The sequence below is a fragment of the Macaca mulatta genome, chromosome 2 (genome assembly GCF_049350105.2).
Source record: "Macaca mulatta isolate MMU2019108-1 chromosome 2, T2T-MMU8v2.0, whole genome shotgun sequence".
NCBI lineage: Eukaryota > Metazoa > Chordata > Mammalia > Primates > Cercopithecidae > Macaca > Macaca mulatta.
In genome coordinates this window covers 172,341,004-172,629,361 of record NC_133407.1, presented here as the reverse complement: position 1 = coordinate 172,629,361, position 288,358 = coordinate 172,341,004, and the positions used below count along the sequence as shown (strand labels likewise).

The 288,358-nt window shown below is 37.2% G+C and overlaps 1 protein-coding gene across 4 annotated transcripts; it reads left to right on the top strand.

Annotated features, from left to right (window-relative positions):
- Window positions 1-72,347: 72,347 nt before the first annotated feature.
- Window positions 72,348-200,616, top strand: NECTIN3 (nectin cell adhesion molecule 3). Of its 4 annotated transcripts, none has more exons than XM_001102320.5 (9): window positions 72,348-72,885; window positions 108,483-108,824; window positions 115,059-115,355; window positions 118,843-118,960; window positions 122,928-123,079; window positions 141,695-141,833; window positions 143,870-143,951; window positions 191,604-191,666; window positions 192,453-200,616. In XM_001102320.5, the coding sequence occupies exons 1-9, from the start codon at window positions 72,726-72,728 to the stop codon at window positions 192,630-192,632; spliced, it is 1,533 nt and encodes a 510-aa protein (XP_001102320.2). In that variant the 5' UTR covers window positions 72,348-72,725; the 3' UTR covers window positions 192,633-200,616. The 4 variants fall into 4 exon arrangements, with proteins under 4 accessions (XP_001102320.2, XP_014985324.2, XP_014985323.1 ...); XM_015129839.3 differs by lacking the exon at window positions 72,348-72,885 and adding an exon at window positions 73,005-73,230 and having other exon boundaries at window positions 192,453-197,982; XM_015129838.3 differs by lacking the exons at window positions 191,604-191,666; window positions 192,453-200,616 and adding an exon at window positions 146,478-146,600.
- Window positions 200,617-288,358: the final 87,742 nt, after the last annotated feature.

Sequence of the window (288,358 nt, the reverse complement as noted above, 5' to 3'; positions counted from 1 at the left end):
AACAAAGATCAAAAGAGACAAATAGGGCATTATGTAATGGTAAAGGGATCAATGCAACAAAAAGAGCTAACTATGCTAAATATATATGCACCCAATACAGGAGCAACCACATTCATAAAGCAACCACATTCATAAAGAGACTTAGAAAAAGACTTAGACTCACACTCTATAATAGTAGGAGACTTTAACACCCCACTGTCACTATTAGACAGATTAACGAGACAGAAAATTAACAAGGATATTCAGAACTTGAACTCAGCTCTGGGCCAAAGGGACATCTTAGACATCTACAGAACTCTCCACCCCAAATCAATATAATATACATTTTCTCGGCACCACATAGCACTTATTCTAAAATTGACCACATAATTGGAAGTAAAACACTCCTCAGCAAATGCAAAAGAACAGAAATCATAACAAACAGACTCTCTGAACACAGTGCAATCAAATTAGAACTCAGGATTAAGAAACTCACTCTAAACCACAAAACTACAGGGAAGCTGAAAAATCTGCTCTGGAATAACTACCGGGTAAATAAAAAATTAAAGCAGAAATAAATAAGTTCTTTGAAACCAATGAGAACAAAGACACAATGTACAGGAATCTCTGGGACACAGCTAAAGCAGTGTTTAGAGGTAAATTTATGGCACTAAATACCCACAGGAGAAAGCGGGAAAGATCTAAAATCGACACACTAACATCAAAATTATAAGAACTAGAGAGGTAAGAACAAACAAATTCAAAACCTTGCAGAAGACAAGAAATAACTAAGATTAGAGCAGAACTGAAGGAGATAGAATCACGAAAAACCCTTCAAAAAAATCAATGAATCCAGAAGCTGGTTTTTTGAAAAGATTAACAATGTAGATAGACCACTAGCCAGACTAATAAAGAAGAAAAGAGAGAAGAATCAAATAGACACAGTAAAAAATGATGAAGGAAATATCACCACAGATCCCACAGAAATACAAACTACCATCAGAGAATACTATAAACACCTTTACACAAATAAACTGGAAAATCTAGAAGAAATGGATAAATTCCTGGACACATACAACCTCCCAAGACTAAACCAGGAAGAATCTGAATTCCTAAACAGATCAATAACGTTCTGAAATTGAGGCAGTAATTAATAGTCTACCAACCAACAAAAAGCCCAGGACCAAATGAATTCACACCTGAATTCTATCAGAGGTACAAAGAGGAGATGATACCATTTCTTCTGAAACTATTCCAAACAATAGAAAAAGAGGGACCCCTCTCTAACTCATTTTATGAGGCCAGCATCATCCTGATACCAAAACATGGCAGAGATACAGCAAAAAAAAAAAAAGAATATTTCATGCCAATATCCCTGATGAACATCAATGCGAAAATCCTCAATAAAATACTGGCAATCTGAATCCAGCAGCACATTAAAAACCTTATCCACCACGATCAAGTCAGCTTCATCCCTGGGATGGAAGGCTGGTTCAACATATGCAAATCAATATACATAATCCATCACATAAACAGAACAAATGACAAAAAAACACATGATTATCTCAATACATGCCGAAAAGTCCTTGCATAAAATTCAACACCTTTCATTCTAAAAACACTCAATAAACTAGGTAATGATGGAACGTATCTCAAAATAATAAGAGCTGTTTATGACAAACCTACAGCCAATATCATACTGACTTGGCAAAAGCTGGAAGCATTCCCTTTAAAAACCGGCACAAGACAAGGATGCCTTCTCTCACCACTCCTATTCCAACATAGTATTAGAATTTCTGGTCAGGGCATTCAGGCACGGGAAAGAAATAGAGGGTATTCAAATAGGAAGAGAGGACGTCAACTTATCTCTGTTTGCAGATGATATGATTGTATATTTAGAATCTCATCATCTCAGCCCAAAAACTCCTTAAGCTAATAAGAAACTTCAGCAAAGTCTCAGGATACAAAATCAATGTGCAAAAATCACAAGCATTCTTATATAGCAATAATAGAGCGCCAAATCATGAGTGAACTCCCATTAACAATTTCTACAAAGAGAATAAAATACCCAGGAATACAACTTACAAGGGATGTGAAGGACCTCTTCAAGGAGGAATACAAACCACTGCTCAAGGAAATAAGAGAGGACACAAACAAATGGAAAAACATTCCATGCTCATGGATAGGCAGAATCAATATCGTTTAAATGGCCATACTGCCCAAAGTAATTTATAGATTCAATGCTATCCCCATCAGGCTACCATTGACTTCCTTCACAGAATTTAAAAAATTACTTTAAATTTCATATGGAACCAAAAAAGAGCACATACAGGCAAGACAATCCTAAGCAAAAAGAACAAAACTGAAGGTATCACCTTACCTGACTTCAAACTATACTACAAGGCTACAGTAATCAAAACAGCATGGTACCAGTATCAAAACAGATACATAGACCAATGCAACAGGACAGAGGCCTCAGAAGTAACACCACACATCTACAACCATCTGATGTTTGACATACGTGACAAAAACAAGCAATGGGGAAAGGATTCCCAAATGATGTTGGGAAAACTGGCTAGCCATATGCAGAAAACTGAAACTGAACCCTCTCCTTATACCTTATACAAAAATTAACTCAAAATTGATTGAAGACTTAAACATAAGACCATAAGACCTAAATCCATAAAAACCCTCGAAGAAAAGCTAGGCAATACCATTCAGGACATAGGCTTGGGCAATGACTTCATGACTGAAACACCAAAAGCAATGGCAACAAAAGCCAAAATTGACAAATGGGATCTAATTAAACTAAAGAGCTTCTGCACAGCAAAAGAAACTATCACGAGAGTGAACCAGCAACCCACAGAATGGGAGAAAATTTTTGCAATCTATCCATCTGACGAAGGGCTAATATCCAGAACCTACAAGGAACTTAAGCAAATTTACAAGAAAAAAACAACTCCATCAAAAAGTGAGCAAAGGATATGAACAGACACTTCTTAAAAAAAGACATTTATGCAGCTAACAAACATATGAAAATAAGCTCAATATCACTGGTCATTCAAGAAATGCAAATCAAAACCACAATGAGATATTATCTCACCCTGTTAGAATGGCAATCATTAAAAGGTCAGGAAACAACAGATGCTGGAGAGGATGTGGAGAAATAGGAATGTTTTTACACTCCTGATGAGAGTGTAAATTAGTTCAACCACTGTGGAAGACAGTGTGGTGATTCCTCAAGGATCTAGAACTAAAAATACCATTTGACCCAGCAATACCATTACTGGGTATATTCCCAAAGGATTATAAATTATTTTTCTATAAAGACACCTGCACACATATGCTTACTGCAGCACTACTAACAATAGCAAAGACTTGGAACCAACCCAAATGCCCATCAATGATAGACTGGATAAAGAAAACATAGCACATATGTACCATGGAATACTATGCAGCCATAAAAAAGAATGAGTTTATGTCCTGGGCAGGGACATCGATGATGCTGGAAACCATCATTCTCAGCAAACCTACACAGGAACAGAAAACCAAACATACATATTCTCACTCATAAGTGGGAGCTGAGCAATGAGAACACATGGACCGTGGGGGGGAACATCACACACTGGGGTTGTCAGGGGGTGAGGGGCAAGGGGAGGGATAGCATTAGGAGAAATACCTAATGTAGATGATGGGTTGATGGGTGCAGCAAACCACCATGGCACATGTATACCTGTGTAACAAACCTGCACGTTCTGCACATGTATCTCAGAACTTAAAGTATAATTAAAAAAAAAGAAAAGAAAAGAAAAAGAATGGCCAGGAACTGGAAAGAAAGCTGGAGGGAGCCCTCCATCCCAAATGCTCTCTTCTTTCTGCTCCTCTATGCTTATTTGCTTTCCTCTTCTCTTTTCCTATGTGTAAACAATTTTCCTCATTTTTCTGCGCGTAAAAGATGGTGTCCTTCATTTCTGAATCTACATGATTTTCTAAAACTATCTTTTATAGCCAAATCCCTAAACTTTCTTTTTTTCACAAATTACAGAGTGTTTCACTGTACAATTTCTGAAGTCGTGTGAGCAGAAATCTATAACCATTTCATTACTTTACAGTGGTAAGACTGATCTGTAGCTTTTTCTGTGAATGTGTCAACCTTCACTTCAAAGACTTTAGGCTTGTATTGAATGAGATATATATGAGCTTTTTGAAGTTTTTCTAATACAAAATACACAAACAATTACATGTTGTAAAATAAATATTATCAATAATAGTCTATGCTTCTACTCAAATGCACTTATAGAAAGGAATGATAATTTATCCAAAAAGCTATTTAGAATTTTCCCAATGATATCTCATTTAAATAATGTGGTAAGACATTTCCTAAAATATCTTTTGTTTGTAATTTTCAGTGCAGTAACTTATATAAGCTCCATTCATCCTACTTTTAATTTGTATTTATTGAAGGTGTGACTGTTAGTTTAGCACCACAAATTTTTTTCTTACTTTATTTTAATTCCAAATAAGAAATTTACAACTTCATATCTTAACTAGCAGTTTTACTTTGTAAACATTATAGAGTGGGAGAAGCCCTAAAACATGAATCCTTATTTTACTAAAATTAAATTTCTAAATCACATTTTAAATCCCAGATTGTTCCCTAATGTCAGTCAGCTTTACAGGAGTGTTAGATTCACATGTCCCTTTTTTTCCACTTCACAGGCATTGATGGAGAGTGATCTCTGAGAGCATGAAATGGACAAGTTCTCTAAGATATGGAAGGTGGGGGCAGGAAGGAAAGAATAGCGTCTCTTTTAAAAGGGTGCTATGTTGCTCTAATAGTGTGCAAAGGTTTGAGTTGTGGGAATATGCTGTCCACTCCATATGTTCCAAAGTTCAGTGTCAAATTTATTTATAATATTTATATATGACATTTTTAGTAACATTACATTTGAATTTTCATCAGACTATTTTATCCATGGAAATTTGTATTTATATTATTTAGAAAAGATAACACTTAAAAGGGTATACATTGCTTTATAAATCAGAAACATCTCTGCAAACTCAGAAGCCCAAGAACGCTACTTAACATAAAATACCTATGCCATGAGGAAAGGTGAAAATAACAAAAGTCACTCGGGGGCTATAAAGGAAGATGACACGTTATTGATTGCACATAACCTTGTTGGCAATATGTGCAAGGAGATGCTGCCAGTCTCCTCTAGACAAGAGAAATTCCGGTGTTTTGCTGGAAAGAGATAGTCTGAGAGAAGAAGTCAATGTATTAGGTATATTCGTGAAGATAATATGTGAAAAAACGAGCAATAGAAACCAGTTTCTAACATAAAACTTAAAATAGCAATGTACAAAGAGACAAATGCAATTAGGCCAAACAAAATAAAAACCTGTTGAGAGAATAATTTCTTTTTTATTGTCATGACCTGGAAGTGAATTTTTTACTCTTTTGTTTCTCATCTTTATTTCAGTTGTAGCTTCCGTAACTTTCAACCTGAATATTTAATTAAACCAAAAGATAGTTGAGGTGTGAGGAATTTATTTACAAATAGGAATCTATCTATTGTGAATCATATCTTAATAGCTTGGCATTGCACATCTAATCATACAAACTTTTTTTCAGGCAACGGAGATATGAAAAAGTACAGACTAGATGAAGGACTCTTTCTTTTTTCTTTTTTTTTTTTTTTTTTTTTTTGAGACAAAGTCTCGCTCTTATCCCCCAGGCTGGAGTGCAATGGCACCATCTCGGCTCACTGCAACCTCTGCCTCCCAGGTTCAAGCGATTCTCCTGCCTCAATCCCCCGAGTAGCTGGGATTACAGGAGCCCACCACCACACCTGGCTAATTTTTGTATTATTAGTAGAGATGGGGTTTTACCGTGTTGGCCAGGCTGGTCTAGAACTCCTGACCTCAGGTGATCCACCTGCCTCGGCCTCCCAAAGTGCTGGGATTATAGGCATGAGCCACTGCGCCCTGCCAGGACTCTTTCAAAGTAAGGAAGATTCAGTGTACCATTAAAGAGTTCCAGAAATTGGTGCAGTGTCACTAAACTGTTAACCTGACAATCAATGAATATGATCAAAACTAAAAGATTTTTATTACAGTTTAACATTACCTATACTTCTCTTAATTAGTTTGATTGTTATTAAGAGAAAGAAGTCATGGGCCAATAACTTTAAATATATAGATGTTCTTCTATGGCTAGAACTTTACATTTTGCATAGGTCTCCAATCTTGAGAACATGTGTTGCAGGCTAGCCCCAGGTAATATTTGGAAAGACACAGTAGAGAGCTTAGTACATTTAAAAACCATGTCTGAACAATGTATTCTAAACTTTTTCCTTAGGTGATCAATAATATCTTTCAATAAAGGAATAGAACATAAATTCAAAAAAAATTATTTGTCGGGTAACAACTTGGATAATTCAAACTAGTGGTTTATTGTGCTCAAAACACAATTCTCAGACCAGCAGCACAAGGACCACTTAGAAACTTATGGGCAATACAAATTTTTAGTCTCCATGACAAATCTACTGAATCAAAACTTGTGAAAGCAGGGCCCAGCAATTTTAACAAGACTTCCAGATGACTCAAATGCATTACAGTTTAAGAATCACAGCTTTAAACCATTCTAACCTAATGACCTTTATTGTAAAAAGGGGAAAATCTAGGCCACTGATAAAAATGAATTCTTTATCAAAACACCTGAAAACATATTCTTACGCCTTGATGGATTAATCATTCAGCCTGGAATAAAGATTAACCAAAATAATTGCAATTCAGCAGCCTTTAAGCATTACATTATTTCAGATAAAAGAGGGCAAGTTTCTATTTTTCAGGTGAAAAGTATTGCAAATAGTATTACAGTAATTTTTCTTTGGCTATTGAAGATTCTAATTATGGCATTCTCCATAATCATAGCACTACAGAAATGATACTGTGGCAATGACAGAGAATGCATGTTTAATGAGGTTGTTTAATTCAAGAACTTGAATTGAAATTTCAGAGAAAGTTTTCCCCTGGCCTAAAGGTTTTTATACTGTTATTTTGTTTCAAAAGATCATTCTATACTCATATTTCATTTTTCTCCCCTTCCTAGTTTTCCCAGGCATGAAACCTCTGAGGACTCCAAAAATGTTACAAATGCTATTTAACATAATGGAACTGATTACTATCTATTTTATTTATTTTTATTTTTTTATTATTTTTTTTTTTCTTGAGACAGAGTCCCGCTCTGTCACCCAGGCTGGAGTGCAGTGGCCGGATCTCGGCTCACTGCAAGCTCTGCCTCCCGGGTTCACGCCATTCTCCTGCCTCAGCCTCCCGAGTAGCTGGGACTACAGGCGCCCGCCACCTAGCCCGCTAGTTTTTTTGTATTTTTGTAGTAGAGACGGGGTTTCACCCCATGTTAGCCAGGATAGTCTCGATCTCCTGACCTCGTGATCCGCCCGTCTCGGCCTCCCAAAGTGCTGGGATCACAGGCTTGAGCCACCGCGCCCGGCCGATTACTATCTATTTTATAGCTGAATTTCTTTATTTCTTTTTCCTACATGTTTCTCCATGCTTCTCAGACCTTCCTTTTTGGTCTACAGAGCTCTCAGAGGCTAGTAATATTGTCCAGAGATTAATAAAGCTAATTATAGATTAGAAAACTGATTAGACTTACTGAGGATATTAACAACACTTTTATACAACTTTCAAAATAAGTGTTTGGACAATTGTTTAGGCCTAATCAAACTTCTTGCACACAAATGACCCATTTACAAATAGGCTCATTTTAAATTACACTGTTCTGAAGCAGGATTTTAAGTGCACTGTCAACTTATAAAGAAAATAAATTACAACTTTGATTAGAAAGGAGAAAGACATTTGAAGACAAAGACAGGAAAACACATTCCCTCTTACTTAAATCCATATGAGCTATGTACAAAGTAAACTTGTCTGTGATATTTTGATATAACAAGAAATATATATATTTGGTGTCTGTCTCTGTTTTCTGGCACACAGCTGTTAAACTCCTTGGAGTCTTGGAATAATGAGATGACTGATAGCTGTAGGGTCCTGAATAGCCTCCAGAGGGAGGCTGGTTGCAAGGGGAACCAATCATTAGAAGGTTGAACCTTTCAACCACAGAATATGGCATCCTGCCTCTGGGTAGGGGAGAAGAGCTGAAGGTTGAATGGATCAGCAATAATTATTGATTCAATCAATCATGACTACATAACAAAGCCCCTAAAACCCAAAAGGACAGGGTGTGGAGTCTAGGTTGGTGAATACTTGGAAGTACTGAGATCCCCACACCTTTTACCATACCTTGCCCTATACATCTCTTCCATCTGGCTGTTCCAGAGTTGTATCCTTTAATAATAAACAGGTAAAAACAAGTAAAGTGTTTTCCCGAACTCTGTCAGCCATTTGAATAAATGATTGAATTGGAAAAGGGGGTTGTGGGAACCTCTCATTTGTAGCCAAGTCAGACCAAAGTTGTGGGTAACCTGTGAACCTAGTTATCTGTGAAAGGCATCTTAAGTGTGGGGCAGCCTTAAGGGACTCAGCCCTTAACCAGTGGGGTCTGGGCTAACTGGTCAGTATTATAATTGAATTGAATTGTGAGACACAGAGTTAGTATCAGAGCATTGATTGGTGTAGGAGAAACCCCCACACATTTGGTAACCAGAGCAAAGTATTAAGTATTATAATAGAGTATGGGAGAAGGAAAAACACAGCAGAGAGCTCAGTGCATTTTCTCTGTTCACTATTCATTTACAAAATGTTTTCCTTTTTGAGCTTATAAACAGACTAAGAAATTTTCTTTTTTAAGACCTCTTCCTCTTTAGTATATATTCTTAGTTACTTTTCTTTTCTTTTTTTTTTTTTTTTTTTTTACATGGAGTCTCACTCTGTCACCCAGGCTGGAGTGCAGTGGTGAGATCTCGGCTCAGCACAGCCTCTGCCACCCAGGTTCAAGCAATTCTCCTGCTTCAGCCTCCCAAGTAGCTGGGACTACAGATGCATGCTGCCATCCCAGCTAATTTTTGTATTTTTAGTAAAGACAGGGTTTCACCATGTCGGCCAGTATGGTCTTGATCTACTGAACTCGTGATCAGCCTGCCTCGGCCTCCCAAAGTGCTGGGATTACAGGCGTGAGCCACCACACCCAGCTAGTTATTTTTCTTTAACTTTGAAAGGAAAATATATAAAATGTAACTTCCAAGAAAAATCTTAGATATTATTGAATCAAAAATAATAGCTAAAAATTGTCCTCTGTATGAATTGTATGATGCATATAATATGGTTATCACATATCCTAAAATATTATTATTATAACTACCCAGACTGATAGCCATACTTTCCCTAAAAGGTAGCCAAATATTTGAAGATATTCATTTAGTACCATATATACATATGCTAAATATATATAGTGTATATATACCATATATATGAAATATACATTTCAATCACATTTCTCATTCACATTTCTCAATCAACATCATCGTTGGCTATAATACCTTGCAGTAATAGTGGGTGCTATGGTTTGGATGTTTGTCCCCTCCGAACCTCATGTAGAAATTTGATTCCCAGTGTTGGAGGTGGGGTCTAATCGAAGGTGTTTGGGTCATGACGGCCAGCCCTCGCTCCCCTGATGGAGAGTGAATTCTCACTCCATTAGTTCCCATGAGTGCTGGTTGTTCAAAAGAGCTTGGCACCTCCCCCCTTTCGTTTTCCTCCACTCTTGCCATGTGATTTCTGCACAAGCCAGCCTTCCTTCACCTTCTGCCATGAGAAGCAGCCTGAGGCCATCACTAGATACAGATGTCCAGTCATTAACATTTTAGCTATCAGAATCATGAATTAAATAAACCTTTTTTTAAAAAAATAAATTACCCAGTCTCTGGTAATCCTTTACAGCAACACAGAATGAACTAAGACATTAGGATACAATGATGTTATTATAATATTTAACCAAAGATCCAGAAATACCAAATTTTGTCCAAGTAGCCACCCTTCACATAGGAAGGGTGAAACACCCATTCCTTCAGTCAACAAATATATAAATAAGCACCTACTATTTGCCAAGTTCTAGAGTTACAATAATAAGCAAAACAAATCACATTGCTACTTTCACAGAATTGGCATTCTAATTGGACTGACAGATCATAAACAAATATATCAAGGAAACATTTAATGTATCAGATGGCAAAAAGTAGTGTGACAAAGAAAAGTCAATTAAGGGGCTAGAAAGTAAGTGGGATATAGTGGACAGGGAAAAGTAGTTTTCTTTTTTTTAGAGATGGAATCTCGCTCTGTCACCCAGGCTGGAGTGTAGTGGCACGATCTCAGCTCACTGCAACCTCTACCTCCTGGGTTCAAGCAATTCTCTTGCCTCAGCCTCTTGAGCAGCTGTAACTACAGATGCATGCTGCCACGCCCAGCTAATTTTTTTTTTTTTTTTTTGTATTTTAGTATAGACGGGGTTTTACCGTGTTGCCCAGGCTGGTCTTGAACTCCTGTGCTCAGGCAATCCACCTGCCTCGGCCTCCGAAAGTGCTAGGATTACAGGCATGGAGTGCTAGGAATCACCGCACCGGGCCAGGGAAAGGTAGTTTTCTTAATGTAAGGTGGTTAGTTTAGGAAAGACCTCTCTGAGAAGGTGATACTTGCATAGAGCAGAAAATAAAGTAAGAGGACTTTATGAACACAGGGGTTGGGGGTGAAGGGTGAGTTACACCTACTTTATCAGATGTTTAAAGTAGTCTACCAGGGGGCGGAGCAAGATGGCCGAATAGGAACAGCTCCAGTCTCCAACTCCCAGCGCGAGCGACCCAGAAGACCGGTGATTTCTGCATTTTCAACTGAGGTACTGGGTTCATCTCACTGGGGAGTGCCGGACGATCGGTGCTGGTCAGCTGCTGCAGCCCGACCAGCGAGAGCTGAAGCAGGGCGAGGCATTGCCTCACCTGGGAAGCGCAAGGGGGAAGGGAATCCCTTTTCCTAGCCAGGGGAACTGAGACACACAACACCTGGAAAATCAGGTAACTCCCACCCCAATACTGCGCTTTAAGCAAACAGGCACACCAGGAGATCATATCCCACACCTGGCTGGGAGGGTCCCACGCCCACGGAGCCTCCCTCATTGCTAGCACAGCAGTCTGTGATCTACCGGCAAGGCAGCAGCGAGGCTGGGGGAGGGGCGCCCGCCATTGCTGAGGCTTAAGTAGGTAAACAAAGCTGCTGGGAAGCTCGAACTGGGTGGAGCTCACAGCAGCTCAAGGAAACCTGCCTGTCTCTGTACACTCCACCTCTGGGGACAGGGCACAGTAAACAATAACAAACGCAGCAGAAACCTCTGCAGACGCAAACGACTCTGTCTGACAGCTTTGAAGAGAGCAGTGGATCTCCCAACACAGAGGTTGAGATCTGAGAAGGGACAGACTGCCTGCTCAAGTGGGTCCCTGACCCCTGAGTAGCCTAACTGGGAGACATCCCCCACTAGGGGCAGTCTGACACCCCACACCTCACAGGGTGGAGTACACCCCTGAGAGGAAGCTTCCAAAGCAAGGATCAGACAGGTACACTCGCTGTTCAGAAATATTCTATCTTCTGCAGCCTCTGCTGCAGATACCCAGGCAAACAGGGTCTGGAGTGGACCTCAAGCAATCTCCAACAGACCTACAGCTGAGGGTCCTGACTGTTAGAAGGAAAACTATCAAACAGGAAGGACACCTACACCAAAACCCCATCAGTACATCACCATCATCAAAGACCAGAGGCAGATAAAACCACAAAGATGGGGAAAAAGCAGGGCAGAAAAGCTGGAAATTCAAAAAATAAGAGCGCATCTCCCCCGGCAAAGGAGCGCAGCTCATCGCCAGCAACGGATCAAAGCTGGATGGAGAATGACTTTGACGAGATGAGAGAAGAAGGCTTCAGTCCATCAAATTTCTCAGAGCTAAAGGAGGAATTACGTACCCAGCACGAAGAAACTAAAAATCTTGAAAAAAAGTGGAAGAATTGATGGCTAGTGTAATTAATGCAGAGAAGGTCATAAACGAAATGAAAGAGATGAAAACCATGACACGAGAAATACGTGACAAATGCACAAGCTTCAGTAACTGACTCGATCAACTGGAAGAAAGAGTATCAGCGATTGAGGATCAAATGAATGAAATGAAGCGAGAAGAGAAACCAAAAGAAAAAAGAAGAAAAAGAAATGAACAAAGCCTGCAAGAAGTATGGGATTATGTAAAAAGACCAAATCTACGTCTGATTGGAGTGCCTGAAAGTGAGGGGGAAAATGGAACCAAGTTGGAAAACACTCTTCAGGATATCATCCAGGAGAACTTCCCCAACCTAGTAGGGCAGGCCAACATTCAAATCCAGGAAATACAGAGAACGCCACAAACATACTCCTCGAGAAGAGCAACTCCAAGACACATAATTGCCAGATTCACCAAAGTTGAAATGAAGGAAAAAATCTTAAGGGCAGCCAGAGAGAAAGGTCGGGTTACCCACAAAGGGAAGCCCATCAGACTAACAGCAGATCTCTCGGCAGAAACTCTCCAAGCCAGAAGAGAGTGGGGGCCAATATTCAACATTCTTAAAGAAAAGAATTTTAACCCCAGAATTTCATATCCAGCCAAACTAAGTTTCATAAGTGAAGGAGAAATAAAATCCTTTACAGATAAGCAAATGCTTAGAGATTTTGTCACCACTAGGCCTGCCTTACAAGAGACCCTGAAGGAAGCACTAAACATGGAAAGGAACAACTGGTACCAGCCATTGCAAAAACATGCCAAAATGTAAAGACCATCGAGGCTAGGAAGAAACTGCATCAACTAACGAGCAAAATAACCAGTTAATATCATAATGGCAGGATCAAGTTCACACATAACAATCTTAACCTTAAATGTAAATGGACTAAATGCTCCAATTAAAAGACACAGACTGGCAAACTGGATAAAGAGTCAAGACCCATCAGTCTGCTGTATTCAGGAGACCCATCTCACACGCAGAGACATACATAGGCTTAAAATAAAGGGATGGAGGAAGATTTATCAAGCAAATGGAGAACAAAAAAAAGCAGGGGTTGCAATCCTAGTCTCTGATAAAACAGACTTTAAACCATCAAACATCAAAAGAGACAAAGAAGGCCATTACATAATGGTAAAGGGATCAATTCAACAGGAAGAGCTAACTATCCTAAATATATATGCACCCAATACAGGAGCACCCAGATTCATAAAGCAAGTCCTTAGAGACTTACAAAGAGACTTAGACTCCCATACAATAATAATGGGAGACTTCAACACTCCACTGTCAACATTAGACAGATCAACGAGACAGAAAGTTAACAAGGATATCCAGGAATTGAACTCATCTCTGCAGCAAGCAGACCTAATAGACATCTATAGAACTCTCCACCCCAAATCAACAGAATATACATTCTTCTCAGCACCACATCGTACTTACTCCAAAATTGACCACGTAATTGGAAGTAAAGCACTCCTCAGCAAATGTACAAGAACAGAAATTATAACAAACTGTCTCTCAGACCACAGTGCAATCAAACTAGAACTCAGGACTAAGAAACTCAATCAAAACCGCTCAGCTACATGGAAACTGAACAACCTGCTCCTGAATGACTACTGGGTACATAACGAAATGAAGGCAGAAATAAAGATGTTCTTTGAAACCAATGAGAACAAAGATACAACATACCAGAATCTCTGGGACACATTTAAAGCAGTGTGTAGAGGGAAATTTATAGCGCTAAATGCCCACAAGACAAAGCAGGAAAGATCTAAAATTGACACTCTAACATCGCAATTAAAAGAACTAGAGAAGCAAGAGCAAACACATTCGAAAGCTAGCAGAAGGCAAGAAATAACTAAGATCAGAGCAGAACTGAAGGAGATAGAGACACAAAAAACCATCCAAAAAATCAATGAATCCAGGAGTTGGTTTTTTGAAAAGATCAACAAAATTGACAGACCACTAGCAAGACTAATAAAGAAGAAAAGAGAGAAGAATCAAATCGATGCAATTAAAAATGATAAAGGGGTTATCACCACCGACCCCACAGAAATACAAACTACCATCAGAGAATACTATAAACACCTCTACGCAAATAAACTGGAAAATCTAGAAGAAATGGATAATTTCCTGGACACTTACACTCTTCCAAGACTAAACCAGGAAGAAGTTGAATCACTGAATAGACCAATAGCAGGCTCTAAAATTGAGGCAATAATTAATAGCCTACCAATCAAAAAAAGTCCAGGACCAGATGGATTCACAGCTGAATTCTACCAGAGGTACAAGGAGGAGTTGGTACCATTCCTTCTGAAACTATTCCAATCAATAGAAAAAGAGGGAATCCTCCCTAACTCATTTTATGAGGCCAACATCATCCTGATACCAAAGCCTGGCAGAGACACAACAAAAAAAGAGAATTTTAGACCAATATCCCTGATGAACATCGATGCAAAAATCCTCAATAAAATACTGGCAAACCGGATTCAGCAGCACATCAAAAAGCTTATCCATCATGATCAAGTGGGCTTCATCCCTGGGATGCAAGGCTGGTTCAACATTCGCAAATCAATAAACATAATCCAGCATATAAACAGAACCAAAGACAAGAACCACATGATTATCTCAATTGATGCAGAAAAGGCTTTTGACAAAATTCAACAGCCCTTCATGCTAAAAACTCTCAGTAAATTCGGTATTGATGGAACGTACCTCAAAATAATAAAAGCTATTTATGACAAACCCACAGCCAATATCATACTGAATGGGCAAAAACTGGAAAAATTCCCTTTGAAAACTGGCACAAGACAGGGATGCCCTCTCTCACCACTCCTATTCAACATAGTGTTGGAAGTTCTGGCTAGGGCAATCAGGCAAGAGAAAGAAATCAAGGGTATTCAGTTAGGAAAAGAAGAAGTCAAATTGTCCCTGTTTGCAGATGACATGATTGTATATTTAGAAAACCCCATTGTCTCAGCCCAAAATCTCCTTAAGCTGATAAGCAACTTCAGCAAAGTCTCAGGATACAAAATTAATGTGCAAAAATCACAAGCATTCTTATACACCAGTAACAGACAAACAGAGAGCCAAATCAGGAATGAACTTCCATTCACGATTGCTTCAAAGAGAATAAAATACCTAGGAATCCAACTTACAAAGGATGTAAAAGACCTCTTCAAGGAGAACTACAAACCACTGCTCAGTGAAATAAAAGAGGACACAAACAAATGGAAGAACATACCATGCTCATGGATAGGAAGAATCAATATCGTGAAAATGGCCATACTGCCCAAGGTAATTTATAGATTCAATGCCATCCCCATCAAGCTACCAATGAGTTTCTTCACAGAATTGGAAAAAACTGCTTTAAAGTTCATATGGAACCAAAAAAGAGCCCGCATCTCCAAGACAATCCTAAGTCAAAAGAACAAAGCTGGAGGCATCACGCTACCTGGCTTCAAACTATACTACAAGGCTACAGTAACCAAAATAGCATGGTACTGGTACCAAAACAGCATGGTACTGGTACCAAAACAGAGATATAGACCAATGGAACAGAACAGAGTCCTCAGAAATAATACCACACATCTACAGCCATCTGATCTTTGACAAACCTGAGAGAAACAAGAAATGGGGAAAGGATTCCCTATTTAATAAATGGTGCTGGGAAAATTGGCTAGCCATAAGTAGAAAGCTGAAACTGGATCCTTTCCTTACTCCTTATACGAAAATTAATTCAAGATGGATTAGAGACTTAAATGTTAGACCTAATACCATAAAAATCCTAGAGGAAAACCTAGGTAGTACTATTCAGGACATAGGCATGGGCAAAGACTTCATGTCTAAAACAGCAAAAGCCAAAATTGACAAATGGGATCTCATTAAACTAAAGAGCTTCTGCACAGCAAAAGAAACTACCATCAGAGTGAACAGGCAACCTACAGAATGGGAGAAAATTTTTGCAATCTACTCATCTGACAAAGGGCTAATATCCAGAACCTACAAAGAACTCAAACAAATTTATAAGAAAAAAACAAACAACCCCATCAAAAAGTGGGCAAAGGATATGAACAGACATTTCTCAAAAGAAGACATTCATACAGCCAACAGACACATGAAAAAATGCTCACCATCACTGGCCATCAGAGAAATGCAAATCAAAACTACAATGAGATACCATCTCACACCAGTTAGAATGGCGATCATTAAAAAGTCAGGAAACAACAGGTGCTGGAGAGGATGTGGAGAAATAGGAACACTTTTACACTGTTGGTGGGATTGTAAACTAGTTCAACCATTATGGAAAACAGTATGGCGATTCCTCAAGGATCTAGAACTAGATGTACCATATGACCCAGCCATCCCATTACTGGGTATATACCCAAAGGATTATAAATTATGCTGCTATAAAGACACATGCACATGTATGTTTATTGCAGCACTATTCACAATAGCAAAGACTTGGAATCAACCCAGATGTCCATCAGTGACAGATTGGATTAAGAAAATGTGGCACATATACACCATGGAATACTATGCAGCCACAAAAAAGGATGAGTTTGTGTCCTTTGTAGGGACATGGATGCAGCTGGAAACCATCATTCTTAGCAAACTATCACAAGAACAGAAAACCAAACACCACATGTTCTCACTCATAGGTGGGAACTGAACAATGAGATCACTTGGACTCAGGAAGGGGAACATCATACACTGGGGCCTATCATGGGGAGGAGGGAGGGGGGAGGGATTGCATTGGGAGTTATACCTGATGTAAATGACGAGTTGATGGGTGCAGCACACCAACATGGCACAAGTATACATATGTAACAAACCTGCACGTTATGCACATGTACCCTACAACTTAAAGTATAATAATAATAAATAAATTTAAAAAAAAAGTAGTCTACCGACAGCATCATTTGAAATAAGTATATTCTAAGATACATTTCATCCCTATGTGTATAGTATGCATAGTGCATGCTACAAATGATATTTTAAATCACTACAAATATGGTGAAGGAGAGATAAGAGTGAGGGGGAGGTAAAGAAGAGGTGTTAGGAAACCAGGAGCCAGATTACTAAGGGCTGTGCAAAACAAGATAAATCTTTTATATTTCATTCTAAGAAACCATCAAAGTTGTTAAAGTAGAATTATAACTAGGTTTTTAAATGATCATTCTGGCTGCTGTATTAGTTGCAAAGTTGGAAACAACGACATCAGTTAGGAAACTATTCTAATAACCCAAGCAAGAAGTGGTGATGGAGAGTTGGATTAAGGTGACAGAGGTAGATGGGGTGAAAACTGGTCAGATTGTGGATAGATTTAAAGGTAGATTCAAGTGGGCTTACTTATGGATTAGATGTAGGGAGTGAAGGAAATGAAGGAATAAAAGATGACTCAGGATTTCAAACTTAAGCACTGAAAGTATGAAAGCTTAATAGAGAATATACTTATGACAAGAGTGAGAAAAGTTTTTTAATTAGTAGCAGAAATTTTGACTTCTTGGAGGACTCTATCAACTCACTTGATTAAGAACTTAGTAGGAGAAGGAAATAATTGGCAGGAGAGAACAATGCCCGAAAGAATAAGAGTCCTTCCTATCATAGCAGCTTATCAGAGCAAGATACCAGCAGAACATTTGTGGGAAAAAGAGACAGCTGTTTTGGGGCACCTTCATGTAGCCTAGTAGGCAACAAATCCCTCAGCATCAGACCCTCAGCTACAGGTCAGAATTAGAGATAAAGAAAATGTAGATAAAGAAAATGGAAAGCATTATATAATAATAGCTGATAAAACTTTGAATAGTAATAAAACCTTCCCAGGGGAACCTTTAGAAATAACTGTGGCCAAGTTTGCAGGAGGCTGGAGCTGGAGATTTTGCAGTAAGTATGTAAAAGAGCCATATAAACAGATGTTAAAGTTAATTTAATATTTATTTCACTGAAATAGGCTGTGGCTCATCTAGAATTTCTTATATGTTTTTTTGGTGTTAGAAATTTTATAAAGGAAAAATTGAAAATTGCCTCCAATATTGCCATTTTTTTTTTTGCTAGTGGAATGTTTTGGAATTATTTTTCTGTATTATGATATAGAAAATACAAGTTCTAAAGTGACACAAAATGGCATTTAAAATGTCTAAAAGCTTTCTTTCCAAATAGTTTTATCAGTAAAATATACCACACCATCAATATATATTTCAACACTGCTGAAAACCAAATTGACTTCTATGAGATTTCCCTTATTTTAATATTTCTTTTGCAAGCTATTTGTGATCTTTTAGAATCAGATGTATAGTCTACCAACAGCATCATTTGAAATAAGTATGTTCTAAGATACATTTCATCCCTATGTGAACAGTATGCATACTGCATGCTGCAAATGGTATTTTAAATCACTACAAATATGGTGAAGGAGAGATAAGATGCTTTTCATATCATATCTAGATTCCTAGATATGATAAATGCCTCTTCTCTGAATAGAACATATCAACTGTCAGTAAGAGCTGATGATTATTTGTATAATAGAAAAGGTGCATTTTGGCCTTTGTGATGCACACAGCTATTTTTCTCAATTATTCTTGCCATTTCAGCCATCATCCCCAGAACTACCTCAGAGATAAGAAACAATGGTCATTTTCTTCAAGGAACAAAATGAGAATTATTTTGTTTCATGATGTGATTTTTCTTTCACAGTTCTGAAAGCCTTGTTGGTGTGGTTATTTCTTAAAATCTTCACACCAAAGATGAAGTAAAAAAGAGAGAAAAGGGGGGAAGCCATCAATATAGTGCTACTTTCATGTTGTAAAGGAGCACTAAAGAGAAGTTAAAATCCAAATATTCAGGAGCAGTTTTGAGATCATAACTGGTGAAGTACCAAAGGAAAGACTGTTGCCACTTTCATTCACTTCGATAAGAGAAACGGAACCTCATGAGTTAGGATGGGAGTGCAGATGACTTATTACAAAGCATTGCTCTTTAGAGCAACCTTAGGACAATTAGGAACCACAGTATTCTAAATACCTCTGCTTATATGTTTATCCTGGATGATATGCCGGTGAGCTTGTCACTGTGAAAAGGAATAGAAAGAACTATTTTTACAAAATCTAAAATTAACCCAAAGGACTTTCCACGAATTTGTAGCTTAGCAAGGATTCTAAATGGATTTACAAGGTAGGCAAGAATATAGCTATTGCATTTTCATGAATAACTCTTAAAGTCTGAAATTGACATGAAATAACAATATTTCTTCTCTTTCTTTCCAAGTACTAGCACTACTTCCTAGATGTGGGAAGAATTTCAGCGAGATACAAGTAGCAGATTCCTCCAATGAAACTTGGAATATAATTACCATTATAGTAGGGAGCTTTTTGGTCTTGTTCATCACTGTATCTATAGTACATAGCACAGTGTCTGGTACATATTAGGAGCTCAACAAATATATTTAATACATGATTGAGCTTATTGGGAAAACCATACTTGTTTCCACAGTTGCTAATGCAAGATATATGACTAGAGTCCCTAATGTATGGGAATGAGCCAAAAGGAAAGATCATCCAGAAGTGTTGGAGTAACTTTATTCAGGATCAGTTAAAGAACTTCCTGTGATCTCATTTGAAAAGTAAAATTAATTACAGGAATGGGTTTTTACAGTTTAAATCTTTGACTCTCTAGTGTACACTGTTTGCGTCCCATCCATACTCCCTTGGACTATAACCATTGTGGTCCACTCTAGTCTCCAACTACCAGCATCTTCATCTCTTTGCTAAAGGGCTCATCTAGCTGGCAGAATCAGAGCTAACTTCATGGTGTGTGACCAGTGCAGCCACCCAGGGCCCTGTACTCAAAAGTGGGTACCACATGCTTGAGGTTTAATTCTCTGCATTTGCTGTATTGAAATTCTTACTGTTTATCTTTGAATCTTCATTCTGTAAGAGAAGTTCAATGGGACAACAGAACTGCACAAGGGGCTTGGAGCCACCACTTCTGCACACTCCCTGCTCCTGCTGCTTCCCTGCCTATTCCCTACCCAGACCCAGTGACTTCTGCTACCCTCCTACCATAGAGGGTGACTGGACACAAGTTGTGATGAGAGTCAGGGTTAGGCACATGTGTTCAGCATGCCCTATGTGCCCAATTTCAGGACAAAATGGGGCAGGGACCAGCCAACTATGAGGATCTGCACTTTCCCTGCATGTATCTACATGCCAGAGGGAGCGCGACATTGAAGAGTAAATACACACTGTGTGAGTGTGTGTGTGTTTTTTGTGTGTGTGTGAGAGACAGAGGAGACACAGACAGAGAGAGAGAGAGAGAGGAAAAAATAGCAAAAGCCTTTTTCCACAAGGGATCTCACATTCTCATTTTGATTTTGCTCTGAGCCACAAAAATCCTGTAGTTGACCCTGGGTGGAACTCTCTCTGCCGATACACATGGCAGACCAGCAGTGCCAGAGAATCAATTCCCACCCGCCTCACCCTACCCTTAACTAATAACTGGTTGTTGGAGTTAGTGGTAGAATTTTTGAGGCACATGTTCTACACTGGCTCCAGTGCTCTCCAGCAGGATGCAACTCCTTCTATCCTCAGTGGTAACCTGCATGATGATGCACTCTTTATTGGCTGCCTTCCCTTCTCTATCTCTCTTCCTCACTTCTCTACTGGTGTTTCCTGAGATCAGCTCTCAAGTAAACCACTTGGACTTGAATCCTTATCTCAGGGTCTGTTTCTGGAGAAACTCAATATAAGATAGATTCATAAGCCAAAATTTGAGAGAGACATTTCTAATAGCCTTGACTACTTGAAAAATAAATTTCTCCAGCAGAGTGGGTCTTTTCCTCCTCAGTCTTCTCTCTAATTCAAAGGCTTAGAGTTTGTATTTTGTTTACCTTTTAGTATCTAGAACACAAAATCAAATTTCATTTTTTCCCTTTATTTTACCGCCTGGTCTGAATGAACAGGGTTTGAGTCTCCCAAGGTTCCTCCCCACTCTATAATTCAATGAATGTTCTGGTCTCTCTCTTCAAGAAATGAAATAGTTGCCCTATACCTATTACCACAAAGCACAATAATTTTCTATGGATTTCTGAATTCTGTATGGAGGTGTTTATTTTTGTTAAATATGACCCTAAAATTACAAACAGCCTACACAATGTATTTCTGAACCTTTGTTCTTGAAAACAAACACAGTATGTTCAATTGAATCTGTAAATGTGACTTCAACATTTCTTTCCAGATTTGGGTAAGAAGTTGGAAATGATATAAAGGTATAGGAGGTGTGGGTTTTTTTAGATGAAAATATGTTTTATACTTAATTTTCTTAAGTTTTAAATCTTTATTTTAGAATTTTTAACACTAAGGAACTTGATTTTTTAAAAAAATTAAATATCCTCAAGCACTGCTTCTTACTCCTGATGTGAAAGGGAAAGATTAGAGGATGTTGACAGGGTCTTAGTTAGACATCCCATTTGGGGAGTTGCCTTGGAAGAAAAAATAATAATAGGATGCTAAAACTTAAAATATTAATTGCTACTTGCTATTTCTTCCCTCCAATGATTCATGGGCTTTTGGATAAAAGTAACTGCAATCACTAATAAAAAGAGCCCCTTTCTTGCCATGTTTCAGACCTAATAAATGCAGGATGAATAAAATCAAACTAGGGCCGCTAAGAAATATTCTAGATCATCTCCTAACATAAGTGCTTGATGTAAACATCAACCACTCTAAGTACAAAACTAACTACTAGACCTTTTGACTGATCTATCTGTTCTGCCTATCTACCTGGTTCTTCCATTCTTACCCTCCTTTCTACCTATCCCACTGCACTGTACCAATTCCTTGTCCTGATGAAAAGTTCACACATTCATATATTCACTCTTTGAACAATGATTAGTTGATAACCTATTATGGGATATGGTGATCTACAATTCAAGTAAAAATGTGGTCTGCAGAATGGCAGCACCAACGTCACCTGAAAGTTTGTTAGAGGTACAGATTTCTAGTACCCACCTCACACCCACTGAATCAGAATCTCTGAAGGTGGGACCTAGGAATTTTTGTAACTACCTGCTCATGGAATTCCTATGTAACCAAGGTCTGAGAAACATGTCTTGATCTAGACTGGGGTCCAAGAATTTGCATTTCTAATAAGCTTTCAGGTAATGTTGATGCTACTAGTCCAGGGACCCCACTTTGAGAACCATTAATCTAGAAGTTTAAGTTCTTTTCCCTGTTCCTCAACAACAGCCTACATCTAAATCTCCCTAAATTATTTTTTTATCCTCATTCTCTACTTTTCCAAACTAAACCCAAGTTTGTTGGAAAGTTTGAGGCCCAACTTGTGAACTCAAAGTCTTTCAAATTTGGTAGCAATACACAACAACTGTCACTGTACCCTGTTAGTATTATCTCCCTCATTATCTTCACTTTTGCTTCACATGCCTTATCAGAAAACCTCACAGCATGTTGAATTGGGTACAACTTTGAGTTAGATTGTATAGGCCTACGTTATAAATTTGCATTACCTGTGTAATTTTGAACAAGTCACTTAAAATTTTTGAAGTTCATTTCCTTATCTGCACAATGAAAATGACATGGATTGGAAGAGATTATGTACAGTCATCCATATGGAGGATTGTTAGTTCCAGAGTAATTCCCATATAACCAAATCCATGCATACTCAAGTCCCACAGTCAACTCCTACAACCCATGTACATGAAAAGTCAGTCCTCCATATACTTGGGTTGCATCTGAGAATACTGTATTTTCAGTCTGCATTTGGTTGGAGAAAAAGAACACATACAAGCATGTCCACACAGCTCAAACCCATATTGTTCAAAAGTCAGCTCTATTTGAAATAAGCTATCAACAAGGTCTGACTTATAGTAGTTGCTCAACAAATATGATTTAAATTTTTATATCACAACCTTTTTCTCTTTCTTTAACATCATGTGATACCAGGTAATGATATGAGGGTACTTTTTTCTTACTTTTAAAGTTTGATTTAACTTTACTCTGTATATTTTATTCTTCCTTCATTTTGGTGACCTCTAAGAAGTATAAAATAAATTTCCTTTGATTTAAAAAATATCTAAAGTTTTAAAAACTGCAACAGACTGTAATAGAATGTCACAGTGGTTGTTCTAATGTTCAGTTTTCTATATTTTCTTGTCATTTGATGCCAAATAAAAGTCATAGCTAAATGTACCTTAAAATTTCTCATTAGAAAAAATAGCTTCAACATTGACTAAGTCATTTATCCAAGTACCTGAAATTCCTTTATAGGCATTAGCTAATTAAGTTTTAAGACACCTTCATCAGTAAAGTAAGAATTCGAACACCTAGACTAAAACCACATAGGCTAGTTTAAGAAATAGGGGCTTATACTATATCAATCAAAGTAAACTGAACAGATTACAGCACAGCCAGTCTGTATATTCTCATTTTGGTAACTGAAAAGAGGTCTGAAAACTTTTGAACTCTGAGAATCATTTGAAAAGAATTTTTAAAATCATGTTTATATAAAAGCAAAGCATATACATGCTTATAAAAATCAAATAGTACTGAAAAAGTTATAATGAATATATCAACCATTTTTTTCTCCATCTCTCCAACACCAGATTCTATTCCCTAGAGATAATCTATTTTTAATACAAGCTTCTGCATTTATAAATAATATGTTTACATTGCTATTGTGTGTGTGTGTGTGTGTGTGAGACAGTGTCTTGCTCTGTTACTCAGACTGCAATGCAGTGGCACCATCACAGCTCCCTATAGCCTCAACCTCCCAGGCTCAAGCAATTCTCACACCTCAGCCTCCCAAGTAACTGAGAACATAGCCATGCCACCAAGCCTGGCTAATTTTTTGATTTTTGGCAGAGACCAAGTCCCACTATGTTGTCTAGGCTGATCTCCAAAGCCTAGGCTCAAACCTTCCTCCTACCACATCATCCGAAGTGCTGGGATTATAGGCGTGAGCCATCACATGCAGCCTATATTGCTATTCTTGATTTACCAATGTTAGACACTATTTATGTCTTTCTCTAATATGTGATGATTTAGCTCTTACAACACAACCACAACCTCTCCCCAATTCCTTCCAATATAGTTATATAATTTTTAGTTAAGTAACATAATAGTGTTTATATTTTATAAATATCACTGCAGTCAAGTAGTTGGACCCTCACCCAAGCAATTTTACTATAGTTATTTCTTACACAGCCTTTTCGGTTTGTTTCTGGAATTCCTAATTATTTCACTTTATTCCTATATATTATTCCTTAAAGTCATTCTTACTTTTTTCCTGTAGTCTCATCATATTAAGTATTTATAAAATGAGTCCCGTCTCTCCCCACCCCTATCCACAGAAAGTTTCTGTCTCAACTTTCTGCTTCATCTGGGCCTGCTGCTCTCCAGACCTGCTGCATAGGTATCCTGGGACTACCCTTGACTACTCTTCTGGGCTGCAGCAGCAATTTCCTCGATTTCATGTCTTCCTATTTCCTGATTTACTACCTGTATTGCTGGAGGCAAATGTTCTGAGTCTTTGCTGACTGAAAATGTTTTTCTTCTCTCCACCTTCACACTTGATACTTTGTATAAGTATATAATTCTAGGTAGAAAATCGTTTTCCATGAGAATTTTAAAGACAATAGATCACTAACAATAAATACACTAGACAGTAATGGATTAAACATGCCATGGTCTAGTTTGGCACCCCCATATGAAAACATTGTAAGAATTCTTAGAGAATGTTTTGATACACTACAAGCTTAAGGGAAAGAAAAAAAATAACTCTTGGAGAATTAAAAAAAAAGGTACAGATCTCATGATAACAAGATTTTGGTTTAAAGTAGAACTGACTACATAATCTTCAGAGCCCAATGCAAAATGATGATGTGGAGCCCCTTGTTAATAAGTTATGAGGAATTTCAAAATATTGACAGTAGAGTATTAAACCAAACACAGGGCTTTATTTTTTTAATTATTATTTTTTATTTTTATTTTTGGAGATGGATGGAGTCTGGCACTGTTACCCGGGCTGGAGTGCAGTGGTGTGATCCTAGCTCACTGCACCCTGAGCCTTCTAGGTTCAAGTGATTCTCCTGTCTCAGCCTCCGGAGTAGCTGGAATTACAGGCACCCACCACCACGCCCAATTAATTTTTGTATTTTTAGTAGAGACGGAGTTTCACTATGTTGATCAGGCTGGTCTCGAACTCCTGACCTCATGATTCACCTGCCTCCACCTCCCAAAGTGCTGGGATTACAGGCTTGAGACACTGTGCCCAGCCCACAAGGGTCTTTTAAGTTCAGGGCCCTACTCAACTGCACAGGTCATATGCCTGTGAAGCTGGCCTTGCTTTAAGATGTGGATCTATAGACCATCTCTTTAATCTTCAATCCCTCAATTCATTTCACTGAGCCTTATAGTTCCAATTCTAAAGCTGGAAGTTCCAATTCTATAGTTCTAATTCTATAGTTCCAAATCTAAAGCAAGGGTAGATAATGGTATCTTCCCTTCCAACCATGGATTGTGCTGGCTTATATATAATATAATATATACTTGCCACTATTGTTATAATATATACAGTTGCCACTATTGTTAAAATAATATATGTGTTAGCAGTATGTAAATCATAAAAGTGTAAAAAAAGTTATTATATGTGGAATACTTTCCTGTATCATTGATAGAAAGTGTTAGGTTGATGTGTGCTTCATTGTACCCTCTTTTACAGATGGATAACTACCGTACAGACATTTCACAGCTTCAAATACTTCAAATATATATTTTAGAGCTATCCCAACACTAGTTTTGTAGAACTGAAGCTGTAACACATTATCGAAATCACATCATAATCTAAAACCCAAAACTAATAAACTTTTTTTTTTTTTTTGAGACGGAGTCTCGCTCTGTCACCCAGGCTGGAGTGCAGTGGCCGGATCTCAGCTCACAGCAAGCTCTGCCTCCCGGGTTTACGCCATTCTCCTGCCTCAGCCTCCCAAGTAGCTGGGACTACAGGCACCCGCCACCATGCCTAGCTAGTTTTTTGTATTTTTTTAGTAGAGACAGGGTTTCACCATGTTAGCCAGGATGGTCTCGATCTCCTGACCTCGTGATCCGTCCATCTTGGTCTCCCAAAGTGCTGGGATTACAGACTTCAGCCACCGCGCCCAGCCCCAAAACTAATAAACTTTTTATGGATACCAATGGATACCAAATACCAATGGCATTTTAGTCAGCACTTAAATCTGCCTTAAGTTGTAAAATATCAGTGAAAACACAGTGATTTACTAAACAGGTTGAGTATCCCTTATCCAAAATGCTTCACACAAGAACCATTTGGATTTCAGGTTTTTTTCAGATTCTGAAATATTTGCATTATTCAACTGAGCATTATTCAAATCTGAAAATCTAAAATCCAAAATCCAAAATGCTCCAATGAGCATTTCTTTTGAGTGTCATGTTGAGTGTTTCAAAAGCTTCAGATTTTAAAGCACTTCAGATTTCAGATTTTTGGATTTTTGATTCACAATCTGCCTTGTGCCTTGTGTTTCACCTGGTGATGCTATCAAAATGACAGGCCTTTACCCAATTTCAAGCTCTATATTCATTCGTAAGTTTGTGCAGATGCTCCGTTTCAGTGTTTGAATCCTGGATTAGTTACTAACTAGCTGTGTGGCATCAAATAAATTACAAAATCCTTCAAATTCCATAGGGTTCTTGTGAGGACTAACTAATGTATGTGTAATTTCAGACACATAATAGGTACTCAGCAAACAATTGCCACTATTGTTATTATGTTATTAGAACAATAGGAATAGTAATATTATTTTTAAAATAACCAAGCATATCAATTTTTATACAAGAAAATTATTTCAAAAGAACCCAATTCAAACATCCTAATATATAGTTTCACGGACAGAAATCAGGACTCAGCTTCTTAATAGATCAGCACTGTGCTTTCGACCAGGGATTGAAACTATGGCCCACTGCTTGCTTTTATACAGCTTTTGAGATAAAACGGGTTTCTACACTTTTAAATCACTGAAAAAGAAATTTGTGAGAAAATTTTATGAAATTTAAATTTTAGTGTCCATAAATTGTTTCATCATAACTCAGCCATATTCACGTGTTTACGTATTGTCTATGGCTTGTTGAGACACAACAACATTTAAATTGTTACAACACAGACCTTATGGCCTGCAAAGCTAAAACGTTTAGTATCCAGATCTTAACAGAAAAAGTTTACTGAACCCCCACCCCCACTAGTCCAGTCCTGACTTCTTGCTACACTGCCACAATCCAATGAGACCACTCTAGCATGCTCACATTGTTGTCTCTCTGTCTGGAAACAGATCTCCTGTAGCACTTCACATTCCACCATCAAATCATCCTGACTCCCCAACTCCTGATTCCTCATCCATCTCCTGATATCTGCATTTGCCCTGATGGCTCTGACCTCACTTCTTAACCACAACTCACACTTATTTCTAATAATACATCAGCTCCTGCTAATCAGATCGAAGAGACCATTGGATCCCATTCAGACATAAAACCCTGCTCCAGCAACTTAATCCAGTGGGAATTTCCAAGTGTTTTCTGGATGCACTTTTGGAAAATTTGGTGCATTTCACTCACCCACTATGTGTATTAAACAACTGCTATATACCTAAGACTCTAGTATGTAAGAGGGAGGTGTATAGGAGGTAGTGAGAAAGGTGGTTTTGGGAAGAAGAAAGGGACAAAAAAAAAAAGGTAGTGAGATAAAACAATCAAGAAAATGAATCAGTTTAGTGATAGGCTGTGAGTTACAGACAAGATGATAGAAATTCAAAAATAAAAGATGGATAGGTGGAATGGAAATAATTAAAAAAAAAAAAAAAAGACTCCACTGGGAAGATTAGACCTAAGTTAGTGGAAGATAGTGTGACTTTGCAGAATAGATACTAGGGGAAAGCAGAAAAAATAAATAGGTAGGTGAAATGAATTCTATATTTGAATGACCTTCCTACAATATATGTCAGAAATTGTGAAGCTGCCTCACTTCCCCAATCTCCCACTTCCTGTAGCAATAAACAGCAAAAAGCCACACCCACTGAGTAGGCTAAAAATTGGCAACTCTCTCTGGCTGGACCTGTGAGGGAAGGCACACTTTCCTCCAGCGATGTAAGCAGACCCGTATTTGGACACAAAATAAGGTAAAGAAGGATGGCTTTCAGTCTCCATTGCATCCCCCAAACTGAACACTCTTGCACAGCACAACCTGACCAATAATACATTGCAGATCTGCAAATGAGTGGATCCCTAACTGTAGCTTGTGTTTGGACATATTTTGTTGACATCTTCTACTGCATTAAAATCACTTGAATTAACAAATTAGTTGGCAATATGTTATATTGGCTAGACTTGGGTAAACAGGTACTCTCACACACTGCTGGTGGGAAAGTAAAAGTCATACAATTCCTACAGAGAGGAATTTGCCAAATTCTACTGTAATTACTTATGCATTGTCCTTTGGCACAGCAATTCCAATTTTAGGCATCTGTTGTGAAGACATACCAGCAAAAATACAAAATGACTTATGTTGAAGGCTATACTTTAAAGCTTAATTTATTTACTATTTCTAGTAAACTGGAACAACCAAAACATCTATTAATGGTAGATGGGCTCAATAAACCAGAGTTGGCAAAATTTCTCAGTAAAAGGCCAGATAGTAAATATTTTAGGTTCTGTGGTCTATATGGTCTCTGTTGCAACTACTCATCTTTCTCATTGTAGCACAAAAGCAGCAATAGACAATATACAAATGAGCATGGTTGTGTTTTACTATAACTTTATTTGTGAACACTGAAATTTGCCTTTTAATTTTCATTTTTTAAAAATATTATTATTTTAATTTTGTTTTCAGTAATTTAGAAACATAAAACTGATTCTTAGCTTGAAGTTCATAAAAAATAGGTATAAACAATGGTACCTCCCCATAATGGAACCCTGTATAGTTGCCCATCCTAATATGGATCCAGAATGTAGTAAGTGAAAAAAACAAGGGGCAGACAGTGTTTAGAGTATGCTATTGTTTAAAAAATTGAAGGAAATATGAGTGTATATATATACAATGTTTTTATTTTCAAAAATATAGGATGGAGGTTAAAACAAAAACTAATTAAAGAAATTACTTATAAGAGGGATGAAACAGACCACAGTAAAAATAAATGGAAGCAAGACTTTTGTGAATGTAACTGGTAATATCATTTTGACTTTGGGATGCAGTTTTGACATAATCAACAAAAAATGAACTCACAAAGAAAAAATTGATTTAGTTGTCAACATTTAAAAACTGGGATATTTCAAAGAAATCTGAATTTTCTTTCTCTTGAACTATTGAAAGATCTGGCTGGTATTTCTGAGTCCACTTTCCCATGTGGCAGTCACCTGAGGAAGCCAAGCTTTAGCAACCTCGTTTTCAGGAAGACATATTCTCTGATTGGCTACAAGACCTGCTCAATTGGCTTCACTTTACTTTGTTTGGCATGTGTAAGCATTTAAGTTTGCAACTTCTGCCTTAGGAGAAACAAACTAATTAATATTTGATGCTTAATATGACAGGTAATATGAAACTATTCAATATTTTGAACATGAGTGTGCAATGATAAAAATAGTGTTTCAGGGAAATTAACCTGCCAGTTTATGTATAATTTGGAGTGTGAAAGAGCCTGATTCCAAATAGTCTAATACATATTTGGTTAGGTTAACATAGGCACGGGATAAACTGACCAGGTGGTTGATGGCTGCAAGATGGAGAGAAAGTTAAAGAAAAGTCACCAGGAGAGGGAAATTGCTACATTAGAGCTGGAAAAAGCCTGAGAGATCATTTAATCTCATGCCCCCATTTTACAGGAAACTGAAGCTCAAAGTTGTAAAGGATTGTGTTTGCCGTTTCACATCTGGTTAATATCAAAGTTAAGATTACCATCTACATTTTCTGGGTCTTAATCTAATCTAATTACCACTAAATTTTATTGTTTTGAGATTGCAATAGGAAGGCAAAGACAAAACCAGTTAAATAATTTAACACTCATAACCACATAAGGACTAATTGTGCCATGGTGCCCCTAACATGTAAAGCAGGTGCTTCTCTGCCTGGAGGCAAAGTAGTGCCACTGACAGACTAGAGAGTTGGAAAGAGAATTTCTCCTAGAGGAAGATACAATAAATTTGAGTTTTAAACATGATGGGTAAAGTGAAACATGTATTTGGCAATGTCCAGTAGGCAGCTGAAAATCTTTGCAAGTAGTCAATTACATAAGATATCCCTCAGTTTCTTACTGCTATAAATTAATGTCTATTTAATCTATTCAGTTTACTACATCTGTTATAACAAAAGAGAATAGTCATTATACATTTGTTACAATCATAGGTGGAATAACACAAAGAGTAAACCTTAAAGTATGGACTTTAGTTAATAATGATACTGTATCAGTATTGGCTCATTAATTCTAACAAATGTATCACACATGCAAGATGTTTATAATAGGGAAAAACTGGGGAGGTAGGGAAAACAAATAGGAACTCTGAACTTTCTGCTCAGTTTTTCTGAAATTATAAAACTGTTCAAAAAAATAAAGTCTATTAATTAGTGTTAAATTATACTGGTGGAAAAATCCACCAGTAACCTATTGTGAGGCTACAACATCATATCACCAGTTTGCTCCATCAATGAAGCTCCACTGGAAACATCTTCTTTAAAACGCACAAAAGACTAAATGCCAACCCAGATTTACAGTGAATATTAAATTTTGCTTCTGGAAAAAAAGTGAGAATGCTTTAAAAATCAATTTTTAGAAATCAGTGATAAATTTTTTAAAACCTTTAATTTTAAAAAGGGAATTATCTTGAAACTGATACAGATTATTTAGCATTTTCTCCTGCTGAAATGTGACCTGCTGGTTATCAGCATTATTAGGGAGATTGATCTTTGTACCTTACAGAGGTTTTGTACAACATAGATTGCAACATACACAACATATATTCACTCATTCTATAATGAATGGCTGGAAAATACATGCACAAGCCTGCTGACATTAGTCATATTGTCACCAACCCAAATGTTTAAATGCCAAGGAATTAAATACTTATTTCTAAAGCTAAACTGATTATATGGTAGTCCACTTGGGTCATTACAGTCAGAGTAATTAAATCAACCCAGGGTTGAATGACCTTCACATAATAATGTAATCACATTTTCATGATATTAAAACAAGAAGATTGACTTGTCAGTCATGTTTGCTCTCCACTGATACTTCAAAAGTAGTTCTTTTTTTCTTCTCCTCCTCCTCCTCCTCCTCCTTCTTTATTATGTTTTTTTAAAGTCAGTTGCTGCATAACCACAGGGAAGTGGATGAAAACTTATTTATACCCTGATTTTGTTATCCCACAGGTTTAGAATATTGGAGTGTTAGAACTTCTAGGATTGATTCAATTATTTAATTTCAATGGGTCTCAACTGGGAAGCTCCACCCATCCCCAACTCTTTGAAAGCCATTGCTATAATCCAAATTCTTTATTTTAAGATGAGGAAGCCAAGGCCCAAAGAGATTGGCTAATTTGGTCAAGCTCTGTAGTGACAGATCTTGGACTTGAATCCATTTCTCTTGTTCTATACAGTATCCTCCTTTTCACATCATGTTACCTTAGGTCAATTGATTCAGTTCTGCATACACTCGTGCTGTATCAACTAAAAGCAAACACATTAAAATGGGCTGATCTCTATAGCCCCTTATAAATTATAAGATTCCTTCAGTCAGCTGTGTGTGGGTATAAGGAAATAAATGTAGGGGAAGAGGTGGTAGTATTTGGCTTCAATTGTTTTTTTCCTCTTTCTCTTCACTATACAGCAAACAAGGAAATTGAATATATTTGATCCAGCTTACCTATGGAAATTAGACTGTAGCTAAAAGTGACTCCTAGAGTCATCATGTATATCACTGCAGGCATTGTAAGGCTCTCATGAGATCTCATGTTTTGCAGGTAGACTAGACTACAACTTTTCACCTTCCACCCAGCTATTCCCCCAAAGTTTTCAATTAGCAAAATACACACACTGACAAGAATGCTCAGTCTTAAAGTTCTGCTTATTTCCAGAGGACTCATTCAGTAAATAGCTGTTAGAGCCACTATTTCTATTTTACATGAATATAATTTTTGATAATTCTCTTCATACAAATTAAATAGCTTCTTTATGGCTGTCTTACCCACTCAATTAGGGCGATAAGATCTCATGTTCCTTTCAGGCTTTTCAGGTCTGGGACAAATTGTGGGAAGCCTGATAAATTACTCTATTTTGTGCCTACCTCAACTCTATAGCTTATATCCTGCATACTACAAGGGAGAATCCTTTTCAATGTACTTCCAATTTTGAGAAAAACAACAAACTTCAGGAACCAAATTGCGGCCCTGTGGCCAACAGGCAGTTCCTGGCTTCTGACTCTAGTTTCTCTGTGTACCTCTGAATTGTGAAGATTAGTGGCATAGTAAGTCACTGTGGGCTGTCTTGCCTTGAGAAAAGGCCTTTGGATACATGTACCTTTCTGGTCATTCCCTGAGCCAAAGAATATGGCAGGAATTCTTAGAAACAAAGGTACATCTCAAACATCAAGTACAGTCATGCGCAGAAAAACAAAGTTTCTGTCAATAAAGGAACACATACATGATGATGTCCCCGTAAGATTATAATACTATTGAAAAACTCATATCACTGGAGTCATCATAGCCATCATAATGTCATAGGTAAATACATTGCTTACATTTTTATGGGGATGCTGGTATAAGCAAAGCTACTATGCTGCCAGTAGTATAAAAGTATAACACATACAATTATATACAGCACAAAATACTTGATAATGATAATAAATTGCTACTACTGGCTTATAAATTTACTATCTATACTTTTTATTGTTAATTTAGAGTGTACTCCTTATACTTATTTTTTTTATGTTAACCATAAAATAGCCTCAGGCAGGTTCTTCAGGAGATATTCCAGCAGAAGGCATTGTTATCATAAGAGATAACAGCTTCATTTATGTTACCACCCCTGAAGACCTTCCAGTAAGACAAGAAGTGGAGATGGAAGATAGTGATATTGATGATCCTGATCCTGTGTAAGCCTAGGCTAATGTGTGTATTTGTGTTATTTTTAACAAAACAATTTAAAAAGTAAAAAAATAAAAATAAAAATAATAATAGAAAACAGCTCATAAATATTAAAGGAAGAAAATACTTTTGTAGAGTTGTGTAATATGTTTGTGTTTTAAGCTAAGCATTATTACAAGAGACAAAAGTGAAAAAAATTTTAACGTATATAAAATTAAAAGGTTACAGTAAGCTCAGGTTAATTATTGAATAAAGAAAAATTTTTTATAAATGTAATGTAGGCTAAGTGTACAGTGTTTCTAAAGTCTACAGTAGTGTACAGCAATGTCCTAAGCCTTTACCATTCACTTATCACTCACTTACCAGTCACTCACTCACCCAGAGCAATGTCCACTCTTAAAAGCTCCATTCATGGTAAGAGCCCTATACAGGTGTACCATCTTTTATCTTTTTACTGCATTTTCACTGTACCTTTTCTATGTTTATATATGTTTAGACACACAAATACTTACCATTGTGTTATAATTACCTACAGTATAGTAACTTGCTTTACAGGTTTGTAGTGTAGGAGCAACAGGCTATGCCATATAGTCTAGGTGTGTAGTAGGCTATACCGGCTACGTTTGCGTTAAGTATATTCTTTGTTTGCACAATGACAAAACCACCTGACAATGCGTTTCTCAGAACATATTCCTATGGTTACATGATGCATGACTGTATTAAATGTTTGTATTATGTAACAGGAAATCCAGTGTCTTGGGGGAAAAAATGAAATTGGAGGTACAATTTCCTTGAATATCTAGAAATCATTTTTTAAACAGGATCCCCTTAATGATTCACATATCTGAGATTGTTTATGTAATAAAACTAAGAGAGTAACTCAGAGTTAGAGTTTATATAATTAGAAATCAAATTTACTGAAATATTACTAACTTCGCTTACTCCACAATGTTACACACACACACACGCACTCCAAGAGAAAAAAAATCATGAAAAGATTGCTTCAAATACATTTACTTTTTTTTACTTCAAGATAATAACTGCCACTACCAGGACAGGGTATGAGGAAGCTTCGAAAGCATCAATCAGTTTCACAGTTAGCACCATCACCTTTCTTTGGAAAACATTTTTTTTTTTTTTTTGAAGTAGAATGTGCCCTTGTCCTGAGCAAAGCAGACAAACAGAACTGAATAGACAGGATGGCAGCAATGTCTGCCTTCTCTTCATGGAAGGGAAGGCCAGGGGAAAACTGCCTAGCACTCACTCCTTTACCTGCTTCCCAGTCCCAGATGCCTCTTATTGTTTTGCCTTGTGTTTTCCCTCTAAGCTTTACTGTTTACATACATAGGCAAAAAAAAAAAAAAAAAAGTACTCGTAATCTTGCTACAAACACTGAACAATTAAACTGGATTTTGTAGAACTGCTTGATACCACTTCCTCTGGACCAACTTTTCAGGTTTAGAACTTTTAAAGAGAGGAAAATCTCAGTATAAGAATGCCTTTTAAATGCCTTTTGAATGCCTTTTGAATGCCTCTCTTTTCTTCTCTATGTTTTTTTTCTACCATACTTTATGGAAGAGGGAAATATGTAAATAAATATGGAATGTTTCATTAAGAGCACTATCAATTATTTGCTTTTATTATTTGTTCATTTAACAAATATTCGTTGAGTTCATCAATGTATAATATTAGCTAAATGCTGAGTATGGATATGGTAGTCAACAAAATAGACAAGGTCATAATGAAGCTTATATTCCTGTGAGTTACACATTAAATTAAATAAACATTTGCTATGTGAATAAATAATCAGGTGTAATTAATTTAGACCGTAAGGTCAAGGAAAAATTTTCTGAGGTAATGACACATATGAATATCTGAAAAAGGATCCTATTTAAAGAACTGACTAGAGACTTTAAACATCTTCCCTCTCCAGAAAGCAAAAACAAAATTACAAATAGATAATCATACCACAAACAGAGCATCTAGGAGAGAACACTGGAGTCCAACAGATAAGTCACGAGAAATACCTGAAGCACAGAAGTAAAAGGAAGCAAAAGGCCAGCTTGGCCAAAGTGGCTGGGAGCCCAAGTGGGTCTGGTATTGCAAAGAAAAACTAAGTGAGAGAAGATTAGTTGTCCACATCCCCCCCACGTACTGCTATGATCTGAACTATGGGAGAGCTTCTCTATTCACACAAACACTGCCACTAGCGTGGGTGGCAAATTATCAGAATTTGGAGACTTCACATGAGATCACTGCACCAGACAGGGAACTCATACTGGGTCACTCACCTCCCAGAGACCTAAGCAGCTGCAGCACACTGTCATTGTGAGAGCACAGCAGTGATGGGGCTGAATCCTGCCCTGGGAACCCCAGATCTCATATATCTACATACTGGGAGCTCCAAATGTCATCTCCCAGTATCTACCTGGAGGGCTACAGTGCCATAGTGCTGGCTGGACCCAAAGGTGCTGCAGGGTCCCTAGTACCTGACAATTTTGAACAAAAAAGGCAGCCCCTGGGACAAAGGAAACCAAAATACACATTTTTCAGAGCTTGAGAGCTCCTTCTCTGTGGCCGTGAGAAATGACCTCACCCCCAGCTGTGGCACAAACTCTGTGCTCAGCCATGCAAGTGGAGAGTGAGAGCTCCTCCCACCAGAGGAGTGGCCTCTGTGCTCAGGCTCACCCATAGAGAGCAGAACCCTTTTTCCTCTTTTGTACACCACAATAGGCACAGCCACTACTGCTGCCACTGAAGGCTGAGGTGGGTGAATTAGTGTACTGTCTGTTTGAGGCTATGAGTGGTGACTGTACCCCCACTGATGGTGTGGCCTTCATGCCTGGGCTTGCACAAGAAGGACTGGGTACTTCCCCTCTCTGTATGGTGCTGCAGCACTTCTGCTGCAAGAGCAGTGAACTTGAGAGCTGTGTGTCTGAGGCTGTGGATGGTGATCCTGCACCATGGCAACCGCCAACATCAGCATGTAAAGCTCAGGACCCAGAGGGTCACTGTGCCACTCTACTGGCATCACCCAATCCACGCCAGCTACTCAGGGATCCAAGAACCTGCTCACTCATTTGGTCCACTGCTGCCACTACCAGCATGTGAGCAAGCCACCTGGAGGTCCAAGAATTTGCCTGCCTGCCTGATCCAAATATCCCCAGGGCCAGCATACAATACCATGGTGCCTAATGCCAGGCATACTTAGCCAATCACTGTCACAACTGGGGCCTAAAGACTGGCCCACCTGGCACCCCTGTCCCTGGCAAAACTTCACTACAGCCTCCATTAATAGCCCCGACTTAAATCACTGAGGAATCACAGATACCACTGATACTGATTATAGACAAAGAAACCATACAGAGACTACTCTACTACATATACCCAAAATCAAAGCCAGAGAACCTACCCAATCAATAATATTGATACACCTTCAGGAAAAAGTCCTCCCCTATGGAGTCAATCCAAAAAATTGAAAGAAGTATCTATTATTGCAGATGTGCAGATATCAAAGTAAGGACAGAGGAAACATGAAAAATTAAGAATCTATGACAACTTCAAAAGAATATAATAATTCCCCAGTAATAGGTCATGATCAAAAAGAAATTCTTGAAATCCTAGAAAAAGAATTCAAAATTATGGTACTAACGTTCAGTAAGATACAAGAGAATTCTGAAAAACAATGCAAATAAATCAGAAAAAGCAATTAAGAATATAAATGAGAAATTTACCAAAGAGATAGATACTATAAAAAAGAACCAAACAGAAATTCTGGGACTGAAGAACTTCTTCAATAAAATTAAAAAAAAATACTTTAAAAGTTCAACAATAGACTAGATCAAGCAGAAGAAATCATATCAGAACTTGAAGATGGGTCTTTTAAAATAACCCAGTCAGACTAAAAAAAAGAAAAAAGAATAAAAAAGAATGATAACAATCATCATGATATACAGACCACCACAAAGCAGCCAAATACACAAATTATCAGAATCTCCAGGCAAAGAGAGAATGAAAGGGTTGGAAAACCTATTTAACAAAATAATAGATGAAAACTTCCCAAGTCTAGCAAGATATTTAGATACCTATATACAGGAGGCCCAGTGATCCACAAACAGATAAAATGAAAAAGGTTCTTCTCCATGGCACATTATAATAAAATTGTCTAAAATCAATGACAAAGGAACATTCAAAAAGCACCAAGAGAAAAGTGTCTCATTATGTAAAGAAGCCCCTATCAGATTAAGCACAGAGTTTGCAGCAGATACCTTATAGGCCAGGAGAGAATGGAAGGATATATTCAAAGTGCTGAAAGATAGAAATGGCCACCCAAGTATATTATATCCAGCAAAATTATTCTTCATAAATGAAGGAGAGATGTGGTCTATTCCAGATAAGCAAATGCTGAGGGAATTCATCACCACTAGACTGACCTTACAAGAAATGTTCATAGGAGTTATAAACCTTGAAGCAAAAGGGAGACAGTTTCCATCAAGAAAGCACACAAAACTATAAAACTCACTGGTAAAGGAAACAAACAACCAACGAAGACAGTAAACTCAAATGGTACCATCCCAGAAAATCAACAAAACACAAGGAATATTGATAAAGAAAAAAAAAGAAATGACAAATATAAAAACAACCAGAAAACAATAGTATGACAGAAATATAACTGAAAACAATCCTCGCATATCAATAATAACTCTGAATGTTATTAAATTCTCTACTTAAAAGACATAGACTGGATGAATGAATTTTCAAAAAACAAACATCCAGTTATATGCTGCCTGCAAGAAATGAACATTACCTGTAAAAACACATAGAGATGAAAAGTAAAGGTATGAAGAGATATTTCATGCAAACAGAAACCAAAAGTGAGCAGAAGTAGCTATACTTATTTCAGATAAAACAGGCTTTCTGTCAAAAACAGTAAAAAACAAAAACAAACAACAAAACCATGAAAATGAAGGTCATTACATGATAAAGAGACTAGTCCAGCAAGAGGATATAACAATACTAAATATATATGCACCCAACACTGGAACACACAGATTCATAAAGCAAATATTATTAAGTCTAAAAAGAGAGACAGACTGCAATGCAGTAATAATGGGAAACTTCAATACCCCACTCTTAGCTTTAGACGAATCATCTAGACAGAAAATGAACAAAGAAACATTGGACATAAGCTTGACTTTAGATCAAATGGGTTTAATAGACATTTACAGAATGTTCGACCCAAAAATGGCAGAATACACATTCTTCACATCAGCCCATGGAACATTCTCTAAGACTCACCATATGTTAGGCTACAAAATAAGTCTCAAAAAATGTAAAAATCTTATCAAGTATCTTTTCAGACTACAATCAAACAAAACTAGAAATCAACACCAAGAGGAACTTTGGAAAGTATATAAATATATGGAAATTAAACAACTTGCTCCTGACAACTATTGAGTCAACGAATAACATGGAAATCAAAAAAAGAATATTGAAACAAATGAAAATGGAAACATATCAAAACATGTGGGACACAGCAAAAGCAGTACTAAGAAAGAAGTTTATAGAAATAAGCCCCTAAGTTTAAAAAACAGATTTCAAATAATCTAATGATACACTTCAAGGAACTAGAAAATTAAGAACAAACCAACCCCAAAATTAACAAAAGAAAAGAAAGAAAAAAGATCAGAGCAGAACTAAATGAAATACTGAAAAATAATATAAAGGATTAACAAAATGAAAAATCGATTCTTTAAAAAGATAAGCAAAATTGAAAAACCACTGTATTAGTCTGTTCTTACACTGCTAATAAAGACATACCTGAGACTGGGTAATTTATAAAGTAAAGAGGTTTAATTGACTCACAGTTCAGCATGGCTGAGGAGGTCTAAGGAAACTTATAATCATGGCAGAAGAGGAAGCAAACACAGCCTTTTTCACATGATGGCAGAAAGAAGTGTCAAGCAAAAGGGGGAAAACCCTCTTATAAAACCATCAGATCTCGTGAGAACCCACTCACTATCATGAGAACATCAGCATAGGGGTAACCACCCCCATGGTTCAATTACCTCCCACTGGGTCCCTCCCATGACACTTGGGGATTATGGGAGCTACAATTCAGGATGAGTGTGTCCCCACCCAACTATCATCTTGAATTGGAGTTCCCATAATCCCCATGTATTGTGGGAAGGACCTAGTGGGAGATAACTTAATCATGGGGGCGGTTTTCCCCATACTCTTCTCATGTTAGTAAGTCTCACAAGTTCTACTGGTTTTATAAGGGGTTTCCCCTTTCAGTTGGCTCTCATTTTTCTCTTGCCTGCCACCATGTAAGAGGTGTCTTTTGTCTTCCACCATGAGTGTGAAGCCTCCCCAGCCTCTTTTCTTTATAAATTACTTCTTTTCTTCATAAATTACCCAGTCTTGGGTATGTCTTTATCAGCAGCATGAAAATGGAAAGTAAATTGGTACCAAAGAGTGGGGCACTGCTATAAAAGTACCTAAATATGTGGAAACGACTTTGGAAATAGGTAACAGGCAAAGGGTGAAATAGTTTGGAAGGCTCAGAAAAAGACAGGAAAATGTAGGAAAGTTTGGAACTTCCTAAAGATTTGTTGAATGGCTTTGACGAAAATGCTGATAATGATATGGACAATGAAACCCAGGCTGAAGTGGTCTCAGATGGAGATGAGAAATTTGATAGGAACTGGAGTAAAGGTGACTCTTGCTATGTTTTAGCAAAAGGAATGGCAGTATTTTGCCTTTGCCCAATTGAGATCTGTGGAACTTTGAACTTGAGGGAGACAACTTAGGGTATCTGGTGGAAGAAATTTCTAAGTGGCAAAGTGTTCAAGAGGAAGCAGAGCATAAAAGTTTGGAAAATTTGCAGCCTGACAATGCAACAGAAGAGAATGGGAGAAATACAAGCCTGCTGCAGAAATTTGTGTAACAAGGAGCCCAATGTTAATCACCAAGACAATGGGGAAAATGTCTCCAGGGCATGTCGGAGACCTTTCTAGCAGCCCCTCCCATCACAGGCCTGGGAGCCTAGGAGGAAAAATGGTTTTGTGGGCCAGGCCCAGGGTCCCCCTGCTGTGTGCAGCCTAGGGACTTGGTGCCCTGTATCCCAGTTGTTCCAGCTATGGCTAAAAGGGGCCAAGGTACAGCTCGGGCCGTGGGTCCAAAGGGTGCAAGATCCAAGCCTTGGCAGCTTCCACATGGTGTTGAGTCTGCAGGTGCATAGAAGTCAAGAATTGAGGCATGGGAACCTCCACCTAGATTTCAGAGGATGTATGGAAACACCTGGATGTCCAGGCAGAGGTGTGCTGCAGAGGTGGAGCTCTCATGGAGAAACGCTGTGAAGTATGAAAGGAAATGTAGGATGCAAGCCTCTACACAGAGTCCCCACTGGGGCACTGCCTAGTAGAGCTGTGAGAAGATGGCCACCATCCTTCAGACTCCAGAGTGGAAGATCCACTGACAGCCTGCACCAGGCACCTGGAAAAGCCACAGGCAATCAACACCAGCTCATGAAAGCAGCTAGGAGTGGGGTTATACCCTGCAAAGCCATAGGGGTGGAGATGCCCAAGGCTGTGGGAGCCCACCTCTTGCATCAGCATGACCTGAATGTGAGATATGGAGTCAAAGAAGATCATTTTGGAGCTTTAAGATTTGATTGCCTGCTGGATTTTGGACTTGCATGGGGCCTGTAGTCCCTTTGTTTTGGCCAGTTTCTCCCCATTTGGAATGAGTGTATTTATCCAACACCTGTACCCCTATTGCATCTAGGAAGTAACTAACCTGTGTTTTATTTTACAGGCTCATAGGTGGAAGGGACTTGCCTTTTCTTGATGCGGCTTTGGACTGTGGACTTTTGAGCTAATGCTGAAACGAGATAAGACTTTGTGGGACAGTTGGGAAGGCATGACTGGTTTCGAAATGTGAGAACATGAGATTTAGGAGGGGTCAGAGGATGAATAATATAGTTTGATTCTGTCCCCACCCGAATCTCATCTTGAATTTTAGTTCCCTTAATTCCCATGTGTTGTGGGAGGGACCTGGTGGGAGATAATTGAATCATGGGGGCAGTTTCCCCCATATTGTTCTTATGATAGTGAGTAAGTCTCACAAGTTCTGGTAGTTTTACAAGGGGTTTCCTCTTTCACTTGGCTCTCATTTTTCTCTTTCCTGCTGCCATGTAAGATGTTCCTTTCACCTTCAACCATGATTGTGAAGGCTCCCCAGCCACATGGAACTGTGAGTCCATGAAATATTTTTTCATAAATTACCCAGTCTCATGTATGTCTTTATCAGCAGTGTGAAAACAGGTTAATACACCATATCAACCACTAACTAGACTTACCAAGAAAATACCCAAATAAACAAAATCAGCTGGTGCCACAAGAAGACATAAGATCAGACTATTATGAACAATTATATATTAAAAAAACTTGAAAACCTAGAGGAAACAGATAAACTTCTGGAAACATACAACCTACCAAGATAGAATCAGAATGAAATAGAAAGCCTGAACCAACCAATAATTAATAGCAAGATTGAATCAGTAACAAAAAACTCCCAGCAAATAAAAGCCCAGGACTGGATTGATTCACTGAGGAATTACATCAAATGTATAAAGAAGAACTAATACCAATCCTCCTCAAGCTGTTTTTAAAAAACTGAAGAGGAGGGAATTCTCATTAATTCATCTATGAGGCCAGCATTACGCTGACACCAAAATCAAACAAGGACACCACAACGAAAGAAGAAAGCTACAGTCTAATATCCCTGATGAACACAGATGCCAAAATCTTTACCAACGCAAGCCAACCAAATCCAACAGCTCATCAAAAAGGTAATATACCATTATCAGTGTGATTTCAGAGATCAAGGATGATTCAGCATATGCAAATCAAATGTGACATAACAACAGAATGAAGAACAAAAACCATATGATCATCTCAATAGATGCAGACAAGTCATTTGACAATAGTCAACACCCTTTATGATAAAAACAAAAAAACTCTCAATAAACTGGACATGAAAGGACCATACCTCAAAATTTAAAAGACCATATGTGACAACCCCACAGCTAACATCATACCGAATCAAAAAAGTTGAAAACTTTTTCTCTAGAATTAGAAGACTAGGATGCCCATTTTCACCACTCCTATTCAACACAGTGCTGGAAGTCCTAGCTAAAGTAACAAGAGAAGAAAAAGAAATAGAAATCTAGCACAAAAATTGGAAAAGAAAAAGTCAAATTGTTCTTTGCAGACAACATAATATAGCTAGAAAAAACAAAAGGTGACTCAAAAAACTCTCAGAACTTATAAACAGGTTTACTAAGGTTGCAGGATGCTAAATCAACATACAAAAGCCAGTAGCATTTCTGCATACCAATAATAATATAGCTGAAAAAGAAATCAAGATAATCCCATTCACAACAGCTACAAAAAAAAAAGAAAGAAAAAGAAATACCTAGAAATAAATTTAACCAGAGCTAAAAGATCTCTACAAGGAAAACTACAAAACAATGAGGAAAGAAACTAGAAAGACATGACCAAATGGAAAGACATCTCATTCTCATGGTTTGAAGAATTACTATTGTTAAAATCAGGGGTCCTAAACTTTTAGTACTGGTCCACGGCCTGTTAGGAACCAGGCCACACAGCAGGAGGTAAGCCACAGGTGAGCGAGCATTACCGCCTGAGCTCCATCTTCTGTCAGATCAGTGGCAGCTTTAGATTGTCACAGGAGCATGAACCTTATTGTGAACTGCACATGAAAGGGATCTATGTTGTGTGCTCCTTATGAGAATCTAATGCCTGATGTTCTGAGGTGGAACAGTTTCATCCTGAAACCATCCCCCCTCCCCTGACCCTAGTCTGTGGAAAAATTGTCTTCCACAAAACTGGTCCCTGGTGCCAAAAAGGTTGAGGACTGTTGGTTAAAATGTCCATATTACTCAAAGCAATCTATATATTCAATGCAATCTCTATCAAATGCCAACATTATTCTTCAAAGTAATGGAAAAAACAACTTTAAAATTGGTATGGAACCCAAAAAGAGCCTGAATAGCCAAAACGATTCCTAAGCCAAAAGAACAAAGCTGGAAGCATCACATTTCCTGACTTCAAAACATGTTACAAGTAACCAAAACAGCATGGTATTGGTATAAAAACAGACACATAGACCAATGGAACAGAATACAGAACCCAGGTAGAAAGCCACATATCTACAGCCAACTGATCTTTGACAAAGCTGCCAAGAATACACATTGGGGAAAGGGTACCCTCTTCAATAAATGGTGCTGGGATAACTGGATAAGCATATGTGGAAGAAAGAAACTGGGTCTTTGTCTCTCTCCTTATGTAAAAATCAATCAAGATGGATTGAAGACTTAAATGTAAGACCCAAAAGTATAAAACTACTAGGAGAAAACACAGGAAAAGCTCTTCAGAACATTGATTTAGGCAAAGACTTTATGGTTCAGATCTCAAAAGCACAAGCAACAAAAACAAAAATGACAAACAGGACTACATTAAACTAAAACGCTTCTGCACTGCAAAAGAAATAATGAACAGAGTAAAGAAACACCTTTTTTTTTTGTTTGGGTTTAGAGATGGAGTCTTCCTCTGTCACCCGGGCTGGAGAGCAGTGGCACAATCATAGATCACTGCAGCCTCAAATTCCTGGGCTCAAGTGAGTCTCATGTCTCAACCTCCCAAGTACCTGGGAGTACAGGTGTGTGTCACCACATCCAACTAGTTTATTTATTTACTTTTGTAGAGACAGGGTCTTGCTACGTTGCCCAGGCTGGTCTCAAATTCCAGGCTTCAAGTGATCCTCTTACCATGGACTCCCAATGCACTGGGATTACAGGCATAAGCCATTGTGCCTGGCCCTAACCTCCTAAATGGGAGAAAATACTTGAAAATTACCTATCTGACACGAGACTGGTATCCAGGATATACAAGGAACTCAAATATATTAATAGTTAAAATAATAATAATAATCCCATTAAAAATGGGCAAAGAACATGAATAGACACTTCTCAAAAGAAAACATCTGGATGGCCAACAGGTATATGAAAAAATGTTCAATATCACTAATCATCAGGGAAATGCAAATCAAAATCTCAATGAGATATCATCTCACCCCATTTAGAATGCTGATTATTAAAAAGACAAAATATATCAGACACTGGCACAGGATGTGGAGGAAAGGGAATTCTTACACAATGTTGGTGAAAATGTAAATTAGTACAACCACTATGGAAAAGAATACAGAGATGTTTTCAAAGAAACTAAAAATAGAACTAATATACTATCCAGTAATCCCACTACTAGGTGTCTACACAAAGGGAAAGACATCAGTATATCAAAAGGGTATCTCCATCGTGTGTTATCATAGCAGTATTCACAATAGCAAAGATATGGAATCAGCCTAAGTGCTCATCAATGGACAAATGGATAAAGAAAATGTGGCATATGTATACAATGAAATATTATTCAGCCATAGAAAAAAATAAGATCATGTCATTTGCAGCAACATGTATTGAACTGAAGGTCATTACGTTAAATAAGCCAGGCACTTAAAGACAAATACCGCATGCTCTTACTCATAGGTGGGAGCTAAAATATTTGATCTCGTGGACATTAGAATAGAACAATAACAGAAACTGGGAAGGGAGGCTGGGGGAAATGAAGAGATGTTGATTATGGGTACGAATATACAGTTAGATGAGATAAATAAGTTCTAATGTTTGATAACAGACTAGGGTGACTAAGCAACAATTTTATGTATATTTCAAAGTAACTAGAGGAGAGCACTTTAAATGATACTAACATGTAAAAATGATAAACACTCAAGGTGATGAATACTCCAAATACCCTGACTTCATCGTTATACATGCTGTGAGTTTAAAACTCAAATGTACCCCACAAATATGTAAATTATTACGTATAAATAAAAGGAGGCAAAAAAGCAAAAACAATTAAAAACTTTAAAAATATTTGAGGATGATTCTATATATTCTCGACAAATTACTCTCCTAAATCTTCTGATATAATATTACCTCTGAGCAAGTCTACATATCTGGAAAATGAATGTTATAAAAAAGGATAAACATTTATTTGTTAGAAAAGAAATATTAAGCTTTTTAGGATTGAAACCAATTTCATCTAGCAAAACTGCATTGTCTAATACCATGAGAGAAGACCCCAAATAAAATACCTTATTATTTGATGCTAATGAGGCATACTAAATAAAGTGACAGGGTAAAGAAAACAACACTGGGTCAGACACATTTTCCTTTAGATGTATAAGAAAAGGTTTTAAAATCTCACTATGAATGAGAGTGGGAATCTGATTAATACTATAAACAGGCTCAAATCCTTTTACATCTGTGTTGTTATTGCCACAGAGTGGACACAAAACATAAAAACATGATAAAGTAATTTTTCCAGATATTGTCTTGGTTAAACTTTAGAATTTTGTTATAAATTCATGAAATACAGTCTACCTCAAAGGAGGCCCACATTGGACCATCCCTAGTGAGATGACTAATTTAACAAGATCATGCATTTATAACTTGCTTCCTTGTTCATAAAATGCTTACACATATATTAATATTTCACTTGATTCTCAAACCAAATTTTTGAAGTAGGTAGGCATTATTATCCATTTTCAGATTTCAAATTATGTATGTGCTCATTGAAAATTAGTGACTGGGGAAACTGAGCTTCAAAACTTGGTATTCTGACACCAAAGCCTATGGTCTTGCTGTTGTATCACCCTGACGACCCTAATCGTGAGTCAGAGGGCCCCTGACTCTGTCGCTCAGGATTCAGCAGGAATAGAAGATGAAGGTTTCACACAGTAAAGTGTTGGCTAGACAATCGTACTTTCTGTCACGTCACTTCATGAAGTCCAAGGGATCAGAACCTCATCTCATCTTTGTTTTCTTCAGAGATCCAGTATAGGCTCTCACATTCAGAAGCAAAACAGCAGATCCTAAATTTTAACATGGTTTTGAGGCCCTTTGTGACTCGTGCCTGTGGAGACAAACTTGACTAAGGTGAAACCCACAGTTTCATAGATGCATTTCTGCCATGAGTATATTGCATTAAAAAGAATGCAAAAGAAAGAGGATAGAAGTCCCTGAATAAGGCAAAAACTTGCAAGCGATGGGATTCAGGACATGTTACCCCAAAATATGTCACCTTGGCATTTGAGAAAATAGCAGAAGCAGGAAAGTTACTCTCTGACCTTCTCCCACCCTCCTTCCCTGAAGCAAGGTCATAAGACCCACATCTTAGAAGTACCATTCCCATTCCTGGAAATAACAAACATCCTTGTCTGTGAAGACCCAATGACACAGAGAAGAATCTGTACAAACCTGCCTTGCTAATCCACTTAGTCCAATCATACCTCTTCATGACTATCCACTTCTCCATTAAACCTAGCATACAATACACGTAGGTTTACCTGTTCTTCAGGTCTTCATTTCTTTATGAAGTCTCCCATGTCGCATTAACTTTATAGTAAATAAACATTTGTGATTTTTCTCTTGTTGACCTCTTTTTTTTAATAGGGCCCTAAGCTGAAAACCTAGCAATGGGTGAGAAAAGAAATCTTTTCTTCTCTACAAGCCTGTTTCCTTGTGCATAAAGTAGAAGAGGATTGAACCCATTTAAGTCAAAAAATTATCTGATTCAAAAATTACATTGGCCTAATCGCATTCATAAGCAATAAAAGAAGTACTGTACACATTTCAAGCTTCTGATTTTATTTTTTAAAATAGCATTACCTTTGTGTGCCATGAAGATATGTAACAGTACAAATTTTAAATATATTTTGCTATTATCAGTTTACTGTTTATTATTAGTTTACTATTTACATGATTATATATTTTGTTGCAAAATGCTCTATGTTTTCACAATTCTTCACAAGTGTGGGTCCTAGTCAATGCAATGGGACTTTACCATTGGACCTATATGGAAAGCCACATAATTTTTTGTATTGTAAGAATGTACAATTTATACTCCCATACAAATACATACAGAACTACTGGCCTATCACTGAAGAATATCTAAAGGACTATCAATCAAGTTCTCAGTCTGCACCTAGCATAAAGAAAATTCCTTTTTCAATGAGAACTCTGAAGAAGCAGCCTTTTCATTGTTACTATTTCAATATCACTGTGGGTGGCAATGCTTGGGCACTGACTGGGAACTACCTCCATAAGCATATGAATAAAGTAAGAGCTTTTTAAAGAACTTTCTAAGAGGATTTGCAAAAACAGACTTTCGGGAAATGAATATTACCTTCAATTTCAATAGGAGGCCATGTTATCATAATAAAAATAAGCTATTGGATCTTCTCACATATAATTTTAAGAGTTTTAAATAACAAAAGGCACTTAATACATCTGAAGATTAAATTACTGAGAAATCACATTTATTTTTAATCTTAAAAATTAGTATTTTAAAAGACATTTCTAGTGAACAGAAACAGAGTGCTATATTCAAGAGGAAAAGCTTAAAAATAATAATTCATTATTTTTATGTCCTTCAATTTTTAAGTTAATATGTCAAGAACAGCACATACACACATTCTTTCTACTAAACATTGTAATAATTATAAATCAGTGTGAATCAGGATATAACAGTTCTACTTCTAAGTTTGGCTTAAATGGTAGAATATTTTTTAAATCCAGTTTAGCATATTACTCTTTTTAAAGTTCCTTTAAGAAATCTCTCACAATAGATTCTTATTATGCTGAATTTAACATGAGTAACAAATGAGTAAAAAGGAGTTTGCAAACTGATAACTTGTTTATAGTTTTTACAGATAGAGCTTAAACTAGTCAGGATCTTACAAAACTTCTGAGAACTTAGGAAAACCAAATAAGATTTGTGTTGCTTCTGTGTAAGCAAATCTTTGTAAATTTGTTCTTGTCTCTTTGTGACAGATGATGGCAAACAGTCAAATGGTACTTTTCCCTACCAGGGTGGCATTTCCTGGCAGCTTAATCACCCATTTTTAGGGTATTATTCTACTCATAGAGATCATCTTGTTTTCAGTCTTCCTCTTAGCAAGAAAAGTGAACATCTCATTTTCATTAACTTTTTTGTCTCACCCCAATCAGCTAAGAGTTGATGGTGAAATATCAGACAACTGAGCAAATAGAAATCAGTTTTGATCTCTAATGCCTAACCTTTACTTGGCCCTTAATACTGCCTTGCAAGTTTACACTCCTATAGTCAACTCACTCTCCTATATTCACAATAATTATTTCAAACTTCTACTCATCTCTTATACTTTCATGACTTTGCATCCTCCCTAAAAAAAAAAAAAAAAAAAAAAAAAGCGTCAAGCGAAAAATTTCTTTAACCCTTCAACTTCCTGCACCAAATCAATGCTACAACTCCCCTATATTCTTTCTGATCTGTAAAAATGGAGGAAATGTTTCCTCTTACATGCAAAGTCAATGTCTCCACTACTCTGCCATCTATTCCTTTATATATTTCCAGGAATTTTATGCTTTTTGCTCAAATTTTAACTGTTTTCAGTAAGCAAAATATTCAAATGTCTAAAATTTCAAAAATTACAAAGGGATTATGACAGAAAATTTCTTTTTTATTTCTAGCCCCAGTAATCTATCTTCTCTGAGGGGCAGGTGTCCTACCAGAGATATTCTATGCACACCTAAGTAAATCCATACAAATATTTTTTTTTCAAGCTTAAAAAAAAAAGCAACGCACTTTATACACTGTGGCATATCTTGCTTTTTTCACCTAAAATATATCTTAGACACAATATTAATTCACAAAGTATTGATTCATTCTTTTTAAATTGCATAATATAAATTATGAATGTTGCATAATTTATTTAATCTGACCCTACTGATGGACATTTACATTGTCTCCAAACTTTTACTATTATAAGCAACATTGCAATGAATATTTTTGTACATTATTTCACATATCTGAACAATATATTTACGAGTTAAATTCCTATTAGTGGGATTACTTGGCTAAAGGGTAAACGCAATTATAATTTTGATAAATATTGCCAAATTATTCTCCATAGAGATCAAACCAAATAACAGTCCCACCAAAAATGTATGAGAATGTAGGGGCCATGGGAAACCTTCCCCTTTGCCCTCTGAAGGTTTGCTGAAAATCACTAAGAGGCAGACTAATAGGAGAAAAGGTACATAAAATTATTTGATTGTACTTTTATGTATATGAGTGCTTTCAGAATGAATACTCAAAGAAACAGGGAAAATTGCCTATTTTTATGCTTAGGTTAAATGTAGTATGTACAGCCATGTAGAAATATGACTGGACACAAAGGATATGATCTAATGCTAATAGATTGAATGGGGAAACCGAGTAAGGTCTGTCTGCCTAGATTCTTGACCTCTCAAGCATGCATTTCTTCCTCCTAGATATGGGGCAGGACCCTCTCTGGAATGGAAGTCTTACAACCTACAATCAAACAAGACAAGTCAGATAATTTCTTTATGGCCAATTTTTACACAGAAAATGGGGACACTGGGGCAAACTGGAGTAATATTTTTAAGTTTTATGGCTGGTTTTAGGGGAAAGGGGCTCTGGTTTCTGTGATCTGCCTTGGGAAAGATGGATTCTAGTTTCTGTGGTTAACCTCAAGGAAGAATGAAAGGCCAGAGACAGGAGGATAGGAGAATGTCAAAGAAACACCTTTGCTTCTGAGGCTACTCCTGAAGCCTTCATTTTGGGGTATTGTTTTCTAAGCCCCAACAAGCAGTAAAACTCACCCAACACAAGGCCATCACAATGGTTTTGCTGATTTCATAATATAATTTTAATTAACATTTGGCCTATTATAAGATTGAGCCTCTTCAAATATTTAAAATCCATTTGTGATTCCTTTTCTCTATTCTTATCCTTTTCCTATTTTCTCATGCTATATTTTTAGAGAATTGAATTGTAGACATTATTTATATGTAAAGATGGCTTTTGTAATGTGTGTTGTATTTTTTTTTTTTTTTTTTGCCATGTAGGAATTTTTTTTTTTTTTTTTTTTTTTTTTTTTTTGAGACGGAGTCTCACGCTGTTGCCCAGGCTGGAGTGCAGTGGCGCGATCTCGGCTCACTGCAAGCTCCGCCTCCCGGGTTCCCGCCATTCTCCTGCCTCAGCCTCCTGAGTAGCTGGGACTACAGGCGCCCGCCACCGCGCCCGGCTAATTTTTTTGTATTTTTAGTAGAGACGGGGTTTCGCTGTGGTCTCGATCTCCTGACCTTGTGATCCGCCCGCCTCGGCCTCCCAAAGTGCTGGGATTACAGGCTTGAGCCACCGCGCCCGGCCAGGAAATTTTTTATAATCAGATTTATTAAAGTTTTACTTTGATGGATTCTGGCTTTTGTTATATACTTGGAAAATCCTTTTGTAATCCATGATTACAAAAAACCTAATGGTTTCTTCTATTACTTTTGTAATTTATATTTTGAAATTTTCTTCAAATAAATTTTACATATTTCTTGTTAAATCATTTCTAGGTATTTTATCATTTTTATTGGTATTGTAAGTGGACTTTGTCTTTTATTAGATCTCCCAACTCGCTGTTGTTTCAATATATGACGGCTGCTAATTTCTGTATACACATTTTTTAGTCAGTCACCTTACTGAATTCTGATCTTAAAAGGTATTTAGTTAATTGTCTTAAGATTTTCACAAATATAATTATATTACCTGCAAATCGTAATAATCTAAACCTCTTCCTTTCTCATATTTAAACCTCAAAATTCTTTTTTCATTTTCTATGTTTGGTATCCTCAGAATAACGTTAGACAATACTGTAATAGTAAGCATTATTGTCTTGTTACTCAGGTAATCTCATATCTTAAAACACCTTCTGACTTCCTAATATTATTAGCTTCTCCCTACTTGCTAGATCTTTCTAATCCTGAAAAACTCTCTGTGGATGTCATACTGACTTTTAGTCACTGCTCTCTCACCTTTATTTTAAATGTCTTAGAAAAGTTATCTACAATTGACCCTTGAACAACATGGGTTTGGACTCCATGGGTTCACTTATATGTGGATTCTCTTCTGCCTCTGCTAACTTTGAGACAGCAAGACCAACCCTTCCTCTTCCTCCTCCTCCTCAGCCTACTTAATGTGAAAATGATGAGGATGGAGACCTTTATGATGATCCACTTCCATTTAATGAATAGGAAGTATACTTTCTCTTCCTTATGATTTTCTTAATAACATTTTCTTTTATCTGGGTTACTTTCTCCTAAGAATAAAGTATATCATACATTTAACATACAAAATACGTGTAAATCAATTATGTTATCAGTACGCCAACAGTAGGCTATTAGTAGTTAAGTTTTGGGAAGTCAAAAATTACATGTGGAATTTTGACTGTGCAGAGAGTCAGTACCCCTAACTCCTGCATCGTTCAAACGTCAACTGTATTCTTTTTCTTCTCAAATTCTCATCTTCCATTTATTCCACCATTAGTTTCAATCTAGCTTCTGTTTCCATTACCAGGTAGGTCAGGTACACTGGCTTGTGAATAATGCAGCCCTCAAGAAAGTCTTTTGTGGTGGTGAAAGTTGCAGGGAAACTGAGTTTCAGAAGTGACCATGGCAGCAGTGTAAAAAGTGATGTCTAATGAATAGTTCAAGTCTTCTCCCTGCTGCCAAATGTGGCAGCTAGTGTCCACTGGCTGCATCAATAGTATCTTCTCTTGATTACTTCTGCAACATGGTTTTGGACATTGTTTCTCACTGCTGGACTCTAATGTGGTTTACCACACCTTTCAGAGATTTAATAAATTAACTAACTTCTTTTAAACAAATTCAGTGTCTGTTTATATTAGTAACTGTTTGGTTTCTGCTACTTGCTCCTGCTGAGATTACCAATGTATTCATTCAATCATAGTATTCAACATATTTATTTCCTCTTTCTAGAAATATTCTTGTCCCTCTGTTTCTATGACGCCACATTTTAATTTCCCTTTTTCCCCTCTGGCCACTTTTCATTTTCTTTTTCTGGCACTACCTTTTCTTCAGCATGTCATTTAAATATTCCCATTTCTCAGGATTAGACCTTATTCTTCTCACAATATGCTCATGTCCTAACAGATCTCATATATTTACATGGCTGGAAATATAATCAATTTGCTGATGACTTCTAAACTTACTTCCCAGCATAGATTGATGTTAGGAGTTCTACATCTGCATATATAACTATACTCAGCATATCTGCTTGTATATCTCATATGCAACTCAAACTCAAAGTTATGATATTTGCCCCTAAAATTGTCTTATCTCAGTGAATTACCTCATCATCTACCCAGTGCTCATGATAGAAATCTTAGAATCATTCTTCACTTTTCCCATCTTACCCCCTAAATCCGACCAAGCCCCTAGTCCTATCCATTTCTTTTCAGCTCTGTCAACTTCTCCAGTTTTTCACTTTGGATATAACTACCATCATTTCTTATTTGAATTCTTATATCCACTCTTGAATTCACTCTTATTTTCACCAAATCCATTCTCTTTATGGCAGTCAAATTGCTATTTTTAAAAATGGAAAATTGATGATCTCTCTTCTGTATTGCGAATCTTTCAATGGGTTCCCATTGCTGTTACAATGAAATCCAATATACTTCATCCAACCCATAAGAATATCCTTTACCTGGTCCCTTTTGACCTCATTAGGCTCTTATGCCATTAGTCTATCCTGTATTAGTCACTGTACAGCCGGAAAAACACAATCCAAGAACCATTTCAATGAATGAAATATTACCTGGAGATCAGGAAGCTGTTATCCTCTTCCACTAGCCTTTACTTCCCTTTGACATGTTGGAGGCACTGTGCCTATTCCTGCTGCCTTGTAACAGAAATTAATATGAAATGTGTTTACCAAAGACTTAACAAAATGTAGTTTGAAGGCTTTCAGCTCTTGTGATTGAGAGGGGATCAAATAAAAGGCACATGTTCCTACTCTAATTTTTCAAATTAACCAAACTTGGCTTTTAAACCACTCTATCAAGACACACACACACACACACACACACACACACACACACACACTTTCCATAGGGTTATCCTTTGGGTCTTAGCCTAAACAACAACAGTTCATCAACAAAGCTATTTTTGTCCCCAACATATTAATTTTGTTCCCTCTGTATGTATCCTCTGGTACCCTGTGCCTTTCCTCATAACATTCATAAAATTGAGACTAAATAATTAAATGATGATATTCATTTAATATCTACCACTCATGCCAAAATGAAAAGTCATAGAAATGAAAGACATATATGCCTTATTCATTGCTACAACTCCACTGGATGGAGCATGGAAGATGTGGAATAAATACTTGCTGAATATATGCAATGTATCTTCTATTAGAATACGCAAAAGGGCAGTTCCTTCATTTATTGTTAATAATCCCTTCAGCGACAAAAACTGTTTGGAATGGTTATTTTACCATAGACAAAAGAGTCCGTTTCTCAGGGATTTCTCTTATGTTATACAAAAATTTACCAAAAAGTGACATATTCATTGTGATGATTAATTTTAAGTGTCAACTTGACTGGACTAAGGAATACCCACAGAACTTGTAAAGCAATACTTCTGGGTGTGTTTGTGAGGGTGTTTCCAAAGGAGACTAGCTTGTCAGTCAGTGGACAGAGTGGAGAAAATCTGCCTCCATGTGGGCAGGCACCATCCAACTGGCTGGAGGCCCAATAGAACAAAAAAAGACAGAAAAAGATTTCCCCTGTTTCTCTCCTGGAAGTTGGATGCTCTCCTTTCTCTGTCCTTGAACATCAGAACTCCAGGCTCTCCAGCCTAAGGACTCCAGGACTTACACCAGTGGCAACCCCACCTTGGGTTCTCAGGCCTTTGACGTCAAACTGAGAATTACACCATCCACTTCCCTGGTTCCAAGGTTTTTAAACTTATACCGAGCCATGATGCTGGCATTCCAAAATCTTCAGCTTGCAGATAGCCTGTGGTGGGATTTCTCAGCTTCCATAATCACACGAGCCAATTCTTCTAATAAATCCTATCTATCTATCTATCTATCTATCTATCTATCTATCTATCTATCTATCTATTATGTACCTATCCATTTATCTATAAAGCAATCATATATCTACCTATTTACCTACCTACTTACCTACCTATGTATCCTATTGGTTCTATCTCTCTGGAAAACCCTGACTAATATAATTGTATTGGAAGCATGAATGCCTAGATATTTTTCAATAATCTAATGTATTTCACATTAATTTAAGTAACCATGAAGATAGTTATGAAAATAGATAGGAAAGGAGTCCAAAAAAAAAATTAGAGAGCAAAGATTCCCTCTAATCTTGAGGTTCTAGCACATCTAGTTATAGAAACACAACGAAATCTGTGAAAACAGATTTTCACAGATTTGAAGACAACAAAATATAAAAACAATGAAATCTGTAATCTTAGCACATTGGGAGGTTAAGGTGGGAGTCCACGAGTTAGACACCAGCCTGGACAACATGGCAAGACCCTGTCTCTACAAAAATTTAAAAAATTAGTTGGACATGGTGGGGGGCATACCTTGGTATCAGCTACTGGGAATATGAAATCAACAAAATCTGTTTACCCAAATATTCACATACATTTTATGCCATAATGATATTTTCAAATAGTGAATGGCAACAGCTGAGCATTAAAGTATTTCATTATGAAAGAAATAGAACTGATTCCCATGACAAGCTGGCTGATAGTGCTCCAATTTAATTCTATCTATTAGGTCAACTCCTTCGGCTCTTTATTCCCATAACAAAAAGACTCTAGGGTAGAAGAGGGCAGCTGAGCTATCAGCAGTCTGTTATCTTTGAAGCTGGGTTCCTGATTCTGAAATTAGATTTTAGGAATTCTAATATTCAGTGTTGGATCTATTTTTAAGAGGTGAGTTGTATCTATGCTCTTCCATCTTCAGCTGTTTATAATCATTTATAGGTTCTGATTTGTGGGGGAGGGTGGAGATAATGTTACAGTCAACGAACCTTGAAATTATTGCTGAGAGAGAGGAAAGGGTGACAAGAGAAGTTACATTAGTGTTGGTAGAAAAGCTGAAGACAGACTGGCTTGTCTGTCATAATATAAAAGAATCTTGGAAGATGTCTGGAGTCCAGGGTCTAAAACCCCTTGTGGCCTTTGGAACAGCAAGCTCTGTGCCAAAGCGGGGAAGGCTGCCCTGCCGCATCACAAATCTAAGCCCAGGGCATAACATCCCTCCCGGCTTGGATGGAATCCAGGGCTCAGGGCATAAAACCCCTCGTGGCCTCTGGAATATGCACAGACTTGTTGGTTGCTCTCCCAGGCTCATAAACATGTTTTCTATTATCTCAGGTAGCAGAGCATATTACATAAGCATCAAAGAAAATGCTAAACCATCACAGCTACACTTGATGCACCACTACCTGTCTACCACCACGTCCTCACGTCCTCACCTGTTTACCCCCACATCCACAGGTCCTCACCACCTGCTTCTTTGATCAACAATAAATAATGCAGGCTCCCAGAGCTCAGGGCCTTTGCAGCCTCCATACCAGCATTGGCCCCCTGGATCCACCTTATGTACTCTTAACTTTTCTTTTCTCATTCCTTTGACTCTGTCAGACTTTGTAGCCCCAACGGCCTGGTGTTGGGTCTGATCACCCCAACACATTAGAAGGCAATTGATGTAGTTCATCTAGGAATGCTTTTTTCTCAGAGAAATAAGAAGCAGTGTTATCCAATGAGAGTGTATGCGCTAAGGAAATGGAAGGAGGCTTGAGGAGAAAGGGAAAAATGTGAAGCAGTCACTGCAAAGGCTTCAAAAAGATGACTATAGATTCTTGCACAGCTTTGAGAACCTGAAGAGAAGTCTGATACCATGAACTATCAGGAATTATAATTGGCACCTTGTTGAGATTTTATGCAGCTACTTCTGATAGGTATGGCAGGAGTGCTGAATGCCATTAGTGAGGGTTAGCAAGGCATACAAGGGCTGATGAGCACATTATTGAAAAGTTTACTATGAAGTCCAGTCTGAATATAAAGGAAGAAAAGCTAAATGCGAGTAATGGATTTGGAGATAAGTATTAGAAGACAAAAATTAGAAGACAAAGAATAAATTTAACAGTGATGATAAATTGGTAGGGAAATAGCAGGCTAGGATAGAAAAAACTCTTAAATGAGAAATTCCTACTGAGACCAGAGGTTCTCAGGAGATTGAAAACAATGATTTTGTCAAGGACTTCAAGTAGAAGCAGAATTTAAAAAATAGACACAGAAGTCCAAAGGCGGGGGAGGGGGGTTGTTGAAGAAGGGCTACAAACAATGGTCTAGAAGTAGATTACCCAGTCCTGTTTCAAGCAACATGTGTTGAAGAAAGGGGAATAAACAAAAGCTTTCTTTTAGAAAAGCTGCAGAAGATCTTAAATTTTAAGATAAAAATTCATGTTTCATTTAGTTTGAGAAGGTAGACTGAGATGTTTGTTTACCGTGGAACAGGGTCCTAAAGGGCCTTATGAGGAAAACAAAGAGACTACTCAGGAATGGAGTGGGCCTAGGGCCCAGGGAGGCAAGCTAGATAAGGTAGTTAGAAATAAACGGAATTTTGATTTCCCAGGCAAGATGGCCGAATAGGAAAAGCTCTGGTCTGCAGCTCCCAGTGAGATCAACACAGAAGGCGGATGATTTCTGCATATCCAACTGAGGTACCCGGTTCATCTCACTGGGACAGGTTAGACAGTGGGTGCAGCCCACAGAGGGTGAGTTGAAGCAAGGTGGGGCATTGGCTCATCTGGGAAGTGCAAGGGTTGGGGAACTCCCTTCCCTAGCTAAGGGTAGCCATAACAGAGCGTGCCAAGAGGGATGGTGCTATCCAGTCCAGATACTACGCTTTCCCCACAGTCTTTGCAACCCACAGACCAGGAGATTTCCTCGGGTGCCTACAGCACAATGGCCCTGGGTTTCAAGCCCAAAATTGGATGGCTGCTTGCGCACCTGTCTCACACCTGTGAGACAGAATCGTTCACTCCCCTAAAAAGGGGGCTGAAGCCAGGGAAACAAGTAGTCTAGCTCAGCAGCTCCCACTCCCATGGAGTCCAGCAAGCTAAGATCCACTGGCTTGAAATTCTTGCTGTCAGCCCAGCAGTCTGAAGTCGATCTGGGATGCTCAGGTTTAGTTGGGGGCGCGGCATCTGCCATTACTGACACTTGAGTAGGCGGTTTTCCTCTTACAGTGGAAACAAAGTCCCCAGGAAGTTGAGACTGGGTGGGACCCACCACAGAGCCACAAAGCCGATGTACCCAGATTGCCTCTCTAGATTCCGCCTCTCTGGGCAGGGCATCTCGGAAAAAAAGGCAGCAGCCCCAGTCAGGGACTTACAGATAAAACTCCCATCTCCCTGGGAAAGAGCACCTGGGGGAAGGGATGGCTGTGGGTGCAGTTTCAGTAGACTTAAATATTCCTGCCTGCCAACATGGAAGAGAGGAGTGGAGCTCTGCTATGGGACAGTCTGACTCCTTAAGTGGGTCCCTGACACCTGTGCCTCCTGACAGGGGGGACACCTCCCAACAGAGGCTGACAGACATCTCATGCAGGAGAGCTCTGGCTGGCATCTGGTGGGTGCCTGTCTGAGATGAAGATTCCAGAGGAAGGAGCAGGCATCAATCTTTGCTGTTCTGTAGCCTCTGCTGGTGATACCCAGGGAAACAGAGTCTGGAGTGAACCCCCAGCAAACTCCAGCAGAACTGCAGCAGAGGGGCCTGACTGTTAGAAGGAAAACTAACAGAAAGCAATCGCATCAGCATCAACAAAAAGGGCATCCACACAAAAACTCCATTGGAAGATCACCAACAGCAAAGATCAAAGGTAAATAAATCCATGAAGATGAGGAAAAACCAGCGCAAAAAGACTGGAAATTCCAAAAATCAGAATGCCTCTTCTCTTCCAAAGGATCACAAATCATCACCAGCAAGGTAACAAATCTTGATGGAGAATGAGTTTGATGAATTGACAAAAGTAGGCTTCAGAAGGTGGGTAATAACAAACTCTTCCGAGCTAAAGGAGCATGTTCTAATCCAATGCAAGGAAGCTAAGAACCTTGATAAAAGGTTAGAGAAATTGGTAACTAGAATAACCAGTTTCAAGGAGAACATAAATGACCTGATAGAGCTGAAAAACACAGCATGAGAACTTCATGAAGCATACTCAAGTATCAATAGCTGAATCGATCAAGTGGAAGAAAGGATATCAGAAATTGATGATCAACTTAATGAAATAAACCATGAAGACAAGATTAGAGAAAAAATAATGAAAAGGAATGAACAAAGCCTCCAAGAAATATGTGATTATGTGAAAAGACCAAACCTACGTTTGATTGGTGTACCTGAAAGTGATGGGGAGAATGGAACCAATTTGGAAAACACACTTCGGGACATTATCCAGGAGAACTTCCCCAACCTAGCAAGACAGGCCAACATTTAAACTCAGGAAATACAGAGAACACCACAAAGATACTCCTCAAGAAGAGCAACCCCAAGACACATAATCATCACATTCACAAAGGTTGAAATGAAGGAAAAAATGTAAAAGGCAGTCAGAGAGAAAGGTCGGGTTACCCACAAAGGGAAGTCTATTAGACTAACAGAAGATCTCTCTGCAGAACACTACAAGCCAGAAGAGAGTGAGGGTCAATATTCAAGATTCTTAAAGAAAAGAATTTTCAAACCAGAATTTGGTATCCAGCCAAACTAAGCTTCATAAGTGAAGGAGAAATAAAATCCTTTAAACAAGCAAATACTGAGGGATTTTGTCACCACCAGGCCTGCCTTACAAGAGCTCCTAAAGGAAGCACTAAATATGGAAAGGAAAAACTGGTATCAGCCAATGCATAAACAAACCAAAATGTAAAGACCATCCACACTATGAAGAAACTGCATCAACTAATGAGTAAAATAACCAGCTAGCATCATAATGACAGGATCAAATTCACACATAACAATATTAACCTTAAATGCAGATGGGCTAAATGCCCCAATTAAAAGGCACAGACTGGCAAATTGGATAAAGAGTCAAGATCCATTGGTGTGCTATATTCAGGAGACCCATCTCACATGCAGAGACACACACATAGGGTTAAAATAAAGAGATGAAATAATATTTACCAAGAAAAGGGAAAGAAGAAAAACAGCAGTAGTTTCAATCCTAGTCTCTGATAAAACAGAGTTTAAACCAACATAGATCAAAAAAGACAAAGAAGGGCACTACATAATGGTAAAGGGATCAATGCAACAAAAAGAGCTAACTATCCTAAATATATATGCACCCAATATGGGAGAACATAGATTCAAAAAGCAAGTTCTTAGAGACCTACAAAGAGACTTAGACTCACATACAACAATAGTGGGAAATTTAACACCCCACTGTCAATATTAGACAGATTCATGAGACAGAGAATTAACAAAGATTTTCAGGACTTGAACTCAGCTCTGGACCAAGCAGACCTAATAGACATCTACAGAACTCTCCACCCCAAATCAACATAATACACATTTTCTCAGCATCACACAGCAATCGTTCTAAAATCAACCACAAAAATGGAAGTAAAACACTCCTCAGCAAATGCAAAATAATGAAAATCATAATAGTCTCTCAGACCACAGTGCAATCAAATTAGAACTCAGGATTAAGAAACTCACTCAAGGCTGGGCGCAGTGGCTCAAGCCTGTAATCCCAGCACTTTGGGAGGCCGAGACGGGCGAATCACGAGGTCAGGAGATCGAGACCATCCTGGCGAACACGGTGAAACCCCGTCTCTACTAAAAAATACAAAAAACTAGCCGGGTGAGGTGGCGGGTGCTTGTAGTCTCAGCTACTCGGGAGGCTGAGGCAGGAGAATGGCGTAAACCCGGGAGGCGGAGCTTGCAGTGAGCTGAGATCCGGCCACTGCACTCCAGCCTGGGCGACAGAGCCAGACTCCGTCTCAAAAAAAAAAAAGAAAAAAAAAAAAAAAAAAAGACACTCACTCAAAACCACACAATTACATGGAAACTGAATGACCTGCTCCTGAATGACTACTGGGTAATAATGAAATTAAGGCAGAAATAAATAAGTTCTTTGAAACCAGTGAGAACAAAGACACAATGTAACAGAATATCTGGGACACAGCTAAAGCAGTGTTTAGAGGGAAATTTATAGCACTAAATGCCCACATCAGAAGGCAGGAAAGATCTAAAATTGACACCCTAACATCACAATTATAAGAACTAGAGAAGCAAGAGCAAACAAATTCAAAAGCTAGCAGAAGACAAGAAATAACTAAGATTAGAGCTGAACTGAAGGAGATAGAGACATGAAAAACCCTTAAAAAAATCAATTAATCTAGAAGTTGTTTTTTTTTAAAGATTAACAAAATACATAAAACACTACCCAGAATAATAAAGAAGAAAAGAGAGAACGATCAAATAGATACAATAAAAAATGATAAAGGGGATATCACCATGGATCCCAGAGAAATACAAACTACCATCAGAGAATACTATAAACACCTCTATGCTAATAAACTAGAAAACCTAGAAGAAATTGATAAATGTCTGGACAAATACACCCTCCCAAGACTAAATCAGGAAGAAGTCGAATCCATAAATAGACCAATAACAAGTTCTGAAATTGAGGCAGTACTTAATAGCCTCCCAACCTAAAAAATCCAGAAGGATTCATAGCCGAATTCTACCAGAGGTAAAATGAAGAGCTGATACACTTCCTTCTGAAACTATTCCAGACAAAAGAAAAAGAGGGACTCCTCCCTAACTCATTTTATGAGGCCAGCATCATCCTGATACCAAACACTGGCAGAGACACAACCAAAAAAGAAAATTTCAGGCCAATATCCCTGATGAACATTGATGTGATAATCCTCAATAAAATACTGGCAAACCGAATCCAGCAGGACATTTTAAAGCTTATCCACCATGATCAAGTCAGCTTCATCCCTGGGATGCAAGGCTGGTTCAACATATGCAAGTCAATAAACATAATCTATCACATAAACAGAACCAATGACAAAAAACACATGATTATCTCAATAGATGCAGAAAAGGCCTTTGATAAAATTCAATACCCTTCATGCTAAAAACACTCAATAAACTAGTTAATGATGGACTGTACCTCAAAATAATAAGAGCTATTTACGACAAACCCATAGCCAATATCATACTGAATAGGCAAAAGCTGGAAGCATTCCCTTTGAAAACTGGCACAAGACAAGGATGCCCTCTCTCACTACTCCTATTCAACATAGTATTCAAAGTTCTGGCCAGGGTAATCAGGGAAGAGAAAGAAATAAAGAGTATTCATATAGGAAGAGAGGAAGTCAACTTATCTCTGTTTGCAGATAACATGATTGTATATTTAGAAAACCCCATCATCTCAGCCCAAAAACTCCTTAAGCTAATAAGGAACTTCAGCAAAGTCTCAGGATGCAAAATCAATGTGCAAAAATCACAAGCATTCATATACAGCAATAATAGAGAGCCAAATCATGAGTGAACTCCCATTCACAATTGCTACAAAGACAACAAAATACCTAGGAATACAACTTACAAGGGATATGAAGGACCTCTTCAAAGAGAACTACAAACCACTGCTCAAGGATATAAGAGAGGGCACAAACAAATGGGAAAACATTCCATGCTCATGGATAGGAAGAATCAATATCATGAAAATGGCCATACTGCCCAAAGTAATTTATAGATTCAAAGCTATTCCCATCAAGCTACCATTGACTTTATTCACAGAATTAGAAAAAACTACTTTAAATTTCATACTAAACCCAAAAAGAGCCCATATAGCCAAGACAATCCTAAGCAAAAAAGAACAAAACTGGAGTCATCATGCTACCTGGCTTCAAACTATATTACAAGGCTACAGTAACCAAAACAGCATGGTACTGGTACCAAAACAGAAATATAGACCAATGGAATAGTAACAGAGGCCTCAGAAATAAAACCACACATCTACAACCATCTGATCTTTGACAAATGTGACAAAAACAAGCAATGGGGAAAGGATTCCCTATTTAATAAATGGTGTTGGGAAAACAGTCTAGCCATATGCAGAAAACTAAAACTGGACCCCTTCCTTACACCATATGCAAAAATTAACTCAAGATGGGTTAAAGATTTAAACGTAAGACCTAAAACCATAAAAACCCTCGAAGAAAAGCTAGGCAATACCATTCAGGACATAGGCATGGGCAAAGACTTCATGACTAACACACCAAAAGCAATGGCAACAAAAGCCAAAATTGACAAATGGGATCTAATCAAACTAAAGAGGTTCTGCACAGCAATAGAAACTATCATCAGATTGAACAGGCAACCTACAGAATGGGAGAAAAATTTTGCAATCTATCCACCTGACAAAGGGCTAATATCAATAATCTACTGGGAACTTAAACAAATTGAAAAGAAAAAAACAAACAAGCATCAAAAAGTGGGTGAAGGATATGAACAGATGCTTCTCAAAAGAAGACATTTATGCAGCCAATAAACATATGAAAACAAGCTCAACAACACTGCTCATTAGAGAAATGCAAATCAAAACCACAATAGGATGCCATCTCTTGCCTGTTAGAAGGGCGATCATTAAAAAGTCAGGAAACAAAAGATGCTGGAGAGGATGTGGAGAACTAGGAATGCCTTTACTCTCTTGCTGGGAGTGTAAATTTGTACAACTGTTGTGGAAAACAGTGTGGCGATTCCTCAAGGATCTAGAACTAGAAAAACCATTTGACCCAGCAATCCTGTTACTGGCTATATACCCCAAAAATTGTAAATCATTCTACTACAAAGACACATGCACATGTATGTTTATTGCGGCACTATTCACAATAGCAAAGACTTGGAACTAACCCAAATGCCCATCAATTATAGACTCGATAAAGAAAATGTAGCATATAAAGACCATACAATACTACGCAGCCATAAAAAAGAATGAGTTAATGTCCTTTACAGGGACATGGATGATGCTGGAAACCATCATTCTCAGCAAACTAACATAGGAACAGAAAACTGAACACTGCATGTTCTCACTCATGAGTGGAAGTTGAACAGTGAGAACATATGGACACAGGCAGGGGACCATAACACACTGGGGCCTCTCAGGTTGTGGGGGGCCAGGGAAGGATAGCATTAGGAGAAATACCTAATGTAGATGACAGGTTGATGGGTGCAGCAAACCACCATGGCACATGTATACCTACGTAACCAACATACACATTCTGTACATGTATCCCAGAACTTAAAGTATAATGATAAAATAAATAAATAAACTGAGTTTTATGTTAAGGTTCTTGAGTGTTGGTCAAATAAGTTAAGCTAAGGGGATTGGGGGATGGATTAGTTTTCTACTGCTGCTGTAATATTACCACAGATTCAATGGCTTACAACAACACAAATTTATTATCTTATAGTTCTGTTGGTTAGGAGTCTTAACACGGATATCACCGGCCAAAATCAAGGTATGGGCAGGGTTGTACTCCTTTCTGAAGGATCTAAGGGGAATATGTGTCTTTGCTCTTTTGTTTTTCGAGATGAGGTCTTGCTGTGTTGTCCAGGCTGAGGTGCAGTGGCGAGATGTCAGCTCACTGCAGCCTCAACCTCCCAGGCTCAAGTGATCTTTCTACCTCAGCCTCCAGAGTAGCTGGGACCACAGGTGTGCACCACCATGTTCAACTATTTTTAAAAATTTTTTGTAGAGACAGGGTCTTGTTATGTTGCCCAGTCTGGTCTCAAGCTCCTGGACTCCCACCCTGACCTCCCAACATGCTAAGATTACAGATATGAGGCACTGCACCCAGCCTGCCTTTTCAGTCTTTTAGATACTGCCATATTACTTGCCTCACTGTTCCCCTTCCTCTATCTTCAAAGCCAGTAACCTGTTTCTTACTGACCATTCTTCTGTGGTCACATCTCCCTTACTCTTGTCTTTTACCTTCCTCTGACTTTTAAGGATCCTTGTGATTACATTGTGCCCAACTGGATAATCTAGGGTAATCTCCCTATTTTTAAGGTCAGCTGATTAGCAATCTTAATTCTATCTGCAAACTTAATTTCCTTTTGCCATATATTGTTCACAGGTTTGGGGGATTAAAATGTAGACCTCTTGGGGAGTGTTATTCACGAGGTAAACTGCAGAGGTTTGTAAACAAAAAAGAATGATGCTGAATTAATACAGTCTGGTTAATGTAAGTCAGACTTTTTCAGAATTGCTTTTGAGATTTCAATTGGGTTGTTGGCAACATGAGCCTAATCAAAATTCCACTCCCAGGCTGCTACGATTGATATGCAATTTCTAAATGTATGTTTAAAATACTAATACAGCTTGGGTAACACAGTGAGACCCCCCCATCTCTGCAAAAAATAAAAAAATGCCAGGTATGGTGGTGCATGCTGCTAGTCCTAGCTACTCGGGAAGCTGAAGTGGGAGGATCACTTGAGTTGGGGAAGTTGAGGCTACAGTGAGCTGTGATGGTGTCACTGTACTCCTGCCTGGGTGACAGAGCAAAACCCTGTCTCAGAAGTATAATAAAATACTAATATTAATATTACTGATAATAAAACTACTACCACACCTAACATTTCTTGGGCTTTATGTATTAGGCCCCTTTTAAACTAATTATATGAACTAACTTTATCCTGAAATATTGTGAGGAAGAAACAATCATTTTCCCTATTTTCACATGAGGAAAGTAAGATAGTAACTTGTCCAGGGTTACAAGGTGAGGATTTGAACTGCAACCCAGGCAATGTGGCTCCAGGGATTTTGTCATTACATTATACAGACTCCTTCTGTGTGTCTCTCTGGGTTGGGGGGCATGGCGTGTCTCATGAATATCTGTTTTGGGTTAGATATCAAAGGGTACAAGTTAGAAACAATGCTTTAGGAGATTAATTGGGGCAGGATCTTTTGAAACACCCATGCGGGAAGAAGTGGCTTTTTACCGTACTGAACCTACACAGACACCAGGCTTCTTTAGTTCAGGTCAATCTAAATACAACAGCAAAACCATCTACTCTTTTCTTTTCCCTCTCTTCCTCTCTTCCTTTCAACAAATATTTTTTGGTTATTGACAATGTTAAAACAAACTGTACTGGACATTATATAAAGCTCGTTAACTCAGACATGAGACTCCAATGAACAATATTTAGTGGAAGTAAATGATAAAATCTGCCCAAAATTTTGCTCATTAATTTATAAAATCATAATTGCATTATTGTAAACCTTTTTCATTTCTTTTTTCCACCCCTATTTTCTTCTCTATGTTCTGTCTTCTAGTATCTCTCTGCCTCTACTCATATTTTCATTACCTTCTTTGAGCGTTGTTTTTCATCACTTTGCTCTCATGCCTTTTGTTTTTTGCTTCTCTCAGTTGTCTAGATTATTATCTCCTAGGTAGCCACACCATATATTGAACACACTCTGGAAATAAACTATTTTATTTTAAAATACTAAAATTCCCCTGAATTCATTTTCTCCTTTCCAACTGCTTTATCACTTTATTTCATCCATGAATAAAAGTTCAGACCTTCATTCACTCTGCTCCTTATAACAAGTTTTTTACTAAACTCCTGCTTATAATTCTCCCAAATCTCCTGACAATATATCTGTCTTCACATTTTTCTCTGACTTTTCTAGCAAATCGAATCTTGTCATTCCCCTACTCAAAATTCGTTTGTTCTCATGATCGACCAGATAAAATCCAAAGTCCCTTACAAGGTACAAACAATCCCTACCTACCCATCTAACTTCATTTTTACCTTATCTCCCAATTCCCCTTGGTGTGGTACTCTCTAGCAGCACAGGCATGCTTGTGGGTTACAGAACACATCACACTCAGCCATGCCTCTGTAATCTTCCATCTATCATTCTCCTATTCACTCTGCTGCTTTTCCTCCATCCATATGTAAAATTTCTAGTCATTCTTTAAGACTGTTCAAATGTTATCTGTGCTGTGAAGGATTCCCAGTCTCATTTAGGCAGACCTGAGAGTCCTCCTCTGCTCTCTCACATACTGTACATCCCTCCAATGTTTGCAAGAATATTGACATTAGCATTTGGAGTCAGGACTTGGGGTTTTCTATGTCCAATACGTAACACAGACTCCAGTACATAGTAGTTTAATCATCTTTATTAAAGCTACCTATTATTTAGCCTACCTACCATAACGATAGAGTATAGCTCTTCTTTCTGCCTGCATATCAGTTTCTCAAACTATATTTTTTGGAACACCAGCACCTCTACAGGAGTTGTATACTATGAATAGAGTTAGGCTTTAGATAGTTATGTAAAATGTAAGTTTGTTTTTATTATAAGTTTAAGAGAAAAGTCCAAATTTTCTTTTCTCATTTTTTAAATTTCATTTGTTTATACTGATACATAATAGATGTACATATTTGGAGGGGGGTACATGTGACAATACATTCATGTAATTTGTAAAGATAAAATCAGTATAATTGGGATATCCATCACTTTAAATATTTGTTTTTTCTTTCTGCGAGAAACATTTGAATTATTCTCTTCTAGTTATTTTGAAATACACGATAGATTATAGTAAACTATAGTCACCCTAGTAGCCTATCAAACACAAAGTCTTATTTCTTCTATCAAATTGTATATACCTTTTGTTTTTAATTTCATAATAATTCTCAAGTGCAAAGTTCACTTAAAAATCACCTAAACCATCTAAAATGAGAAATTTATGTTTGTTTTACCATCACCTGGATGAGGAGCAACAACAAAAATACAAAGCATATGTATATATTGCTGAAATGACAACATAATTACCTCCAAATTTACTTCTTTCCAACCCATCTCTGCTAACCTGGATTATTGCCAATGAAAGAATAAATTTGGCTCATTTGCCTTGTTTTTACTTACATTAACTGATGGAGTGATGTTGGCTCTGTGATTTTAAGCAGTTCATCTTAGCAAAACGTAACTGTTAGAAGGGAAGCTTTGGGGAAATATTCACTGAAAAACAAGTTGAGGTCCAATCAGGAATACAGAAACTATACTATGTAACCAAGGGAATATTATTAAAATGTTACACAGGGATGGAGGGATGGTTCTCCACACCAAAAAGGGAAACACTGTGGTGACCCACAGATATAAGCTGTGGGAAGCTGTTACTACCCTTAGAGCTAGGAGGACAAGGGGAAAAGGTTGTGTTATTAGAATTCAGAAGTTTAGAGGAGCCATCCTTAGCTGGGGCTTGGACCTCTGAGAAGTAAAAACAGCCTAGCTGGGGCTGGTACTTTTGAGGAGTCATGAGGACTCTGGGACTTAGAGTGTAAAAGAAGTAGGAGACTGGAATCAACAGCTAAAGACAGGATGACAGGTTATTATTGCTGAGGTGATGCTGATAGCAGGAAGCAAATGGAAAGGGGCAAGTCCCTTTTCTCCTACTCCAGGGGTCCACATTTCCTCCAGTAACCTCTATTGATAGAACCTGTCAGGAAGCCAGTTGGTAAAGGAGATACATTGTTTGCAGAGTCCTAGCACCAGCCTTACAAAACCAGGGCAGAACTATGAATACGAAGTGGAGAGATAATAGTTTAATAAACAGCACTAACAACAATTATATCAAGAGTATTAAACAATGGTCAGAGTAACCACCTTCCAGCATAAAAAAACTATACACGATCAATCCTATGTTCAAAATCTTCAAGAAGTATAAACCTCTACTGAATGAGACATGCACTTGAGTATGGTATGTCATCAAAATCATTTAGTCATCCAATTTGGAATCTATATGGCAGACATTATTCTAGGTACTTGGGGTTTTGGTTTTGTTTTGTCTTGGTTTTGGTTTTTTGCGGGGACAGGGTCTTTCTCCAGCTGCCTAGGCTACAGTACAGGGATGCGATCTTGGCTTACTGCAGCCTCCACCTCCCGGGCTCAAGTGATTCTCCCACCTCAGCCTCCAGAGTAGCTGGGACTATAGGAACACGCCACCACACCCAGCTAATTTTTTTTGTATTTTTAGTAGAGACGAGGTTTTACTATTGATATGGTTTGGCTGTGTCCCCACCCAAATCTCATCTTGAATTGTAGCTCCCACAATTCCCACGTGTTGTAGAAGGGACCTAGTAGAAGGTAATTGAATTGTGGGGGCAGGTCTTTCCTGTGTTGTTCTCCTCATAATGAGTAAGTCTCATGAGATCTGATGGTTTTATAAAGGGGAGTCCCCCTGGACATGTTCTCTTGCCTGCCACCACGTAAGATGTGACTTTGCTCCTCCTTGCCTTCCGCCATGATTAAGGCCTCCCAAGCCATGTGGAACTGTGAGTCAATTAAACCTCTTTCCTTTATAAATTACCCAATCTCGAGTATGTCTTTATTAGCAGCATGAGGACAGACTAACACAGCCATGTTGCCCAGGCTAGTCTTGAACTCCTGGACCCAAGCAATCTGCCAGCCTCGGCCTCCCAAAGTGGTGGGATTTCAGGCAGGAGGCACCGTGCCTGGCCTACTTGAGTTTTAACAGCAAAAATATAGATACTTGCTTGCCCTTGTGGAATGTTCATTCCAGTGAAAGGGAACAGACAGTAAATTAGAGACATGTCAGATGGTAAGGGCAATGGAGAAAATAAAGCAAGTTAAGGGCAGAGGGATTAGGGTGGGGGCAGCTCTTTCATATGATGTGGTCCTGGAAAGCCTCAATGATAAATTTTATCAAAGACTCAAAGGAAATAAGAGGGAGAAAATCACATGAGCATACAGGGAAGATCTCTTCAGTAAGAAAGACTAGAATTTAATAAGAGTAAGGTTGTTGAACGTTTTGCAAGTGGATGGACTTTTCCGTGGTTCTGCAGTTTGTTTTTTATTATTTGCATAATTCTCTTTACAAAAACTGTGATCCTAACTGGGTAACATAAGCTTATTATCAAATACAGTACAAAGTTCAAATATTCTACAAAATATTGTTCACCGCTTCTACTAAAGGAAAAGCTATGCTTCCTCACACAGCAGGTTATAAAAAATTTGCTGATGTTAAGAAGAATTAGCCGAAGTATATAATGTCTTACCTCTCCTATAAAAATACCTCCTTTGTTTCAGAGTCAGCTATGAAATTCTAATAATAGTCTCAAACCTTTCACTCGGATTATGTTAGTAAATGTAAAATGCCCAGCACTGTACATAATTACTTCTTTGTTAAGATGTCAACCTTTGTTTTTTAGTTAAGAGTTAATGAACCTTGATAACTGGCAAACAATCTTTGAGCCAAAAGTAGGATGGACACCATCAGTACTCTTAACCCAAAACAATGAAACCATTGTTGGCATTAGGATTATGTTGCTTTCTGTTCAGATAATTTTTTTTCTGAAAAAAATGTATGCATACTTTGTTATTCAATGGTGTCAGAAATATTAATAAGTTAAGTATAATTAAGTATTCCTTAAACAGTTTGTTACTCAAACAATAAATGTGAACTAATCTATAAAGTTAGAGGACTAAAAATGGCACAGAAAGCAGTAATACTCTCATGTTAAAGGTTTTTAAAAAATTCACAGTATTTCTGCCCTTGAAAAACATGAGTTGTATATGTAACATAAAATCTTTTTCTGTGGCCAGTAAAAATTTCCAACAGGAAAGCCTGGGTGGGTATGTCTAAAATTCATTCATCTGAGAATGTAATTTAAGATTGGGCACTTTTATTACAGAAAATAGAAATTTGAGTTACCTTATATTACTTTTTAACTTAAAGAATAATCTTGAGAGGTCAATGGTGTCCACTGGAAGGTAAGAACTTGGTTCTGGCAGGAAAACCACCACATATGGCTGGTAGTATTTGCAGAGCACTTAACCTCTGTGCCTAGGTTCTTGTAGCTGTCAAGTAGAGATAATAGTAATTGCTACCTTCCGTGGGAAGTGAGCTTGTGCTTTGACATCTTTAGTTGAAGATGCTGTATAAACACAAATTATTATTATTAGAACACAATACATATATGCACATAAAACACCAGCATGGTGCTCTTTTAATGCTTATGTAACATCTATAAATAATGCTCTTCCATGCTCTCTATTCACTTTAGGTCAGAGAAGATCATAGCAGACCACTATTCAATTTCCATAAGTATGGAGGAAATATATTTGTTAAAGCTCCATGTCATCTTTTTGAGAACTAAACCTGCTAATTCCTTATGGTCTCTGTAGCAATTGCCCAATGGCCCCCACCCAAGTTGAGCCTTTGGTATTTTTTAAAATGTTGGCTAAATTCTTGGAGATGCAGAACCATCAGGGAAAACCTGGGGGAATGAAATTGGCTAGTGATATTAAAATTTTGGTTGTTTAACATTTAACTGAGTCTCAACAACGTGTTAAAGTGCTATCTAAACAGATAATTAGCTAGTGGCTGTGCAGTGGGCTGTCTAAATTTAGCAGTGAAATTAGGTTTAGGGAATGAGAATATAGAAAAAGAAATTTTCTCAAGGGAAACGGTGGTGTCAGCACAGCTGAGGAATGTCACAATAGCTACATTTTGTCAATTATGATCATCATCAGGGGATCTCCCGGAGCGATGCAGGACAAGGTGTATTCATAAATGCATCTTGAGGATAGGTGATAGAAAACCTTGGCTGCAGGAGACAAGCTTACAGGGGACGACAGAGGCAGACAGGCACAGGGAGGGAGGGAAGAGGAAAGGGCTGGAAGGAAAAAAGGCACTAGACCGAGCGCTGGGAGACTGGATGGGAGGCAGAAGTTAAGAAAGAAAAAAGAGGTGGGCAGGGTGTAGAATGGCTTGTAGCCTTGGAGGTGAGTAAGGCCTTGTAATCCAGCGGGCGGAAGGTGGGAAGACCCTATTGACTGAAAGCCGAGGACAGCGTGGTCTTGGCCGCAAGCATGCATTAGTTTAGCTGCGACAGGCTAATTTCTGGGCGGCTGATCCTTGTTCAGCTTTCCTGCTACTGGAACACATTTATGGCTATCTCGTGGAGATGACAGGACCTACATAAAATTAATAGTGTCAGGCCTGCGGACTGGTGTCCTCTGCCTACAATCCGCCGCCCTACGACGGACAGTCCAAATTGTCCACCCTCCTACTCCCCCCCGCGGAACCGATGTGGCAGTGGCTCCAAGGTCAAGCCGCCGGTACTGTGCGAGGCGGGAGGATGGAGAGGGCAGGGCGGGCAGCCACCTGGGATGAGCGAGGGTCATGGTGGACCACAGACGCTCTTCTTATAAGGGCAAATGTTTAATACTTCCCGAGGTCGCTTCTCTGCGATCAAAGGGAAACAGGCAAGAAAATAAAACTACACATACGAACATGCAAATGAAACAAAACCAAGGAAAAACACCAACGCACTCGTTGGGGGAAATCCATGGCCTCCTGTTGCCAGTCGCCCGGCGCGGAAAGTGGACAGCCCAGCGGCCAGTGAGAAGCAACAGCAAGAAAGCAAACCTTCTGAGACCCCTCTCCTCGCCCAGCTCAGCCGGCCGTTCTACCAAGCCGCCCTCCCACAGAAAAGAGCAGGAAAAACGCCTGTGCAAACGTGCCTTGGCGAGCGGGGGATAAGCGGGCTGGGAAGAACGGAGGGATTCGGAGAGCACAGCTGTCCCGGGGAACAGGAAGGAGGAGAAAGTCTCTCCCTTCAGTCCCCCGCGCCCCAGCGAGGAGGAAGATTACTAGTCCAGCAGGCTGCGTCCAGCTTCCTACACAGGAACCTTTAGCATGGGCAACGGAAGGGCAGCCCCATCCCGCCTTCCCCTCCCCACCCCTCCTCGTCCCAGGTCCCCGCCAGAAGGAGAGCGCCACCCGGGAGAGGCGAGGGCCGAGCGTGATTGTCCCGCAGCCCTCGCCTCAGTCAGCGCCGGGGCCTCGGTGGACCCGCTAGGGGTGGAGTGGGCGAGACCATTGGAAAGGCAGGGAAGGGGGGAAACCAGGCAGGAACGAGGGGCGGGGCCGACTAACCTATTCCAGATTTTCCTGTCCCTTTTAAAGCTCTGCTTTGGGAGAAACCCCGTTATCAAAGTGGATGAAAAGAGTTTTTTTTTTTTTGAAAGGGGAGGAGCATGTGTAGGAGGGCGGGGTGGGAGGAGACAGGGCTTGCGCCCGGGGATCAGACGGGAGCTGGAGTTGCGCGGGGAGGGCGGGCGAGTCGGGCGCCGGCTCTGAGGGTCGGCTTCTTTTCCCCCTCTCGCGTGGGGCGGGGTGGTGCGTTCCGAGTTCCCAGGAGTTCGAAGCGGGCGGGTGCCGGGGGGAGGGGAGTGGCGGCGGCGGCGGGCGGCTCCCGCCTCAGCCTCGGCAGTGGCGTCGGCGACGGCGGTGTCGAGGCAGCCGCCAGCGCTCCGCCGAGTGTCAGCCGGCAGCGACGGCGCTAGAGCTGGGAGCTGGGGACGCGCGCGCCGGACCTTCCACAGCCTCCGCCCAGAGCCTGAGGCGCCGGGGCCGGGGGAGCCAGGGGGCGGGCGGGAGAACGGGCCGGGGGGAGGGTGGGGGATGGCGCGGACTCCGCGGCCGGCCCCGCTGTGTCCTGGAGGCGGCAAAGCACAACTTTCCTCCGCTTCTCTCCTCGGAGCCGGGCTCTTGCTGCAGCCCCCGACGCCACCTCCGCTGCTGCTGCTGCTCTTCCCGCTGCTGCTCTTCTCCAGGCTCTGTGGTAGGTGAACCTCGGCGGCCGGCGTGGGCTGAGGGAGCCGCCACTGAGGGTGCGGGCGCCGCGGCCGGCTCTGCCAGCCGTTCTTCGGGGCAGCGAGGCGGTTGGCTGTGCGAGCGAGTGCCGAGGACTTTGGTTGGAAACTTTTCGCCGCGCCCGGGGCGAGGCCCTGGAAGGGCCGGGCCAGCGAATGCTGCGCCGGCGGCCCGCTCCCCTCCCCCGCGGCCGCGCGGGTCGCCGTGCGGATGGCCGAGGGTTGGCGATGGTGCTTCGCGCTCCGAACTCCGGGTTTGCTCCGGGGACCGTTACTTCCTCGCTCGTTCCGTGGGAAGCCGAGAGCGCAGACTCGTGGGTTAAGGTGCCGGGATGCACGTTTGCCGCTTTCTTTTTTTCCCGGTGAAACTTGAGCTGTGAGGCCAGAAACACTAGGGACCAGAGCCCGACGGAATGAAGCCTCCGGGTCCACTTCTCATGGCCTTCCACCCTGGAGAAGGCACCATTTTAGCCCACCCAGCCGCAGAATCCCCTACAGCCAGTTTTCTTCCGTCTTGTGCCCCCCGCCCCCGCGCCCGGCTCTGCCCTGGCAGCTTCTGGATCTCTCTAGATTGAGCCTCGTCCCTGCCTTCCAGCTTGTGGGACGTCTCTCACACTGCCCGTGCTTATTTTACCAACCCCCAGGAACAAGATTTACGTGTTAAATACCTAATTTCATGGACTGTGTGCCCCGGCTGTTCTAACCAAAACAGTCACGCGCCTGTTTCCCATCCTTTCCCTCGTGTTGTGTTCCTGTTTTCCTGTCATGTTTGGGAGTTAGTCTCTGTGAGTTTTGTTCCCAGGTATGCCAGACCAGAAGCCTACTTATTAAGGATCGTGCTAAAAAAAAAAAAAAAAAAGTCTGCCTTTCATGCAAGAGAAACGGACTTAAGTGGTAATTAATGGAAGGCAGTGATTTGGGAAAATAAGGACACCAGCCTTTGGTGGGAGAGGAGTATCAGAACACTGCGAGACATTATTAGAGGGCTCTTGGTAAGAAAAGTAGAGGGGCAGAGCTTAAGCTTGCTCAAAGATTGGTTTTCAGCATTTCGTGAAACCGTAAACTGAAGTTTTACTAGTATTTGTTAAAAGAGATGTGTGCAAATTTCTTGGATAGTGTGATTTAGGAGGAGGAGAATCCTATTACACGGTAGGTGAGTCAAGGTAGTTGCTTATGAGGGAAGCAAAGTTTGCATGATGGAATTGAGTGTCCCGTCTGGGCTGAGAATTTCCACTTCAGTTTACCACCACGTTTCCAGCACTGTAATGAAATCTAATTTACACAGAGTATAGTATGATAAATGGAATGTTATTAATTGTACACTGTTTCTGTATGCCGACTCCCCAGATACTTGATTCCAAGACAAAGTTCTTAATGCTATATACCTTTTTAAATTGATGCCAGAGTCTAGATTGAATTTGTGTGCTGTTCTATTCCATGAAGGAGAATTGGGGATGTTGCTTACAGTTGAGTGACAGGATAGTTGGAGGGGACCTTACGAGTTTACTATCCTGACTTCGTTTGTGTTAAGGACTGAGAGAATATACCTCTACAGAGGCAGATCTAGTTAGGCAAAGCTCTGTGGCCAGGTAGTATGCATAGCTGATACAGGAATTATTTACATGATAATTTCTTAGTGGTTGTGAAAATGAATTGTTGATTACTTTTTGAAGGAACACATTGGTTTTCCCATGGAAGAAGAAAACACTTTTTAAAAATTTCCTCAATAATGTAGCATTGGAAGGACTTGATATTTTAATTCAGAGCCTAATGTTAAAACTTAAGCAGTGTAGGCAATTGGACTGTGTTTTAAAGCAGGTGTAGTGTTTAGAGTCAACTCTTCTTGTTGTAGAGGTAGACACTAGTTTTGTATTCCTGTGTGCTACTCATTTAAAACAGCTTCCTTTTTTGGCTTAATAGTGTTATAACACCCTAATTTGTGAGCCCTTATGACGAGTTTTTTCCATCAACCTTTATTTTAAAATTCAGTCTTTGAATAGGGCACAGTTGTTGTGACTTATGGAAGCTTAGTGGTATGGAAGCAAAATTTTCTTCCAGTAAGCTGTTAAGTCTAACAAGTTGTTGATTTAACTCCTGTTAATTACAATGACATTCGTAGTACTACTTTCAAGGTTTGGCATGTAATTAATATTTGCTTGGAGCCAGTTTTAGAGTTGAAAAGAGTTTTAAGCTTGAAAAAGATGACTATAGCTGATGATCTGTTGATGAGAATGCTTTGTTTTATCACATACAGATTTTTCTTTTTGCTGCTATTTTTGATATTTTGATATGTTTGATATGTAGCGTGGCCTTAACTTTATCGCGTTAATTTAACTGTTAAAAATATCCATCAAAACTGGTGGATCTGATATTCTGAAAGCTATAAAAATGTTTATATCAGACTTGCTGGCCGTTTGTTTTGGGGTTGTGCATTATCTTATTTGGAGAACTGAACTTTTAAAATGAGAATTTTACAGGTTGTCAAATTGCCAGGTTTTCTTTGTTTTGTTTTGTTTTTAAGCCTGAGAAATTTCTAGGTATAAGTGTCAAGGGTGCTGGGCTTACATCATCATCTGACTTGATAAACGTCATTTAATTAGGAAATTCTAAATTTCTTTATGATGGCAATAATCAATTCATAGATGATTAGATTTATCTCACTTTTTCTTCCCACATTTTTTTGGGGACATAGAGAATATTAGCATGGGTATGGTCATGATCAATAACAAGGTAGACTGTTTGACCTTTGTAAGGTCCCATTTGGCTCTGGGATTCTACGCCTCTTTCCATTTTCAGCAAAGTTTCATGTTAAGATGGATGTTTAAAAGAGCACAGAAAAGAAGATCTGATGTGATGTGGAACTTTTAAAAGCACTTTGACTACTTGATAGGCTTGGGAACATAACACACGCATAAGACAGAGTCCTGGCTTCAAGATGCTTATAACTTTGTGATCGACCTAAAGGAAGCATGATTATAGAACAGTTTGGTGTTTATGAGGTATTTTGATTTGCCCGGAAACGGGACAACTAACCCATTAGGTAAACACTTATGAATGTTCAATGAGAAAAAAAAAACAGTCACTTTAAAAAAATCATCTTTTAAAAGATCTTATTGAGATGTCTTCTTCCTTCCCTCCCTGTCCTTAAGGGCCTTCCTTCCTCCCTTTCTCTCTCTTTCTAGCTGTAAATCATTGACAAGTTATTTAAGCTTGGAAACTTGAAGTTTCTCTTGTTTTAAAGAGAGATAACATTACTACCTTGCTGATAGAGATCTTGTGAGGATTAAATGACAGAATAGAATAAAACACTTAGGAGAGTGCATGAAATATAGTAACACTCAAATGTTAGCATTTATTATATTGCACAGCATAAACTAACCGGGCTGGTATTAGTGATTCTTAAATTCTACACCGATGTGCTGAATAATTGAGTTTTCAAATTGACTTGCTGTATTTGTACTTTACATCTTTATATTGAGTCTTAGCCCAGTGATCTTCAAATATTTGTTAAATTTATGTAAATATACAGATGATGAGTGTTCAGAATATTAGAATATAGTCAAATTAATTCAATTGTATAATTGTATGGAACCTAGTTGACTATTCCCTTAATGATGTCCAGTGCATTTTAAGATTTGGCAGTTCCATAAGGTCACTTAGAATGTTAGTGATTATACTGAAGATAGGAGTTGGGAGAAGGGACTCACAATTTGCTTCTGCTTTAAGTTAATGATGGTATCAGTTGGGTTCTGTAGTACATATTGCCTGTATGAGTCTTTCTGCATCCTAAACAGATATTTTTGGAAAGTAACACAAATTTAGAAGCAAGCAGAAAAGATGGAATCTTTCTTTCTTGCAGCTATCTACATCAGAAATAAGAATTGGAAAAGCTGGACAATTGTGTGTATTATATATATTTTACCTTGTTTGTGTCACTTATACTTACATCTATTTACAATTTAGTAATTTGGCAATTCTTATGTGTGTTTTGTATGTGTATAGTTAAGGGATAAAACTTATAGGTTATTGTTAATTACTTGAAAATTATTGAAGGGAAGCTTTTTATGACAATCATTGTTAAAAGAGAGCATTTTGACATTCTGTAACTTTACCATTAAAAATTAGTGAGTAAATAATACATTGCTATAACATATTCTGTAATCTATTAAAATCTTCATAAAAATTGACAAACACTACATGGTTTGCAAAGATGAGACAGTTAATAATTACTATTAATATGTAAATGTAGGTTAAAATCAAGTAACCCTTAAGTCAATAATGAAACTTTAAAGACAGTTTTGTGTACCATACACACACATCCAAAAATCTGAGCACTATTAATCTGTCATATGTTTGATTACTTCATATATTTTTGTCTAAAATGGTCTTTAAATTGTTGAATCTATATTCTTTACTGAATTTTATAAAATTTATGATTTTTATTTATCAGGATAAACTCTGATATAGTTTAATTATTTATTTAACATCTGTTGTGAGGTCGGGCGCCGTTGCTCACGCTTGTAATCCCAGCACTTTGGGAGGCTGATTACTTTAGGACAGATTACTTTAGGTCAGGAGTTTGAGACCAGCCTGACCAACATAGCGAAACCCCATCTTTACCAAAAATATAAAAATTAGCTGGGCATGGTGGCAGGACCCTGTAATCCCAGCTACTCGGGAGGCTGAGGCAGGTGAATCGCTTGAACCCCAGGGGGAGGAGGCTGGAGTGAACTCTGACTGTGCTATTGTACTCCAGCCTGGGTGACAGAGCGAGACTCCATCTCAAAAAAAAAAAAATCTGTTATGAAACTTTGCTAAGGGTAGCTTCAAGGTTTTTTCCTAAAAGAGTTACTAACTATAATGTAACTTACCAATTACAAATTTTAATGAGGGCTGCTTCCTATGAGTCTAGATACAGCCATATTGCAGGTACTATAGTTGTTTTAGAAAGGATATTATATACTTATATTGTGAAGTTTACCTGTTTTCTTTAGTATAGCATCCAGGAGATTGTTTTTCTTGCAAGACTATTGACTGCCCACCATTCCTTCTGCTAAATAAGATGAGTAGGGAAGACCTGTTGCATTGTGAGTAGATATTCATAAACTGGAATGTGAGCCATGTGTAAAAAACTTTGGTTTCAACTTTAATGATAAAAAAAAAAAAGATCAAACTTGTTCTTACTTTAAATAGGTTGGCTGTTGCACCGAGTAGAGGCCCTTTAGGCTCTCAGCCTAGGTTTCATCATAAGAAATAAAATAACAGAAAAAGGGAGTAGGCCTGTAAATCGCTATTCTCAAATAGCTAGAGCCTGCAAAGATAGGATGTGTGAGTTAAAATCATAGTTACTAGGGAATCTTTTTCAAAGCAATGTGGCCAGGCCCCACTATGGACTTACTAGATCAACAGTTTTTGTTAAGACAGGTGAGGTTTGGAGTCCAAGGGTTGGGACATTTGTGTTTTGAAAGACAATATCAGATAATTCTTCTCTCGACAAGTGCTATTTATTATAGCATTTTCATTTATGATTTGACCAAATATTATCAATCTTCTGAAAGAAATGTGTTTCACTGTTTTGTTCACTATTTGTATTCCCATGTGCTTGGCATGTAGTAGGCACTCATATTTATTTCAAGAGCTTGATGGCGAAATCAAGGTTAGTCCAAACCAGCATGTTTTAATAGAAGTATAATACAAGCCATGTAATTTCAAGTTTTTTTGATGCCACATTTAAAAAAAAGAAGAAATACATGAAATTAATCTTATTTTGACACAGTGTAACCAAAATATCATTTCAACGTGCAATTGTTATTGAAAATTGAGATATTTTACATTTTCTTTCATAGTAATTTTTTGAAATCCAGTAGATATGTTATACTTATAGATCATTTCAGTTTGGACTAGCCACATATAATGCACTTCGTAGTCAAGTGTGATATTCCTGGTGGCTACCAGTTTGGATAGTTCAAGTCCAAAGCTTTAATTGTCTCTAAAGTGGATTATGCCCTTTTGTGGTCTTTACCCATAAGGCCTAGAATGATGTTGCTCTTCCTTCCTACCTAATCAAATTCTGAAGGTCTTGGTTTAGGATTGACTTTCTCCAGGAAGGCCTCCCTCATCACTTCTTGCATACAGTGAGAATGCAATTCTGTTTTCATTTTTTCATGCTTTCAGGTTTAGAACAGTCTTTGTTAAAGTGTTACAGTGAAACCCTTGTCTCAGAAGGTAGGTTTTTGGAAGAAGTACCATGGTTTAATACATTTGAGAATAGGGAAAGCTAATGATATACCCCCGTCATGGAAAGTTACAATGTGAATTAGTTTATTAATGGTCTAAGAAATTCTTCAGTAAAATATCCCATTTAACAAATTCTTGGGTGTAATATATATTATGTTACAGAAGTTATGTTATGCAGAACACACTATAGGAATATATTCTTAAAGAGATTTGTACTCTTGATAATTAGAAAAAGTTGGTAGACTTAAAGATATTATTTGAGGTAGTTCTCCACTGATTTGTCCTTTTAAAAAAATTATTTTTCCTCTCTTCAGTTCTATTTCCCATTGCCTCGCCCATTTTGAATTTGAGATGTTTGCAGAATTGACTTTCTAGGAGAATAGTAGTCTTCTGCTTTGTTATTTCAAAATCAGCTATATATTATTTACCTGTTTAGCTTAAGCAGCTTCTGTGAGTTGTATTGTACTTTATGTATGACACATCTGACTCTGGAATTGAGTTTCATGAATGAAGTGGGTGAATTTAAGATAGTCTATTTTGAAATGGAAGTATGCTAATATAAAACTATGCAGGACTAGGACTCCAACTAAGTGTCTGAGAACATTATATAGAATGTCAGGAGTGTGCTTGACTCTTCTGTTGCTTCAATTCAGAAGAAAAAATTATTAATGAAATGCTAGTATTGGTAAACTGTAGTAAAATCAATTTAATATAGTAATTATGTGAATTATTCATGATAGACATGATTGCTGTTACTGAAAATCTTAGGCCCTAGTTTTTGGAGATTATTTATAAGATTTCTAATTTAGTTGTAGCTAGATCCTTAAAGTACTCAGCAATTATGGTGGCTATTTTGAAATTGTGCTTTTTTTTTTTTTTTTTTTTTTTTTTGAGACAGAGTCTTACTCTGTCGCCCAGGCTGGAGTGCAGTAACGTGATCTCCGCTCACTGCAAGCTCTGCCTCCCGGGTTCAAGCGATTCTCCCGCGTCAGCCTCCAGAGTAGCTGGGACTACAGGTGCCTGCCACCACAGCCGACTGATTTTTTGTATTTTTAGTAGAGATAGGGTTTCACCGTGTTAGCCAGGACGGTCTCGATCTCCTGACCTTGTGACCTGCTAGCCTCAGCCTCCCAAAGTGCTGGGATTGCAGGCGTGAGCCACCGCGCCCAGCGAAACTGTGCATTGTTTATCAAGCTTGTTTTTCATGTAAAAGGATCTGGGCATTGATATATTTTCATTATATTTGTAGTTAATAGTAAAAATATGTAAATGTTTAAATGTTCTTTCATTATAGACTCAAACTCCCTACTAATTTGATTTAGAGATAATCATTCATGGTTATACATTTAATTTAATACTGAGTCTAACAATAAACTGCCTAGTTTTTAAAACCTGCTTAGAGATACCCTACCTACTTTATTTTAAATGCAAAATAAAAAAGTGCTTCTCCATTCCTTTAATTTTTTGGAAGACAGTCAAGTGGAAGAAGGCATATAGCTAACAGTTCTATACTTCTCTTTAAGGGCACAGGGCTAAAACATGATAGCAGCATTTCTCACTAAATCATAAGCCTGCTTATGTTAATGACTACAGCAGTCACTCTAAAATGCTGCATTTCTGCTTGTTAAATTTAAAGGAAGTAAAAAATTACTGCCAACACAATCTTTGAGAAACATGCAAATAATGCAGTTGTATTTAATGTCAGCTTTTGTAGTAGTTTCCCCATTCCTGTAAACACTTCTGAGGTTGTAAGTATATGATTATCTTGATGCAGTTTTTCTGCCTAGTTCATATTAAAAGCAGGGTGAGCTTCAATATTGAAATAGCAGTAAGGGAATGTCTGTTCTTTTTCAAAGTGTTGCATTATTCATTGTTGTATACTAGTACACTGCCAAAGGATTTATAATTTTTTTCTTTCAAACTGATATAGACCCTACAGTTGACTGATTTTGAATAACAAAAAGGCATAATATCAAGTTTAGAATTAGTAATACTAATTAGCAGGAAATAAGACTATCTAGATTATTGACGTTCTTTTCTGTATTTAAGAAAATAAAATTAAGAAATAGATTATGTTTGCAGTTTTCAATGAGAAAAGATTTTCAACTTTTAGATTCTTAAAGTACTCAGCAATTATGGTGGCTATTGTTTAGCAAGCTTGTTTTTCATGTAAAAGGATCTGGGCATTGATATATTTTCATTATATTTATAGTTAATAGTTAAAAATGTTTAAATATATAAGTAGAGCTGATGAAATTTGTGTTTGGCATCCCCAAAAGCCCCTTTTCCTTCAAAAGCTTTAATCCTGACAGCATCTCTTTAAATATAAAAACAAATTTCGGTTCCCTAAGAAAAATACATGGTTTTCTTTGAGGATACTACTGTTGCTTTGCTGCCCTCTACAGTCATCTAAAATAGTCACTCTAGATTTTTCTGTCATCAGATACTTGTAATACTTCCCTGACCTATGTATGAGCTTTATATTTCAGGAATGGGTTAAGTAATTTTTACTATTACAGTAGAAGTAAAGTTTAGTCACAGTTGATCTATATCTGTCATGCAAAAAAAAAAAAAAAAAAAAGGACTTAGAGATTTGAGCAAGGGATAAATTGGGGACTACTGAGCAACAACCATGTGCTAGGGAGTATAAAGGATACCACTGTGGAATGAGGCATGTTGACCCTCTAAAGCTTATGAACTCATGAGTACGATTAATGGCTTATATATAAAATGCTTATATATAAAATGACATTTGTAACAACATGCCGAGTGATATGATATAGTTTACAGAAATATTAGTAAGGACTGGAAGAGTTAAAAATGAGACTTTTGAGCTATGTCTTCAAGAGTTCAGACAGAAAAACAGGGTGGTTTCAAACATATTTAAAACACAAAGCAGGCTGGGTGCGGTGGCTCACACTTGTAATCCCTTAGAGGCTGAGGCAGGAGGATCGTTTGAACCCAATTCTTTGAGACCAGCCTGGGCAACATAGTGAGACCTTGTCTCTACCAAAATAAATAAATAAATAAATAACCAGGCATGGTGGAGTCCACCTGTAGTAGCAGCTACTCAGGAGGATAAGGTGGGAGGATTGCTTGAGCCCGAAAGGTGGAGGCTGTAGTGAGCTAAGATTTTGCCTCTCTGTATTCCATCCTGGACAGTAGGGCAAGACTCTGTCTCACCAAAAAAACAAAAAACAAAACAACCCCACAACCCTACAAAGCATCTGTTACATAGAAAGGACTCTTCTAGGCTCCTTGGAGTCTCTGCCCTTAAGAAATGTAAAACTTAATTGTCAGGACATTGGAATGAAAGATGTCTTTCTCTGTGTGTATGTGTGTGTGTGTTTGTGTGTGTGTATTAAACCCAGTTCTCTGCCTGTTTCCTCCCCTGTTAAATTGGCTAAATAATACTTTCTTCACAGAATTGCTATGAAATTAAATTGCAATAAAGTGCTATGTAAATACAACAAACAATACAGTGAACAAAAATGACTTGTCTTATGTTAGAAATTTAAACAACGTATTGTCAGATTATAGAAAGAGGACCAATTTAGGGATGGAAGAAGACTTAGAGGAGCTAATTTTCCAGCTGAATCTTGAAGGAATAGCTTAGATTTCCATTTGTGAGGGAAGGTCAATGAAAAAGAGGGTGTTCCAAGTTAAAAAGACCACTGAGATGAGGACTCTAGAAGGAATTAGTGTTCCCATGTAACTCAAGCATGAACTTTATGGAGGGAAGTCATGGATTTTTAAATACTTTGCTGAGGAGATGAGACTGTAGTAACCACTGAGGAGCTTTTGAAGGCAGGTAGATAGATTGTATAGCTCTGGCAGAAATGTAAAGGATATATTGGAGCTATGACAAGACGAGGAGCTTTTGAAGGCAGGGAACTGTTGGGTCCATCCATGACTTGATAGATTGTATAGCTCTGGCAGAAATGTAAAAGATATATTGGAGCTATGACAGACAAGTGAAGGTGACAACCATTGTGATGTTCCATGGAAAGAGAGAGGATTACAGAGATAAATGGCAATTTTGCAAAGGGATTTGAAGGGAGGCTTGGGTCTGAGAAGTAGATGATATGGTGTTCCGATATCATTGTGGGTGAGGAAGGAGGAGTTAGATATGAACCAACTTGGAATAACTAGGAATAACTAGGAAAGGAGGATGAGATGATTGATTAGTCAATCCAGTAAGGTTTCATATGCATTTGTGGTGTAGTTTTGAGCTGTAGCTGGAAATTTGTGAGAGGTAGGGATAGGAGGGTGAGGCACGAGGGGTAGGAGGTAGGTTGTGAAACTGGGAATTAGCAGGATTGAGGTATTTGCATTGGATAAGCTGTTCCAGAGAGAGAAGGGAACACAGGCAGAAGAGAGAGAGGGGGAGAAGAAAGAAAAGTGGAAAGAGGGAAGGGAATAGTGGATGGGGCTAGAAATATTTTTTAGATTGAGGTATTTTGATTGGATAAGCTATCAGAGGGAGAGAGGAGAAAAATACTATACAAGGAAAAATCTTAGTTGATAAATAAATGAATACATTTAGTAGAGGTGAGGGCATTCGTGACTCTTAGTAATTTTAGTAAAAGTGGTTAGGAGAAAAATGTCACATCTCAAAGCAGAAGTCCCCAAATTTTTGGCACCAGGGACTGGTTTTGTGGAAGGCAATTTTCCCATGGACTGGGGTTAGGGGAAGTGGATGGTTTTGGGATAATTGAAGTGCATTACATTTATTGTGTAGTTTATTTATTATTATTACATTGTAATATATCATGAAATAATTATACAGCTCCCTGTAATGTAGAATCAGTGGGAGCCCAGAGCTTGTTTTCCTGCAACTAGACAGTCCCATCTGGAGGTGATCATCAGGCGTTAGATTCTTGTAAGGAGTGCACAACCTAGATTCCTCACATGTGCAATTCTCAGTAGGGTTCGTGTTCCTATGAGAATCTAATGCTGCTGCTGATCTGATAAGAGGCAGAGCTCAGGCCGTAATACAAGCGATGGGGAGCAGTTGTAAATACAGATAAGAGATGGGGAGTGGCTGGTAAATACACATGAAGCTTCACTTGCTTGCCCACCAGTCACTTGCTGCTGTGCAGTCCAGTTCCTGACAGGCTACTGACTCGTACAGGGGTTGGAGACCCCTGTCTTAAAGGATTAAGAAATGACAGGATAGTGAAGAAGTAGATTAGGGACAACTCTTGGGAAAGAAAGGAAAGAGAAAAAAGTAATTTGTGAGGGAAGACGACTGTGTCAGTTGTTATGGACTGAAAGTTTGTGTTCCCCTTCTCCCCCAAATCCGTATGTTGAGCTCCCAACCTTCAATATGATGGTATTAGGGGGCATAGGGCCTTTGGGAAGTAATTAGGTTTAGATGAGGTCAGAAGGGTAGAGCCTCATAATGTGATTAGTGTCCTTATAAGAAGAGGAAGACACTAGAGCTGTTTCTCTCCATCATACAAGGATATAGCAGAAAAGCAGGCATCTGCATGCCAGGAAGAGGGCCATCACCAGGAACCTGATAATGCTGGCACCTTTGTCTCAGACTTTTATGCCCCAGAGCTGTAAGAAAGAGTGTAAGTCAGCTAGTCTATGGTATTTTGTTACAGCAGCCCAAGCCAAGACATCAGTCAAGGTTTTATTCACAAACATCAGAAACTTATCCCATGGTTAAAAGACAGTTTTTTGAAAGATATTGGTTGCTTCAGGTATGGAAATCAAGAACTGAAAGAAGGTAGTTATCTAGAACTATATCCAGAACCATAGCTAAGATACTATATTGAGGGTCAGTTTGTCAAGGTCATTCATTACCTGCTCTCTCCTGGATGGTGGATATTATAGCCTTGTCTCTGACACTGGCATTACTGCTCATAGAAACTGGATGTTGTTGTTGCCATAGCCCAAGAAAATATATTGTCCAGAAGTGTCCACTATAGAAAGTTGAAAAACTTTTTAAAAAAAATTTATATGATGAGACTTCTGTGTCTTTGGGAGAGAAGCAGGAGAAGCTCATTGATATGGCAAGGTCAAGGAAAAGAGATAAGTGGAAACATTAAAAACACAAATGAGAGAGGCTGGTATTAGAAATGGAAGACACTTCTTTCTACTAGATAGGGAAAAGAAAATGATAGGTGAAGATGTTGAGACACTTCTAGGTGTGAGAGGGAAGTTAGGTGTGAGAGGGAAGTTACAAAAAGGTTTTGTTCTTTAGTGATTTAAGTGATAAACTTTTAGAATGAGCGTGGAGTGATGTTGGGACTTAGGATAGAACCTGTGGTGAAAAATGGAATAAGACATCGATTAAGAATGAATGAAATGAGTCAGTATTGAAGGCATGAATTGGCATAATATGAACTTGTGAAACGTGAAAGATGGTGTGGAGGCAGTAGTAAGTTTATGTTGGTGGCTGTTAATACTTAATTGAGCACTAGGTCTACCAGAGACTGTTCTAGGTACTGTGAAAGACTAGCCGATAAAGAACAAAATGTGTTCTGGGAACCAGTTGGGTTTATGTATGGAAAGAAGTAGAATAGAGTCAGGCCGAGTGCTTTTTGAATATGATGTGATAGGATGTCTGAAAGTTTGAGAACAGAGGGCTGATATAAGGAAGGTAGGATTTAAGAAATACAGGTATTATTGAGGCCTGAATTAGGGTTGTAATGGTAGAAAGGAAGGGAAAGGTTTAGAAATGAGATAATTAAAAGGTAAAATAATACTTCTTAATGATTTTAGGATATAAGAAATGGAGGAAAATCGGTGATTTTGGAGTTTTCAGACAGATAGTGCTTATGACAATTCACACTCCCACCAGTAGTGTTTGAGAGTTTGAGTTGCTCTACATCCTCACCAGTCCTTTGTAATATCAGTATTTTTCTTTTAATCATTCTGGTCAGCATGTAATGGTGATGATGATTTTAATTTGTAATTCCCTGATGATTGAAATTTATGATTATGGGCCATTTGAATAACCTCTTTTGTGAAGTGCCTGTTCATTCTTTATCCTTTTTATTCAGTTAGGTTGTCTTTCATCTTTTTGTGGGGGAATTGTTTATATATACTAAATATGAACCCTTTATTAATCATATGTATTACAAATGTTTTCTACTCTGGCTATTTTACTCTAGAATGGTTTCTGTTAATAAAAAGCAGTTCCTTCATATCTATCTGTGTAGTCAAAACCAGTCTTTTTCTTTACAATTTGTTGTGTTTTTGTTTATGACATCTTTCTCTACCACACCATCATGAATTTTTTTTCTGCTAGAATCTTTATTATTTACCTTTACTGTAGTACATCTAAAGTTTATTTTTGTGATTATATAAGATAGGGTTCATATTTTTTCCCCCATTTAGTAATCAGCCATCACCATTTATGGAAAAGACTCTCTGCTGTACAATGCTGGTTTTATAATAAATCAAGTAGCCATATATGCCTGGGGTTTTTTTGGACTCTGTTCCAGTGGTCCATTTTTCTATCTTTGTACAAGTATCATAATGTCTCATTATAGCTTTATAATAGATCCTCATATTGGGTGGAGTAAGCTCACCTATTCAGGTTTATTGTACTTAGTCTTGTTCCTTTTTACTTTCCACATAAAATTTAGTGGCAGTTTATTAATTTTCATAAAAAGCCTGCAGGATATTTAGTGGGAGTTCATTAAATTTATATAGATTAATGTGGGGCTAGATTTGGCATCTTTCTAATGCTGAGTCTTCCAATCTGTGAACCTAATTTATCTCTCTATTTATTGAAGTTTTCCTTAAATGAAACTTTCTGGTTTGTTCTGTGTGTAGAAGTCTTATATAACTATAAATTTTAGATTAAACTTAATCTGATTTTAATTATAGATTTATTTCAAGTTATTTGGCTTTTTGATGTTATTATAAATAATATTTATAAAATGTTTTCTCACTGTTGTGGGCATGTAAAATGCAGTGCATTTTGGTACTGTGACCTTATGTAAAGAGACCTTGCTTAATTTCACTTATTTCTAATACTTTGTAGAATCTTTTGGATTTTCCGTCTATATAAGCATGCCATCTACGATGATGAAACCCTGTTTCTCTTCAATGATTGTATTGTTTTTCTTTTCCTTTGCCTTATTGCAGTGGCTAGGACCTCCAGTATGATGTTAATGTGGTGACTACAAGCATTGTTACACAATGTGTAACATGTGTAATCTCAGAGGTAAAAGTGTTCAGCATTTCAAAATTACGTATGATTTTTTTTTTTTTTTTTTTTTTTGTAGTGTTTTAAAAAAACAGAAGACGCCAGGCCGGGTGCTGTGGCTCACGCCTGTAATCCCAGCACTTTGGGAGACCAAGTCGCGCGGATCACTGGAGGTCAGGAGTTCAAGACCAGCCTGGCCAACATGGCGAAATCCCGTCTCTACTAAAAATACAAAAATTAGCCTAGTGTGGTGGCGCACACCTGTAATCCCAGCTACCTGGGACACTGAGGCAGGAGAATCACTTGAGCCCAGGAGGTGGAGGTTGCAGTGAGCGGAGATTGTGCCACTGTACTCTAGCCTGAGCAACAGAGCCAGACTCTGTCTCAAAAAAATAATAAATAAAATTTAAAAAAAAACCAGCCTTTTTAAAATTAATTTTAATTTTTTTTTTTTTTTTAAATTTTGAGTCAGAGTCATCTTCTGTTGCCCAGGCTGGAGTGCAATGGCACTATCCCAGCTCACTGCAACTTCCGACTCCCGGGTTCAAGGGATTCTCCTGCCTCAGTCTCCTGAGTAGCTTGGATTACAGGCGCCCGCCATCATGCCCGGCAAATTTTTGTGTTTTTAGTAGAGACGGCATTTCACCATGTTGGGCAGGCTTGTCTTGAACTCCTGACCTCAAGCAGTCCACCTGCCTCAGCCTCCCAAAGTGTTGGGATTACAGGTGTGAGCCACTGTGCCTGGCAGAAGAAGCCTTTTTCTCAGGTTAGGGAGGTACTATAGTTTTGGATGTTTGACTCTGCCAAGCCTCATGTTGAAATGTGATCCTCAGGGTTGGAGGTAGGGTCTGTTGGAAGGTGTTTGTGTTGCAGGGCAGATCCCCTGATGAATAGAGTAATGCCCTCCCTCGGGTGGTAGAGGGAGATGAGTGAGTTCTCACTCTTATTAATTCCTGCAAGAGCTGGTTGTTAAAAAGAGTCTGACACCTCCTCTCTAACTTTGTTGCTTCCCCTCTTGCCATGTGATCTCTGCACACACCATCTGTCCTTTGCCTTCTGCATGAGTAAAAGTGTCCTAAGGCTCTCATCAGATACCCAGTCCTAAACTTTTTCAGGTATCAGAATTGTGAGCCAAATAAACCTTTTTTCTTTATAAATTACCCATTCTCAGGTATTCCTTCATTGCAACACAAAATGGACTAAAGCAGGAAGTTTCTTTTTGTTCCCATTTTTTCCAAGAATTTTTATCGTGACTGGGTCCTTAATTTTATAAAATGTTTTATCTTAAAGTTGAGGATATGATTTTTTCCCCATTTTTAAAATAATATGGTAAATTACGTCCTATGGGCCCAACATGCTTCTGCTATACAGCTCTACTGATGGTGTATATTTTATACACTCTAGTATTTATAAAAATATTAAACCATTATTGTGTTTCTGGAGTAATCTCAGTTTGTTTTTGATTAATATATCCTTTATTATATCACTGGATTCTATTTGCTGTTTTATTTTTTTTCCACCTATGTTAATGAATTGCATTGGCCTCAAATTTTTCTTTCTTAAAATGCTTTTTGCCATCTTTTGGTGTCAAGGCTATGCTGGACTCATTAAAAAGTTGGGAAGTGTTCATCTTTTTTTTTTTTTTTGTCTTGTGTAAGAGTTTAAGATTGATAATTTTTTTCTTTGTTTTGCAGGATTCATCTGAGCATGTAGTTTTATTTTTAAGGGAAGGATTTTTAATTACAGATTTAACATTTTAGTAATTATAGTACTAGTCAGATTGATGGTGAGTTTTTTAGTTTTACCTCTTATATTCAGCTCTATGATACATTTTGAAATAAATTTTGTGTATGGTGGAAGGAAAGAGTCTAACATCATTTTTTAATATGGATATCTAGTTGTTGCAGGAACATTTGTTGAAAAGATTATTCTTTCCCCCATTGAATTGACTTGGTACTCTTAGAAAATAAATTGATGATAAATGTGATGGTTTATTTCTGGACTCAGTACTGTTCTGTTGATTCATATGTCTTCTTATTCTAGTGTCACACAGTTTTGGTTAGTTTCAGTCATACAGTTTTAATCACTGTAGTTTTGAAGAGAGTCCTGAAATTGGGCAGTGTTCGTCCTCCAATTTTGTTTTTTCAAGTTTGTTTGGTTATTACTAGACTCTTTAGTTTCCATATAAATTTCAGGTTTAATTTGTCAATTTCAGCAATTGTGCCAGGTAGGATTTGGATAAGAGAGTATGTTGAATCTGTAGATTAATTTGGAGACTGTTGCCATTTTAACAGTATTAAGTCTGTTGATACATGAACATAGGATAAGTTTACATTTATTTAGGCTTTCTTTAATTTATTTTAACATGGTTTCATAATTTTCAGTGTAAGCTTTACATTGTTGAATTTTTTTCATATTTACTTTTGTTGGTATTGTCAGTGGCATTGCTTTCTTAATTTCATTTTTGGATTGTTTATTCCTAGTCTTTAGAAATGCAGTTGAATTTTGTGTATTGATCTTGTATCCTTCACCCCTGATGAACTGTTGTATTAGTTCTAACAGACTCTTCCTCCTGCAATATCTTTTCAGTCCCCTCTCCCAAGACAATGCAACACTGTTCACATTAAAGGAGAAATACTTAAAGGAATTCCATTTTATCACCTAGCATATACAGAAGGATGCATTTGGAGCTGAGAGGCAATACATTGATAATGTACACATTTCCATAGTGTGAACGTATTTTAAAGGTGTTCATGCACAAGATTAGAAGCTAAGTATTATGTGTGTGGTTTTTTGATTTTTTTTTTTTTTTTTTTTGAGACGGAGTTTTGCTCTTGTTGCGCAATGTTGCCTAAGCTGGAGTGCAATGGCGTGATCTCGGCTCACTGCAACCTCCGCCTTCCAGGTTCAAGCGGTTCTCTTGTCCCAGCCTCCTAAGTAACTGGGATTACAGGCACGTGCCACCACGCCCAGATAATTATTTTTAAATTAGAAGCGGGGTTTCACCATGTTAGCCAGGCTGGCCTCGAACTCCTAACCTCAGGTGATCCGCCTGCCTCTGCCTCCCAGAGTGCTGGAATTACAGGCGTGAACCACCATGCCTGGCCTTATGTATCTCTTAAACCAAATGAAATGAAAAAATGTTTATATTATTGCCTTTCTAGAAACTTTGAGAGTTATACATATTAATTCATGTAACTAAAACATTTAAATATTTAGATAGTGGATGGAATGTAAAAACAATGTAAACAATTGTTTTAAAACCTCTCTTAGTCTGTTTTTAGTGTGTCATAACTTGCATTGACTTGTCACTTATGTGAAACACTTATTCTGTAGATGCTGATCTACTGCTTTAGGATATCAAAATGTGACAGTTACTTTATTTCATTGGATATAAATTGTCATTGATTAAAAGATATTATGATTTTATTAAGGAAAGGAAAAGACAACAGAACAAACTGACAATACTTTTGTATCACTTATAATTTTTATTTTATATATATTGACTTATTTTATATTTACTATACTTTTATTTCGTACAAGGAATTTTGCAGGAATGCTTTTTTTCAAGGATAGCCATTATGCTTGCTATGTTAACTCATTAGTACACAAAAGACAATAGTCACTGAGATTTTTCTTACAAGGCTCTAATAGCCATTCTGTAAGTTTTCATTCTGGTGCTGTCCTCATCATACCAGAAGAAATTAGTGGAACATAGGGTTCTCATTGACTTAAAAGTCATAGGTCGAATGTTGCATACTATCAGTCATGCCACTATGAATAATAAACAAGTTTGCATATACACAGACCACCTATGTTTCTAATTTAGAGACATTGGGGGTGAAATCTTCATCTTGGAGTTGATGGAAAAAAAAGGAACCTAAAGTTGCTTTTCAGAAAAGGAAGGAAAAGACAAAACAATAATTTTATATCACTTGTAATTTTTATTTTATGTGTATTGACTTATTTCATGTTTACTATACTTTTATACTTGTCAATATTTCACCCATAGGCATAATTTTAAAAATCATCATAATTTGTGTGCATACATGAAAATGGAAATATAAGTGGATAATATTTAAGGTACTCCTATTTTTAATATTCGGAGTCTTACTTTTTTGTATTGCTTTTTGCCTTTTTGTGCTTTTTCCTCAGTGCTATGAGGAGTTATTTGATGCTGTCTTTCATAAAATACACGTTAAAAGATCACCAAGACTACCCTCAGATTCAGTAATTCTCTGGGGCCTTACAGGACTCAGAAGAGTCATAAGCAAGGCTATGATTTATGACATATAAAGGATACCAAGCACAGTCAGCAGTGGAGCCTGAGGCAAAGTCTTGGAAAAACCAGGAACAAGATTCCACAGTCCTTTTCCAGAGTCACACAAGATGGATTCAGTTCCCTCAGGAACAAGTTGTGACATTTATGAAATGTTACCAACCACAGAAACTCTTTAGAGACTAGTGACCCAGTGAACAGGGTTTTCATTTGGGGCTGATCATGAGGGTACTCCCTGCCTAACATATACCCAAATTCCAGACTCTTAGAAGGAAAGTAGTTATTCAGCATAAACCATATTTGAACGAAGAGTGAACTATCAGTTAATAGTAGAAACCCTCCCCAAATCTAAGTTTACCAATGCCAGTTAAGGGCTAATTTTGCAGGAATGCTTTTTTTCAAGGATAACCATTATGCTTGCTATGTTAACTCATTAGTACACAAAAGATAATAGTCACTGACTCGAATCTCATCTTGAATTCCCATGTGTTGTGGGAGGGACCCAATGAGAGGTAATTGAATCATGGGGGCAGGTCTTTCCTGTGATCTCCTTGTGGTAATGAGTAAGTCTCATGAGATCTGATGGTTTCACAATGGAGAGTTTCTCTGCACAAGCTCTCTATGCCTGTAGCCATCCATGTAAGATGTGACTTGCTCCTTGTTGCCTTCCACTGTGATTTGTGAGGCTTCCTGGGCCACCTGGAACTGTGAGTTCTCCATTAAGCCTCTTTCCTTTGTAAATTGCTCGGTCTCGGGTATGTCTTTATCAGCACGGTGAAAACAAACTTAGTACAGTAAGTTGGTGTCAGTAGAGTGGGGCATTACTGAAAAGATACCTGAAAATGTGGAAGTGACTTTGGAACTGGGTAACAGGCAGAGGTTGAAACAGTTTGGAGGGCTCAGAAGAAGACAGGAAAATGTGGAAAAGTTTGAAACTTGCTAGAGACTTGTTGAATGGTTTTGCCCAAAATGCTGATAATGATATGGACAGTAAAATCCAGGCTGAGGTGGTCTCAGATGGAGATGAGGAACCTGTTGGAAACGGGAGCAAAGGTGACTCTTGTCATGTTTCTGCAAAGATTCTGGCAGCATTTTGCCCCCTACCCTAGAGATTTGTGGAACTTCGAGGTTGAGAGAGTTGATTTAGAGTATCTGGTGGAAGAAATTTCTAGGCAGCAAAGCATTCAAGAGGTGACTTGGGTGCTATTAAAGGCATTTAGTTTTAAAAGGAAAACAGACCATGCAAGTTTGGAAAATTTGCAGCTTGACAATATGATAGACAAGAAAATCCCATTTTCTGAGGAGAAATTCAAGCTGGCTGCAGACATTTGCTTAAGTAATGATGAGCCAAATGTTAATCATCAAGATAATGGGGAAAATGTCTCCAGGCCATGTCAGAGACCTCTACAGCAGCCCCTCTCTCCCATCACAGGCCTGGAGGTTTAGGAAGAAAAATGGTTTCGTGGGCTGGGCCCAGGGTCCCTCTGCTATATGCAGTCCAGGACTTAGTATCCTGTGTCCCAGCCGCTCCAGCCATGACTAAAAGTGGCCAAGGTACAGCTCAGGCTGTTGCTTCAGAGGGTGGAAGCCCCAAGCCTTGGCAGCTTCCACGTGTTGTTGAGCCTGTGGGTGCACGGATTTCGGTTTAGGAACCTCCTAAATCAAGAATTTGGGTTTAGGAACCTCCACCTAGATTTCAGAAGATGTATGGAAAGGCCTGGATGCCCAGGCAAATGTTTGTTGCTGGGTTGGGGCCCTCACGGAGAATCTCTGTTAGGGCAGTGCAGAAGGGAAATGTGGGGTTGGATCTCCCCCACAGAGTCCGTACTGGGATACCACCTAGTGGAGCTGTGAGAAGCGGGCCACTGTCCTTCAGACCCCAGAACTGTAGATCTACCGACAGCTTGCACTGTTCACTTGGAAAAACTGCAGACATTCAATGCCAGCCCGTGAAAGCCGCGAGGGAGGCTGTACCCTGCAATGCCACAGGGGCGGAGCTTCCCGAGACCATGGGAACCCATCTCTTGTATCATCATGACCTGAATGTGAGACATATAGTCAAAGGAGATCATTTTGGAGCTTTAAAAAGATTTGCCTGCCCCAATGGATTTTGGACTTGCATGGGGCCTGTAGCCCCTTTGTTTTGGCCAGTATCTTTCATTTGGAATGGCTGTATTTATCCATTAGCTGTACCTGCATTGTATCTAGGAAGTAACTAACTTGCTTTTGATTTTACAGGCTCATAGGCAGAAGGGATTTGCCTTGTCTCAAATGAGACTTTGGACTGTGGACTCTTGAGTTAATTCTGAAATGAGTTAAGGCTTTGGGGGACTGTTGGGAAGGCATGATTGGTTTCGAAATGGGAGGACATGAGATTTGGGAGGGGCCAGACATTGAATGATATGGTTTGGCTGTGTCCTCACCCAAATCTCATCTTGAATTTCCTACATGTTGTGGGAGGGACCTGGTGAGAGGTAATTAAATCATGGGGGCAGGTCTTTCCTGTGCTGTTCTCATGGTAGTGAATAAGTCTCACAAGATCTGATGGTTTTAAAAAGGGGAGATTCCTTGCACAAGCTCTCTATGCCTGCTGCCATCCATGTAAGATGTGACTTTACTCCTTGCCTTCCTCTCTGATTTTGAGGCTTCTCCAGCCCTGTGGAACTGTGAGTTCTCCATTAAACCTCTTCCTTTTGTAAATTGTCCAGTCTCGAGTATGTCTTTATCAGCAGCGTGAAAATGGACTAATAGACATATATAAAAATTTTACATGTATAAAAGTGAAGCTGCTCTGATAGAAGCTGTAAGCCTTGTGCTTTGAAATTCTCTTGTGTAGTACTTTCCCCCACCTCTTCCTTGAGTTACATTACTAGAATTGAACATGGAGATCAATTAGAAAACCACTTTTCTAGTCTAGATTCTTCCTTTTCTAGATGAGGAAGGTGAAACCTATTGAGTTTATAATTGTCCTTTTCTTTGGTTTTAATCTGTAAAGTTATCTGGATTTAGAACAGAGAAGAAAAAAAATACATCTAAACTAACACTGATTCTAGGACCTTTGAGCAGAGTGCAAGTCTGAACATCTTCCCTGTTTTTGTTCATGTTATCACTACTGTTGTTGTGGGTACTATGCCAAATTTAGTGCAGTAGTTTCTCATATTAGTTTCCTAGGGCTTCTGTAACACATTATCATAAACTAGTGACTTAAATATATTCTCACACAGTTCTGGAGCGCAGAAGTCTGTAATTTGTGCTATGCATACTATTTCAAAATCAAGCTGTGTTCCTTCCAGAGGCTCTAAGGGAGATTTTGTTCTATGCTTCTTTCAGCTTCCGTGGCTACAGACATTCCTTGGCTTGTGGCTGCATAACTCCAGTCTTTTCCTGGCCTTCTCATCTCTCTGACTTCACTCTGTGTATTTTCTGTAAGGACACATGTCATTGGATTTGGGATCTACCTGGATAATCCACTGTCATCTCATCCTGAGATCTTTAACTTAATTGCATCTTCAGAGACTCCTTTTTCCAAATAAGATAACAGGTTCATTTCACCTAATTACTCTTTCTGCATCTGTGCTCTCTTTTTTTTCCAGTACAGTAGAACTGTTAGACCAGTTTTCCTATTTACTCTTGCTAATTTTTTGACTTCCTGCATTTTCAACCACCAATGTTCTGTTTCTCCTGATTACACTTTAAGCTCCCCAAGGTGAGGAGCGTGCTTCATCTCCTTTGTCCTTCCTCAGCATAAATGTCTGGCCCATACAGGTAGGTTGTTAAATAAATGTTAGTTTAAAAAAAAAAATGGCTGAGCAAACAAACTTAATTAAGACCTTGCCTTTCTGGCCTTATCTCCGGTCATTTTGTTACTGATACTTGGATTTTTCTGACTTTCATAAACTTTCCTTGTATTTTTCTGTTTCTGCGAGTCTCTTTGCTTTTGTTTTTCCTTTAGTGCCTTTACCCTGCCTGGAAAATCCCGCCTCACCTAACATTCAGCATAAATGCTACTGATCTCCTACAGCTTACCCAGACAAAATTAGAGTCACTAGTTTAGTTGTAGCTGAAAGAAAATGTTACTTTCTAGATGTAGCTTTTCTTACTCTACACACTTCTCTCATTCCTTTTCCTAAGTATCTTTTAAAGTTTGTACTCTTATCTAGGAGCCTCTCATAAGGATAATATGTCCTGTTTGCCTTGGAATATCTAGGTTTACAACTATTGTGGTAAAATTATTAATAATGTTTCTCTAAACAATATTTTGGCTTGGTTAACAAATTACGTGGTCGCTGTAGCCATACTGTTCATTGCCTTGTATGTCTTATTTTCTTTTCTAGATTATCAGTTCTTGGAAGTTGTAGCTATACCATCTTCTGTGTTGTAGAACATAGTATTAATACTTTATATTCCGTCAGTGAAACTCAATAAATATTTGAACACTTAATATGTGCTGTGTATCCTATATTTTACCTATATTAGCACTCTTTTTTCTTAACCTTCAGTTGTCATGGAGTGTCTAAGTGTCTCAAACAAAAATTTGCAGTCACACCAGCCTTGCAAAATCTAACTGTGGATTAGTCTGGCTCTATACATTCTCTGTGCTTACCTCTTAGCTGCTAGTGTTGCTGGGGTTAGGGGAGCAGGGCAGAAATCATATAGCCTTGTAGATTAGTGCCACTACTGAATCAGGCTTTAGTTTTAACTGGAACTCAAACAATTCTAGTGCTTCTTCTGTTAGTGTTTAGTTAGTACCTATTTCCATGTTTGAGTGCTTCCTTTTAAATTTTACTGAGACCTTGTTAATTAGGTGATAATAGTCCTATTTTATAGGTGATAAAACAGCTCAAGGACCCAGAGTCACACTGTTCTTGAATCTGGGTTAGTCCAACTCCAAAGTTCTTGCTTTTTTAATTCCATTCTGTTACTCATCTACAGTTTTCTCATTCTTAGGTCTTAGAAGTACGTGTATTACTGAACGATAAGCCATATGTAATTGTATAGAGGTGCTTCCTTTAAAACACCAAGTTTGAGATTTTTGGATTATTAATGAAGGTTGACATGTTGTATGCAAATTATTACCTGGACCATTATAGAAGGCTATCGTTTATGAGAATTGGTAGATTTTTGTCTTTAAAGTGCTAGTTCCTTACATTGTCAACTTCTAAGAAGATATTTACAAGTTCACAAAATTTGAAATGCTCTAAAATTTGAAACTTTCCACAGCTGACACCTTTGTTCTCTGATGGTTCAGTGCACACAAACTTGCTTTCATGCACAAAATTTTAAAAAATACTGTGTAAAATTACTTTCAAGCTATATGTGTAAGGTGTATATGAAACATAAATGAATTGTTTGTTTGTTTGTTTGTTTTTTCTGAGACGGAGTCTTTCTCAGTCGCCCAGGCTGGAGTGCAGTGGAGCGATCTCAGCTCACTGCAAGCTCCGCCTCCCAGGTTCACACCATTCTCCTGCCTCAGCTTCCCGAGTAGCTAGAACTACAGGCGCCTGCCACCACGCCCGGCTGATTTTTTTTTTGTATTTTTAGTAGAGATGGAGTTTCACCATGTTAGCCAGGATGGTCTCGATCTCCTGACCTCGTGATCCACCCGCCTCGGCCTCCCAAAGTGTTGGGATTACAGAAGTGAGCCACCGCACCCAGCCATAAATGAATTTTGTGTTTAGGCTTTGGTCCTATTCCCAAGATATCTCATCATGTATATGTAAATATTTCAAAATTAAAAAAAAAAAAAAATCCGAAATTTGAAACACATCTTGTCCTAAGTATTTCAGATAAGGGATACTCATCCTGTAGTATAATTTTTGTGATACTTTTGGGAATATATTTTATTAGGGTTAAAACTCATTTAAATATTTAAATAGTAATTTAAACTAACTTTAAGACTTTTTAAAAAACATTTTAAAATTATTCTGAAAATAATTCATTAGTATTTTAAAATTGCAACAGTTTCACAGGTTGAAGTGGGAATGAAAAGAGTAGAATCTGAATAATTGCTATGAAAACTCTGCCTCTGCATTTTGCTTGCCATAGTGCTTGGTTTAAGAACTGCAATACCTCTCTACCTTTGTAATTTGAAAATCATTGAGATTTTGAATGTCGTGACTAGTAGCTCTTCTAGATTTTCTTTCTATAAAACGTTCAGTTTTACTCATATTGTGCTTAACATGAGGGAGTTGGGAAGATAACTGCTGAAAGCCAGGAGGCTGCTGCTTATCTATGTTTTGCCACTAACTAGTCATGTAATAACAGCAGATCACTATCTCTGTAAAATGAGGTTATATCAGATACCTTCTAAGGTCTCTTCCTGTTATAAAGTTTTGTGCTTCTTTTCTGAAAATATGAAGAAATTGTGCTTTCACCCATACAGTAAATTCAACTAAAGAAAACCCTTACTTAACGTGGTTAAATCAAGATACTGTCATTATTTGAAATTAAAACATAGCAATTGTTTGAGAATAGATGATGAAAACCCCATTTTAGAAAGAACATTTTATAAAAGCTTGAAATTGCTACTGAAAGATTATTAAAAATACCATGATACAGTAGGATTAACTTTATAGTTAGTATTAATGTGTATGAAATATTTTTGTAGAAATTTGCTATTTTCTGTATCTGTTATTCAGTATATTGGTTATGTGTAAGTAATTATAGAAATGTAAACTTTTAAAAATTATTTGAAGCTGAATTTTTTAGCTTCATAGAAACCTGTAAACCTTTATTTAGAAAGGAAATTGACTTTTATTGAATTTCTATTCTAGAATTGTGTTATCTAGAACTTTCTGCAGTGATGCAAATGTAATGTAGCTATACTGTTCAGTATGATTGTCACTAGCTAATTGTGGAAATTGAGTACTTGAAATATGGCATATAACTGAAAACCTAATTTAATTTAAATTTAAATAGCCACATGTGGCTAGTGACTGAGACAGTACTGTTTTAGAAAATGCTAAGCAATGTGCCAGAGAATAATTACAAGACTTTAGTTCTAGTTCTTTGTGCCATTTCAGATTACTGTCCTTTCCCATTTTGTATTCAGCCTTGCTTTTCAGCCTTATTTGTACTTACATATTTTGTCCTCATACTGAATCTTTGCTTAGCATGGAATGGTCTTCTCAGCCTATGAAAATATGAGCCTTCAAGGGATAGCTTAAATGTCACATCTAGCAAAGTCTCCCTTGATCCTCTGGACTATGGCAAATGATACTGTCCCTTATTATTTATATGACCCAGGGTAAGTCTTGACCTTTTTGATTCTTGATCCGTCATATGGAAAAAAAAAATTACCTGCGCCTAACAGGGTGATTTTTTTAGGGGCAAGGGTTTGGATGTGGAGATCAGTATAAATGGTGTATATAAAAGCTTTTTGACAGTTTTCAAGAATGTACAATTTTAAGGTGATGAGCCATTTTATAAACATTAAGACTGAGTCCCAGAGAAATTAACTTTCCCACTATCCACCCATCATCTCCCATTTTCCACCTCATCCCACTTAGTACCTCATTTGCAATAATTGGTTAGCTATATTGGTTTCTATAACCCTTTCATCCTACTTCCTCCTCCCCCACTTCTTGACCAACTTAAAGTTCATAATCCATCATTAAAACCACTTATTTGTCTACACCATCAACTCCCTTGCCTGTTTCTCTTTTAAATTGTGCATGCCTGGTAAAATGTCCAACCCAGGTTAAATCTTGCTCTGTGCCTTCTTCACGCCTCCACTCAGGCAGCTGAAAGCTGGTCGATGCTGCTATAATTCAAGATCAGTAACTTTAAGCATGACTTGTCTTTTTATTCTCTTTATAGTGTGTTTTGCAGAGCAGCCTCGCTTATCAAGAGTTTCTTTTATGGATCATGCCTTTGGTGTTGCATCTAAAACATTATTGTCATATCTAAGGTCATCTGGTTTTTTTTGCTCTGTTGTCCTCTAGGGTTTTTATAGTTTTGCATTTTATACTTAGGTTTATTATCTATTTCAAGTTAATTTTTGTGAAGGATATAAAATCTGTGTCTAGAATTATTTATTTGTTTGTGGATGTCTGGTTGTTCCAGCATCATTTGTTGAAAATATCTTTTCTTTATTACATTGACTTTGGTCTTTTGTTAAAAATCAAAGTTAACATATAAAGACTATATGAGTCTGTTTTGGGACTCTATTCTGTTCCACTGACCTGTCTGTTCTTTAGCCAGTACCACATGGTCTTGATCACAGTAACTTTATGGTAAGTCTCGAAGTCAGATAATGTAAGTCCTCTGACTTTGTTCTTCAACATTGTGTTGACTCTGCCGGGTCTTTTGTCTCTCCATATACATTTTAGGATCAGTTTGTTGCTAGCTGAGATTTTGATTGGAATGTTGAATCTGTAGATCAAGTTGGGAAGAACTAACATCTTGACAATATTGAGTCTTCCTATTCAAGAACATGAAATATCACTCCATTTATTTAGTTATTTTATTTTCTCAGAATTGTATAGTTTTCTGCAGGTAGATCTTACACATATTTTCTTAGATTTATACCTAAGCATTTTATTGTTTTGGGTGCTATGTAAATGGGACTGTGTTTTTAACTTCAAATTCCACTTGATCGTTACTGGTACATAACAAAGTGATTGACTTTTTTTTTTTATTATTAACTTTGCACTCTGTAACCTCGCTATAATTGATTATTAGCTCCAGGAGTTTTTTCATCACCCACAAACAATGACAGTTTTATTTCTTCCTTTCTAATCAGTATACGTTTATGACTTGCCTTTTCTTATTACTTTAGTAAGAACTTCTAGTATGCTGTTGAAAAAGGAGTAGTGAGGGGAAAATCCTTGCCTATTTCTAATCTTAACTGGAAAGATTCTAATTTCTTGACATTAAGTATGATACTGGCTGTGGGTGTTTTGTTTTGTAGATGGTCTTTATCAAGCTGGGGAAGTTGCCGCTATTGCTAGTTGGATGTCCCTTTGGATGTCCCTTTGTATTGCTGACTAATATTTCGTTGTATGGGTTTACCACAGTTTGTATATTCATTCTTCTCTTGATAAACATTTGGATTGTTTCTATTTCTTGGGTGTACAAATAAAACCATTGTGAACATTGGTATACAAGTGTACAAACCTTTGGACACATGCTTTTTTTACTGATGAGTAAAGACACAGGAATGATATGGCTGGATCATATGGTATGTTTAACTTTAAGAGACTGCTAAGTGTATTCCAGTGTGGTTTTACCATTTTGCAGTTTAGCCAGCAATGTAGGAGCGTTCTAATTCATCCACATTTTCTTCAAAACTTGTTATTGTCAGCCCATTTAATTTTGTCCACTCTTATGGCTATGTAGTAGCACCTTATTTTAGTTTTAATTTACATTTCCTTAATGATGTTGATCATCTTTTCATGTGCTTGTTCATGTATCTTCTTCGGTGATGTCTGTTCAGATTTTTTTTTTTTTTTTTTTTTTTTTTTGAGGGAGAGGGTCTTGCTCTGTCTACAAGGCTGGAGTGCAGTGGCATGACTGCAGCTTACTGCAGCTTACAGTGGCATGACTTACCTTCTAGGCTCAAGCAATTCTTCCATCTCAGACTCCTGAATAGCTGGGACTACAGGCGTGCACCACCATGTTTGGCTCATTTTTTATTTTTTGTAGAGATGGGTTCTCACTATGTTGGCCAGGGTGGTCTCAAACTCCTGGGCTCAAGCAGTCCTCCTGCTATAGCTTCCCAAAGTTGCTGGGGTTACAGTCATGAGCTACTGCACCTGGCCTCTTTAGCTCATGTTTTATTGGCTTGTCTTTATTGTGGAGTTTTGGGAGTTCTTTATGTGTTTTGAATCTTAACAGATATAAATCCATTACTAGATGCATGTTTTGCAAGGATTTTCTCCTAATTAGTGGTTTAAGTGTCGAAGAGCAGAATTTTTTTTTTATTTTGATGAAGCCCACTCATTGTGCTTTTAGAGACATATGTAAGAAATACGTGCCTAACCTAAGGTCACAGATACTTGCATTTCTAGATAAATGATAGAACAACTTGTCACTTTCTAATAAAGATGGGAATTTGATTGTGTTAAATCTGTAGATCAATTTAGAGAGAATTAATGTGTTAATAATGTTGTATCTTCTGATCCATGAATACAGTATGTCTCTCCATTTCTTTAGATAATATTTAATTTCTCTCAGCAAATTTTACAGTTTTAACTGTACAGTTTTTTCACACCTTTGGTCAGATTTATCTGTATTTCATCTTTTTTTCTTTTTCTTTTTCTTTTTCTTTTTTTTTTTTTTTTTTTTTTTGAGGCAGGGTCTTGCTCTGTCACCTAGGCTGGAGTGCAGTTGCACGATCTTGGCTCATTGCAACCTCTGCCTCCCAGGCTCAAGCGATCTTCCCACCTCAGCCTCCTGAATAGCTGGTACCCCAGCCACCATGCTTTGGTAACTTAGTATTTTTTGTAGAGACGGGGTTTGGCTATGTTGCCCAGGCTGGTCTCAAATTCCTGAGCTCAAGCAATTTACCTGCCTCGGCCTCCCAAAGTGTTCACATTACAGGTGTGAGCCACTGCCACCAGCCCAGCCCTTATTTTCTACTTTTGATGCTATTCTAGCTAGCAATGTTTTACAATTTTTATTTTCTAATTTTCTGCTGCTAATGCATAGAAATACAATCGATATATATATATTGGTCTTAGGTCCTGCATAAGGGCTACTACTGTCCTTGCTGAACACCCTTGTCATAGTGGCTTTATTGTAGATTCCATCATATTTTCTCTAAAGACAATTATGTTTTCTGTGAATAAAGACATTTCATTTGTTCCTTTTTGATTTGGAATTTATTTCTTTTTCTTGCTTGATTGTACTGGCTAGAATCTTCAGTACGATTTTGGATGTCACTCCAAGACTGCCTAGCTCTACTTAGTTTCTCTGTCCTTGTGCTTCAGTTTGTCTGCTGCCTCTGAGGGATCAGAACTTTCTTGCCTGTTGACTATTAACTTGAAATGGTTGTTTCAGGCAAAAGGATAAATCTTGTTACTCCTTCATTTCTGAAAGGAGCAATCTCTATTCTATTTCACATCAAGCTTTTATTCTCACCACTCCACCAAAACAGTTGCTAAATTCAGTGATTACTTATTAGTGCTTTTTTTTTAAACTTCTTGGCAGCATTTGGAATAATTGAGCACTCTCTAGGTACTTTCTTCGCTTAATGTATAGGATACCCTCTTGGTTCCCTTCCTGCTTCCCTGGACAGCTTTATTGATGCTATGCAATTTAAATGTTAGGATGCACTATGGATCCTTGACATTTACACCTCTGTTCTCTATATTTTTACTGCCTTGCTAATTGTCTGTTTCCTCATTAAAATGCAAACTCTCTAATGGCTCAGCACTTAGGGCAGTGCCTGGCACAAAGTGTTCACCCAACACATATGAATGAATGAAGAAATGGTTGGTTTTCTCAACCAGTTTTTGGCACGTGACCCAGGTTTCTCCTTAGAACATAGAAACCTTTAATTCCAGAATTATTTCTAGTTATGACATGAGATGAAGTTAGAGATTCTTTCATACTCTGATAATATTTGTTTGCAGTTTATAGTGTTAAGTATGTTATTTAGGGCCGGGCGCGGTGGCTCAAGCCTGTAATCCCAGCACTTTGGGAGGCCGAGATGGGCGGATCACGAGGTCAGGAGATCGAGACCATCCTGGCTAACACAGTGAAACCCCGTCTCTACTAAAAAATACAAAAAACTAGCCGGGCGAGGTGGCGGGCGCCTGTAGTCCCAGCTACTCGGGAGGCTGAGGCAGGAGAATGGCGTAGACCCGGGAGGCGGAGCTTGCAGTGAGCTGAGATCCGGCCACTGCACTCCAGCCTGGGCGACAGAGCAAGACTCCGTCTCCAAAAAAAAAAAAAAAAAAAAAAAAAGTATGTTATTTAATTCACTTGGCTTTATTCTTACATGGTTATTTCTGTTTGAGTATTGTTTGGAGAGTTTATTGAAAAACGTTTTTGTTTTATTTACAGAGTTCACATGACTTACCTATCAGTTTAAAACAAATCAGGTTAATTACTGAATGTGCTGGTGGTAAATTTTATTCTTCCAAAATATGTTTTGTTGAAGATGTTGAAATTTTTGAGGACAACTATATGCTATCACATTGCTAGTTTGTTAATGTATATTTTATTAGTTGCCTCTAAATTATTCTAAATTTTGAGGACTCTGAAAGGATTCATATCTTAAGAGATTTTCAAAGGTGGTGTGTAGTTGGACACAGACTAAAATAAATGTTTCATTTATAGCATATTTGCATATACCTACCCATTATGTAGATCTTAACATTTGAAAGATCCTGGGAATTGAAATGTCCAGTATGCATGCTATTACTGTAGATTGAGAAGTGAAATGTGGTAAAAGATAGCATCAGAGTTTTAAAAAGTGTAGTTTCAAAAGTTTGTGACGGTTTCTGTTACTTCTTGGTTCATTTCTGAGAGTCAGGGAAGAAAGAAAGGGAATGGTTGCCATTTTATTCGTACTTTCATTTCAAACACTTTTAGTGTGATCTGTAATGTGGATCTCACTTCATTTTGTTTATAACCCATTTTTTTAATAACCCATAGCAGTTATATACGTCATTACATTTTCTTTTCTGTCGCAAACATCTTGAATGTGTGTATTTACAAATGTTTTGTATCTCCCAGGCACTCTGTAAATACTGACTGAATGACTGTTCACAGACACATGAAGACTTCAAAGAGTTGTGTTTTCATGGTTGTAGTGTTTTTGTGGAGCTACAGATAGGGGAATAAATGCTGTCTGTCTCTTTCTCTGAAATAAGAAGTTCAATTTAATTAATTAGCTAATGATGCAAAACTAAACTTTTAAATCAGGAAGACAGAATAGAAACAGAGTATCCTATTTTATTATGGTTTTCCTTCATGTCTGGAGTGTGCAGTAGCCAGGACCACCTTATGACAAGGTTGGAGTCTTGCTAGATATGTAAGATTCAATTCTTTGCTATTCCTTTGCCTCTTTATATTCTAGACTTACATTACCAGTAGTGATGAACTTACTTTAAATAATTTAGCTCTTTAATAATAAACGTTTACATTTCTCCAGGACCTTTCTGCTCTCCAGTTAAACTCAGTTTCATGTGGGAAAGTAGAGGGAAGGAAGTATTAGTAGGCTTAAAGATTGGTAGTCTCTTAGTAGTGAGGCTTTCTAATTTGGACTTTGGTTTAAGAACCACAACAGAAAATCTGTTTCTCCACAGTTTAAGATTCCATGGGGGAAAATCTTATTCAGAAGTGGTTTTTAACATTTGGATTTCATCCAGGAATGGAAATGTATTAGATTCTTTTATTTGCAACAACAGAACTCTGGCTAATTAAAACATAACTAAGACATACTACCTGTCTTAGTCAACTTGGGGTGTGTATTATAGTCCATTTGTGTTGCTATAAAGGAATACCTGATACTGGTAATTTTAAAGGAAACAGGCTTATTTTGGCTCACCATTCTTCAGGCTGCATAGGAAACATGGTGCTGGCATCTGTTTCTGGTGAGGGCCTCAGGAAGCTTAGAATCATGGGAGAAGGTGAAGGGGAGCGAACATGTTACATAAAGCAAAAGAAAGCGGGAAGTGCCAGCCTCTTTTAAACAGCCAGATCTCCTCTCCTGTGAACGCAGAGAGTGGAAACTCATTACCACAGGGACAGCACCAAGCTATTAATGAGGGCTCCACTCCTGTGACCTCTCATTAGGTCCATCTTCAATATGGGAGGTCACATTTCAACATGAAATTTGGAGGGGACAAAACATCCAAACCATTGCAGGCTGCTGTAACAAAATACCATAAACTGGGCAGCTTAAACAGCATTTATTTCTCACAGCTGGGGAGGTTGGGAAGTCCAAGATCCATGTGCCAGCAGATCCAGTTCTTGATGAGGATCTTCTTCCTGGATTGTAGACAATCACTTTCTCACTGTTTCCTCATGTGGCCTAGAAAAAGTGAGAGAGTGAGCTCTCCTTTCTTTGTTTTAAGGACACCAATCCCATCATGGGGAGCCCCACCTGTATGACTTTATTTAAACCTGATTATCAGGCAGAGGCCTACCAAATACTACCATTGAGGTCAGAGCTTCAGAATGAATTTTAGGGAGGACACAAACATTCACTCCACAAAACTTCTCTCACTCCATTTTTTAATTCTTGTTATTTTACCTCCATCTGAAGGGGATAAAAACTAGAAATTCTTTCTTTAGTCCTCAGTAATGTTAAGTTTACCTTTCTAGGGTAATTAGGGTAATTATTTGACAAAATACACAGAAAGTTTTATCTGCATACATATGTACAGGCAATAATTTTTTACTTTTAGGTCTTCAGTCCATCTAGGGTTTTTTTTTTTTCTTTCAGTGTTTAGTATAAAAGAGGGGTCTGTATTTTTCAAGTATTTTGCTCATGCTCTTTCGGCATTTCTTGACTAATATATTTCCCCACTCAAAATATTAGCTTTGTTATATACCACGTCCTATTATATATAGGTCTGTTTGTGTACTTTCAATTATTTTATGTTACTAATACCAAATTTTTATTATTTTTACTTTAATATTTTCCCTCTTCAGTAGTCTGTTAGTGTTTTAAAATATTTTTGGCAGTTATTTCTACCCTATTTTTTAAAAAATTTTTATCAGGGTTTTCACTATAATTGTATTGCATTTGTGTATTAATATGGGGAGAATTGACATGTAAATAAGTTTTCCTACCTAGGAATATGGCATAGCTGCTATTTTTTCAAGTCAGGTTTATAAGTTTTTTACAGTTTTATTCATGAGTGTTTTAAATATTAATGTTTACAAATTAAACCCTTTTCTGCAATAAATGTGTAAAGATGTCACCCTTCATAACATACTGATTATATAGTTCATATATATTTTGCATATGTTTATAAACAACCACATTATTGGTTCTAGTAGCCTTTCATTTCATTTCATCTTCTTGGATTTTTCAGGTAATAGATTTTTCAAATAATAATTCTTTCTGTTCCTTCCTAATATTTATCGTTTCCTTTTTCTTATTACACTGGATTGAATTTCCAGTCTCAGTTGAACAATGGTAATGATAGTGCACCATCTTGTCTTGATCTTTTTTTAATAGCCATGCCTCTTTCTCTTTAGTGCTGATAATGGCCACTGATTTGAAAAGAATCTACTTCAGAGTCCTTTTCTTAGTTAGATTTTCTTTTTAAATCAGATAGTAAATGTTTTATTAAATACCTTTGTAATATCAAATAAGAGAGTCGTGTGAGCTTTTAATGTGATGAGTAGTCTAAAAATGTCCTTTTGTTCTTAGAATAGTCCTACTCGGCTGTGTAGTTTTCTTAAATACAGAGCTATTATTTCATAATAAATGACATTTTTTATTAATATTCATGAGACTACTTTTTTATTTGTTTGTAAAATACCAAGCTTGTGATAGGTTGCTAAAATACATTAGAATACTTTCACATTTCATGTATCTTGGATTAATTTTAAAAGCTTAGTAATTATCTGTACTCTAGCATTATAGAACATGATAGTAAATTTTCAGGGCCTGATACTTTTTTGAAGCAATGGTTAAAAAACTGAAACTTTTAAATTTGTAGCTGTTAAGTGTAGTCAGTGTCAATGTCAGTCCCTTTTTGTAATATCCTCAGTCATCTCTTAGGTGATAAAATTTGCCTTCTAATTTACTTTTTTGTTTTTGTTTTTTCCTCTAAAAAAGATTCATGGAAATAATATTGCATGAAGTTTTTTTTTTTTTAAACATTTGGATGTGTTTGAACATGTTTAAATGCATTTTTCTCGATTATCTAGTGGTACCCTTCTGCATTTCAGTATTCATTTAAAAATATTAATTAGATGTAACTTTTAAACGTATTGTTTATACAATTTCCATTTTTGAGTGCTTATTTTGGTTTACTTCTTGGTTTGTGTATTCTTTTATTTTGTTAGGGCACATATGTGAGTGGTAGACCTCCAAGGACTTGTTATACATATTCTAATATACTTGTCAATGAGCAGCATCTTGCTTGACTATAGTAGTCATGAATGTTAGTTTTATTTCCCTCAAAACATTATAAGTTTTGCTCTATTGCTTTTGGGAAGGAAATACGTATTATATGGAAGAAGTTTGATGTCATTTTAACTTTTGCTTGTGAAATTTTTTTTCTTAACCCTGAAATGGAAAAAACAAAATTATTTTACATTTATATAAACATTTCTTCATTAATATTTTCTGGCAATTGATCTGTCTTTAATGACTTTTCGGTAGAGATACTTGATATAGGGATCCTCCAAAAAAGATACTTCAGTCTTTTATTTGGTTTGGGAGATCCTACATGCATAAGTTATCTATTGCCGTGTAAAAAATTTACCCAAAAACATAGTGGCTTTAAAACAATATCCATGTATTATCTGTCAGTTTCTGTGTGCCAGGAATCGAGGCATGACGTAACTGAATCTTCTACCTCAGTCTCTCTCTCAAGGCTGCAGTCAAAGTGTCAGCCAGCGCTGGGAACTCATGTGAAGGCTTAACTGGGGAAGGATCATGCTTCGAAGTCAACTTGGTCCTCATCTAGTGCTTTTTTTCATGCAACACATATTGGCATATTGTTAGTTTATTTGATAGTCACATTTGAATCTCATATCAAGCCCAGAAAACACCTGGTTCATTTCTTTTTGTTAGTTGTAAGTTTTGTGTGTGGTGCATGTGAGTGCATGTGTGTGTGTGTGCACGTGTGTGTGTGTGTGTGTGTGTGTGCAGCTAGAGATAGTTACAGAGGGGGTCAGGAAGGGAGGAGAGTGTTGACAGCTTTTTTCTATTTTAAGAATTGTAATAGTTTTTTTTCCCGCCATAGGTGCCTTAGCTGGACCAATTATTGTGGAGCCACATGTCACAGCAGTATGGGGAAAGAATGTTTCACTAAAGTGTTTAATTGAAGTAAATGAAACCATAACGCAGATTTCATGGGAGAAGATACATGGCAAAAGTTCACAGACTGTTGCAGTTCACCATCCCCAATATGGATTCTCTGTTCAAGGAGAATATCAGGGAAGAGTCTTGTTTAAAAATTACTCACTTAATGATGCAACAATTACCCTGCATAACATAGGATTCTCTGATTCTGGAAAATACATCTGCAAAGCTGTTACATTCCCGCTTGGAAATGCCCAGTCCTCTACAACCGTAACTGTGTTAGGTAGGTATGCTTGAATTATGTATTTTGGTGATACTGGTGAAGATTATAATAAAAATATTTTAAAGAAATTAAAATGGTTGAAATTTGATTTAACTTTAAAGTAAAATAATTCAAATATGATTTTTCAAGATCCTTAAAATTTATGATTCTAGGTTTCCTTTAAATAAAATCTTGTCTGTATATACCTACTTATCTATGTAATGCTGCATAGTTTTAGCTAGTGTCTGTGAAAGATAGTGATGAGTTTTAATTATAATCTAAGTTCTGAGTTTCTGTAACATCTTTATTTTCATTATCTCCCCTCAAATTTTCAGCCTTTAATTAAATTACCATCTTAAGTTTTTTCATTTTTAAAAAATTGAGTTTTGCATCTAGGAGCCATTGAAACCTCATGTTTTAATTTTTCATATCAAATTTTATTCCTGCTATTTTAGGTTTGCATAACTATCTGAATATTGTGCTTTCACTCATAATAGTGATATTCCACTATTTCCTATGATACCTGTTAAAGTTTATGGTAAAATGTTGAAAAAGCTCATTAACCTTAAGCTACTTGCAGTGAAATGTAAACCAATTTGGAAATGCTGATAAGTACTTTTGAAATGATAGAAATGAAAATTGAGGAGCAATAGCAACTGGTAGCTGCTCACATGAAGATCTGCTGCTTAGATTCTTATTCAGACAGCTACTAGTAGTGTGGGTAGCTGACAGCTTCCAGCTGTTAGGTCCTTTAAGATTACTTCAGTTTTCAGGGCTATTCTTTTTGTGAGTGACCTCAGACCAGTGACTGAGTGAGGCAGTGGTAGCCAAGGGTAAGCGCTTCTTGGGGCTAGTGATTGAACAAGATAGTAGTGTGAAGATTTTTACCCAAAGTGGGACTCCTTTAATGGAATATGCCCATTGGCCTGAATGGAGACTTTGTCAGGGTACTGGTAGCTCCATTTACTCAATTGAATCTTCCTTCTCTCTTTTCTCCCAGTTGTCACTCCCTGATAAACCTTTTATACTTCTCACATCACAGTGTCTGCTTCCCGGAGAACCAAACAAGTTAATAGCTCCAATGTTTAAGGACATAATATTAGTGTCTCCGAAATACAGGACAGCAATTTTGTCCAAATTTATTATATATTTTTTCATGCTGAGAGATATTTTAATATAAAATTAGATATTTGAGGCTTAATATATTTAAGACACTGCCCTAAGAGCTGTGGGGACATATAACTTACATTTAAGAGATTTATATTTTTGAGAAATTTTCTGATTGGAAGGCAAGGCATGAATATCCGAAAACTCACGTGCAGGACGTCAGTAAAAAAGGTAACATAAAGTACTGTATGGCTCACTCCTGTAATCCCAGTACTTTGGGAGGCAGAGGCAGGTGAATCACCTGAGGTCAGGAGTACAAGACCAGCCTGGCCAACATGGCAAAACCCCATCTCTACTAAAAATACAAAAATTAGCCAGGCATGGTAGTGCATGCCTGTAATCCCAGCTAGTCGGATGGCCGGGTCTTGAGAATCACCTGTACCCGGGAGGCAGAAGTTGCAGTGAGCCAAGATTACAACACTGCACTCCAGCCTGGGCAACAGAATGAGACTCTCTCAAAAAGAAAAAAGAAAAAAAAGGACCTTGCATGTGAAAAGAGCAAGCTCATGGGGATAAAATCACTTTTCATTTTGCTTTAAATTGTAGTAGTTCCCTCTAAATTAATACAGTACTTACTGGCTTAAAATCCAGGCTGTTTGTTACAAGATTAGTCATTATTTTGCCCACACCTACTTCTCTTGCTTCATTTGTTCTACTCCTTGCTGCTGTTTTTTCAAAAACCCAAGTCTTATCATCATCATAAACTATTTGCAGTTCTTTTGACCTACGTTTTTATGGGTGTTTCTCTTTCTGCCTGGATTGCCTTTTTTTCTGGCCTTTCTTTCTTCCATGTAACTATTATTCATCAAATCACATCCTTTTAGTAGCCGTTCTTGACCCCTTTCTCCAAATCTGATGCTTTTTTGGCTGTCGTTGTTATGTTGAACATATCTTTATTGTAGCAGTTACCACACTATTACAAATGTTTTCTGCACTATAAACAAGTGTTGGAGAGTAACTGTGCATTTACAAATTTAATTTTATGTCCCTAAAAGCAATAAGAGTTTCCAGTATATAGCAGTCATACAGTGTTATTTGAGTAGGATATAGGAATGGATTAGTGAACTTGGTAGTCAAGAAGTATTTCTTAGGAGAGGTAGTTGAGTCAGTCAGTGGTGAGTAGGTTTTGGGTAGGCAAAAATGAAAGAATATGAAAATGGTATTCTAGGATTGTGATAGTATGTGAACCAAGGCAGGGAAAACAAAACAATATGCAGTTCACCCTTGAACATCATGGGTTAGAGCTGTGTGGGTCCCTTTATACATGGATGTTTTTTCAACTAACTGCAAGTAGAAAATAGAGTATTTGTGGGATGTGAAATCTGCATATATGAAGGGCCGACTTTCTGTACATGGGTTCCGTAGGGCTAACTGCAGGACTTAAGTATGCATGGATTTGTTTATACTCAGGGATGCTGGAACCGACCCTCACCCCACTGCAGAATACTAAGGGACCACTATACATTAAGGGAAATTTTTCTTAACCCCAGTGTTGTTGAAATTTGGGGCCAGAATTCTTTGTTGTAGTGAGCTGTACATTCGTTGTAGACAGCATCTGTGGCCTCTAAACACTATGCCAGTAAATACGAATAGCATTCCTCGTTGTTAAACTCATAATGTCTCCAGACACTGCCAAGTGTCTTCAAGAGGGGAGCAGGAGTTAGTGGGGAATCACCCCCTGTTGAGAGCCCTGTGTTAGTGGAATACTGAATAAGTAATTTATTCGTTGTTCAAAGGATTTACATAAAGTATAAGAATTAAATTTTAGAATTATAGAGTAGGACCACGTTAAAGTAACTTGAATGCTAGAACAGGGAATTTGAGCTCTATATTATTGGAAATTCATACTTTGTATTCAATAGTTGTGCTGCCTCTCACTTGTCTTCTATTCTCAGACCCTTGCTATTTAAAATGTAGTTCATGGACCAGCAGCATTGGCATCACTTGAGAACTTGTTAAAAATATAGAATTTCAGATCTGTCTTAGGCTTATTGAATGATAGTCTGCATTTTAGCAAGATTCCCCAGTGACTTATATACACAGTGAAGTTTGAGAAACACTGCTTTGATCACATCACGTAGAGGAATGCCTAACTCACGACTGACCTGATTTAGAGAGCAATGTGATGACAGTTTTGATTAGGAAGATGGGTCTGGTGTTTTTGATCAATTGAAATGAAGAGGTCCTTAAATCATAATGTCTCAGCTATGAGGCCATGAAGACTTGCAATTAATTTTGTAATTTCTGCCACATGAATGAAGAAAAGAACTGTTACAGAGGAATAATTAGCAGAATTTTGTATCTGATTGGATATAAGAAGTAAGGAAAGTTTGAACAGTAATAAATTTTGAAAGTTTGTGATTAAATTATGTTACCGCTAGTTAAATGGGCACATATGAATGAAAAACAGGTGCTGGTGATTGGGAGGATAAAATGATTTTGGTGTTAGGTTTGAGTTTGAGGAGCTATAGGTGGAAATAACCAGGTGTAGGTAGTTAGAAGCTGAGGCGTCAAGCCTTGTATTAAAATTGAGGAAAGTTCAGAATCATCTGGGTAGTAGTCTTTATCAGATAAAAGTTTTTAAGTGAGATACAAAAGTAATTGCAGGCCCAGGACTGATTATTTATTTAAAGGAAGAGGTTAGAAAAAATAAGAGTTCTCAGAGAGAGTTATGAGAAGAACTCAGGCAGAGTAATATCATATGAAGAAAAGATAGGAAAGTTTTTAAGGAAATGTTACTCTAGCAACCATTTCCACAGTAAGAAGTAAGCCCTACAGAAAATGTTTTGACTATTTTTTAGTTTCTCCTAAGGACAGCACGTAGCTAGTATCATTCTAAATGCATAACTTAGGAATTACTTCATTACTTACAACAAATACTTTAACACATTAGGATTTAATTCTTTTCAACTGATTGGGAAGAGCTGTGCTGAAGTATCAAATTTGACAAAGTTAAAGAGACTAGACATAAAAGTGTTGAGTTTTAGATTAGGGGTCTTTAATAACATTAGAGTTTCAATGGAGGTAGTAGCAGAACCAAATTTAAGGAATGTAGTATTTGCACCACGTATAATCACAAATGACTGTTTTCCCAGATCTATGTAGAACTTTTACTCACCAGTAAGAAAAAAATAGACAGCTGACTATAATAGTCATTTTGCAGAAGAAAAGATTCCAAATGACTCATAAACATATGAAAAGATCTTCAACCTCATTCATAATCTGAGATATTAAACATAAAATCTCAGTGGCATACCATTACATACCTATCAGATTGCAAACATTGAGAAGTCTGTGACAATATCAGCTGGGTGACAATATCAACTGGTGAGTATGTGGACCAGCAGGAGCGCTAAGACTGGGAGGAGATTGGTACTTTGGAAAGGTTTTTGAAATTATCTGGTAAAGTTGAAAATAAGTAGTAGCAATTCTGAGGATATACTTGTGCACAAATATGCTAAGATACATGAATGGAAATGTTTCTTGTAAAATTGTTCAGATGAAACAGGAACTCCATTGTCCATTAATAAACTATAAAGCAATTAAAACTAATATATATAATTGTATATAAATCCAAATGATCTAAAAATAAAAAAGTAAAAAAATGAATTCCAAAACAATAAGCTAAAGCTAAATGTTCCAATATGAATGAATCTCCAGAACACAAAGTTGAGTCAAAGAAAAAGTACAAAAATACATGTGGTCCAATTCCATTCTTAAAAAGTTCAGAAACAGGCTAAACTGTGTTGTTTAGATTTGCATGAGTTGGTTGTAGAACTATAATGAAAAATAAACAGTTGATCTCCAAAGTCAATATAATAGTTTCACATTGAGGCAGGCAGGTTTTTAAGATGTAGTAGAGGAATATGAGGGACTTATGAGGTTCCAGTAATAATGTTTGTTAAGATGTGTGGTGGTTATGTGGATGTTTGCTATAAAATTGTTCATTGCATGTGTTGCATGTACTTTTTCATTTGTTATTTTACAATAATGCATCTTATGAAAGGAACTACATAAGGAAAATAATCATATCCATGAGAGTAAAATGTGAAGTAAAAATAGCTTTCAAAGTAAAATGTGAAACAAAATTTGGTTCTTTCAGTACCATCAAGAACAGATGGTATTGAAAGAACCAACTTGAAATCCTGGAAATGAAAAAAAAAAATCATTGAAATAAAAACTCAATGCACACAATAAACTAAAGACTGGACACAAAATTTATGAAGTCAGTACTGAGGAATTTACACAGAAGCACATAACAATTGCTGGAAAATGTGAAAAGATAAGAGATATTGGGGGTCGAGTAGATTGAGAGGTTCTAACATTGTTACTTTACCCTGCTGAGGAACTTTCTTGTATTGGAAGAAGATAGGTGGTATGTCCATTCCAATAAACTTAACTATTAGTGATGGTACATGTTAGGATGACCTTGAAGTATATGTTGTAAATAAAAGTAATTGAACACATTCAGCAACCCTAGTTGGTTCTTTTGGATATATGAGGAGTTAAAGGTTGAAAGTTCAAAAGGCAGTGTTTTAAATGAAATTATTGAGTCACTTATTGGGCCAAGAAAAACATTTCATCTCCACAGCGTATGTTCAGAGGAACTTTTTTTTTTCATAACATTTTAACAGTAAGTCAAAATCATAACTTATTTTTAAAAGTGTTTGCTTTAAAATTTTTTTGCTGAAAAATGAAGCTATATATATATATATTTTATATATGTATAAAACTTCTCTTGCAGAGAAATAATACCTTTAATCTCATAAAGGGAATTGTGATCTAGTTCACAGAAATTTTTTGTATATATTAAGTTGGAAAGAATTCATCGTTCCCTAAAGGAATATATATCTTTATCAGGTAGAGCCATCTTTGTAGTGGTGGTATGAATTCTTGGTCTCATTTGTCCTGGCTTATGATCTTTAGTTTTTCCAAGAATGTGATTGACGATGGCATTACCTAAAAAATGTGTGTAGATTTTATATGCATTTGTCCTTAAGCTTGTGAAATATGTTTAGATGTGACTTGCAAAGATATAAACATATTCTTGTTTGAATGTAACTAATTTTTTAAAAAATATTTAAACAGTTGAACCCACTGTGAGCCTGATAAAAGGGCCAGATTCTTTAATTGATGGAGGAAATGAAACAGTAGCAGCCATTTGTATCGCAGCCACTGGAAAACCCGTTGCACATATTGACTGGGAAGGTGATCTTGGTGAAATGGAATCCACTACAACTTCTTTTCCAAATGAAACGGCAACGATTATCAGCCAGTACAAGCTATTTCCAACCAGATTCGCTAGAGGAAGGCGAATTACTTGCGTTGTAAAACATCCAGCCTTGGAAAAGGACATCCGATACTCTTTCATATTAGACATACAGTGTAAGTAAATGTAACATTTGCTTTTTTAATATTTGTCAGCATGTTTATCAAACTATTTTTAGTTGAATATTTAATAGCTTGTCCTTGTTTATTTTTGTTTTTCTTTTAATTTTGTTTATGTTTTCATGGAAATTTCATTTAACCAAAACATTTTTAATCACTTTTGTAAAGATGAACAGATGACTTTAAAGTTGCTCTCCAACTTAAAATTATAATGTAACCATTTCCTTTTAAGATCTTAAAATTAGGCTCAACTTAGGGAGTTATGGCAACTTGTACCTCAAAATGTACAATGCTGAAGGACAAACAATTTCTGCATTCTAATTAACTGAGCTGTTACTCAGTTTCACTGATGCCCCCCATCTATTTTCTTGTTGTTGTTTTTGAGATGGAGTCTTGCTCTGCCGCCAGGCTGGAGTGCAGTGGCATGATCTCTGCTCACTGCAACTTCTGCCTCCCGGGTTAAGTGATTCTCCTGCCTCAGCCTCCCAAGTAGCTGGGATTACAACCGTGCACCACCATGCCCAGCTAATTTTTGTATTTTTAGTACAGATGGAGTTTCACCATGTTGGCCAGGGTGGTCTCCATCTCCTGACCTTGTGATCCTCCCGCCTCGGTCTCCCAGAGTGCTGGGATTACAGGCGTGAGCCACCACACCTGGCCTTGTTTTCTTTGATTTCCCTATATGCATATTAATTAGTTTGAAAATCTGTATTTTTCAATATTATTTCTAATCTTGTCTGATTGATCATGTTATAAGAATTTTCTTAGGTTAAAAAACAATATTTTAAATACATCATTGGATAATAACCATTGTAGATACAGGTTCAAAGCTGAGCCACTTGTTACTTGTGTATTTTTGTTAAGGTATACTTTCCTGTGTATGTGTTTATAAATTCTTTTGTATCTACTTTTCCCTTTGAATAAAGTTTCTTAGTTTTTAATACATTCTTTGTGATTTGTATACAATTTAAAAATTTCAAGTAGTAGAAAAGGTGATGGCTGTAGATAGTTTATAGCAAAGATAATGAAAATTAGGCAGATTAGAGACAACATTAGGAAAAGTATTTAGGTTCTGCTTTTACTTCTATCCATGTACAAATTATAAATTTAGGTGTTTTTGAGGGAATTCTATTTTTTGTTGTTGCTACTTATTTGCTTTTTGATATGACATGCATGGAGTTTTAAGTTACACATATTCATTACACTTGGTGTAATGGTTTTTAAAGCTAATTCCCAGGATCTTTTTCAGCCTTTATAGGGTTAACTTGAAAAGCTATCGTTCAAAAACTGTTACTGCCATTGCATTCTTAAATGCTAATACCTTCTTTTCCTAATTCTCTGGAGAATTCTGTTAAAATTTTTCTTTTTCCTTTTCCTACCTTGCTTTTACAGAGTCTTAACTTTTTTCCTTGTCTCATAAAATTCACATCCCAATTGGAAGTTAATGTATTTTGCATATGCATATGTTTACCTTTCCAGTGTCTAATAATGACTGATGTTTTCAATTTGTAGTTTTTTGTTTGCTTGAATGAAATCTTAGATATATAAAATATTTCTTCTAATGTATAATATGGTTTTGATTTATTGGCTTACTCCTAAAATGTTCTTAGAATAGTCATGACATTTTTCCTTTTGTAAATTGGAGACCTATAGGACATGTAAACAAACTTAAATATTGTCTTATATGACAAATTTATGCCTCAATATTTAGAGGTATCCTTTTGGGATACTTTAATGCCTAAACTCACAGATATCTGGACTGTTCTTTCAGCAACATTTTTTAGTACCACTTTTAAGTTACAAAATATTTGTTAATCTTTGCTGTTTCTTTTTTTAAATTTCTAAGATAATTGTACCTTATTAAAAGTTCAATTTTTTACAACTCTTCTGTAAACTTAAACTCACAGATATCTGGACTGTTCTTTCAGCAACATTTTTTAGTACCACTTTTAAGTTACAAAATATTTGTTAATCTTTGCTGTTTCTTTTTTTAAATTTCTAAGATAATTGTACCTTATTAAAAGTTCAATTTTTTACAACTCTTCTGTAAACTTTGCTTTCCAGTAGAACAGTCTTCCCTGGCAGAGGTAAATACTGATCTGGTCTCTCTCTAGCTTCTCATCAGATCATATGCTGCTAACTTAGTTTTCTATGTAGCTCACAGAAAGCTAGAGAGTCTCTGCATCATACATAATTTAACACTTCCTTGGGGAAGCCTTTTATCACCTCCAACCCCATCCCCAACCTAAATTAGGCCTTTCTTTTTATATTCTCTCTTAGCATCCTATTCTTTTTCTTCCTGGCCCTCATAAGGAGTTTTAGTTAAGTATTTTTAAATGTCATCTTCCCTATTACTATTAGAATATAAATTGTATGTATATAAAGTCTGTGTGTATACCAAATACCTAAAACAGTGTAGTGCAGTGGTGCGAACTTGGCTCACTGCAAGCTCTGCCTCCCAGGTTCACACCATTCTCCTGCCTCAGCCTCCCGAGTAGCTGGGACTACAGGCACCCACCATCACGCCCGGCTAATTTGTTTTTTTTTTTTTTTTGTATTTTTCAGTAGAGACAGGGTTTCACTGTGTTAGCCAGGATGGTCTCCATCTCCTGACCTCATGATTTGCCCGCCTTGGGCTCCCAAAGTGCTGGGATTACAGGCATGAGCCACCGTGCCCGGCCAAAACAGTGTATTATTTCTAAGTGCCATGCCTGGCACTCATTAGGAGCCAAACAGAATGATGGTTGAATGAATGATAGGTTTGGACTTAATAGTTTGGAAGTATATATTTATATTGCTGGTAGATATGGATAATTGCTCATTCAACTAGTTATGTTGCACATATGCTAAAAGACTTTTGGGTACGTGAAATGGATAAAAGTTTATGTTTTAGTACATTTGAGGCCCTAGCTAATTTACTTCAGTTGTAAGTATGTAGTCATAGAAAGCCTGTGTCACATCTCTACATGACCCCAATATATTAATTAGTTGTAACATAGGGAATCTAATCTCTGCAATTGACCTAATATCTCTTAGAAGATATTTCCTTTTAGATTAAATATCTCTTTAAAGACTGTTTTATATGGTGACTTGGTACTACATGGTACTTAAATGCCATGTCTTATTTAATTAAATACTATAACATATTTGCTTTGTTCCTGTATCTCTACGTCTTGCTTAATAGGATTCTTTCATTTTGCTTTTGGTGATTATAGGTTTATGAATATTCCTTAACATTTAGCATTTCTAATTACTCAAACTGTATGTGGTATAATTGCCATTTTGGGGGGTACTCATTCTTCATTTTATTCGTTCAGCCAATATTTACGGAGTAGTGTCTTCCATATTGATTATACATGTTGAGACTAAGGAAAAATGATTCCTGTTCTTTTAAGGCTTTGTCTGTTGTGTTAATATTTTATCATATGTATTGCATTTATCATTAACAAAAGATAATCTGTCCTGTCATGCATTCATTTTATAGATGCTCCTGAAGTTTCGGTAACAGGGTATGATGGAAATTGGTTTGTAGGAAGAAAAGGTGTTAATCTCAAATGTAATGCTGATGCAAATCCACCACCCTTCAAATCTGTGTGGAGCAGGTAATGTTATATACTTTGAAAGAGAAATTATCTAAAAGTGAAACCTTCTTAAATCCTCATTAAAAGTTGTTTTTATCTATATAATACACAATTATAGTAATAGCAGAAAATGAAAATTTTAATTAAATTTTCTGTCTTATCCTGCCCTACCTGTCCCCACCTTCCTACCCCCTCAGTTCTGATCTTTTGAGGCTACTTAAGCAATTTTAGCAGTTTCTTGTGGTTAGTTGCAGTCAGAGGTCTTAGGCTGCTACTACTTAATAGTTTTTAATATTGTCTGTTGACTTCTTAGATAAATAATTGTAATTTTATGTCTACTTCTTCATTTACAAACACACCCATATACACACATTCCTACCTTTCATAGTCCGAATGAAATTTTAGCGATTTTTAGTTAAACTCAGTAATCACTGTTTGCTTCTCTAGGGCAGGTAAATGTTACAAAAAGCTAAGACATATACCAGACTTCTGTTTTCTCTTGTCTATAGCCATTAGTTTTCCCATTGGCTAATATTTGCCTCTTTTTACTTGTGTAGTTACTATGTGCATAATTTTCTTTCTCTGAAATTTCAAACTGTTATAACAAGGTTTTTATTCATATTTTTTCAGTATTTAGGGCCCATTTTGATCTCCAGATGTATCTATCAACTTGAATAATTTTCTTATTTTTTGGTCGTTTCCCTCTTTCTTATTCCTGTTCGTTCTTTTTGGAACTCCTATTTATTGTATAATAAATATCCTTTCTTTTATATTTTCAGATGGTCTTATTCTTCCTAGAAGTTTTTCTTGATTTTTAAAAAAATTTTCCATTGACTTAATGATATAAAAAAAATTTTTGGCCTGTTTTCAGTTTTTAAGAGCATCTTCTCATGAGATGGAGCATCTTCTCATTGAATATTCTTTGGAGAATGAGAAGATGCTCTTATAAACTGAAAATACGCCAACTATAAAAATACATTGTTTTCATAGCACCCTTTTCTTATTTTATGAGTGTAGTGTCTTTCTTGTTTCTTCCCAGGGATACTGGTGTTACTTCTTCCCCAGAGAGTTTTTTCTGCTTTCTACATACTGTCTCTTTTCCCTCCAAGTTCTTTTGTTTTTTTTGGTTTGGTCTTTCATTATGTAGATATTTCTTAATCTTGTTGGTTGTTTAGTCTTTCACAGTGAAGCATTAAAATAAAATGCTTAGTGGATGCTCTCTCTGTAGTGGGGATTGCTCATTAGAGTCCACTTAGAGTGATCAGGTAGACATGTGATTATTTTCCTGGGGAGACTCCAGATATCACTAATAGAAGAGTGGAAGTCTTTATTTTGTGACCATTCAGTTTATTTCTAGAATTAACCTCCATTTTTTTGCCCAAGAGATAAATGTCTGGTATTTGTACAGAGTCGGGAGGAATCTGTTGTTTTGTGGTGTATCTTTTAACTTGCTCTTGGCCTCCTTCTAGTTTTCTGAGGTACACTGAGTTGAACTCCAAAATTTTTGTTTGATTATTTGGACCAAATTGGCTGCTTTCTCATCCATGTGCTTTTCATAGGCAACCCTTCACCCTAAAGTACAACTTTTCAACTTTGGCACTATTGATATTTTAGGCCGAAATTATTTTTTGTAGTGGGCAGTCCTGTGAATTGTAGGATGTTTTGAAGCATCCCTGGGTTGAGAAACACTGACCTAAGGCATATATTGTTTTTTAAATCTATTTTCTGTCTTTGGAAAGTTTGTTGAAACATCTTGTCTGTTGAATTCTGCCTCCTGTTTTCTCCTCTAAGGTTTTTAATAACTTTTTAATTTCTGTTCTCTTTCTGGTGGGATTTTATGGGAGTTAGGAAGCACTATATGTGGTCAATCAGTTGTCTTTAAGCATAGATACTATTTTAAAGGTAGAGAAAAATTTTCATTTACATTTTTAAAAAATGGTAAGCAATCATTAGTTAAGATTTTTATTTGATAGAATATTTCTAAAAGCCGTACAATTGTGGATTCTCATCCCAGTGTCTTAACTTCTATATGTCTTTTTTGAGTAAGTCATTTAACCCCTCTAACCCTAAATTTCCTTGCCAATAACTACTTCGTAGAGTTTTTGGGGGTACAGACAATGAATATAAGTCATGTAACCTAGACACAAGGGCATAGAATATGCTTTTGTTGTAGGTTTAATGTGATATTTAGATATTTCTCACTCTAAGTCATTTTACAATTTCTCAGAGAATTAAAGGGATTAAAACTTCGAGCCCAAAGTACAAAGGTAATTGTTAAGACATATATAATTTATTTTCATTGTTATTCTTGTAGAAAGAATTTACCTTTTGAAAGCCAATACTTGCAAAAATTTTCTTTCCAAAGCCTTCTAAAGGAAAAGGTTGGGTGCTTTTATTTTTGTTTCTTAAGCCATGTAAGCATATTATCTTTATCCTTCAGTGCTGAATTAAAGTACTATCAACTCTAAAAGATTTTACAGATTATTTTACCACTCACTGCACTCGAGATTGCAAAACAAAATTATTCTATCTATTCTTTGGTGTTGATTTGCTTCTTTCCACATTTTTATTATTGTTCTTATTCCCTGTGTAATAATTTATCAATCTTCTATGTACTTACATAATTGAAAATAGAGACTATGTTTTATTTACTTCTATATCTCAGCACCACCAGCAAAGCAGAGTATGGCAAATAGTGGGCTCCTAGTAATTGAATGAAGGAATAAGTGAATAAACTTTTTGAAAATCTACTTAGCCTAAACTGTAGTAGTTGAGACCTAGGTTTACTTGACTTTTTAATCTTCTTTTTTTTTTTTTTTTGAGACAGAGTCTCACTCTGTCACCCAGGCTAGAGTGCAGTGGTGCCATCTTGCCTCACTGCAACCTCTCCTTCCTGGGTTCAAGTGATTCTCCTACCTCAGCATCCCAAGTAGCTGGGATTACAGGCACCCACCACCATATCGAACTAATTTTTGTATTTTTTTAGAGACAAGGTTTCACCATGGTGGCCAGGCTGGTCTCGAACTCCTGACCTCAAGTGATGTGCTTGCCTCAGCCTCCCAAAGTGCTGAGATTACAGGTGTGAGCCACTGTGCCCGGCCTTATCCTCTTACTTTAATAAAAAACAAAAACAACAACAACAAAAAAAACACCTTAAGCTTTAAAAACACTTATTTGTTATTTTTTTTATTTTTTTATTTTTTGGTATCCTCTGGTTAGAAAAGTGATTTTTAGCAGTGTGCTTAGTTCCATTACAGTGAATGGCTTTAGAGTTCTCATAGTGGGACTCTACATGATTTAGAGCACTATGTATACTAGGTATAGGACCTCTTAGCCAAACTAGTGTAAATACTGTTTAAAAGACTTATTATTGATACCACATGGTGTCTTGGTTTTTATTGTCACAGATGCCCACCTTACACATGAAATTATTTTATAAGAAGACCCATTTTGCTGCTTTAGAAACTATCTTTGGATGGAGCACAGTGTCTGTTTGCATTAGCATTAAATGATGCTCTATAAATGTGTTATAGAGGGTGCTAAAACATTATGTATTTAAGTTGGATGACTTTGCATGAAGAAAATTGTAGATATGTCATGAATAGATCTCTGATTCAATGAGAATTTTAATTTACTTGATACTGTATGTATGTCTTCAAATAGTATGTTTTTCTAACTTCCAGTTTTCTGAATAAAACTTTTTTAATTGTATTTTTTCTCTGCTTTTCTGCTGTTTTATTATGTTGGCAGTGCCACTCTTACATGGACTGCTATTTTGGAAGAATGGGTGTTCTTAATGGCCTTTATTAGTTCATCTTTATTAAAATGAAAATTTGTTACTTTTTTTATACTTTCATACTGAATTTTGTCTAAAAGATGCTTTTTTATTTTGACTAGTATCTCAAACATATAATGTCTCATTTTAACTAGCTGTCAATAAATATAGTCTGAAGATATTTAAAATAATTTTATGCATTTTAAAATCTAGGTTGGATGGACAATGGCCTGATGGTTTATTGGCTTCAGACAATACTCTTCATTTTGTCCATCCATTGACTTTCAACTATTCTGGTGTTTATATCTGTAAAGTGACCAATTCCCTTGGTCAAAGAAGTGACCAAAAAGTCATCTACATTTCAGGTAAGTTACTATCTGCTTACAAAATGGGTTATTTAAAATATTTCTGAATAATCATAATAACAATATGCTGCAATTATTTATACTTGTAAAGATAACAGTTCCTCAGAGTGGCGTTTTTCCAAATAATCTAAAAGGAATATGATAAAATAACCCTATCCTGAGATAGGTATGTAATGTGACATCCCTTATTAAAATGTCAGTGTCTATGCAACAAGTTTATATACATTTTGATGCCTGTACATATAGTTAATTTTTCAGTTCAACAGTACTATTTCTCTAATACATAGTATGACTTTCTAGATTATTTTATCTTTAAGAACAAATAGTGATTTTTTTTTCTTTTGCTTTGATGGCCACTTTGTACACAGTTGTTTAATAAAATGGAATATTAAATTTGATGACTTGGCTTGTGAAATAACATTGTTTCCCACTTAATATGGGACTATACCATATTGTGTTACCAAGAGGTGAAACAGGAATGCTACTTAAAATGTGTTAATGAAATAAAATGTATGATGTTTTTTATTGTCCTTCAACCACTGATAGCTTAGATTTTTCACATTCTGTTTGTGTCACTGTGAATATTTTTGTTAATTTGGCTGAGTATAAATTTTGGCATTCATAAAATAGCTAAAAATACATCTTTTCCTTGTTGTGGCTGCAAGTAATAAATTATCAATTGAATGCTTATTTATAAAAATTCAATAAAATATTTTGAGCATCTCCTTACTGATTACAAGAATGTAGCCATCTTCCTGTCTAACAAATGGAAAATTAAGAGGGAAAAGGAAGAGAACCTAAGAAACACAAGTTTGTGTGGTAATTATGGAATAAATAGTTAAGGGTTTTACCTTTGTTCAAATCTAAAACTAGATAAATTAGAGGTTTTGGCGAAATTTTGTGCTTCCTTAAGTGTTATATTCTCCGTCCTTGTGTGATCAGTCTAAGAACAGTACCATGTATTAATGTGTTATTGTCTTACAGCACTCACCACAGTTTTTAGTTGTTTGCTCATTTCCTTGCTTATTATTTATCTTCACAATTCAGCAGTTTGTGCTTGCTTTATTCATGACTGTTTACTCAGCAGTGAGCATTGTGCCTGGCACATTATAGAGGTGCAAACTTTTTTTTTTTTGGCGTGACTCTAGCAAGAAGCTGAGAACTGTATACATCCCTAGCCCTTTCTGCCGTTATCAGTGCTTTGGTGGAAATCTGTATTTTTTTTTTTTTTTTTGAGACATGGTCTCGCTCTGTCGCCCAGACTGGAGTGAGTGCAGTGGTGTGATCTCAGCTCACTGCAACCTCTGCCTCCCAGGCTCAAGCAGTCCTTCACCTCAGCCTCTAGTAGCTGAGACTACAGGTCTCAGCTGGGCACCACTATGCCCAGCTAATTTTTGTATTTTTTGTAGAGACGGGGGTGGTCTCTCTATGTTGTCCAGGCTGGTCTTGAACTTCTGAGCTCAAGTGATCTGCCCACCTCTACCTCCTAAAGTGCTGGGATTACAAGCGTGAGCTACTATGCCTAGCTGGAAATCTGAATGAGGTTACATATTAGTATATTACTCTCTCTCTCTTTAATTAGAGAATAAGCCAGGGAAATGCATAGTTAAAATATACTTAAGGACTGTTTATTTTGTGTGTCTGTTGTACAGTTTGGTGTGGGTTATTACTTGTAAACCTTAGACTCAATATGTCTATGTAATCATTTAAATATCAAGGCTTGGCTGGGCGTGTTGGCTCACACCTATAATTCCAGCACTTTGGGAGGCTGAGGCAGGCAGATCACCTGAGGTCAGGAGCTTGAGATCAGCCTGGCCACCACGGTGAAAACCTGTTTCTACTGAAAATACAAAAATTAGCCAGCAAGGTGGTATGCGCCTGTGATCCCAGCTACTCAGGAGTCTAAGGCAGGAGAATCGCTTGAACCTGGGAGGCAGAGGTTGCACTGAGCCCAGATCGTACCATGCATGACAGAGCGAAACTGTCTCAAAAAAAAAAAAAAATTTAAAATAAATTAATAAATATCCAGACTCATTTTGGATGCTTTTGTGTGTACTGATTTAATTAATGGTATCCTAGATTTATACTCTTTTATCATTCTGAGTTCAGTGTTAAGTACTCTTGACTTGTGTGTCCAGTTGCCTATTAATGATCATTAACTCTATGTAGTAGTTTAATAGGTATTTACAACTTAACATATTCAAAACAGAGGTCCTGATGTTTCTGTTGCTCCTTGATACCAAACATATTTCTGTACCCATCTTCCTTCTTTCAGTTACTGGTACTTCTTTCCTCACATTTGTTCAGGATACAACCCTTGATAGTTATTCTTGATTTTGCTTTTTCTCTCACACCCTAGTTAGTTCATTAACAAATCAATACCAGCTCTTCCATTATGTTAAATGCAGAATCTTACCAGTTCTTCAACTCTTCTACTACTGCTACTACACACTAGTCTAAGCCATAAGCCACTCTTACTTCACTATTACAATAACCATTTAATCTCCCTACTTTGCCTCTGTCCCCCTTCAGTTTCTCAGCAAATGAACAGCTAGGGTGGTTCTTTTAAAGGACATGTCAGCTCTTGTCACTCCTCTCCTCAAAACCTTCCATGGGCTTCCCATTTTACCCACAATGAAAACCAAATCCTTACAGTTGGACTTACAAGACTCCATACAAGCCCTCCTTCCAGATGATCTCTCTAACTTCATTTCTTACATGTTTTGCTCATTGGATGAGTCACTACTGGACTCCTTGCTGTTCTTCGAACATAGCAGGCACATTCCTACCTCAGAGTCTTTTACAGTAACTGTTTTCACTGCCTGGAATGCTTTTACCAGGGATCATCTGAGTTCTTTACCTCATTTCTTAAGGCCTTCACCTTCACCTTTTTCAGCGAGGTCTTTCTTCATGATTATATTTGAAATAAAATACCCTCCCTTCTCACCCCTTTACTACTATTGGTCCCCTTCTTTTTCTTTTTAGCACGTATTGCCATGTAAATTTTATTGTTTTTTATATGCTTCTCTGTTTTTACCCTCAGAACATAAGTCTAAACATAAAGCCTGCTTTAATTACTGCCATATTTCCATTATCTACAATGATGTTTAGCATATGATAGGTGTTCAATAAAGTTTTGTTGCATGAATGAATAAATTTGAGAATAAAACAATCAGGAATCAGTTTACAAATCCAGAGTCTGCTTTTATGTAACTTAAAAAGGGAACTCAAATTTTGAGTAAATATGAACAAAATCACAGTTTCAGCACTTTCGAAGAAGTGGCATTATATGACATAATTTTGGGGGGGTTTTTTTTTGGAGATGGAGGCTTGCTCTGTTGCCCAGGCTGGAGTACCGTGGCGCTATCTTGGCTCACTGCCACCTCTGCCTCCCGGATTCAAGCGGTTCTCCTGCCTCAGCCTCCCAAGTAGCTGGAACTACAGGCACATGCTGCCATGCTTGACTAATTTTTTGTATTTTGGTAGAGATGGGGTTTCACTGTGTTGCCCAGGCTGGTCTTGAACTCCTGAGCTCAGGTAATCCACCGGCCTCAGGCTCCCATTGTGCTAGGATTACAGATGTGAGCCACCGTGCCCAGCAGAGAATTTTTTATTTTATTTATTATTTTTTTTGAGACGGAATCTCACTGTGTCGCCCAGACTGGAGTGCAGTGTCGCGATCTCGGCTCACAGCAAGCTCTCCCTCCCAGGTTCACGCCATTCTCCTGCCTCAGCCTCCCGAGTAGCTGGGACCACAGGCGCCCACCACCACACCCGGCTAATTTTTTGTATTTTTAGTAGAGACGGGGTTTCACCGTGTTAGCCAGGATGGTTTCAATCTCCTGACCTCATGATCCACCTGCCTTGGCCTCCCAAAGTGCTGGGATTACAGGCATAAGCCACCGTGCCCAGCCGAGAATTTTTTTTTTTTAGTAATCAATAGTTAGACTTTACTTTTCTATCCAGAGTCTGTAATACAGCATACTATGCTGAGATTAGTTAACTCATCTAACAACTGCTTGAAGTATGTCAGGTGCCCTAGGTATAATGCTGCCTTTCCAGAATGACTATTTAGTAAAACTTAGTGGGCTTTTACAAGAGTAAGAAGCCACAATTCACAAAATAAATGACCAATTAATCCTTTTCATTGTTGCATGTACTCATTGTCCTCTAGGAAAAAAATTTTACCTCAGTATTAAAATAGATATTTAAAAATTTGAGAAATTATTTTTAATATATGTTAAATAAATGCATCTTAGGACTAGAGATGAAAGTTCTGCTCAGAACAGAATAAGCAACTCTGAGGGAAATTGTTCTTAATTTTGTTACACATTTTCCCATATTGATAAATGTAAGATTTTTGGATAAGAGGTTTTTGATTTAGGATTGCAATATTCAACCTCAGTTATTAAATTGTACTCTATTATATAATAGTAATACTCTCAAGGGGTATAGTAGCTCTTTGACTAGTACTTACTGACTACTGGAAATTGTGTTTTTCTGGTTTGCTTTTGATGTATATTTTTCCCTTAACACCTGTTACTTCTCTTTAAATTTAGAAAAGCAAATTTTGATATGTCAAATAAGTGCCACTATGTCTAAAACTCTTATTCCTGTGCAAAACTTGAATTTCAGGTCATATTGATGTTAGGATCCAAGTGTAGTGTCAGACTTAAGAATTTGCTTACTTAGCAGTCCTTAAACTTTAAAATGCATTTATTTCATATATTTAAATAACCCATATGATAGTCTAAAAGAAAAATAAGCCAATTAATTTTTATGACACTGAAAATATACCTTAGAAGACTGAAATATGCCTTTTATGGGGCATTACATGACTTGTTTTATGGTTTGGCAGAATTCATTAGAAAAGGAAACTTAAAGTTCTTCATTTGGGTGAGAAGAACTATGAAAGTCATTATGTCCATTATATACTCATTTATCACACAGTCAGCAAAGAGTATGAAAAATAATATCTAACTGAAAAATGAGGAGTGCTTTTGGGAAGGATTTAACATCATGATATGGTGATTAAAAATAATCCTGCCTTATAATAATTGTGACTCTCATTGTAAATTAGAAAACGGAAGAAATATTTTGTATGCATTGTCATATTTCCATTGCTTAAAAGGCAAAATAATGAAGTACTAAATGTCCTTTCTTTCATAGAATGACATTACTAGTGAGGCTCAGTTTTTTTTTTTTAACATTGATTAAGGAGTGGGATGGTGGGTTGAAACATTTCTAGAACCATGAACAAAAATAAGATTTTAAAATAATCCTTTTGGTTAGATTTTTCTCAAAGCTGTATTTTGTTAAATCTGAGTGAAATGGACAATAGATGACCATTTGTGTTCATAAAGAAATTTGCAAGTAGAAGTAATAAATGTTAGGGTTTCATTATTTAGGATACTTGGTAAAAATGTGTCTTATTTGGTGAGAGCTCAAGTATAGTCACTGTTCTGAAAAAAACTAGCATATAAAGAACCATGAAAAACTTTAAAACTCTACTGGCAGAAAAGCAAATTATAAATAATTAGATTTTTACTTTAAATATGCTGATGCCAGTTTATTGTAATTTTTTTTCTTTGCGAATCATTATAAGGATGACATTCAATACATTAAAGTTGACTTTCCCAGTACTCCTGCTTCCTCAGAAAATACATGAATTGTCTTACAAATGATTTCATTTTTAGTCTATATTTTTAATGTTCTAATGCTGTGAAGTTGAATGATGTGAGACTTTACTACTTTTATACTAGACATGATCCTTCAATTCTACACTTGTTTTCTTGAGATTTAATTTGTTCCATTAGTGAATGTTTTCATAAATTAAAACTTCCTTGATTCACTTAAATATACTCTGATAACTCATATTCATCTGAAAGTACTTGACAGGGTTACCGATTATAAATTTAAACTCATAGAAAATTAGTTATATTGTACTTATTAAATTTTATACTGTACTTGCTAAATTTTTACCACATTCTATACATATGGCATTCCGTGATGAAACCTGTTCAGTAAGTATTTTTCTTTAGCTTGTAATATTAGAATAACTTACCCCATGTAGATTTAGTATTTTTCTAACAATCATTTTTTAAAGCTTTATCAGTATCACTCATTTAAAAATTAATTATAGGAGATTACCATTTGGGTCATTTATTTCTTTCACTGTGAAGGAAACAATATTTTTAAACTTATCCTTTCTTCAAACTCTACAGTTTTGTGTTACATGACCTATAAATACTACTTAATTGATAATTAACCAGTCTTTAATTTTTGCTATTTATGTTTAGTTGCTTTTTAATATTACTGGCTATTTACTCTATTATCTAATGTCAATACACAGGTTCATTGGCATCTAATATTTAAATATTATTAGAATGTTCTCTCTAAAATATTAGCTGTTCTTTTTGAGACTCCATCCTAAAGTAGTGACATAAAATTTTGCAGATATAGTTGAAGTTTTTAAATTTCTGAATGTTTAGATAACTTGCTCATAGGGTGTTAGACATGGCGATGATATTTTAATTACTTTATAACATATTTTTACTTTGTCTATTAGTCTCATTTGGTAATAGCCTATCAGGCTAACATAAGTTTAAGCATATGCTTTTTTATTTTTTTTAATTACTAAATAATAGTATTTACTATATATCTGCTTCCAAAAATTTTGAGCTTTTTTATTTAAAGAAAATATTTTTGAGAGAATTATTAAACCAACAGCTTATACTATGCCCACTTAACAAGAGTCTATAGTTTTTCATTCTTTTAAAGATATGCTCAGCTCTTATAAAAATAAACCATATTATTGGTAGGTAAAATGGATATAGAGAAAAACTTTAATTTTTTTATTCTTTTTATTTTCTTGAGCTACTGGCTAAGAAAATGTACATTTGAATTATTTGATTTACTTTTTTGTTATAGTAATTTTTAAACCGGCTATGTAATGGGACGCTTAAGTAATACTCTTCTTTAAAAAAAATAAGTTCCTCTTTTCTAGAGTACAATATCACTCATAAACGTGGAATGGAAGAATTACAACATAGGTTTACACCATAGGTTTTATTCCTTTCTCTTTATTGGTGACTGACTAAATGTCAGTTTTGTTTTCTTTTTAAATAGATAAGTACCACTACATTCTAATCTTAATCAAATTAAGAATGAAAAACTATTGTTACTATGAATATATATTCATTAACTGTGCTGTCTTGTCAACATGCTGCTGAATCAGCCTGCATTGACATTCTTTGCCTTTCTGTGTCTTCTCTGTCTTTACTGTTTCCATTAGATCCTCCTACTACTACCACCCTTCAGCCTACAATTCAGTGGCATCCCTCAACTGCTGACATCGAGGATCTAGCAACAGAACCTAAAAAATTGCCCTTCCCATTGTCAACTTTGGCAACAATTAAGGATGACACAATTGCCACGATCATTGCTAGTGTAGTGGGTGGGGCTCTCTTCATAGTACTTGTAAGTGTTTTGGCTGGAATATTCTGCTATAGGAGAAGACGGACGTTTCGTGGAGACTACTTTGCCAAGAACTACATTCCACCATCAGATATGCAAAAAGAATCACAAATAGATGTTCTTCAACAAGATGAGCTTGATTCTTACCCAGATAGTGTAAAAAAAGAAAACAAAAATCCAGTGAACAATCTAATACGTAAAGACTATATAGAGGAGCCTGAAAAAACTCAGTGGAACAATGTAGAAAATCTCAATAGGTTTGAAAGACCAATGGATTATTATGAAGATCTAAAAATGGGAATGAAGTTCGTCAGTGATGAACATTATGATGAAAATGAAGATGACTTAGTTTCACATGTAGATGGTTCCGTAATTTCCAGGAGGGAGTGGTATGTTTAGCAACCACTGAATGTGACTTAACTATGTACAATGTTCATTCATACTAGTTGATCATTTTCAGATTGTTCATACTTTTTCTTGAGGAAGAATAAGCTTTTTCAAGTTGATTTTCAAGCTTTTTATATTCTAATCTGACAAATGAAAATGTAAAATCTGAGTTCAGTGTATCTAAGCTGCTTTACAATTTTTTTTCAATGCTGTACTACTGTCTCAAGATTTAAATTTTAATGCAGAGTACTTTATTGGTGTGAGGCACACAGGTAAGAAGAAATGTCAACATTAAATGTATGACTTATTTGGTACAAAAATTTTTAAAAAAGGGAACTACCTTGACATTGTGTATTAAATGTTTACCTAAGACAATAATCTCAAGTATGTTTGTTTAACATATACCTCTCAAAATTTATCACCACTCAATGACACTGCATCAAAATTGACTATAAAACTAATTCAAGAAATATTTATATATATTTTTTAATATACAAAAAATATTTAGCCTGATGGAATGGCTTTCCTTTTCAAACATTATTTTCTAAGTTTCTATACAAATGAAATCTTTACCTCTGCATATTAATGAGCCTTGCCATAATTACTGTAGAGTGGCTTTTCAAAGATATTTTGTTGCACTAAAACTGTGGTAGTAAACTCAGTGAACATGATGTGTGGAAGAGCATAATTAGCTGGTCAATATTTTTGTCCAAAATACCTACAAGAGTAATAAAATACATGCCTTTCAAACGTGATAATTATTAGTTTTTTTTTTCCTTTTTGGAAAACAATTCTTATATTGTCATGTGAACATGGATTTTGGCACATTAGCAGTAGCCTTATTTTAATGCTTTATGTCCTAAACATACTAATAGAAATGAAAAGATGCAGAGAGAGCATTTCAGAATACTGAGGTACTAGTTTTAGAAATGAGACATTTCAGCCAACAATCTATAGAAAGAATTTTCTAGACCATCTTGTTTTAGTTATTTAATGTTGATGTTCAAACGGGTAAATGTATACAAAGAAAATTTTAGAGTAAACTTGGAAACATTGGATTTAACTAGAAAAATCTAAAGTATAGAATCAGTTGGTGACATTTGCTAATGGATATTGGCATTCATCTCCTTTTTCCTCCTACGTTTATGTATGTATTTTAAGATTTTTGTTTTTACAATTAAAACTGGAAACATGAGGTTTTTTGTTTTTGTTTATTACATAATTATGTATATTCCTTCTGAATCATTTATCTTTTGAGAAAGAAATGTTACCTAAACTTCAAATGTGCTTTTTGTTTGTAAGGTAATTAAATTGCTTCTACAGTGGAGTCTTACAAAATTATAATAATGACAACTATTTTGAAGCTGAAAGGATATGTTTTTCTATTGATAAGTCATTTGAAAAAGTGACTACATTGCCAGTGCAATGAAGTGGAAGTTAGTAGGAGAATCATAAATATATTATTTTGTTAATAAAAAGGCAAAGTAGTAGGTACTTTTTAAACCCTCCCAACCAGCCCTTTCTCAATATTCATCAAATCTAAAACATTTAGGGGGTAAAATTCTAACATGTTCATAGTATCTTGCAAATAGTGGAAGGCGTATTCTGAAGGATTATAAACTAGTTTTCTTCATTATAACTAGCACTATTTTGTGGAAATTAGAAACCTATTTTATTTCTCTTCCCAAAAGTAATACTTAGTATAAGACTGTAGTATCAGGTTAAGGATACAGGTAAATAAAGTTCACTTATATCTTCTTACAAATGTCTCGGTTTTAATATGGTTAATCACTTATATACAAATACTACAGCTTTTTAGTACAAGTTTTTGGAAGAAAACTTTTTGATAAAACACTGTTATTGGCGTAAGTTTATTTTTAATTTAAATATCATTCATGAGGTGGCCAGAAGAAAGATGGGTCTAAAATTTCTTCCCATGAAAGATGTAAAACTATGACTTTTTTTTTAAATCAAAATTTCATCTTTTAAAAATAATGGTTTGAAATACTGTATGGATCTGAACAGAATAATCACATTTAGGATTCTATATAAATCTGAACTGGAGTATACATCTGAAGGAATTTAGCAATGTATTTTAAGAAATATATTTCAAAAATATAAATACCGGTTATGAACTTCCTTTTACATTGAGGTTGTGTGTGTGAGTGGGTTTTTTTGTTTGTTTGTTTGTTTTGTGTTTTTTTGGCGGGAGAGTGTGACCTGGAAAACCACAAGTGAGTATTTGACATATTCTGTATCCTTAAACCAATCATTTGGCAAACTAGAAGGTTTCTGTGTTAGAAGAATCTGATACTAGTGCTTAACACTTTGGGAAGCATTGCACTGTTGTTTATTAGAACTTTATGTATATTTACTGTACATAGAGACTTGTTTGAAAACATGAATAGTCATTAAATAAACATATTGCTAAATTAGTTTTTGAATTCCAGTGATATTCATAGCTATTTGACAGGTATATATGAAAGTTCTGCTATCTTGAAAAAATATATATTTGTACTATTTTTTGCCATATTTATATTTATTTCTTTCATATGGTTTGAACTGTTTTTGCATTTTTGTAAATTCACTTGAGAGTTTTCTTTCATACTGGTTAAAATATTTCAATAATATAATGAAGATGAATGCAACTCTTATTTTTTCTGCCATTTTTATTAAAATACATTGAAACTAAAGTAGGCTAGGGGTTAACTTTAAAAGTGATATTTGAGAAGTGCTTTAGAGTTGAAAGATTTAGTATTTTACCATGTGCCTAGTAGGGTTCTATTTGCTAAGTCTAATATTAAGGAAACTATTAAGGTTTTTCAGTAGTAAGTGTTGCTTCTAATAGCCGTATACAGGAAAGTTTTATAAGATAACCCATGGCTAAATATTTTGCATTAAGGAACTGTAGGAGTACAGTGTATAAGTACAGAAATAAAAAGAAATGTAGTCATTTTAAATGTGAAAACATCTGATTTGAGTTTGTTTTTGATAAATACTGCTAAAACACAGTATATGAACAAGTAAGTTTATGTATGAAAGTAATCAATGTAAAATATAAGAAAGGAATAAATGGTACCCAATTTGAATTTTTAATTCTAATAGGGGAGTAGATTGTAGATTGAATTGTCTTTCCTGTTTACTTGTTAATTAGAAAATGCATCCTTCATAAACAGCTCCTTTCTCAAATTTTTCGTATATTGTGTTTGGGTTTGGGTTTTAGTTTGTACCAGCGTTAAGTTTTGGTTTGGTTTTGTTTGGTGGTTTTTTTATTTTGTTTTGTTTTTTTGTTTGTTTCTTTTTTAACCAACCTGTGTATTAGGTGTTAGCCCCAGTAGCCATGCAAGAAATCTTTAAATAAAAGTTTAAAAAGTTATTTAGAGGCATATTTCTGTAATAAGTTCATTGCTCTGTGTTACCTTCTTTGTCCTCATTATATTTGCTAAATGTGTGTATGTGTGTGTTTGTATAATGATCATTATATTTGTTAAAGTGTGTGTGTGTGTAACCTAGTTTATTTTAATTATCAAAGTGTAATTAAAATGATTTGTGGGAATCAGAAACCTGTTTTCTCTTCCTAAAACAAGACTGTAATATCAGGTCGAGGATAGTTGGCATGTGGGCCACTGTATGATTTTGTCCTTTTTTGTTCTGTTTTTTGTTTTTAGGTGGTTGGGTTTTTTTCTTCCACTTTTGAGTTCAGGGGTGCATGTGCAGGTTTGTTACACAGGTAACGTGCCATGGTGGTTTACTACAAAAATCAACCCATCACTTAGGTATTAAGCCCAGCATGCATTAACTATAATACTTGATTTTTAATTAACCATTTAATTCCCAGTCATGAATTAACGTTCTCCATAGTTATAAATTATCTTATCTCTGTAGCTGTAGCTCTTAAAACCCATTTTAGATGTTTTTGCTATTACTTTGGCATAAGTCAAATTTTATATATTGCTTTCAATTTCGAATTAACACTTTATAAGGTATTTCTTAAGTTGACATTTTTTTTTTTTTACTTATTTTTGTGAGCTACTTTGATTAGAAATGCCATTGCTTTGAATTGTTTATAATCACCTTGTGATACATCACTTTGTTTCCTATTTCTGGCTTTTTAAACTGTATTTTTTAAACTATTTTTGACAAGGGTTTTTCTTTGATAATACACAATTAGACTGGATTGTTTTGTTCCCTTCTTGGTATCCCAATAAAAAAATTCATGCATGAAACAGTCTTTGAGGGGTTTGCACAGTAAACCAACTTTTATCTGTTTTTTTAAAATGCTTTCTGTTTATATATATATTTTTTTCTGTTATAGTCCAGTCATCTGCTTTTTTGTGAAGTACATATATACTTTGACTTGACCACTTTGACTTGAGTAGTGTTAGGTTTTTATCAAGAGCTTGAAACCAAAATTGTTTACAAAAGCTTTGCCTTGTATTCCCTTAGGTATCATTTATTTTCTTGAACCTTCGTGACAGTTATGTTTATTTCAATTTAGAAGGATAAAACATGATTCAGTTTTGGGATATATCTTGTTTCATTTGCCTTTTAATTAGTAGCTGCTGCTTTTTCTGGCTGGTTGCTAATGAAGCTGATTGAAAGTGACCTTTTAGAGCAATGACCTTTCAGAGCAATAACTTTATAATGTAATCTTCAAAACTTGAGAATAGTTTAGAGCCTCATTTCCTTATATGCATAGTATTTCTACATAGACATAATAATGCAAGTTGTACAGTCTCAGTTACGAGAAATATCCCAGGGAAAACCTAATTGTAAAGTGACAGTTTTATCTAAAAGCCAAAAGTAGGATCTAGGTGACTTGGCCTCTCTTTAAAAAAGGAAAACCTAAACAACAACAACACAAAAACTTCTTGTTATGGAAAATTATACAAAAATAGGACAGAATAATGAAATGGACCTCCATGTACTAGCTTCAGTTATCATCAATTCCTGGTCAGTCTTATTCCATTTAGACCCCTACCTATATAATCCCTCCTGGTTTTATTTCATCTGTAAATAAATCAGTATATAGCTCTGAAAGATAAGGACCATTTTAAAAACCACAGTATCGTTATTATACCAAAAATTAATAATAATTCCCTAACATTGTATCAAGTGAGCATTCAAATTTCTAATCATATGTATTTTGCAGTTTTAATCAGGTTTTCCAAATATGATCCATTCATGGTGATTGATAGAAATATCTTTTACTCTGTTTACCCCCCACCCCATTTTCCCTTGCAATTTATTTCTTAAAGAAACTGCTTCATTTGTTCTAAATTTTTCTGGTTTAAAGTCCCATTTGCATTCCACACACATCCCTCTGTGTTTACTGTAAATTGGTAGTGAGATCTAGAGCCTTGGTTAGACTGAGGTTTAATTTGAAGGCAAGATTACATCATACATAAGTGGTGCTATGTTTTTCCATCAGAAAGCATATAATGCCTACTTTTTTGTGTGTGATATTAGCTGTCATTTGGTGCTCAATGCCTAGATCTATTAACCCTGTTCTTTTACCATATCATAGATGTCTGAATAATTGTCATGGTGTTTCCTATCAACTTCGTCTATCATAACCTCACATCTTCTTCTAGTTTTTATTTCTCCTCTTCTCCAGATGAGTGAAAACTCCTTTAAGTGTACGTACCAGCTCAAAATTAGTATGTACTCCCATTATACATGAGCTACTACAGCAGTTTGTTACATGCATTATAAAATATTCAAAAATGGAAATTTTAGATATCTGATGATACATTTAACATGTTAATTTTTTCTCACTAAAACTAAGATTTGGGGGAAACAGTATGATTGCATTTTATTTTAAAAGTTAACTTTTTTATTACTAAAACATTTTTGGTAAAACTACATAATTGAATGTTCTTTATGCATTTTTTATTTTCAATTTTATACCTTTTGATTCAGTGATTGAAAGGTCTCATATCATGGTCAGTGTATGTTGATACTTGGGTTTTAGATGTGATAACTAAAATGCCACCTCAGATAGATTCAAATGGAAGAAGTACATTGTTTGGATGTTAACAGTTTTCATCCCAACCACTATTTTTAGAGTGTATCTTTATGTCCTAGATATTTGATTGTTCAATGTCTTGCTAATCAATAACGTCTCCTTCACATTAGCTACTCTTTCAGCACATTATAGGCTTAGTGTAAGAGGGTGAGGTTTATTGTTAATGAGTAAATGTAAATATATTTTAACTGGTCTGCTGATGCATTTGACCTTTTTTTTTTTTTTTTTTTTTTGTTGTTGTTGTTGACTTGTTACATCTGGTTTGATTGCCATGCAAATTTTACTTCATACTGTAGCTAACTGATAAAATTTGTGTATTAAGAGTAAGATATCTGTATTGCCAGTTATTAGTACCGGTATTATTAGTGTTATGTGGGGATTTTTTGCCAATTATTTGCAGGAATGATACTAGGAATAAATACTTTCTAATATATAACATGTAGATTAGCACTGATACCTCCACAGAGTCCATGTGTCTTAGCTTTTTACCTGTCACATGGGACACTCATACAATTCTTCCTTTACATGTTTGATTACTGGCTAAATCTAGATAAGTCACTAGTTCACTCTGCTGAGCTCTCATGAATCGTGTCACAAGACATGAAGGAACAACCAAGTGAAGCGCTGTCTACTTAATTTTGTTCTGGAACTATCCCATTTCACTTTCCCCATAGATATAGTGGGTGCTCTGTGTGACAGGAAAACACCTGATACTTGGACAAGGGGAGCAACCAATGCCAATCCATGTATTATATACTAGTAAACAATTATTTTCATGAAATGTCTTTTTTAAAGATAAGTGGTAATATTTCTATACTTACTGGATGATATATATTTTGTGGATTCTTTGACTCTACTTTGGGGGATTTTGCTCTCTATTACCACGTAAAATTTATCCCTGCATTCCTGGCACTTAGCACAAGGCCTGACACATACTAGGTGCTTGGGGTAATTTTTTGGTTGAGAGGCTGAGGAGACTGACCTGATCCAAATAAATAAATAAGTAGTGAGACATAAATGTTTGGATGGATATAAAAGCTAATAAGTCATATTGAGAAGATAAACATTAAAGGGGCTGTTACAATTGGAGAATGGGATTATTTATGGGGGAAAATTGGTAATACAATAATATATAGTATGGGAGCAAATCAAAGGTGGGAAGATAACTTTGTAGACCAACACATAAACCTGTGATGCCATCACTAAAGTTTTGTCAAAGGGCCTGAAGAGAAAAAATAGGGCATGTCTCAGTTTTTTTAGATGTGAATTAGGTGTACACGTTTCAATAGCTTTACTTTAAAAAATTATTTGTTTATGAATGATTTAAAAACTTCACTTTATTATCTATAATATTTGTGTACTATTTTCCAAAAAGTGAATCATTTCTTATATCCATATTCATTTTTTTATGGTTGGTAGCTAGTTGATTTTTAAACATCTTCCCCAGAAGACATGTGCATGCTATCTTTTAATTAGATGTGGCAGTATAATCTTGTGTTGGGGAATGCTCTTTTTCTGTTTTTGGAGGTAAGTTTCCAGTGAATACGAGTTACCGTTACTATTGTGATAACAGCAAACTGGTCTTCTTTTTAGCAATGCATGCACCAGTATTTTAATGGTAAATAGTCTATAATTTTTGTCTTGTTTTCTGCCTCTTGTAAGCATATATTGCTCTTAGTAGAACATCTCCTTAGGTTGATGGTAATGTTTCATGTTATTCACTCAGTAAACTACCTTAGTGTTTAAAAATGCTGTGTTTATACATTTGATCACTTAATTTTTTTCCTCTGTAGTGGTTTGGTTGGAATACAGAATTTATGTAGTATGTATGTGTTTATTTGGGCTGAGATATGCGGGAAACAGTGTTGAGGCTAAATTCTCAGTTTTCGCCAAAATACTTGTTTATTTCGTCTGGGATATGTGGGAAACAGTGTTGGGGCTAAATTATCAATTTTCATCAAAATACTTGAATGCAAAAGATTCAGGCACCTCCTTTGCTTTCATACTAGTTTTCATCAACTGTTAATACCCTTAAATTATTAACACCTTAAGTACTTACCTCTTTTTTTCCCCTCAATTAGAATCAGAAAACATGAAAAATATCCCATATGCATATTTAGCATAATCAATTGACCTAAATAAAGTAGATTATCTATTTGGGAAATAGATTCATATCTAGTCTGTCCTCCATTTGCTCATTTCAGCAGCTACCAGCCTATTCTAATACTACAAAGAGGTATTGGAGAAAGAGGATACATATGATAAAGAATGAATGGAACCAGGTAAAATGAAGATGCCCAAATTAAGACAGAAGGAAGTGTTGTGATACAGTCAACTCTCACAGAATCCTAGAGCTAAAAATTTTATAAGACTAGTGTGACAAAATTGGATAGATTGTAATTAAAATGTTTAAGAAATAATACATATTTAGACAAGCGTTACTTGAATATATTAAAAAATAGTATTTAAAGTTGGAAACTAAGAGATTAAAAGTCTACATTATGTTGTTTTATTACACAGCACTACCAAACCTTAGATTATTGCTGAAGTTAAATGAAAGGCTTTCTTAGAGGAGATGTATAGTTTGATAAAAATTTGTAATGATCTCTAGATTGAGAATCTCAGTTTGGCCTCAAAGAGTAACATGAACTTTTCAAAACCAATTTTGAAAAAATTTGTCATCAAAATAAGAACAAAAATTTAAATTCTGTACAGTTGGGCAAACATGATAGGTCATCTTTAGCAAAAGAAAAATTTCCAAGAGAGGAAAACCTTTAGAATAATTGATGTGGAGTAAATAACGTACTTGACAATTAGTATTTTTTATTTGTGCCACTGACTAGAGATATATGACTTTGGTCAAATGGCATAATCTTAATAGTTTTAACTGGCCTATTATTAAGGATTAAGTAAGACCATCTACTTTATGGCTGTGTTCAGTGGTTAAAGCTGTAATCTATATGGTGGGGAAAATGATAGTAGAGATTATCCGTAGGTCATCCCAAATCTCACATTTACAAGTGCAGAATGATATTTGGATGTACTGGATTTCAAATTTTTTTTTTTTATCTAGTACATATCCAAATAGAGATAGATTAGAAAATTTAGCAACAATAGATACCAGGCTGGTATTAGCAAATGAAGGTCACCATGAATGATTGAGTTATAATGTTTCAGAATCTATACATTGGAAACATTATTGAAATGAGTGACTTGCACTTACTGGTGTAAGATCTTTATCTCAAAATGAGTCTAACAAAATAAGCCATTAATAAACTCAGGATTGTTAGTATTCTAAAGACATTTTTATAATTTGAAAGAAAGTAAAACATTCTTTTTGGTAATCTAAAGTACCATGTTACCCACATTTTAATAAAAACAATTAGAATATACTTACGTATTTATATGGGAATACTATCATGGTAAGTAGGTGAAACATATTTCAAAACCAACAGTGCTAATTCTGTAACTTTGCTGTGTCTGGTTCACAACAATTATTGCAGTTATTTAAGAGTATATGTGAAGATTATGTCAATTTAAGTAAAGCTGAGACTTCTTCATTAGTCTATATTAATGTTAACAAAAACATTCTTGTCTTCCAACAAGGGGTAACAGTGGAGGCTTCTACCCTCCTCCAACCTAACTTTATTTCTCTCTCTGCTCTCTACTATTCATTGATTGAATGGTCTTGGCAGATTATTTAACTTCAGAACTGTAATATCTTTATTTATAGAATGTTATCTCAGTATCTTTTTTTTGTTGGTAAGAAAGACAAAATCAGATGTGTGAAGGAACTTTGTAATTCACGAATCTCCACAAAATTTAGTTACTGGATTTAATATAGCCGAAATTGTCAAAGTAATACACATAAAGATTGTTTTGTTACATTCCTTAATACTTAACATTTGAAAATATGTAGTACTTGTAATAGTTTTAGTACATTCCGTTATTTGGGAGTTCATAAAATTGTTATTCAATTTTCTGGGAAAAGTGTGAAATGCTAACAGCCAAATATGTTTTTTAAATCCTTTCTTACAAAATTGTGGTGCAATGTGGGAAAGAGAAGTTGGTATTCAGAGATGACATATGTCTATGGCCAGGAGATAGTCAGAATTTCTATTTAATGTTGTAGTAGAGAAGCTATTTTTAGTGCACTTTGTATTAAATGTTCATGAATTAAGGGAAATTTTGTGCAAGTCCTGTTTTAATATTTACATTTTAAAATACTTTTCAAATTTTACAATGTCCAATGTCAATTTTTTTTGATATGGGATATTTTCTGTTTCGCACCTGAAATTTTTCAATTCTGTTAATAGTTTATTTTAAGAGAATAAAAATGCTAAATGTCTGTATTACTGGTCGTTTATATTAGAGAATACTGATTTTTAAAATTACCTTTTAGAGTACAAACTTAAAATTACTTTCATCTTTTTCTCTATCTTCTCCAGATACTCTTTGCATATCGAGAATATATTCTCCTGATGATGTTTGGGGATACTTACATAATTTTTAAAAAGTTAAGTTGAGGTATTAAAGTAATAAAAGAAAGAAGGAAGGGTTTTAGCATAATGCCACTAAACCTAATGAATCAAATTTGGAGTCCTGTAACCTGGCTCTTGAATAACATACTTCAGTCAAATAGTTTGCATATTGTAGAAAAGGTATGCAATTTCAAGAATTAATTTTAAGATTATTTGAAAAGCCTAATTTTTGTTACTTTACAGATGTTCCATTTAAGCAGACCTCTTCCATAGCTGTAGCTGGAGCGGTAATTGGAGCTGTTCTTGCCCTTTTCATCATTGCTATCTTTGTGACTGTGCTGCTGACTCCCCGAAAAAAGAGACCATCCTATCTTGACAAAGTGTAGGTAACTGTTTCTGCCTTCGTTCAACTATGCATATCAGTATGTGTCTATGTTTACCTTTACAGCTCCTCATAAAGAAATTAAGGGATAGAAGTAAGGATAATATTAGGCCTTTGTTAGATGACCCTGGTTTCATCAGAATATCTCAAACTATATCTTGGTAAATGAACATTGTCAAGGGACTGCTAGAGGTACAGAACAGCTTTACATTTTTCACCTAGAGTGTATTAGACATCTTTCTAGAGGGTAACATAGTAATACTTTATGTGGTCCTGCCTTCTGAATAGAAATGTAGGTCTTTCATGAAGTGGTAACCAAAAGACATATAAAAATATCTTTGAAGTTTTAATGGCTTCTTCAGGTTGTATATGCATGTCTTATGTATAGATATAACTTTGAACTATCAAGTTATTAAATAGATTGAGTTTTATAACTTTTTTCTTAAAAACACTTTTTTTTAGTGAATTGTAAAATATACATCTTCTTATTTAAAGAATAAGCAATATTTTTGTCCTAGTCATTGAGATAGAATTGTAAGGCAGAAATTGCACTGTGCAGTAGAATCAGATGACCACTGTCTCAGTTCTATTAATTCCATCAACAGCTTTGTTGCTTCATCTGAGAAATATGAATAATGCTCTTCCTACTTGCCTCACATGGTTGAGATGATAGTAGAATAAGATAATATTTTATAAACTGTGAAGCTCTTTACACATGGCATTATTTCTTATGTGGTTTATTAATGTTTTTATGTTAGGACATAAGATAGTTCTGTCTTCATAAATGCTTTGTATATGTCTTTGCTTCTCTAATTTGGCACAATTATAGCAGTAGTCTTTGGATCAAAGACACTTGTGTGTCAGTTACAGCTCTGTCATGATCAAATTAGTACTATGACCATGAACAAGTAAGTTACTTTATCTCAATGAGCCTCAGTTTTCTCACCTAAATGGCCTATGGCACCTTGGAGCTAGAAATTTGCTGTGATTTTCGTTAGATAAGAAGAAACAATTATTTAAACAAAGGATGAAAAAATGCTCTTTCAGTATAATACTTGTGGGACTGGAGTCCTTCAATCTTTCAAGAGTGACTAGCATGTGGTTACTTAATCTTAATTTCCAGATTATCTTGGCTTTTCTATAATTTCAAAAACATAATGTACTGGTAGGCTAACAAATTAATGTAGCCATTTTATTTATCACTTAAGTTTTAATCATTTAAAATACTAGTTTATGTTCATGGAGACATTATTAGACCACAGAATTTATTACTTCAGGATCTATAGTTTTCATTCCCTTTATCCTTTAATATAGTTAACTTTTTGATTTTCTAAGCACAAGTACTGAAAATGTTATCTGTGATCTTCAAAAGCATGAGACTATATAAAATCTTGTAAAATGCAGAGAGCTACAAGGTATATTAAAACCTATATTTGTTATAAGTAAACAATATTTAAAATATACGAAAATATTGATTTTCTGATATGCAACTTTGGAAAAAATAAATGCATTCACTAAAAATGTAATGATTATTTTGTTTATTTCAGATGGCAAGATTTATAATGGTCTGTAGATTGAAAAAATTATCTGACAATATTGTAATTGCGACTAAAGCTTTTGAAAATCAGTTTTGGAAGTATTTCTAAAATACAGTGTAAATATTTCTTATTACGACACTTTGGAGGAAAGTGTAGTGACACTCTAAAATGTTGATAGACATAGTCAAATATTAAAACATGCACTAAAGTCATGTCGTATACTGAATTACTTAATTTCAGTTCTTCTATTTTAATTCCTTCTTTAAACATGATTGGTTCTACATACAGGAACCTTTAACACCAGTGTTTACTTTTATTTTTGATCTTTGATAGATTAATGGCAATCTAAGAACTGAATTAAACATGTAGGCTAGTGTAAATATTATATAGTATGAGGAAAATATTCTCAAAACTTATGAGAACCTTGATTTTCTTTTGCTCTTTTTTTTTTTTTTTTCCTAAATGTGACAATCACATATTTTAACCTTTGCAATGCAGGATTGACCTTCCACCCACACATAAACCACCTCCTATGTATGAAGAACGATCCCCACCTTTGCCTCAGAAAGACCTGTATCAGGTATGTGTTCATGAGTACACTTAAGATAATGTGAGATACAATTAAAAAAATACTAAGCCATTTATATTATTTCTTTCAAAATGTTGTTCAGTCATTATGCATTAAAGATTACATAGCAGTACCTAAGTTTTAACTTGCTCAGTCATTTCTCTGAAACATTTAAGAGATCAGATTTTGTCAACAAGTTGTTATGGCCAGTATAGATAAGACAAATCAACATTATATTAGGCTTTTCACTGAATACTTGTTGAAGACTTACTGTTAACACAGTTTTATTGACATACAAGTTTATTGTAAAATAAAAAGTAGAAAATGAATATCTGTTGAGTAGCATGAACGGCTTCTTTTCCTTGGAGTGTACAGTATTTTATTCTGTTTTGGAATCAGTTCCCATTAATTCATGTGAAAGTTTGATTCAGTGCTTTTATCTTGTATTCTATACCTGGATTAATGTGCTGTACTTGTTATTTGAGAAAGTTGTAAACTATCAAAATATTTGAATTCTTTGATTCTCAACTTTAGTGGTTGTGTTTGTATGTTTGTTTTGTCTTTTTCTCTATCACCAACACAACATATTGGATCTCTAAGCCTGTACTGGGGTTTTATAACGTCTGGGGGCATATCTTATAATACTTTCCTCCTAAAATATGTCCTGTATCTTCAGCCTGAATAAGGCAAATCATTAGCCCATCCATTCATTGATTTAATTTGGTGGAAAAATTCTAAAGGAATGTTTCTGCCAAGATGTTCTCAGCTTCTCTTCCTTAGCTGACTGTGTAGTCAGTCTACTGACCAAGAATGGGGCAGGAAGGAGCATTCCCTGGCACGTGGACCCACTGTCAGTGGGTGCTAGCTTTGTCATCTTACACAGTTAGGTGTCCTGATAGTGAAGATGTGCCATTTTTTCAGACCTTTCGTTCTCACATAAAGAGTGTAGTCTCATCTCTTGGCAAATAAATGAAATTGACAAGCAGTGTGAAATGTCATAAAATTCTTAGCTGGAGCTGTTGGGTTTTTTTGTTGTGTTTTGTTTTCGTTTTGGTTTGGGTTTGGGTTTGGGTTTGTTTTTTTGCCAGTTAGATAACTGAAAAAGTAGCTCATTAAAATGTTTTGTAGATTCCTAGATGAAGTTGGTCTGCTTTTCATAATCGATTGGCTATAGGTATTAATAATTATGTAAATTACCTTTTTGCGTCATTTTTCAGATTTTTGGTTACTTTTTGAATTTTGCTTCTTAGTTTTTTAGGAACTCTTTGATATGGATAGTAATCTTTTGTATTATATTTATCTCTTATTTTTTAACCGTATAGTGTCATATAGAAAATATTACGTTTATATGTAGTAAAAATCTATTTCTTTCATTGTGTTTGTTGGAAGTTGTGTGTTGTCTGAAATTACTTCCTTACATTTCCTTCTCTCTCCTTGAACTAGAGTGTAGAAAAAAGTCTTAGAAAACTAATAGTTTTGGCTCACTTCTGTAATCCCAGCACTCTGGGAGGCCGAGAGGCTGGGAGACAGCACTCTGGGAGGTCAGGAGATCGAGACCATCCCGGCTAACGCGGTGAAACCCCGTTCTCTACTAAAAATACAAAAAAATTAGCCACGTGCGGTGGCGGGCACCTGTAGTCCCAGCTACTCGGGAGGCTGAGGCAGGAGAATGGCGTGAACCCGGGAGGCGGAGCTTGCAGTGAGCCGAGATTGCGCCACCTGCACTCCAGCCTGGGAGACAGAGTGAGACTCCGTCTCAAAAAAAAAAAAAAAAAGAAAACTAATAGTTTTATGGTTTATGTTTCATTTTAATCTGAAACTTTATTAAACTTAATAAAGAGGTAGAGACCCATTTTTTCCCAATGGGATAGCCAGTTGTCCAAATACTTTTCAATTACCTATACTTCTGCATGGTTCAAGAGCACTTTTACCCTAAGGTAAATTCTCATACATATTAGGTCTGTTTCTGAACTCTTAATTCTGTTATATTGCTATGTCTTTCTCTTCCTAAACCAGGATACTGGTATTTCAATTATAATTGTTTTATAATATGATTTGATATTCAGTAAATTCCCTTATCTCTGTTCTTGCTTTCAAAATTTTTCTTGACTTTTCTTTTCTCTGTCTGCTTCAGAATTACCTTCCCAGATTCCATAAACAATTCTATTGAACTCCTGAATTAATTTAATAAGAATTGACAACTTTATGATAACGTCATTTCTTCCCATCTAGAAACCAGATAAGCCTCTATTCTGGTTTCTGGTGGGGTGTGTCTGTGTGTGTGTGTGTGTGTGTGTGTGTGTGTATGCTGGAATAAAATCTCTTTCTGGTACATGCTTTCCACATTCCTATTAGGTTTACTTTAGGCATTTTAAGTATTTTGATAGTCACTGGGATTTCTCTCCACCCTCCCCCTGTGAACTTTTTAAATTGGCTATTAGCATATAGAAATGCCTGATTAAAAATATGAATCTTATATGCAGCCTCTTTTATCAAGTTTTTGATTCATTCTAATGGTTTTTCATTTTATTTTTTTAGGAATATAATCTATTTGCTGCAAATGACAGTTCTCCTTTTTATCCTTTGCATATTGTGATTTCTCAGGGGAATACATATGAGGGGTTTCCTTATGTCATTCAGTTTTAAATCTGATATGAAATAATTGAAGACTAATATAGAATTTCCTTGCATTAAAATTTTTGAAAACACTGCATTCTATGAATAATGCTGTTTTTTAGCCTTGATTTCAAAGAATTAAAAACATTGTGAAAACTATTTTCCAAATCAAGTAAAATGATGTAGGGAACATTTTCAGGAAAACATATCTAATATTTTGAATATAGTTGGATTTCTGATATGGAAAGATCTTAATGAAAATGTGAATCTTTTAGAATAGTCTGTGTTTCAGCCTAAAGTAGCATTTACTCTAGAAATGATGACCAGGAGATCCCATGAAATGGATATTTATTTGACTCTACTGAGAATGATAATAGGAATTTCAGTTTAGCAGCAATATTACGGGGAATGAGGCTTTTGAAGTTATTTTTACAGTGCTGACATACCATGTTAATAAAAGCTTTTCAATCGCTTGAACTATCATGAGATTTTTCTCTCCTTATACCTATTTTCACAGTAGTTGTCTGTCAGATGATTTTTGGTAAATGTTTAATTTTTAACAATCCTAAAACAGTTTTATGAACAGTATTTCACGTATAAGAATACACAAGAATTCATGACAGATATTTGGTTTATGTATACACAATATGTATATTTGTATATGTGTGTGTAAGCTTTCTATGTGATGAAATGTAATATATGCATAAAGTACTTTAATGAATGACACAGAATATAAAAAGCTTATTGGTATGTTTTTAGATTCCACATAGCAACTAACCTTAAGAAACTACCACTTGTAGCATTTTAGTTTAGTATTGCAGAAGTATTTTTCTAATTATCTGAATACTATTGAAATAGTCTCCCTTTTCCAACTAATGTATTTGTGTGAAGCTTTTATTTTTCTTTATATACTTCAACTAAACAACATATTATGGTAGACTGAATGCTGTAGCAGACATGAAAATCAAACTTTCCTCTTTTGACCCAGATATTAAAAGATTTATAAAATTTAGGAGATACTGTTTATATTAACCTATAATAAGTTTCCTATTCTTTTTAAATGAATTAAATTTTTAAAAACTCTTAGTTTAAATGAATAACATGATAAATATAGATAGCTGTTATTCCTATAAATGAAAGTGCTTGGGGTTCTCAAAATGTAAAAGTTCGTAAAGGGGTCCTGGGGCCAAAAATTTGAGAACTGCTGTTGTAAATTGTAAGTGGTATCAAGGCAGGGGTCATGTCACTGTGGTTTAGTACCATAATCTTAGTGCATAATACAGTGCTTGGCACATATAAGTACCTGATAATTTTTTTTTAATTAGATCAAAATTGTATATTTTTGTGATATACAACATGCAACGTGATGCTTTAATGTATGTGGAATAACTAAATCAAGCAAATTAACATATGCATCACCTTATGTATTCTGATAAACAGTTTTTGAATGAGTAGGTGAAAGAATCAAGCCCTTTTTTATATCCTCTTCAGTTTATAATCTGTGAAAATTTCTGCATCATTTATAATATCCGTATCACAGATACTATATTTCAGTATATTTAATGTCAGTGTCCATAATATCACTGTATCAAGTATGAGATATCAATATATATGTAAAAGAACAGAGAAAAACAGACTATAGAAATATTTTTAAATGCTAGCAATTATCTTTGTAATAGATTTCTCAGTGAATATTATTTTTTTAATATTTTCTGTAGTTTCTGTTTTTTCTGCAGTGCCTTTACCCGCCTCTGTAAGTAGCCTTTTAGCATAGGAAAATAGAGATCTATTGAATACCTGAGTCGCTGACCTGGAATGTTAAGCTAGTCATACTGGTCAGTGTGTCAGCAGTGTTAACTATCTGAAAAAACTGAATTTCTTTCCAATAATTTACTATAGTATATTTCTTTCTTTAGTAAATGTTTGTAAATATTCATGACAGTGTTAGTAGAGAAAGAATGTTGTTACATGTTTTGAAGTGTATAGATAATACATACACAACAATATAAAGAGTTGTTTTCTAAGGTCTCATTCCCATACCTATTTACCCTACCCCCATCATCTACAGATAACCACTTTTATTAATTTATGTCTTCGTACTGTTTCTTTAAGCATAGACAAGAAAACACACACACGCACACACACTCAGGTGCATTTTAATTTATTTTCCCCCTGTTTAAAAGTAATGTATACATATACCTTGTTACATATCTTGCCATTTTCTCCTAAAATATACTGCAGATCTTTTATTATTGAGATGCAGAGAGCATTCTCAACCTTTTTTATGTCTACATAGTATGGTAATGTGTGTATATTACGTAGTTTGCAATGTCAAAAGATTTTAATAAACCAATAATGCTATAACGAATAGCCTGGTATCTATGCTCTTTTGTATGTATGCAAGTATCTGCAGGGTAAATTTTTAAATTTGATCTTGCTACATCAAACAGTAAATGTATTTATAGTTTTGATATATATTGCCAAATAATCCTCTATAAGAACTGTACTATTTTGCACTTCTACTAATAATATATAAAAATACCTGTTTCTCCACAACCTCACCAATAGTATGTATATGTATTCCTCTTGATTATTGCTAATCTGATAGGAATGGCACGTACATATAATTGTAATTTTGCAATCTTTTAGTGAGTTTCTGCATCCTTTCAAGTGTTTAAAAAGCCATTTTTTCCTGCAAATTGTTATTCTTTTGTCTATTTATTTATTGGACAGAATTGTGATGAACATTTTCTAAACGTTTTATAAGTAGATGTGAAAATATTTTGTTTCATGTGCATTGCTCCATGGTATCCAAATCTGTGGCAAAAACAGTTTAGTAAGATGAATCATGTGTCTCCATTGGTTTATGTTATAAGAAGTTTTAGAAAAGCAAAACAATTATGGTTGGAACTCAAATGTTACTAAAATTTGTGGTTTTAAGAATTTAAGTTCAAGAGATAAGTCCCTCCAGGTATTCAGTTATAATCAGGCCATATTTCATTTAAACCTTTCTTGAACCCATTCACTTTTCTCCTCTTTATAGTTTCATGTATTTTTATTATATCTTTTTAAAAGTCATTTTTCCAATACATCATTGCCATCTTCCAATAGTAATTTTTAGGTAGGCTGCTTTTGTTAGTAATCATTGATGGTCTTATTTTCTCCCAGGATCTGAATATTTTAACATGTTTCCAGGCACTACCAGTAGTTATGATCTTTGGGATTAGGGAAGGGAGAGAGGAATATGATAGAAGAGTTAATATTTTTTTCCCAAATTATATAAAAGTATATGACCGAGTGGATTATTCAAATAAGGATTATTTCTAGCATAGTTTTCCCCTTGAGTAGAAAAATGTTTTCATCTTTCATATTGCCTTCAGTTAGTAAGTACTGGCAGTTATTGAGACAAGTAGTGCAAGAATTGTGGGTCCTTATTCTGCTCTGAGGTGAAAAAAAATTTTGTGATCAACAAAGCTCGGTTAAAATAATGATTTATTAACTAATTTTAGTTGGGGAGCGCCCTTCAAAGCAAAAAGAAATATTAAAAATCTAAATATCTAAAAATATTTGTCAAGAATCATAAAGTTAATTTAAAGGAGATATAGCTGTAACATGTGAAGTGTAAAAGATTGATGCCTTCATCATATCAAAGCTTTTGCTATCTGTCTTATAAATGAGAAAAAGATAAGCTTGTTTTATAAGGGTTTATAGGGATTAATAAACTAATATATGCTACATCCTTAGAATAGTGCCTGACAACACAGTAATTACTGTGCATTTGCTATTATTATTTTAAAAGAAGCTGTATAATTTTTGATAAAAATATTAAAGATGCTAAACAGTGAAATTATTTCAGTAGAAAAAGCTGATGCTACTTTGATTTATTTAAACTTAGCATATGTTTCTTTTGGAAATATTCATACCTTTATTATAACCTTAGTAGTGCTTGAAATGAAACTAGAATATATGGGATCTACACTTTTTGATTCATAGTAGTGTTTTGTTTTTTTTCCTTTGTCATTCATTTATCAAATAAATATTTCTTGAATATTTAATATGTGCCAGTACTGAGAATATGTAGTTAATAAAAGATGAAAAAAATTGTCTATGGAGCTTACGTTTTAGTGATGAATGGACAACATCTATGGTGACAGCTTTCTTCCTTTTTTAAGAAGAGCTTTATTAAAATGTTAATTAACACACACTAAACTTCACATATTAGGAATGTAAATTTGATATGTTTTACATATACTGCGCACACACACAAATATACCTGGCAGATATCACCACAATGAAAATACTGTACATATCCATCATTTCCAAAAGTCCTAGTGTCCCTTTGTAATCTCCCCCCTCTAGTCTTTTACCAGCTTCTCTTTCATATCCTCTGGAAACTAACCACTGATCTGCTTTCTGTCATGTATTAGTTTACATATTCTCAAATTTTACACAAATTTTATACAATTTGTTCTCTCTTTTGGTCTTGCTTCTTTCACTTTACATAGCAATTTTGAGATTCATTCATGTTATGTTGATCAGTAGTTAATTCCTTTTACGTAGCTATAATATACTGCATTTTTGTTTATATATTTATCTGTTGATGGACATTGTTGTTTCCAGTTTGGGACTATTACAGAGTTGCTATGAACATTTATGTACAAGTCTTTGTGTAAATATATGCTTTCATTTCTCTTGGGTAAACACCTAGGAGTGGAATGACTGGGTCATATGGTAAGTGTGTGTTTAACTTTCTAAGAAAATGCCAAACTGTCATCCTAAATGGTTTTACCATTTATGTTCCTATCAGCCATGTGAGTTGCTTCATACCCTTACCAACACTTACTATGATCAGACATTAAAATTTTTAGATATTCTAATAGTTGTGTGGTTGTGTTTTATTTAGGTTTAAATTTTCATTTTTCCCAGTTACTAATATGTAGAACATTTTTTCATTTGCTGGTTTGTCATCACTTTATGTTCTTTGGTGAAATATCTGTTCAGATTTTTCATTTTTATTGGATCACTTTCTTATTGATGAGTTTTGAGAGTTCTTTATATATTTTAGATACAAATCCTTTGTCAGCTATATAATTAGCAGATATTTTCTCCCATTCTTTTGCTTGTCATTCTCTTTAACAGTGACTTTCTTTTCTTTTCTTTTTTTTTGAAACAAGTCTTGCTCTGTTGCCAGACTGGAGTGCAGTGGTGCAATCTTGGCTCACTGCAACTTCCTGCTCCCGGGTTCAAGCGATTCTCCTGCCTCAGCCTCCCAAGTAGCTGGGACTACAGGCGCACACCAGCAGGCCCAGCTAATTTCTGTATTTTAGTAGAGACGGGGTTTCACCATGTTGTCCAGGATAATCTTGATCTCTTGACCTCGTGATCCGCCCACCTCAGCCTCCCAAAGTGTTGGGATTGCGGGCGTGAGCCACTGCGCCCAGTCAACAGTGACTTTTTAAAAGAAGATGTTAATTTTGATGATGTTCAGATTATATGATAACAATGTAGTGCTATGCTTTTATCTCTGGAATGGGGCTGTGGAGGACCTATTTTTTGTTAGTTGTCGTTTTATTTAATCAAAACTTGATTGACTCATGAGTAAACAGAAATAAGGAACCATTGAAGCTTAATGTGGTAAGCCAAGTACAATGAAATTTCCTCCCAATTTCAGAGCACCTAGTAGCTTTCTTCATAAAAGCATGATGTTTATGTATTGGGAGCAGTTCCTTTGTAAATACGAAGAAGTCTGGACAGAGAGCTGAACTATTTATAAATGTTCAGAACAAAGAAACTAAATTGTTGTCAGAGAATGGACATATTATTTGTGAATTAAATTTTACATAACCACTATTAATCTAATTTTACTTTGAATTTGGCCATTTAGTGTTGATTTTATTCTGAACAGATGGTTTTGTTGAACTTCTTTTGATACGTTAAAAATAGAAAATTGGTCTATTTATGGACTTCTGAGAGAATAAAAATTAGGCTAAATTAAGGCTGCCCTAAGTGGATAGTTGTCCAAGTTAGCTATCTTCATATTGTGACATTAGCAATGCCAGTGAGACCTCAGTGCTTGCCTTACTTCCCAGGATTAGAGATTAATAATATCCGTTACTACCTGTTTACACGAAAATACCAATGGGGAGACTATCTCAGGCTATTGGTACCCTCCTTATATATGAGCACAGTAATCTTATATCCTAGAATGTCCAGGATTGTCCTGATTTCACGTATTTATGTCCTAGTGCCAGTTTGTATTTAAGTCCATGTAGCCTGACTTTGAGCTGCTAAATAATCATGGTGTTATATTAACTCCTGTGATAGTGTTCCACTGAAAACATGACTTTTCGACTTTTATCTCAAATCACCAGCCTTCACTGGTACTTAAAGCTCTCTAAGATACTTCTCTAGTACTCTGGAAGTGTCTTAGAACAAATTTATTGAATACTTAGCACACTTTTGTTTTTGAATCTATTCAGATACCTTAAATAAAATGAAATTAGAATTAAAACTTTTGTTAAAGTAAAATTTTTATTTAGAAACATCTTAAGTTTGAAGAAGACATGTTAGAATGAATTAATTTAAATGTTTATAAAGAGTTCATTGGTTAAAAAAAAATAGACCATAACTCTTTAAAAGGCTACAGTTTTCAAGTAAGTTAGAAATACTAGATTAAATTCAAGATACGTTTTGGTTTAGAAAGATTTAAAATGCCAAAAATTAAGAAATGTTTAAAAATAACTGAATAAATGGGAAAACATTCAAAAGGATTTGTTTTGGGGAAAGTAGTCATGACCACAGTTTATTCTTGGTTGAGTTGACCTTATCTGCAGCCACCAAATTATTCCATTTTCTTTTATGAGAATGGGAATCTTTAACCCAGTTTGCCTTGGCAAACTGTCAGATAAGTTTCCATAGCTACCAAGCTACCATAGTTCAAATTCCTGTTTCTAGGCATGATAATAGACATAGTTACCTCTCTTTCCCCACAGACATGTTTTCACCACTGGCTAAATCTGGTTGTGGTATGATTCCAAATTTATTTTGCTGGTTTCTTGGAACATATTTTCAAACCCAGATGTTCATCCACTTAGGTTTTTGTATAATAACATCCCATTATTTGATTTATTGATATATCTTGATTGGGAATGTGTTCAGGGCAAGCAGTTAGCCAGTTGGTAACTCCATCTTTTTAAATATATATCACTTGCTACTTGGGAATCTTATTCTGAGAAATAAGCCCCACAGTAACATATGTGTATTTTTGGGCATGTAAATTAAAATGTTAATCTTGAAATTCAGACTAAACAGCATTTTATTGTTGAAAAGTTAGTAAGACCCACTGTTTTAGGGGAGGGGCCCTATCTGGAGTGGTACTTTAGTTTGAATCATTGATACTGCTTTACAAATATGTTTCAAAATGCATTAGGCCTGTTAAAATCATTTTCATATTTACTAACATGTCACAACTTACTTTCCTTACCTTTGATTAATAGCAAAATACAAAGGTTACACATTCATATTCAGGATCATTCTTTTTGATGAGTTTCCATGACAACCAAACAAAAAACTTAGAACTTAAAATACATTAAATTCTTTTAGGCCTACTTCTGGTTTTTCAAGAGATCCAGCTTGAGTTCATTTAACATTTCTATGACTGCATAATTTGTCTGTTTCTTCCACAGAGCCAAACTCCATGATGATTTCTTACTGTTCCATTGATGGGGGAGTGTAGTTTTTCTTTATAATTTTAAAAAACAGAACTTGAACCGCAAGGTGAAGGTCACAAGAAGGTAGAATAGAATACTCAGCATAAAGATGACGTTTCCAATAATTAGATTTGTCTGATAGTGGGGCTGATACTTTGCACAGTAATACTGACATTGTGTATTGGACTCAGCTTTTGTCTATTGTTGTAGGTTATAGGAAGCATTCCTGCATTGGGAATAAAGTTACGTTTTAAGGCCCCTTCCAGTTCTACATCTTGACTCCTTTTTTTTCCCCTGGGAAAATAATACAGATGGTAGATTCAAAAGTAACATTGGTATTACTTGAGACCAATGTTCTACATAGATATCTTCATGTGATTCTTAGTGTAACATTTAACTATACAGTTGATTAGTTAATGGGTTATTATAAAAGCACACACAGTAGAAGTAACCAACACTATTCTGTACATGTTTTCGAGTTTCATTTTAAGAACTGTTGCCAATCCAAATATCATTGAATTTAAAAAACAATGTAGACAAAAATTACTTCAATTTTTTTTTTTGCTTTAAGAACAAGATTTTCTTCTTAAAAATGTGAATTAAACATTGTATTTTGGTTGCTTTACACTTAGGACTGTTTGACAGCTCACATAGATACTAGAAGCTTAAAATGCACTTTGAATGATATCTTTACAGTAGCTTTAACCACAATGAATATAGATGAGATATAAAACTTGCTATCGGTGGAGTATTTTTTGTACATAAGTAACTTTAGAAGAATGAGATTTGTTAAAGGCCTTTAAAAGGAAATGCTTAGCTTTATGAAGATTCGTATTTTAAATTCATTGGCACTTTACAGAAGGTAATAATCTCAATTTCAGATGTTTGGCGGGCGGTAATTCTATAGACTATCAGTCCTGTTTATGAAAAGAAATGGCATGTAAATGTATTTGTCTGAAACTTTTCAAATGCCTTATTATTGATACATGTATTCCCAAGGAAACCACAAATACCTTTTTAGAAAAAATAATGTAAAATAGTAGCTTTACTTTTAAGTAGAACCTGAGAAATTGCAGACTATATTTAAGAAAAGGTAGTTACAAAGTTGAATAATTTTACTGTGGGTATTTCCCATTGAGAAATGAACTGCATGTATAATTGTTAAACCATGTGTGGCATGTTTACACACACACACACACACACACACACACACATTAATTGTACCAGATCATAAAAACATAAAACTTAAAGTGATAAGTTGGACTTCATTAAAATTAAAAACTTTAGGTCTTTGAAAGACACCATTAGGAAAGCAAAGGCAAACCACAGACACAAACAAAATTTGTATCAGACAAAAGACTTTCTTCCAGAATATATGAAGAAGTCTTAGAACTCAATAGGAAGACAACCCAGTTTTTTAAAATGAGCAGATTTATTTAGACTTTTTGTCAAAGAAAATGTACTAATGGCCAATAAGCACATGAAAAAATACTCAACATTACTAGTCACCAGATAAATACAAGTTAAACCACAATGAATTGCCACTGCACATCCATTAGATTTGCTAACATTAAGACTGACTGAACTGTTTGTTGATATTATAATTAATAGCTTCCAGTTTCTTTTGTAAACCTGTTTTTATACGTGCTGAGTTTATATAACAATTTATACTTAATTTTATTATTTTCTATTTTTGCTCTAGTAGGTTTATATTTTACTGTTTTCTATTCTTACATCCCAAAATACTGCATGTAATTGTAAGTCCAAACACCAAAATTGTTCTGGGGGAATATTCCTTCACTTCCACTCCCATTATAGTTCTTGTATACAGGGATTTATAATGAGTATGGTTTTTGGCTCATAAAAAGTTACTCAAGTTTATTTTTATTTTAAAGTCCTCTACAACTGAGTAATCCTATCCTTGATGGTAGTTTTCCATAGTGAACTAACTGGAATTAATTAAGTAATCCACTGTACTCTTTTTTTTTTTTTTCTTTTTAAGTGAGGAATGTGATATTATGAGTTACCTAACTTGACAAGGGAGAGAGTTGTCAGGGCAGCACATGGCAAGTATGAGTCATTGCCCTGGAGTTGGAAACACCATTTGAGGTCTCAAAGCTCAGTCTTCTACTCAAGGCGAAATTTCCTCCAACATCACTCCTAAAAGATCGCCATCTAGCTTTCAACTGAAAACACTTCAGTTAACAATTTTACTACCTCATGAGACATTATATTTCTTTTTTGATAGGCCAAATTGCTAGCAAATTAGAAATCTACCCTCCTTTCAACTTAATTAGCCCTGATTATGATCTCTGTAATTTTAAAAAATCTCTTAAGCATTTTAAGCTACATTTATTAAGAACATAAATTTCTTAGCCCACTTTTTCTACAAAAATTAAATGCTTGCAACAATCCTTCAGGAATTGTTTGATAGCCTTTCAGATATTTAAAGTTCTCTGACTTGCTGTCACTATTTTATTTAAACTAGCTTGAGTACTCCCAGTATTTTTAACCATTTCTAATATAATGTATTTTATCTCCCCTCACTGGTCCCTCTGTTTCATTTCATTGAAATGTAATATTCATCATGAAATATGTTTCTGGAACAAAATAGAATACTCCATGGTGATAAGTGCCAAATGAATTTATAACCTTTTCTAATCCCTGTACTTCTGTTAAAATTATCTGCTTCCATTTCTGCATGTACGTATATATATTTCACAGCTAGCTACCATCTTAGTATCTTAAAATCCCTGTCAATTCAGACATCTTCCATACAGATATATTCATTTTGTTAACCTAATTGTGTTTCTGTCTCTTAAATTTAACCTTTCTTTTAGATTAATGTTCCTTTTTTGCCAGTTTTTTTTTTTTACAGTCAAGATTCATAAATTTTGATTTTTCTAGTGCCCTGAACTGATGTGAAAAATGGGAAACCAAAGTGATAAGACTCAAAACAACAGTAAAAGGAAATGGCCAAACCCAGTTGGATTATCAAAATCAGTTATTAGTATCTTGCTATTTTTACCCATGTTTCACATTAACTCTTTTTTACATGATTTTTTTTTTTTACTTTATATATTTTTCCACTGTATAGATTTTTTTTCTTTTTGCAACCAAAGTGATGATCATATATTTTCCAATTTTAAAAATTATTTCTAGTGGAAAATTGGAGCTAAAGGGAGAATAAAATAGAATGGAGTTTAGGGGGCTGGGCACAGTGGCTAATGCCTATAATCCCGGCACTTTGGGAGGCCAAGGCAGGAGGATCAGGAGGTCAGGAGATCGAGACCATCCTGGCTAACACGGTGAAACCCCGTCTCTACTAAAAATACAAAAACTTAGCCGGACGTGGTGGTGGGCACCTGTAGTCCCAGCGACTCGGGAGGCTGAGGCAGGAGAATGGCGTGAACCTGGGAGGCAGAGCTTGCAGTGAACTGAGATAGCACCACTGCAGTCCAGCCTGGGCGACAGAGTGAGACTACGTCTCAAAAAAAATAAAAAAGAATGGAGAGTAGGGAAGATGAGTTTTGGGAACGGAATTAGAGAATGAATTTATATCTCTAGTAATCTTGAAAGTAAGAATTAGTGTGACGGTATGGAGTAAAAGTAGAGCAGGGAGAAATGGTAGATATGTGTGAGCTTCCAAAGCTTTTCAAACACAACCTGGAGACATAAGGCGTATTATACTAATGAGGTAATTAAAGTTTCAAACAGAAATTGCTGTCTCACGGTGTTAGTCTGGCACCATATCCACCTTGTTTCTGGTGGTTAAATGCTGCCACTTGGCCTTTGTCACCGCAAAATGCCATTTTTTTTAACCCACTGCCATGCTTGGGTCTACAGAGAAGAGCAACCAGTGAATTCTCAAGGATGCTAGATCTCCCCTCATGAATGTATTTCACACAGAATTGGTGAAGGGAATGTTCTCAAGACCTCTGGAGCAGGGGTCCCCAACCCCCATGCCACAGACCAGTATTGGTCTGTGGCTTGTTAGGAACCAGGCCACACAGCAGCAGGGGAGTGAGCATTACCGCCTGAGCTCCACCTCCTGTCAGATCAGCAGTGGCATCAGATTCTCATAGGAGCGCAAACTATTGCGAACTGTGCATGCAAGGGATCTAGGTTGCATGCTCCTTGTGGAACAGTTTCATCCCGAAACCATCCCCTGTACCCTGATCCATGGAAAAATGTCTTCCATGAAACCCATCCCTCGTTCCAAAAAGGTTGGTCACTGCTGTTCTGGAGGACAAAGTTAACAGGTGATTAAACAGATCTTACATAAGAGAAATCCACCTTAGCATTTTATCTCCTTAAGCATTTGAATTCTTTCTTCTACAGTATATCAAGGAAGTTCTAGAATTTCACCTTCATTTAGTGTAGTCCACCTTTGAGCCTGGATTTCAGTCAGCCAGCCAACCTGTTACCACTAATAGCCACTCCAATACATTGAATCCAGAATCACAACTTAGCAGATCTGTATAAACAAATTTTAAGTCAACATTATGATCCTTCCATTCTGATTCCAACCCCTTAGCATCCCTTTCCATGTAGATTCTTAAGGTTTCTCTCTCTAATTTGGCAATATCTTGCAGGGTTTTCTTGGGAGGGCAGGTCACTCTTTGTGATTTAACCTCTGAGTTAAATAGATCTTGAAAATTAAACACTGCCTTTGAAAAAAAACTCAGTCATAGACAGTTAAAAGGAAATATTTGGCACTCATATCATTGATATGGTTTGGCAGTGTCCCCACCTAAATCTCATCTTGAATTGTAGTTCCCATAATCCCCACGTCATGGGAAGGACCTGGTGGGAGGTAATTGAATCATGGAGGCAGGCTTCCCCATGCTGCTGTTCTTGTGGTAATAAGTTCTCATGAAACCTGATGGTGTTATAAGGGGCTTTTCCCCCTTTTGCTAATGTGAAGAAGGATGTGTTTGCTTCCCTTTCTGCCATGATTGTAAGTTTCTCAAGGCCTCACCAGCCATGCGGAACTGTGAGTCAATTAAACCTCTTTCCTTTGTAAAGTACGCAGTCTCAGGCTTTCCTTTATAGCAGTGTGAGAACAGACTAATGCAATCAAACTGCCTAGAAATCTCAGATAAATTCACCGATTCATTATATATATAATTTTGTTTACAGCACCACAGCCAACAGTGTTGTTAAACTTTCTCCTACCATGTAATGATTCCCTTTCAGCTTCCAGTAACATTTTCCTGATCTTTCTTTAACCTTTTACCAACAGCCTCCTTGAAGACCACCAAGCTTCTTCTGTTAGCTGTCTCTTCTAAGGCCCTTCCAACATCTGCCCATAGCCTGGTCTCAAAGCTGTTGCCACGTGTTTTAGGTTTTGTTACAGCAGCACTCTACTTCCATGTGTAAAAATCTTTTGGCTTTCTTTTGCTATGTAACAACCTCAATTTAGTGGCTTAAATGAACAGCAGCCATTTTATTACTCTCTCTCATGATTCTGAAGTTGACAGGGTGCTTTGTGAGAAGCCCTGGGCAGCTTAGGGTTTCTCACATAGTTGCAGTCAGATGGTGGCTGGGGCTGTAGTCATCTGAATGCTCACTCACTTGTTTGGTTCCTGAGATAACAAAACACTAACAGATGGGGGCTGAACAGTTTACACTCCCACTGCCCAAGGGTCTCTCTTTATAGTCTTTCTACATGGTCTCTCCAGCATGGTAGCTTCCTAGTAGCTAGACTTCTTACATGGCAGCTCAGGATTCCTGAGGTGCATGTTCACAGAGAGAAAGGTAAGTGAAAGCTGTGTTACCATAGGATCACTTCCACCATACTTTAATAGTTGAAGCAACTACAAAGGCCCACTCATAAGGCAAGGTTTTATGTAAACTCCAGTTCTTAATGGGGGAGTGGCAGTATTCTGGGAAGTCTGTGTGACTAGAAATAATGCTGTAGCAGGTTTTGGAAAATACAGTCTGTGTCCTCTGTGTTGTCATATATCCAGAATGTTTTGAAACATGCAAATATAAAACTAAAATGGAGGGTAAATATCAATAGAGGTCAGTAAATCTTTGCAAGGTTTATAATGTCACTTTATAATTCATTTACCTTATATTTGCATTGTATTGTTATACATCAGTGGATGGTCATAACATCTGCTGACCAATGAAAGACTGAAAGTAAAATTTTAATGCTAATAGGAAAGAATTAATTAGGGAAGGCTATGAGAGGGAAGATTCATTTTATAGGTGGTTATACATTAATTTTTTATGTCACAATGATTTTTTTCTTTGTGCATTGTCATGACTGCAGTTACTTGAATAAATAGTATATTGAGAAAGAGGATTTTCTAATTTTTATATATGGATAGATCAGATCTATAAAGTAAATGGAGAATTCAGAATCAAGAAAAGATTTCACAGTGAAAAGATGAAACAAGTACGATCTGGGAATACTATCAAAGTAAATCTGAAAAACAAAAAAAGTCAAATAAGAAACAGGAATTACTATTTGTGAAACCAAAAGAAAACTTAAGTACAAAAGAAAAGTACCAAATATGCAAAGTATTTGTATTTCATAATTGATATATTGACAATCAAATGTTTGTGAAATTTTTAACTAGAATTAAGATTTGAAAGTTAGCAAAATACCATAGTTTTAAGACCCAGTTTTTGTAAATCTTTACCTTGTATACATTTGTCATTTTTTAAAAGTCTAGTTATCAAGATATATCATTTACATCAAATTTAAATATTTAATTTCCTCAAATATAGTTGTATTTGTTAAATATGTAGATGCTTTGCGTTGAAGCTGTCTCCCATGTGGAGTCTCTCAGCTTTATTTCTGTCAGCTGTATACCATCATGTCCTGCCCTGGTTTTGCATAGTCAGCCTTCAAAGGGGGTTTCTTTCCTCATGTTACTACCATTAGCAAATACTGTGACTGAAATATATTACCATATGTTATATATTTCCCCACTGCCTTAACAAAGTACCAAAAACTAGGTGACTTAAAACAACTGAAATTTATTCTCTCACAATTCTGGAGGCAGAAATCCCAAATCAAGGTGTTGGCACGGTGTCTGAGGCCCTGAGGGGAAATCTTTTCCATGCCTCTCTTTTGGTTCCGGTGGTTGCTGGGAATCCTTGACATTCACTGGCGTATGATCTTTACATGGTGTTCTTCCTCTCTATAACTACATTTTCTTTTTCTTACAAGAACACCAGTCGTTGAACTAGGGTCCACCCGAATCAGCATGTCCTCATTTTAACTCGATGACATTGGCAAAAATTCCATTTCTAAATAAGGCCACATTCACAGGTACCCATGATTAGAACTTAGACGTAACTTTTTTGAAAACACAGTTCAGCACACACCACCATGTAACTCAGGCACTAGACTTAATGCCAAAAGCATGTTGAAATGACAAAACATTTCATGCCTGTTTCATCTTTTATTGTCAAAATTTTACCATTGAATACAGCTAAGCTTAACTTTAATCAGAATGCAGATACTTTTTTAAAAGCATTCTTTTTGCTGTCCACATTATGGTACCTGAACTGATGAAATTGTTCAGCCAAAAGTTGTTCACATGACATGTTAGATCTTTACTACTTAGAGAATGAGATGGATTTCTTCAAAATGGCTTTCCTGAAAGAACCAGAATATGTATGAGTAGACAGAATCTTTTAAGGAAATGTAAGGAGAAGACTGAAACTGCCCCATACTGCCTGAGTATGGTATGGAATTGACAGATGAGCCATTGACAGAGCACAAAGGAAGTCTTTTTAGTTCTGATTTTCCCAGAGGGCAAACTTGGATGCTTCACCATGCCTGTAAAATTTAAAAAGCCATCACAGATAAGCAACTTGGCTACTTTGCATGAGCATCACTATTCCATAAGCTTGTGTTAGTTGCACAATGGAAGGCTATAGTTATAGAATAATGAATTACTAATGAGTAAGATACTCTATTTCAAGAACAATATTTGGGAAATTGCCTGGTCTGAATTGTAGCCAAATATGAATAACATAAGTAAAAGAGAGATAGCTAAATTCCAGCAGTAATTCAGAAACCAGTAACCTAAACTCATTCTCCAAAAAAGTTTTCCTGAGCTGCTAAATGTGGCAAAATTGGGTACTTCTTGTATCAGTCAGGACAGGCTTGGTTATGCTGCAGGAACCAACAATCCTCAGATTTCAGGGTCTTAAAACAACAAGTTGGTTGCTGCGTGCCTGAGGTCTGCTGCAAGTTTTGGTGATGCTCCTGGGTAGCTTCTCTACATTTGCCAATTTAGAGTTGCAGTTTCATGTCAACACATACTGCCATAGTCACTGGAATGGGCAAAGGAAGGCTGGAGAATTGACCCCCAGCAATTAAATACTTGAAGCTTCAAGTGCTATCTTTCTTTCTCCTATTCTGTTGGCTCCAGCAAGTCACATAACTTCAAGGGGGATGGGTTATATAATCCTCTCAAGTACCTAGAAAGAGGGGAACAACATGCCAGTGAACAATGTTATGTCCCCCGTGCTCCTTTTTTGATCCCTGTCCACTTTCTTGTGACATGATACACAACCAAAGAAAACAATGAGCAGCAAGGAAATTGAATAATCCCCAAACTAAACTCATAATTATCTACCTAATTCCTTTGTAGAACCTGCAGAAGTCTCAGATGGGACTACATTAACTGTTCTCTGAGTTGTAGTTAAGACTAGGAAATCAGCCCAAGATAAATGACTTTCTTATATTCTGTTTTCTGTGCCTACTTGATGTTTATCTAATTTGAGATCTGGGATCAATCTAGATTAAGGTCTGCCTTTAAGAGACAGAACTCCTGGGTGCAGCATGAATGTGGATTATTAGATGTGTGTAAATATTGGCTTTGGTAATCTTGAGGGGAATGATACTCACTTGACAGTAATGATCAAAAGCTTTGGGTCCATTCTCTTTGGCTATATCTCAAGCCCTAGTAATCTTTCTGTTTAGAATTTGTATCACTAAAGCTATATATACTATGTATATGTGAATATATGTAATGTAGGAATAATATATAAGTAGTAAATTGTGTTTATAATATTTAATAAAGATAGGTAGGTAGGTAGGTAGGTAGATTTGAACCCATAAATGACTGAATCAGATGTACATGTAGGTGATTCACCCATTTGAGCTAAGTGATATTTGCATTATGTAGCCACATCCACTTTGTAAAATTGAACGTCAATTAGAAGTGAATTTTTGCAATGAGTCAAAAGATATTTAAAGAGATAACTGCAGCTGGGAAATAGTTCAAGAATAAAGACTAGCAGACTAGTTTGTTAGTACTATTTTAAGAAAGGCATTAGAATCAGCATTTTCAGCGGTAAGAGACCTCAGAAAGCACATTATCTAACCCCCTTTCCTCTTTTAAGTACGTAATTATTATCTAAAACAACATGCAATTTCTTCTAATATTGAGAGTTGTAATGAGACACTAGCTGTTCCTGAGTAAAAGGGCCTATGCTAGCCATAAATAGAAGGATGAAGTGAGTTCCTCTTACAAACTGACCTATTCTTTATATTTGTTGTTATAATCACAAAAAGAAACAATAAAAGCTCAATTTTTTATATTGAGTATAAAAGCTGGTGTGTTGTAGATACAACTTAAGAGTAGGTTGATGAAGATGGTGAAAATAATTCTGTGAGTTATGGGATATAATGAGAGATTATGCTGGGGATTGGTAGGTAAATGGCGTTAGAACATTTGGAGGTGAGTGGTCTCCTTTGCTGGTGGTATTTTTGTGTCTCCCTGTGTATAAACTTTATATACACATCTGCTCCAGGGTGAGCAGAGAGGCCACAGACATCAGTGTCTGTATCATTGGGAAAAAGCCCCCTTTTCACAACAAGAAGATTAGGACAGCATTATAATCCTAGACAACTCACTTTTGTTTTGTTTTGTTTTGTTTTTTTGGATGTTAGTTACCAGCCTTTGTGTTAGGCACTCCATACAGATGACACTTGGGACTAGAAGTGTTTTGGATTTCAGGTTTTTTATTTCAGACTTCAGAATATTTGTGTTGTGCTTACCAGTTGAGCATCCCTAATCTGAAAATCTGAAACGCTCCAAAAAGCATTTTCTTTGAGTGTCACATCAGTGCTCGAAAAGTTTAGAATTTTGGAGCATTTTACATATTCAGATTCGTAATACTCAACTTGTAGTAACCTTGGATGAACAGCCAGATAAGGGGAAAAAAAATAACATGCTAGAAATACAAAGAGCTGTGGTAATACAGAGGAGAAGATAGAGTCATTCATTCTAGTTAGGAATCTGCGAAGGCTTTGCAAAGAGAGACAGTAATTTGAAGTAAGTATTTAAAATGGAAGAATTTTAGTAGGCAGAGAAGCAGCAGAAGACATTCCCAGGTAGAGTAAATAGGTGAGCAGAAGCAGGAAGACAAGAATAAGCTAGATATGTTCATACACACATACATACACAGACTTCCTACCCCCTTCCCTTTTATATCTTCCCCTAGTACTTATTACTAATATATGTATATGTGTGTGTGTGCGTGTATGTGTGTGTGTATATACACGCACACACACATATATAAATGTTTTTCTATCCTATTAGAATACATTAGGAATAATATACAAGTATGTACATTAGGAATATTATATATCCTATTAGAATACATTAGGACAGGAAGTTTTTGTCAACACTGCCCTGTCTTAAGCATCTACAAAAGTGTCTGGCAAATGGTTGGTGCTCAAATGTTTATTGAGTGGATTAATCAATCAAAAGTGTTTGAGAAGGGCAGTGACATGATCTTATGCTTTGGGAGGACAGTTTACAAGCTGCTATAGGGATAATTTGCAGAAGCAGATTCTGGGCAAAGGAAAGTTCAGAGACTACCAAAAGAATATAGGTTTTCAAAGCTAATCACAATTGAGGATAGGAGCATGCCTTAGTTATTTGAATCCTCTACTGCTGCCTTTTAGCATATGTCTGGCACACATTAGGCATTCAGTACCTTGATGAATAGATGGTTGGATCTGCAGTTATTAGAGTAATATCTATATCATTTAGCTCTTAATTCTGTAGTCCTCCCTATATTACCTTGTACTGGGGCTCTGTAAGTTTTTGGATTACTAGAATAATGATTAGGGAAAAGAAAACAAATATACTTTTCTTTATTCAAAAAGAAAGGAAATCCTAGGACAAATGTAGTTTATACTAGTATATCAGGACTATTCACATTTTTTTTATTATTATACTTTATGTTCTAGAGTACATGTGCACAACGTGCAGGTTTGTTACATATGTATACATGTGCCATGTTGGTGTGCTGCACCCATTAACTCGTCATTTACATTAGGTATATCTCCTAATGCTATCCCCCACAATATTTTTTTAAAGAGAATACAGTTGGATATTCAAGATGCTTGATGTCTTAAATCAAAATTTGACATCAAGCATAATACAACGTATTGGGATATTGTCAATAAATATTTTTGCCTGTTAAATTATGCTCAAGGATAAGTAAAATGCACTGTCATAGAAAATTAATAGATTATAAGCACAGTTACTAGAGCACATTTTAAAGTTGTTGATGATTATTCCATTCATTTCCACGGTCTAATGTGAAGATGTCCTTTCTCCATTAAAACACTCAACGACAAGTACATTCTATTTATCTCCTAACTCCTGGAAAGATGCCTAAAATCTCAAACTAAGAATTAGGGCAACCGTGTTATATTCAGCTGTAGTAATGAAATTGCAAATATAAATATTAATGCATATGGAAGCATACCAATCAGATGAATCCCTTAGAAGTGAAAACTCATGGATACATGGATTTTAATTTTGATGGTTATTGCTAATGAATTTATATTTTGTACCAACGTACACTGCCACTGATAGCATATGAGAGGAAAGTATGTTCTTTAGTTATTAGCTAGCTTGGCATTTAACAAAACCATTGCTATGCTACTAAGTGATATACTGTCCAGTTGAAAGTGTTCTTGTGTGCCCCCCTTTGTCTCTATCCAAAGTGTGAGCTCTTATCCACTGATGTATTGGATAAATTTGGCTGTTTATATATTAAGTGAAATGCTCTTTAAACTTTTATTCTTCCTTGCCATATTTAAGTTGAAGCATAAATCTCCAACTCTGTTCTTCTTTATTAGGCATGAAGATGAAGAAAAGTGAAAGGTAGAGGGAGACAGTAAGTGAGGGTAGGATGGAATTAGGTTGGTGATAAAACGTTAAAGCTTTTATTGAATTACTCTATTGTGAATAATAGCTATTATTGAGCGCTACTTATATGGTAGGCATTGTTACAAGCACTTTACATGAACGGTCTCATTTAATTCTTACAGTCAACCCCTCAGGTGGGAATTACTGTTTTCTCCCTTCTATCAGTGAGGAAACTGAGGCTTTAAGGGGTATTAAGGAAAAAAAAATTCAGTGATACTTTATTAAAGCATAGTAAGGCAGACTTTATTCAGGACCATAGAAATAGATATAGGGAGTCTTGCGATAGGGGAGAAAGATTGGGCTTAATTCTGAATACAGCATATACAAGTGGGCATTTATAACCAAGGAGCAGAGTGGGGGGTCAGTGGATGAAAAATTACTAAGAGGAAACATCGGAGGTAAGGGGAATATCTGGCTAAACCAACCTAACAGGATTCCTGTTGAAGACAGGGCAGTGTGATCAGATATTACCTGGGAGATAGTGGAGGATGAAGCACCTGATGAGCTATCTGGGATGATCATATATTGAGGGTGGGAAATTCTTGCTAAACTAACTTAGCAGGGATTGCTAAAACACAGAGTTTATGAGGAAGTGGACAGATGGGCCTTGGAGAAGGTTCAGAAGACTCACTCAAGCTTGGCCAAGCAAGGAATCTTTGTCACGGATTAAGTAATTTTACCAAGACCTTCTTTAATATACAGCTTCTAAGTTTGGGTTCTTCTATTCCTTGCTGCCTACCAACCAAGAGAACATATGTTAATACTAATTAAAGCTGATATTTAGCATTTTCTAAATGTATGGCATTGTTCTAAGTTCTTTATACACATTACCTCATGAAATTCTCATAATATTGTGAAGCACATGCCATTATTATCCTCACATTTAAGATGAGCATACTGAAGCTCAGAAGGTTAATCACTTCATTAGTGCCACCATCTATCTGAGGTAGAATTAGAACCCATGCAGTCTAGCTCAAGAGCCTACAATGGGTTTCAAGTACTGAAAAGATCACTGGCCCACCAGTCAAGGAGCATGGATTTGGATTTGTGTCCCAGCTACATCATGAGTGAACCCTTGGGGGAAATCCTTTCACCTCAATTCTGTTTCCTCGTGTAAAAGGAGGGCGTTTGTTTCTCCATAGTCCTGAGGGACTACTTGCACTAACACTTTAGGTTTATCAATGAAAGGGGTTGAATAAGTGGACTACTTGCACTAACACTTTAGGTTTATCAATGAAAGGGGTTGAACAAGTGTGCTACTTCTCATTCATCAGTTGTTGAGGATAACCTTAGACTTTAGTAGTTAGGTTATTCCACAGCCTCTGGGATTGTACCCAGAAGATGCTCACCTTCCGCAATTTAATATACCATCCTTTTCCCAACACATCAGGTGCATTTACATCTCTGTAGGACAGAGCTCCATATACCAGTGCATATTGACATTTGAAACCTACTTATAGAGATATTATATGACCCTACTGCACATGTGGGTGGGACCTCGTAAGAAAAAAAAAAAAAAAAAACTCTGGAAAGCAGTTGAAGGATACACATGTCATCTCCTGGTAAGCTTAAGAAAAAAGTTAACTTACAGTGTAAAGTGCACATATTTTCTTAGAACAATTCACTTCTTTTTCCAACTTGCCCTGCTAAACGTCTGTTACACAGATTTGTGGCCAAGTACTTGAAGTAGATTATTTTCAACATTTTATAAAATAAGGAAACATTGAGGCATTTTTGCCAACAAGAGTTACCTAAATATTCTGCATCTTCTTGTTTTGAACGATATGCAGATTCAACTAAAATGATATGTTAAAATAAAGAAATTGGGTACTTAGTACTGTCACAACTCTTTTTTCTTATGGACACTTGCCATATTTTAAGACTTTTCTCCGTGAGTTCTACAAGTAGATTTTTTAAGCCCTGTAATCTTAGTGCTTATCGTTTTCCCTTGTGTTTGTAGCAGCTGCTTCCTTTCATGATCCTCTTTCTTCCTTCTAACTTCCTCATTTTAGTGCCTCTCATCACCGTCACTCCCCTACTTCCAGCTCCACATACACTCATGCATGTGCACACAAGCATACCCACACATCATGTATTATTCTGGGCACTTGTCACTTCGATGCAGAAGGCTTAATGATACTATGTTAAGATACATATGAGGTGACATAAACATGCTTAGATCTTGGATGAGGAAGGATAGAAATAAAAATAATATCATTTCCATCTACTTTGACACATTTAAAGTGTCCAGAGTTATCTTGGATTTTGTTTTACAGAACTTTGGATTACCTCAGCTTCTTTATGTGCTCATTTTTTAAAAGCTTACATTTCTTCAAACCTTACTAAATGTAAGATGGTATTGTGTTCAAAAATGATATTATTAATAGAAGGGAAAAAAAAGAAAGTGGATCCTAAAGTTGAATTATTGAACGTGCTAACAAATTAAACTTTCATGCTTAATGGTGACATAATACTCATTATAGAATTCTCCACCCACAAATTGTTATCAGGTGGATATTTTTCCTATTGACCTGTTTCCTTGATCTGCCATTTACCATGCACATTGGTTGGAGGCCCCATTTTTCTATAAACATTTTATAGCACCTAGACTTATTTGTGAAATCCTGCACACGTTGTTCTGAGAACCTTTTGTGTTTTACTGTATATTATCCAGTTTCCTCAGGTCTTTTGAACTAAACATGAGATTGCAGCAAATCATTCCAAGCTGCTGTGAAAGAAATGTGATAGATTTTTTACAGCTTTTGAAGTCACTTATATCCAGTATGATCTTTCCATTTTTTCCTCCAAGCAACTTTCATACAAATGCCATATTCTTTTAGAAACAGGGCTACAGTGAAAAGTAAACAATTGTGCCTTTTTCTTTTAATACATAGATGGTGCATATTCTCTTTGATGTGTTACGCTTTCTGGGTCTGTTAGGAAAACTTGACTCCTATTCCAAGAGCATGCCACTCCCCTTTAATACAAGATGCTTCATCTCTGTGAACAAGGAAAATCTATTTCTGAACCTGCATCTGCTCCACATCTTTACAAGACCAGTGGTCTTTTCCTGCAGGTGATAACATTTAGCCCTTCCCATTTTCTTACAACTTATTATCAAAACATGAACAGCTTTCATCTCTTCTGGATCTTTCACCTGTAATCATACATGATTTTTTCAGTCAAGATCCTCTACAGGGCTTATAAACTCTTACGCATCTGTTTCAGTTCATGGCAGTCTTACACCTTCTGCTCCACCTCCCTGAACCTCACATTTGGTTTGTAATATGAGCTGCCCAGTCACCACCCAGGGAATTTACAGTCTTTGTCCTCTCTTGAAGAACAATCGCTTCTCCCTGTAGTCAGCCCCTGTACTACATTCCTTTCTTCAGTTGAGCTGGTATTCCTTTCTCCTTCTATTGTTGTTTTGAAAAATCTGTGTTGTGATTTCCTGGGTAGAATATGATCCTCCTCACTCTTAGACTCAGTGTACAGTAATAATCTCTTTTATTATCCACACTGCTATCCTTTCATAGACAAATAATATCCTTTTGTCTCACAAGCCTTTAGTAAAATTTACAGCCTACATTTTTTCTTATATCTTCTCCTTTTTTTTTTTTTTTTGTACACCTGCAGCTTCTGCATACTTGATTACAGTCCATTGGTATTTTTTGCATGGTTTTGTTTCCCCTTCTTGACTCCCTATTGTTAATAGTAAAATCCTGGATTCTCCTGGGCTCTGAGAACCTAGCTATCATCATCATCATTATCATCGTCATCATCATCCAGATTAATGTTTCTCAAGTCCTGCTCTCACTGTGTTGCTTTCACCTAGGAGCTGGGTGGCTCTGGAGGCTTGGGACTCTGAGTCTAGCCCTATGTGATGTGACTCCACCATACCTAACCCAGTACTCCCAGTATGTTCAAGTGAGTTCTCCCATCCAACCAATAAAGTGTGAGTCCTCACTAATACTGGTTAACCTTTACCTCTTCATAGCTTATGTTGATTGTGGTAGCCTCTGAACCCCTGTCATTTCTGTAGTCTGTATTATAAGTCTTCAGTGTGTGATCTACAATTTCAAAAATCTCTAAGCAAATCAAGTTTTTCCTAACCCATTTTGCACTCAAATCTGAGCTGAACTACTGATTCTCACAGTGTTATTTATAATCATTTTTCTCACTTAATATGAACATTCAGTTTCCCACTGCAGATATATTTATGTGCTTGATCATAGGGTTCTGTACTATATCCTCCTGGAGGTGCTTTATAAATGCATGGACTATATACCTGTAACTTTTGTAAAATCAGAAAAACTCTGAATTCCAAAACACATCTGGTCCTAAGAGTTTCAGAAGAGAGACTGTAGACTTGTAGTGATTTAGCCATTTAATCATATTAGGTCAACAGGTAGTTACATGTCTACAGTGTGCTGGGTACTGAAACAGGGGGTTCTTTGATCCCCTTTCAAGGACATACAGCAGGGTTGTGGCTTGCCTGTTCCATCACCACTGCTGCTCAAATCACTGAGGTTTGCGGGGAGCGGGTGTGGGGTGAGCATGCAGACGGACAGGTGCAAGAGCCCAAGTGGGCATGTGTTACAGTGTGTCCTTTTAGCCCTGCTGTCTGCAGACGGCTTGAGTGTTAACCAGCTCACTGGACCCTCTGCCTTTCTGCAAGGGCAGAAGGCCAGTGTGACAACTTTCTGTATCCTGAACTCTTGTCCAGTGTCCTGGTAGAATTGGGTCACACACGGACTCAGTGGATCAGTGTGGACTTGAAGGATGAATGCAGGATTTCATTGAGTGGTGGAGGTGGCTCTCGGTGGGATGGATGGGGAGCTGGCAGCAGGGATGGAGTGGGAAGATGATCTTCCCCTGGAGCCTGGCCATCCAGTGGCCAAACTCCTCTTCCACCATCCCCAGCCAAACTCCTCTCAGTGTTCAGGTGTTGCTCCTCTTCTCTATTTCTCTGCCACATTGTTCCACCATCCGACTGCTTGTCCCTTCCTCTCCTTGACTGCTGGTCTGCTTCTGGAGCCTGGGGTTCAGGTTTATATGGGTACAATAGTGGGCATGGTGGGCCAAAATGCAACTTTTGGGGCATGAAAACAGGAATGCCTGTCCTCATTTAGGGCCGCTGGTCTCCAGGCTTGAGAGTGGGACCTTTGCCAAGCAACCACCCTCTTCTACCCAGTTTCTTCTGTTTGTATCAGTACCATGGGACATAAAGACAAGTAAAAGCATAGAAAGGCTTCCCACTTGTGTTCAAATTGCCTCACTTTGTTGTTTAACCATTTGAATGACAAGCCACATGAAACAAGATTATAAATTCCTGGAGGACAGGGGCCTATACATTCTTTTACAAGTAGATCCTACTTATGATGAGATTATTTCAGAAGATCAGATTATTAATTTTCAGTCCATTCACCTCTGTAGAGCTCAGTTCTCATAGACACAGAACCACAATTCTCATCAGATTTCAAACTAGATACTGGAAACATGATGACATTTCTCGTTGTCTTTTAACTAACTTCCTGGGACTGAGGGAAGAGCTGCTTCTGCTTCAGTAAAACCCTCTGATGGCTCCCAAGGAGGTATCCCTAGGTATTACCAATTCCAGCCAGCGTCACCCAGAGGGTGGGGCCATTCCAGTTTGTTCAGGGAGTAGGTAAAATGATAAGTATTTAACTGTTAAGTATTTTTTGCATTGGTATTTTTTAAAAATTTATTTCCTCTACTATTTTTCCAAAAGTCTACATTTAGTTATTTGTTACAATGAAAATGCTCCTATCTTAACAGAGTGACTCCTTTCACTATCAGGTCAAGGAATGTCATCCTGCAATGACATTTACCAATTCCACACTAAGTAGATGGCCTGTTATTTGTAGTTATTAGCATGTTTTGAGGGCCAATAGAAAATACCCAAACTCGGCCGGGCGCGGTGGCTTACGCCTGTAATCCCAGCACTTTGGGAGGCCAAGGCGGGCGGATCACAAGGTCAGGAGATCGAGACCATCCTGGCTAACACTGTGAAACCCCGTCTCTACTAAAAATGCAAAAAATTAGCCGGGCGAGGCGGCGGGCGCCTGTAGTCCCAGCCACTCGGGAGGCTGAGGCAGGAGAATGGCGTGAACCCGGGAGGCGGAGCTTGCAGTGAGCTGAGATCGCGCCACTGCACTCCAGCCTGGGCGACTAAGCGAGACTCTGTCTCAAAAAAAAAAAAAAGAAAATACCCAAACTCTATTTGGCCATATGAATTATGTGTACATGAAGAGAAAATAGTTTTCACTGTTCTTGCCTCATGGAGTAGCATCTAAGTCAGTATCACTATGTGAAAATGAAATAGTGATGCTGTAGGGTGAATTGAAGACATAAGAAAAATCTTTGACTCATTTTATTAGTCATGCAACCTACCTTCACTGGAAGGATTCTCCAGCTTTTGTATCATCTGCTTCACTTTCCTTTTAAAGTCACTGGTGCTGTGAGCCTTCATCCTAATCACTGATGCACCTGGCTCTCCTGAAGTCATAAGCTGGATTCTAGCTCAAGCTGCCTCTGTGCAGGTCACTTAAAACTTTAGTGTTTCTGTTGGGGGGAAATGCCAAATTGAGACTACAGTTACTTCTCTAATTCAAATAAAACTGCATTCTTTGGGTTTTATATTTATAAAATTGGTGTTCCTGAAAGTTAATATTAACTTTCCATAGCAGACAGTTAATCTTTGTATTTTACCTTCTTAACCATTATTAGGTTATTTTCCTTCAGAAGGACAAACTATATATGTTACCTTTATTTTCTTTTTTTTTCTTCTGGGAATATGTTGAAAAATATTCAATTAATTAAGATCCCAAGAAAAATACATGTATTAACTAAATATGTTCAAGAGATAACTTAGAAGGCTTATAGAAAGTAACCATTAGGTAAATGGATAGAGACCCTTTTGTATTTCATTTTCTACATTTCTTTTACACCCTCAATAGGAAAAATAGATTGTTGGTAAGGGCAGTTATTTCTGTATTGTCTTATCTTTCGATAAGAAGGAATATAAGGGAACTGGCATTCTTCACTTAGTATATAGCCTATTGTTTTGGGATCTAAAATACATTCAGTATTGAAGATTTTGGGAGGCCTTTTCTGTTTTGATTTTTACTTTCATTTTTGCAAAGAATGGCATAAATTATTAACTACATGAAAAATCTTAACAGAGTGTCTTTTTCCAGTTCTGTGAGTGAAGGGTCAGCAGTCAGCTTTGAAATTACTTATTTCAAAAAGACATAAAAATTAAGTTTTTAAAAAGAACTTAGTTAATATATGAAATAAGGTGGCATTTTTAAGGAAGCCCACATTTATCTATACCCTTTTTTATTCATTATTTTAAAATGTATATCTAATTTTTCTCTAATTGATATTTATTATACATGTAGATAAGGAAGACATGAAAGCAAGAAGGAACTTAGATACTAGATTAAATATGAGATTTGGGAAGGCCCATATTAATGATCTCTAGAGAGGAATTCAATTTTGGTTGTTATTTTGGCATGTAAAATTTTGATCATTACAACATCTAGGCAGTAATGGAATGATTTTTGGCATAGCTTCTCTGAGAACACATCTTTTAAGATATGTGTTTTTTAAGATACTATGTAGTAGTAAGATGATAGGTAATATTTCTGTACTTGTTGGCTTTGTGGCAATAGTGTGCTTGATACAGAAAAGGCAGCTACCATCTTTGAGGGTGTTTGGGTGTGTAGATTAAACTGAGGTTTACCTTATGGGAAAATTTGGAGATAAAATGGTATGAGTGGGTAATTAGGTACTGCATTAGGGCATCTCATTGAAGAGCAGAAATGCCCTTTGTGAAAATGACAGCCTGGTTTTCTGGTGTTAAAATGTGTAGGCATTTATTAGTTATGGAAAACTGCATTTGTACCCCATAAATGGTTAGGATTTACAATTAAGAACATCTTGGAATTATATTTGGGTATCATTTGCCTGCAAATAATTCATCACCTTTACCATCTATCTGCTTTAATTAGATACTTTGCTTTGCATATATATTACAATTTAGGTAAAGTATCATTTTCTTGTGTATTTTAATATGAGAATTAAACAAGACCATAAACCAAGATAAGAAATTTCATTAAAATGTGTCATATCAAATTTCGCTTTGAAAAATTAAAACCTAGAATGTATACTCAGTAGAAGTAATGAAATGTATTTACCAGTGATAACAAGAAACACTGCCTGTCTTTTGGTGAAGACAGCATTTTCAGCAAAAAAGCTGCTATAACTCTGGTGACTTGAGAAAAATTCAGTGCTACCTTGTGGGATAAAATATCCAATATTCTTCTCTCTTGCAAATAAACCTCATGATAGTAGCCTATATTTGAAAACTTTGCCATGAGGACTTTCTATAGTCATTTCTTCTTTAACTGACTCATTGTAATATTATAAATTAGGGGATAAGACATTGCATTTTGAGGTACTGCACTATATCACTGTGAATATAAACAAACACTCAAAAAGAGAGGGGAAATACCCTCCTAATAAATTTTTAAGGCATTATCCTACAACAAATGACCACTGTGTGTTCAGCCCTGGGCTGGGGCAGAATGGGAAACTCTCAGAGTCTCATTACTGCTTGAGAAAGGCCTTGCCTTTGTTTTCCTCTAATTGAGGCTGGAGCTCAAGCAGGAGGTGAAGTAACTTAGACTCGTACAGATGAAGATAAACCAGAGCATGTGGCAAAGCTCACCAGTCTTGAGCATCACTAGTCTTTCCCCTCACTTATCTGCCATCTGCCCTCTCAAATGTTCATTGTCTTCCCGCTTTTTAGCCCCCTTCTGCAAACAGATTAAGAGACTGGATATACTCAAGATGAGAAGTTTTATGTGATGGTTTAAGGCACAGACTTTGGAGTTACATAAAGATGAATTTGAATCTTAGCTGTACGTACTTGGAACCATTGTTCAATCATTCTAAGCCTCAGTTGCTCCATCTGTGATATGGGGACAATGATATTGCCTCAAGGGCATAGTGTAAGACTATGAGTATAACCAAAGCATCTTAAACAGTGCTTATCTTGCTATAAATCTTGGCTGTAATAAAACTTGTTTATATTATACTTTCAGGAAAATGTAATTATATTGATATGTTAAATCTCTGAGACATTTTCAATTGAAGCTTTTAGCCTGAGATTGTATAGTAAAAAATTAAAGAGGAGTATTAGCTAATGGATAAGGCAGGTAGTAGGGGAAGAATCTTTTGTCAGTCCTTATAAGTTGTAATTGTAGTTTTTCCTAAGCTGAGCCTAATTTTGTCTATTTTAATAATGTTGCCATTATTGAGCCAACTTCCATGTTCCCTTGCCTTCTTTCTTTAATGCTAGAACCTCTCCTTCAGTCTAAGTCCCAAGGATCTAGAACCTCTTTTCACAGCATTCACTCCCTTCCCATGAACCATCTCAGACCTATGTCTGCCCTGTTCTTTGCAAGTGGTAATTCAGACCTCAAGATTTCTAGTCCAGCTGGCACAGGCAGGTTTCTCTACATAATCTAGCACCCAAGATATCTGTGGGGACCTCTGACTAAAAGTGGGAGTCAGTTTCTGTGTGTTGATAGTTTTTCAATAAGTGTTTTCTGAGCACCTGCTTTGATAGCAGCATGTGTGGTTTGGGAGAAATCTGTCATTCTCTTAGAGGGTTAACAGTAGAGGATTTATGGGATGGAATACATGGACAGAAGACATTGGGATAGAGGAAGTATAAGCAAATAAATCTCAAGTCTTGGGGAGTAAGATCCGGGCAGACTTTACACATTTAACTCATATAATATGTGGTGGCAGTCTGCATTGATCACAACTGATTGTAGATACTAGAGAACAAAGAATCAACTTAAAAAATAACAAAGGCAGAATTTCAAATGTAAAAGAAAAAAGTTGATTAATAATACTACAGCAACCCCGTTGACATTCACAGAGAATACTTCATAGAATTTTGAGAAACCTACATTACTAAATACCCCTATCTTTTATAAAACTCATATATAAGAGTTGAGAATAAAAAACACCTTGAGAGGTGGATATAGCTAAATGATTAGCCTCATATTGAAAACCTTCCAGGTCTTGATTCTAATTTATGTCTCAACAAAATTACACATTACTACCTATCATAAACCTTTTAAGCTTACTCATGAATGAGTCAGCTTTAACATTAACCAGCAATGTTGAATCTGTGAATACTAAGGGTCTGCTAAATTATTAAGACATTCATGTGACTAGCATACCCATGTGTGTAATTATCTTGGAGAACAGTAACAATTATGTATCTCATTAAACAACTGCCTAATTAATGTTGTTGTAAATTTTGCCTGATTAGGATACAATCTTTATAGTTGCTGATCCTGAAACATGGTCGACCTCTCTCATAACTATTTTAAAAAGTAAAAGGGAAATCAACCTTTGGTTCACAGTTTTAATAATATTATATTAATTCTTTTAGAGAGGTACTTCATAGATACGAGTGTAATATCCTATATGCCTTGAAGAATCCGTATTTTGTGAATCATATATGATGACCAGTTGTTTATGTGCTGCTCCTTTAGTGTGGAGAAATCATCTCTCTAGAAACTCAGTCATCCAAATAAGCAATTGGATACTTTTTAACGGAGAAACTTCTACATCAGGGACAGTCTGTTATAAAGTATTTATTAATAATTTAATATGTACTTTTATCATAGCAGATTCCAGACTATGTCAATGACTTCTCAGTTTACTAAATCTCCCTACCCATGTTTCTCTAAAACGAAGTAATTATAATAAAATGACAAGTTAGAGGGTTTTTTTGTTTTTTTTGTTTGTTTGTTTTTGTTTTTTTTGAGACGGAGTCTTGCTCTGTTGCCCAGGCTGGAGTGCAGTGGCCGGATCTCAGCTCACTGCAAGCTCCGCCTCCCGGGTTTATGCCATTCTCCTGCCTCAGCCTCCCGAGTAGCTGGGACTACAGGCGCCCGCCACCTCGCCCGGCTAGTTTTTTGTATTTTTTTAGTAGAGAGGGGGTTTCACCATGTTAGCCAGGATGGTCTCGATCTCCTGACCTCGTGATCCGCCCGTCTCGGCCTCCCAAAGTGCTGGGATTACAGGCTTGAGCCACCGCACCCGGCCAAGTTAAGAGTTTTTTTAAAAAAAACTTTGAGTTGGAGTTTACATAATACCATGCCATATTTTAAGTGTACATTTTGATAAGCTTTGGCAAATGTATACATGGGTGTAACCATTGTCCAAGCAAAAACTTTTCCATCGCCTGAAAAATTTCTCATGTATACCCTCCACCATCATCATTATCATCACTACCACCACCGTCATCCCACACACCTCCTATCTCTGGCAACCACCGATGGGATTTCTATCTCAATATATTAGTTATGCCATTTTTAAAGAACCTCACATGAATGGAATCCCAGTGTGTTCTTTTCATCTAGTTTCTTTAGCTCAGTATAATGTTTTTAAGATTCATCCATCTTATTGCATGAATAAACTTTCTTTTTTGCTGAGAAGTGTTCCATTTTAAGAGTATACCATAATTTTTTATATTCATTCACCTGTTGAGGACCATTTTGGTTTAAAGTTTTGGGATGTTGTGAAGAAAAAAAAAAACTTTTATCCTTTTTTTGTAATATATTTGTGTGGTTTTAGTATCTAGGTGATGTTAATTTCATAAAAGGAGTTCCAGAGTATTCTCTTTTTCTCCATTTGCTGAAATAATTTTTAAGAGCAGTGTTATTCCTTCTTTAAAATGTTTGGTAAAATTTACTAGTGAAATCATCTGGGCCTGGAGTTTCTTTGTTTAAGGATTTTAATTGTGCCTTTCAGTATATTTGTTTCATCTAGGTTGTCGAAATTAATTAGCATCAAATTTTTCATAATACACTTTTTTATCCTTTTAATTTATATGGGATCAGCAGTAATGTCACCTTTTTCGTTTTGATATTGATTTGTGTTTTCTCTGTTTTTCTTGCTGGGGTTTTCCCATTTTATTAATATTTTCAAAGACACAGCTTTTGGTTTTATTCTTTCCAACATTTGTGTGTTTGTTTTGCTTGTTTATTGATTTTTCACTTTTTTTCTATTTCCTTTGGATTTAATTTGTTCTTCTTTTTTCAGTTTCTTAAGTTTATATCATTAATTTGAGACCTTTCTTCTTTTCTAATACAAGCATTTAAAATATAAAGTTTCCTTTGAGCACTTCTTTGTTTGAAATTATGCAAACTTGAGTTTTTTAAGATACTATTATTCAGGAAAATATTTTCTAGTTTCTCTTTTATTTCTTGGCTCAATGAAGTATATTTATTTTACAAACATTTTGTAATTTTCAAATGTTTAAATTATTGATTTTTCATTAATTCTTTTATGGTTAGAAAATATATCTGTTTGACTTCAATCTTTTAAGTATATTGAGACTTCTTTTAAAACCCAGTGTATGGTCTGTCTTAGTGAATGTTCTATGTGTACTGAAACTAATGTATATTATCCTGTTGTTGGATGTGGTAGTCTATGTCACTTAAGTTGGTTGATAGTGTTGTTCAGGTCTTATAAATATGTACTGATTTTCCTTTTTCATTTCTATAGTAACTAAGATGGGAATGTTATTTTCTACTACATTTGTGAATATATCCATTTCTCCTTTCAGTTCTGTCGGTTATTCATATATTTTTGTAGTTCTCTTATTGGATATGTACACATTTAGGATTGTTATGTCTTCTTGATGAACTGATCCTTTTATCATTTATGAAAGATCCTTTTTTATTTCTGGTCATTTTCTTTGTTCTCAAGTTACTTTACTTTGATATTACTATAGCTACTCTGGTTGTCAAACTTTTTTTTTTATGATTTGTGTATAGTGTGTGTTTTTCTATCCCTTTGCTTTTAGCCAGTCTATGTCTTACATATTTACAATAATTTTCATATTGGTCACATGTAGTTGGGTAAATAGCCTTGTTACCAATCTGAAAATCCTTACCTTAAATTACTATGTTTATGTTTATTGCCATTATTACTTATTTATTGCTGTGGTTGGTCTTAAGTCCATCATCTTGTTATTTGTCTTCTGCTTGTCCCATTGGATCTTTGTCCTTTTTTTCACTTTTCCTTTTTTTTTTGAGACGGAGTCTTACTCTGTCTCCCAGGCTGGACTGCAGTGGCACGATCTGGGCTCACTGCAAGCTCCGCCCCCCAGGTTCACGCCATTCTCCTGCCTCAGCCTCCCGTGTAGCTGGGACTACAGGCACCCGCCAGCACACCCAGCTAATTTCTTGTATTTTTAGTAGAGATGGGGTTTCACCGTGTTAGCCAGGATGGTCTCGATCTCCTGACTTTGTGATCCACCTGCCTCGGCCTCCCAAAGTGCTGGGATTACAGGCATGAGCCACTGCGCCTGGCCTTTTTTGCATTCTTTTAAATTAGCTGAGGGATTTAGTATTTTTAGTATTTTTTAATTTAAAGCCTTATTTAGTCTATTGAATTATTAGCTGTACCACTTTGTTTTTACTGTTATCATGATTTATCTAGAGTTTAGCATACACATTGTTAACTTATCTCTACCTTAATATTACATAATACTACTTCATATATATTAGATGAATTTTAATATACATTTCAATTTCTTTCCTTCTTTACTTATCATCTTATGCATTTTATTTCTCCCTGTGTTATAAACCTGACAATACATTATTACTATTTTTGTTTTAAACCATAATATGTCCTTTTTTTAAAAACTACAAACTGATAAAGTTATGTTCGAAGTCCATTTTCTTCAACCTGAATAACTTTTCCATAACATTTCTTATGGTACAGATCTACTGATAAAACAATTTTTTCTTTATTTCACAATTTTTTTTTTTTTTTTTTTTTTTGGAAACGAAGTTTCATTCTTGTTTCCCAGGCTGGAGTGCAATGGTGTGGTCTCCGTTCACTGCAACCTCTGCCTCCCAGGTTCAAGTGATTCTCTGACCTTAGCCTATCAAGTAGCTGGGATTACAGGCGCCTGCCACCACACCTGGCTAATTTTTTTGTATTTTTATTGGAGACGGAGTTTTACCATGTTGGCCAGGCTAGTCTCAAACTCCTGATCTGAGGTGATCTGCCCACCTCAGCCTCCCAAAGTGCTAGGATTACAGACATGAGCCACAATGCCCAGCCTATTTTTGAATATTTTGTGGGATATAGAATTCTAGTTTTTTAATTTTTTTTCATTTAGCACTTTAAAATCATAGTTTTATTGTCTTCTGTACTCTTTCTTTTTCCTAGTGAGAAGCCAGTGATAATGCTTTATTTCTCTAATTGGACTATGTCTTGTTTTTCCCTCTAGCTACATCTTTGATTTTCTCTTTATTGTTAGTTTTTAGCAATTAGATTTTGAAAGGTGTTAGAGTGGCTTTCTTTATGTTTACCATTTTTGGGGTTCATTGAGCTTCATAGAACTGTAGGTTTATATATTTCATAAAATTTGAAAAATTTTGGCAGTTCTTTGAATATTGTAGTTTTCCCTTCCTTCTGTGATTCCACAAATGGTAGATTTTTTAATATTATCTCACAGATTACTAAGGCTGTATTCAATATTTTCAGCCTTTTTTGCCCTCTGTTCTTTTCTGTTGATAGTTTCTGCCTGAAGTACAGTGATTTTTTTCTTCTGCAGTGTCTACTCTGCAACTAAGGCGATCCAGTGACTTTTTCCATTTCAAACATTGTATTTTTTTCCAGCTCTAAAGTTCTTTTTGGTTATTTTTTATAGTTATCAACTCTCATGTTTTGTTCATGTTTTCCTTTATAGCCTTAAACATATTTATAATAGCCATTTTAAAGTTTTTGTCTGCTAATTCCATCATATGTCATGTTATGCTTTGAAAACTCATGTTGAAATTTAATTGCCATTGTAATACTGTTGATCTAATCACCTTCTACCTTCATTAATAGATTAATACCATTATCTTTGAAGTGGGTTAGTTATCTCGAGACTGCAGCCCTACTTTTCTCTCTGCATTGTGTGCTTGCTTGGCCTTCTGCTTTCCACCGTAGATTGATGTAACATGAAGGCCTTTGCCAGATGCTAGCACCTTGATATTGAACTTCCCAGCCTTCATGAGCCAAATAAACTTCTATTGTTTATAAATTACCCAGTCTGTGGCATTCTTTTATAGCAACACAAAACAGACTAAGACATGTTATTTCTGGTTTAGTTTCTATATACTTATTTTTTCTCACTTTTTTGTTTTTTCCTGGTCAGTACATTTCAATTGGATGCTGGACACTATGAATGTTGTGTTTTCATTTGTTTGAATTTTGCTCTTATTTCTTAATAAGAATTCAGTTATTTCTGGAAATCAGTTAATTTACTTCAAGATCAACCTGATCTTCTGGAAGTTTGTTTTTAAGTTTTGTTAGGATGGTTCTAGAATAACCTATCTTCTAGAGCTGCTTTAGCATTCTAAGGGGTGAACCTGGGTCTCTGCTGGATGTCTCACAAGTTCAGTGAGGATGTTCTACTTCAGCTGGTTGGATCATAAGTGTCACTCAACTCTAATTAAGTTCTGTAATTGTTAAGATAACAGATCCCTAGCAAATTTTTTTTCTCCAACAGTTATTCTTTGCTCTGTGGATGCCCAGCCTAGTATCCTGCCAGGGAACTCTCATGCAGAGTTCTGGAACTTTTTCTGTGTGTGTCTTTCTCTTCTTCAGGACCCTGTTCCACAAATTTCAGTCACTTCAACTTTCCTGAATGCCAAACTCCGTCTCCGCAGTTCAGCAAGATCCTGTACTTTTCTTGATTTTTTCTCTTCTTATGCCACCAAAAAAAAAAAAAAAAGTTATCAAAAGATAACACATGTGCGTGTGTGTGTGGATATTTTGTGTTTATGTATTTTTCCATTATCTGGGATCCCAGTCCTATACAACTCAGTTGTCCAGTGTCTGGGAAAACTGTTGTTTTGTGTATTTTGTCCAATTTTCTATTAGTTTATGACAGGAAGATTAGTCTGGTATTAGTTCTCCATCATGACTGGAAGCAGAAGTAAAAATGTATCACTTGTCAGTATGAGGAAGAAGCATTAGGACAAGATATATCAATCAAATGAAACTTTCACAATGCCTTGTGGAGTTATAAGCAGAAGAGAGGGAAAATGCCATCAGATAGATACAGAGCACATTGTAGAAAATAAACCTAAGGAAGAAGTAGGAAGGTCATGGAAGAAAGACTCAGCAGAGAAAATCACTGGGTTTTCCATGATCCAGTAATTCCAGAAATCTCTTTGTTTAGGGTTGAATGAAAAATAATTTCAACAAGAATCCTAGGTATTAATCTAAAGTTCTGGTGGGTGGGTAAAAAAAAAGAGACACAATTCCCTGGTCGACAGTAGAATTGGGAGAATAACAGAAGCACAAATAGAAGTGAACTAAACAGGAAAGGGTAATTATAAAATATTGTATTATTACTTGGATTCAGAGTTTCTTGACAGGCATAGGAGAGCAGTATATAGTAATTTGTTCCTTTTTTCTAAGGCACGACACAAGAATTCAGGCAGAATCAAAGTAATTAAGTAACATATTCATTATGCATTCTTCATATACTCGGTACTCCATAAAAAACAGTGAGTGCACATTAAAATATTTAATTATGTCTAGTATGCAGTGAGTGGCAGTGGGAAGTTACCCAAGGATGTGACAGGGAAGCTGGGAAACTGCTTGAATTGGAAAGGCAGCAGGGGAAAATAGACCAGTTACACGTGAGGTGTGACAGAGGGTGCTTAGTGTATCTTTATCACAGCCTTAGGAACTGAAGGAAGATGGATGGTCCTTCAACAGGAAGGTGGTGAGTTTGAAGTATCTTGTCAAGGTGAGGTTTTCAGAGGTAAGTTAGGGGCCTTTAAAAATTTAGGAAGTTGAAGTTTTAAAAGATATTATTGTTTCATTTCATTTTTAAGATAGGAGAAGCTCAAACATGCTTGTATGCCAGGAGGAAAGAATCAGTGACAAGAAAAGTAAGAGAGTTGCAAGACAAGGAAATGATATGGAAGTTCTTGAAGGTGTGGGAATGATTTGCTGAAGTGGGGAGAAGAGCCAAAAAAGAGTGAATTGGAGGCATAAGATGAGTCATTTTTGTGAACATCGAGGTCCTTTAAGATGATGGCCCGAACAGAATGGAGAAGAGAGTAACCTAGATGCCAAAGTCCTTGGTGGGAAAGCTGTTGTGACTATAAGGTGGTAGCTAGAAGGAGTTCTGCTCTCTCTAGGTTTCAGAAAATCCTGGAAGAGGTAGATATCAGTTGGTGATAGCAGTTAGAGGTAACGGGTTAGGGAAAAGTTTGAGAAGGTAGGAGTTTTAAAAGTAGTATTGTTTAAGGTTTACAAATTGCAGTGAGTTAGGGTAAAAGAGAAGTATGGTTCTAAGGAAGGAAGTACAGAGCTTTGGGGGATGAAATTATGAAAGAAAATAGAAGATTAAAGAGACTTAAATTCAGCATCAGGGACAATGGTTCCAAATGGAACTGTAGTTTGAAGGTTTTTTACTGCCAGAGCCAGGAGAGTGTTTAGGGTTATTTTATGTCCTGTGACAATAGCAACTTGAAATCTTAGTTCTGTCACCGCTGAGAATAAACCTTAACAACTCTGAAAGCTCTACTGGTAGGATTTTAAGTATTATCTATATGGAAACAGGATGAAATATAATACATATGAAAGAGGAGAGGCTCTGGTTTATTTGTTGGATCAGAGAAGGTAAAATGTTTACTAAGATAACAAATAAGATTCCAGATTCCAGATAGCCAACTAGATGCAGCAAGGAGGAACATCTGCTGCTGAGAGACAAGGACATTGGGAAGACTAGCACACTCTAGAAAATCTTCAGAGGGAAGGAATTGAGAGTGGATGGAGGGAGGACGCTGGGACTGGGCTGAAGCAGGAGGAAGTTGGGAACTCTGGCCAGGGTGGCTGAGCACCAGAACTTTTTCCTAACCCCGAGTGACTCCTGGTGAAGGGGTGAGCTGAACAGTTGAGGAGTGAGCCTTGGACCTCTGGGATCCTAGCAGGAGGAGACCCACAACCTCCACAGACACTTGAGCTGCTTAAAGAGGTGGCGGGGCAGCACTCCAGCCTGTGTGGAAACCAGAGGGTTTGGTGTGAGAATAGCTACAGTGGAGTATGGCCAAGGGTGCCCATCTCCCAAGGCTTGCCATGCTCCTCTAGGAGACTTTAGCCTTTGGGTGACTGTCAGATCTGGACAGAGCAGGGCAGTCTTGCCCTTGGGATGGGGCTAGTCTGATCTGAATGCTCCCCTCTCTTCTGGCCTCTCCCAGTCTGGCTGTGCATGCCTGCCGCACAACTTTGAATACCCAACCAGGGTGCTTCCTGGAGGACTGCATCATAGCTCCTTCACCAGCAGACTGTGCCCAGCTGTTGGAGAACTCCAGCAGACTGCCCTCCACTGACATGCACCGGCCCACCCACAGCCTCCCTGCACCACTTTGCCGGGACACACCCATGCCCCCGTGACTCCCCTACTTCCTTGCCAGTGCATGCACATGGGCAGACCTCGCCTCCCCCACTGGCACACGTGGGACAACAAAAAAAGAAAACTGCAGGCAATATCCTTGATGAACATAGATGCAAAAATCCTCAACAAAATACCAGCAAACAAAATCCAGCAGGAAATCAAAAAACTAATCCACCACAACCTATTAGGCTTTATTCCTGGGATGCAAGGTTGGTTCAATATAATGGAACTCAGTAAATGTGATTCATCACATAAAACAGAACTAAAAACAAAACCATATGATCACCCCAATGGATGCAAGAAAGACTTTTGATGAAAATCAACATTGCTTCATGTTAAAAACCCTCAACAAACTAAGCATTGAAGGAACATCCTTCAAAATATTATAATAAAAGCCATCTATAACAATTATAACTCACAGCCAACATCATACTGAACAGGCAAAGGCTGGAAGCATTCCCCTTGAGAACTAGTACAAAACAAGGATACTCAGTCTCACCACTCCTATTCAACATAGTACTGGAAGGCCTGGCCAGAATAATCAGGCAAGATAAAGAAATAAAAGGCATCCAAATAGAGAGGAAGTCAAACCATCTGTTTGCAGATGATATGCTTCTTTGCCTAAAAACTAGATAGCCTCTGCCCAAAGGTTCCTAGATCTGAAAAACAACTTCAGCAAAATTTCAGGTGGCAAAATCAGTGCACAAAAATCAGTAGCATTCCTTTATATCGAGAACCTACAACCTGAGTGCCAGATGAAGAACACAATCCCATTCACAATAGCCACAAAAAGAATAAAATACCTAGGAATATAGCTAACCAGGGAGGTGAAAGATCTGTATAACAAAAACTACAAAACACTGTTCAAAGAAATCAAATGACACAAACAAATGGAAAAACATTTCTTGCTTATGGATAGCAAGAATCAGTGTTGTGAAAATGGCCCTACTGCCCAAAGCAATTTACAGATTCAATGCTATTCCTAGCAAACTACCAATGACATTTCTCACAGAATTAGGAAAAAAAAAATACTTTAAAAATTCACATGTAGCTCGTCACAGTGGATCACATTTGTAGTCCCAGCACTTTGGGAAGCCAAGGTGGGTGGATCACTTGAAGTCAGGAGTTCAGGACCAGCCTGGCTAACATGGTGAAACCCCATCTTTACTAAAAATACAAAAATTAGCCAGGCCATGGTGGCACACCCTTGTAATTCCAGCTACTCAGGAGGCTGAGACACGAGAATCACTTGAACCTGGGAGGCGGAGGTTGCAGTCAGCTGAGATCATGCCTCTGTACTCCATCCTGGGTGAAAGAGCAAGACTATCTCAAAAAGTAAAATGAAAAAATAAAACAAAATTTACATGGAACTTTAAAATTTCTCACAGAATTAGGAAAAACTGTTTTTAAATTCATATGGAACCGAAAAAGAGTTTGAATAGCCAAGACAATCATAAGCAAAAAGAACAAACCTAGAGGCATCATGTAATCCAACTTCAAACTGTATTATAAGGCTACAGTAACCAAAACCGCATAGTACTGGTACAAAAACAGGTAACAGACTAATATGACAGAATGGAGAGCCCAAAAATAAAGCTGTACAACTAACATCATCTGATCTTTGACAAAGTCAACAAAAAACAAGCAATGAGGAAAGGACTCTGTATTCAATAAATGCTGCTAGGGTAAATGGCTAGCCATATACAGAAAATCAAAACTGGACCCCTTCCTTACACATTATACAAAAAATCAACTCCTACCTATTGGATACTATGCCTATTACCTGGGTGATGAAATAATCTGTACATTAGATCCCCATGATACACAATTAACCTATGTAACAAACCTGCACGTGTACCCCTGAACTTAAAATAAAGTCCAAAACAAGCCTGAAAAACTAGTGTTAACACTTTTGAAACCAGGGATGAAAGCCTCTGTGACTTTAGCAAATCAGGAGAGTGAATATGGATTATAACTCAGTAGAAATTGCTGTAAGATAATACATGAAAGAGAAGTTGAAATACGTATTACAGATTTAGAGTAGCCCCAGACTTTCTAGGAAAAGATACAAGAATAATAGAATAACATATGCTGTGTATCCATCAGTTAAAGTATTAGAGTTTTATTCAGTACATATATATTAGTCACCAAATATATATACAGTATTATTTAAGACACTTTTCAAACATAGATATTTTGTTAATTTTTTTTTTTTAAATACCAAATCCTGTTGAGGACATGGAGCAGCTGAGACTCTCATTCATTACTGGTGGGAATACAAAATGGTATAGATGCTTTGGGAGACAGTTTGGCAGTTTCTTAAAAACTAAGCATATACCTCATGCCTATAATCCCAACACTGTGGGAGGATCATTTGAGACCAGGAGTTTGAGATGAGCCTGGGCAATATAGCAATACCCTGTCTCTATGAAAAATAAATTTAAAAAATTAGCCAGGCGTGGTGATGTGTGCCTGGCTAATTTTTATCAGAGATTAGATAACCACACAGTGCAGAAACAGATACATAACGCTTTCCATAGCCCACTTCCTAATTCAGGGCCTTTTCTAGGGTGGGTTGGGTCTTTGTCTGCATACACAATTTTATTAAATATTAGATTACAAAAGTTATGATGATTTAATGATGAAGATTCAGAATATGGGGTAGAGAAAAGGAACTTACCCATTCACTTATTGTTCAATCAGTGCAAGTGAAGATTGTTTGTAGTGTCCAGGCACCAATTTTTCCTGTTCAAGCCTGAGAACTTTCTCTTCTTGTCCTGATTGTCAAATGCACCACTTCTGGCTATTTAAAAAGAAATCTTCTACCATGAGCAAAAGACAGCAATGTTATTATTACTCATAAAGCTATGGCTCTTTAAAATCTGTTTGTATTGAAGCAGAATAGACAGATCATTTATGTAGTTCCCAAATACTATTAATACTTGTTATATTGTTACTTATGACACTGCATTACTGACTTCCAGAGACTTGAAAGTTGTTACCACATTTGATAGGTAATGACCAAATACAGGTCTTAACCCAGGGTGTCCAGCAAAGTGTGAATGATCATTTATTTTCCGGTCATGTTAAATTTACCATTTGGAATTTTAAATATAAGCATAGAACAGCACATCTTCCAACCAAATCTTCCCTTGAACTGTTGAGGCCATAAACACTGTGTTCCTAGAATATGCTCCCTTTCAGTGTTGACTGTACCCCTGCTTTCCCCCACACTGCCACGAGGAATAGGCAAGGACCATATTGTTATCAGAGACTATGTTCAAGATTTCTTTTCCTTTTTTTTTTTTTTTTTTTTTTTTAACTTTTCAACATGAATGTACTACTGTTAAGGAATAGAAACAACCACCAGAAATCTTTGGCTGCCTTCCATTTGGTAGCTACTATTTCTTGGAAGCCAAGGTTGCTTAGAACATCACTTAAATTGCCTTTTCCTTCTACAAGTGTCAGACTTAGAAATTAAGTCACACTATTAGACATGAGGGACTGCTGAAGAAAATGGTATGAGCAGACTGTGGCCTGTCTGTCAGAGGTTCCTTCATGCTGGTAAAAGAGGTAGTAGGTTATGATGGCTTCTGCTGACTTGTCCTAAGAATCAACACAAATGTCTTTAGGTTTTATTATTGTAATAAAGGGAAACTTGAAGTGGGAGGAAATGAGATTGTAATTTGATTTTTTAAAGATATCCAAATACCACTTTTTAAAATATAGATTAACTCTTTCATGGCTTAGAAAATTCACACCCACCCCCTTTACAGAGAAGCTTCTGATTACACCACCTCTTGTCAAGTTAGATGCAGCAGTGAGTGATGTGAAATCATTTCTTAATTATCTGTATTAATGGATGGAGAATAATAAACGGCAAAGAAACAAATGAAAATGCTGATTTTAATATAAGGTATTTTTTCCCAAGTCTAATTTCCTTTGACCAGGACTGCTACATAATTCCTGAGGCACAGTGAAAAATGAAAATGTTGGTCCCCATGTTCAAAAATTAAGGCTGTCAAGATGGCATTATTAGGTGCCTAGATAGGGGATGAATGAGAGGCTCATCTTCACTGGGACATGGCCTCCAGGCACCTGCCGTATGCACCATGACTGTGGGCATGTGCTCCTGAACCAATGCCCAGGCACCTGCCTGGGCCGAGGACAGCAGCAGTCACTGGAGAGGGGACACTGAGAGGGAGGCCACGTAGGACCTAGGGCAGCAAGATGGGGAAGCAGTGGCCAAGAACCACACAGCAGGAGGGAGGGATGCCTGTGAGCCTAGCCTACAAGTCCCTGAAGCATGCTTTTTTGTCTTGTTAGACCACTTACAACAGAAATTAATGGTGAAATTATTAAGAAATCTTAGATGGCAACTGCAAAGTATTAAAAGTATTAAACCCCAGGGGCCCTGTATGATTGGCCATCCATCCATGACTGGCCCTGCCCCGGACTTCTACTAGTGTTTACTGGTTAATATCACCCCATCATGTGGGAAGCACTGTAGAATTATGCTGACTTTTACAGGAGGAGTGAACATGTCACATATTTGTAACATAGATAACCTTGACATAAATATCAAGAATTGATGATAGTTTAGATTCCAATACATTCATTAGTGAACTATTATTATTATTGCACAAACCCACACTAAGGTAGAGGGATGGAGGAGGATGACTATGTTAGTCTGTTCAGGCTTCTGTAACAAAACACTGTAAACTAGGTAGCTAACAAACAACAGAAATTTATTTCTTATATTTCTGGAGGCTGGGAAGTCCAAGATCAAGGTATCAGCAGATTTAGTGTCTGATGAGGGCCTTATTCCTGATAGATGGCTGTCTTCTCACTATAACTTCATAAGAAGGAAGGGGAGAACTCTGATCTCTTCAATCCCTTATAAGGGCACTAATCCCATTTATGACAGCTCCACCCTTATACCCTATTCACCTCCCAAGGGCCCCTTACCTTTTAGTACTTTCACATTGCGATTAGGTGTCAACATATGAATTTTGGGAGTGTACAAACATTCAGACCATTAGCAATGGCTAAGAAACGCTCACTACTTACTGGAGTTGAAAGTTAACATTAGGGACTATAAAACAAGACAGTCATGATGTGTGCTGTAATAGAGATAAAAACAAGAACAATAGGAAAACTAGGAGTAAAGAGATTAACTTTGATGGAATGTGGACAAGCCTTGTGAAAAAAGAAAATCACTTTAGTCAGCCCATGTTGGCTAGGTAGAATTTCTACTCCCAGAAATTTGTCCTTCCAAACCAAAAGGGACAGTATGAGCAAAGATAGTGAAATGCAGAGCTTGTTGATAGATATGCCTGCATATGGCATATCTGATTCAGGCATTATTTTATTATATTGACTGAAAATCTATTTTCCTGACACTAAAATGAAAGCAGGGATGTAAAAATACAGAATTTGGAATTAGAAAAAGCCACATTTGAATCACTCTTTACCACTTACCAGTTGTGTGAGTGGAGACAACTTGCTTAACTAAGCCTCAGTTTTAGTCATCCGTAAAATAAAGATACTAGTCTTGTTGAAGTATTAGGTGAGATAATACTTGTGAAACACTTCAGCCAGCACTCTCTATCTGGAAAAGGGGAAAGCAAGTAGACTTATAATTGTGATAATAAATGCTATGAAGGCTCAGAAAAGGGTGGCTATCTCTGCTCGAGGCTGTTGTGCAAGGCTTCGTGAAAGAGGTGATATTTGAACTGAAGTCTGAAGGGTGAGTCATGTGTTTGTAAGCTGAGGAAAACTGAAAAAAATTCTACCTAGGGTGAGGTTTGAAAATGAACTCCCTTTATAATCTATGTGGGGTGAGGGTGGGGATAAGAATGGGAGAGTAGCAAGCAAGAAAAGGATGATCATATATCCTTTAAATCTATGTATAAAGACAAAAAAATAATGTCTCATTAACCACCCCAAACCACTTTTACCTGATTCAAAATATCAGACTCTTCCACTGAGAAAAGACAGGAGACCTTCTGTGGTGACCTCTCCCTCATACAAGATGTAAACCAGTTTGCATGAGAACTTCTGCAGCAGATGTTGTCTATGTTTTCTCTTTCTTTTTTTTTAAGACCAAGTCTCAGTTGCTCTGTAGCCCAGGCTGGAGTGCAGTGGCACGATCTTGGCTCACTGTAACGTCTGCTTCCCCAGTTCAAACAATTCTCCTGCCTCAGCCTCCCAAATAGCTGGGATTACAGGTGTGCACCACCATGCCCAACTAATTTTTGTATTTTTAGTGGAGACGGGGTTTCACATGTTGATCAGGCTGGTTTCAAACTTCTGGCCTCAAGTTATCCACCTGTCTCGGCCTTTCAAAGTGCTAGGATTACAGGTAAGAGCCACTGTGCCCAATCCTATATTTTCTTCTTTCTAGAAATCAAGAGCCAGGAGAGAGTGAGTGAAACTGTTAAAAAATATGGTTGCTTTTCTTACTCTCATGTGGAACATTTTGCTTAGTTGGTAGACATTTATAACAAGACATGATTGGCTCTTTTAAAAATAGGAATCTTAGTGGTTGATATGTTTGCCATGTGTTTTACAGTGCATGTCTTTTTGTGTTTTCTTCCAGCCTGAACACTTGCCTTTGCAGACTCAGTTCAAAGAAAGAAAAGTTGGCAATCTTCAGCACTCTGTAAGTAACCGTGTTGTGGTTATCAGCCCAGGTGGAGCTGGTAGCTAACATGCTTATTAAAATATCATTTAATTCTATACAAGTTCATTTTATCCATCTTTCCCCTATTGGAGTGTCTCTGCTAAGATCTGGTAGTCCTTGAATTTTACTCTTAGAAGTAATCAAGTTTTATGAAACCAATAACGGGCAGAAGAATCTGTACCAGAGACACCACAGAACATCATGGGGGGTTCATTTTATAAGTGCTAGCTGTGGCAAGGTCAAGCCAGAAGGAAAGGTCAAGACAAGACGATATTTTTGGCAGAGTTTATTTTCAGTTTTATCAGGCATATGTTCAAATGCCAGTTCATTTTTCTGTGTCCTTTCCCCAGTTCCCCAGAGCTGAGTCGAGGTTTCTTTTGTTTGGTTGGTTTAATTCTCTGTATACCTCGTATGTTCATTTCAAGCTTGAGCCTTGCTTTAGAGACTCCTGAGGTTTATAACCCTGTTCTTCTCCAGTTTACCTTAACTGATAGCAACTCCAAATTTCAAAATGTGAAACTGATCCCAGTCTCCATTAGTCACAATTTTGTATCTAGGAGCTACTACTATTCTTATTCAGGGTAATGTAAGCAACAAATGACTGGAAAATATAAGTTGTTGAACTTATCTTGCCATTCAGTAGTTTTTGGGGTAGTGAATCAGGGACACTAAACTGTAATGAATTCTATTCATGCCTGTTTTTACCAGTGCTAGAAAAAATGCAAACAGCTGCTCTGCTAATGTAAGCAATGTTTGAATTTTTAGAATGGACTAAATAGCAGGAGTTTTGACTATGAAGATGAGAATCCAGTTGGGGAAGATGGCATTCAGCAGATGTACCCCCTTTACAATCAGATGTGCTACCAAGACCGGAGCCCTGGCAAACATCATCAAAATAACGACCCTAAGAGAGTCTACATCGACCCACGAGAGCATTATGTGTGATTTTTCTCTTTTTCCAATGGCCGTTATAACAAATGTTTATTCTTAGATTGGGGAGAGAAACTAAGGCCAATAGTTGTTTTACTGTCTCTCATATAGAACAGTCCCACTCTAAGGGTATTGGAAGTCCTAATGAATGACGTAAAGCCAATAGCAAATTTCTTTTCTTCATTAAGGGTTCCTTAACCACCAGCTGTGTTTGTGAACTTGAATATAGCTTTGTGTGTTTCTGTGACGATGGTGTTTAACTGCTAACATTTGGCCTACAATGGCATTTTCATTTAACAGTACGGCATCTGCCTGTGATAACTGCAGTGATTCTCCAGAAAGAAAGGCCCCAGCTGGTACTATTAACCTCGTTGGGTCTCAGGCATGCTAGCCTGTTCATCTGTAATTCACATGGGCATAAAAATGAGTTCAAAATCTATTTCACTAATTCTTTAGCTGGGATTTGGATTTCCCTGACATACTTAATACAATTACAATACCTGTGTACAAACAGAGGCCTGAGGAAAGAGGCAAAATTTGTTCTTCATCAAAACAGCAACAAAAGGCCGTTGAAACCTTCAAGCCTGTTGGTTGCTTTTAAACCCTTGTGTTATTATGATATATATTCCTTGTTGAACACTGAGGTCCTGAGGGATACATATCTTTCTGTTTTCTGCCTACTTTTGACTAGCTGTATGTAACAAAGGCTCTTCTTTTGCTCTGTCACTGTTCCTACAATACTGTTCTTTATTAGCTAGATTAGCCTATTTTGCACCTATTAAATTCTAAAAACCTTCTTTAAATGTTGTACAGCCTTTAACCTTGTTCCTCTTTTCTCTAGTATTGTACATGACAGGCTCAGCTTTCACTTCTGAAATTTCTTTCAAACGAATCCCAGCCACATAGTCTTTACCTTCCCTTCTGCATTCTTCAGACTACTTATCATCCATGTTTTATCTACCTCAGAAAAGCCTGCTGGAAAGTCACCATGTAATAACTTCTGCTTTTAAAAGCCAGGTGAAAATTTAGAAAACTTAAAAGAAGAGGCACTTCAATGTGGCATGTATGTTAAACTGACGTGTTTTTTATCCCTTCTCCCCTACTTTACCTGGTCACCAAGAGTCAAGAGATGCTAAAAAGTAAATAATATAATGACTTGTCTACTGGGGTGTCCTGCAACTCTTTAGTGTCTGTAAATGTCTGTCTTGAGTTTTCTCATCTCCCTTTGCCAACTTTCCATCCCTGAGATTGACAGTAATAATTGCAATGAGGTCATTACAGACAGAGGTGGAAGGAATGCAGTTTCACATGAATGTCCATCACTTCTCTCACATCTTAAGGAAAGCATCTTACTTTGTGTTCTGGAAGATTAGAGGTGTGTCAAAGGTATAGAAAACACTACAAAGAGTGTTTAAGAAAGAGTGACATAAGCAATAAAATACATAAAGTAGTGTATATTTCCAACCTAAACTTCAATGGTAGAGGAGAATGTTAGCACAGATTTCTAATGAGATGCCAAAGATACGTTATGATTTATGTTGTGCTGGCTCTAGTTCTTTTTTGTGTGTTTGTTTCTTTTTTCTAGTTGTCATGCTTTATCAAATTATCTCGGTAGTTCTACAGCAGAAATATATTCTCCCCCATTTACCCGAGTGACCAGCAACTCCGGGAGAAAGGATGCTTAAATTTCAACTCAATGCTTTAGCTAGGTAATGAGCAATTTTAAAGTCTGTAGCTGTAAGGATCAAAGGGTAAATTCCAAGGACACCCATTGCTACTGTGCTACTCAGAGTAGGAGTGTACTGCCCTTTGTAGCAAAGAAAATATTCAACTTTATTATTTGGAAGGCCGACGCTAAGTTAGTATAACTGAAAGTGTAGGAATCCTGGCATTTGTTTTCCAATAGGAGGATGGCTGTGATCAGAGCTCTGCTTGACAGAGAAGTGTTTCATAAACACTGGATGTTATGGACACAATAAGGTAGTACATCATCTCCTTTAGAAAGCTTCAAAAATGTCAATGCCTTGGGGATGGTTTCCAGGGTAGGGTCCTGCTGGGAAGTAAATTGTTGACTTAGTTTCACAAAAGCATTCTATAGACCCAGGGGAGTAGCTGCCTTCATTTGCACCAGAGAAAGGGATTTGGAAACACTGGTTCTCAGGAGCCCTGTGACCTGTCTTCAGCACCCTCCATACTTTGAGGAACCCACTGTCTACCTTTTAAAATTCTCAGTGTAGTTATGGAAAAGAAATTTCAGGATGTAGTCTCACCTCTCCTGCAGCCAGTGAGTTCAATTATCTTCCTTGCCTTTGTGTTAGCTATGATACTTCTTTAACATACTGGTAGATGGTATAACTCTTGGCCCTTTACACAGGTCATATAAGCTCTATAATAGCTTATCCTGGTGCCTTCCATCTGTTCTCTCTAAAAACTGGGCTAAATAGAAAGCAGTTTTAAAAGGGTTTGATCAACCAGCCCTCTCTACCAAAAACTGCCATCCAAAAGTAGCCTGTTGATCTCTAAATTTGGAGCCTAGACTACTTGACGATGCCATTTAAATTTGGAAGTTAGATTATTAAAGGTCAGTGATTGGGGTTTAGGGATATAATCCGCAGCTGATATTAGATACTCTTCCCATAAAGTGTTTAGTAAAACACACTGAAACAGAAATAAATCCCCAGAGCACTTATCTACTTATGGTTGCAACTTTGCATTTCTGGTGGGGGTGTGCATGCTTACCTTAAATGCACAGCCTTTATTGCCTATTTTGTAGGCAGCCCAAGCTCCAGGAGTGTGCATTGTTGCTACAGTAGCAGATCACCATGTTCTTTACACACCACATGCAATGGTATAAGAAGTCCATGCTCTTTGGGGCATCTTATAGAAAATTCTTACCTGGGCTAGGCTTCTGTGTAACATGTGCATAATAGATACTTAAGAAATGTGCTGAAAACTACAATGAACTGGTTTCCCCATTACTTTCCTATGAGCTTGTTTACTAAAAGGGACAAGATAGTTTCTTCGTCCTGCTATTGCAAATGATTTCCTAAGACCTCTTTCACAGTAGTCTAAAATTCACAGTAGAGCCTTCCTTTAAGCCTCATTCCCTGGAGTTTGGAAGATAGACCATTTACCAAGAATCAGAAGAAAAGGTACTCCCAGCTTCACCCCTTTCTAGCCATTGAAACAGGCAAGTCACGACCTGTCTGGGGTATCATTTGCAACCTCTCAGAATTGTGAGAGTTAAAGAAGATGATAATGGATGGGGAATTGGAGAATTGTAATTTTCCTTCAAAAACTGACAAATGCCTATTACTCTATTATCTTTGCATATTGAACCTAAATGTCCAGGGTCCTTGCCAGTATTGAGAGTACTGTAGTTTCTTCAGGGATTACCAAGTGGCAAAATGAAAAATTCAGTTTGATTGAATTCACGTATAGCCAAGTCCAAGTTAGAGAGATTCCTTTCACTATAACAAATAATTGTCATGTGAAAAGCTTTTTATCTGAATCTTAGCTGCTTAGGCTTTAGCTAGAATTGAAAATGCATGTTACTATTACCAGTATTTACTCTTATTTTAAAAATTACTACTAATAGCAAGTAACATTATTGAGTATGTAATATGGATTGGGTTCTAGGGCAAGTACCTTACATGAATCATCTCAAGGAATAGAACCAGACTCCTGTTTTGCCCTCTTCCCAGGAGCTCCTGTGGGGATAGACAGGCTCATACTCCCCTACTGTACAATCATAGGGTATGCTGAGCATCAGTTGGCTGTTACTTCTTTCACATCTGCTTTTGGGGAGTGGGGAGTACATTTACATTATTTTTAAAGCAGAGATATAAGAGAGTATATGGAATAAAACCATAAGAAATGTTTATTGACAAAAGCAAGTACATATGCTCTTTTTTTTTTTTTTTTAACTTTACTATGGGTAATCCAAATGCTCAGACTCTCATATTCATTAGATTACCCATAGCTACAAAGACAACCAACCAAATAATTATAACCACTCCATCTCAGTTGGCTCAGTTTTAGTGGGCACAGACTTCTCTCTAACATCTCTCCCTCAATTTAGTTGTTCAATATGCTCATTGCTCTGTGTGTTTCACCTTTATTGAACTCCCAGGAGTGGCGACACTCCTATGCTGGACAACTGGAAAGAAGCCAAAAAGGCAGAAGAATAGAAAAACATCAAATAGAAATGTCACAGTCCCCACCCATGGCTCAGCTCTGTGGTTCTCTTCTTCCTGTGTTTGGCTGACAAGGACCTTCCTTCTTTCTGAAGTCATTTGCAGACCTTATAGCAGGACGAGGGACTTTCATCCCTTTTAAACTAGAAGCTGCTATTTGCAAGCTTATTTCAACTGTAGACTATGACTGGATTAATATTGTTATATCTATAAAAGTATTGAGTTTCCTCCGCTAGAGAAAATTATAACCTGGCCTTTGCCAGTTTGGGCACTCACAATTATTAGGTTGTTTTGGTAGCCTTCAGTAGATAGAAATGTGTGAGGGCTATAGGTCTCCCAACCTCACCAGGTGATACTTTACACTGAAATCAGGTCTTAGACCAAGTGCTGTCATGTGTTTTTATGAGCAAGCAGGCACTAGAACAGTCACGCAACCTGTCCTGTAAGCTTGAAAAAGTCCCAATTCTGTCCTTCTGTGCAACCCAACATTATCCTACCTGGAAGAGTTATTAGAAGTGAATCCAGCAATATTCCAGCAGATTCAGTCAGCCGAGTCAATTCTTAGTTTCACTTCTAAAAGAGTAAGTTAGAAATCCCAAACTGCTGGGCTTGTCAGATTCTTATATACTGCTCGTGGAAGGGCTAGGGTGCCCTACAATATTTGGGCCAATCCACATATCTTTAATGCCATTAATTTGATCATTGGAAATATTTACTTATTAACAGTCTGTGTTAAGCTACAGATAAAGCTTTTGTGGTAGTGTCTGAAGTGACTAGAGTTTTTTTCAAATGCTAACAGCCCTGAAGTTGTATTCCCAATTAGGATATGTCAGATGTTAAGCAAGCACCCCCAGAGTAAGTATTATGACTGATTAACATATGCCAAAATAATTTTTAAAAATTATATCAAGTATAACAGAACTTGTTAAAGATTTCACAGGTTATTATACCTTCACACTAGGGTGGAGTGGAGCTCTTTTAATACTCTACACTGCTGCATAGAGTTGAACTGGCATTTATCCTTAGTGACAGATAGCCTGTTCTTTCTTAAGGGTGTGTGTGCGCGCACATGTGTGTGCATGTGTAAGACAGCAAGAAATGTCTACTTAAAATTTGCAGCTCACAAAAACATTTTGCAGTTCACATGTACAAGAGAATCCCACCCCTGCAACCTTCTCTCAATACTTGAAACATTAGGTTACTTCTATGTTTTTTTCTTCTATGTTTGTTATTCTTCTCTACTCAAGGTTTAATTTGACTGTAGAAGTTTGAAGCAGAGTAGACTAAAAATAAAAGAGAACGTAAACAATTCAGAAGAACATCGAAAATTTTATCATACGTTTTCAATTGGGGCAATGACATATAAGTTCCCTCTGGGCCTCAGGGAGAGAGAAAACTACCATTGACAAATAAAAACATTCTCCATTCCGTTAGTTATGAATAAATCAATTCCATTAATCCTTCCCCCAGAATATTCTAGTCAGTGTTTGGGGGCTGAAGTTATGATATATATCAAATGACATGCCTCCCTGCATCAAAAAGTACTAGTTACATTCTGTTGTCTTAAAAGCTGTGAGGTTTAGGATTAACTTCCATAATTTCAGAGGAATTGATATTTTGAATATTGTTGCCACATATATTTATGGAAAACAACATTTTCGAGTTGAAAATGGGCAGGGTACTGTCCCCTAAATGGTCCCATTCTGTAGCTGTGTTTACAGCTGCCACTAGCACATGATTTCTAGAAGAGGCATATCAGCTGGACCCAAGGAGATACACTCATGGACTTAAGATGATTAGATTATAAATGCCATCCCACACAATCTTTAATAAACAAAACCCAGGTGAGCTATATCATTCTTTTGCTGCAGTGAAAGATGGGAAACCAAACAGTTGTCCTCTTGTGGTTTTTCCCAGCAATACAATTTATAAAGTTCCTATAATCAGGTGCCCTATGACCCAGCAGGATCCTTGGTACCATGACCTAAATTGGTTGTATTTATTATCCTAGTATGGAATTTGACTGTGAAAGTTGATTAGAGACCTTGAGGGAAAGCCTCTCTGGAGATCCAGAACATCAGATTTGCTATGCTGGCTTAGAACTGTGGCCTATCCTACTACAGATGTGTCTGTCAGCCATGAAGAGATGTTTTATATGTCTCTTCCAGAAGTTAATTTCCCCTAATAACTCACAGCAGATCTATGAATACCAGAGTTGTACATGATTTTCCAAGTCAATGGGCGCCATTGTTTTGGTTTTAAATACCCTTTCCAGTAATGACTGGTATTTTTAAAAAACCTACCCTAGCATGTTGATCAGGCTAAATTAAGTTCCTCTCTCAAGCTTTATTGATGGCTCAGTGCTCATTATATTTTAACTAGAGGTAACAGCAGTTTGTCCTAAATGCATTAGTTTGCACTTGTCCAGGTTGTAGCTCTTTTATGCCTCTGCTTTTTCCCACAAGATCTTATGAGAACATATTGCATATATTCCCTTCAGCTGAGCATTTCAATACCCAGACAAGTGTTTGTCATTTTAGGCCTCATTGCATACTTGAAATTCCAAGTCCTTTTTAAAAGAAATGTTAAGTAGCTGGTTTTGCTACTAGGTCCCTGGATTATCCCACTTGTCCATCCATAAAAGTTCCTGTTTATTCTCTACCTCTGTTTCTATTTCTAAGTCAATGCTTTAAGACATAACATCTGCTCCAGCCTATTCACTATCCATGTGGTTTTAAACCCTTAACTTCTTTACTTCTTAGCTTCATCCTTGTAAGTGCTCTCTACCTCACAGGGGTTAATGAGGGGGGAAAAATAAGATGTTTAAGGGTTGTTTTAAGAGAGAGATCCTTCTTTTAAAGTGATTTTATCAAAGCCCCTTGGGTTAGAAATGAGAAACTCTATAGCTATTTTTTTTTCCCTATTCTCATTTTGCTGTTTTTATTTCTGAAAAGTGATCTGTCTGAAAAGAGCCTTATATCTGGTTTTAACTTCTCATTAACCCTTTTCACAGTGAAATCTCTACCTTATCCATGCTCTGAACTTTTTATTTATGGAGCCCAAACTAATTTTCCCACAACAAATCCGATATACTTTTACTTCTATCATTAAACAAATTAATGTCCTCCACAAAGAAATATCTTACTCTTCTTACAAGAAGTCAGAAGCTAATAAGGTCTCACTCTGGCCCTGGCAAGATCTCACAGTGTGCCTTGGTTCTCCCTGTGTAAACTGAGGTAATCCGGCTATTCCCCAGCACCCAGGTGTTGTGAGTCCTAATAAATGGTGAAAAGCATTTTGCAAATGTTCTGTACTATATAAATGCATAGTGCCTAATATGGAGAGTCTTCAAGCAGAAATGTGCTCTAGCTCAATTCAGAATACTAATTCACCCATTGTTTTCAAAAGAAATGTTTCACTAACCTGCTTTTTTTGTTTGTTTTTGTTTTTTGTAAAATTAGTTTCTAGTCATTTGAACTATTTTTATTTTGGTGGGTAGAAGTGATCAATAGTATATATTCTTGCTTGTTAGAGAATACCCAAGTTGTATTGTTAAATGTTAAAACAATGGGGTTACATTACAGTGTAGTTGGATAGGGAGGAAGATTCTAGCTCAAAGTTTGCAAAATACAGAAATACAAAGATTAGCTTTGAATTAGAGATTGTATTATAAATAGTAGATGTTAATGTGGTGGTTTCTAGATATATACTTTATTTTTAAGTTACAAGAAATTGTCTTTTATTTTTGCAGTTTTGAACTATATGGTTCTTTATATGTTTTGAATAAAGTTTTTATCAACTAAGATTTTTCATTTACATTATTATCAATAAATTAAAATACATGTAAAAATTAACCTAATGACATGACTATAAAATTTAAATTTAAAATTTAAAGAACATATTTTATGGCAACTAAGTTTCTATACTTTAGTCCTTTTTTAAAAAGATTTTTAAAATAGTAGAAATGCTTTTATGCTTCAAGGAGCATTGGAAATTTTTTTAAACGTGATGTTACTTATTGTAATTACTTACAACAATTACTTAATAATTTTTTAGTGAAGCTACATTTATTCCACCTAAATAATTGTTGTTTATTCCTGATTAATCCTTAGGAGTTAAAATGTCCTTTCTCTTATAAAATTATATTGGTGCTTAATGATCATTAAATGTTCTCATTTACTGGTCCCCCTCCCCCACTCCAACCCCCAAAGAAGAAAAGTTGGCATCTATAATAGATTCCTGAACTTTGTTTTGGGGTTACTTTACTGGTCTTAGAAATCCCAGAGTGTAGGGACTGCTTTTTTTTAAAATTACTTTTTAGATACCATAGAATTCACCTCTTTAAAGTGTTACATTCAGTGGTTTTGGTATATTCACAGAGATGTACAACCATCACACAATCAATTTTAAAATATTTTCATCACTCCAGAAGGAAACCCACGCACATTATCAGTCATCTGCCTCTCCTTCAAGTCCCTGGCAACCACCAATCTCCTTTCCATCTCTGTGGATTTGCCTATTCTTGACATGTTATATAAATGGAATCAGATACTATGTAGTTCTTTGTGACTGGCATCTTTTACTTCACATAGTATTTGTAAAGTTCATCGATGTTGTAGCATGCATCATTTCTTTGTATTGCTGAAGAGTATTCCCTTGTATGGATATGTATCACATTTGATCTGCTCATCACTTGGTGGAATTTGGGGTCATTCCCTTTTTGGAAATAGTTATGAATTATTATGAATAATGCTGCTATGAACATTTGTGTACCAGTTTTGGGGTAAACACATATTTTATTTCTCTTGCATCTATACTTAGGTATCTAATGCGGGATCATATGGCAACTCTGTGGTTTAACTTTTTGAGGAACTGCCAAACTGTTTTAAGCTGCTGCACCATTTTATATTCCCACCAACAGTGAATGGGGGCTCCACTTTCTTTACATTCTCACCATGTGTTATTATCTCTGGTTTTTTTTATTATTATTATAGCCATTCTAATAAGTGGAAAGTGGTATTGCATTGTGTTTTTTATTTGAATTTTCCTGATGGCTAGTGATGTTTGTTTTCTACAGCCCTGGTGGCTAGCGATGTTTGTTTTCTACAACCCGTTAAGAGGATAAAGCCATTCTTAGCTTATAAATATTAACTATATGAAAACAGGCTGTAGGCTGGATTTGGCCCATGGCTAGCCAGCCTCTGACCTAGAGGATAGAATTAATAGACAAACACACTAAAATAGGTATCATAAATACACTCTATATGTTAAAAAATGTAGAAGAAAGCATAAACCTGTTAAAGATAGATAAGGAAAATTAAAAAGAATATACAAGGTAGAGTGCTGATAAATGAGCTTGCCATGTTTAAAAACAAAAACAAACAAACAAAAACCTTGACTTGCATCATTTGCTGATTTCCGTGGTGTACCCGATATCACCAGGGCCAGTTTTAAGCTACCAGCATGACAAGGGAGGTGCACTATCGGCGCTTGCAAGCTGGTCCCAGCTGACTCTAGCACATGATTGGTGTAACCACTTCTGACTGCATTAAATATAAATACAGTCATCACTAAATATAGCTAACATCTTCAAAGCTGTCGTGGGTCTTCTCCATTCCTGCAAGCATCCAGTGGGAGGGAGAATATTTGCCCCTTCACATTGTATTATGAAACTCCCAGATAGCCTTTTGCTTTTTCTCAGCCTTGATTACTCTGGAATCATAGCTACATTTCCACAAGGTAAAATAAGTATATAAACATGCATCCTCCCAAAAATGTTTAAAAAACAAAAAACCACATTGGAATAAAGGCAAAGCAACGAGTTATCATGTTCTGATCCATCCAGAAAACTTCCTGGAACGTGTATCTTGGTGTTGTGCCATACCTCTATTGACTGTAATGGAGATGGCACCACGTTCAAGAGACCGAAGAAGAGACTCGGAGCCAGCAAACAAGACAAGAGGTTTCACTAGGGCTTACATACTGGGGAGAGAGTGGCAGGCTGGGCAGAAGAACTGCAACGGCTTGCAAAAGGCATTTATATAACAATCTCACTTAGTATAATGACCTTCATCTGTCAACCTTCATTCAACCCAAACTTGGGGCCTCAATCCCCTGTCTGGCTGGTGTTCCACAGGAAGGGTTAGGGGCTCAGATGTTCCTCATAGACAAGGAACAAGTCTCCAGGTTGGCCACTCTTGGATTCTGTAGCTTGGAAAACACATTCAGGTACATATGCCATACAGGGTCATTCTCAGGGTACACTAAGTTATTGCTCTCATGTGCATTTACCCTGCAGTTGTGTGTTGAATAGATGGGAAATGGCCATGCAAGACATTCCATACATATGGATGGTTTGTGCAAGAATTCAACAGTGAGAGTCAAAAGTTGGAGGAGATTTGTCTGAGCAGTTAGATATGCAATATGCAGTCAGACATTTTGCCTGTACGTTTCTTTTTTCCAGAGGTTCCAGGAAAAACCTCAACTTTAGACTTCTGTTTCTACCAAAACAGCAATATGCATGGAAAAAAAATTGTTCTACACCTGAAATTTCTGCAAGAAAGCCCTCGAGATTAGAGGGTGAATTATCTAAAAAATAAACAGTTTTTATCTCATTTTAAATAACCCTTTGAAGTCAGGCAAGGTGGCTGATACCTGTAATCCCAGCACTTTGGCAGGCCAAGGCAGGAGGATAGCTTGAGCTGAGAAGTTTAAGGTGTGCCTGGGCAATATAGTGAGACCCTGTCTCTAAAAAGAAAAAGAAAAAGGGAAGGGAGGGAGAGAAGGAGGAAGAAAGGATTGGCCAGGTATGGAGGGATGTACCTGTAGTCTCAGCTACTTGGGAGGATCGCTTGAGCCCAGGAAGTCAAGGTGTGCCTGGGCACTGGACAATATAGTGAGACCCTATCTTTTTTAAAAAAAGAAAAACATTAGCCAGGTATGGGGGCATATAGCTGTAGTCCCAGCTACTCAGAAGGATCACTTGAACCCAGGAGGTCAAGACTGCAGTGAGCTGTGATTTCTCCACTGCCTCCCAGCCTTGGTGACAAAGTGAGACCCTGCCTCTAAAAAATAAAAATTAAACGGCCCTTTGAAATTCAGGTCTAATATGTCTCTAAATGGGGATTCATATTCTGTATTTAAGAATAACCAATCCTACAAAATCAATGTGCAAAAATCACAAACACTCTTATACACCAGTAACAGACAAAGAGAGAGCCGAATCATGAATAAACTCCCATTCACAATAGCTTCAAAGAGAATAAAATACCTAGGAATCCAACTTACAAGGGATGTAAAGGACCTCTTCAAGAAGAACTACAAACCACTGCTCAGTGAAATAAAAGAAGACACAAATAAATGGAAGAACATACCATACTCATGGATAGGAAGAATCAATATTGTGAAAATGGCCATACTGCCCAAGGTAATTTATAGATTCAATGCCATCCCCATTAAGCTACTAATGACTTTCTTCACAGAATTGGAAAAAACTACTTTAAAGTTCATGTGGAACCAAAAAAGACCCCGCATTACCAAGACAATCCTAAGCCAAAAGAACAAAGCTGGAGGCATCATGCTACCTGACTTCAAACTATACTACAAGGCTATAGTAACCAAAACAGCATGGTACTGGTACCAAAACAGAGATATAGACCAATGGAACAGAACAGAGTCCTCAGAAATAATACCACACATCTACAGCCATCTGATCTTTGACAAACCTAACAAAAACAAGAAATGGGGAAAGGATTCCCTATTTAATAAATGGTGCTGGGAAAATTGGCTAGCCATAAGTAGAAAGCTGAAACTGGATCCTTTCCTTACTCCTTATACGAAAATTAATTCAAGATGGATTAGAGACTTAAATGTTAGACCTAAAACCATAAAAACTCCAGAAGAAAACCTAGGTAATACCATTCAGGACATAGGCATGGACAAGGATTTCATGTCTAAAACACCAAAAGCAATGGCAACAAAAGCCAAAATTGACAAATGGGATCTAATTAAACTAAAGAGCTTCTGCACAGCAAAAGAAACTACCATCAGAGTGATGGTAACCTACAGAATGGGAGAAAATTTTTGCAATCTACTCATCTGACAAAGGGCTAGTATCCAGAACCTATAAAGAACTCAATCAAATTTACAAGAAAAAAACAACCCCATCAAAAAGTGGGCAAAGGATATGAACAGAGACTTCTCAAAAGAAGACATTCACACAGCCAACAGACAGATGAACAAATGCTCATCATCACTCGCCATCAGAGAAATGCAAATCAAAACCACAATGAGATACCATCTCATACCAGTTAGAATGGCAATCATTAAAAAAATCAGGAAACAACAGGTGCTGGAGAGGATGTGGAGAAATAGGAACACTTTTACACTGTTGGTGGGACTGTAAACTAGTTCAACCATTGTGGAAAACAGTATGGCGATTCCTCAGGGATCTAGAACTAGAAATACCATTTGATCCAGCCATCCCATTACTGGGGGTATACCCAAAGGATTATAAGTCGTGCTGCTATAAAGACACATGCACACGTATGTTTATTGTGGCACTATTCACAATAGCAAAGACTTGGAATCAACCCAAATGTCCATCAGTGACAGACTGGATTAAGAAAATGTGGCACATATACACCATGGAATACTATGCAGCCATAAAAAAGGATGAGTTTGTGTCCTTTGTAGGGACATGGATGCAGCTGGAAACCATCATCCTCAGCAAACTATCGCAAGAACAGAAAACCAAATATCGCATGTTCTCACTCATAGGTGGGAATTGAACAATGAGATCACTTGGGTACAGGAAGGGGAACATCACACACCAGGGTCTATTGTGGGGAGGGGACAGGGCGGAGGGATAGCTTTAGGAGATATACCTAATGTAAATGAGTTAAAATGAGTTAATGGGTGCAGCACACCAATATGGCACATCTATACATATGTAACAAACCTGCACGTTGTGCACATGTACCCTAGAACTTAAAAGTATTAAAAAAAAAAAAAGATTAACCAATCCTTTTTATCCACAATCTCTTGGGGCTCCCACAACCTTTTCTAAATACTTCCCTTCCTACTGGTGTTAAAGCCAAAAGTTCAGTGAAGGATTGATGCTTTGACCTGTATTTGTCCATTTAAATTAAAGCAAAGAAGCAGCTTTACTGGGCAGAAGTATTAGTTATCTTACCTTGTTCAGTGTAGAAGAGGTAGAACTATTTATTGTCAAGAGACATGCTTATCATTTAATCAGAACTCAATTACTAATTTCCCAAACTTGTAATTTCCCAAGTAGAAATATGTAGGGCAAAGGAACTTGAACAATTTGTGACTTTATCTGCAAACTATCCTATTCTTCTCTTGGCTAAAGAAAGCAAAATCTTTTCTAAAATGCAAAGGACATTCTAGCACAGATGTGCCCTGCTGTGATTCAGCCAGATGTCCTGAATTTCCTAGCATAGTCCTGCCTTCCAAAGTCAGCCTCATTATCCCTCTAAATACTGGAGCATGTCAGAGTGATTGTCACAATGCTGGGTTAAACACCCAGGGTCTGTGCCCTATACCCTAATCCAAAGAATCACTACTTTTGATTTAGTGTAATGTGAAGGCATGGCCTGTGGCATTGGTGCGTTTTCAGGCAATCTTGTTTTCTCCTGCAGTTGGTTTACAGAAACATCCACCACTCTCCCATTCTTTGTTCTGGCCACAGAGGAGTCCACTCCCTATAACTGCTGGAAGCAGTAGTCCCAGGTGTGAAATATGCTGCCTTCAGGACCTGAAGAGGCCTCCCATGCCTCGAACTTGCTTTTTTATGCTGGAAGGTGCAAGAGGCAATGATTTGTTTTTCACTTTAGAGGACATATTCCAGCTACCTCTGGTCACTGGATTTCTGAATATTTTACTGACATTTCAGGCTCTGGAATCTTTGTCTCCCACCCGCTGGAGTACATGTGCCGTGCCGATTCTAAGCCCAGCCCACTGTTGATATGGTAGATCAATGAGGTGTTCCATGGGATGTTCAGTGATTCCAGGTTTCTCTTAACTACATTATGAAATAGGCAGTGGAGTTGATATAGTCCTGAGTCAAAACTGTGAAGGTATATTGTCACCCATTCCACATGGACATGAGCTCTTTCTGATCCTCTTTTTTGATTAGAATAGAAAACACTTGCTATATCAACGACCACATATGCCACATGTGCCTACTAATCTGCTCTAGTAAAGATACCACATTTAGCATAATAGATATAATTGGGTTTGTGGGAGTCTACTGTCTACTTTGAGTTCGTGGGAGCCTACTGTCATCCTCCAGGGTCCTTCTAGTTTCTTCAAGAACTGGACTGGTGAATTTGATGGAAATAGGATAGGGACCATCATCCTTTAAATGCTTAGGTGTAACACAATTTCTGCCATCTCTCCTGCGAGGCAATATTATTATATATCTACTATTTGACTCAGCAGGGAGGCAGTTTTAGGGACTTCCATTTTGACTTCCTCATTATGTTAACTCTTAATCACAGGCCAAGGACCTATGTGGGTCTTATGCCAACTATCAGGTGTGTCTATACCTTTGGGGAAGTGACCATCAAGTGGGTCTTCAGGGCTGCGTTGATTACCAGCTTCCTGTATGTGCTCATTCTAATGAAGGGAAGGTGTAATGACACTTAGGGACTCCAACTATCAATGTCAACTCGGGCCCAAGAGTCCTTGCAATGTTTGGTGTCCCCAGTGTACAGGTGCCTAAATAAATAGCCATATGTTTCTTTGGACAAGAACTGGGGAAATTCTTGTCATGAATACTTGCTGTGGTTCTGCAACGTCCTTCATTGTGGAGATCTGTGGTCATTCAGTAAATTATAGGTCTTAAAACTGTCTCAAGTTCAGAAATGGCAAAACCTTTTGACTTTTTATTTATCAGCTTCCAACTTCCTTGTTAAATGTCCCTCAATTTCTTCTGACAGTACAAAATGACAAATTCTGTTACCTGTCTACCTTTGTAGTCCTTGAGAGGCCATGTTCTATTAATTCAGTGGTTTTCAAACTAGCTTGCATTGAAATAATCTGAAGAGCTTGTTAAACCACAGATTGCTGGGTCCTAGCCCCAGAGTTTCTGATTCCATAGACCTGGGGAGGATCCTGAGAACTTGCGTTTGTAAGTAGTTCCCAGATGATGCTGATGCTGCTGGTCCAGGAACCAACTGTAATCGTCTCCATAACTGCACATTCGACCCCCTTTGCTGCCACTACAACCTTACCACTCATCAGGATAATTATATCCACCTGCCTTGCTTCGGCAGTTACACATCATTACCTGGCCTCTTATATTGGGTTCCTATCATCACTACTGTTATCCATTTGAGGTCATTTTCTCATTGCTTAACCTTTTAGTGAGGCTGAACCCCATCACCTGTGTATTCCTCTTGGCCTTAGTAAATGGTGTGTCCTCTGTGCCTTTCTGTGAAACATAGTCCTTTGGAGGGTGTTTGGGCCTCGCATAAATATATAATACTTCCAGTCTAACATATCCACTTCCCTGAGCATTTTAAGCCATTCTTCCATCTGCCAGGAAAATTCTGGCATTCCATCTTTGCTTAGTATGGGCCATTGCCTTTTCCATGCTGCTAGGAGCCATCCTAGTAGCAAGGTGACACCATTTCCTGGAGGCCTCGCCAAGGTGTAAATCCTATGCCTCTGGAGAGTGTTCCCAAATCAATAAACTTTCCCTTCTCCAATCTTATGTTCCAACTCCTCTTGGTCAAGCAGCCTCGAAATCTTGTCCCACTGGTACTGCCCTGGCGTCTGCCAGTATATATTGGCTAGGACTTGCAGCTTCTTTGGAATAGAGTGCCTTTTTTTCCCTTATCAGGCTTAGCATGTCCTGGGCTGATTATGAATTAATCCTACTTATACACCTCATAGGCAGGAGGAGAGGTGGGGTGGGGGGTTATTAAGAGGGGGGTATGTGCTCTCTTGGAGGAAAGAGATAGCATTATTTTCAAGCAAGAGGGAAGTACTAGCTTTAAGTAGGGAGGATAGGCCACTTCTCTAGGCTCAGAGAATTCAGAGGCATTGTAGAGTGAACAACAGCCCCAGTTTACCCAGTACCATCCCGGTTTTAGCACTGAAAGCCCCACATCACAGGAAACTCCCCAGTCACTGGAAAACCAAGAGAGTTCGTCACTTTAAGATTCACCATTTTTAGGGAATCGTCCTATAAGTTCCTATCTCAAGTGTTTTTTCCCCAGCCATGCTGGAGTAACAGTTCTGCCATAGTTGGACATTTAACTGTATCTAGAAATCAGCACTATATTTAGCTCTGAGCTTGACCCTCAGTTCCTCTACCCTTCTGCTGCAGGATATGAACACCTCTCTGAAAACTACCAGGGAAATCTCATGGCTTACATATTTAGCTCTCAGTTGCCTATTGTCTGCATCTTTTTATTATTTAGGGTATCAATGGCCCTCAGCAATACTCACGTAATCCATTTGTCCTTAGAGTTACTATTTCCCCCTCACTTCTCGTACACCTGATAAATCTCACCTGCTAGTGCATTCTCTTCTGTGGACCTGCTATTCCATTTGACCACCCACTGGACTGTCAGTTAGTGCCAAGGGATGGCTGTATTTTATCTGTCACCAATTAGGTCCTCATTGCCTGTCAAGTGGGTAGGGATTTGGCTCCAAAATCCCATCTTTTTAGTTATTTTCTAGGGCCACTCTTAAATGTTTTTGGGTTCAGTTCTCAGGAAGCAGTTGTGGAAATGGAGTGTGGTACAAAGGGTATTTTTCTACAGATGAACAATTGTGGAAGGGAGGGTCAGGAAGCAAGATTAGGCAGAGAGACAGAAGAACTGGTATAGGTCCACAAGGCCCTGATCCACCCTAACAATGAGCTCTGGAGCAGGTATGGCCCATCTGAGTTGTTCTACATTGGGCTGAAATAGCCAGACTTTTATACTCCTGCCTCCCTCAGTCTGGGTGTGAGCTGCCACAGGAAGGGCTGAGAGCTGGGGCAACAAGCCTTTCCTTGAAGGGGGATGTGGCCAGTGCATTTCCATGTCTACCACACCAGGAGAGGAATTCAAGGAGGTTGGAGCTACTTTCATTCTGTTGGGCTACTATTAATTTATTTGCAGGATAGGGAGGTTCTATAAATGGCAAAATGACATTTAATTTATTAACTTATGTTTTCTCCCTATATGTTCCCCCTTGTATGTTTCCTCTTAGGAGATATTTGTCCCATTCCTTTCTCGATTTCACCCCCTATCTTAAAGCCATTGTTCTGAAACTAGAGTTTTAAGAGAAAACAATCTCTCTGGAACTAAATAAAAGGTCTCACAAGAAATAAAGACAAGCATGTTGTCTCATATTTCCCTATTTCCCTGTGTATGTAGCAGAAACTCAGAGGGAGAGGTTATGTAAAGAGGGTGAGTAAATATAGAAGGCTGGAATGTCCTATGTCCTAGTCTCTGGCCAAGAAACTACACAGTGGTTGACCTGAAGAGACACATGGGCTGACACACAGGTGTCTGAGCAGTAATTTCCAATTGCCACCCCACCACCATGCTATGTGGGATCCCAGGACTCTGGCACAACCCTGAAATAGAAAAGGTAAACATAAGAACGTTGCTGCAAGAATAGCTCACTTTGTTGTATGGAGGCATGGATTTAGAAGAAGTTTAGTAGGAGAAAATAAAGAGATGTGGTATTTCCTGCACACGTAAGTGTACGGACTGATTAAAACCCTGCTTCACATATATAAAGGACGCCGTCATGCCGGTACCTCCATCCCTACCCCCTCTCTTAATTCGTCAAGTCCTCTAAGCTTCCAGTCTGTCTTTAGGCCATCTGGACCATAGATTGACAGAAGATGCGGATAGGATGTTAAGCATTTGATGCAGAGCCTCCCCCTAGGTCCTCTCCTGTCCATCTCAGAGCATGAACAGGCCCATACTTTCCCCCGCCCCCATCCCAGTTGCCTTTTCTTTCATTGATCTAACCTCAATTCCAGTCCCACAAGTGTTTGTTTATAACAGCACTTTAGGGGAAAAAAAATCCACCCCGTCCGTTCTTAGTTTTACTCTCAATATTTTTCACTCTCACATTCATTTTCCTTTCCTTCATATTACTCACCTCATATATGTATTTTTTTTTATTTTCAAGTTTCACATATGTGAGGTTCCTTTATGTTTCTAATTGTAAAACAATGAATTATAATACTTGTAATAAAAAGCCTCAAAATGATACCTTCAAAATGAGCTCTCAAAGTGAGAACATACTAATATTGATTTTAGAATTCTAACTAGTATTAAAATGAGTGCTTGTGCAGTGATATCAAGCTGAATTAAAGATAGAATGGGGGGAAGTACGTGTTTCAAAACTTCATTAGGAATATCCTGGAAAGAAAAAGTTGAGATTTATCCATACAGCAGGTCACTTAATGGGTCTCATTCGGATGTTTATCATACTTCAGAGATGGTTCCCCTTCATAAAACTCTGGCCTTCACATCCCATCTCTCAGACATGTTGAGTAATGGTAGTGCTTCTGCTGAAGAGTCATGCATTTCCTTAATTCTTCCTGCAGTCATTCAAAGGCTCTGGCATCTTTATGCAGTCTCTCTGTAGTTACCTCCCTTGCCTCCATTCTTCAGCTCTCATCCACTTTATATCTGCAACCATTCTCACCTTACTGTGATTTTCCTGCATTCATTCATCCATCAATTCAATAAATGTGATTGAGTGCCTGCAAAGTTCCTGTCTAGGTACTGAGAATATGGCAATGAACAAAACAAACAAAAATCTCTGCCTCATGGGGGCAGTGGAGGGAAGAGACAGTAAACAGTTTAATAAAAAAAAAAAATGTGAGTAACCACATGAATATGTCATGCCGTGGATTATGGGGTTTTTAAACTCATGGGAGTATGCTAGAGAGTAATAAGTACGAAAAACAAAGAAGGGAAGGGGAAACAGTTTTAGATGGGGGGGTGGGCGATCAGGGCAGACCACTAATAAGTTGATCTTTAAATAAAGACCTGATAGAGGGGGAGGAGTCATGCATTCGAGGGAAGAATTATGAATTATCTAAGCAGAGCAGCAAGTGCAAAAGTCCTGCAGCTGGGCTATGCCCACCATATTTGAAGAATGGCAAGGACTGAGGGGACAAATAGCAGAAGATGAGGTCTGGGAAGGAATGGGAGGTGGGAGCTGGATTAGGTACTCCATTGAGGGTTATTATATGGACTTGGGCTTCTCCTTGAGTGCAAGAGGAGCTATTGAAGGGTTCTTAACAGAGGAGTGATGTAATCTACTTACATTTTAACAGGATCACTCTGGCTGCCCTGTTGAAACTGACCAAAGGTGTAAGTGACAGCAGCAGGGAGTCCAGTTAAGAGACCAGTTCAAGCATTTAGCTGAGATCGCATTTAGATCGCAATGGCAGCAGGAAAAGGGAAGAGTTTACTTTGAAGGCACACCTTCCTAAAAATCCATGCTCTAATCCTTTCTGCCTCCCAAGGACTGAATCAGTCTTCCTAAAAACCCACTTTTCTCATGTTGCTTTCCTACTCCAGAACACCAAATAACTCCTTGCTGACCAAATCATGTTCTGTTGTTTATTCTAGTACTCTTTTTGCAGCTTGGCAGTCTTCCTCTCTACTTAGTTCCCTCCCACTTCCCAGCATGAGCTCTCTATTCCAGTCCATTTATTTTATTCCTCCCACCCCCACACATACTACCTGCTAATCTAACCTCTGCAAGAAAAGCCCATCCTCTCCTTTTTGCCTAGATCTTTCCATCCTGAAAGCCTATTTCAAGTGCCACCTGCTCTATATCTTCTCTAATGTTGAAAGCCAGTGTGAGCACCTTCGTTCTTTGGCTTGGCCCTGTGAACCTGCACCTCACATGCTCACAGTTTGCCTTACATCATTTTGCACTATTTGCTGTTTTATTATTTAGTACTTCCATGAGTTCATAAGCTCACAAAGGCAGGGACTGGATATATACTTTTGCATTCTTTATCCACCCCACACAGATGAGACATGTAACATGTGTTTGGCAAGTGTTTGCTAGAAAGCACAAAAACTAACATATGGTGTTCAAAACTAAGCTTTGTCATAGTGACCTGGCAACCTATTGAATATTTTAAAGACATGGAAAAACATGGTGATGCTAACTGCCACCTACAATTCCTTATCTGTTTTCTGAACTACTTCTAATGAGTATTTCCTGGGATTGTAACACACTTTAATGCCTACCTTCTAGGACTGTAATGAAGATATCTTATAGATTTCACATACATAATATCTATCTCCTCCAGCACACTGTATGGTACTTCTCTAGGTGCCAAATAACTGGCTGCCTTTCTCATTCCTTCCCCATTCTTCCTGCTCTCTCGCACTCTGGCTACCCCTTTTCTGCCTTGTGTGGATTATTTGCAGGAATCACTTTCAAGGATGAATCTCATCGACACCTGCTGAGCTGCATATTTATACAGACTCCAGGTTTCCTTACCAGCTGTGGACATTTTTGCAAACTCTACATTACCACCTAATTGAAACGGCTGCTTGGTTCCATTTCTCTTATTAAAGACAGATTAAGGAAATCAGTTCAATACTTTAGCCATTTTAAAGTCATCATTAATCTCATGCTCTTGATTTACTAGCAGGCTTTAAAAAAAAAATGTGTCCCTACAAATTCATCTCCTGCTTTTAATCCCCCCTTGCTGGTATTAATGCACACTTCATTTTGGCAGGTCATTTCATTCCTCTTCGTCTACTAAACAGTTGCAGTTTTTGTTCAATCCCTCCTGGACCTCTTCTAATACCTTTTTTTTTCCTCACCCATACATTTATTTTATCATTTGAAGTTTCCAGTTCTTCATGAGCTCGAATGGTGACAATGAAATGCAATATTTTGAGTTTCATCTGGGGTGTCCTTGAGAGCAGCTGCCTTGTTTTGTCTGAAGACATTCCTGGCTTCCTGCCAATTCAGTCTTCTCAGTCCTAAGTCTTGCCACCTCAGTCTTCTCAGATGCCATAACTGAGATCTCTCATCCCTCACCCGTTGGCAGGCTCTGGGCCCAATCTCAGGCCTTGGCAGTAGAACGTGTTGAGTCAATGTCATAGGTCTTGAGGATATCCTCTGCCAGCCTATAGCTTGACATGAACGCTAGTAACTGGCCTACTGTTTGAATGTCCTGGACCCAAGGGCCTGACCTGATAACTTGTCTAGATCTTCAAGTTATCCAGTGTCCCCCTTACCTTTGCTGGTCCTTCTCATGAGCCACAGACAAGGGCTCAGGGTCTACTTTTGCATGTTGAAACACCCTGACCTAGACTCAAATTTGGGCAGACAGTGTATTTAGCTCTCCATGCCCTATTAAGGTCATATACACCCATCAGGGATCACTCAGGATACTCCTCCCTGCTAAGTGCTGTCTGCTTAGGTAAGAGCTGCTACCCTATCCTCCAGATGGCATGCTGCGCCTTCCTCAATGGACATCTTTCTACCGTCTGCTGCTTGACAGGAGGCTGGCTCACCAGATGAGTAGGTCTGACCTGTTTCATTACCAGCAAGCATCTCACTCTGATACCCACTGCTATATGAGTGTTGGATGATTTCTGCCTACTTCAGCAAACTTTGTAAGCTTTCTTCTCAATAGGAACATCTTCAGCAAAAGGAGCTACTGAACAGTGTTTGTTTCAATTCCTTCCACATCTTCTGAGACTATTTTCTACCTTCCAGCATCTTCTTTCTTGGTGTCCAAAGTCCTCTTGCTAGAGCAGGAGTTCTGACTACAGTCTGGCCTTTCCATGGTGATGCCCTGGGCTTGAGAACTGCCCCATCTTCTTCTTTTTTGCAGCTGACGTTCTGATGTGTTGATTCTGCAAAGAACACTCTCAGAGTCTGGTTAAGTTTCTCTTGAAACTCTGAAGGTGTGCTTTGCACTGAGAGTATCATAGTTACTACCAAATGGTTCCATTTATGATATTTAAGGGAAGCTCTGTGGGTAGGCCTACTATACATGGTTTGAAGAAAATGTGCTATATACTCAATTATACTCTTTCCTCTATGAAAAGGAAATCTCTTTAAAACTAAAAAGCTTTAAACAGTAATGAATTGTCCATTTTTCACTACTTGTAGTAATAAAGCATTTTTAAATTATAATATTCAGTATTGAAAATGGGATAATAAAAACTCTTATACACTGCTTCTAGGAATATAAACTAATACATCTTTCTAAAAAGCCCATACTCTCTGACCCAATAATTTCCCACTTAGCAACCTACCCTAAGGATATAGCCAAACAGTCAAAGATTCATGTATCAAGATGTTTATTAAATTCTTATTTAAAATAGCAAATATTGAGAAATAATACAAAAATTTATTAACAGAGAAAAGTTAATATATAATGACACATTTATACTGTGGAACATTATGCAGCCATTGAAATGTTTTCAAATAATATTTTAAAGCATGGGAAACATTAATAATACTAAGTGAAAACAGTAAAATTCAAAATGCTATATTCTGTGATGTTGGTTATGTCACAGTGGTACAGTGTGTTCATGTGTTTGTGTATGTGTACATTCTGTAACTAAGGCTGAAGTCACTACCTTAAAATGTTAACAGCACTCCTTTATGGCGTTAGAATAGATTTTTATTTTATTTTTATGTTTCTGTTTTCTCAGATTTTCTATAATAAACATGTATTACATTTATAACTTCAAAAATAGAATTAAAAAACGCACAGATAATCAGACTTTGAATTCAATGTAAGCATTTTTAGCTACCGGAGGTGTTGAGTCATGGATCCTCCAGCAGTTGATAGGAGAAATAGTCAAGTAAAATAGTAATGTCCATCACCCAGTGAGTTTTCTTATTACATTGCTTGAGCTTATTACAAACTTTCAGCTTCTTAGCTTATGTATGTAACTCTTATTTTTTCATGTTAAAGGGAAACTCTCAAGGGATTCAGTATGACAATCATAGTGGTATAAAGTTGCCTTTGTTGAGATGAACCCATTGATATAGTTTGGCTGTGTCCCCACACAAATCTCATCTTGAATTATAGATCCCATAATCCCCACATGTCATAAGAGGGATCCAGTGGTAGTAATTGAATCATAGGGATGGTAACCCCCATGCTGCTGTTCTTGTGATAGTGAGTTCTCACAAGATCTGATGGTTTTATAAGGGGCTTTTTCCCCTTTTGCTCAGCACTTCCCCTTCCTGCTATCATGTGAAGAAGGACGTGTTTGCTTCCCCTTCTGCCATGATTGTAAGTTTCCTGAGGCCTCCTTAGCCATGCAGAAATGTGAGTCAATTAAACCTCTTTCCTTTGTAAATTACCCAGTCTCAGGCATGCCTTTATAGTAGTGTGAGAACAGACTAACACACCCATGCAATAAGAGTGCTGGAATTTAAACTGAACAGCTAACTTTGACCATCATGTCCTCATGATTCTTGCTAGAGTTCCAGACAAAAGTAAGTGTACAGAGTAGGTTCACTATATCAGGTCCTCCCTCTCTGGGTATGAAAATGTTGGCATAAACTGTGGAGCTTCTCACTAAAGGAAGTGCAAATAGACTCAAGACATACACAGGAAGATGGAAAGTAATTTCGAACTTCAAGAACAAAAGGTGTCTTCTGACTATTTTAAAGTTATTTCATTTTCCTTGAAACAAACTTTTTTAAAGTAAAATCCTAGAAAAACTGCCCTAGAGTCTTTTGTGTGAAGAGTAAGAGAAGGGATAGTTGGATGGAGGAGTCAGGTCCTCAAGTAAGAAAGGAGGCAATCCTCAAATGCCTTCAGGGTTGGGCCCACATGTGGTTTGGTGTTTTGAGCCACAGTGCAGCTATAGTGTAAAACTCTGCTCCAGGATCCTCCCTTCCTCCCTGTTGCAGCTGACTTGCTCCAGTTGGAAGGCCTTGCAGGCAAACTTTGAGCTCCTTGCCTCTCTCCCACATTCTAGTTGGGTGAGGCATCCTCTACCCCCGGGACTCCCACATTCGCCTCAGCTTGTAGCCCAACATCAGTCCTTTTCCCTTGGTGCTGAATTGCTCAGCTCTGAAGTATGCATTCTTTACTATAAAGGTTATATTTTCCTAACCTCAAACTAGAAAATGTGGAATAAGGATACTTTTCCTCAATTTGTCTTGGAAAAGTCTTTAAAATATACAAATTAGATCATATTTAGTTATATTTAGTGAAATGCTTCTTTTGAGTAAAAACAAAACAAAAAAAAAATGCATGAAATCAAGCTGTCCCAGCACATCTGTTTCTTATAGCTCTGTACTTAAGGCTGACTGTTCTGAGAAAGCCCTGGAGAATCCATGAAGTCTTGCCCGGGATTCCCTCTCAACCCAGGCTGAATTACTCCAACCTAAATTTGGCAGCAGTCTTCCCTCTGATGCCCTTGCTCCTGAATAACTTTGTGCATAATTACTTTACCACCTATGGACTAGCAGGCTGGCAGCTTTCAGCCATCTCTAACCTTACTCCTAAAGGAGCTTTAGTGTTTTCACTTCTAAGCTTTTAAAACACTCTATATATTTGATGACCATTTAAAAAAATTAGATCTGTCCTCTCCTATTTATCAGTGGTAGTTTCATTTTTTTCAAAGGTCAACTAAAGACAATTTATCTCAAATTTCAAATTACCTGCAGCAAATATATAATCATTTCTAACTAGGGAGTAGGCAGAGAGGGAGAAACTTCAGGGGGCTTCCCAAAGCCTTTTGAACCACACTGGGTGGGTAAGTAACCCCTCTTCTGTGTAATGTCTCCTTTATCTCTTTAAGATCTTGATCTTCGAAGTATGAACTGTTCTTTCTTGAATTCCAGGAAGATTCAAATATCTCATGGATGTGATGTGACTCAGGAACTGAAAGACAATGAGAACTCGGGAATTTTTCTTAGAGAAGAAAGAGAAAAGTCTCAGGATGTTCTTTTAAAGATAGTTTCTTATCTTGGTCCCCTTACTCTAGAAGATGAAGATGCTCTCAGCCAAATATACTGAGATGAGCTGTTGCCCCATTCCTTTTGGCTTATACTGTTTTTGAGCTGGTTGATAAAGCATAGAACGGTCACAACCAACTCAGGGGCTTGATGATGGTGTAGGCTGGCAGCTGTGCCTTGTGCCCTGGCTATGGAGAAAGCCCACGTTCCTAGCCTGAGGCAACCAAAGAGAGACAGAACGTAGATAGACAGAATGTAACAGTGTTTAGGAAAAGTGCAAATCCATTCCCCAAGGTAAACTTCACTCAAAATACTTGTCCTGCTGCTGGAGAACAGCAGTGGCACCTTTTTCGCTGCAAAGGAGAACGTTGCTATCATGCTAGGTTTTAGAAGTTCTTATTTAAAACCATTAAATATTCTGTTTTATAAAATGGAAAGCCAAATAAAAGGTTTTCTTTTTCAAATCCATTGTGACAGAATGGCCTTGAAGTATATAACAGAGTCACCATTAAAGAAAGGAAGGGAGAAACAATGTCTTAGTTCCATTTTAATCATTTATTTCCCATGGAGATTTAGATAAACTTGTTTCCTTCTCCCTAATCATCTCCAAGAGTGGAAAGGAATTGCCCCACAGAATTTTAATGCAGGAAGGAACCCTAGAGAATGTCAAGCCTTAAGGCTTAACAGGAAAAAAAAAAATCAGACATTCAATAGACTCTTAGAGCCTGCTCTACTTCCTGAGAGATTCATAAAGGTCATTGATTCGCTCGTTTGAAATGTAATCACCCAGGAAGACTTGATGAAGCAGGAAAGGAAGGGAGAGAGCTAGAATTACCCAAACATTTGAAAATATAAATAAGTAGGAAAATAAAGTAGTTTTATTAAATGATCGATAGGAAATGAAACAAAACAAGGTCTTTGAAAATAGTTGACTAGTGATAGATATGAGCCATGAAATATACATTTTAAACAATATACAGTAACAATAGTACTGAGAATCAATACTTACCCAGTGTTTGCTACAAACCCAATATTGTCCTGAGCACTTTACATTTGTGTTTATATTAAGTCACTTAATTCTTATGAGGTAGGTAGGATATTATTATCCAGACTTTACAGATGAGGACGCTGATGAATAGAGAGATGAAATAAATTGTTGAAGCCTATAAATAAGAGGTTGCAGAGCTGGTGTTTACAGCTTAGCAGTCTTGCTTCAGGATCTGCACTCTCAATCAGTATACATACACACCTTGGATTGAATGGTAGTTTCTGTTCAATGGTTCCACTCTGTTACCCAAAAAAACTCAATAATCTCAAGCATTTATTGAGCACCTATGGTATGCCAGTTAATTAGGCCAATTCTTACAACAATCCAAAAAATTTTGTTACTCAAGTAAATCTCAATGAAAACACTTCAGTGAGCATTCATTGAACACCTACTGAGTGCTCATTTGAGTCACTTCTCACGAAACCTTGAGGGGTAGTTTTCCTTCCTGCTGTTTTACAAGTGAGGAAACAGATTCAGAGAGGTGATGTTCCGAGAGGTAAAGTAACTTTCCCAAGGCTAGACGGCTAGTTAAGAAAGAGAGTGGATATTTGAATATGTGTCTATCTGAGCTCCAATGTGTATTCCTTTCACTATTCTACACTAAGAAATGCAAATGAATAATATCTGAATTTATTCTGCTTTCCATATTTTTAGTTTTTAGATATATTTATTAAATTTACCTGTGAGATATTCATTAAACAACACAATAATGGTCAGTTAACCCTAACTACTTTCTTTTAACCTAAGACCATAAACATATTTGCTTTGAAAGCAATCACATAAAAAAATAACTGAAGGGACAAACAATATAATTAACATTATCAACATAATACCTGGTTGGGTCACACATATGACACACATGTGACTATTAGATCTACTTGAACTTGAAGGATCTTCTATAGAGAGTTCAGAAACAGAAATAGAAATAGTGCCTGCTGTTTCAAATCAGCCACTTGCCACTGACTCTGGTTACAACTTCTTACTTGGCCAATGATGAGCCGAAGCTGAATTACAGACTTTGGGCTTCTCTATAGTCTCCTGGTATTCCAAAAAGCTGCTGATTTAATGAAATTGTCCAGATAAACAGATGGCCTGGCCAGGGTGGTATTTCACAGCAACATGTGTTTGTTTGAATAACGTAGTCATAAACCTTTCACTCTAGGTCTAAAATTAAATTGTGACTTTTGGATGTTACCTGCGGCTACACAGGCAAAAGGATTCAAAGGCCAAATTTGTGGCTTCGTTTTTATCAGTAAGTTTTATATAATTTTCTGTATTCATGTATAAAAAGAACATAAAACATGCATATGTTTTGAATGTGGGAGAGGATGGAGGGGAGTATTGTATATGAAAATCCAATCCCCATGATTCTGATTTACAACCAAACAGACAGATTAATGTATAGGTTTGTATGTTATCTGACAAAAAATATGGTTCACTGCTATTTTGAGCCTGAAATTTGATATTCCAACACAACAGCAGGCCAAGACTTTGGGATTCACTCAACTATAGGGGTATTGATTGTCACTGAATCTTTAAAAATTAAGAGGAGGTAGGGAAGGAAGCTAACAGTTTGTATAGCATTGTGCTCTAAATGGTAATCGGATGTCCTAGCTATGAATCTTGAAATCGTATCCCTCAGGAAAGCCAAGGATGATGCAGGTGGTATGGCATACTGATCAAAGACAGGATAGGACTAATAAGCAATAAAGCAGAGTCAGTAATGCAGTTCTGTACTATTTTCTCCTCATAGGCTGTATTTGTACATAATAAACAAGACTGAATTTTTTTGTCTTATTAGAATACACATTATTATTTGGATAGTCTAATAATCCCCCTCCCATTCTTTGTGTTTATCTGACTACTATCCATATGAATAAAATGAATGGCCATATTGTTATAATAGTGTGATGGCATTATGGAAACTATTTTCTCTTTTCTATTTACTATTATGTTATGGTGTTCTAATAGACATTTTATTTTGGGATAACTATAGATTCACAAGCAGTTGGAGGAAACAATACAGGAGGTATACCCTTTATCCAGTTTCCCCCAGTGGTAACATCTTGAAAAACTGTAGTACAATATCACAAACAAAAAATTGACATTGATACAATTCATGGACCTAATTCAGATTTCCCTACTTTTACTTGCACTTATTTGTGTGTTTATGTATTTTGTTTGATGCAGTTTTATTACATGTATAGATTCCTGTGATCACTACCACAGTCAAATACAAAACAATTCCTCATAAGGATTCCTCAGGCTACCCTTCTGTAGCTGCAGCCACTTCCATCCTTCTCCCCAGTATCTAACCCCTGACAACCACTAATCTGTTCTCCATCTCTATAGTTTTGCCATTTTTTAAATGCTATATAAAGGAAATCCTATAATATGTAATCTTTTGAGGTTGGCTTTTAAACTCAGCATAATTCCATTGAGATCTAACCAACTTGTATTCCCTGGTATAGATCTACTACAGTTTGTTTAATCATTCACTCCATTGAAGAGTAAGTGATTAAACAAACTGTAGCTCATTTCTAGCTTTGGACTATTATGAATAAATCTGCTATAAACAATTGTGTACAGATATTTGAGTAAACATAAATTTTCATTTCTCAGTAACAAATGCCCAAGGATACAATTGCCAGGTTTTATGGTAAGCACATAGTTAGTTTTGTAAGAAGCTTCCATACTCTTTTCCAGAATAGCTGCACCATTTTACATTTCTACCAGCAATATGTTATATTGTTTTTATAATAATGAAATGAAATTCCACACATCTTTGATAACCCAGCTTAGTTTAAGTTCTCAGGGAGGTTATCCTTCCCTCATTACTTTTATCTGTCCTCAGTTCTATCTTATATTTCATAATATTTGAGCCATTCATTCACATTTGTGGCCTTCTAATATTTACATTTTTTATTTTAAAGTCTCATTCCAACTACATTGGAAACTCAGTGCATCCTAGGATTGTTATTTTCCTTTGGTATTTTCCTCACAGAACCTGGCACAATAATTAGTAATTGGAAAATAGTTTTTGAATGATTAGAGTTATATAGATAAAAGGCAACATGAATCAATAAAACACACTGTCATTTTCAAAAAATTACCAATTTTCTCTTTAGAAGTGATATTATCACACTTGGGTATACTCTAGAATCATTTTTATTAATCAATTTACAATAGATACAGCAAATTGAATGTCTGATTATTCTATTTTATTCCCAAAATAACCTTGATGCTTTCTCTATAAAGATGTTAAACCACTATGGAAATATAAAAATATTGTATCAACTTATTAATTAGAATTATTTTATTTAATTACTGCTTTTTATTGCCTTTCTCCAGGTGTTCCTCACTTGGCCATCCTGGAATAAATGTTTTACAACTAACTTTCTGGAGGGGGAAAAAAAAAGCCCTGATTCATAGCATTTGCCAATTTTATAATTATTTCCATAATGTAAATACTCGTCTATGGCCAATTTCATGTTACCATTTTGATGCCACTGAATGCAGGTTTTGGAAACAACACTTGGAATAGGTTCTGGTGAGTCTGTATAAGCTGGCTCCAGCACGCCAGTGCTAGGGACATATTGAACTGAACTAATGGGGGATGGATGCAATGGCTCACGCCTGTAATCCCAGGACTTTGGGAGGCTGAGGCAGACAGATCGCAAGATCAGGAGTTCGAGACCAGCCTGACTAACATGGTGAAACTCCATCTCTACTAAAAATACAAAAATTACCTGGGTGTGGTGGCGGGCACCTGAAATCCCAGCTACTCAGGAGGCTGAGACAGGAGAACCGCTTGAACTCGGGAGGCAGAGGTTGCAGTGAGCCATTGCACTCCACCCTGGGCCACAGAGCAAGACTCCATCTCAAAAAAATAAAATAAAATAAAATAAAGTAAAATAAAATAATGGAAAATGCTCTACAATACACAATTCAAATGAATCATCTGTAATATGGACACACTGTGAGTTTTTGAGTGACTTTGGTCTCAAAAATCTATTTTTTTCAGCAGTAACCTCTAATGTTTATTGCTTTCCCAGAAGTGGCCCACTCTTCTCCCATTAACATCTATTCATCTGTATCTGGGCTCAGATATCTCTTTCTTAGAAAAGTTTCCACTGACCACTCTCCATCCCCAATTAAAGTCAGAACCACATGTTATAATTCCTTATCACTGTCTTTTCAGATAACTGTATATAATTTATGAATATATATTATTCATATATAATTCATATAATTTATGAATATATATTATATATACATATAACTATACAATTATCTGAATATATATTATATATAAGAACAACTATATATATTTATACACATATATACACATATGTATTTATACACATATATACATATATATACACACACACATATATATACACTTGTTCTTATTTAATGTATATAATCTTTCCAGACTAGAAACTACATGAGAACAGGGACTATGTCTATTTTATTTATCTCTAGCCCTAGTAGCACAATGACTATATGAATAAATAAATTCCCATTCATATCCAACTTGGTGATGCCATCTCCTTTCTGTATTGGGTGGCACTGCCTCTGCTCACTTAGCCCATGAGCTTTTTAATTGGGTAGGACATCAAAGAACAATAAAAGCTATTGCTCTTCCAGCTGTTCTCATCCCCAGTCATGCCCACATCAGCAAAACATTCTGCGCCATTACCATTTGTTGGCAATGGGATGCTGGGGGTTGTTGCGGAGTGGGGAGCTTATTTATTTAATTAACATTTATCAACTTTTTTTCTCTTGTTCTATTGTTTTTCCTGTTCTTATCATACAGTAGTGACTTGTTCAACTGGTTCATTCAATCCTACAAACTTTGCCTGTCCCTGGGTATCACCTTTAATTTTACCATTGTTATCCTTGTTTTATCATTATAGAAGAGGCATTAAGTGGTCTCGTTTGTGTCTTTGTTTTCATATCACCCACACAAATTGAAAAGCAAGAAAAAGAAAAATTATCTTTTCTAATTTTTCCCCCTCTTCCACCACTGAAATATAAAAGCATGTATATTAAGGTTCTTTAGAAAAACAGAACAGTAAGATATGTATAGCTCATACATATCATATATATATATATAGCTCATATATGAGCTATATATATATCTTACTGGCTCTGTATCTATATATATGATATATACGAGCTATATCTATCTGTATCTATATTTATATAGATATAGATATATAAAAGAAGGCATTTATTAGGGGAATTGGCTCATGTGATTATGGAGATGGAAAAGTCCCACCACAGGCCTTCTGCGAACTGCAAACTGGAGACCCTGGGATGCTGGTAAAGTGCTTCAGTCCAGGTCCAAAATCTTCAGAACCAGAGAAACAAATGGTGTAACTCTCACTCTGAGGCCAAAGGCCTGAAAACATTCTTAGGGGGAGTTGGGACTGCTGATATTAAGTCCTAGAGTCCCAAGGCTGAAGAGCTGTGGGTCCTGATGTCCAAGGGCAGGAGTAGAAGAGTGTGTCTCAGCTCAAGGAGCGAGAGGAAATCTTTTCCTCTGCCTTTGTTTCATCCTGGCACCCAGCCAGTTGGATGTTGCCTGCCCACACTGAAGGCATATCTTCTTCACTCAGTCTACTGACTCACAGGCCAGTCTCCCCTGGAAATACCCTCCAAGAAACACCCAGAATTAATGCTTTACCACTTCTCTAGGTATTTCTTAATCCATTCAAGTTGACACCTAAAATTAACCATCACAGCATTTTAAAAATATTGAATGCTGTATCATCTGGGATCTAAAACAGTACCTGCCACAAAATAGGCATTCAGTAGACATATGTTGAATGAGTGAATGAATGAATTTATATCTGAATCATTTTAACAAAAAAGAAACGTGTGTGGTGCATTCTAGACAGAAATTCCTTAGAACAGATGTTCTGCATGAAAACACTAAGTAAATATTTTAAAAACAATCTGTTAATAAAAATAACAGAAATTAGCAACCAGATAAATCTGAAATTGAAATAAATGCTAGTTCAGCAGAGAAGAGGTCAATATATAATGCAATTGATCTTTGTCCGTCCCTACTATACACCTTTCATACAATGGCTGTTGAAAGTACCAGTTTTCTGAATTAACAGCTAATAGATTTTTATCTTCAGTAATAATACTCTCAATTTATGTGACAATTTATAGATTACAAAATATATTTAATTGTCACATTTGATTATTATACAAATGAAATATTGTCTGTGCTTATAGTTAGGTTACATGCTATTGAATACAAAAGAAATAAAGATGGAGTGTCAGAGTATGCTAGTTAACTTCCAGAATCTATTTCTTCTTTCACAGAAACAAAATTATCAATTTTGAGCTGGACATAGATCAACAGCTATAATATGTGATAATATTCACACTGTCCTGCAAGAAAGCTAAGAAAATTCCATTTTGGTCAATGGAATTTAAGTGAAAGTGTAGACAACTCCTCCCTTAAAGGGAAGAGACATGCACTTTTTTTTATCCCTCCGTACATCTTGGAATGTATATATGATGGCTGGATCTCTAGCATTTATTTTAACCATGAATAAAAGGGCCACATCTGTGTCCATCTTATCCTCCATTGTATTTCCGATACTTAGCACAAGCCATGGAACATAGTAGGTATACAATAAATATTGACTGAAAAAAATGAATACACATGATTTCCTTTATCAGTTTCTCTTCTACCTCTACTTTCTTCTTGGAGAGGCCTGGAAAATTATATTCTTAAGAAGTAGGTATGATAATAGAGATCATAAATGTCCACATTTGCAGTCCCATGCCATGCCACAAATCGTCTCTAGCCACTTACACAGTTTATTAGCTCCATAAAACTACAGAATTCTTAGGAATTCCCCATTTGTAATTCTTGGGATAGTCACTGAGTGTAAGCCTTCACCATAGCATAAGGAACTTGTGAAAGAGAATTTTTTTTTTTTTTTTAACAGAGTCTCACTCTGTTGCCAGGCTGGAGTGCAGTGGCATGATCTCCGTTCACTGCAATCTCCGCCTCCCGGGTTCAAGCAATTCTCCTGCCTCAGCCTCCCAAGTAGCTGGGATTACAAGTGCACGCCACCATGCTCATCTAATTTTTGTAATTTTAGTAGAGATGGGGTTTCACCATAAAGGCCAGGATGGTCTCCATCTCCTGAGCTCGTGATCCGCTCACCTTGGCCTCCTAAAGTGCTGGGATTATAGGCATGAGCTACCGTGCCCAGACAAGAAAATTTATGTCACTAACTAGACACCAGATAAGATATATTTTAGTTAGTTAATTTTAGTAAATTAATTCAGTAAGTTAATTTGAGAAAAGGAAGCAGAAGACCTATGGAGTCACAAAGTATGATCAAAGCTGGAGAGCAGAGAATTAATGTCAGGAGGGAATAGAGGTCTGCCATTGGGATATAATTCATGTCTCAGAGGCCAGCAGAGTAGGTGTTGGGGCTGGGGCTGCTGCATAGGCAATAACTTTTGCCCCCAGAGTTCTCACAGATATCATTCAGTCACTGACAATTTCTTCATCTTTATAACCAACTTTATTTAAAAGTTCATTTTATAGTATCTGTCTCTTGTCATTGCATATTGTTTTAAAGTGTAATTATTCTAAAGCTTTTGAGAAAAGATATAGATACATTTTATGGCTATATAGCATATTTCCAAGATCATTCAAAATATCCTAAACTCACAAGCTTCCAAAGTTTCTTAGTAAATTGCTCAGGTAAAATAATATTAGTGTAGTATCAGAAAGGCTTCAAGGCACTTTATACAAAGAAATAGCGTGTTTCTACTACCTTACTGATTTGAAAGATAATGCTTAGCAACGTCCAATAAAATATCTTGAAATATTACGGATTCTCAGTCTTACTCGATCCCAGATGGACTCACTGCCTATTCTTTATAAAAGATGGATTTTGCGTGTGTGTTTAATGGTGGTATTTTTTGCAGTAGCTAATGCCAAGATTTCACTAGAGAAATTTGGTGCTGGAAATATTTACTATAGTGCTGGCACATAAACCAAGAGCTATTAGACTTTAATGCTTTTTTCCCTAAACTTTTTATAGGCTTTCATTTTTAATTGTTGCCAATCTGCTGATTTTATTTTAAATAGATACTTCAAGGCTGTGCTTTGTCAAAACAGACAGATGTATCATTAAATTCCCTCCCAAATTACACATTAGGCAATGTCTTTGTTTCATGTGCGACAGAGGTATTTGAATTTGTTGTAATCTGGAGTTAAAAAGGAGGCCAGAGAGCTGATTTGCAGACCAAAATACTCTATAATTTAGAATTGATTGCTGTGATTGCATATAGCCTGGTGAAATGCACATTGGCCAAAGTGAAGGTGGGCATGGTTCTTTGTGCTCATTCTTGTGGGTCATAGGGCATGGTTTTCTTGGAAGAGTCTAGTGGAAGAGTTCATATTAGAAATCTCTGGGATTGCTTTTCCCATCTTTTAATCATCTCTTTAAAGAAAAGAGTGAGGAATATTGAAAAGTAATTCTCAAATATTTCTTTTCAACTGGATCATGTAGCAGTTTGCAATTGCTGCTGTAACAAATTACCACAAATTTAGTGGCTTAAAACAACACAAATTTAGAATCTTACAGGTCAGCAGAAGTCTGAAATGGGTCTTACTGGGCGAAAATTAAGGCATCAGCCGAGCTGCATTTGTTCCGGGGGCTCGGAGGGAAAATTTATTTCCTTGTTCTTCCAGCTTCTAAAAACTACACACCTTGGTTCGTGGCCCTTCCTTCATCTTCAAAGCTAGCAGAGTAGCATCTTCAAACCTTCTCTTACTCTGACCTTCTTGAATCTATTTTTCACTTATAAGAACCCTTGTGATTACACTGAATTTCTCCACAAAATACAGGACAATATCCCCCCTGCAATATCCTAAACTATCTCACCTTCAAAGTCCCTTTTGCCATGTAAGGTTACGTTTTCACAGGTTCTAGGGATTAGGATCTGGACATCTTTGTCGGGTAGTTATTCTGCCTTCCATGGGTTATGTATCTAATGGATGCATATTAAGCAATTTCTGTGTGTAAGGCTTTTTTAAAAACGGTGAAAGCTCATGACAGATTTTCTTCCAGCCTGGACAACTATGTCTGGAAAACATGTTTTAAACAAACAAACCTAGTTAATGATTTTAGCAAATGTAAGGAAGTGGAGGCCATTTTGAGGAAAGGAGCCTATTTTTCAATAACAGAGGCATCTAAGTAAATTGAAGCTTTATGAGAACTAGATGCATATTGTTGCCCATTGTACCCACCTGATAATATGCAAGACAATGATGTCACAATATTCTTTAGTGACCTCTTGTTTTCTCATCCCATAAAGAAAATCCATCACCCAAATCTCAGAATTAGAAGAGGAAAAACTTGAAAAGAAAAGGAAAGAAAGAGAGAGAGAGAGAGAGAGAGAGGAAGGAAGGAAGGAAGGAAGGAAGGAAGGAAGGAAGGAAGGAAGGAAGGAAGGAAGGAAGGAAGGAAAGAAAGAAGGAAGGAGAGAGAGAGAAAGAAAGAAAGAAAGAAAGAAAGAAAGAAAGAAAGAAAGAAAGAAAGAAAGAAAGAAAGAAAGAAAAAAAGAGAAAAAGAAAGAAAGAAAAGCAGGCAAGCCTGATACACCTTGATTATCATGTTCACATTCTGGTTCACCTGGGTCAAAGGTTGAGGTTAAAATATTATCTTGAAAAGGCAAATTGTTGGAGGGGCTTCAAGATGGCTGACTAGAAGTATTTCATGCCCACTTCTTCCATTTAGAAGAACCAAAATAGTATATGGACAGTCACACTTTGAATACATTATTCAAGAGAATGCTGGAATTTAACACAGAGTGACAAGAAACATCAATATTGGGAAAGGGGAAGGAAGAGAGGTAGCCTGCTTGGCCAGTATTGGCTGGTAGCTGGGGGTGACTTTCCAACATGGGGAAAGGGTGAATGAGAAACTTCCAGCGGCTCACATACCCATTATGATGTTACGTCATTTGGGCCACAAGAGAATCCCTCGACTCTCCCTACCCCTGTTACTAATATAGGGAGCTTCTGGGAAACAGAACAGATTTGCAGTCCTAAATCTGGGATACTCTGGGATGAGATGGAACTGCTCCAAGGAAGGAGCTTGTGCTGTGGCCCTCCCCCTTTCTGAGATCTAAATGGTTTCAGCATGGCACTGTTTTCCTTTATAGTGATGCAAATGGACCAAGACCACAAAGAACTCAAATGACTCAAGGAAAAAAAATACCAGTAAAATGTGGGCAAAGAACATGAACAGACATTTCTCAAAAGAGGACATACAAGTGGCCAACAAGCATTAGAAAAAACGCTCAACATCACTAATAATCAGAAAAATGCAAATCAAAACCACAATGAGATATCACCTTACCCCAGTCTCCAGTGAGAATGGCTATTATTAAAAGGACAAAAAATAATACTTGTTGGTGAGAATGTAGAGAAAAAGGAACTCTTATACACTGTTGATGAGAATGTAAACTAGTACAAGTACTATAGAAAACAGTATGAAGAGTTCTCAGAAAAACAAAAATAGAGCTACTATACTATCCAGCAATCCCACTACTGGGTATCCACCCAAAGTAAAATAACTCAATATATCAAATGCATACCTGCACTCAGTGGTTTATGACAGTACTATTCACAACAGCAAAAAGATGGAATCAACTTTAGTGCTCATCAGTGGATGAATGGATAAAGAAAATGTGAGGCGTGCGCGTGTGCACACACACACACACACACACACACCCAGTGGAATACTATGTACCCATAAAAAAGAAATCATCTCATTTGCAGTAACATGTATGGAACTGGGGGTTATTATCTTAACTGAAATAATCCAGGCACAAAAAAAGACAAATGTTATTTGTTCTCATTTATATGTGAGAGCTAAAAAATTTGATTACATGTAGATAGAGAGTAGAATGATAGAAAACAGAGACTGGTAAGAGTGAGTGGGAGGAAAGAGTGAATGAAAAGAAGTGACTTAAAGGGTACAAACATATGGTGAGATAGAATAAATAAATTCAATGATTTATAGAGGAGCACAGTGACTACACTTAACAAAAATGTATTGTACTCAGGAGACGGACACCCTAAATAACATGACTTGATCACTATGCATTATGTATATGTAACAAAACTTCTCACATGTGTCATTCATGTAGTTTGAATATTTGTCACCTCCAAATCTTACGTTGAAATGTGACTTTCGATATTAGAGATGGAACCTGGTAGAAGGTGTTTGGGTTATGGGGGCAAATCCCTCATGAATGGCTTGTTGCTGTCCCCACAGTAATGAGTGAGTTCTTGCTCTGTGAGGTCATGTGAGATCTTGTTTGAAAAGGAGCCTGACACGTCCCCCTCTCTCTTACTGTCTCACCATGTGATATGCCTGCTCCTCTTTCACCTTCTGTTATGATTGTAAGCTTCTGAGCCCTCACAAGAAGATGAGCAAATGTTGGTGCCATGATTGTACAGCCTGAAGAACCATGAGCAAAATAAACCTCTTTTCTTTATAAATCATCTAGTCTTATGTTTTCCTTTATAGTAACACAAATAGACTGACACAGAAAATTGGTACCAAGAAGTTGGGCATTGCTATAAAGATACCTGAAAGTGTGAAAGCAGCTTTGGAACTGGGTAAGGTACAGAGGCTGAAAAAGTTTGGAGGGTTCAGAGGAAGACAGGAAGATGAGGGAGAGTTTGGAACTTCTTAAGAGAGTTTTTAAGTATTTTGACCAAAAGGTTGATAGAAATATGAACAATGAGGTCTATTGAAGTGAAGACCTTTAAGATGAGGTCTTATATAGAAAGGAGGAAGTTACTGGGAACTGGAGCACAGGTCACCCATGTTATGCCCTAGGAAAGAGCTTGGCTGCATTGTTTCCACGTCCTGGAGCTTTGTGGAAGGTTGAACTTAAGGTGCCATAGCTACTTCTAAAGCTTAGATCAGATACAAGAGCAAAGAAATGACTTTAAGTTCAAAGTTATATTTGAAAGGAAAGCAGAGCATAAAAGTTTGGAAAATTTGCAGCCTGGTCCTGTGGTGGAGAAGGAAGGAGCATTTTCAGGGGAGGAATTCAAGTGGGCTGTGGATAACCAGCTGCTAGAGAGATCAGCATGACTACAAGGGAGACAAATGCTAATAGCCAAGACAATGGGAAAAAGACCTTGAAGGCATTTTCAAGTCTTTGAGGCAGTCACTCCCATAACAGGCCCAGAGACTTAGGAGAAAAGAACAGCTTCATGGGCCAGGCCCAGGGCCCTGCTGCTCTGTGTAGCCTTGGGAAACTGCTCTCCACATCCAGGCCACTCCAGCTCCAGCCTCAGCTAAAATGACCCCAGGCACAGATCTACCTGCTACTTTGAAGAGCACAAGTTATAAGCCTTGGCAACTTCCACATAGTATTATCTCTGTGGACACATGGAATGTAAGAGTGAAGGAGACTTGGCAGCTTTCACTTAGATTTCAGAGGATGTATTAAAAAGCCTGGGTTCCCATGCAGAAGCCTGCCACGGGGGCAGAGCCCCCACAGAGAGCCTCTCCTATGGCAATGCTTGGAGGAAATGTGGAGCTGGAGCCCCCACACAGAGCTACCACTGGTGCACTGCCTACTGGAGCTGTGGAAATGGCATTGCTGCCCTCCAGATCCCAGGACAGTAGATCTACCAGCAGCTTGCACCCTGAGCGTGGAAAACCTGCAGGCACTCAACTCCAACCCATGAGATCAGCCTTGGGGCTGTACCCTGGAAAGCCAGAGGGGTCGAGCTGTCCAAGGCCTCAGAGATTCACCTCATACCTCAGTGTGCCCTGGGTGCAGGACATGGAGTCAAGGATTACTTTGGAGCTTTGAGTTTAATGTCTGCCCTGCTGAGTTTCACACTTGCATGGGGTGTGTTGCTCCTTTCTTTTGACTGATGTTTCCCTTTTGGAATGGGAATGTTTACCCAGTGGCTGTGCCACCATTGTATCTTACAAGTGAGTAACTTGTTTTTGATCTTACATGCTCATAGGTGGGAGGAACATGTCTTGAGTCTCAGATGAGACTTTGGACTTGACGTTGAAATGAGTTAAGACTTTAGGGACTATTGAGAAGGCACAATTTGTATTTTGCAAAGTAAGGACATGATATTTTGGGGGCCAGGGGTAAATAATATGGTTTGAATATTTGTCCCCTCCAAATCTCATGTTGAAATCTGATTCCCAATATTGGAGGTGAGGCCTGGTGGGAAGTATTTGGGTCATGGGGGCAGATCTTTCATGAATGGCTTGGTGCCCTCCCTGTGGTAATAAGTGAGTCCTCACTCTGTGAGTTCACATGAGATCTGGTTACCTCCCCTCTCTCTCTTGCTTTTTCGCCATGTGATACACCTGCTCCCTCTTCACCTTCTGCCATAATTATAAGCTTCCTGAGGCCTCACCAGAATGTAAGCAGATGTTGATGCCATATTGTACAGACTTCAAAACTGAACCAGAATAAACCTCTTTTCTTTATAAATTACCCAGTCTCAGGTATTTCTTTCAAGTAACACAAATGGACTGACACAACCATAATTTGTAGAAATGAAAAAAGGGCCTGTGATCCCAGTGCCCTGAGAGACTGAAGCAGGAGGATCACTGTAGGCCAAGAGTTTGAGAACAGCCTGGGCCACAGAGAAAGACCCCCTTCTCTACAAAAATATTAAAAAATATAGCCAGGCATGATGATGTACACCTGTAGGCCTAGCTAATCCAGATGCGAAGGCAGGAGGATCACTTAAGCCCAGGAGTCTGAGGCTGCAGAAAGCTGTGCTCATGTAACTATATTCCAGCCTGGGCAACAGAGCAAGACCTTTCCTCTAAAATAGAAAAAAAAGACAATTTAAAATCTTCAGAAAAAGTATCTCCGGATGGACAAATATGAAGTGTGGTATTGGAGCATCTTGAAATGAGGATGATAGGGAATTTTCTGTCAACTCTGGCAGCTGCCAAGTTTTGTGAATGATGTGGCTTACCAAGTTGTATGAAAAGTTGTATGAAAGGAGTTTGACTTACAGAGTAAGCCAAGCAATTGAGGAACATTTAGTTGTTTTGAATGTGATAGAAGAAAAGCAAGCCGTGCATTTTATGTGGAGCCATCATTTGAGAAGCCTGTGCATTGTTACTAGTAAGTCTTACTAAATTCTGAAAATGTTGTCTTTGGTTCTAAAACCATCCCTGCTTTTAAGACTAAATATTTTCTGTTTCTTTTAAGGCCTCCAGGGTGCATTTAAACCTCCCTTTCCTACCTGAAGTTTGTCATGTGTTAGCCACTTTGGTTTTCACTGAGTGAAGCAACATCCCATTGGGTTTTGGAGGCGCTTCAATCAGTTTCTTACAGGAACTCCCTTGTGACTACCGAATCAGGTTTTCTCTTTTCCTGCCAGGAAAATATAGACACTTTCATATTTCCTCCAAGTTCTTTGGGCCACTTAAACTCAGGGAAGGATATATGTGGGTCTTCCCATGCATTTCTGTCGTTAGAGGTTTATGGCTGCCTCTCTGAGGGTAATCCTGGGCACCCACTGCCAACATGTGCCACAGACAGTGGCAGACTTTCTACTTTTAAGGTAGCTCTTTCTTTGTGTTTTCTTTTCTTATTAAGATAAGAAAAAGGAATTGATGTTTATTTCCAGAGCCTCTTTTTCACTATATAAAGTAGTTATTCTTGATGTTCAACATTTTTTTTAGTTAATTTACCTATTCATTCATTATTCACTTAATGAGTATTCTATATACAAGACACTGTGCTGGGAATTCTTTTCATATTCTATTTTGAATGCAAAGAATAGGCAGAATAAACACATTGAAAAGAGAGACACATGTTCTTGCCAGGGTTCTAGACCTGGCTTTGTTTAATGTCCACAACACTGTGTGACTATGAACAAATCCCATTCTCTCTCAGGAACTCTGTTTCTTCCACTGTGAAAGAAGACGGTGCTGGTTGATCTTGAAGTATGGTCTAGCCCTAGATTCAGAAGAATGTAAGCCTGGGGTGCAAAGCTTCATGCTTGCACTTCCTCCACTTGTGATAGAGAATCACAGGAAAAGGTGGGATGGAAATATTTATTCTAAAAAGTGATACACTTTAAGGGAAACACTCCTTTATTTCCCCTAAATTAAACCTTTTATCCTCTTAGTAGTATGTCACAAGAAAAGGAGATGAAACTTATTTAAAATAAACCCAATGCAGACAAACAAAATGCTTTATTATTGTAAATAGAGGGTGGTAACAATTTTTAGAAAATTAACCAACTTTATTTTTAAATTACAAAGGTAGCACATACTCACTGCTCAAAATTTAGACAATAGTAAAAAGCAAAGGAGAATGGGATAAAATTTAGCAGTAATCCCATTATTCAGAGATATTCACTTGCAAAATTTTATTGTGCTGCTGCATAGTCTTACAGTTTTTTATAGCTCCAACTAAAACTGAGAATATTCTTCATATAATACACTTTCTTTTACATAACACCATGTTGTCAATAATTATAAAATAATGCATACCTATTAATACAATTTTTCAAACTATTTAAAAATAAAGAAGAAAACGATAATCACCTTAATCATCATTTTAATTCTTAGATAATGATAAGCTCTACTCTCTCATTTTGTGCTTCATGCTTTATTTTTCACAAAGATCTTGTTTGAGACTTGGTGCTATTTTTCAGTCAACATTGTTTCTTCAGAGATGCGTGACATTTTCCTCTTTAAGCACAGGTGAAACAGCATGCAGTTCCTACCCCATGGACACTTCTCTTGGCAGTACAATGATTAACTTGGCATCAATTACACTAACTGCTATTTAAGGAGGGAGGAGGTGTAACCTGGAAATTAAACCATTAAATTATTAACACTAAATTATGGCCATCAGGAAACAGTCAAGAAGCCTTTTAGACACAAATATTCTTTCTTCTCTATCTTTCTTTTTATACAGAAATCAGGACTACCTTTCTTTTCAAGACAAGTTTCTACTGCTTTCTGCTAAGGCAATTGGCGCCATGCTGTATTTCAGGGCTCATGAAGAATTCACTTTCCCACAAAAGAAACATTTATAGTGCATATTTTTTGTAGTCTGTAGTAAGCTTTCTGTGTACGTGTGTGCATTTGTGCCAGATACACATGTGAAAATTTATAGACACCTACCTAGGCATTTTTAAGTATTCAAGCTCAAGTAATAAATACTGCAGAAAAAAATTATAAAGGGAATAGAAGTCAGAATACATTTTATTTTTGTGGTTAATATGTGTCTCAATCTGGCTAACTCTGGTTATTTTCTTATGTACAATGTTTTAATATATCAAGAGTTTATAATATTTATCTATTTATTAATATTTATTGAGGGCCTACTATGTGTCAGAACCTCTAGTAGGTATTGGGGCTAGAACAGTGAACAAACAGACAAAATGCCTGACCTTCTAGAATTTATTCTTCAGGAGAGAAAGGCAAACAAAAAGAAAACAAATAAATAAAATATTTTAGATGTTAATAAGTGCTCGGGAGAGACAATAAAGCAGGAAAGAGGAACAGAAAGTTTGTACGGATGTGAGTAGGTGTTGGTGGGTGACTTAGTTCTTTGTGCTGTGGTAATAAAGTATCTTAGACTGGGTCATTTGTAAGTAACAGAAATTTATTTCTCACAGTTATGAGAAATAGCTATGAAATTATTTTGACTGAAAACCCAAACATCCTAAGGTGCTGGCAGATTTGGTGTCTGTTAAGGACTTGCTGTCTGCTTCCAAGAGGGCTGTAAACCAAAAAGTATCCGAGTCAGGTATCCGTCAATTTAGAGGTTTATTTTGCCAAGGTTAAGAACCATGACCTGTGACACAACCTCAGGAGGTCTTGAGAAGATGTGTCCAAGGCGATTGGGTTATAGTTTGGTTTTATACATTTTAGGGGGACAGAAGATACAGGCCAAAATATAAATCAATATATGTGTTGTATACATTTGTTCAGCCAGGAAAGATGCAACATCTCAAAGTGAGGCCTTTCAGGTCATAGGTGGATTCAAAGATTTCCCAATTTGAAAATGTCAAACTTTCCTGAAGTGTTTGAAGTCAGCATAAAGAAATGCTTAAGATAAGAGGGAGTTGTAGAAACCAAGGTTGTTGTCATGTATGTGAAACCTTGGGGTAGCAGGCTTCAGAGAGAATAGATGGTAAATGTCACTTACTGGACGTTAAAAGGTGCCAGACTCTCTGGAAAAGACCTAGCAAGAGGAGGCAATTCTCTACAGGACGCAAATTTCTCCCACAAGAGACAGCTTTGCAGGGCCATTTCAAAATACGTCAACAGAATATATTTTAGGGTAAAATACTCTGATTTACTTCAGGGCCTACTATCTGTCATGCAATGCTATACGAAAGTCAAGCTGGAATTTCATATGTTTACTCTACAAAGAACCTGCTTTGTTAGTCTTAAGATCTCTGTTTTAAAGTTGATGCTAGTCAGTTGTGCCTAAACTCCATGGGGAGGAGAAAATAATGGGGCATATCCAATCCCCACTTCCAGGCATGGATTGAACTAGTTTTTCAGGTTTCTTGGGGATCCCCTTGGCCAAGAGAGAGGTCCATTCAATAAGTTGTGGAGCTTAGCATTTTAGTTTTGATTTTCAGGTGTCCTCCAGAGGGGACTAATGCTGTGTACTCAAATGGTGGAAGGGTGGAAGGAAAAAAGTCCTAGCTAGTTCCCTCCAACCCTGTTATAAAGCACTAATCCCATTTATGAGGACAAAACCCTCAAGGCCTAATCACCTCCTAAAGGTCCCACTTCTTAACTCTGTGGCATTAGGGATTAAGTGATTAAGTTTCCACATAGATTCTGAAGGGGACACAAACATTTAAACCATAGTATTCCATTCTTGGCCTCCCATAGTTCACATCCTTCCCTCTTATAAAATACATTCACTCCATCTCAATAGCCCCAAAACTGTTAACTTATTCCAGCATCAACTTTAAAGTTCAAGTCTAAAGTCTCAATTACATTTTATCTGAATCAGATATGTATGAAACCAAGGTATAATTCGTCCTAAGGCAAATTTCTCTTCAACTATGAGCCTGTGAAATCAAACAAGTTACATGCTTCTAAAATACAATAGTTGGACAGGCTTAGGAGAGACGTTTCCATTTCAGGAAGGTGAAATAGGAAAGAAGAAAGGATTGATGGATCCTGACCAAATTCAAAACCCAACAGGGCAACCTTAAGGCTTGAGAATAATCTTCTTTGACCCCATATTTTGTCTTCTAGACATGCTGGTGTGAGAGTTGGGCCCCCAAGACCCTAGACAGCCAGCTTTTCTGGACACAGCTTATGCCACAGGTCTCAGGTTTTGGAGTCTGGTGCCTGTGGCTCTCCCAGGCTGGGGTTACACACTGCTGGGTCTACAGGTCTGGGAGCCTGAGAGCAGCCCTGCCCCCATGGTTCCATTAAGAATTTCTCTACTGGGGGCTCTCTGTGGTAGCCCTGCTCCTGTGGCAGTTCTCTGCCTATGCCCTCAGGCTCCCTGAGATATCAATTTCAAATCTAGGTGGAGGTGGACCCCAGCTCTTGCACAGCTGCAGAATTGGCACTGTGTAGATGTCACCAAGGTTTAATGCTTGCTCCATCTAAAGGATCAGCTTGAGCTAAACCTGGCCTACAGTGAGCCATAGTTGGGGTGGCCAGGGAACTCCTCCTGAATGTGTGGAGAAGAAACTTCAGGTGACCCTGGGCAGTGAGTCTCAAGGCCCTAGAGGCAATGTGGGCTCCTCCTTGAAACCATTCTGCCCTCAAGACCCTAGATCACTGGGCCTGTGATAGGTGTGTCAGCCACAAAGTTCTCAGAAATGCGTTCTGGGTCTTTTTTTTCCCATTGTCCTGATGAATTACAGCATCTGCCTTCCTTCTGTCTATACTAATCTCAGCAAATGTTTGCTTGGCCAAACTCTTGACATTCTAATATAGCCTGAATCTGTGTCCCTACCCAAATCTCATCAAATTATAATCCCCAATGTTGGAAGTGAGCCCTGGTGGGAAGTGACTGGATCCTCATGGGCAGGAGGATGGAGCAAATAAGGAAAGTGAGAATAATATCTTGGAAGAGTTGCAGCTAGGATGCCAACCCAGGTTTTTCCAAAGCCTCATGTAGGTCCACTAAACCAGCACTGTCCAAAGTGTGGCTCACTTTGGGAGCTTGTTAGACATGAATAATCTCAGGGCTCGCCTCAGACCTTCTGCATCAGAATCTGCATTTTATCAAGGTCCTTGGGTGATTCTTATGCACATTAAAGTTTGGGAAGCGCTTCTCTACCCTACTGCCCCTGAGGACGGGCTTCTCAATATTCTGATGACAGTCTTGCATCCCAAGCAACCCCCTGAGTGCCAGGCAAACTGGGATGGTAGGTTGATCAACCTTCTATCATTGAAGGCACAGTTGGTCATAATGATAAACATCTGCTAGACGTCATTGCTCTGGCCCTGTGCCATTCCCTCCAGTGCTCCCACTGTCTGGCTCTGGAAAAATATCATTCCTAGAAGAGGCCCGTCACAATAGGTGAGCTATGGAAAGTCATTTGAGATCTGATGGGATTAAAACACCTCATACAACTATCCACCCAGAATCATGGTCATTGCTAAAATAACCTCACAGAGGGCATACCAGACGTGAGAACATGTGAGGCAGGGCTCAATCTGCCCAAGCTTATCAAAGAGAAAGTTTCTCCCTGAGAAGCCAAATGCTGTGAGAGAGGCCCCACAGAATGTGCCAGACTGGAAGGAGCCATCAGTCTTGTGAGCTGCTTCTCCAGCTCTTCAGAAATAATGAGTGTCCAGCAGGATGTGACTAAATGGCTAGAAGTTATAAAGCTAAGTGCCAACTGAGAGACTGTCCCCACTAAACAAATCTGCCAACAGCCTCTGCACACACACAAAAAACCAAATTAGGTAAATGGCCAGGTCACTCTGGAACCAAAAGCTTTCTCACTCTCCCAACATGATGTGTCAGGCATCTGGTATGCCAAGATGATGATAGAAAAAGTTACAGATTAATGAGGGTGCACTATGGGCCAAGTATAGTGCTAGGTATTTACTAGATTTTCTCCTGTAAGCCTCATAACAATGCCAGGCAGTAGCTTTATTCACAGATGGGGAACTGAGGTTCAAAAAGGAAAATAACTCAGAGCGTAAGTAACAGGACAAACATCCACAGCTGGTTATTTCTGACTCAAACCCATGTCTTAACATCATTCTAACCTGAGTTTGCTTGGGCCACTTTCCCCATACTCCCTGCAAAAGCGATGCATTCTTCAGCAAAGGGGACACTTGTGGGTATCACATCTGAGAGCACAGCCCAGCACACCAAACCTTGAAAGTGGTTCTGGGTTAGAAAAGATAATGAATAGGAAACATATTTAAAATTTTGAGGAATCACCACATTTCTTTCCACAATGGTTGAACTAATTTACACTCCCACCAACAGTGTGTAAGCATTCACTTTTCTCCACAACCTTGCCAGCATCTGTTAGTTTTTGGCTTTTTTAATACCCATTGTGACTGGTGTGAGATGGTATCTCATTGTGGTTTCAATTTGCATTTCTCTAATGATTGATATTGAGCATTTTTTATATGCTTGTTGGCCACATGTATGTCTTCTTTTGAAAAGTGTATGTTCATGGCCTTTGCCTACTTTTTAATGGGGTTGTTTTTGTGGTATATTCTCAAAGGAATATAAATCATTCTGCCACAAAGACACATACACATGCATGTTTATTGCACCTCTTTTTACAGTAACAAAGACACGGAATCAACCTAAATGCCTGTCAATGGTAGACTGGATAAAGAAAATGTGGTATATATACACCATGGAATATTATGCAGCCACAACAAAGAATGAGATCATGTCTTTTTCAGGAACATGGATGGAACTAGAGGCCATTATCCTTAGCAAACTAACACAGGAACAGACAAGAAAATACCCATGTTCTTATTTATAAGTAGTAACTGAATAATGAGAACACATGGACAGAAAGAGGGGAACAATGACACTAGGGCCAACTTGAGGGTGGAGCATGGGAGGAGGGAGAGGTTCAGGCAAAAAAAAAAAAAACTTATTAGGTACTATACTTAGTGACAAAATAATCTGTATATCAAACCCCCGAGTCATGAATTTACCTATATAACAAACATGCACGTGTACCCGTGAACCTAAAATAAAAGTTAAAATATATTTTTAAATTTTAAAAATACAATTTTGAGGTTTTTTAAATTATCTATGGTCTTGGTACTCAAGCAATAATTATGTGAGGGTATGCTAAGTTTAATGAATACAAGAATGACAATACCTAGCATTTTATAATATATAATCATTTACTTGCTCAATATGATATTCATTTATCTCCACAGGAGTTTTGTGGTATACATAGAAGAGGTATTGTTTTCCTTTTTACAGATAAGGAAACAGGCTGAAAAGTGAAACAAGACTTGCCCAAAGTTGTATAGTGAGGATGTGGTCAAGAACTCATGTCTGTGCATACTGATTCCATATCCTGTGCTCTTTCCATGGGACCACAAATGTAGCAGCAACTACAACTGCATTGGCAGGGTGTGTGTCCTGTTCTTAGTTCACCATCAGAGAGAAAGTAGAATGGGGAAATAGGGCCCATGATAGTTGACACAGCATCTGTCACACTGAAATGATCATTGAATTTGTGAGTACCGTACATATAGCAGCATTTCAGAGCTTATAGGATGTGTTCACATAAGTTATCATATTATACACAGCAATCTTGTGAGACAGAGCAAGACTGAAGCCACTAGTCACAGGTGGCTATTAAGTACTTGAAATGTGGCTAGCTAAAATTGAGATGTGTTGTTTTGGGCAGGGAGGCTTTCAATGCTTCTCAAATCATGCTGCTATGGTGAATTTTACGTGTCAACTTCACTGGATTAAGGAATACTTAGATAACTGGGTGTATTTGTGGGGTTGTTTCCAAAGGAGGTTGGCATATGAGTTGGTGGACTGAGTGGGGAACATTCTTCTTCATTGTGTGTGAGCATCATGCAGTTGGCTAGGGACAAGACAGGATACAACAGTAGAGGGAAGGTGAATTCACATTCTCTGTCTCCTGGAACTATCATATCATTCTCCTGCCCATGTGTTATGGGATCTTTGGTGTGTCAGTTTTCTGGCCTAAAATCTCTGGCCAGTGGCACCTTTGCCTGAGTTTTGCTCAGGTCCCTTGGGCTTACTTCACCCACTCTGTCTGGCAACTGCATTTGGCTCATGCTACCAGCCTGGATCCTACACCTGCCAAGGGCAAGCCAGGCATGCAGCCGTGAGGGGTGTGTGAGTGAACATGGAGTCTGGTCACTGCACAGTCAGACACACCAGCTGCTGCAGCTGAATGGGCGGCTCCAGGTGCCAGCATGGTTGCCGGTTCTCTGCAAGGTTGCAGCTGGACCAGGTACACTGCAAGCAGCTTCCTTGGCTGGCACCGGGGAATGCAGTGGAACCTGGAATCTCAGAGATGCCAGGCACCACAGGATCCCAAAGAGGGAGTCACAGTCCTGGCTCTGGAAGCTCCCAAATCTGGGCTCTCTGAGGTGCCATGGCTCTTCTCTCTTCACCTGCAACGTGGGGAGAAAGGGGCATGTTTCAGCCTTGTTTGTGTTATAGCTCTTTTAGTTTAACCATTCAGCAGGTCTGGAGAGCTCTTGTTCTGTGACTAAGTATGCAGATAAGTGGAGGGTGAGGAAGATAAAGAGGAGCTTCATTAAACAACAGAACAGCTCACAGGAGACCTGCAGGAGGTACCTCCTTTCTGCAGCCAGGGTGTCCCTATGAGTGTTCAGCTCATAGCAGAGAGGAGACCCTGGAGTAGGAAGTTCTTCTCTGCAGGCAGGTCGTCATGTGGTCTCTGAAGCTCTCGGCGGAGAGGAGGCCCTGGGGTGGTTTTTTCCTGTCTGCAGGCAAGCCATCCCATCCGTCTCGTCGTCTCCTCAGCTCCTAGCAGAGAGGAGGCCCTGGAGTGGGTAGCTCCTCTCTGCTGTTGGTCATCCTGATGTCTCCTGCTGTCAGCAGAGAGGGTAACTCCTCTCTGCAGCAGGTCTGCCCATCATCTGCTCTTCTCTGGCTGAGCCCGGAGCTTTTATGGGTCTCAGAAGGGAGGAGGCACATGCTGATTGGTCCATTGGTGGCCATGGATGGGCCTGGAAAAGGCATCACAAATTCCCACTCCGGTCCCCACAACAGACAACCTGGCCCTCAGCCTTCAGGCCCTCCTTGACCTGAAGGTGGGGCTTCACCAGGGACCCATCCCCTTCCACCCAAGAATCTGTCTACCTCCTGCTGCTGCTCATGGTGCCCCTCACCTGGAGATGGGAGCAGGCACTGACAGCAGGGGGAAGCCAGGCAGTGGGGGCAGGTGCTTCAAAGCCTGTGAGGGCAGGGGGGCCTTCCAAGGCCCCCTAAGAGTGCCGGGATGCCATGGTTTGAGTGGCTGCAGCTGTGGGTTGTGGGGGGCAGCCCCTGCCTGCCTCTGGTCCCCCAAGAGCACAGGGAGGCTCAGGTCTGCAGCCACAACTTGGGCAGCTACAGCCTCTCTTTCTTGGGCTCTGAGAAGTGGGAGACCCAGGTCTCACAACCATGATTTGGGCAGTTGCAGTGGCACCTGGGGAGCTCCCACCCCAACCTGGAAGGGGCAGGGCTCCCACTTTTCCCTGGCTCCTGCCAGCTCCAGGGAGTCTGCAGCCCCACTGCATCTCTCTGATGCAGTTGGCCTGATGACAGCAACAAGCCATCTGAAGCAGCTACTGCCATCACTTAGACATTGAAAATCTAGGTCCTCCTGTGTTTGGACTCTGGGACTTGTATCCCTGAGTTCTCAGGCCTTTGGCTTTCTCAGTTTTGAGGCTTTTGGACTTGATCTGAGCCACATTACTGGCATCCCAAGGTCTCCAGCTTGCAGACAGCCCATCGAGGGACTTCTCAACCCTATATAATCTCGCGAGTCGATTTCTCATGATAAATCCCCTCTTTCTATCATCTATCTATCTATCTATCTATCTATCTATCTATCTATCTATCTCTATCATGTATCTATCATCTATCTATCTATCATCTATCTTCATCATCATTATTATTATTCTCATCTATCTATCTATCTATCTATTCATTCATCTGTATAGCTATCCATCCTATTGATTCTGTCACTCTGGAGAAACTGACTAATATACATGCCAGGGACAGAATAACTGAAGCAGAATAATGGCCCTGAGGTTGAACACCCCATTTGACACGTGTCCGGTACTGAAGTAGATGAGAGAGACAGCCTTATGTGTATGGATGTGTAAATAGGTGACACCCAAAGTGGATAGTGGAGTGAAAAAAGTGTGGTGTGTATTGTGTTTGTGTGTGTGTGGTGTTGGAGGAGAAAGGCTGGGGGTGGGGAGGAGGGTCTTGATGTGGTGAGCTATTAGAGACAGGAATGCCTTTATTAAAAATGTGATTATTTGTATGTTAACAACCCTCTGAATTCTGGCTGTACAATTGATATTTTAAAATATTCTCATGTATACATAGAGCTGGATGGCTTTTGTTTTTTACTGGATTTATGTTATTTTCTCAAATGAAACTTCAGGTGAGGAGTTTATGAGAGAAAGGGCCTGATTGAACCAAACAGCAAATAGGAGCTCTGATAGCCTCTTCCATTCTTTGAGTTAAAAATGTTTCCAAAGCCAAACTAGAATTCCTCTTTGTGTTACTAGCTAAGCTCAGTTAATTAAACTGAGCTATTTTTCTCTCTTTGTTTCCCAGTGTTTTGTTGAGGGATTCCCTTCACCCCCTCACAATAGATGCTGAGTATTGCCTAGGATAGAAAATATTCTGTTTCTTTTTCTTTGCTGCTTCTCCTCCTCCCCTTTTCTTCCTCCCCCAACGCCTCCATCATTTTCTTCCAATACCCATTTGGCTTTCGGTTGCTTGTTTCAGGCGGTTTGCTTGGAGTCCCTGAGCTTGGACAAGTCTTTGTGTAGTATTTGTGATTAGCCCTTAAGAACTGAAATGAACTCTTCCAAAGGATGAGTGCCTCTTGATGTCTTCTTCAACACAGTGGAATGTGGAGTGCAACTATGAAAAACTTTCATGGTGCTACTTGTGCCGCAGCTCCCTCCAGTGAGACATTGTAATATCAAGTGGGCACTCTTTCCGCGGAAGTCATCTCAGCCAAATTACATGTGTTTCTCTCTTAGCATTAAGTTACTATTATTTTTCAGCCTCCTGTCTCTCCTTAAATCCAACGTTATCTTATACCCCTCCAAGGAACTCAGCCTTTATTTTGCAGTTTGCAGAAAATTATGGAAAAGGTTAGCTGGGGAATTCCTTTATAATCATTTTAAAAGCCAGATTGTTAGGATGGTAAAAACTGGGATTTTCAACTAAAAACCAAGAAGCTGATAGGATTATGTTTGAGGAATCGTTGACCAGTGGGAACCATGGTGCAGTGTAGTTTTGAGGATAGAATGCAATATCTACGTTTTCTCAACCTCTATTTTTCTTTTTCTTTTTTCTTTTTTTTTTCTTTTTCTTTTTCTTTTTTTTTTTTTTGAGACGGAGTCTCGCTCTGTCACCCAGGCTGGAGTGCAGTGGCCGGATCTCAGCTCACTGCAAGCTCCGTCTACAGGGTTTACGCCATTCTCCTGCCTCAGCCTCCCGAGTAGCTGGGACTACAGGCGCCCGCCACCTCGCCCGGCTAGTTTTTTTGTATTTTTTAGTAGAGACGGCGTTTCACCGTGTTAGCTAGGATGGTCTCGATCTCCTGACCTTGTGATCCGCCCGTCTCAGCCTCCCAAAGTGCTGGGATTACAGGCTTGAGCCAATCACTCCCGGCAACCTCTATTTTTCTAAAATGCAGGTGTCTTTTAGTTTGTTGTCTTCTTCATACAAAAGCAATACATACTTGAAACTATGCAGTGAAGGAAGCAGTTTCCATCTCACTTACAGTAAAAGCCAGAATCCTTCTCGTGGTCTGTAAGACCTTGTCACCTTTCTGACCCAATTTCTTTCCCTCCTCCCTATTGCTCACTCTGCTCCAGGCATATTGTTTCCTCACCCAGGCTATGCATGTTCATGGCTCGAAGACTTTACACTGAGGGAAAACTCGTGTTCCAGACAGTTCCATGACTATCTCATTTCTTTCAGATCTCTGCTCAAATATCACCTCATCAATGAGGCCTTTCTCAAAGAACCCCCTCCCCACAGCACCATGTCCCCTTTACTTCACCTTATAAACCATAGTACCCATCACCATCTGAGGCATCATATTTCTCTAGAATGTAAGCTCCTTCTAATGCTAAAACAGCACCGGCACTAGGAGGCATTCAATAAATATTATTTGCATGAATGAATGCATAGTACTCATGAATTCATGAGCATGAACTGTGCTTTTTCAACCCAGATGAGTATGTGGCTTGCTGGTACTTAGTTTGGGGCAAGAACCAGGATATTCTAATATTTATAAACATTTTAAAATCAGAAGCATATAGATTATCAGTCAGAGCTTGGTCAGTAAAACAGAAGTTACTCTAGGTATTTAAAGTAAGAAGAAGTTTAATCAAGGAAATTAAACTCCAGCACAATTGGAGATTTACTTTGAGAGGCTGGGGGAGTAAAGGTAAGAAAGGTTGCTTCCAGGAAACCTGGAAGAACAGGCTTTAGGAAGCTGTCATCAGTGCTCTCAGCTGACTCCTGTGTGGAGAAGTGGGTGACTCTCAGGAGAATGGCTGACAGTCTCAGGTAAAATCCCTACCACACCTGCCATCTGCTGATATCTACACGCTGATCTACAGCTTAGGAAACAAAGCTCTTATTTTCTATCCCCCAAATCTCAAACAAGGGCTTCTCATTGCCCAATTCTGACTGGGCTCTACAGTTAGATTCCCAAAGGAATATGGGAACTGCAGTTTTTGAGCTTCTCAACCCTGCACTATAGAGCAGAGCTTAGAAGGATGGAGTGGTTCTGATTTTTAACAGGCAATATCCAGCACAGATTATTTATTCATTGATTAGGAAACTACTCTCATTTTATGATTTATATAGTTTATTCATGCCAGTTATCAGCCATCTGACATCTGCAAAGGAAAAATTTTAAATCTCATCCTGGGGGACCTAGGGTTATTCTACCTAACATCATAAGATCCATCCTGCACTCCTCTCTCCTGCCCCAAGTAATACTTCCAAATGTGCCTCTAGAAATAACTGTCTAGGAGTATGCAAGATTGCTGAATTCTCATCTCTTTCAATTGCAGAATGTATTTGTATTTTCTTTACTGGAACTTCTTAGAGATGATTCCTTCACTCTCCCACACTCTCTCCCATTCCCTTACGTTACATTCCCATACATTAAGACATTTCCAATAGTATATGATACTAACCATGTTCTTGTTTATTTTAACCTCAAGGTTTCTCAATGATGTGATCTCTTTTTATGACTTTATTTCTTGGACACTTCTGCTGTGCTTAATTCTTTGAAATCTAGTTTTTGCACTTGCTACTTTCCTAAAACACAAGTATGCTCTTCCCACCTGACCATGCTCTGGGGATACATAAACCCAGGTTTCAGCTTACAGGTGTGGCTGAAGCCAGTGGGCCAGTGGCACCATACATCTGAGTCTCCAATTTTCACTGATGATCTAGATACAGCCTGAGGTATGTAGGCAGGAAGGGGTGCTGAACCATGGGGCAGGTTTCATAATACCCCACTGGGAACAGAGCAGACAAAGTAAATATTATCCTGACTTGCTATTAGAGAGGAAATGAGGCAGAAGAACTTGCCAATGATGGCATGGTTGATGTGGGGCTCACTCTGTCTCCTGGTGAGTCAGCAGCAGCCCTGCTGAGAATACATCTTAGGAAGGCGGCTCCCATTCCATTTTGCACAGACAGCTGTAATACATTTGAGGCACATCACTGGAAACCAGTGTTCAAAAATAGAACCAGCCTCATCTATAAATTGCTTATAGGCATTTTCCATAGTCCTGTTATGTCATGTTAAAGGGCTCCCAGACAGACACTGCCCATATATTTGACTGGAAATTGTGAGTTAGTTCAACAAAAGAAAATCTCTTGAACTTCCAGGTAATAGAAACATCAAGTTTGCAGCACTCTAGTTAGCCTGGAGTGGCCCAGAAACAGCAAACAACATCTGTGCACCATACTTCCTCCCACCGTACCAGCACAACACGTCTTTCCTCACATAGTGACCAACTTGACCTTTCACTTTCCCATTTGAAATTATGATTACTCACTTAGAAATATCCTAAAATCAAAGCAATGGACTTGAATTTTAGAGAGCATGTCAATTTCCTTCTCTCATCACAAAAACTGCGTTATAACTCTTTGAATGCATGTCTTGATTACAAATTTGATTCTTCAGGGTCCTATTCAATGTAAGGACAACAGAAATTTCAGACAAGCATATGATACTCTTTTACACTTTTGTAATTGGCAATCAACAGAGTTGGATACTTCTCCTGAAAAAAAAACCTCCTTCATGAAATGAGGCCTATTGACACTACCTGACTTCAGTTTCTTTATTATATTGCCTTGGTGATTGCAGAAGTCACTGATTTTATTCTCTGTGTTGTATTCTATTCCTATTTGATTTCTGAGGACCCTTCTCTGCTATACCATCATTAGCCTCCCTAAGCCATTCACCTCCCCACAAAGACTGCTTCCTCTACGTTAAGACACTTCCAATAGTATATGATACTAACCATGTTCTTGTTTATTTTAACCTCAAGGTTTCTCAACGATGTAATCTCTTTTTATGACTTTATTTCTTGGACACTTCTGCTGTGCTGAATTCTTTGAAATCTAGTTTTTGCACTTGCTACTTTCCTAAAACACCATCATTCATTCTCTAAGCTCTATAGTGACTATCCTATTTACAAACTTAATAGTCTTTTCTGTATGTCATTTCTGACATATTTGCCACAGTCGACTACCCTAAGGCTTAGTGTAACTGTATTGCACACTAACCTTAAACTCAGTGACATGAAACAGCAACCACACATTACTACTCTCTCCTTTTGTAGGTTGCTTGGGATTTGCTTGACATAGGATACATTTCTGTGGTGGCTCTTGCTTCAGCTCATGGCTGGGTGGCTTTGCTTTACGTTAATGCCATCCAGGGAGGCTCTTCTGCACGTCCACTTTTTATGACCAACAAGCAAGCTGGGGCGTGTTATTCTCGTTGAAATGGTAGAGATACAAAAGCTGAGTGGAAACATGTAAAGCCTCACAAGGCTAGGCATGGAGCTAGCACAATCACTTCTTTACACATGATATTGATCAAAACAAGTCATACGGATAAACCCAAAGTTTAAGGTTGAAGCCATTGTCATGGTCAAAGTGTAGATGTAGGTAGTGGTGGAGAGTTGAAGCCATTCCTTCAGTCTGTCACATCTGACACACTCTTCTACTTTGGCTTTTGTGTCTCTGCATCATTCTGAGTCTCTTCCTAGGTTTCTGATGACCTTTCACTAGATCCTTTAATTATGAAACTGAATTTTCAGCAATACTCTGTGTCTTGTCCTATGCTCCTATCTTTATCAATAAGATCCTTAAATTCAATTAGTATCCCAATGTTGAAGTACCTCTCAGGTCTCTACCCCAAGCCCTATTTTCTCATCAACTTTATTGTGTTTATTTTACTGATACTTTAGTTTGTACGATTCACTGTTACCCTAGATTCAACAATTAAAAAAATAATTTATTGTCTTTCACCTAAAAGCATCTTTCTCTCTTATTTCCTTTCATCCTTTCCAGTGGTTACACCATTATACTTCTTTATCCTTTACATTCTGTATCATGCTTCATATTAGGTCTTAACAAATTTTCTTAAGAAATTACTATTCTTTTCTTCCTAAAATGGCCTATGCTTTCTTAGCCCCTGACCCCCAGTCAAATTCCATCCCCATCCTTCAAGGCTTAACAAAACATGGTCAATTTTTCTGCAAAGCTACCTTCTCTGACATCTCTAGACCTCTTTGGTTTTCTTTGCTTTTGAACTCCAAAACCATTTTCAGTCTATATTATGAGATTATCAATATTATGAATCATCAATTTGTCCATTCAATTTTCTCTGGTATAATTTGTTTTGTTCAGTTTACATATATATATCTCTATTCTCCCCAAATAGACTATAAACCAAAGAGACAATGTGTTGCATTAAAGGAGTGTAGGATTTGGAGACAGCCAAACGTGGTTTGAGTCATATTCAGCTTCTTATTACCTGTGTGCCTTGAGAAAATTATTTAAACTCATTAGCATCAGTTTTGGCCTCTATTAAAAACATGGGTTATTTACACTGAAAAATCTTGCAGAAGAATAAAAGAGATCATATATGGAAAGTACTCAGTACACAATGCACTCTCAATAATATTTTGGTTTTCTTTCCATTTTTCTTTCTTTTTGTCTCCCATAGCTGCTTCTTGTGTTTGATACTCCTGTGTTCTACTTATATGTATTCATTCCCTGTCTTTACTTCTAAAGCAAATTCCTTAAGGAAAAAAAAAACCTATGCATTTTACATCAACATAGTTATCTGCATACACAGAAGACCTAAATTATGTGACCTGATGTCTATATCTATTATGAATTTTTTTTAAAAGCCTGGCCGGGCGCGGTGGCTCACGCCTGTAATCCCAGCACTTTGGGAGGCCAAGGCGGGCGGATCGTGAGGTCAGGAGATTGAGACCATCCTGGCTAACATGGTGAAACCCCGTCTCTACTAAAAATACAAAAAATTAACCGGGCGCGGTGGCAGGCGCCTATAGTCCCAGCTTCTCCGGAGGCTGAGGCAGGGGGATGGCGTGAACCCAGGAAGCGGAGCTTGCAGTTAGCCAACATCGCGCCACTGCACTCCAGCGTGGGCGACAGAGAAAGACTCTGTCTCAAAATAATAATAATAATAATAATAATTAATAAAATAATAATAAACTTCCAAGGTTTCTAGAAAAGTCTTGCTTGTATTAGTAGAGCCCAGTGAATTGTGAAATAACTAAAACTTCTATTGAATGTTTTCAGTTATCTTCTTTTGTATGACGTTTTTCCCCCTGCCCTGTTAAGGAATCAAGTCACCTTCTTCCCATAAAACATTTCTCAAGGAGTATCTGATATTGGTCATTCCTAGCTCTGTGTAAATTTTAGCCTGAGTATTTCTTCCTCCAAGCGCCGTCCTAACAATTTATTCATTCATTCATTTTGCTATTGATCAACGGCGTTTCTTGGCTTATAGAGATTATATCACTCTGGGCCACATCATACACGGATAGTTGGGTTCAAAAATGCCCAACACCCTCATTCTCTTCAATTCACTGAGATAGAGCAATTCCTGGCTCCCCTTCACTCCCGGCCACTATCAGCAATTTAAGAAAATGTTATTTTCCCCATGACTTGAGTGAAAACTTGTCTGGTTTGTAGCTTTGTGGCTGACACAAAATTGGGAAAAATATAATTCAAAGTGCTGTTAGTAAGATAGAATGGACAGAAGGCTGAAATCAAACCAATAAGGTAAAACTCAAGAGACAAACACCTACATTCAGTACAAAATAAGCTTAATCTTATAACCTTATATATAAGCAAACAAGACAACAACAACAAAATGAACGCATTGAGAGGGTGTTACTAAAGTACAAGTTATTCCTTGTTAGTGGAAACCCTAGTCCCATTTTACCCTGTCACATCTGGAGCACTGCATTAATTCTGCATGCAACACACCAGAAAGATCATTGGCAAACCGGGAGCAACTAGAGGAGAGCAGCCAGAGAATGGAGGATCTAGAAACCCTTCACGATAAGAGGCACAAGACAGAAAGGACCTAGTTGCTCCTGATTATCAGGAGGTCTGCCTTGCTGTATAAAGAGTAGCCTTGCTTTATTTTGACCCACAGGGCAGCACTGGCATTGTCCAACAATAAAAGGTCTGTCTTTTAGGGCCCTGAATTCCCTGTCTCTAAAATTTCAACCTAGAGCTCAAGGGACACTTAAAAGTGACTTCTTACATTTAGTCATTGTCAGGCATTGGTATAAGCAATTTACATATCTGTCTATCTATCTATCTATCTATCTATCTATCTATCTATCTATCTATCTATCATCTATCTATCTAATTCTCACAACAATCCTTGAAGTCAGGTATGAGCATTATTCCCATTTTAGAGGTAAAGGGACTGAGGTTCAGAGAGTTTGTTGCCCAAGGTCATATAGTTCATTAGGGGCAGAACTGGGATTTGAATCTAGGCATTTATTTACCATCTGTCTCTAAAAGATGGTCAAGACTTTGAGTTGCCTTTCACCTCTAAGTCTTTTTAATAGAGATTATTCTTGTTACAAAAGTAACAGTTAAAAATCCATCCATGCTTCATCTGTGACTTACATAACTTGTATAGACTTATTTGAACCGTATATATTTTAAGTACTATCTGGTGGTAGAGCACAAGTAACATACAAGTTGGGATATAAAATTGATTTCCTCTTTCTTTGCAAGTTACTGCACATACAAATGGGTCATAACATATCTTTACTCCCTCTTGAATCACACAGTAAACCTTGAAGTTCGCTTTTTCTTTCTTTCTTTTTTTTTTTTGAGATGGAGTTTCACTCTTGTTTCCCAGGCTGGAGTGCAGTGGTGTGATCTTGGCTCATCGCAACCTCCGCCTCCCAAGTTCAGGCAATTCTCCTGCCTCAGCCTCCCGAGTAGCTGGGATTACAGGCATGCGCCACCACGCCCGGCTAATTTTGTGTTTTTAGTAGAGACGGAGTTTCTCCATGTTGGTCAGTCTGGTCTCAAACTCCCGACCTCAAGTGATCTGCCCGCCTCTGCCTCCCAAAGTGCTGGGATTACAGACATGAGCCACTGCACCCGGCCAACCTTGATCTAAATCTCTGTGAATTATTAGCGTTGCTTTGAATAACTCAGATGGGAGAATAGAAGGAAAGTATACTGGTATTTGGCGAGCTTTTTCTGGATGCCAGAAACTGTCTTTGGAGATATATGTATATTATACCACTTAATGAACTTAACAAGCTAATGAGCCAGATATTATTCCCATGTTATAGATGAGTAAACTAAGGTTCAGAAGAACCCACCTAACACTGCTATTAAGTTGCAGAGGCTACATTTGGACTCAGAGGCATCTGGTGCCAAAACATGCTTTTCAAACTGTAGCAAATTGTTTCTCAAACACAAACACTAGGGCATCTACTGTGGTCTTGACCAAGTCCAAGAGCACCACGGGATTTATTTGTTATCTTGTTGGACCTTTAAGAATACCTTCAGAGAAAGAAAAGAGACGTACACCTTAGCAGAGATTACATGAGACGGGCAATCTTAAACAGATTGACAGCAACACTTGGTCTATCTACAGCCTGAGAGTGACTGAGGCTTGAGGAAGAGAGAAAGGGTGGAAAAGAGGAGGCTTCAAAGTCAAACCTTATAAGGGAAAATCCCTGGACCCCTGAACATTCAACCTTCCTTTCCCTTCTCCAGTCCTAGATGAGTCTGCCCAGCAACACTTTCCTGTTGGTCCCCACACACCATGTGGTACATTTCCTTAAATGCCTGCTTTCCTTCTCTTTCCTTACTAGAATCACCCAGAAAAGAGGGCACAGCTTGCTCTACTGCATCAGGTCACCTCAGTGAGCTGCTAAATTGCTCCATCATGTGGGAAAGACCCAAACTTTCTATATTAGTTATCTATTGCTGTATAACAAGTTACCTCAAAATTTAGTGGCTTAAAACAGCAAAATGTTTATTTCACAGTTTCTGTAGGTTATGAATCTGGGAGGGACTCAACTGGGTAGCTCTGGATTAGAATCTCTCATGAAGCCGCAGCCAAAGAATTGATCAAGTCTGTAGTCTTTGAAGGCTTAATGAGCTGAAGGAACTATTTCCAAGATTATGCACTTGAATTTCAGTTCTTTGCTGTGGAGGCTTCTCCATAGACCTACCAGAAGTATGGCTTTCCCCAGAGCACGTAGCAAGTAACAAGGGGGTGTGGGGGGCAGGGGAGGGGGATAAAATGGAATTTTAAAAAACCCTAATCTTGGAAGTGAGACACCATTATTTCTGTCATGTCATTGACTACCCAGATAAACCCTCATAAAATTCAGGAAGGGATTTTACAAAGGTGTGAATATCAGAAAGCAGAAGTCAATGGGGTCATCTTTGAGGCTGGCTGCCACACTTGCTACTGGTGGACTTTACAATCCTATGGGACCTTCAGTTAAAATGCAGGTCTTTCCAGAGACGGTTAGCATATCACAGGCCGTTCGGTAATTTACCAAGTAGCTGCAACCACGAAAAGCAGAGCATATATGGGTGAGTTGTGTGTGGAGGGTTGATAGGAGGTATAAGAAAAAATTTTCTTTGGAGTTTTGGAGGAGGGACAGTGGAGAAGAATCTATTTATCGGAGAAAGTATTAGGATGGTGCAATGATAAAGTCACCAAAAAGCAGAGTCCTCTCTAAGGGGAGGAAATAGACTGAGAGGAGTCTTTGCAAACATCAGCTATGGAGACTTTGGTGCTTGCACCCACAGTGTTTGTACAGAAATGGAGAAAAAAACAGGTGCTGCAGCTCACTGCTGGTTAATTAAATGTTGATTCCAAGGCAGCTTGTGGAGTATGTGCACTATATATTATTCTCAGTTTGGTTTTTCTTCTTTTTAAAAAACTCACACATTTTAATTAACCTTCAAGCCCTTGCTGGGGCTTTGAAAGAACGTAATTGGCCTGCAGGGATTGGAACACACAACAGCCAAAGAAAAGCTACATCTCAGTTGTTTTCACTCCAAGGACTTATAAAATTGAAATTATTGTTTTATTTCATTCTTTGAAGCCCAGAGCTACATGTGAATTCATATTTGGAACTGGCAGAAGCATCCTTGAATACCCAAGTGAGGATCACAAAAAGGTATTTAAGCAGCAGGTTATATGTGAGTATTTAATACTTGAATTTTATATTCATCTAGTATCTTTGAGTTTGCAATAAGAATAGTACTCTTCCACTTTTTGCTTTACTCAGTGAAGATGCAAAATACTTTGAGTGTAATTTAATATGCAAAATTTCAGTCAGGTGGGAAATCTCTTGATACCAAGATCCCTTAAGAGACTTCCAAATGTTTTCAGTTTTGTCAAACGTAATGCTGAGAATCATACTCAATGTGCATATTTCATTTTCCATATGAAAATACGTCTTTACATGACAGCAAAAGTGTTCCAAGAAAATCAAAGCAGAAGCTGGAAAGCATCTTCAAACTTGGCCCTGGAAGTCACAAACAATAATTTCACCACTTTCTATTGGTCAAAGCAAGTCACAAGGCCAGCTCAGTTTCAAATAATGGGGAAACAGACTAACCCTTGATGAGAGGAATGGCAAGTCACATTGCAAAGAGGTGGGGACATAGAGATATATCATTCATTGAAAGTCATTATTGGAACAAATCTACCATATACACTGTGATGAACAAACAACCAGAAACTTATAAATGGATTAGAGTTTTCTGACTCTGTACTGTGTCATGCACATTATTAGTGTTTGGTTGTATATCAGAATACATCTAAAATGATATTTTGCTTCTATCCAATCATAAAAAAATACAAAAGTGAGGGCAAAATGGATAAGGAATCAGCAGAGCTTCCAACCTTGGCTTAAACCCAGATTCTTGCTTCTTGATCTATAGCTACTACTTCCCTTCTCTCTTTCAAGGAGACAACCACTTTACTGCTCCCATTATTTTGAATTTCTTGATGGCTGAAACTATGTTAAAAGTAGACTTTTGAGCTTCACTTCATTAGGAAATTTTGCTTAAGCTTATAGGGGAGATAATTTACTTTAAGATCATGGGAATGAACCCACAGATCTACCAAGTACCTCTTGTCAGTGATTATAAGCACTTTTCCAACTTCCATTTTCTTTACCTATCCCTCTCTGTTTATTAATATTCCAAAGAATGAACATTATGTCAGCTTTGGTATGTGTCAGTTGCATTTAATTCATAAGGATTTGCTTGTCAACAATAACCTGGAAATGGAGTATCTATGCTTGATAGACATCACATGTTCCTTAAGTATTACTATGAAATGTCAGGGTACAGTCTTTGAGAATAAATTTCATTATCAAAAGCTGGGGATAACTTGAGCATAATAATGAGCCACAACACAAGAGAATCAAAAGATACAAGGGTGAAGAAGGAAAGGACCTAACACTAACATTAGCTCCTACTGTAAGCTAGGCACCGAGGTAGTCACATAATCCACATGATCTCACTTGATTCCACAGCTACCAGCTAGATAGTTACTTTAACTCCAATTTCACAAATGGAAAAAAAAAAAAAAAGGCAAGTTAGGTTGGTAATACCTTAAGTCATGCAGCTAGTAAGTGGTAGTGCTTGAGTTTTGACTACATTTTGTCAATTTTAATGTCCATGTTCTTTCCATTGCCCTAGGGTAATAACTTCATCTACACTAATACTAGAATCTCATTAAAAAATAATATTCTCCATGTTATGTGGTGCTCTTTTATTCTGTAATTCATAGTTTAATTTGGGTTTCATAAATTCTGGAATTCATTATGCTTCAAAGTACAAATGTTATCAAGATAATCTGGATACTATAGACAGTTTAAAATTTACCCTTACCAAGAATGTTTCTTCTCTTCTTTTTATCAATAGGTGATACACTGATGGAATAAATCAGAGCAGAATAAACATGCAAACTGCTGATCAGTCTATTTGGTTGATGGTTAGCTGTTTGGTAGGAAAGAAGATAAAAATAATTGCTAGAACAAATTTACATTTTTTAAGAGTCTTCAGTTGTTTTTCTTATCTCTTTCCATTACTGTTCTAGAAAAGATGGTCTACATGCCATTACATCCTCTCTTGATTTTGAAAAGATTTCTCCCCAAATGAAAGCAACACACAACACACAAACCTGGAAAATTCAATTCTCACAGAAGTGTGAGTATCTCAAAAAAATTTTTGCAAGCAAGAGAAAAGGTCATCTTAAAAATACTTTAATTAATTTTGCTTAGTATCATTAACAATTGAGAAAACTAGTGAGGAATTATCTTCATCACTTTTATGTTTCCATTTAATGCTCATTCAAGCTTTCACTCAGGCTGTTTGATTGGAAATTTGTTTCATAAAAAAGAAGATACATAAACCTGGGCAGTGGTTTTGTTTCTAGTTCACAAAGTTGCTTAGTTTAATAATAAATGCATTTGTGTCTCATTATAATGTATGCATCTGAGATATTCTACACTAAATCTTTATACGGTTTCAATGTAAAGCTCAGTCTTCCAATTTTTATCTCTTGTTATTTCTCCTGTGAACCTAAAATGATGTTTGCTGACTATGAACCATATTGAGAGAGAGGAGCTGTGCAATAATAATTAGGACTAGTGTTCTATGGGGTGCTTTCCATGTGACCAGCTCTGGGATAAGGCTTCCTATGCCTTAATTCATTGAGTCCTTGCCATACACTTGTGGGATAGATGCTGTTATTAACCCCATTTGATAGACAAAGGATTAGAGTTTCAGGGAAGTTAAGACATTGCCCAAAGTGAAACAGCTATTAATGATGGAATTGGGACTGCAAATTTGTTTCGTCTGACAACAAGCTCTCTATTCTTGTCTTAGTCCATTCAGGCTGCTATAAACAAAATACCGGTGGTGTATAAAAGACAATAATTTGTTTCAAATAGTTCTAGAGGATGGGAAGTCCAAGATCAAGACACTGGCAGATTCCATACCTTGTAAGAACCCACTTCCTGATTCATAGATGGCTGTCTTCCGACTGTGTCTTTGTATGGTGAAAAAATCAGGGCACTCTCTGGAGTCTTTTTAATAATGGCCCTAATTCTACTTATGAGGGCTCTGGATTCATGACCAAATCACCTTTCAAAGATTCCATCTCTGAATACAATTACATTAGGAATTAGGTTTAAATAAATGAATTTGGGGATGACACAAGCATTCAGTGTATAGAAACCCTCAACTACTATACTTGCTTCCCTAGTGATTTTTTTAAAGTAGACTTTTTATTTTGAAATAATGGTAGAGTCACATATAGTGTAAGAAATAATACAGAAATATCCTCTGAAAATTTTACAGAGTTTATCCAATAATAATATTTTGCAAGTTAGAGTACAAAATCACAACCAGAATATTAACATTGATAAGATATTAGTACAAAACAATTCCTTTACAAGAATCTTTTTTCTGTCCTCTTATTAGGACACTCACTCCTAACCTCCTAACCCCTGGCAACCACTAATCTGTATTACATTTATTATTTTGTCATTTCAAAAATGTTTTATAAATGTAATCATATAGTATGTAACCTTTGAAGACTGGATTTTTAAACTCAGCATAATTCTCTGGAGATTCATCCAGACCATTGTGTATATCAATAGTTTGTTTTTTGTTACTGCATAGTGTTCGAGGATAATGATGTAACACTGTTTAACCATACATTCATTGAAAGATGTTTAAATGTTTCCAGTTTTTATCTGTTAAAAATAAGCTGTCATAAACATTTGTGTATAGGTTTTTGTGTGAACAAGTTTTCGTATCTCTGGAATAAATGACCAAGCATGCAATTGCTGGGTTATATGGTAATGCATGTTAATTTTATAAGAAACTTCCAAATTACTTTGCAGAGTAGTTATACCATTTTCTACTCCCACCAGGAATGTATGAGTGGTCTAGTTTCTCTGCGTCCTTACCAGTATTTGTTGTTTCACTATTTTTTATTTTAGCCATTCTAATAGTTATGTAGTGATACCTCGTTGAGGTTTTAATTTGCATTTCTCTAGTGGTTAATGATGTTGAACATCTTTTCATGTGCCTTTTTACCATCTGTATATTCTCTCCAGTTAAATGTATCTTTATGTCTTTTGCTTTTAACTGTTGAGTATTGAGAGTTCTTTACGTATTGTAGATATTAGTTACGTAGGATATGTAGTTTGCAAATACTTACTTCCAACCTGTAGCTTCTATTTTTCCTTTTCATGGGATCTTTTGCAGAACAAAATTTTGAGGAGGTCTAATTTATCAATTATTTGTGCTTTTGATATCAAGTCTAAGAGCTCTTTGCCTAGGCCCAGATCCTGAAGATTTTCTGTCTTTTTGTTTTTTTTTCTTTTTCTAAAAGTTTTGTGGAGTTTTACATTTAGATCCATGATTCATTCTTATTAATTTTTAAATCAAGTGTAAGGTTTACGGCAAGGCTTCTTTTACCCCTAAAGATGTTCAATTGTTGTAGGAATATTTGTTGAAAACTCCACTAAGTTGCTCTCTAACCTTTGTCAAAAGTCATTTGGGCAGAAGGTTAGAGACAACAGTCAGTGAGATAAACCCTAAGCCTAAGTTAGCTAAAATGTTGACAAAGTTGACCAGAGTGATGGTAGAAAGCTCTAGTCTCTCTTTCCTACCTTGAGATACTAACTAAACAACAATATGTGGACCCAATTCCTTTCTGAGAACTCCAGAAACCATTCAACAGATTGCAGACCCCAGGTGGGTACAAAGCCAATAAAAACTACATCCAAGCAGGTAAGAAGGTTTGTTGCATTTACTTGCTATATCCCCTCTCCTTGGCTGGCACATCGTGGTCTGATTGGAAGAAAAGTCTCAACTTGTGGCTTCTCCCTTAGAAAGGAAAAAGAAGAATAAAATGTGCATTCAATGTTTTGACTTTTGGGGGGCTATCTGAGGGGCTGCTTTCTGTCTCAGCTGATACAAAGTCCTGATGAGAGCTGGCAGAGTTTGGATCCCTTGGGGCTGCTAAGTTCCCAAAGGTGAATGAATCAGCTTTTTGAAGCATTAGAGAGACAATGTTATTATGCAAAGACATCACAGGGAGCAACAGATGTTGAACTCCTGGAAAAAAATGGAGAAAAATCTTTTTAACTGGGAAGTTACTTTCATAAGCCCAGATAAGACATATCTCCAGAAAAGGTTTGAGAAGTCCCTAGAATCTCAATTTGCACGGGCTGGTGAACACCTTCCCTGAATGAAGTCAGTCAGTAATGACTGGGAGAGGTGGTCTTTTTTAAAAAAAAAATACTCAAAATTTAAAAAAAGGTCACAAAGCATACAAAGAAACAAGAAATAAGACCCCAATTAAAGGAGCAAACTAGATCTTCAGAAACTGGCCTTGAAGAAATGGTATCTATTATTACTTGACAAAGAATTCAAAATAACTATCTTAAGGATGTTTAATGAAGTAAAAGATAGCTCATAGAGACAATTACCCGAATCAGAAAAAAATGATGCATGAACAAAATGGGAATATCAACAAAGAGATAGAAAGTGAAAAAAAGAATCAGCTGAAATTCTGGAGTGAAGAATAGAATAAATGAATTGATAAATTCACTAAAGATGTTCAATAGATTTGATAAAGCAGAAGAAAAAAATCAGTGAACTTGAAGATAGATTATTTAAAATTATTGAGGCAGGTAATAAAAAAGAAAAAAAGAATGTAGAAAGGTGAAAAGAGTCTGAGGAACATATGAGACACCATCAAGTGGACCAATATATACATTATGGCAATCTCAGAAGAAGAGAGAGAAAAATCAGCAGAAAGTCTATTTGAAGAAGTAATAGCCTAGAAGTTTCAAATTTGAGGAAGAAAGTTGGCATAAAAGTTTAAGTATCTCAACAAATTTCAAATAAAATAAACTCAAAGATGCCAACAGCAAGATATAACAAAAGTGTCAAAAGTCAGACAGAAAGAATCTTACTTGTTTATGTAACTGACAAGTGAAAATTGTATATATTTATGATGTACAACATGATGTTTTCATATATGTATGCCTTGTGGAATGGCTAATCAAGTTAGTTGACATATGCATTACATCACATACTTATTCTGTGTGTGTGTGGTGAGAACACTTAAAATCTACTCTCTTAGCAATATATTTTTATGGGCTATAAGTCCTGTGATATACAGTAGATCTCCTGAACATATTCCTTCTGTCTAACTGAAATTTTATGTGATTTGACCAACATCTCTGCAAGTCCCAGTTTCTGGTAACCATCACTTTACTCTCTCTTCTATGATTCCACATATAAGTGAGATCATAAAGTATTTGTCTTTCTGCACCTAGCTTATTTCGCTTAACATAATGTTCCCTAGGTTTACTCATGTTGCAAATGACAGAATTTATTTATTTTGAAAACTTAGTAGCATTCTGTAGTGTATATATACCACATTTTCTTTATTTGCTCATCTGTTGAAAGAGACAAGTTGATTCTGTATCTTGGCTATTGTAAATAATGCTGCAATGAACATGGGAGTACAGATATCTCTTCAACATAACAAAATAAAATATAGAAAATAAAATATAGAAATATAGAAAATAAAATAAAATATATAAAAACAACAGAAAAAATCAACAGTTATTTTTTCTGAAAGATAAACAAAATTGACAAATTTTTAGCTACAATAGGAAAGAAATAGTACTTAAATACCTAAAGTAAGAAGTGAAAAAGGAGACATTAAAACTGATGACACAAATAGTAAAACAATCCTAAGAGACTGCTATGAACAATGATATGCCAACAAATTGGATAGCTTTGAAGAAATGAATAAATTCCTAGAAATGTATAACTTACCAAGACTGACTCATGAAGAAATAAAAAATATAAACAGACCTAGCAAGGTAACTGAACCAGTAATCAAAAACCTCTGAGCAACAAAAAGCCCAGAATCAGACAACTTCACTAGATAATTCTACCAAACATTTAAAGAAGGATTAACACCAATTCTCCTCAAACACTTCCAAAAATTTGAAAATGAGGGAACACTTCCAATTTCATTTTATGAGACCAGCACTACTCTGATCCTGATACCAAAGCCTGACAAAGATACTACAAGAAAATAAAATACAGACCAATATCTCCGATGAATAATGATGCAAAAACTCTACTGAAATTCAATAACACATTAAAAGAATTATATACAACTAACAAATAGGATTTACTCTTAGAATGCAAGGGTGTTTCAACATATAAAAATCAATCAACATAAGAGACAACATTAACAGAATGAAGGACCAAAAACCGTATGATCATCTCAACTGATGCAGAAAACGCATTTGACAAAATTCAGCCTCATTGTATGATAAGAAAACACTCAGCAAACTAAGAATATAAGAAAACCTCCTCAACACTGCAAAAGCCATGTATGAAACCCTGTAGCTAGCATCATATTCAATGACAAAAAACTGAAAGCTTTTTCTCTAACATAAGGATCAAGGTAAGGATCCCGACTCTTCCACTTCTAATCAACGTAGTATTCAAAGTTCTAGCCAAAGCAATTTGGTGATAAAAAGAAATAAAGAATACCAAAACTGAAAAAGTAGTAAAATGATCTCTGCCTGTAGCTGACGTGATTTTATATGCAGAAAATCCTAAAGATTCTGGGAAAAATCATATTAGAATTAATAAATTCAGCAAAGGACACAAAATTAACATACAAAAATCAGTTACATTTTAATACACTAACAATGAACAATCTGAAAAGAAAATTTAAATAACAATCCTATTTACAATAACATCCCAAAATACTTAGAAACAAACTTAAGAAGTTGAAAAACTTGTACACTGAAAACTACAAAACATTGCTGAACAAAATTAAAGAAGACACAAATAAATGGAAAGGCATTGTGTGCTTAAAGATTAGAAGACTCAATACAGTTAAAATGTCCATACTACCCAAAGTGAATACTACAGATTCAATGCATTTCCTATAAAAATCCCAATGGCTTTTTTTTTTTTTTTTTTTTTTGCAGAAATAGAAAAAAATGTGCTACAATTCAAATGGAATTTCAAGGAACACCAAATAGTCAAAATAATCTTGAAAAAGAAAAAGAAAGTTGTAAGCATCATACTTCCCAATTTTAAAATATATTATAAAGCTACAGTAATTAAAACTGTAATAGTGGCATAAAGATATACATATAGATCAATGGAGCAGAAGAGAAAGGTTAGAAGTAAACCCTCATACATATAGTTAGATAATCTTGGGCAAATATTTCAAGGTTACACATTAGGGAATGAACAGTGTCTTCAACAAATGGTGTTGAGAAAACTGGATATTCACATGGAAAAGAACAAAGTGGGACCATTGCGTGCTATCATATACAAAAACTAACTCAAAATGGATTAAAGAACTAAATATAAGTTCTAAAACTGTAAAACACCTAGAAGAAAACGTAGGGGAAAACTTCATGGCATTGGATTTGGCAATGGTTTTTTGGATGTGACACCAAATGAACAAGCAAGAAAAGCAACAATAGGCAAGTGGTACTACATCAAACTTAAAATCATCTGCACATCAAAGGAAACAATGACAGAGTGAAAAGGCAACCTAAAGGGTAGAAGAAAATATTTGAAAATCATTTATCTGATAACAGGTTGATATCCAGAATATAAAAAGGACTTGAACAACTTAACAGCAACAAAAACAATTAACAAATGGATGAAGGACTTAAACACATATTTCTCCAAAGAAGTTATACAAATGGCCCAGAAACATATGAAAAGATGCTCAATATCACTTAATCATTGGAGAAATGCAAATCAAAACTACTGTGGGATATTACGCCACACTTATTAGTGTGACTACTATCAAAAAACAGAAAATAACAAGTGTGGGTATGGGGAAACAAGAACCCGTGTGTACTGTTGGTAGGAATGTAAAATGGTGCAGCTGCTGTGAAAATCAGTATAGAGTTTCTTTAAAAAATTAGAAATACAATTACCATATAATTCAGTAATCCCTCTTCTGGGTATATATCCAAAATAATTGAAAGTAGGGTATCTTTGAGCTATTTACACACTCATGTTTGCTGTAGAATTATTCACAACAGCCAAGAAATAGAAGCAACCCAAATGTACACTGATGGCTATATGGACAAAGAAAATGAGGTATATACATCCAAAGGAATATTGTTCAGCCTTACGAAAGAAGGAAATCCCATCATTTGCTACAATATGGATGAATCTTGAAGGCATTTTGCTAAGTAAAATAAGCCAGTCACAAAAAGTATACTGTATAATTCTGCTTATATTAGGTATCTAAAGTAATCAAACTCAAAGAAACAAAAAGTAGAATTATCATTGCCATGAGCTGTTGGGATGGGGAAATGTGGAATTGCTCAATATATATAGTTTTAGTCTTGCATGATAAAAATTTTCTAGAGATCTGTTTTATGACAATGTGAATATAGTCAACATTAGTGGATCATACACTTAAAAATGGTTTAAATGGTTAAAAAAATCAGTTGGACATATTTGTGTGACTTTATTTATGGTTTCTCTATTCTGTTCCATAGCTTAATGTGTGTCTCTCTCTACCAATCTCACACTGTCTTAAGTTCTGTAGCTATACAGTAAGCCTCCCTCTTATAGGGTAGAGAGACTCTTTTCACTTATTTTTTATTATTGTTGTTTTAGCTATTTGGGGGCAGTGCCTTTTCATATAAATTTTAGAGTAAGCTTATCTATGTTGACAAAAATTCTTGCTGAGATTTTATTAGTAATTTTATTAAACTTATAGATCAATTAGGAAAGAATGATATCTTTATTATGTTGAACCTTTTAATCCATAGGCATGGCATGTCTCTCCATTTATTTAGTTTTTATTATTTCTTATTATGTTGTAATTTTTGTATAAAAGTTCTGTACATGTTTTATCTATTCTCTTTTCCTTGAAGCAATTGTGAATAATAGTGTACTTTTAATTCAGTTTCCACAAATTCATTGTGTGCATATAGAAATACAATTCATTGTTTATGTGTTGGTCCTGTATCCTCTGATCTTACTGAACTCACTTATTAGTTCTAGGCTCTGATGGTTTGTTAATTAATTAATTAATTTTTATTTATTTATATATAGATAAGAATGAAATATGTAAGTGGGGATAGTTTTAATTCTTACTTTCCAATTTGTGTGCATTTTTATTGTCTTATTGCAGTGGCTATAATTTCCAGTAATATTGAATATTTGTGAGATTAGGTATCCTTGCCTTGTTCTGATTTGGGGAAGGAATGTAGTTTTTCATAATTATGTAAAATTATAGGTTTAGAAATTTTTATATGGTTCTGTGAAAAATGAGGACACTTAGAAGTCTATACAGACGTCAAAATTTTCTTTTGACAGCTTTCTTCTATTGGCAACTTTGAAACCCATTTACCTAAGTTCCCCTTTTCCCAACTCAAATCATATTGTCCCAAGTTTCCCTGCCTGTTAGCTTAATTGCCTCCCATTATCTCCCCAATAGCCCTTTGGCACTGCTGCAATCAGGCTGGTAGACAAATCCCTGTGACTGGGGGGAAGGTGGGGAATGAGTGGCTTTAACAGTGGCCTGATAGAGGTCACATGTACACCATTGATATCTTCCTAGTAGCACCTCAGCAATGAGAGTCTATTCAGGTTTTGGGCTTGCCATGCTTTCTCTCGGAAAAAAAAATCTCCCTTTTTCTAGTGCTAAAGTAGTTTCCGTTTTCTCATGATGAACTGGATGCAGTTCTGTATGAAGAGAGAAGCTTGGCTAAACAATTTCTGAGCATATAAATCCATGATATTATTATTAATCAAATAGAAACATACTATAGCTTAAAACATGTTTTCCTATAATGATACTTAGTATGTCTTAGCAGCTTAGCAGTTGCAACAACCTCCTAATTACCAAGTAGTAATTATTAATTTCCCCTTCATAAATAGAGGAACTATACTTCTTGCCTCTTTTCTTTTTCCTTTTTTTTACCTCAACTAACACTGATCAAGCACTAGATACTGGAGTGGTAGAGAGAAACCCCTGGGCAATAAAATGGGGTAAAACACTTATTTCTATCATCTTTAAAGACTCACATTTTATGATGGACAATAATTCACAAAATAAAAGGATAAAAAGCAAAACCTCAAGGTCATAAATGTAAGGGCTCTGTCTCATAGTACTAGGTAGACCCACACACTGTCATATGCTACTTGATGCTTTGCCATGTTGTCTCTCCTTATCCTTCCCCCCAACAACCCTAAAAGGTAGGTATTATTTCACCTATTTTTTAGCTAAGGAAGTTGAAGTAGTGTGACCATGATTATGTAGCTAATAATAGGAAAGGTTCAGTTTTGAAACTATCTCATTCCAAAGTCTGGGTTCTTTCTACTACACTGTGCCAGCTTCATACTAAGTTCAGAAAATGGGAAAATGCCCATTTATGGGACAATAACAGAAGAGTTCATAGAAGAGTTAATTTAGGACTCAGGCCCTGAAGGATGATCAGAGTTCTGGGTAAGTGGAAGAACCAAAAAAAAAAAAAAAAAAAAAGAAGAAAAAAAAAAAAAGGACAGAATTTTTGTCATAGCATGCAAATATATCTTTAGGTTGAATCATGTGGCTGTTTTTGCTACTGTAACATTTCTGTGGGACTCAATGGGACTTGGAAGCAGAATATAGAGTTATGAATGCCAGGCTTAGGCATTTGTATTTTATGGTCAACCTTAAGTGAAAGTTTCAGTAGAATGTTACATTCATAACCTGAATGAATCATGACTTCTGGTATACCATATACTTGTGTGGTTTCTTTCCCACATTGACTCTGGGTTTGGCCATGTGACTTGTTGTGTGACTTTGGCCAATGGAACATCAGTGATATAGTTTGGATGACGTCCCTGCTCAAATCTCATGCTGAGATGTAATTCCTATTGTTGGAAGTGTGGTCTGGTAGAAGGTGATTTGATCATGGAGGAATATTTCTCATGAGTGTTTTAGTACCATCCCCTTGATATTGTCCTCATGATAGTGAGTGAGCTCTCATGAGATCTGGTTGTTCAAAAGTGTGTGGCACTTCCCCCATCTCGCTTGCTCCACTGCCACCATGCGAAACGCCTGCTCCCCCTTTGCCTTATGCCATGATTGTAAGCTTTCTGAGGCCTCCGCAGGAGCAGATGCCACCATTATACTTCCGGTTCTGCTCGTAGACCCTTGAGCCAATTAAACCTTTTTTCTTATAAATTATCCAGTCTCAGATATTTCTTTATAGCAATGCAAGAATGGCCCAGTAAAATCAGCAAATATGATGTAAGCAGAGATTTAATAAGCACTTACATATTGAAGTGTGTCCTCTTCAAAGGCAGCTGCCTCAATGTAAGAAATGTGGAAAAGCCATGTGGAAGAGAACCTATGTGCCCCAGTTGGCAGATCTCGTTATGTAAGGCACCTCGGACCATCCACCTAGTCAGCTGCCATGAATGATCTTAGGTAAGATGAGCTGAAGAACTGATCAGTCCAGCCCAAACTGGAGAATTATGAGCCAACACATTGTTTTAAGTCACTAAGTTTCAGCATAGTTTGTTAAGCACCAATAAATAACTGACTCACAGGTATGAAAAGTCACTGAGAACAGGGCTTGTGTCCCCTATGTTTAGATGAATAACCTCATGGCTATTTCAGTTACTCTGCAGAAATGAAGGCAGAGCTACAGTTACCTGGCAAAGATGAGACCATTTCACACAAAGTCAGAGACTGTCTATGAGGGAGGGATATACAGGGGCCTCCTAACAAGCCCTTGAAGTATAATGATGGGTCACTGAGAGAAAAACTTACATTGAACCAAACAATAAATAGTTGGCCAATTCAAAAGCTCTCCCAGCTCTATGATAATTCAAATGTTGTTGAGATTTCATCTTGCATATCATATATTAATTTAAAAATACATTTTCATTGAAAGAATGTAATATTAAAATGAACAACTTTATGATCCATTTCATTTTGCTTCTTGCAGTCTGGTTAACAATCCATTTTAATAAGCAAGGGGCTGCAGAACTACTGTCCGCTTATGTAAATGAGAAGGTACACTCATCTTTATTCTTCGCTGTAATTACCTTTTATTTATTTTTTGAAAGCTTCCTGAATTTCAGCTCATTGTTCAATTGGGAATCATATCTTGTCTATTCAGAACAGTTATTTTAATTTCCAGATTCTGAACAGACATTATTTCTGTGATTCATTTCACTCTGCCTTTTTGTGTTGGTTTTACTGAATGTAATTTATTTATTTATTTTTTTTTCCCTCCATGCCTACTAAAAATTACTTTAACTGTGAGGTCCTTGTCTTTCCTCTCTCCTTTTTTACTTCTCACTCTAATTCTCAATAGAAAACCTCCCTTCAGCATAAAGAAAATGGAAATTTTGTGGGGTAAATTTTTGCTTTCTACTGTTTTTATTTCATGCATGATTACCTTGAGGCTTTAGTTTACAAGCCCTCCAAAAAGAAATATTACAAACCAAATAAAATTACCAATACCTCCAGGAATATGAAGTGATGAGAGAGCATTTTATTCCATACAATCTTCAAAATAACTGGTGTCCAGAACAATACAACATGGGTCAGGATGACTCATGAACGTCTCTAATAGAATGGAGAAGAAGCTTGAAAATGAATACAGCAGCATGGTGTAAAATTGTGCGCTATGAGGTACTAACTCCCTTCTGGAAAATACTATGAATCATGTTTCAGACTAGTCATTCTCAAATGTTATCCATATCTTCCCCTTGCAGCCATCATGACCTCCTCTGTCCCTCATTTGCCCTCACTGTACCTCGACCAGATGCAATCTATCTTTCTAGAATTATAGCACATTCAAAGATATAAAGTGTGTGAACAAGAGTCCCCAAATATATTTCAAAAAGAAATCCATGATCTTATCTGAGGTGGGGCCTTCTCAGGTCAGTATGAGCCCCTGGTTTTCAGGAGTATGAAACTGGGAGAAGTTAGCATGTTGGACCAGCATTTTACCATGAAACAGAGTCAAATTCCAGATGATTATCTGTGGCAGTAGGTGCACTTAATTCTTTATATGCATATACCTACACTATGAGCTATAAAAGCTTACTGGAGTCATGGTTAATTTCTTTTAATCAGATATCTACCGTTATTTTTTGTATGTAAAGGTTTATAAAACAATGTGTGTCTTTGAATTTAGCACATATAATATCAAACTTAGCTGGGAGGATTTTAGTTGCTAATGGGCTAACAGCGCTTTTGTTTGTGTTTTTTGTTTGTTTGTTTGTTGTTTTTGGATGGAGTTTTGCTCTTCTTGCCCAGGCTGGAGTGCAATGGCACGATCTCAGCTCACCCCAAACTCTACCTCCAGGGTTCAAGTGATTCTCCTGCCTCAGCCTCCCAAGTAGTTGGGATTACAGGTATGAGCCACCACGCCTGGCTAATTTTGTATTTTAGTAGAGACAGGGTTTCTCTATGTTGGTCAGGCTGGCCTTGAACTCCCGACCTCAGGTGATTCACCCCCCCTCGGCTTCCCAAAATGCTGGGATTACAGGTGTGAGCCACTGCACCAGGCCAACGGTGTTGTTAAGTTACTTCAAATATAATTCTTTAGCTTAGATTCTCTATCTGTAAACTTAGGAAGCATGTACTTCATTCCTCTTCAGGCAGGGCTATCCAATTTTTAAGAAACAGAGACCCAATCAAATCAGAAGATCAAATAAAGGTGGGAGGATATTGTAGGATACAGAGCACATAGGATATACAAGGATTGGAACGATAGTAACTAGATCTTATTGAAATGGTAAGTCACCAGAAATCAAAGCTGCTTTCTCCATTCTTTGGGGCCTGATGATCTACCAGCTCAGATCTCCTGTGCATGTACTCTGTATTCTCCTTTCTTTAAATATTCATTTATTTTACTCATCAGCTTCCAAGTGCCCCCCACTAAATTGCTAAGATAATCCCTAATCTAACCATTTAGAAACTGTGGATGTTGGGGGCAGCCCATAAAATATATGAACTAACTTTCCACCTCAGGGGGAAGTGAAGATGGGTTAAGTCAATAGAGAGAAAAACTGTAATCATACTATTGACATCACGAAAAGCAATACAATCATCCCTTGGTGTCTACGTGGATTGGTTCTAGGACCCTCAGTAGATACCATCGTCTGCAGATCCCTCAAGTTCTTTATGTAAAATGGAATAGTATTTGCATCTAACCTATGCACTTCCTCCTCTATATTTTCAGTCATTTCTAGATTACTTTTAATAACAAATACAATGTAAATGCTATATAAATAGTTGTTATAATGCATATTAAAATTTGTATTATTTTACATTTTTAACATAGTCTCAATTTGTGTTTTGTTGAATCTAGACATGCAGAACCCATGAATATGAGGGGCCCACTCTAGTGTTATGAGTTTTCTGTGTTGAAATGACACAGTGGTGCTATACATCACTGGGAGCAAAGCCAAACGTTTGGCCCATGGCATAATTAAAATTTCAGTGTAGTAGCAGTTTGAAATGGATGTTTTCTATTGATTATGCATACTCTGTATGTGACAGAGGGCAAAAAGAGGGATTTTTAGCTTGAAGTTAGGCAGAAGTAATTGTTAGAAAACATTAAATAGAACATTCTTCCATTTAGAGTGTTTTAAAAGTTTGAGAGACTATCTCATTTAGTAGTAAGTTGTCAGTCACTGGAGATATTTAATCATTTCAGTAATAAAAGAGTATCTCCCAATTTTAATATTCCAATTCTCTGACTATATATTGGAGCTAACTGGTGTACCAAAACAAATGAACTATTGACAAATACTTAATGTATAACACATACACAGCTAAAGCTAAAATTGTGCATTTTTTTTGATAGGGTCCAATGTGGTAGGTAAGCTACATCACTCTCTTGAACAGGACAGCTCATTCTGATCGTGATACCAGATGGGCAGGTAATGTCAAGGTTAGTATCCTGTAATAAACATTAGAAAGTCTCACCTACATTTCGCTCAGTAAAAACCTATTTCATGTCCACATCAGAACTTGGGACTATCATCAATCCACAACGTAGAAAATCAGCATCTTAGACAGGTTTGAAAGAGCTCAGTCCTGAAGTGGTCCCTATAAAGTATCTATCCAAAGTATAGCTGACAAATGACGGTAAAAAAGACAGGCTAAGAGGTATTTATTCATTTAGCCAGGTTCTTTAAACCTCATTTTTGTATAAAATAAGATGATCAGTATGGTATGGACAAGGACTGCTATCTTAACTTCCCAGAAAGCTGGCTTCATGTCAAACTTTAACTTCATGCTGTGGATTTTTCTTAAATTTTGATATAAAAAAGCACCATTTGAAAAAATTTCGGTGGCATCTACAAAAGCTGTCACTTTTCATTGTGCGTACTCTACTGCTTACTGTTTCCTGTATAATGGAAAATGGAAAACTATTGTCCCAGAATTGGTACCAAGAAAATATCTCCCCAGGCAAAATTGGGTATCTTTTTAACATCATTACATAATGCTGTGTTTAACTTTTGCCTTGGTCACTTGGAAATTGTGAGCTAAAATAAATATTTAATTGTAGTAATGGTCTCCTTCTGGATGTGGATATCTGGATGTGGATTATTGTTCTCTAATTTTTTTACCTTGATTTTTGATATATGACTTTAAATCATATGACATTCATTTTAGAAGCAGATACAATATAAATTAAAAATTAGGGGAATGAAGAAGACAGCTTCCGGACCAAATAGGCTATCAAATCAGTTAGTATTATAAAACATTTCGGAGAGATCTTGATATTTGAAATATAGGTGCTTCTGTGAGTCTGACCTAACCCCACCTTTCCTAACAGACTAGCGTATTTATTAATCATTGATAAAAAATATCTATTGACAAGAGTGAAAACTAAAATGTAATCTGCCGTGCATTGTGAAGAAGGCTAAAGTTGCCAACCAGAGTAAATACCTACTTTATTATAGTTTGAGATTTGTATTCCACATACTCTATTATGTATTTATGATTAGGGTTTTCATAGGTTTAGTCTTGCCAGGTTTTATACTTTAAGCATTGACCCCTCTATCTGGGGGATGAGGGGTGGGGAACTTGGACAGAGTCACCATATCATCTTATATTGACCCTGGAGGATAACCACCCTCAGATGGATAAAAGAAAACAAAAACCGGCCTCCAAAAAACTATACAATGTTCGATAATAGTAGTGACTTTATAAAGAATATGTACATTTTCCTTCATACTTACAAGGAAATGATTACTATTGATGACTTGATCACTTTTTTTTGAGACAGAGTCTCACTCTGTCACCCAGTCTGGAATGCAGTGGCATGATCTCAGCTTACTGCAACCTCACTTCAAGCATTCTCCTGCCTCAGCCTCCTGAGTTCAAGCATTCTCCTGCCTCAGCCTCCTGAGTAGCTGGGATTACAGGTGCCTGCCACCATGCCTGGTTAATTTTTGTATTTTTAGTAGAGATGGGGTTTCCCCATGTTGGCCAGGCTGGTCTTGAACTCCTGACCTCAGGTGATCCACCCGCCTCAGCTTCCTAAAGTGCTGGGATTACAGGCATGAGCCACCGTGCCTGGCTGATGCCTTGAGTACTACTGTACCCTCGTTGCCTGACATACATCTTGGGACATGATATACTCACAATTACTATTGTGATAAGTGTGTTGAGTGAAGTACTGATGAAAAGGCAGATTTCAGTTTGCAACAGAAACAGAATAAGATGAAGCAGTGATTTTGAATGGATAGGGAAAAATAAAAGTAATAGTGAAGAGGTTTGCTTAGATGAGCATGAAAAAGTTCCAGCTAGGGGTAAGCTCTTGCAGAAAGCTATTAATTATCTAACTTTAATATACCATAGGAATGCAACATAAAATGTTACAACGGCTTTCTTCACCATTTATCAGGCATAGCTGCACAATCATGTTTTAATTATGGTAGGCACAACTTAGAAAACACGAGCATGCTTTCCACAGCTTTAAGGAAATTTCAGCCACTAAAACTGCACAGATTAACTTCATTTGTGAGACTAGGTGATTTGTCATAACTTCTGTTATTTCCTCTATCAATTTAAAAACATGGGCACCAAGTCTTTTTGAATAAACAGAGAATTATTCTGCTGGTAATAATCCACAATCTCATAGTTCTTTGTTTGGGTTTATTACCCACGGCCAGGAGACAGACTCATAACTACATAATTTCCTACCTGTTTTTTTCTAGATGAATGTTTATTATTATTACCTATTGTCCCGCTCAAAATGCTGTATTCAGAGCAGCTTGGTGGGTCTAGTTCAACTAGGGGTATAATGTGAAGAAACCTGGATTCCTGGTCCAGACCACCTCCTTACTAGACATAAAATTTTGAGCTAGCCACTAATTATCTCTCTGACTTTCTTCACCTAGAGAGACCAAAATGGATAGACGACCAAATGGGCTAACATAAGTGAATGTGCTTTAGGAATGAAAAGAAGGTATTAAGGTGTAACACGTGTACCTTGGAGATTCAAAGGAGAATACAGAGGGGAGATCTTATCCACTCAAGTGTTGAAAGGTTGTGAGGGTGCAGCGTTGCTCTCTTTTTGGGTAAAAAGGCAGAATGTGATGGAGTTTGGTGTGCCACTGTCCGAGTTGTTCACCTGCCAGTGAGAAGGGCAATTGCATTATTATTTCTTCCCCATTCCTGGGTCTGTAAGAAAATTCTCCATTACTACCAACTATCCAGTAGTAGTATGATTTTTACTGTCATCCATTGTGGACTTACTATAATCCTGGGACAAAAACAAATTAAAAGGAAGATGGATCAATAGTTCTCAAAGGAAAAAGATGGCAGCAACCTATAAGAAGATCTGAGCTTCTAGGAATGATAGGCTATTTTTTCTATTTTTCAGAGACTTTTATAGTTTATAAATACTTCTCTGAAGAAATTAGTTCCACAGAATGACAGTGAAGTTGTGATCACATCCCACCACATTGTAATTCTACATCCCCTTCCTCCATCAAGGTTAAATTGCACCTTCCCACGCTACAATGTTTTCCATGCACTTTGCAACTTAAATAATACATGATGCATGATTTAAGATGACAATTATTCTTTGAATACAAATCTCAAGAATAATGGTGATCATTATTCGCAAGAACAAGCATAGCAGAGAATACCAAGAGAGCAGTGTTCTTTTCTTGCTATTTTTCTTCTTGCTGATTTTTTATATTTTATAACTTTTTTTCTGAATCACAACTTCATTCTTTAAGTTGTAATCTTCGAGAACCACCTAAAGTCATGAAACCTTAAAAGAGCCATGATAATCCAGGAGAGATTGTTCTATGTGGGCACAAGAGAAAAATAAATGAGGGGATTCAGCTTTAAGATGAATTTCTAGGGATTAAAAAAATTCCCAAACTATTGAATAAAAGTTAATTTCAAGATTATGCCTTATTTTAATACTTTTAAATTTAAATTATGGATTAGTGCTGCACAGAGCATCTATTTTGTCTAAACTCAGTGTATTCAACAAATATTTGTTAAACACTACCATATGCCCAGCTCTGCTCCATGCAGGAACCTTTTTCTTTCATTCACTGATTTCTGAAGAGCCTATTTCAGGGTGGCGACTGGACTGCCCTGCAAACTTTTTCCTCTAATCCCCTGAATATTCACCAGCATCCACACCAGAATGAGTATTCCATGGTTTCTCAAGGAGATTTACTTGTAATGAGTGAGAGACTCCTTCCAATTTGGGGGAGCTGAGCAGAAGTTTTGGTGGAAAACATAGGGAAGTGAAACTTTTGTTTGAAGAAAAACTGCTTTTCCTTCTTACCACCTCCCCTTACTGCTTTTCCCCAAAAAAACAAATACAGGTGTGCTAGTCTTTAAGGTGATTTCACCTTCTTGCTCAATCTTCCTCCCAGTTTTCATTCTGTTTTTCTTCCTATCTCTTCCCCTCCCCTACTCTCTTTCTCCTGCCTTCACTCCCTCCCTCTCTTTCCCTCTCACAGTCTGCTTCCTCTCTCCTTTATAGACCATAATATATTTCCCTTAATCAATATGGAGTATCTTGGAAACTAAGGTGAAACCAAAATCTGGCTTGGAGCCCAGACATCACTTTCTGAAGTGACAAGCTCTGGTAATAGGGGAGGGTTTGCAATTATACAGATCATTGCTTCGACCTGGTGCAAAGTCAACCAGGCCACAATACAAGAACAAAAAGGCTTAATTTCTGCAGCTTCCAAAGGGCTCTGAGCATTGCCTCACTGGCATTGACCTGTCTGCTGTGCTAGCTAGCTCATTTTGCTCTTCTTCAATTGAAACCCCAAGATAATCAGCTCAGCTCATTTGCTGTTCCCCTTGTGATCTTCTGCCTTGTAAAGTGAAAATTAATGTCCTTATTACATACGTTCCTTTCCCTCACAATCTACCCAAAATGATTTGCACAAAAAAGCACCCTTTTAATGGTGCACGGCTCTATATCCTAAATATCTGATTAGTTGTACCTTTTGCATCTTGGCATCAGCTTTGATAGCTTTAAAAAAGGCACTTTCTAATCTTCCTTTGAAATAAAATTTCTCCTTTCAGGCTAGCTTAGCATGCAATTTATGTAGAATACAGTAGAGAAGTTGTTTTCTTTCGAAATATATTAAGGCTTTCTAATCACTTTCAAAGTAAAACGAGAGTAGGAACTCAAATTATATAAGTGTGTTTGTCACCCAGATAAGGAGAATGCATGGGCTGTAATTGAACCCCTTATTACTATTCACTTTGACTTTCCTAGTTGAGCTTGTCTTGAGGCATTTCTCTTTTTTTAAGCTTTGGGGAATTAGAAATTTAAATGAGATGTGAAAGACGAAAGATGGGAGGGGGAGCTCTCCTGTGAGAATGCTTCACATTTCTGGACTCAGCAGGCATGGGGACCAGGAGAAAGCTGCCTGAGTTAAGAGAAAGAAAAGTATTCTTCAAGAAGAAGCAGACAGTCTCTGGTAGTTTGCAAAGTCTTAAGAAGTCAAAATGTGAGCTATTGATCATTTGCAGTTTTAGGACTTACTTGTAGATTATTTATGAGCTGATTACACTTATTTCTTTTTATTTTTTATTTCTCCATCTTCTAAGGCAATTTTTAAAAAGTGTTTAAATTTATTTGGCTTCATCTTCCTGCTTAGTCTATTTTTTTTTTCTGTTTTCTATATCCTGAGAATACAAATAGTTGCACTATGACGTTGCAATTGTCATGCTGAGTTTCTCCTCTCAAGGGGTAGGTGTTTATAGTAAACAGCCTCCCTTCATCCATCCTTTAAAGCCTGATTTAGAGCACATCTGTGGTTCTTGCACACACCAGGACTTCATTAGCTTCACTCTTTGCTAATACTCAGGGTAAGTAACAACCACCACCACCACCACAACAAAGCATTTAAAAAGTTATGTGGGTGCACTAAGGTTTGGATTACGAGTATATTCCCCCAGTATCTCCTTCTTTTGTTTGAATTTCTAGTTGCTGTGCTCATAAAGTAACTCATTGCTGTGAAGCGGGTGAGGAGTGAGCTTTTTCACTTTGGTAACTGTATTTAGGGCCTATTCTGAATGCAGGGTGATTTAATCTTGGACTTCTTAACTAACTACATCTACAAAGACCCTATTTCCAAATAAGATCACATTCTTAGGTTCTGGGTTGAAATCAATTTTGGGGTAACACTATTCAACATTCTATAATAGTAGAATCATAGGATATAAAGGCTGGAATTAAGGAACATAGAAATCACCAAGTTTAGGCCCTTTATTTTGAAGATAAAGTAACAAATGATGAGATACTCAAACTTACATAGGTAGTAAATTATAGAGGTTTGGTTTCATTTTTTAACCTGAACACCAGATACGCTAAGCTAAGTTGAAAGAGGAGTGAATTTTAGAGAAAAAGACAATGTAGAAGTTTTAAAAACTGGCTACAAACTCTTTGACACCACTCCTGTTGAGAGCTGAGGTAAGGTCTATGTCCCCTCCCATGAGTGTAGAAGGACTTTTCACCCTTTGACCATTGGAATGTGGTGGTGATGATGCTGTGTGACTACTGAGGTGGGCTTTAAAAAGTGAGGAATCTCTGCCTTGTTCACCGAAACACTTTAATTTGGAGACTTGTACCACCATGTGAGAAGTGAGGCCCCCAAAATGTAAGGAAGATCACATGCACAGACCCAGACTAGTGCCCCAGTTGGCAGGCCAGACATGCGTGAAGGAGCCTCCAGAAGGTTCTACTACCAGTCATCATCACCCCCGTCTTTACATCTTCTTAGATGATGTGCCAGACATCAGGAAACAGAGATAAGCCACCCCTGCTGTGCCAGCTGCTATCATACTTACTAATCCATGCATAGGATAAAATGGTTGTGTTTTAAATTCCTTTTTGAATAGATTGTTACACAGCAATAATTACTGGAATAAAGTCACCTGTGTGATAATCAGATAACAAATATATCCTATTTCTCTTCTGCCAGCCAGAGAAATAAGCACTAAGAGTCAGGACAGTTTAACTCCAAAAATAAGGATAGAATCTCTGAGGATGCATGCTGGTGAATGCTGACCTCACTGAGAGAAGGAGCTCACCACATGACTGTGGGAGAGGCTGTGTTGCTTGTTCATTACCATTTGTAAATTTAGTTGCAGCTGTTTCGTGATCATGGGAATGGCCACATATTTGTTGTTTTTCTGGACACCCAACTGGAGAGTACATATTGAAAAGATTGAGTTTGCTCCTAAAGAGCAATCGAACCTGAACATTTATAAAACTCTTTCTTGTGGGTTTTCAGTGCTGAAAATAAATGAAATGTAATGTGAAGTCCTTGAAGACAATTAAATAAGGTACTGTGAAGGGCACTATATATATTCTTTAAAGAGTTCTCAGGAGAGGCTCTCTTAAGAGATGGCATTTGAGTTGAGTCCTGAACGAAACATGGAGTTCTAGCAAGGAGTATGAGCTGCAACGTTGGCTAGCATAGCTTGACGTCTGAAGGTGGCAGACCTATTTAAGGGCCAAGTAGATATAAGATGTCTACTTACACTACATTCTAAATTTAATGAGTACTTATTGAGCACAAGTTTGAACTTGTTCTGGTTAGGGATCACTGCTGATTCTAATGTTTCTTAGTGCTAAGTACCCAGTAGACCAGAATCTTCCAATTCTATTATGGGTAGTTGAATTCTGAGCAGATGAAATGTGTGCGTTGAGATTACATCTAGGGGCTAAAGTGCCCCCAGAGTTTATTTTAAACGAAGTTTAAAATTAAGCCTTAAAATTATGCTCTATAAAAGAATGGCATTTATGATGCCTGTTGGGGAAAAAACGCACCACCAGTTACCCTCTATGAAGAAAGCACAGAGCAAATAAAAATAAATAGATGAGTGAACAAACACATACATACTGTGCCTGGATAGAGACCCCCAAAAGCACTTAGGAAAATGTAATAAAACATACTTATTTTATATCCTGTGTCTGATAATTTGAGCATCAGCGTTCTTTTAGGTCTGATTCTCAACTTGGTTATTTCTGTTGTTACCCATGCTCTCTTTGTTTTTGAGTGTTTAGTGCCCTGCTTTTAAATTTTCATAGTTTTAAAATTTAAAATTTTAAATTTATTGTTAAATGAGATTCCTTAATATTTCATCTGTGAAGTTTTGTGCAAGTTGTGTTTAAATTTTGCTTATCAGAGAGCATTCGTGTTTACTTCTGTTAATCAGAACCACATTACCATGGGTCAGAAAACTTTATAAAGGACCAGATAGTGAATATTTTAGGTTTTGTGAGCCATACTGTCCCTGATAAAACTGCTTAACCCTGCCATTATAGTGCAAAAGGATCCATAGACAATATGTAAAGAAATGAGCATGGCTGTGTTCCAATGAAACTTTTTTTGACACTGAAATTTGAATCTCATATCATTTTCATATGTCACAAAATATTTTCTTCTTTTTATTTTATTTCAACCATTTAAACATGTGAAAACCATTTTAGCTCATGGACTGTACAAAAGCAGATGGCAAACTGGATTTGGCCTGTTGGCCATAGTTTGCCAACTCCTGTTTTAAACTAAAATTTTAGTGTGTGGTATTTTGGAGGTATGATAATCTAGCCCCAAATGTGTCAGAATAAAATTGTGTTTAAGATTTCAGGAGAATTATTTTCTTTTTCTTATGCCAGGGACAAGACAGATAAATATCCCTACTACCTCCCTCTGTGAGGCAGGATTTTTCCTGCTTTACTCACGGATACTTTCAGGGGCCTGGCTTGAGGCAGATGTTCCTGATCTGAACTCCTATGATACCTGCGATTCAGGTGGTCTCCTCTTGGTCTGCTAAAGCTAAGTTCTAGGCCATTAGGACTGGTAGCAAACAAATGCTAATTTGTTACTTCTGGATTACAAATTCTGATATCCCATTTCTGGATTTAAGGCTTCTCTTTTACTCTAACCTCTAAGTGTATCTCTTACTTTCCAGCCAACTCAGCCATGCATTTAAAAAAAATGGTTTTTACGTATTACCCTGAACTTTGATGTTCTAGATACCTAAAAATATTGCAAAAAACAGAAAGCTCTTTGGACTGTATGTCACGTGCTTTTTCCCAGTATTCCACACAGGTTTATGTTCATGCTATGTTAGGAGGTTGGTTGTGCTTAGGAACAAAGCAATGGGGGAAGAAAATGTCTAGAGATCTTATGCATTCTAGAGGGGAAGCAGGGATGGAGTTGCCGAGGGTTAGAATGAAAAAAAAAATGTGAGAAACTTCTAGAGACGAAAAAATTCCAGAGAAGTAGCTGAGGGAAAAAATAAAGTGATGAATACTGAAGTGGCTGAAGTTACTTTCCCACTGAAGTGGCCTCCAAAAGTAAAGAACATGTCATGTTTGGGTAAAAAGAAGAGGAAAGGTAATTTTGTGTCAGAAATTTTATAAATGCCTGAAAGAAAGAAGGAGGCAAATGCAAGACATGGCAAGGTGCATGTGCAATGGAAGTGCAGCTATGCACATCCAAAGATGGAAGGACATGAATACTGACATGACATAGGAACCATTGTGAGTTTGCAAACAGGCAGGTGATATAATGAAAATTACCACTTTGGGAAGATTAATCCCACAGAACGATGCAAGGTGGTTTGGGTCATAAAGTCATTGGTTGTGAAGAAGACCAATGAAGAGACTATTACAATAATTGATGTGTGAATGTTGAAGAATTTTGCCTATGACAGCAGAGATGGATGTGAGAGGAACAGATTTCACAGATCTGAGAAGTGTGGAAGAGGAAGGTCAGCAAAATATGATAAACAATTAAAAGATGGATCAGAAGTGAGAGAAGTCCAAGGTGAAAGAGAACACATAGATTATTACATGGCTTCTAAAGTTTCTTTTAGTTCTGATTCTACCCCTAAAGGTATAATTTTAAAGCTCATTCAGTGGGGAATCAGGGAGATTCCAAGATACAGGGGTCTCAAAGGTTCAGTCTGAGTTTTATGTTATTTCTTTTTCCTTCCAAATTGACAGAGTTGGGAATGGGGTTTTCTCAGGACAAGACTATCTTTTTATCTGATCATTGACAGTGGTGCAAGCAGGCTCCCTCGACGTTTTCCATAGTAACACAACTACAGAGAGTCCCTGAAAATGTGACAGCTGAGCCCACTGATGATCTGTGAACTGCCTTCCCACCCTCCCGCTGATCAGCCAGTCAGATGTGGCAGCACAGCCCCTGTTACTCACAGCAATGCAGATCAGATGAGGAAAACTCAATTTGTATGACCCAGGGTTGAAAATTGAAAATGTCCCACCTTAACTGCTTTTCATGCTTGACACACTTTAGGAGCTGTTCTTTCTGACAACATAATCAAGGTTAGTGGTAGACTTAGTGTTTTGTTTTGCTTTCTTTATATAAAGAAGTTGTCACATTTTCCAAATGAATGATCCCCAAAATAAACTTTTGGAATGGCAATGTCATTTTTCAGAGGCAGAGTGGCCTTGCCACTTTATGTTGTAGTACCTTTGTGCACCCTAGATGCCAGTTGCCTTTTCAGAGAGCATAATTAATGTATGCCCCCTAACTGGCACGTAGGGAGCAGAGGGACAAACTGTGGCTAACTGTATAGTTAAGAAGAAAATAGGTAAGAAATTAGAGAGGGAACATTATACAAACGTGGCACCACACTTCACTCTTTGCCTTTGCTGGGACATTTTGGAAGAACCACCTTAAAGATACAATCATGCCTTAACTCACTTCTTCAAGGGAGTTTGGCATCCACCTTCAAATACAGAAGGAAGAAACCTATTTCTTTCTAGAGCAAGAAAGCCTCGAGTCCTTTTTGTTGTTGCTGTTGTTGTTTAATTTTTAATTTCCATAGGTTTTTGGGGAACAGGTGGGATTTGATTACATGAGTAAGTACTTTAGTTGTGATTTGTGAGATTTTAGTGCATCCATCACCCCAGCAGTATACACTGATTTTTGATGGTAGAGCTCTAACAACTGAAAAAGACGATTAATATGACAAAAAGGAATAAACCTTGGGCTGAAAGCCAGTCTTTTGTTCTAGTCTGGATTCTGTCCCTAACTGTAACACTCACTGTTCATCAAGTTCTCATTGTGTCAGACATTTGACAAAGTGCTTTTCATGCATTATTTCATTGATCCTTATCACTTTTCCAAGAGAAGGGTACTATTCTTAGTCCTCTTTTAACAGATGCAGAAACAGAGGCTCCGAGAGGTAAAGGAGCTTGCCCAAGATCCCACAACTTACAGGTGCTGGTGCTGGTCTAAGCCGGGGGTGGGACTCTGGAGGTGGAGCTCTTAATCACTGCTTGCCCAGAGTACTGGGCCTTCAGAGAGTCAAACAACTGCTTTGAGCTTCAGTGTACAAAATGAAGAAAATGGCCTTGATTCATAAGGCCGCTCCCAACTTCAAGATCCTGTCCAACATTGTCTTCTGAAGGTTGGAGTATAAAGAGGTGACACAGTCCAAAAGACTAAGGATATAAGGTCTCTGTCCTTGGGAAAGGCAGCCTTAGAGAGCAGGCAACTTTCTTTGAGAAGAGGAGGGCGATCCAGCAACAACAACTGAGCATTCAAGTCTTAGAAGAATCCTGGAAAGATTTATAAAATACTGGATATTGGCACATCTAGAAAACAGAACGGTAAGTCTTAATTTTGGGGATATGGCTTGGGGGATCGAAACACTTTATGTGGTTTATTTTCCCTCTTTAGTAACTAGATGCTAGCCAGGCACAGCGGCTCATGCCTGTAATCCTACCTACTCAGGAGGCTGTGGTGAAAGGATCACTTGAGGCCGGGAGTTCAAGGCCAGCCAGGGCAACATAATTAGACCCTGTTGCTTAAGAAAGAATAAAAATAAAGATAAAAATGGATGCTCAGAAAACAAGGCCCAAAACTGTGCAAAAATACAATAAATTCCATTTTGAGAGATTTCCAGGTAATTCTGCCTTAGTTCTGGAATCTTCCACTTCCTGGAATCCTTTCATCTCATTTCGAAATGGGTTACTAAACATTCCCCTCTTCATACTGAACCCGAGTTGAAAACAAACCAAAAAACCATTAAGGACTGTAGGTAGGAAAAAATTTGGAATTAAATGAAAATCTAGCTGTACTTCCTAAAAATATGGGCAGAGATAGAGACATGTACCTAATCTTCATAGCATTTAAAGTTGTTTCAGTCCTGATGAGGTGCTGTGCACAGGTATCTCATTTAATTTTTCATTCTCCTCCCTTCCGCCTTTCTCCTCTACATTTCTTTTGATCACAGGCAATGTTGTCATCCTTTAAGCACAAACATAGGTAAAGTAATATTAACGACCAATCTGATCACAGGTGTCCTCCACTTCTCTTTCATTTTTGATAGTAATGTGAAGGCTGGCTTCTCCACTCTAAAACATATCTCATGCAAATGTTATTATTTGCATGATTTTTTAAAGAAACATTCTACGCCATAAAGCTGTTCTAGTGAGTCAAGGGCTAATTATATACCGGGTAATTACAATTTAGCCAATACAAAAGATTGTTCAGAAGGAGATGACCTCTGTGCTCCCGGTAACTGCAGCTGAGGACCCAGCAAGCTGCTGTGATGCGTGAAAAACATCTTTCTTCATTAAGATCAAAGGAGCTAGTCACTTGTTCACAGTGCTGAGTTCTGCAGCTGGAGAAGTATTTACAGCAATTAACAACTTTTTAAGGCCCTCTGCTTGAATTGTTAACCTTCAAATAATCTATCTCTGGGGAAATCATTGATGCTACAACCACTTGTCCCAAAATTCATCTCCTTGATCTCATTGAACTTGATGTGCAAACATTTAAATGATAATTGAAACACTAATTAAATGCTGTGTCTGGGCACCAGAGTCAGGAATTCAGAGAGAAAGGCTTATTGTCAACTGTATTAGGAGCCAGAAGCCCAAGGTGCTGCCAGTTTTCAGCAGGAGCAATTTACATCATGTTTGGGTTGCCCTGATGTCTATTGATGTATGCAAAGAACTTCTGGTTGTGCCATCAAAAACAACACAGGGGATACAGCTGGCAATCCCAACAGATCAGCAAAAAGATTTAGCATTCATTCCAGAGATACGGTATGAATGGGTTAATCTGGTCATGAATGTTGATTCAGACTGGGGTACAGAGGATAAGGTGAAATCATATCAGCCATTGTTTAGAGTTTTGTTTCTTTGTGTTCAGCATGTACATTTTGTTAGTTGAATTTCAGAACACTGGATGTGTGCACCCGTTTACTATCTTTTCATCCAGTGGCTTATAGCAGTGGTTCTCAGCCCTGACCACATATAAAAATCAGGTAGAAAATACGAATGCTAAGGCTGCCTTTCATGGCAATTCTATCAGAAGCTCCAGCGTTTAAAAGTAGTTCTTCAGGTGATTTTAGTGCACAGTCAGAGTTAAGAGCCACGACACTAGATGTAAGTTCACTTAGGCCATGGACTATGTCTATTTCATTCACTCTTGTGTTTCTAAAGTATAGCACAGGGACTGACACCTAATAGATATTCAGTAAATGTTTTTGAGTGACCTGTGTTTTGTAAAGATCCTGGGTAGATCCTAACGAGCTGGGTCTATATGAGGGTTTATGGAGTGTATGTGCCTAGATAATGTAGAGAGGCAGGCAGTGCATTCTCCTGCTTATTCTACTGTTGCTTCCTAACACCAGAAACCAACAATCCTGGGGCAAGCCCTGGGAACTTGAATGCCTTCCAAGCTGCAGTCTTTCTCCCAATCCCCAACAGATATGCTCCCTGTCTATGATTCCTATGACTGGCTCCTCTCTTCATTTGCTAATTGCACTCCAATTTCCTGCTGGCACTGGCACCCTGCCCTGAATCTAACCCTGTGTAGAGTATGTCGCCCCAGCTGCTGGAATGCTTCCGACAGACATCCTTAGTTATCAAACTCCTTCAGGGATTGCCTCAGCTGAAGAGAACTGTCTCATTCAAGGTCACTTTCCCTTTAGGGTTAGCCTATAGCCAATGACCCAATGTGAGAGCATAAAGGCTCACCCTTTGCCCAACTCAAGGACATTCTGATGTGCTGTGCCAGCTCCAGAGGCCCCGTGAAATAAGTTGACCTCTAGGTTAGGACTTTGTCACAGCTCAGCTTCCTCCTCTACCAGCACGTCTTCCTTCCCCTTCCTCCACTGGTGTTGATAGTAAGATCACTTCCTAATGATTTCCTTCAGTAGAATCTCCAAGTCAGTGTCTGCTTACCGAGCACATGATGGCACAGCATGGATTAGTTGACCTCAGCTCTCCATGGCCACTCAGATGAGCCTGGGCTCCTCGCCCTCCTGTCTACCATGTGTCAGACACCACGGCAGTAATGACCAGGACAGACAAAATGCTTGCCCTCATTGAGTTTATATTCTAGTAAGAGAGACAAGCAATAAACATATAAATACATATTGAGCGGCGATAAAAGCCTATTAGAAACATAAACCAGAGTAAGAGATTAGAGAATGATAGAGGTAGGGTAGGATGGTGGTGTGCTGGAGCTGTCTCAGCAGTTGCTAAACAGAACGAATAATGAAAAATTAAATTGTATATATTTAAAAACAAATAAATCACATTAGGAAAAAAAGTAATACCTGCTCAAAACAACACTTTCTCATTTCACTACATGTTGCTGTTATATAGGCTGTTGTGGTTATTTACATCTATTATATCTGAATGGTATTACAGAAATACTGTACATCTCTTTCCAAGTCTGCCTTCAATGATGTGGATGAGTCTATACTTGTTCAGTTGCAACCATAAGTGGGCTATGGATACAAAAGTATGGCAAAAATTAACAAAAGCATTCTGTGAGAATTCGCTGACTATGTAAAATTTACTAAAATAAATGATGCATGTTATTATTTGTAAATTGTGTGATATACATCTTTTATATCAGTAAAATTTATAATAGACCTAAGTACATATACACATGCATATATTTTTCCTCCAGTTACCAGGTTGTGAACATTTACCAGCACAACACTGAGAAGGGGACTCTGTTTTAGGTAGATTAAGGAAGAAAGGGGTAGTATTTGAGATAATGCCTGACTAAATCCAGGGAGCCTCTGTTTATTACACTTCATGAGAAAATATGCTGTCCCAAATCCTTTGTGTTCTCATTTCTTATTCTCAAATGGTAGTCTCTAGACAATTTTGTTATTGCATCACCCATATGGATGTTTTATCTCCCTCAAACTCTATTGATTTCGTTTAGAATTTTAAGAACTTCTATTAGATCACAGTTCAAGGTCTTACCTTTCCCAGTGAGAATAAACTCAGTTTGCTTGGCTCATTATTATTTATATTCTGATAGCACTTTTTGTTTGTAATTGCCTAGCTATAAATGTATTTAGTCATTCTTAATTGTTCATATGATAATTATAGGGTTTTTTAAAATAAAGAAGCAATCTCTTAAATATCAATTTTCTCTCTTCTGGGAATTTATATACTCAAATACTGAAATAATTTTTTGTTAGCCACAGCTAAAAGATCCTAGAAGTGTCAAAGTACAGGTATTATAAAAGAAAAGGCATAGAAGTTGGTTGTCCTGAGCCACTCATTGACTTTATGACCATGAACAAATCCTAAAGCCTCAGTTTCTTAATCTGTACAATGGGAATTTAACTTGGCAAACCTATTGATAGTTAAGTCAAATAAAGCAAGTTCCCTACTCTCAAGGAGTTAACAATCTAGCCTTAAAACTATTCCTAATAAAACTATTCTTAATTCATTATGATTAACACTAATAATAGCTGTAATGTAAATATAGAATTGTGTGGAAATCAAATGAAGTAACATAAGTCTAGTATATTTTGTGAACATGGAAAGTGCCATAAATATGTCAGACACAGTTGCTCATTCAGCTGCATATGGAGTGCTGGTTAATTTCTGGTACTTCATAAATGACTACTGAAGGAATTAATAACCAGTATGCCAACTGGTTATTTGGTTAAAGACCACCATGTCTTTCTCTGTTTCTGTGTGCTTATGATTAAGCTTTTCCTTTTTCAATCCCACGTTCTGTGTTTTTTTGTTTTGCACTGAATATATATTTTATTTTAATTTCAGTAGGTTTTGGGGAACAGGTGGTGTTTGGTTACATGAATAAGTTCTTTGGTTATCATATCCAGATTTTGGTGCTCCCATCACCCGAGTAGTGTACACTGTACCCAGTGTATAGTATTTTATGCCTCACACACCTTCCACCCTTTCCCCTGAGTCCCCAGATTCCATTCATTGTATCATTGTTACGCCTTTGCATCCTCAAAACTCAGCTCCCACTTATGAATGAGAACATACGATGTTTGGTTTTCTATTCCTGAGTTAACGTTATTCTACTTTACCTAGAATAATGGTCTCCAATTCCATTCAGGTTGCTATGAATGCCATTAGTTCATTCCTTTTTATGTCTGAGTAGTATTCCATGGTGGGTGTGTGATTGATAGATCAATCAGTCATCTACTCATTGATTGATGGGCATTTGGGCTGGTTCTCTATTTTTGCAATCGCAAATGGTGCTGCTATAAACATCTGTGTGCAAGTATCTTTTTCATATAATGTCTTCTTTTCCTCTGGATAGATACCCAGAAGTGGGATTGCTGGATAAAATGGTTGATCTAATTTTAGCTCTTTAAGGAATCTCCACACTGTTTTTCATAGTGGTTGTATCAGTTTACATTCCTACCAGCAGTGTAAAAGTCTTCCCTTTTCACCACATCTATGCCAACGACTATTAATTTTTTTTTTATTATTGTGGCCATTCTTGCAGGAGTAAGGTGGTATTGTATTGTGGTTTTGATTTGCATTTCCCTGACCATAAGTGATGTTGAGCATTTTTTCATGTTTGTTGCTCATTTGTGTATTTTCTTTTGAGAATCGTCTATTCATGTCCTTAGCCCATTTTTGATGGGGCTGTTCGTTTTTTTTTTTCTTGCTGATTTGTTTGTATTCCTTGCAAATTCTGGATATTGGCCCTTGTCAGATGAATAGATTGAGAAGATTTTCTCTCACTCTGTGGGTTGTCTGTTTACTTTGCTGTTTCTTTTGCTGTGCAGAAGTTTCCTAGTTTAATTCAGTTCCATCTATTTATCTCTGTTTTTGTTGCATTTGCTTTTGGGTCTTGGTCATGAAGTGTTTGGCTAAGCCAGTGTCTAGAGGGTTTTTCTGATGTTGTCTTCTAGAATTTTTATGGTTTCAGGTCTTAGATTTAAGTCCTTGATCCATCTTGAGTTGATTTTTGTATAAGGTGAGCTGTGGGGATCAAGTTTCATTCTTCCACATGTGTCTTGCCAGTTGTCCCAGCACCATTTGTTGAATAGGGTGTCTTTTCCCCACTTTACGTTTTTGTTTGCTTTGTTGAAGATCAGTTGGCTACAACATTTGGATTTATTTCTGGGTTCTCTATTCTGTTCCATTGGTCTATGAGCCTATTTTTATACCAGTACCATGTTGTTTTGGTGACTGTGGCCTTATAATATAGTTTGAAGTTGGGTAGTGTGATGCCTCCAGATTTGGTCTTTTTGCTTAGTCCTGCTTTGGCTATGCAGGCTCTTTTTAGGTTCTGTATTCCGTATGAATTTTAGGATTCTGCAGTTGTTGGGTAGAATGTTCTGTAAATATCTATGAAGTCTATTTGTTCTAGGGTACAGTTTAAGTCCATTGTTTCTTTGTTGACTTTCTATCTTGATGACTCGTCTAGCGCTGTCAGTGGAGTATTGAAGTCCTACACTATTACTGTGTTGCTGTCTATCTCATTTCTTAATTCTAGTAGTAATTGTTTTATAAGTTTTGGAGCTCCAGTGTTAGGTGCATATATATTTAGGAATGTGATATTTTCCTGTTAGACTAGTCCTTTTATCATTATATAATGTCCCTCTGTCTTTTTAAACTGCTGTTGCTTTAAAGTTTGTTCTGTCTGATGTAAGAATAGCTACTCTGCTTGCTTTTGGTGTCCATTTCCATGGAGTATCTTTTTCCACACCTTTACCATAAGTTTATGTGAATTCATATGTGTCAGCTGAGTCTCTTGTAGACAGCAAATACTTGGTTGGTGAATTCTTATCCATTCTGCCATTGTGTATCTTTTAAGGGGAGCATTTAGGCCGTTTACATTAAACATTAGTGTTGTGATGTGAGGTACTATTCTAATCATTGTGCTATTTGTTGACTGAATACCTTGTTTTTTTTTTTTTTTTTTCCATTCTGTTGTTGTTTTATAGGTCATGTGACATTTATGCTTTAAGGAGATTCTATTTTGGTGCATTTCCAGGATTTGTTTCAAGATTTAGCAGTTCTTGTAGTTTTGGCTTGGTAATGGCAAATTCTCTCAGCATTTGTTCATCTGAAAAAGGCTGTATCTTTTCTTCATTTATGAAGCTTAGTTTTACTAGATACAAAATTCTTGGCTGATAATAGTCTTGTTTAAGGAGGTTAAAGATAGGAACCCAGTCCCTTGCAGCTTGCAATGTTCCTGAGAAATCTACTTTGAATATGATAGGTTTTCCTTTATAGGTTACCTGATGCTTTGGCCTCACAGCTCTTAAGATTCTTTCCTTCATCTTGACTTTAGATAAACTAATGACTATGCACCTAGGTGATAATCTTTTTGCAATGAATTCCCCAGGTGTTCTTTGAGCTTCTTGTATTTGGATGTTTAGATCTCTAGTAAGGCCAGGGTAGTCTTCCTTGATTATTTCCTTAAATATGTTTTCAAAAGTTAGAGATTTCTCCTCTTCCTTGGGAACACAGATTATTCTTAGACTGGTCATTTAACATAATCCCAGACTTCTTGGAGGCTTTGTTCAATTTTTTTTTTTTTTTTTTTTTTTTTGAGATGGCGTCTCGCTCTGTCACCGAGGCTGGAGTGCAGTGGTGTGATCTCAGCTCACTACAACATCTGCCTCCCGGGTTCAAGCAATTCTCCTGCCTCAGCCTCCTGAGTAGCTGGGATTACAAGTGTACACCACCACGCCTGGCTAATTTTTGTATTTTTAGTAGAGATGAAGTTTCACCATGTTGGCCAGGCTGGTCACAAACTCCTGACCTCAGGTGATCCACCTGCCTTGGCCTCCCAAAGTGCTTGAATTACAGGCATGAGCCACCACG

Coding starts and splice junctions, on each gene's coding strand:
- NECTIN3 (XM_015129837.3), top strand. CDS start 72,726: ATGGCGCGGACTCCGCGGCCGGCCCCGCTGTGTCCTGGAGGCGGCAAA. Junction 72,886..108,482: donor GCTCTTCTCCAGGCTCTGTG/GTAGGTGAACCT, acceptor TTCCCGCCATAG/GTGCCTTAGCTGGACCAATT. Junction 108,825..115,058: donor TACAACCGTAACTGTGTTAG/GTAGGTATGCTT, acceptor ATATTTAAACAG/TTGAACCCACTGTGAGCCTG.